This window comes from Mastigoproctus giganteus, chromosome 11 (genome assembly GCF_048544385.1).
Source record: "Mastigoproctus giganteus isolate SK-2022 chromosome 11, ASM4854438v1, whole genome shotgun sequence".
In the NCBI taxonomy this organism is placed as follows: Eukaryota; Metazoa; Arthropoda; class Arachnida; order Uropygi; family Thelyphonidae; genus Mastigoproctus; species Mastigoproctus giganteus.
In genome coordinates this window covers 99,284,405-99,572,762 of record NC_143585.1, presented here as the reverse complement: position 1 = coordinate 99,572,762, position 288,358 = coordinate 99,284,405, and the positions used below count along the sequence as shown (strand labels likewise).

At 37.9% G+C, this 288,358-nt stretch overlaps 1 protein-coding gene across 1 annotated transcript; it reads right to left on the bottom strand.

Moving 5' to 3' along the window:
* Positions 1-86,378: 86,378 nt before the first annotated feature.
* Positions 86,379-244,786, bottom strand: LOC150078289 (casein kinase I-like). The gene is made up of 8 exons (XM_090385224.1): positions 244,580-244,786; positions 216,916-217,022; positions 190,032-190,158; positions 173,523-173,621; positions 135,471-135,610; positions 124,444-124,597; positions 103,082-103,298; positions 86,379-86,763 (listed from the first exon to the last, which is right to left on the bottom strand). Exons 1-8 carry the CDS (start codon positions 244,703-244,705, stop codon positions 86,753-86,755), a joined length of 981 nt encoding a protein of 326 aa, XP_090241350.1. The 5' UTR covers positions 244,706-244,786; the 3' UTR covers positions 86,379-86,752.
* Between the last annotated feature and the right edge of the window lie 43,572 nt (positions 244,787-288,358).

Here is a 288,358-nt window from a genome sequence, read left to right as displayed (position 1 = left end):
TTACGGAAATATATCATCGACATTTCGGAGCGGAACAAACTCAAACGTCCAGACCGTCACAACTGACAGTGACACACTGCTACGGCTATGATTTATGCAAGTTGCTGGTAGAGACTGTTGTGAACATGGGTGTGATTTAGGAATCTCCAGCTCCAAAGGTCAACCCGGCAAGTCTTGTAGGGTGGGTAAGTGTTGGGCTACTGCAAAGAATTATAATCTAGCCAACAGAACAAACTCGCGCGATTGAGGCGGTGACACATGGCCATTCGTCATTTTGTCGCCTGCCGAGCCTATTGCCACCGTAATGAGGCGGGACAGCCCACCAATTTGTTTGATGTATGGAGGTTATCTGGGTGGCCACCACCACTTCACGCCAGCAAATGGTAAACAGGAGAAAATGTCCCATCTACCTACACGTACACTGCCCCCTAGTGGCTGTCATGGGCGGCCACCTACATTAAACACTTCCCGGTGGAGAGAAAATGAAAAGAATGGGGCTCGAAATAGTGGGGGTAACCATGTGTCTTAAGACCCTTCAGACTGCTACGGTGAAATACTGTGAACTGCCGACACAAGGCGTTCCATCATAACCTTAACGACGGAGTCATTTTCCGGCCTAACCCTTAACTGACGATGCTGGAGGACTGGCTACGTAATGTGACTGTAATTATAAGGCGATTTGTCTTCACCTGCCGATTGATCAGTGTCTTTTCGAGAAACGTGAGGTGAGTTTAGGACGTAAGTTAGTGGTGGTTAGTCTGGTGTTTGCCATCTTCCGGTCTTAATTACGGTATTCAACGTCCAGATTGCCCTGTACGACTCCGAGTGAAATGTTTTGCCTGTGAAAGGAACAGTTCTTCTAAGATTCTGGCAAACGAATTGTCATCCTTGTGAAGAAGCAAAGATTGTATATATTAAAGATTAAAATATAGGTGCTGTCTCAAAATTATCCCTTTGCTCATTTGATTTCGGGATTATTTTCCAAAATTCTGAACTTCTTTTTAAATATTCATCATTTCAATGTCTCTAAGCAAGGCCAATAGGAGAGGTAACCTTCATTTCGGTAAAGTTTTTGGCATTTATCCTCTCCCTCGCACTTTCTCCTGGGTGCAAAAATTTGTGATACAGTATTTTGAAATAATAATAATAATATAAAAGATATTATACTATTATTGCAATATATAATTAGATATACCTTTAATTGTCTATGGTGTTTTTACACCGATATTATATAGATAATTATAACGGTGCCGTCTGGGTGATGATGATGGTGCCCACTGAGAATAAGTAACAATAGTCTTCTCTATTAGTGAAGCGTTACTTATTCGAGGTAGTGCAACACATGGTAACTTGTGAAGGATGAACACAATATGAGATACAGTTGAAATGGTGCCCTTTACACTACTACTGTAGTTCTTCCTTTAAGAGTTGTCTATGGTGTTTTTACACCGATATTATATAGATAATTAGAATATAAACAAAACAAAAGAACGAGCATTACACGTACTTTGTTTTGTTTGTATTGTATACATATATGGGTATATATAAAATGTATTATTTTACTGAGTAGTCTTGCCACGCTACATCTATTTGTGATACCGAATTTTTATTTTAAGAAAAGTTTGTTTTTAAAATCAATTTAAGAATTTTTTTCCCAAAATTTTGCTTGTGTCTGCATGCTCAGACACAAGCAAAATTTTGCTGGTGTCTGTTAGAGCATGCTGGTGTCTGCATGCTCTAGGATCTGAGTCTCGTTCAAAAGATGGTTTCATGATTCGAAAATCCGAACTAGCCTTTGCATGATATTGAATCGAGGAGACATGATCTTTACTTCAAAGTAAGTTCGCTCTCTCTCAACCTCCTCCTATTTCTGAATGGTTACATGTGTTATGCATATGAATTTATGAATTGAGCAAGAAGAATCGAGGTGTTACTCACCATGCTCATGCCGCGTAAGGTCGATCTCGAAAAATCTTGTGTATACCTTTGAAGCGAATACTAAGATTCCGATAACTGCACTTGTAGAAGTACGTTGTAATCCTGTTACTTCGAACTGTTAAAACCAGATAACTTTAATCATTAAAGTGTGCATGCGATGCAACGTATCTGTTCATTTGAAGGCAACTGGATTGCGAGTTTTTCCGACTGTGACTGTCATCTTCCACTCTCCTACTTATTCGTCATTTCAGATCGTGAAGCAAATCCGAATACTGTACCTTGTGTATCCTGAACTGCCGTTCACTATACTATATCACAAAACTTTACAATCTTAGACTGAAATCTGATCAAAATGGAGCCAATTTTGGGTGGATTTCTTGGTGCATACGTAGAAGAGGAATTGAATATTATTCACCTAATTTTTCGGTTGCAGCGTGATGAAAATACATACCGGAAAAATGTGGGTTTAGACTTATTCCCTTTTAAAAATCATGGCAAAAATTGTTCTTTTTAATTCTGAAAACCGTTGTAAATTCCGAAATTTTTGTTACACGTATTAGCTACCAGAAAGCTAAGCTGCTTGGAATTAATCTGAAATTGGAATATCTGCTTAGAATTAATGTGATTTGTTGATTCTGTATTTCATCGAAATACAGAAGCAATAGGATTAGTTGTGAATAGCCACTTATAATTTTTGAAGATTCAGATTAAATAATCTAAAAGGTTAGATATGCGAATGAACTACGCAATTCGATGGACCCTTTTTGTTTCCATTTCTTTGAACTGTTCCATTTTACTTCAATAAAAATTTTCTATTCTTGAAGTAAAAGTCTGAGTCCTCTACATTTCTTATTATTTTCTTTTAACTGTAATATCTACAAATTTTAATGTCGGGTAATTTCAGATTCTAATATTATTACGATATCAGATTTATTTTGTCATCAGATTCACACATATTCTGTGAATCTGATGACAGATTAACGATATCACAAATTCTGCCATCGTATTAATATTTTCATGAGATCTCTGTCTTTTGCTATTAGAGTCAGCAAAATTTTCCTCTAACGTTTTGAACAAAATTTTCAGTGGAAAAATTACAATTAGGCATATTTTTAGATAAATTATTGCAACATGGAAAATGTGAAAAATTATTCCGAAGTAGTTTGACTTTTAAATAACTCCAGTTTTGTTTCAAATGCTTTGACATTATAATACAATTCATTGACACGTTTGTCTCGTCCTTGAAGTTTCATATTAAGAAAATTCAGCTGTTCACATATATCTCTGTTAAAAAGGCAAGGTTCCACAACCATTTGAGAAGCCGACCGGGCTAGCCGAGTGGGTAAAATACCTGCCCGGCAACCCAAAGGTCGCGGGTTCGATTCCCGCCTCGGGCTTGGATCAAAGTACTGCAAAAACCTTGGGAGGTGCAATATGGCCACAGAAGCCGATGCGCCAACAACTACCAAATCAAAAAAAAAAAAAAAAAAAAAACCATTTGAGATCTGACAGTTCCGGAACAGGTTTCAATTTTTCGATCATAAATAGATCTATTTCGATCCTAAGTTCAAAAAATTGCTTCAACACGTTTCCGCAATTCAACCATCGTACTTCAGTGTGGTACAACAAATCACCGTATTCAGCCTCAATAGTTTCAAGAAAATTTTTGAATTGCAAATGATTCAGACCCGTCTTGCGAATAAAATTTACTGTTGATATTACAGTTAACATGACTGAATCTACGCCCGAAAATTTTCCACACAAAGACTGTTGGTGAATTATACAATGAAATTGCATTGGTTTTTTTAATATTTTTACTCTCAAGATATTTATGAAGCTGACCCATGAACTCAATTTTAGTACTGACCATATTTTTTAGCGCCATCTGTCGTAAACGCTGATAGCAAATCCCAATTCAGTATGTGAGACCGTCAATTGCTTCTGACACACTCAAAAATATATTTTCTCTTGTTGTTGTATCTTTCAAGCTTTTTAATGCAACTAGTTCTTCAGTTACTGCAAAATTTTGATTTACACCTCGGATATAAATTAGTAATTGAACTTTATGACTTGTATCTTCACTCTCATCAATTGTTGTTGAAAAATGTGTGAATTCAGGAACTTTTTCTACGAGTTGACTGAACATCAGCTCCTAAATCTTCAATTCTTCTCGTTACAGTTGATGAAGATGAAGATAAACGTACAGACGCAAAAACTGCTTACTTTCTCAGGACATACTTCTTTTGCAATTGCCAAACAAATTCGTTTTACAAATTCTCCATCCGTAAAGGCCCTTCCTTCTTCGGCAATGATTTGGGAGTCTCGAAAACTAGCTCTAACTGCAGATAAATTTTGATGAATAAAAGTTCTAATCTTCTGTTGTTAACGTCGAAAAGTTTGGGTTAGTTCTTGGAGTTTTTGACGTGAATCCGTCTTTAAGTTCGGTCGCGTATAGGGAGGTCTCTACAAAAACTCTAGCGACCAAAAAAATGGCAAGATTTGTCGCGCTTATATCTCGTAAACTATAAATGATAATCTAATGATTTAAATTTTGTTGGATAGAGGGTTTATGTCGGTATCTAAAATGGTGGGTAGTGGGGTGTGCAGCGGTGAGGGGGGGAAGGATAGCGCTTGCGCGTGAACACTGAAAATGGCGACGCCGCGCGGCGTTTGGGCAGTGTAACTTTGGATTACGAAGAGATAGGACGTTCAAATTGGTGTCGATTTGTAGAGAATAACAGGATATACAATATTATTTAGCAATAATAACCGATAAAATAAAATTTGTAGTTATAAGCCGATAAGTGTGCTGAGTTGAAGAAAATTTTCATAATGTCGAAAAAAAATTGCAAAGGAAATATGAACAGAAATGTAAGAAACGTATATCATTGGAAAGAAAAATTCAAAAGTTCAACATGAATTCAACTTGAAGTACATTTCTACATCGCCCACTACTCTGGGCAACACTTGTATAGCTCTAACCTTTGTAAGAAACATCGATGTACCGGTAAATACAATGCCATATGTATCTTACTTATCCTATCATTGGCCTTCGATAAATAAAATTATACTTCACTTATAACCACCAAGACTTTATTCATTTACATCTAACTCTTCCTCTAATAACACAAAGACGGATTCACGCCTTAAACGATTGCGGTTGTGTCCCCGTACACAACCCATCCCTTTTTTTTTTTCTTTTTTTTTGCCGCAAAGCTCCTTGAAATTTATCGTAATTTGAGGCATGTTTTGTGGTGTAGTGACGTTTCACATTATATTCCTTGAACACCGACAACGCTTCATTGCAAATAAGACACATGCAAGTATCATTTAGCAGTGCAAAAAAGTAATTAATTGGCCACTCAGCATCAACTTTTCTTTTTTTCGACTTCAACTTCGACATGATTTTTATGGGGTCACTGGAATAAAAAAAATACTCGTGAATATTGAAGTAAGTAAGCACTGACGTGTTTTAAAATTTTATGAAATATTTTAACATATCATCGTCATCAGCCATTTTCAATCCACTGCAGGATGAAGGCCTCTCCAGCAACTTTCCAGTTCCTTCTGTTTTGTGCAATGGCCATCCATTTCCTTTCCACAAACTCATGAATTTCATCTGTCCATCTCCGTTGTTGTCTTCCAGGTTTTCTCTTAACTCCTCTTGGGTACCATTCTGTTATTTTCTTAGTCCATCTGTCATCATGTCTTCGAGCTATGTGTCCTTCCCAAGACATTTTAGTTCTTTAGTTTTCATAAGAATGTCCTTTACTTGAGTTTGCTGCCTAATCCAGGTGTTTCTCTTCTTATCTAACAGTCTGATTCCCAATATAATTCGTTCCATTCTTCGCTGTGTAGTTCTCGGCTTCTCTTCCATTCTTTTGGGGAGTGCCCAAGTTTCACTTCCATAAGTCATGGTGGGGAGTATACATTGGTTCATTATTTTACGTTTCAGACAAATTGGGATATTGCTCCTCAGTATGACTATATTTCCTGAATGCTATCCATCCAAAATTTATTCTTCTCTTGACTTCCAGCCATTTATCATTATTACAGCTGATGACTTATCCCGTCCCAGATAAGTATATGACTCCACCTTTTCAATTACTGCTCCTTCAATCATTATATCCCTTTCTGTGGCATACTTGTTCATCATTACTTTTGTTTTAGCCATATTTATATTTAGTCCAAAATCCTTACTAACTCTGCATAACTGATTAAGATTTTCCTCTAATTCTTTGGGATCGTGGCTTATGACCACAATGACATCTGCAAATCGTAAATGGTTTAGGTACTCTCCATTCACATTGACTTCTTTCTGCGACCGGTCTAATCTGAAAGCTCCCTCAAGGGCAGCAGTAAACAACTTATGCGATATTGTGTCTCCTTGTCGAACTTCTTTCTCAATTTTAAATTTACTACTGTCTTTGTCTAGTCTAATAAAGGAGGTAGCATTCTCATATATTTTCTTCAAAATCATAATATATGGGGTATCTGTGCCTTGTCCTTCCAGTGCCTGAAACATTGCTTTATGCTGTATAGAGTCAAATGCCTTTTCATAATCCACAAATGCCAGGCATAATGGTGTTTTATATTCATTTGCTTTCTCCATTAGCTGTGACATTAGGTGAAGGTGATCCATAGTTGAGAATCCTGTCCTAAAGCCAGCTTGCTCTTTCGGTTGATTCTCTATATATGACTGCACACCATCAGGCATATCTCATATTGTGAAGTTATACTTCATAACTGGGTTTTCACTATTCCAACACCAGGGTACCTGCCCACCAACCGAGGAGAAGCCAACAAGCTTTGAAACGGTCCGTCTGGGTGGTGGTATCCGCTGAGAATAAGTAATAGTAGTGTTCTCCACTGGTGAAGTGTTACTTATTAGGCTGTTTGCCTAATAAACTACATTATTATAATATAAAACTTATAGTTTTATATTATAATATAAAACTATATTATTAATTATAATAGTTTAATAAGGTGACGTTTCGGGTATCTTACCGATACCCATCATCAGACCATGTTGTGGGGAAGATGGAAAAGCTACAAATTTGAATATTTTTGGATATTACACTTACAATTACCAATATTAAAATTTGCAAATTACTCTTCTAAAGTATTAAGTTTTGAATTGCTGTTACAATAGAAAACAAAAAATCTAAGTTAATACTAAGAGATCAAATCCATGTATGCCGAGAGCCTCCTCTTGCCGACTATCAGAAACTTTATGTGCATACAGGCTGCCAGCAGTTAATTCATAGCAGAGGGATTAACTCCATTAACCAATAGGATAATGTCATGTTTTTATCCTGGATCCGAGGTCCTTGTATAGTAGAAGCCAAGGGTGACCTTTGTTCCCATACTCTGAACATCAAGGTTCATGTGCAGTCTGGTTCAGGATCTTACCGATACCAATCATCAGACCATGCTGCTGGTGTCAGATTTATGCTGGATCCGGGATTCTTGTATAGTCGAAGCCTAGAGTGACCTTTGCTCCCATACTCTGGACTGAGTTGGTGTGCAGGCTGGCAAGGGATTAAGATTACTAACTCTAACGCATATTGCTATTTAATGAGGGTCAAGATTAAGGATTATTTTAACGATGTTTCAAAGAATAGAAATAACAGAATTAATATCTAACAATACTAAGCTGACCACACAGAGGCAATCAACCGACAAATGTTAAAATAATCTGTGAAATGTGTTTTTCATAAATTTTATTGTGATCTTATATAAACATTAACCTTTACGATCTAATTGAAATATCAGCCCGCGAAAGAATTTCGCGGGCTGTAGTTTGGGAACCCCTGTTTTACACCATCGAAACGGAAAATGTCGGAAAAAACTTTCTATTTTTATTACATTTCCACAATCGCAAGCCCTCCACACATGTACAGCGCACGTTATGGGGGCTGGCTGCAACTTTTATGTTGGTCACCTAATTTAATCCCAAAGTATGCGGCATATGAAATTTTCACAAATGTTGTTATATCGAGCCTTTGTTTCTCCCCCACATAGGTAGCGTAAATGTAACAAAATATATGTAGATCGTTCATGCAAATGCGAGTTGCCATTGTCAAATACGCAAAATATAAAAATTACATTACTGTATAAGCAGATACTAATGATCACGACTGCACCAGAAAACAACTGAATGCGGAAGAAACAATTCGAAGTTTGTATAGCTATCTAACTTCCAGGTGGCGACGTGTGTAAACACATCTAGGCACGTGCACACCCACTTAAATTTCTCGGTTTACAGTATTTGCTCCTTTAATGGCTTAATAGAATAACTGGGGAACAGAACACCATTTCCATATCTGTGTTGTACTCGGATCTAGAAATTACGCCTTGGAAATAACAGATTGCAACACAAAATATCCAAACAGTAGCAAAACTAATGACTGTCGCATCGACGATCTTGCTAGTGTTTGGATCTCCCAGAATCGATGGTAATATCAGGATAGCAAGATGCAACCAGGCAGACCCGCTGCTACCACCTTAGGCGGGACTAGGTAATTTTTCTCGTCTAAGTAGCATATTTCTGGGGAACATAGTTGAGCTTGTCAACAGAATAGCGATCGACCTAGCGTTCTGCGAATCAAAATCATACAGATCGGAAAAACTACGGGAAACCTTCATGTTGATACAGCTGTGAGATCTGCTACCCGGTGGAAAGAGCATAAGAGAACGAACTACTGAAGAGTGTCAAAATTCCCTCTTCGCTCATACTGTTTGTGACTAGGCTTAAGCCACCCAAATTTGTAAACATTACCCATCAGTATATATATATATATATATATATATAAAATCAGGTCAGGGAATGACCACCGCATAACCCGGAGCAATATAGCCTTAGTTGCTAATACTCCTCAAAAAAAAAAAAAAAAAAAAAAAACCAAAACCCATCATTATATGACTTGAGCTTGTGTACCATATGTAAAAAATTACTTGTACGTTTAGGAGATTGTATATAATGTAAATAATTAATTGTAAGACGGATCGCCCTCCTGGCTAAATGGCCATGTAAGGAGTGCATACCATATTTACTGGTTCAATATGACTGATAAAGCTGGAATAGGTCATGGGGAACTCTACATCCTCTGTCTGAGATATTTACTGGTTCAATATGGTATGCATAATATGTATTATGATTTTAATAATAATAATAACAACACCACTGTGCATGGTTTTCGATGCTTGTAAAGTAATAGCTGCTTTTAACTCAGTTTTTTTACGCTGATTTCAGAAATGTTATTTGTTTTTTTCTATCACATACCGTTTTTTCACAAAGCACTTCAGTTCACGTCATGAGTTATATTATTGAATGTATTAAGTTAGGAGGCTGGGAATCGTCACATGTTGGCAATACTGCCTTCAATCATTTGTTTCTTGACCTTGAGAGCTCCATGCAGCAGTGTTTATCAGTGTGAGCTCAGTTTATTTTCGAGGTTATCGTGTCAAACATGTGCTGAAAAGTGAGTAAAAAGTCCTCATGCTAGTGTTTGAACAATCCGAATTTTTGTTATATTTGTGGAAGTTATGTAATCCTCAGGCAAAGACAAGTATTACAGAATTTGTAAAAAAAAAAAAAAAAATGTGTATTATGCTTATTTTGGAGTGAAACTCGGTGACCAAGATAAACAATGGGCTCCACATAAAGTTTGCCGAACCTGTATTGAAGCATTGAGATTGTGGAAAATTGGTAAAAAGAAGGCTATGCCATTTGCAGTTCCATCATATGGCAGGAGCCTACAAACCTGGAAAGGTTCGGTGAAACACAAGTAGTTTGCTACCGGGGAGTCTAAAACGCTGATGGAACTGATATTCGGATGACACTCAAGTCAAGTGGACCCAATTTCGGCGAAGTCCGGACGGTCTGTGACAGCCAAATCCTCTGCTTTCACCTTCACGATGGTGGGACTGTTAGTAATCCTGGGTATAACCTCCATGCACAAGTACATGGTGGGTGGTGTGAACCAACGTAAGCAGGGGTCGAGGTGTGGCGCCCACACCACATGGAGGAACGCCGCCCCTCTATGTTACCAGGCACTACTAGGTGGTAGATGACTCTCATCAACCGGTGAAATAACCACCACTTTGCTTATTGGAGGCTTGAAGTGGTGTAAGCCATGTTTAGTCTCTAGAGCTAAGTTCCGGTCACCCCTTCCCTATCTCTTCCATCATGCAGTATGATTGACGACTTTTGAGGTTATGATGAACGTCGTGGCGAGATCCAATATTCCTTACATTTCGAGGATACAGCTCTAAAACGGTGTTCGCAGGCCGGCCGCTAGTTAGTACACCGGACCGAACCTATTGGTAACTCTCTAGGAGGCTTCCGGATCAGCTGGTGTATAATCTTGCTACCTCTACTCTGCCAGATAGTGACTGGAGGGAGTCTGAGTAGTGTGTATGCGGGGAGCATTGTCGAGGCCACGTTATGTCAAGGATCTGGGTATATTCTTACCACATGTACGCCATATCCAAAAATTTCATTACTTCATACAGCATGTCCCACTCACTTTATCTCACTATTGAATACACCATGAATTGTCAAACTAATAGAGCAAGCTTATCTGCGAAAAGATCTAAACCTCCCAAGGACTTCCTAATTCATTTCACAAATATACGTGGTCTCAATTCTAATCTCAACGATGTCCATTTCCACTTGCAGTCTGCCAAACCCCATGTACTTTTTCTGACAGAATCTCAGTTATCGGTTGATTCAACTACTGCTCATCTCAGATGCCCAAATTATTCGCTGTATGATTCCTTGCGCCTCAAAGGTGGTACTTGTGCATATGTCCGTTCTGATATTCCCTGTCAGAGACTTGGCAATTTGGAATCTCCTCTCTTTGATCTTCTCTGGCTTAAAATCTCTCTACCTCATTGTGTCAAATTCATCTGTTGTCTCTACCGTTCTCCCAACTCCACTAATCACTTGGAGCTCTTTGACTTCCTCTCTTTGCAACTTGACTTTCTCCAGTCCAACTTTCCTAACAGTGAGGTAATTTTCCTTGGTGATTTTAATGTTCACAACTCCAGCTGGCTTCCATTCTCTAGACCAAGCTGGTCCAGATGCTGAGGCTTTTGCAATTACTAATGACCTAGCACAGATCGTTCATTTACCTACAAGAATACCGGACAATCCTAATCATACAGCCAATACGCTTGATCATTTTCTCACAAACAACCCTTGTAAGTACACGGTCGAAGTGAGAGGTCCTTTAGGCACTTCAGATCACAACTTGGTGATTGTCTCTTCTCCAATGGAACCTTTATCTCATGGCTATTCCCAACCTCGTGTTGTTTGGCATTACAAGAATGCAAAATGGGATTACTTGGTCGGATTACTGTTCCAAAACTTCTGATGTCAACGTTTGCTCAGATCGTGTCAGTGAAATTATTCTTGTAGGAATGGAATCCTTTATCCCACACTCTACTTTAAAATCTCGTCCTTTATCTAAACCTTGATTTTCCAATAAATGTGCTAAGGCTGTCAAAGAGAAGAATGTTGCATATCGTAATTGGCTTGTTTCTAATTCTTCAGTTTCATTTTCTGCCTACACCAAAGCTCGCAACAATTGTAAAGCAGTTATTAATCAGTCCAAACTAGAGTTTGAACAGGCTAAGAGTAGAAACCTTGCTTCTTGCATTAATGGTAGCCGAGCATTCTGGTCTCTTGCCAAAGCTATTGGCCGCAACTTTTGCCCATCTCTGCTCCCACCTCTGTCCAAACCACATGGTTCTGTTGTCACTTCAGCCAAGGATAAAGCTGACCTGCTAGCATCCCATTTTTCTTCCAGCTCATGTATTAATGATCTTGGTAAAACACCTCCCACCATTTCCAACACGCTTCATTCAATGCCTCCTGTGGTCTTCTGTCAAAAGGATATCAGAAGGATTTTGATGAATCTTGAAATTTGGAAATTTGCTCATATCCAGCCAGTTCCTAAAAAGGGTGACAAATCCCTCCCATCCAATTATCGTCCCATTGCAATTACTTCTACTCTTTCTAAAGTAATGGAGAAATCAATTAACCGCCAACTCTTAAACTACCTAGAAACCTTCCGTCTGATCAACGATCGCCAGTATGGAATCCGTCAGTGTCGATCCACTGGTGATATTCTGGCTTATGTTACACATTTATGGACTAATTCAATGGAAAGGTTCGGTGAAACAGAAGTAGTTGCTCTTGACATCTCAAAGGCTTTTGATCGTGTTTGGCATAAAGGTCTTCTAAACAAGCTTCCATCTTATGGTTTGCCAACTGTTTTTAGTAATTGGTTATCCAGTTTTCTCTCTGATCGCTCACTGAGGGTGATGGTAGATGGCTCTCTGTCTTCTAACTTCTCCACTAATGCTGGTGTCCCCCAAGGTTCAGTTCTTTCCCCCACTCTTTTCCTCTTGTATATCAATGACCTTCTTCCATTGACTGGAAATCCTATCCATAGTTTTGCCGATGATAGCACATTGCATTCAACTTTCCATTTTGAGAAACTTTTTCCTGCTCAATCAGCTTCAAGTTCTCGAAAATCTGCTACCAATTCCTTAAATGCCGATCTTCAGGTAATTCTCCAGTGGGGCAAAGACAACTTAGTTGATTTCAACCCTTCTAAAACTCAGTCTTGTCTTATATCTCGTAAATAGGATTCTTCTGCTCCTATGCTTACCTTTAGTGACATTCCGATTTCTAGGCAAAATGATATATCTCTTTTGGGGGTTACCCTGACTTCTAATCTCTCTTGGCACAAGCACATTACAAATATTGCTTCCTCTACATCTCTTTCGCTCTCGGCGTTACTTTTCTTCCAAACAGCTGCTCACTCTGTGTAAATCGCAAATCCGCCCTGCCATGGAATATTGTTCCCACATCTGGGGTGGTGCCCCCAAAACCTCTCTCAGGCTTCTTGATTCCATTCAGAAGAGGGCAGTTAGGTTAATTAATGATTCATCTCTAACAGAGTCTCTCCACTCGTTTCTCATAGACGCACTGTTTCTGCTGCATGCCTCTTCTACAGATACTTCCATGGGCACTGTTCTTCTGAATTGGCTTCTATAATTCCCGCTCTCTCTTTCAAAACAGTCCGAACACGTGCTGCCACCAGCCAACATCCATTTACTGTCCAACTTCAAACCCACAGAACCAACTTTTCATCTTCCTCATTTATTCATTCAACTGCCGTTTTCTGGAACAACCTTCCTTCATACATATTTCCTGAAAATTACAATCTACAGAAGTTCAAGTCCAATGTCAACAAATATCTTCTTTCGTCTTCTCAACCTCCAACCCAAGCACGGTACTAAGTACTATAGGTTCTAATACCTCTCGTGTTTGGGGTTCACATAAAAAAAAAAAAAAAAAAAACCACTGCGATGACTTTCTTTTGCTTAGTTAATGCAGAGGGATACAATGCAAAGAGTAAGAAGAGCATTGTGTATCCTTTATTACATCCGCTATTAGAGCAGTTCCGCATGGAAATAACCTGTCGTTTCCATACCTTCCACTTATAATGGAAAATGTAGCAGTAGAGAGTGCTGAAAGTGAAGCTTCTGAAGATGAAATTGAAGTATACACTCCTGGAGGCATTGAATCCAGCCTTCGACTGTTTTCACAGCATGAACTTAATGATCTGGTAAGAGATTAAAATTTACCAAAGGAATTTGCTAAACTCCTTGGTCAAAAGGAGTGGAACGTTTTTCTCATAGTACAGACACAGAGATTTTTCCCTCTTTTTCTGAGGACGATTCTATGTTTTTGCAGTAATATAAATGATTAATGAACTACAGTATTTAGGAATTAGTTAAAATCCTACACAGTGAAGATTTTTATTGACTCATCAAAGAGGAGTCTCAAAAGTGTGTTATTCCACAATGGAAATAAATGCTGACTTTAAAGTGATAGGTATGTTACTTGGACAGCAATCTGGTACACAAAAATGCCTTGATTTTTGTGTGAGCGAGACAGTGTGTTAAAGTGTGTTAGCAGTCTGATAGAACCAGTGGGTTTCCCCCATCTCCGCGTTGTATTCTTTGTATGTGTGACACAGAATTCTGTGGAGGCTAGAGATTTAAAAAGTGTGTGCGGAGTGTTTTGTTGTGGTGTTAATGAGTGTGTGAGTGAGACAGTTGGGCAAGGAGTAAGCACTGGGATGTTAAGGTCTGGCCAGAGAGGCGTAGTTTGTTGCCTGGATCAAAGAACATAGTTCATAAACCAAAAGTGTACTCCAAAACTGGCCTCCTTCCACCTTTACACATCAAAATGGGTTTGATGAAACAGTTTATGAAAACTTTACCTCAGGAAGATTCCCGCTTCAACTGCTTTTGTACTAAATTCCCATCGATCGCCCAAGAGAAGCTAAAACAATGTACCTCAAATTCTTAAACTTATGAGGGACCGAGATTATCTGTTGTCGAGACCTTCTTAGGGAATAAGAATATAGTTGAAAATATTTTGGCAAACTTCATGAAGCTGGGCTGCAACATGAGCGTCTACGTTCATTTGTACACTCCCACATCGACTTCTTTCCAGAAAATCTAGGAAGTTTTAGTGAATAATAAGGAGAGAGGTTTCACCACGACATTAAAGACATAGAGATGAGGTATCAGTTGAGGTGAAATGTCAAGATGTTGGCCGACCATTGCTGGATGCTGAAGAGGGAGAATGATCTGCAAAACAATCAAAGAAACGAAAATATGACCCATCGTAGAAAACCCACGAGGAAAAGATCAGGAAGTCCACAGACTTAAGACGAGAGAACAAAGAGATGAGGTACACAGACTTAAGACTGGAGAACAAAGAGATGTGGCATATGCAACAAGTAACGACCGATCATTGTGTAAACCACCGGTATGGTGCCAAAGAACCTACATAACAGCCTAGTAGCCATAGGTCTCCCAGAGAACACATAAAAGTAACTCCAGAAGTTGCAATCCTGACACCCGTAGGATAGTCAGAGAGTTCCTCGACCAACAGTAACACCAGACATGACAACCACCCTGTGCACTTGGTATCAGTACCCGTTGTATTATTTATTCCTGACGGTGTGGAACTCTCCATCAGGGAGAAATAATAATAATATACCTGTCATCACAAAGGTACTCATATCGCATATATATAGAATAAAAAACGGTTTGAATTTTTAGAATTAGCATTAAAAAGACACCCAGAAGCACCATGAATTTTGGAAAGATCAAATTTTATGCAGACCAGTGTAATCGACATGCAAAAAATAAACAGTTCTTAAATTTTAATTATACCAGCAAACACTAGTTCCGTTTCTCACCATTTTTTAACAATTTATTGTAATTGAGATTACTGATATACCTCTTTTGCCATCTTATATGCCTTCGTCATCGCTCAGATGAGAAAGTATTTTAAACTATACTTTCTTGATTCTTTTCTTGAATGAGCAAGAAGAAAGATCTTTCTTCTTGCTCATTCTCGCACTGAATTACAATTACTGTTGTACGCATACAGGATCCTACATTATCTGCCCACATGCTTTATATCGCATGGTAATAATGCTGTTACTGAAGGAGCACTTCTTCAGTAATAAATTTGCTACTCAGTATATGTTGCTGCCATGGCAACACATGGTTATGATCACTACTCTTCCACGCTGTGTTCAGAAATGCCTTGGTGAGTTTCTTGTTGCCTTGAGATGGAGAAATCCTTGTGGGTTTTTTGACGACTGTGATTGAATTCGTCGATTGCGGGCGAAAGTTGTACGGTTTCCGTTTTGCGAAACTGGACTTTTTTCAATCAGCAAATACGAAAATATAAGGACAGAGTATACATGTATGTATTTACAATTATGGCATTAGCTGTCTGGCTCTTAACACACACACACACACACACACACACACACACACACACACACACACACACACACACACACACACTGTTTACTGGAAATAAAACGACCAACGTAATCAGTGAAACTTCCCTTTAACGGACAGCCACGGGGAACGAAAATGTGTCCGTTAGAGAGAAGTGTCCGCTAACAAGAAGTCTGAGGGAGAAAAAAAAAAAAAAATCGTTAAACGTTTAATGTAAAATGAAATTAAAATATATACAGATTTTGAACAATATTTTTGTAAATAATATACATACAATTGTGCTATGCATATTATGACTTTATCTTAAGAAAAATACATACAGTAATTACTTATTTTCTTCTACACCTTCTTCCGGCTGATAATTTGGTTTTCAACATTTGTTTGGAGTGAAGAAACCATCGAAAGTCCTTCAGTATCTTCTTCAGCGGCGAAAAACACGATTGATTTGTACGAGCGCTTCTTCTATTTTCATCGGTGGTTCGTCGTTAATATGTTCTTCGACAGAATGACTTCCTTCCATTTCTTCATCCTCATGGGGAACTTCTTGAAAAATATCGATGATAATGTCGTTGATATCTAGAGCACCATCTTCTGTAGTGAGGTTCGAGTCTATATCTTTGTAGCCAGGGTCACTTGTAGCGAAAGTATCGTACATTATCAATAGATGTTGAAGTTCTTGTTCTTCTTGGTGCGCCACATTGCTGTTCACAACTTCAATTTTTGCGTTTGAGAAGTCAGACTTTACAAAACAGTTCACGACAGTTTGTTTTCTAATTGCGTTTAGAGGGGAACAGGTATCCTGTGTGTTATCAGACACTCAGCCTAAAACACTGATGGATCCAATATCTCTCTATTACAGAAGATTTAGGAGAAGTCCGGTTGGCCTGCCTCCCTAAAATCCACTCATGCACACCTTCTCGATGGTAAGCCCTGTTGCGTCACTTAGGTGGCAACGAACGTGTAGAGTGGTTCTCTTCAAGACGCCTGGTCAGCGTGAAGAGGAAAAGACCAAACCCTCCAGCAATGAGAGCACAACAATACAAATGGCCCTCAGTCCCCAACAGCTTTCACTCTCCCTCTTACGGCAGCGAGAGGATCAGAGTGGAAGCAGAGGGTGCTAAGAATCTCTGGGTACGACCAGGCTGCCATGCACGGAAATTGAACTTGGCCTGTTATAACGTACGATCACTCATCGGTGAAGACAGGATATTAGAGCTGGAAAAGGAATTAGAAAATGTGAATTGGAATATCATCGGTTTGGCTGAAACAAGAAGAAGAAATGAATCACTTATAAGTTTATCAAGTGGAAATCTGCTGTATGTACACCAATGGAAACAGTGAAAGGAGTGAAGGTGGAGTTGGGTTTCTGGTCCATAAAGATTTTAAAAACAACATTTTGGAATTCAAAAGTACATCACCAAGGGTGTCAAGACTAATATTCAAGATTTCTAAGAGGTACAAGCTAAAGATTATAATGATTTATGCACCAACATCGAGCCATAATGATGAAGAGGTTGAAGAAATGTACACTGAAATTGAGAGTCTTCTAGATGAGCAGAAAACCCACTACACTATTATAATGGGGGACTTCAATGCTAAGGTTGGAAAAAGGCAAAACAGTGCAGAAAGAGGAACTATAGGAAATTTTGGAATTGGTGAAAGAAATAAAAGAGGTGAAAGACTTGTGGAATTTGCAAAATCTCAAGGACTGTCAGTAATGAACACTTTTTTCAAGAAAAGGGTGAACAGAAAGTGGACATGGAAGAGTCCAAATGGATTAACAACTAATGAAATCGACTTCATCCTCACTAACAGAAGATATATTGTGAATGATGTTACCGTCCTGAATAAGGTAAATGTTGGAAGTGATCACAGAATGGTAAGATGTACACTTGATATAGATGTAGGAAAGGAAAGGAAAAAACTGACTCGAGTAAATAATACAAAGGTCTTTGAAATAACAGAGGAGGAGAAAAAGCAGTATGTACTGGAACTTAAGAACACGTTTGAGCTTCTGCAGACTGCTCAGGACCAAGATATCGACAAGGAATATTACAACTTTCTGAAAGTGATAAAGCCCAAGAAACCTATAGGGAAACAGAAATCCAAAGAAGAAAAAATTAGTCAAGAAACACTTGTCATGATGAACCAAAGACGACAAATGAAGAGCAAGAAAAACACTGACAGGGAGAAAATTGAGTATACTGAGTTATGCAAAGCCATTAGAAAGAGACTCAGAGAGGACATAAGAAGATTTAACACAAGAAAAGTAGAACAAGCATTAAGGGAAAACAAAGGATTTAAATCAGCAGCCATGAGCAGTAATACAGAAAGACAAATGATACTGAAACTGAAGAATAGCGATGGTGTACTTATAAACAGCAGAGAAGGCATAATTCAAATAGCAGAAGACTACTATAGAATATAGAGGGAATACAAGGATCGAGGGAATGATACCAGCAGTGGGAACATGGATTGCAAAGTAGCAACACATACGACATACCCGATATTCTTCCTGATGAGGTAGAACATGCATTGAAGAAAATGAAGAATCGGAAAGCCCCGGGGGAAGATGAAGTTACTGTAGAGTTGTTAAAATTGAGAGGAAGACACATAACACAAAAACTGGCAAGGCTCTTCACAAAATGCATTAGAAAAGGTTTGAGGCCTAAGTAGTGGAATAATGCAATCATAGTTTTGCTGCATAAGAAAGGAGATAAATCAGAAATTGGAAATTATAGACCAATTAGCTTGTTATCCCATATCTACAAGTTGTTCACAAGGGTCATTACTAACAGATTAGAAAGAATACTTGATGAGAATCAACCGAAAGAGCAAGCTGGCTTTAGGACAGGATTCTCAACTATGGACCACCTTCACGTAATATCACAGCTAATGGAGAAAGCAAATGAATATAAAACATCATTATGCCTGGCATTTGTGGATTATGAAAAGGCGTTTGACTCCATACAGCATAAGGCAATGTTTCGGGCACTGGAAAGACAAGGCATAGATACTCCATATATTATGATTTTGAAGAAAATATATGAGAGTGCTACATCCTTTATTAGACTAGACAAAGACAGTAGCAAATTTAAAATCGAGAAAGGAGTTCGACAAGGAGACACAATATCTCCGAAGCTGTTTACTGCTGCCCTTGAGTAAGCTTTTAGAAGATTAGACTGGTCGCAGAAAGGAGTCAATGTGAACGAAGAGTACCTAAACCATTTACGATTTGCAGATGACATTGTGGTCATAAGCCACGATCCCAAAGAATTAGAGGAAAATCTTAATCAGTTATGCACAGTTAGTAAGGATTTTGGACTAAAGATGAATATGGCTAAAACAAAAGTAATGATGAACAAGTATTCCACGGAAAGGGAAATAATGATTGAAGGAGCAGTAATTGAAAAGGTGGAGTCATATACTTATCTGGGACAAGTTATTAGCTGTAATAATGATAAATGGCTGGAAGTCAAGAGAAGAATAAATTTTGGATGGATAGCATTCAGGAAATATAGTCACATACTGAAGAGCAATATCCCAGTTTGTCTGAAACGTAAAATAATGAATCAATGTATACTCCCCACCATGACTTATGGAAGTGAAACTTGGGCACTCACCAAAAGAATGGAAGAGAAGCTAAGAACTACACAGCGAAGAATGGAACGAATTATGTTGGGAATCAGACTGTTAGATAAGAAGAGAAACACATGGATTAGGCAGCAAACTCAAGTAAAGGACATTCTTATCAAAACTAAAGAACTAAAATGGTCTTGGGCAGGACACATAGCTCGAAGACATGATGACAGATGGACTAAGAAAATAACAGAATGGTACCCAAGAGGAGCTAGAAGAAAACCTGGAAGACAAAGGCGGAGATGGATAGATGAAATTCATGAGTTTTTGAGTAGTAAATGGATGGCCAGTGCTCAAAACAGAAGGAACTGGAAAGTTGCTGGAGAGGCCTTCATCCTGCAGTGGATTGAAAATGGCTGATGATGATGAAGAGGAAATCCATTAAATCAGCATCTAGGATGCTGATTTTCTTTGCAAGGTAGTAGTAGTAGTGGCACTTGATGCAAGAAAGCAAGTGTAGGAGCTTATGCAGCATCAGCCAAAAAAAAAAAAAAAAAAAAAATCACACCATACCCTCCAAATGCCTGTCCAGTTCCTCCTTAAATTTATTTAACCTATCAACTTCCACAACGACAGATGGAAGTTTGTTCCAGCAATTAACCACCCGCTGGCTAAAGGCAAATTTCCGCACATCTATTCTACATCTATCCTTTCTTAATTTGAACTTATGTCCCCGTAGGTTCGTATTCTGAACAAGTGGGAGGATCCCATCAGAATTCAGCGTGCTCAACCCATTCAAGGCCTTATAGACCTCAATCAGATCACCGCGCAGGTGCCTAGTCTCCAGCCACTGCAATTTGCAGAACTTAAGCCTCTCTTGGTAAGAGGATCCCTTCATTCCCCTCACCAATCGTGTTGCTCTTCTCTGTACACGCTCAAGCAAATCTACATCCTTCCTAAAATGAGGCCTCCAGACCTGTACGCAGTACTCAAGGCGTGGCCTGACCATTGCCTTATACAGAGGGACAATCACCTCCTTTTCCCTGCTAGCAAAATTCCTATATATCATTGACAAAACCCCATGACCTGCCCTAGCAGCCTGTCTACATTGCTCAGAAAACTTCATATCTGACTGCACAATTACTCCCAGGTCTTTTTCATTTTCTACCACCTTAAGTGTAGTACCACACAGTTGGTACGTTTCTCTGGGGTTACTTCTACCCATATGCAGTACTTTGCATTTGTCAAGGTTAAACTTCAGTTGCCACTTCTTAGCCCATCTGCCCAAATTATCTAGATCCTGTTGCAGTAGCACACTGCCATTACTGTCATTAACAACCCTGCCAACCTTCGTGTCATCTGCAAATTTCGACATTAAGCCTGATATACCTTCATCAATATCATTGATAAATATACAAAACAACAGTGGACCCAACACCGAACCCTGTGGGACTCCACTAATAACATTAGTCCACGAAGAGCAGCACTCTTGATTACCACCCTCGGTCTTCTCCCACTTAACCATCCTTTTATCCATTGTAGCAACTTACCCTTAATACCATTCTGCTCCAATTTGTACAGTAGTCTTCCATGCGCAACAGTGTCAAAAGCTTTTGAAATCCAAGTATATGATATCAAAATTATTTTTTGCATCCAGTTCCTTTGTGACCACATCATAATAACCAATCAAATTTGTCAGACAAGACTTTCCCTTAACAAACCCATGCTGTGTCTGAATTATTGCTGCAGTCTTGTCTAGATGATCCTGCAATGCATCTTTAACCAGTGACTCCATTATTTTACCCGGAACAGAAGTTAAACTAACTGGTCTGTAATTACTCGTGTCACCCTTCGAACCTCCTTTGTGAATTGAGGATACATTTGCACATCTCCAGTCCGTGGGAACCTCCCCTGAATCCAAGGATGCTCTCATAATTATGGCTAAGGGTTTGCTTAGTTGCTTTGCCGCCTCCTTTAATATAACTGGATAGATCCCATCCACCCCAGGTGCCTTTCTTATGTTTAACTTCAACAATTTCTCCTCCACTTTGCTCTCAGTTATTACAAAATCATTAAGCACAATGCTACAATTTGATAACCTTCTTCCATTTTCAAACTGTAATAATTCCTCACGTGTGAATGTAGATGCAAAATACTCATTCAGTTTGTTTGCTATCTGAGCAGGATCATCAACAGTCGAACCATCGATGTCAAGTGGACCAATCATATTCATCCCCTTCCTTTTAGAGTTTATATAAGTAAAGAAATCCTTGCTGTTTTTCTTAGCATATTTTGCCAAAGATTTCTCGTAATCCGCCTTTGCATGCCGAACCTCCTTTGTGACCTGATTACAGACTAGCTTATATCTGCTACAGGCTTCTGCGTCGCCTGATAATTTATATGCATCCCATGCATTTTTCTTCTCTGTCACGAGTCTCATTAGTTCATTTGATAACCATTTAGGCCTAAACCTTGAACAATATTTCTTCATCGGTATGAAAAGTCTAGTAGCTTCCACGATTAATTCCTTGAATGCTTCCCACTTAGAATTTACTGTTTGTAACATCGTCAGTTGATCCAACTGTACAGAATTTAAAAACTGTCTGAGACCACTGTACTCCCCTTTACGGAAGCAAAAACCCTTTCCTTTACCCCTGACGGTAGTTACCTCTTTGAGTAAATCCCACTTCAGCACACTGTGATCACTGCCACCTAGTGGTTCCTTTATCTGCAGATTCTTAATACACGAATGATCACTGCTGATAACCAGATCAAGAGTATTACTTTCTCTGGTTGCCTCTCGAACATGCTGCTGCAGAAAACAATCATCCAATAAATCCACAAAAGTCTGACTAGTGTGTGAGTGACCAACCCACAAGTTCCAGTCAATATCTGGGAAGTTAAAATCCCCCATTATAAGACATTCTGATTTACTGGCCCACTCTATTTCTCTGTACAATTGTTCATTGTACTCATTCGAGTCATTAGGCCTATAACACACTCCTACTCTTATTTTTGCTTTCGCAGTGCTTAGGTCACTCGCACATGTTACATCGTTCATGTTTGCAATGAGATGTCTTAAAACACGTTTTCTGTAGTGAAGTTTAACCTTTTTTTATTGCATATTTTTTATGCAGATGTGTTTGGTGGCAGAAAAACGATTTGAATGTTGGACAATTCAATGTGCGGGTGAGATGCAGCATTATCCATGAAAAGAATAATTTTTCTGTTTTGACGAATCATGTTTTGGTTAAAGTGACTTATCCATTCGCTCATGATATCTCGTGTCATCCACGCTTTTTTATTAGACTTCCAGTCAACATTTAAAAGATTCAACTTTATTCCCTTGAAACGAGGATTTTGTTGTTTTCCTATAACAAGAGGTTGTTCAAAGTCTCCCAGCATATATGTACACAATAGTACAGTCAAGCGTTCCTTAGAAATTTTTCCGCCCTGGCACTTTTCGTTTTTTAGACTCATTGTTTTTTCAGGAAGAGCTTTAAAAAACAACCCTGTTTCGTCACAGTTGTAAATACCCTTAGCTTCAAAATCACGACATAAATCTTCCAATTTGACGGTCCACTCTGATACAACCCCAGTATCAACAGATCCACTTTCACCACTTACGGTTTACCAAGAAATTTTATGCCGAGTTTTGAACTTGTCTAGCCATCCCACAGAAGCTTTGAACTCATTTACTCCCATAGATTTCGCAACCTCCAAAGCCTTTTCCCTAATAATAGGCCCATTAATGGAATTTTTTTAGCACGTTCGCGACAAAACCACTCATACGTAACATTGTCAATTTGAAGTCCAACAGTTTACGGGAATGATTTTGAACCTGATCATTTCCGTGTTGCCAAAATTGTTTGAGCAGTTAATTTTTTTTCTTTATAATGTCGCTTACCTGCGTCTTCCCGATTTTGAATTTTGCAGCGAGATTGCGAACGCTATTTTTCTGCCGATCATACGCATTAACGAGTTCGACTTTATCTTTTAAAGTTAAATGTTTACGAGAAGACATTGTGCACTTCACACGACACTGAACAAAACTGAAAAACTGAAACTGAAAAGACGAAAGGCCGACCATATTCTCCCCCCTCCTGCACACACCGAATTCATCAGAAGTTTTACACGTGCCTTAAAATTCTTGAAAAAGGGTTTAGAACCGCGACGTAAACCTTGATAAAATTCAGAGAATCGGAAATAGAAAATAAACATACGACTGAGGCAATACGTGGAAGAAAAGTTCCTAGAAAAGGGGCCGTAAACTCGCCCGCTGTCCGTTATGGGGAGATCAAATTAAGTGTTAATCTAAACGAAACAGTGCATATTGCCTGTCCGCGTCCGTTACAGAGAATGTCCGCTAGACAGAAGCTGCAAACACGTTAAAACCAATAGAGGTGAGTTGGGGAATTTGAAAATATCCATTGTAGAGAGATGTCCGTTAACGAGAGGTGTCCGTTAGGAGAAGTTTCACTGTAATTGTGCCCCTTTGCAAAGCTTAAATGGAAAATGTCAGTTTTTATGGAGGTACAGTTCCTCCATAACCGCACGATGGGTGAGGTCCCGGGACAATGCAATTGTTCCTTTGCGACCTCATTTTCAGACCTCTATAAACATGTATGTCGCGAGGCCTCTCTTCCCAAATTATCGAACTCCGTCCGCGCGGATAGCACACCTGATGGAAAAGGCCTGGGTTTGAATCCTATCGATGGCGCGAGGAATTTTTATGGGCTTTTTCACTCTGTGGATGAATAAAATAGGTGCTGAACAAAAAACCCCAGGAAACTCGGGTTTTTTGTTCAGCAAAAAGGTATAGTGTATATATAGTGTATAGTGTGTTCGTGTCTAACGGCACCAGGGGTTTCCCCCATCTCCGCGTTGCTTTCATTGTGGGTGTAACAGTTCACTGTAAAGGCCAGAGATTTAAAAGTGTATGGATATTGTATGAGTCTAGTGTTGTGTATCGTTGTTCCTCTGGCCATTTAGCCGCTAGACCCCTGCTGGGGCCCAACGTTGTCCACACTATGCCTCGTGGAGGCAGACCAGGTACACTAGTATTGAAATATTTACTCTGGCAGGTCCTGCCACCTAATTTCCTGAGATTTCAGTGGCTAGGACCTAAGCAAAAAGGTAAATGGACCAGTGAACACACGCAATTTACGGACATATTACACATGGGCAGATGAATTGGTTTTCGAGTGGTCCTTTACTTAGATTCGCCGTTAGACCGCCGTTCATGAAAATCAAACCGAAACTTACAGACATAGGCGATCACTTTACACATCGCTCTTTACTACAAGCTTTCGTGTGAAGCTTTAATTGCATAGCCCAGGGGAGGTCCCAGTTAGAGGCTGAGGGACTATAGTCCCTACTCTTTATGATCAAAATAATGCGGATTTTTTACTGCTACATGACGATTAAAGCTTGATGATTCCTTGTGACACCACGTTAGCTTCCTTTAGAAAATCCTGGAACTGCCCCTCTGTGTGGCTGAGCCGTTTCTTGTTGCCTGGTTTGGAGTTGCGAATAGTGTCTTGGAATAGGCCCTGAGCGTGCAGCCAGAGGTTAACAATCAGTACCGAAAAATAAGTCAATTTTGATTAATATAAAAAAATAATAATAAATTTAAAAAAAACATAATAATATACATTCAATCTTCACATTTAGGAAACAGAATTTTTTTTTATTAAGATGAAATATACAATTAATATTTAGCATACAAATAATTTTTAATATGAACATTTTAAAAATTTAAAAAAAAAAAAAAAAAAAACCGGGTAAATTTTATTTTTGGCTCTACTTTAGGTGTAAAGTTCCTCCCCGGACATCCACGTTATATCGAGTATTTAAATATGTATTAATAAATATTTAAATACTTAATGTTCGTTGTAAAATATACCGATATTTGAGATAGCAAAATTTCGAACTCCTCAGTACATGTAGGTCTTGTAGGTTTTTTACGACTTTCGCTTTCTCCTCTCTGTTTTTTAACTATTAAAATGAGCCTTTTAGTTGTCTCTGAAAGATATTTTGATAGTTTGAGAATGGGTTCAATTTGTAGTTATCTGTAAGCATAAAAGGAAAATTAAGGAGAAGAGTACATTGTATGTCCGAATTTTAAGTTTGAATGTTACAAGGGTTTCGAGTTGTAATAGGAATATTAAAGTCGCTATTTATTACTTTATAAATAAATCTGAAACCTTGCATATATATTCGTCTTTTAAAAAGTTTTACCAGGGTAGCTGACCCTCCGTGCCAGTTACGTTGAATTGCATTATGAATTCAGAACATTGTTAGGGTTATAAAATTTCTCAGATCTTTCGAATCTTGATATTTAGAAATGTCACGATCGTGGTGTGGGCGTTTGTGACACTTTGTTTCAGATGAACGGTTTTTGAGAGTAATGTGGCGCAAGTCACTAACTATTAGTGCAATAAAATTTGTTGTGAGAGGTAACAGGACAAAATGAACAGTAAGATATGATGAATGGGGTAGGAGGAGTTGCGAAAAATAATCGAGACAAGTTTCAAGGCGTAGTCTAGAAAAAGTACAGGTGGGACTGACAAAGATGGGTGTAGAAGTTGTACTTCTGGACTGCTTAAAAAAAAAGACAGATAGTTTTTTCCTCGCTCTATCCTCCAAAAATATGAACAGATTATAACTTAAATAACCAGTGCTTTACCTCTATTCCTATGAGTGTGCCTATGAATTCGGCCTTCTTTTAAACCTGCTTAACATAATAATTAATAATGACATCTGGAATAAGATTCAGGTCTATTAGCATTTTATTTCCTTTCTATTCCTCGGAGCGATTACCGTAATTTTCAGATTTCCCATCTTGGTGCACGTTAGCATATTTTTAGCAGCATTATAATGGTTATGAGTTGGATCTACGATAGAGTAACCATTCGTACCGATTTTAAGTGTGGTGTCCCTTTAGCCCAATAGAGTGAAACGGGATGGTCAGATGAACCTGTATTTTTTTCTTCTTTCTTTCTTATTCTTCTTCCAACAGTGAGATTTTATTTAGAAATTACATGAAAATTTAATAGCGTAACATAAAAATTTTATGTTAGCTATTAAATACGATATAATACGCTATTCTCTGTTTTTATTTAAAGAAATTAATCGTAGTAAAATAATGTTTACTGATTCACCATCTGTTCGATTGCCACATTTAGGCATAAGCCAAATAAAGCATGGCTTGGGCCTCACTTTCTGACGGGGCCTCGTTTCCTTTTTGTGAGAATAAAAATCTATAATTAGGTATATTGCGGCCTCTCCACATGCTTTGGCTCAGGGTCTCACCATGTTGAAGGGGCTAGGAAGTACGATTGTCTTATGGATGACTTCAAACTGCTTCCTATAGACTGGTATACGTGGACCGCAAATGCATTATAATCGTATGGTAACAGTGTCTAAACAAACTGAATGGTTGCTGCTTATTCCAGCATGTCCAAAAGAGTACAAGGGACTCAAACATCCTAGATCTGGTTCTCACTAAGGAGCTTAACTGTATCAGTTGATACAGTAAACTGATACAATTAACTGTAAACTTGACAGTTGGAGAACCAATAGCGTACAGTGATCACAACAACCTCTACTTCACCCTACTGTATGCAGTCGAAGAGAGCAGACGTGTTTAAGTTTGCTCCGGAGACTTAATTGAAGGGTTGTAACTTCAAGTGTCTGGTAGAAAAATTTTTGTTTAAATTAAATTTCTGTAATTTTTAAATCTTATTTCAGCAATTTTGTAAATTTTATTTCAGTAATTTTGTGAAATTAATTTATAAAAAAAAGTGTTGGTGAGGTCATATTCTGTCAGGGGGGAACCAGACCAGTAAATCCAACCCCAAGGGTATGCGTTTTGTCTTCCCGTTCAACGAGATTTTACACTGGGGAATCCAGCGTCGTTATTTAATCCCGCCTGGCATGCCGGGATTAAATAGAGTAGATATCCTTCCCCAAATGGTGTTATCAGGGGTGGAAGTCGTCCACTTTTCAGGAGGCCCATCTAATTATCCCACTCAGGGGTTCAAGCATTTGCCATATTCCACAAGGTTCTCGGATGGGGGAGTCCAATCCCCAGGGCCATTGTCAGCAAAGTATTCGACCTGAAATGACCAGGCCAGCAAAAGTCGAGGTCCAGTTGAAGGATTGGTGATTTCAATCCATGGAATTGATTGTGAGATATATGGATGTTCTACTATGGTGGTTGTGGAAGAGCTGCCAAGAGGTTCCTTCACCGCTTGAACCTTGGTATCGAAATTAGAAAAGGCAAAGAAGGCTATCTTTGTTGCAGTTAGGGAGTGTAAAGGTTGTACGTTTTGTAGTTCACGCTCCAGAAGTTGTCTGAGGTCTAAGTAGGCAACACAGTTGAACATGATGTAACTTTAATCTTCCGCTTCACGACAGATGCAAAGGTTATCATTGAAGAGGCCCAGTTCCTGTAGTTGCCTTGATTGACCCCATGTCTGGATATGGTTACAACATTGGGGAGGATGCTCCTTTCTATTCCATGGTTAAGAAGTGGGAAGCAGAATTTTAGGAGGGACAGAGAGCCTGGAAGATGACCCACGCTGTAACTTATGGAGTGATGGACGTTGCAGGTCCATCACTCCATAAGTTGTTCACAGTATGCATGGTTTGGTGATGAGCGAGCGATGAGTGACAGTTTTCTGTACATAGCCAGTGACTTGGGCATCCTATCTGAACGTGTGTACCACATAATAACAGAGATTCTCACTATGAAAAAGGTACCAGCACGTTGGGTCCCAAAGTTGTTGACAGCAGAACAAAAACGCACAAGAGTTAATTCAAGTGAACATGTGCATCATTTTCAAGCAGATATGGCAAATTTACTTGCAAGATTTGTAACCATGGACAAGACGTGGGTCTATCACTGGGTCAGCTGTCCAAACAGTGGAAACAGCTCTTCTCTCCCTCCAAAAACACGAAGGCGATTCTTTCTGCCGACAAGGCGATGGCATCGGTTTTTTTAGATGCTGATGGAGTGTTGCTAGTCGATTAACTTCAGAAAGGCTAGACAGTCATTGGGACATATTACACAGACCTTGTGAGGTGTTTTTGTGGAAACACCAAAGGCAAACGCTGAGGAAAACTCAGCAAAGGAGTTTTGGTCCGCCAGCCATGGAAATCACAGACCTGTCATTTCCATGGCTGCACTGAGTGAGTGTAATTTTGAAATCTTAGATCATCCTTCATATTTACCAGATCTAGCACTATCGAACTTTCACTTATTTCCCTACTTGAAAAAATTCGTGGCTGGCATCCATTTTCCCACCGAAAATAACGTAATTTCTGCATTGGATGCATTCGTGGAGGCCCAAAAGAAAAACTTTCTTCGCAGCTGGAATCAACGGATTGAAGAATCTGTGTATTGACTCCAAAGGGGAATATGTTGAGAAGTAACTTGTTACCAGACTCTTCAAGCAAACCCTTCATACTCAAGCTAGGAACTTTTCAAACACCCATGGTACCAGGGGCAGTTCGTTGGTAGGCACTGCAGAACTGCAGCATTCCTAGCTTTTTAAATCTAAATATTCAGTCAACGGAGTTATATGAAATTTTTTGATGACCAATGCAACGCAATGAATATTTTTAATAACAGGTCCCGCATATAGTATACTCATCCTCTATCTCCAATAATAGAAAAAAATAATAATAATTGCTTTATTTAATACAAGTATTAAACATAGCTCGGGCCTAAGGCCTTTGGTTCATAGGAAAACAACTATTTCTAATAATCATTTCAATAATAAATGAATAAAAAACAAGAAATCGTGTTTAGCATAGCATATAATGCAAGAAAGCAATATAGCTTATATAGCATCAGCTAAAAAAAGAAAAAAATCCTTCCCATTTCACTCATCCGTTCACTCTAAAAGTCTGTCTAGTTCATCCTTGAATTTATTTAAGCTGTCAGCTTCCACGACGACAGATGGAAGTTTGTTCCAGCAATCAACCGCTCGCTGGCTAAATGCAAATTTCCGCACATCTATTCTGCAACTGTCTTTCTCAATTTGAATCTATGCCCCATCAGGTGTGGAATCTGAGTAAGAGGAAGATTCCCATCAGCGCTGAGCTTGCTCAAACCATTCAAGGTCTTAACACCTCAATCAGATCACTTCGCAGATGCCTCGTCTCTAGACTCTGCAATTTGCAGAACTTAAGCCTTTCTTGGTAACAGCAACCCTTTGTTCCACTCACTAATCTCGTTGCCCTTCTCTGTACTCGTTCCAGCAGCTCTACATCCTTCCTAAAATTAGGCCTCCAGACTTGTATGCAGTACTCAAGGTGTGGCCTGACCATTGCCTTATACAAGGGGATAACCACCTCTTGTATAAGGCAATGGTCAGGCCACACGTTGAGTACTGTTTTTAACTTAGAAGTTTAACCGTAGACAGAACTGTGTGGTAGACAGTTCCACATTTTGCTCCCAGTGTTGAGTCAATGCCTGGTCGGTGGGCATTAATGTAACTTTAAGAAGCAGCACCCCTATACATCAGAGTCACGAGCCGCCACTGCCTGGTACATAACTCAAGAGAGTAGTAGATGCTTTAGAAATTGTCTACACTCTGAGATGGAATAACCCTTTCTCTACTTCTTTGCAATAACTAGATCTTAAGGCAGCAGATAAATTTTTGGAAATCGAAAGGGTTGCCAGGCTTACAATTCCCTTCTTTCTGTTATCCATATGCTGAAGGACACGATCCATTTCTCTTGGCAAAATAAACTTGAGGAACGTTATTATTATTCCACGGAGATCACAACATGGAGAAATTCCCTATTCAGAACGGCTGGAGATCTTACAGAAGAGTAGTGGCCATTGGTAGTGCCAAAATAAAAATATATTATTTTCCTTAAAATATTGCTTTTCCACGATGCTTAAATCAGGGAGAGGTCCGCCTAATTGTTTAATATCACTTTTCACGTACAGTACTTGGTCTCTCATTCATCCGTTGACATAATTATAACTGTGATGATTTTTTTTTCCCTTTCATAAATGGCTTATTTTAATGCTTGCAAAAAACACTAACAAAGGCACACGAGATTAGAAACTGGAACTAATTTTGTTCTGTCACGTTCAGTCATCCGTCAGGCCGCTAGGAGAGTTCCAAATGTCTTTATGCGCATTTGTGTTTTTGTTTTGTTTTTTTTGCCATAGATAAACAAGGAGAGCCACAGTTTTAGATTGGCAGCTCACTTTGTTCTGTTGACTTACGGATACAACGACTAATTACATTTAATCATTTATAACATTGGTTATAAATATAAAATAAACACGAATCAGTAATAAACAAAATAAATCAGTATTCCAGTAAATGCAAACAATGCATTCGCTTTTATATTTTCGTGGTTACTGTGGCAGTGCCATGGCTCTATGGCGCCTTAATACTGCGTAGCTGCCATGCTACAAAGTATTAAGTCGTTGTTCCTAATATGTCCACAGGCAATATAAATATATCCAAATTGAGCAGTCATTTACATTTCCCTTCCGTACTCACAAAGTTTTGCAAATTACTGATTAGGTTAAACATTAGGTTTCGTGCAATGTGATGTAGAGTTTTCAGAATAAATATAGTCTCTTTTTACCATATAGGCATAGCGACTATAGCATACTTAACACCCTGTGCAGTGTAGCTAATCGCAGCAATCAACTGCACGCGTTCCTGACATGCGTTTTTGTAGTATGAGCCGAACTAAGCAGGTTGCGCGTGACCGGCATATTTTAGTGGCATGAGGGAGATATATAAATAATAAAAAAAAAAAAGGGCGAAATCACTTTTTTTTTCTGATTACACCTAGTCGGCTGTCACCCGAAACTGGCAATAAGATTGAAAAATTAGAGTTCTCGTCATTGGTCGTTTTAATGAGTACCTGCTGAGTGCTAGCCCTCCCTTAGAGACTCATATGCCCACCTACTTTCAAATTTGTGAGGAATGAAAGGGCTGAGAAAGAGGAGGAGTGAGAACCACATGGAGAGGCTAATATATCAGTGACATAACACCAACGCACAAACACAACTGCCGAAAGAAAAGACAACATGGGTCCTCCGTTTAGTGAAACTCTGTCCTCGGAAAGTCACATTTCTTACTGCGAGTTCACCGTGCGATGAATAGACCGAATTCACACACACGGAATTTTTTCCGTCCTTGGGAAAGAGGCACTGCGTATAAGACGCAAGAGCTCAGTAACCGTCCCAGCGAAAGCTGTGACGCGTTTTCGGGCGTAACGCAGTCTACAAAAGAAACAAAATCTCGTCCGAAAGAAACTCGAATTGCTATAGAAGCACAGGTGACTGCTGATCAACCCTATTGTCCTCTCGGTTTTCGAAGCGGTGAGAGTGTATGGTATTCATCGTCTCCTTTTATTTCAGCGGAGTCGATGACATTCGCATCGAGCTGCGTGCCTGATCATTATACTTATAGCATCGCATTGCCTCTCGTACAATCACTTCCTGCCGTATACGACCCCCTTTTGGAGCCCTGCCAAAGATCTCTCAAACATGCTATGGAGCGAGACTCTTCAGCAACCTTCAGCCATTTGAGTCCGCTAGCTCGATGGAAGACAACAAAATCTCAACGTCCGAGAAGGTTCGTGTGCCCTCACTGTCAGTCATCGTTCAGCAACAATGGCCAGCTGCAAGGCCATCTTCGGATACATACTGGTAAGTGCCGACTGTGGTAAGTGAATTTTAATGTAAAAACAAGGGCAGTAGGCCTAAATATCCGGTAATTAAAAAATAGAAACACAAAATTCTCAACGCTTAAATTACTAATTGATATGAAAATAGGTAGATGTTATTAGTTATACAAGTACTGTATGTTATCACCATACTTCCACATCTCAGTATTAGAGTATACGCTGATTGAGAAATCTCTTTTAGTAAATAAGTAAATAAATAAATACATCAGCCAGCAAGTTTGCTAATAATGTATTTATTTATTTATCAATTCACGCATTTGAAGTTGTGTGGTATGAATTTATTTATCATATGAGTTGATGGAGGGAGGCGAAGTTATTCTGTTCAGTTTCCCCTTTTCTAACCACAGTAAACCCTCAAAATTTGCGGATTTAATGTTCTCGATTTTTATTTTTTTTGAGGATTATTGCTTTATATACAGTATACTTATTTAACATTTGCGAGTTCGATTATTGGCGGATAGTTTTATGGCAAGCATATATTATTCCAGCCGCAGAGGTGCAGACGAGACCATAATCTGTCGGTTGGATTAAGATCGAATTTCAGTATTTAATTCATATTACACCGCCATACATTTGCTAGAATTCTCTACCAGAGAGACAGGATTCCTCTGTCAATCAGCGAATGCTGAAAAAAAGTACACCGCTGACTGTATAATAAATATAAAGGAATATCTTGATGAAATGAAATAAACCGCCACATGGAATGCTTGCTGGAGGAATCTGTTGCCTGATACGGCAAAAAGATCTGAAAGGTTTCTCATCGATAGAAAAGCTGCGGAGAAAATTGCGAGTTTCGCTCGTGGTGTGGAAGGGACGATTTCGATAATCTCAGAGAAAGCGGCAAGGAAGAAAAGAGCGATGTGATTCTACAAATAAAGCCTCAGCTGTCGCTTAAGCACTGGCGGAGATTTTAGACATGTCTGAGGCTCTGGCTGTCAATGTGCTTAAAGTGGCCTTTTTCTGGAACGTTGTCTAATATTCTAATAGGGTTTTTTTAGGAGTATGAGCAACTAAGGCCATATAGCTCCATCTCTATTGTCTGTAGATTACATGTGGTCGATTTTCTGTTTTGTTTAACCAAAAACCCGAGTTTCCGGGGGGGATAAAAATCATGCTACCCTCGCCTGAGACCGACTAACCCAGCGACTTTGTGAAAAAGCCCCATAAAAATTCCTCACTTCATCGATGAGATTCGAACTCGGGTATTTTCCAGCCGGTGTGGAGAAGACGGCGATTCTACCACCTGTGCTACCGTGACCACGAGGTCACGTTGTCTAAAAATTTAAAGTAGAAATGGAAGGTCTTACGATCCTGTAAAGAGAGATTCTGGGGACTTACAGAGATCTACAAAGAAAGACGAAGCAAACGTCCATAAACAAGTTTTTTAAGAACACGACGCTTGAGTTATCTTCCTGTTAAAGAAATTCAGAACCCACCTCTCTAATCCATTCTTCATGACCCTTATTATGTTTTCATTATCGTCGTCGTCTGTGAGTTAGACGCCTTTTTTTTTTTTTTACATAATATTTTTTTTATTTACTCTCTATATAAAACGTATTCATAATGTTTATATTTAATGTTGTTATAATAAGCATGATTTTACTTGTGTTATATGTTAATACTTAGTCTCTAAGTCTTTTTTTTTTTTTTTTTTTCGTCTTGATGCGGGAACGCATTTCCTCACGAATGTCGTAGGTTTACAGTATTATAAAACTGTTTCATCTTTTTTGTATGTGCGAAGTCGTTTTGATATGTCTGTAGCCAAAAACAATTTGTTATGTTTGTTAATACGATGTCATCATCACATATTTGTTTTGTTTTCTACGCTTGTGTAAAGATTTTTCAACACTCCAGGCAAAGCAACTGATAATTGAAATGAATGGAAAGGAATAAAATAAGTAAAATGGTTAAAAAAAAAAAAAAAAAAAAAACTGTCATATTAGAACCACCCGAGAATTACCTTTTCTACACATGTGTATTATGTTTGTAAATCGCGTATGTTCTCTGGTCATTTTTTATGTTTTGCTGGACGAAATACCCGAGTTTCGGTGGGGGGAAAACCTTGCTGTCCTTGCCTGAGACCGACTAACTCAGCCACTGAGTGAGAAAAAAAATAAATACTCGTACCTATTTAACTCACCGCCTGAGACAACCAGTGGGCTACCCGCGTAGACAATGCAAAAGGATATAAAGTTGGATTGGGTTGTTTCAAATAAGAACTCAGGAGGGTGAGGCATCAGTATACCTTCCTGGCAGAATCAAACAATAGTCGGCCTTCCTTTCATTCAGACGTGAATGACAACTTGACAAGATTATAGTTATACACGGAATTTTAAAACGATAACAAATCTGTTAAGTGGGTTTTTGTTTTGAAATAGGGTATAGATGAATGTGTATATTGCGATTTTTGTAAGTTTACGTCGTTTATTACTATTTCTTCTTTTTAGCAATATTTCTTTTAAAAAAATGTAATGGAACTTTTAATAATCTTTTAATTTTTAATAAGATTCTGGAACCTTTAAATAATAAAAACAGAAAGCAGTAGTAACGTAAACCGTTACTACTGCTTTAAACACGTATAAAAATATTGCAAGGGTTTACTTACCATTAATCCAAAACATGTCAGGTCCATTTAAAATTTGCCATGTTATCCCAGGAGTATTTAATAAACGAATAGTTGAATTCAGGTGGCACTATTTCTATTTAATTCAAGTAATATATTGATCTTCTCCTCTTTTGCCATAACTTTATAACTTAGCAGAAGAACCAATATTACTAATGATAAACAACAGACCATTATTGATATTAATGTACTGTGTGATAAATAATATTTCAGGATGAAAATGAAGGCTGAGCTCGCAAATGGCTCAGCGTTACTGTCGGCTTTGTGACCAGTCGCATGTTTGTGCAACCGCTGTTTTTTTTTTTTAATTATTTAATCAAATGATTAAATAATAAATAAAAAGGTTTTGATACAGTTAGTCATTATTTTAATTTCTTTTCACTATTCACTTTATTCACTATCTAATAGGGCCACCTTTCGCACGAATTACAGCCCATACACGTCGTGGCATGGATTTCACTGTGCCTCAGGGAATCTAGCTCTAGATTTCATCATTTTCCTATCAGGATATTTGTCAGCGGCTGTATTATGGTCGGTAGGGAACTGCGAAGCAGAACTGTCCTTTCCAACATATTAGATTAGCATTAGTAGAGGCATTTGATGCAAGAAAGAAAGCTTATGCAGCATCAGCCAAAAAAAAAATAAATAAAATAAATAAATGAAAAATAATCACTTCCACTTCACCCCTCTGTTCGTTCGAAACTGTCCAGCTGAGCCTTAAACTTATTTAGGCTATCAACTTCCACGACAAGGGATGGAAGTCTATTCCAGCAACCAACCACCCGCTGGCTAAAGGCAAAATCCTCACAGATGATTTATGCCCTCTCAGATGATTATTCTGAGCAAGAGGAAGAATCCCATCAGCATTGAGCATGCTCAAACCATTCAAGGCTTTATACAGCTCTATCAGATCACCTCGCTGGTGCCTAGTCCCCAGACACTGTAATTTGCAAAACTTTAGCCTTTCTTCTTAAGAGAACCCCTTTGTTCCATTCACTAATCTTGTTGCCATTCTCTGTACTCGTTCCAGCATCTCTACATCCTTCTTGAAATGAGGCCTACAGACCCGTATACAGTACTCTAAGTATGGCCTGACCATTGACTTATTCAAGGGAATAATCACCTCCTTATCCCTGCTAGAAAAATTCTTGTATATCACTGACAAGACACCATGAGCTACTCTTGCAGCCCATCTGCACTGCTCAGAAAACTTCATATCTGCCTGCACAATTACCCCCCCCCCGTCCTTTTCATTCTCTACCACTGTCAGTGTAGTACCACAGAGTTGATACGTTGCTCTGGGGTTGCTGTTTCCCATGTGTAGTACTTTACATTTGTCAATGTTAAACTTCATTTGCCACCTGTCAACCCATCTGCTCAACCTTTCCAGATCCTATTGCAGCAGCATAGTGTCAGTAGTGTCCTTGACAACCCTGCCAACCTTTGTGTCGTCTGCAAACTTGGACATTAAGCTTGATATACCATCATCAATATCATTTATAAATACAGAAAACAATAATGGACCCAACACTGAACCCTGAGGAACTCCACTAATAACAACAGTCCACGATGAGCAATGTCCATTGATTACCACTCTCTGTCTTCTCCCCCTCAGCCACCCCTTTATCCATAGCAGCAATTTGCCCCCAATGCCACACTGCTCTAATTTGTGCAGCAGTCTTCCATGTGCAACAGTATCAAAAGCCTTTCTAAGATGCAAGTATATAATATCAAAGTTATTCCCTGCATCCAGTTCTTTTGTGACTGCATCATAGTATCCAATCAAATTGGTCAGGCAAGGCTTCCCCTTAACAAAACCATGCTGTGTCTGAGCTATAACTGAAGTCTTGTCTACATGATCCTGCAGTGCTTCTTTAACCAGTGCCTCCATTAATTTTCCAGGAACAGAAGTTAAACTCACAGTTCTATAATTACTTGTGTCGCCCTTTGATCCTCCTTTGTCAATTGGGGTCACATTTGCACATCTCCAGTCCATGGGTACTTCCCCTGAGTCCAAGGAAGCTCTCATAATTATGGCTAAGGGTCTGCTTACTTCCTTTGCTGCCTCCTTTATTTTTATGACTGGATAGATCCCATCCACCCCAGGTGCCTTTCTTCTATTTATCTTCAACAATTTCTCCTCCACTTTACTCTCAGTTATTACAAGATTCTCTAGCTTACTGCCAGAGTTGAATACACCTCTGGCATTCCCCTCGCTGAATAACTCCTCATGTGTGAATTTCGATGCAAAATATTCATTCAGTTTGTTAGCTACCTGAGCAGGATCATTAACAGTTGACCCATCGATATCAAGTGGACCAATCTGATTCATCCCCTTCCTTCTAGAGTTTACATAAGTAAAGAACTCTTTGCTGTTCTTCTTTGCATCCCTTGCCAAAGATTTCTCGTAATCTGCCTTCGCCTGCCTAACCTCCTTTGTAACTTGATTACAGATCAACTTGTATCTATCATAGGTTTCTGTGTCACGTGCTAATTTGTATGTATCCCATGCATTTTTCTTCTCTGCCATATGTCTCATTAGTTCATCTGACATCCACTTAGGCCTAAACCTTGAACAATATTTCTTAGTTGGTATGTAAAGCCTAGTAGCTTCCAAGATAATTTCTTGGAATGTTTCCCATTTTGAATTTGCTGTTGGTAACATCATCAGTTGGTCCCACTGTATGGAATTTAAATACTGTTTCAGTCCATCGTAGTCGCCTTTACGAAAGCAATAATCCTTCCCTTTACCCCTAATGGTAGTTACCTCTTTGAGTAAATCCCACTTCAGCACACTGTGATCACTGCCACCTAGTGATTCATTTACCTGCAGATTCTTAATGCATGAAGAATCACTACTGATAATCAAATCAAGAGTATTACTCCCTCTAGTTGCCTCCAATAAATCCACAAAAGCCTTGCTAGTGTGTGAGTGACCAGCCCCCAAATTCCAGTCAATATCTGGGAAATTAAAATCCCCCATTATAAGACTCTGATTTACTGGCCCACTTTATTTCCCTATACAATTTCTTATTATACTCATCAGAGTCATTAAGCCTATAGCACACTCCTACTCTCAATTTTGATCTCCCAATGCATATCTCACACCAAACTGACTCGACACTGCACTGTCCAGCAATGTCGACTGGCTTCACTTCCTTGGATTTTATGTATTTCTTAACTAATAGCATAACCCCTCCTCCCTTCCTACCCTAGCTTACAGCAATCCAAATTCCAGTTCTGCATTCTTTATATCGGTGTGACACCACGTCTCTGAAATCCCCACAATATCTGCCTTTGATGTTTTGAGCAATACCTCAAATTCATCAAATTTGTTTACTAAACTCCTCGCATTGGTGTACACGCAAGTATACATGCACCTATTCTTTTTCTTAGCTACCATAACACAACCTATGTGTTTATTTGTACCCCAATGATTCCCAGCAGTCTCTGAAATATCCTGCATCTTATTTTCCAGGCTGCGGCTCATTCCAATAGAAGCAGTGCAAGAATCACTTTCACCTCTGCCAGTGGCTACTGTTAATCTATTAGTCCTTGTATCCCCCCAATCTAGCAGTTTTCCGACCCACCTAACACTGCCTCGATAGCATCAGAAACATTCTTGCACCCTTTCTATTTAAGTGTATCCCATCCCTGTAGAAGCAGTCTGTCCTGTTAACAAGTACAGACCAGGCTGAAAAAAATTCTATCCCTTGAGCCTTGCACAACTTTCCAGGGCCGAATTGATCGACAGGGCTCTCATCATATACTCCCTCCTATCGTGTAAGTGTAAAGTGTAAAGTGTATTGATGTCTAATGGCACCAGGGGTTTCCCCCATCTCCGCGTTGCTTTCCTTGTGGGTGTACCAGTTCACTGGGAAGGCCAGAGATTTAAAAGTGTATGGATTTTGTATAAGTGTAATGTTATGTATCGTTGTTCATCTGACCATTTAGCCGCTGGACCCCTACTGAGGCCCAACGTTGCCCACACTTGGCCTCGTGGAGGCAGACCAGGTACACAGTAGTATGGAGCTCTACTCTGGCAGGCCCTGCCACCTAGTTTCCTGAGATTTCAGTAGCTAGGGCCTATGTAAAAAAAAAAAAAAAAAAAAAAAAAAAAAAAATTGTAATGCAACACGCGGCGATTTTCAGGGTAAGACGCTAAGAGATTATTAGAGGCCAAAAGGGCATGCGTGACTTGATTTGAACAATTAAAATTTTGGTAGTGTGGAGCATACGCTATGATATTTAGTCAGAGTGGGGAGGAGACTGAAGGCTGGGGGGAAAAGTCAGAAATATGGGGTCAATAGGGAAGACGGCCCCAGAGAAGGTCAGTGGGGCATGCCCATGCTCCACCAGGAGGAAAAGAGGGGTGGGCGAGGGGGAGAGAAAAACAGCAGAGCCGTCCCCTTTCTTCCCCGTCCAGGAATTGAAGTAAAAGCCCTATGCAAGTGAGCACAGGTGTAGGATCGCCTTGTGGCGTCGGCAGCAAAGCTACTTGTAGTCCCAGTAGTTGAAGTGTCCAAGCCGTGAAAGTTCGTCATTAATGGGACAGTCCCGACCTGTCTAGATGTAGTACTGTATATCCATTTTTGTGCAGGCGATGCATGAGCGGGTATCCTCACACTCGTCATTCATATTTCGGCGTCTCTATCAGATAGGTTGTTGTGCTAAGAGTCCGCGAGGTCCCTCCTTATTGAAGTTTCTTATATTCAGAAGTTGTGTTTTGCGCTGGAAGGGTAAGCAGCTCTTGCACAAGTTTCTCCTTATTATTGTGGTTCCCTGTGAACAGCAATTCATGTTTTTCGCCAGGTGAACAACTCCTGCGCGAATTTGGCTAGTGCCTTGTACTCTTCGCATGAATCTAGTAGGTGCGACTCGAGATGTCTTGGGAAGTATGTGGTTGCTGTCATAAGTCTGCAGCGTATGTCTTCATAGTTGGTACATTCATATATTATGTGTGTCCAGGTTTCTGGCTCTCCACAAGAGCAACGTGGGTCCTCTAGGATTCTGAAAGATGCTAATTTCGCGTTGAACGCTCCGTGGCCTGTCAGCAAATAGTTTGTGAAAAGACCGGGTTGAAACCAGGGTGGGGGCTTGGGGTACACCCTGTCTATGGTGGGCAGAAATTTCTTTGTAATTTCGCCTTTGGTTGTGGCAGTCCATCGATCCTGCCATACCTGCTGTAAGTGCCTTTGTAGTCTGATTTTTCTTCTTTCTGATTCGCAGCTGTGTTTACTGTAAAGCCAAGGAAGGTGCAGGGTTTTGTCCTTTTGCAATGCTGTGAGTGATGCCGCAGCGAATAGCCTCTAAGTCCAGAGGAAGGGCCCCCGTTAATACCTGTAAGGCGGGAGTGCTGGTGGTACAACAGGCACGGGTGATTGTTAGCAGTACTGTCCGTCGATTTACGGCGGTTACGGCTTTTTGAAACAGGCTGGAGAGGCGTAAGTTATTGCTGGTAGGAAGGTTGTCTTATAATACAGTGACAGGGTGCGTTTGTTGAGCCCTCAATTTCGTCTTGTGATTCTGGCCACAAGTGCAGAGTATTTCTTAATCTTTGCTCTGATGTATGTCAGATGGTGCTGGAATGACAGTTTAGAGTAAGTATAAGGCCGAGGTGTTTTAGTTGGTCCACTAATTTGATAGTCTTATTTTCCACTTTAATTTGCTGTGGCCTGCGTAGGTCTAATGTTCCTTTGAGCAAAATCGAGGAAGTTTTGGTCGGTGATATCTTCAGTAGATGAGTCTGTGTCCACTCCTCAAGTATTCTCAGGGCCTGGTTCGCCTTGTATTCCAGTTGGGCCCTGCTGTCTGCAGCGACCGTCAAGATTAAGTCATCCGCGAAGGCCTGGGAGTGGACTTCGCCCAGGTCCATGGCCAGGAACTCATCAAGAATCATGTTCCATAGGAGCGGGCCAAGAACAGAGCCCTGGGGCAGCCCATGTGAACAGGTCGATCTAGTTTTCCATAAGGTGCGATGACGCTTATTATCCTCTGTGAAAGATATGATTTGATAGTCTTGTAGAGGTTTTCTGGCACGTGGGCCCGCCGTAGTCTCGCCAGGACGCTCGGCCACCAAATGGTGTCGAATGCCCCAGCAAAATCGATTGATATGACAAGAAAGTATTTGCTGCTGCATGAGGTTGCGGAGCTTAGTAGATTTCTTAGGGCTTTCACAGTAGATGATTGTGGTTTAAAGCCAAATTGGGTTGCCATGTCAAGTCCAGCTGTTTGATAGTGTTGGCTAATTCTTGTATATAGTAGTCTCTCAAATAGTTTACTTATAACTGGTAGCAGTGCGATCGGTCGATACGATTTCTCCGAGTCAGGTGACTTCGCCGGATTTTTCAAGACTAGTTTTACATTCGCTTGCTTCCATTGTGTTGGGAAGGTGGCAGATTCAAGGCAGCGGTTATACATATTGAGTAGTAGTTCCGGTGCAATTTCCGTTACCTTTTTGATAATTTCCGGCTCCAGTAAGTCTGGGCCAGGACATTTATTGTTTCGTATGAGGGTTGAAGCCTGTCGGAGTTCCTCCAGGGTAAATGGTGGTTCACATCGGTTTGTAGTATATTCATTGTTCTCAGCACAGATTTGCAGTTGTTCTGGTAAGGTCAGGATGGCTGGTTCTGCGAAGATAGTGTCCAGTATATTGTTTATTGATTGGTGCCATGTGGTAGTCGGGGTGCCCTGCTGTGTCCTTGTTGTCATGATGACTTCCCCTCTGGGGAGCTTGTTTGTCGCTATCTTGTACACCACTCCCCAGGGTTGAGTGTTTCCGGTTGTGCCTACAAACATCTCCCAGGCCTTACGCTTGCTTTTGGTTATTAGGTTTGTGTACCTGTTTCTTGCGTCTTTATAGCTTTCCCTCAAAACTGCAATTTCTGCGGCCGGCCATGAGCTCCTCGCTCTCTGAAACTGTTTTCATTTTTTAATCACCTCGCGCCTTAGGTTTTGGATATCTGCAGTCCACCAAGGAACCGCACCCGGTGTTGGATTTTTCGTTTCATTGCAGCTTCGCTAATGCTGGTTAAGATCTTGGTGACTCTCACCTGGGTGTCATTCGGGTCAGATTGCGGGTTCATATTGGCGAGGTGCTCGGCCACAGCAGGTGCAAGCAGCTCCCAAAAGAGATCCCAGTTGGCTTTTCGAACTGCGAAGCGGTTTAGCATCTGCTTGGGTACTGATGTCCTGTCTGTCCTGTACTGATGTGGTTGCCGCTAGAGGGCCAGTCTAGTTAGCTGAGTGATTTTTGTCCTCTGTCATTTTGTCTCTAAAACAGTGATTTATCGGAATCTACCCAACTGTCAATGTTCTTCAGCAGTAGTCCAGAGTCCTGAGAAGCTAATAAGATGTTCTTGGATACAAGACTCCAGAGATAAGTATTTTAATTTAAATTTTTTTTTCTAACTCTCGCATGCATAATATATACTTACTGTGTCGCTTCGACTACTATCTGCCGTCGCAACAAGGTGATCGCTGACCGCTGGTCTCTTTGACTGCCTAAGGGCTTTCAAGTATCCTACAGTCTAGAGTATTGTTCTCCTCCTGCTATAAAGTGATTTCCTCCCTGTTACCCCTAGCCTTTTGTCTCCAATCCCCGGGAGACACAGAGAAAGCAAAAGCTGACGTTCTTCGCCCAGGAGAAAACAATAAAACAGTATTTCTTAACCTGAATTTTAAATCTCACAAAAAATGCACTGCCTAAATAAGAACGACAAGTGTGCACGTCATTTTGTTTCTTGCAGTTGGTAAAAATAAAAACTGAAATCTGCCCGCTTATCCGAAGTGTCTGTAAATCCGTACTTGTTCATTTATCAAAACTGACAATCTCCACCATGTCAAACAGCGAACCGGATAATGAGGAAAGAACATTAACTGTCCCCCTAACAAGAACCCGGGGCATCTCTGCACTAAATGAATCTGTGGATGATCAAGAAGAAAATAGGCCTGACCTTGCCTGCAAGAAACGCAACAGGGAAACTGCAGCCAAAGCGGATGGCGTTCCCACGATGCCATTAGAGCATAGCGTTTCCACAGATATGATAGCCATATCAAATACAGATCAAAATTACCAAGACAATCGTGAATCTGAACATTTGTATGCAGAAACTGTAACTGACGAAGTCTTTTCCCTTAGATCCGGCTTGGAAGCTCTCATGGCCAAGCCAACAAATCGGATTACGTCTGCGACTCGCGGAGATATAATAAAGATATGGAGCCAGATGGAACGCATCCTTTTTGACCTTCACGTCAACAACGAGCGGCTCAAAGCCAAAGTAGAAACCTATCACGAAGAGCGTGGAAATGAAATGCTACAGCGCACCCGCTCTTTTGCAGATGCGCTGAGGAATCCTTCAAAAAAGATTACTGAAGCACACAAGCCAACCCAGATAAAGAAAACGATTCTAAAGGAGCAACATCTGGTTGTATTAAAACCAACAGAAGACAGCCCCATGGAATCGAGCGAAGCCGTCAAGACGGCCGTTGTACAAAAATTAGCAAGCGACTTAAAGAACACCCGTATCAAATCAATAAGAAAAACCAGGAACATCGGAGTAATAATTGAGACTGCAACGCGACACGAAGCCCAGACAATACTGGACAACCCAAAAATTTCCACCATGGGACTCACAGCTGAGACACCCAAAAAGAAAGGCCCAGCAATTATTGTTTTCGGCATCAATAAAAACCTCAAACCGGAACAAGTGGCTGAAGAAATCTATTGTAGAAACCTTCAAGGTGAAAGCGAATTTACCAGCATAGAAGATGCAATACAACCAAAGTATCAGATCAAAGGAAAATCCTCCCAAAATGTAAACTGGGTCATTTACCTCTCGGCACAAGCTTGGCAAGTAATTAAACAGCAGGACAGGGTGTACCTCGAGTGGACCTGCCATAGGTTCAAAGAACACATAGTCGTCCCCAAGTGCTTTCGCTGTTGCAGGTTCGGCCATACTACACACACATGTACACAGGTCGATTCCACGTGTGGGCACTGTGCCCAGAAAGGGCATAACTTTAACACCTGCCCTAACAAAACTGAAGAACCGGTTTGCGCCAACTGTAAACTAGCAAAAATGGATTACAAGCATTCGATAAGGGATAACAAGTGCCCGGTTTATCTGAAAGCAAGAAGCACACAACAACAAAGAATCAACTATGGCCCCATATAAGACATATAACTGTAACATCATGAAATTTATGCAGCTAAATGCCCAGCGAGCGCGTGCAGTCGTGGACCAAATAAGAATAAAGGCTGACGAAGACAATACAGACGTCCTGTTCATCCAAGAGCCTTACACAAATGCAAGAAAAGTCAGGGGATATCCGCTTACGTACAAAATTATACAATCAGAAGAAGACACTCCGTGGGCGGTTATCCTTGTTCGGAACCCGCACATAACTGCCACCAAAATCCACACCCTCTGTACCCCATGGGCGGTGTGCGCCCAGCTTATAGGACCTATGGGATCGTTCCACGTCATCTCATTGTATTGTCGTCCAGGCGAAGATATAGCCCCTGCTATCAGGTATCTGCAAGCAGTCCAAGCCCTCCTCCCAACTGGGAAGATTATTCTCTGTGCCGACGTTAATTGCCGTTCTGCAATGTGGCACAGCAACTCGGAAGATCGCCCGGGCAATCACAACGGCCGGCAACTCGAGAACTTTCTCGCTACTTCCTCTCTTGTAATCCTTAACAAGCCTAACAACATGCCTACCTTCAGTAATACCCTATGGGAGTCCACAATAGACATCTCAGCAGCCACGAGATCTATTGCCACTAAGATCACTGACTGGAAAGTCCGCGAGGCTTGGACAACTTCCGACCATAGGGCGATTACTTTTACCCTTCAACGCTCAATAGAATCAGCACCTCCGCCTAGAAACAATATCATCCGTTATGCAATTAACAAAGCAGACTGGAACCTCTTTAATTTAACGGTCCAAGCTTCCCTTCAAATTCCTGGAAACACCAATCTCACCGACCTCAACCACAACCAGCATCAGAGGAAAATAACATCAATCATAACCAATGTCTGTGACAAAACAATCAAGAAGAAACACCCTTTCCCGAGTGCTGTCCCATGGTGGTGCAACCAACTGGATCATCTCCGCCATCAGGTTCATACAGCACGGAAATCATTTCAACGTGCTCGCCGTACCTGGCCCCCTCATGAAGTTGATGCCCTACGCAATAACTATCGTCGGCTAAGAAATGATTACACTAGTTTAATTAGAGCCAAGAAGAAACAGTCTTGGGAGCACCTGGTCTCCACGACTGGAAACAGCACCCCCTGGGGAGTTGTGTATCGCATTGTTACGAACAAGCTCCCCAGGGGTGAGGTCATCTCCTCTACAGTCACCCCGCAGGGCACCACAACCCTCACATGGGAAGAGTCAGTAAACAACATCTTGGACACCCTGTTCCCGCTAAACACAGATCCTCAATCCAGCCAGCAACAAGAAATCTGTACTGAAAACGCATCCTACAGCACCACTTCTATAGAACCGCCTTTCAACTTAGATGAATTGAAACTTTCCATTGGCAAAACAAAAAACAAAAAAAGCCCAGGGTTAGACTTCATTGAAGCAGAAGTAATTAAGAAGCTTGCAGAGACGCAATCAAATCTCCTTCTCAGCCTGTACAACCATTGTCTGGAAGTTGGACTCTTCCCAGATGACTGGAAAGAAGCCAATCTACGCCTCATTTTGAAGAACCCAAGTAAACCACCAGAGCAGCCAAGGTCATACAGACCCATAGCACTCCTTCCCATTTTAAGCAAAATATTTGAACGTCTTCTCTTATCCAGATTGGAAAAACACTATAAAAATGCAAATCTCCAGTCTCCAAACCAGTTTGGCTTTCGGGCAGGCCGTTCAGCAGAAGATGCTCTTCGGCAGCTCACGGATTCCGTCAAAAATTCAGCCACCAAATACTTCTTAGTAATATCAGTGGATTTCGCTGGGGCCTTTGACTTGCTCTGGTGGCCAAGTATACTACGAAGACTCAGAGAAGCTAGCGTTCCAGCAAATCTCTACAGCTGCATACAGGACTATCTTCACAACAGAAGTGTTACAGTCAGAAATGCCTATCGACAAGTCTCCAGAAATGTCTACAGAGGATGCCCCCAGGGCTCTGTCCTTGGTCCTTTCCTATGGAATGTGGTCATGGACGAGTTCCTGAACCTAGACCTGGGAGATGTTTCCACCCAAGCCTTCGCAGACGACTTGATACTGACAGTCACTGGAAACTCCAGAGCTTCCCTGGAAACAACAGCCAACGGAGTCCTTACAAAGCTAGAAAAATGGGCCAGCCTCCATAAACTCCATATATCCACTGAGAAAACTACTTCAATTCTACTCAGAGGAACCCTTCAAATAAGCAGGCCGCCGCAGATTAAAATTGCTGGTAGAACTATCAAACTGACAACTGAGATGAAGTACCTTGGGGTAATTCTCGACCCCAAGCTCACGTTTTACCCGCATATAGACTACCTTCATCGCAAAGTCAGGAACTACACGGCAATGGTAGTGAGGATCAGCAGGTCTGACTGGGGCCTGAATCGCCGCTCGCTGCACATGCTATACAAAGCTGTATTCATTCCCACTATAACCTACTGTGCAGGTGTCTGGTTTCATCGTGCACTCATTGTTCGTAACCAAAGGAAGCTCACCTCCATCCAGCGTAATATCCTTCTCACTATCACTCGTGCCTGCTGCACAGTAAGCAACCCAGCGCTCCAAGTCTTGGCAGGAGTTCTCCCTCTGGACCTGCAGATAATTCGCAAAGGTGTGCACTACCGGCTCGCAAAGGGACTCCCTACCACCGTCCTGGATTTCACTACAAACCCAGCAAACACCATCAAAGAAGAAAAAAAACGCCTTGCAGTCTACCTTCTTAACGCCTGGCAAAACAGATGGAATACCACCCCCAAAGGTTCCATTACTAAAAAATTCTTACCTGAAATAGCCCAGATCTACCCTAAAGCTCCATCATGGTACAGTCCAGGGTTATATACCACTTTCCTGATTACAGGCCATGGATCTATAAATTACAAACTTGCCTCTATGAACATCGTGGATGATCCTCGCTGTCTTTGTGGTGAAAACGAAGACTGGGATCACCTATTCTATGTTTGCCCGCTCTACGAGGACCTGCGAACGTTGCTCATATCAAAAATACATGCCCTGCCTCGAGGAAATGAACATTTTCTGATCAATGAGGAAGACCAGTACCACGCTTTTTCTGCCTTCGCCCATGATCTCTTCACTAGAAGAAGATCACTGGTACAACGTCCTGGAACTGATGCACATTGATGAACACTCTTTCTCATATACTGAGCATCTTCACCTAGATTGTGACCACTTCTAGCTACTGGACGTGACACTCAGGTCGCTTGAATTGTTTCATCCGTGTCTCTCTTGATACGTGATTGCCTTCCCACCCTCTCTAGGGGCCTCTTCTTCCACTTCCGCTTAGGTGAGAGAATTCCCACCCAACCTGTGGAGGATGCCTTCCCTTACATCCTCCGTCGCTCTGTCTATACCTCCTTTCCTTTACCCTCTCCAGTACATCCTGTACTCCCTGTACCCTATTACTTTATTTTATATATATATGTATATATATATATATATATATTTTTTTTTTTTTTTTTTTTTTATTTTACTTGGTCTCTTTCCAGGAAGCTCAGGTGACCTGGAGGAGACTAGCCAGAGAATTATGGGCAGCCTGGCTACCTCCTAGTGGTGTGTGCGGGCAACGTGGGGTCCCATCAGGGGCCCTGCGGCCAAAAGCCAGGACACCCAACAGAACCCAGCACAATACTTCATTTACAACACAAAAAATTTTTTTCTGGCTTTCACAGTGATACTGTTTGTCTCCACAGAGTATATATGGCGCAGATGTGGGAAACCACCGGAGGCGCCTTTCCCCCAAAACTATGCACACTATGCACACTATGTCCTGTCTAGTGATCGTCGTATTTCATAGGTTATCACTCTGTGGTCGGACGTTGTCCAAGAGTCTTGGACCTTCCAGTCTGTGACGTATCTGGCAATGTTTCCAGTGGCCACAGTGACATCAATTGTGGCCTCCCACAGAGTGTTACAAAATGTAGGAAGGTGGTGGGGTTGGTTTAGAACCACAAACGGTGAATTTGTCAGGTAGTCTTCCAGGAGCTGCCCATTTCCAGCTCCTCGTCTGTTTGGGGTCAGACTATGCCAGGCCGGAGAACGGCAGTTTATATCCGCTCCAACAATAATCCTCTGGTTCGGAAGTATGTCTAGTAGCGTCTGCAGGTACCTGGTGGCAAAGGAAATGTCTTCCCCTGGTCTGCAGTAGAGCGCCACCACGTAGAGGGGGTCCAATGGAGTTAGAATGTGGGCACATGCAGCCCAAGTCGTGCACAGTAGGCTGATCTTGGTGACGGTGTAATTGGGATTGCGCACTGCAACTGCAGCCCACGGTGTGTCTTCCTCAGTCTGGACTATTTTAAAGGTCATTGGGTAGCCGCGCACCCGTTTTGTATGGGTATACGGCTCCTGTAGTATTAAGATATCTGCACCAATCTCGTCTGCTTTAATTCGAAGTTGTTCTGGCACTGCCCTGGCCCTTTGCGCGTTTTGCTGTAGGATAGTAATCTTGGAGGTGTTATATCTTTTATTGTGCCTCTCCATAGTCGATTCTGTTTTGGCATGAACTCTTGGCTTTTAAGTATGTCGGGCACTTGGGGTCCCTGATGGAGTGGGAATGTTCCAGTTTTAAGGACTTGCAGTTTGCGCATGTTGGGTCCTGATCTTTGTTGGGGCAATTTTTGAATTCGTGGCCTTTTCCAGAGCAGTGGCCACAGGTGGGTGCCGTCTGGTTGCACGTATGTGTGGTGTGTGTCCAAATTTGCAACACCTGAAACATTTTGGAACGGCTATGTGTTCCCTGAACCGGTGGGAACTCCATTCAATATATAACCTTGTGTGGTTTTTCAACACCTGCCATGTTGCTGGGGCCAACTCAACGACCCAGTTCTTTTTCGTCCCTGTTCTTGAGTTTGTCGAATACCTGGGTTGCACTAGGTTTTGGTTCTGCAGTTCTGGAGGAATATCTCTGAGGTTTCTAGTGATTATTTCCGTGGTCAGTTGGCTGGGTGATATTTCTTTGTCCACATCGTATATTGTGATGGAAGGTCCCTTCCTCCTTGGCGGTTCAGCTGAGAGTCCAAGGGTGGCTATTTTTGGATTTGTGATTATTGCTTGAACATCTTCCATTGAGTCGGTCTCTATTATGAGCCCGACATTGCGGGTCTTTCTTATCAACTTGATTTTGGCGGTTTTGAGGTCCTCCTTTAGTTCCCTCATCACCGTGCTCTTGAGCTCTTTGCTTGTTTGGGTGGTGTCCATTTCGGTCGGTCGAAGGACCATCAAGTTCGGCGTCTTGAGTAAAGGCTTCCTCCTTGCCTGGGGCCCTTTTGTTGGTAGTTGCACTGGTGGTTGTGCCAGGTTGTTCCTCAGCGTTTGGGCGTAGGTGGGTGCACTCTGTGGCATTTGGTTTGCCCCACAGTCAAAGTATGCCTGGAGTCTTGCGTTTACTCTCTCGCTCTCGAGGTATGTTTCACTATTTGTGCTCTAACCCCAGTGGTTACCCTGTTGGTTTGTTCCTTGAACAGGGTTTCCAGGGCAGCTTTAAGGAACAGTGATTTTTCGTATACTGTGCCCTCTAGCAAGGTGGGATCCAGGGGTGGCTCTTGTTGCTTATCTTCGCTGGCCTCCTTTTGACTTGTAGGGTTTTCTTGTGTTTCCTTTGGTTCGGTCTGGGAGCGCATCCCCCTCTCAAACTTAGGCATTGTCTTCCTATTTTTCCTTTTCCCTGTCTGGGGGGCCCCAGAACGGGGATCATCCACTTCTTCTTGCTATTCAGTGATGATGGGATCGTCGTTTTGACTCTGCTGCATGATTTCTTTAGTTTTGTCAGCTTTTCCTTCCACGTCTAGTGAGTTCCGAATTAGCGGGCCGATTCGGATTATCCAGAGTTTTGTTGTTTCACGTGAAGAGGTTCGTGAACGGCAGTTGAATGTCGCTTACTACAAGTCCGTAGCTAGATTAGACGGCTCTCAGTGGACCAGCAAAATTTGGGGGATTCCCTCCTGTCACGTGTGTGTGTGGGGGAGAACAAAAGTTAAAAAAAAACAAAAAAAAAACAGGTACAGAGACGGGACTACTTTCTTTGGGGGTTTGCAGAGGTGCCAATCACGATTCCGAAGTCTGTTTTGGCACAGATCACACTGGTCGAGAGTTTACACTTATCCATGGTCAGTTTGTGAAAGAAGGTGGGGGGGAATCAGATGCATACGTTAATATACATTTTTGAGCATAATTTTCTCGTAAATCGTTCGCAATTGTTGTTGCAGGCAATATATTGTCACACAAGGGGAAGGTTTCCAACCCAGTCAGGGGCCAGATATCAGCGTGCCAGCCACGTTATATTGGCTAGCTCTCTATTTCCCTTCTGTCAGCCACATGGTGACCAGTGCGGTCTGGCAACAAAGGAAACAGATAAATAACGCTGAGATCTAACTAAATACCCAGTAGAATGCTAAACGTTTCTCACCAATTGTATCCACTGTTGTTTATCTTCACGGGAGAACTCAATTTGGACACTAATCTAAACTTAAGACACATATTTAATCCAAAATGTACGAGCGATGATACGAGCGTCCTCACTGTACGGTGGCCATACTGTCTTCCCTCCTATCGTGTCTGGGCAGAATTGCAGACACTTTCAAATTGAACCCTAATTCACGGCTTTTTTTCAACAGTGACCTGTACTTGTTAAGTAATTCCGCCGGTCTCCTACTCTTAATATCATTAGTGCCAACGTGTACAACTATATCACCTTTTGTGCCCTTAAAAGATGATATCCGCTCTACAACGTCATCAACCTTTGCCCCCGGTCCTGTTCCACCTATCATTCCTGGTCCTGTTCCACCTATCATATATCCCAGGCATTCTCAACTGGAATCAGATCTGCAGAATTAAGTGGCCAGAGTAGATACTAGAAATTTTGGAAATGGTTCTGCTCGAACTATTCGGATACAAATTTCACGGTGGATGGTTACGTTGCCGTCCTGAATCAATCACAATTCGAGTAAAAATGAAGCACTGCAGGGTGAAGTTGATCCGATACGACCGAAATATATTCTTTGCAGGTAACAGAACTTTTTAATGGATAAGCAGCCCCAGTCCGTAACAACAGAACATACTATGATAACCTGTAGTGGTGGTGGAGGACACGAGAAAGCCCAGATGCATAGCTTCATGAGGTTCAAATCCCATTTTCCCTCTGCCATTAGTGCAAAGAAAAAAGTGTAAATCGATACCAGTAAGATCACATGATCTTCTTTCAACAGTCCATAGTTGGTGGCTTTACTACAGTCGAATATTTTGATTTTTTTTTTTTAAAGAAAGAAGTGGCTTTAGTATAGACACGACTACCAGATCCCAGATTCTTCAACTCCTGCGGCATAATTCGGTGGGAAATGGTCTCTCTCTCTCTCTCTCTCTTTGCCTAAATTGAATTCTTCACTCATTTTCTGTAAACTGGATTTCCTATCCTGAAGTACAAATAGTTTTAAATTCTTGTAGCCTGGTTCTTGGAGTATCCAATTTCTGTCGCATTTCTTTCTTTTAGAGCTGCATTCTCTTTTCGTCTTCCACTCATCGCATGCGTTTGAGATAATTGCTTTTGACATACCAGTGATTTCCTTTGTTTTCTCAGTCGTAGCTCCTCCTAACCGTGCCTCCACAATAATAACTTTCTGAAAATTGAAAATATCACGTCTTTCCCATTACCGGATCGACTAAGAAGCCGCAGGAACGTGTACTATTTTTGTCTGATACTAAGAAACTTGTGATCATATCATGATATGATTACAACTTACATTTATCAGCCGCACGTTTAGTTATCTGTTGTCGCTAAATTGAAACAGGTTTCTAATTTTTTGGCCAGTGAGTATAGATGCTTTGTACAATATGCTATAAACCAATATTGTTTACTCTTAGATATAAGTAAAGAAGCCTACATTCAACGAAACGTTGGCTTTTCCCCCCCTGAATTTACAGTATAAAAAGAATAAAAAATATATAATTTCAAGACATTGATGGATTAAGCGTAATTTTTTTGCACATCTGTGGTGTGGGAGAGGGTGATTATAATTATAACCACTGTTTGTACTACACGCGAGCTTAGTCAACTTGCAACGGAGCATAGAGATCTATGTCTATGCTCTGTCGTCTATCTACACACTCAAAGAGTCCAGGTATGTTCTCAGAGCCATACAGTTCTTTTTGGTTACAAGAGAGTTTGTAACTCAGTAGTTCGAACGCTTTGTTACGTGTGTCTCCTTTTGCTGCGCCTTCGCATGGCAAGTGCAGAACTGTGCGATTAAACACCTCTCTAAATGAACTTTAGCTTTAAATTTAAAATATTTCCAATAATAACTACGATACGGATAATGATCTCTGAAACTAGAAAATCTGAAAAATCAAAACGCAAATTGAGGTAGTATCTTAAGCGCAAAGCATCTAAAGCTATGAGGCGTCAGTATAATTGTATCTGTAATTGCTTATGTTCTCGGTCGTTTTGATGGGCGAAGAATCCATCAGAACGACCCGAGTTTCTGAAGAAAAACCCATTCAACCCTCAGTAATTATAAATAATTTTAATTACTCGGCACCCTACTATAATCTGCTATGAAGTAATACACACAGGTAAAGAAGCCAACGTACATTGAGCAATCAGTTCGTTTTTTTTCTCCGAGTTTCCGGGAGACTAAACCTTTATACCGTCGTCCGATACAAGCTAACTCAGCCACATTGTGAAAATAGCCACATGAAAACTCCTCACGTCATTGACGGGATTCAACCTCAGGCCTTTAATTATAACCACTGTATTACGAGAGCACGCAAATTGCAACTACCACTAACGTCAATGTCAATGCTATACCAACTAAAATATTTCTTTTAAAGAGGTATGTCACAATAAAGTGAATTTATACTGGGATAGATCTTCATTACGAACACCTGTTTCGTAACTGGTTGTGTTCCCTTTAACTCGCAGCATGACCTGGATAATTAGCGGCCTAGGCTACATGAGCTGCTGGAGTCTGCCCACAAACATGGCAACCCGACCACGCCACATCCCATAGTTGCCATTCGATACTGGATCAAGGTGCCGAACGGCTCATTCCACGAGGCCCACGCATGTTCAATTGGGCTCAAATCAGCGAGTTTTATGGCTATTGGAGGATGGAAAAGAGCCCTCAGGAATACTCGTCGAATCGACATCATTGCAACCCTGTGATGTGGAACATTGTTTTGTTAAAAGATACTTTTATGATCCGAGAAGACGGCCACCAAAATCGGGTGCATTTAGTATTAGTATTAGAATGGCTACATGATGCAAGGAAGCGATTTTTTCTGAATCTACTGCCTGCAAAAAAAAAAAAAAAAAAAAAAAAAAATTTCCCCAGTCCATACTTCTCCATGGCGAAAAAGAAACTATCCAGTTCTGCGTTGAATTTTACCAAACTCTCTATCTGGACCATAGTGACAGAAAATTTAATGCGAAGATCTGCACCACCCTGCTGGAAGGTAAACTTCCTAATATTCAGGCTTCTGTTATTCTCTGAAATTGTATATACACTGTATGTGACTCTTAGTTCTTTCTCTTACTGAGTTTTGAAGTCCGCATCTTCTAAGCGTTCTTCGTATGGACATCAATTGACAGCCATTATCAATCTGGTTGCCCTTATTTGAAGAAGCTCTCTCCAGGAGCTTCACCTTCAAGTGTGGCTTCCAGACCTGAACGCAATATTCTAAGTGCTGTTTCACCATTATCTTATATAAAGGTTCAATGACATCATTTTCCTATTTGTAAAGGGTTTGTAAATCATAGACAGAACATTTAGAATGTAATATAAAACCTTCCTATCACCTGTTTATATTGCATTCTAAATTTTACATCTGATTGTAGCATAACCCAGTGCCATTTTCGTCCTCAGCCACTTTTATCTCCTCTCTCCCGAGCTTATTAAGTAACTCCTCGATTTCTGTTCCTCAAGTGCAAAATCTTGCATTCAAAGCGATTAAACTTCAGTTGCCATTTTCCAGACCATATCTGCAATCGATCTGTAATTTTGTAGTAAAATGGATTGGTTGTGGTCGCTAATCATCTTTCGTGTCTTTAAATCACCAACAGATTTTGGCAACTCGCCAGCAGCCTTGTACTCTCTCGTCGTTGGCATTAAGGAAGATTGGAAACAGAAGTGTCCCAATATTGATTCCTGTGGGACTCCACTTGCTCCACCCTGAAAAATTCTCATTTATGACTACTTGCTGTCTTCTATCTTTTAATCAGCCTGATCCAACGGAGAATTATATAAACTGGAGTATTACCTGTTTATGCAATAGCCTTTCACGGAGAAACGTGTCTAGAACTTTACTGAAGTCAATGTAAATAATGTCACAGTTGTACATCGCATCCAACTGCTTTATGATTTTGTTATAATAAATAATTAGCTTGGTCAGGCAACTCTTCCCCTTCACGAATTCATACTGTGAACTATTAAGGATGCCATTCCTATTGAGATGGTCCTGTATTGTATTCTTAACTGCGGACTCCATGATCTTTTCCACTACTGAAGTCAAACTCACTGATCTACTGTAGTTGCTGATTACATCACCTTTGCCATCTCTTTTGTGGATTGGATAGACAGCGCTTCTCCTGTCACCCAGGAACCTAATGATGATCTTACTAACATCCCAAATGGGCTGTTCGCTCACATTTTTAGTATAAGAGATGTAAACCGTCCAGATCTGGAGTGTCTTACCTTCCCTAAGCCTCGACTCTTTACCGATATCGCTAGATCACTTAATTTTCAGCAGTCTAACTGCTTTTCACTCATGGTTCAAATGGTCTTTCAACTGTAAGGATCATTGCAAAGTACCTATTCAACTAATCTGCGACTCCATGTTAGTATGTACGCACGGTAATAATAAACGCTGTCTTCTTCTTAGCCATTACTGTCCCACTGCTGGGCAAAGGCCTCTCCCAAAATCTACCATCTTTTTCTATCCCGTGTCGTTGTTGGCCAGTTTCCTCCTGCAAATTCCTTCAACTCGTCGCACCATCTCCTTTTTTTCGAAACGGAAGTCGACATAAAATGAGATGGTAACGTTTCTATGTCCTTACAGTGGTATCCATTCAGTTGCAGCTTACAGTTGCAGTTGCAGGACCCGGTTTATGCTCCTTAGGTAAATATAGGATTTATACATGTATTTTAGAGCTTTCTTTTTAGACAAACCGGCAATTCCCCTTTCATATAGTCCCCAAGCATCCAGTATTTTTTCCACCCGCTTTTCAGCCTCATATTGGTCTCATGTGTCTGGCGATCGTAAAAAGATTGAATTTGCCAGAGATACGTGAACTGATTAACAAATTCGAGAGATATGTCGTCGAGATTAATAATGGGATATTGTTGGTAATTTGTCATGATTTTTGTCTTTTCAAGATTGATGTCTAAGCTAGCAGTTGCGCTTTCCTTCCTTAATTCATCTAGCATTTCTTGCAGTTCCTGTGCATCTTCGGAGAACAAAATTATATCGTAGACGAATCTTAGATGGCTGTTTTCTTTCCCAAGATTAATTCCTCTATTTTCCCAGTTTAGGTTTCTGAAAATATTCTCTAGTGTAGCTGTAAATAGTTTCGGTGAGATTGGATCGCCTTGTTTAACTCCTCTTTTGAACTGGAATTTCTCTCCCACTCTGTCCAATTTTATTTGAGCTGAACTGTCCTTATAGATTTGCTGTAGTAGGGTGATGTATTCTGTTGGGATACCCTGTTGCTGTAGGGCCTCCAAGAATACTCTGTGGTTCACGGAGTCAAAAGCTTTGGTGTAATCAATTAAGGCCAGGTAAAGTATCTTGTTGTATTCCTGGTACTTCTCTATTATTTGATTTTAAGTGTTTAGGTGGTCAGTCACTGAAAAGCCTTTTCTGAATCGCTTGTTCCACAGGTTGATTCTCATCCAGCAAGCACGAAATACTTTCTTGAATTATTTTGATAAATACTTTATAATTTTGCGACATCAGGCTGATAGGGCGGTAATTGGCGATATCTGATTTACTGCCTTTCTTGTGGAGAAGTATTATGTGAGACATTAGCCACTGTGCTGGTAAGATGTTTGCAGTATTTTATTGTAAAAGAGTTTTAAATATGGAAGTATTTCTTTTTATCCAAATTTTATCATTTCGACTGTAATGCCATCTGGACCCGACTTTTGTTTTTTTTTTTAATTCTTTAGTGAATGCTGTATTTCCGTCTCTGTTATTGGTAGAACTTCAATATCTTTTGCTTCTTTTGTCTGATAGTTTTTGTGAGTATCAGCCCCAACACTGGCGGTCTGTCAGTGTTGGGGCTGAAAAATTTCGTAGTTATTTCAATAACTGCCTTTCTTCCTGTTTGAGCAATGCCATTTTCGTTTTGTAGGCATTGAATCCATTTTCGGCCTGGTGTAGCACCTTTTATTGCCCATTTTGTAGATGTATTATTTTCAAGTGCCTCGTATCTTTTCAGCATTTCTTCTGCGTATGAATTTTCTTATAGTTCTTTTGGTTAATTTGTCCATTTCAATGTATTCTATTTTCTGTCTCGCACTCGCAAATCTGTTTGTCTTGAGGATTTCTCATTTCTTGATCATATCCCTAATATCGTGTGATAGTTTGGTGGAAGATGACTACTAGGTGGAAGATGACACTCATCAACCGGTGAAATACCACCACTTTGCTTATTGGAGGCTTGAAGTGGTGGAACCCATGAGCTCTAGAGCTAAGTTCCGGTCAACCCTTCCCTGTCTCTTCCATCATGCAGTATGATTGATGATTTTTGAGGTTATGATGAACGTCGTGGCGAGATCCAATATTCCTTACATTTCGAGGGTACAGACCTAAAACGGTTTTCACAGGCCGGCCGCTAGTTAATACACCGGACCGGACCTATTGGTAACTCTCTAGGAGGCTTCCGGATCAGCTAGTGTATAATCTTGCTACCTCTACTCTGCCAGATAGTGACTGGAGCGAGTCCGAGTAGTGTGTATGCGGGGAGCATTGTCGAGGCCACGTTAAGTCTTACCACTGGGTATATTCTTACCACATGTACGCCATGTCCAAAAATTTCATTACTTCGTACAGCATGTCCCACCCACTTTTTCTTACTATTGAATACACCATGAATTGTCAAACTAATAGAGCAAGCTTATCTGCGAAAAGATCTAAACCTCCCAAGGACTTCCTAATTCATTTCACAAATATACGTGGTCTCAATTCTAATCTCAACGATGTCCATTTCCACTTGCAGTCTGCCAAACCTCATGTACTTTTTCTGACAGAAACTCAGTTATCGGTTGATTCAACTACTGCTCATCTCAGATGCCCAAATTATTTGCTGTTTGCTGTATGATTCCTTTCGCCTCAAAGGTGGTACTTGTGCATATGTCCGTTCTGATATTCCCTGTCAGAGACTTGGCAATTTGGAATCTCCTCTCTTTGATCTTCTCTGGCTTAAAATCTCTCTACCTCATTGTGTCAAATTCATCTGTTGTCTCTACCGTTCTCCCAACTCGACTAATCAATTGGAGCTCTTTGACTTCCTCTCTTTGCAACTTGACTTTCTCCAGTCCAACTCTCCTAACAGTGAGGTAATTTTCCTTGGTGATTTTAATGTTCACAACCCCAGCTGGCTTCCGTTTTCTAGTCACACCGACCCAGCAGGTCGAGATGCTGAGGCTTTTGCAATTACTAATGACCTAGCACAGATTGTTCATTTACCTACAAGAATACCGGACAATCCTAATCATACAGCCAATACGCTTGATCATTTTCTCACAAACAGCCCTTCTAAGTACACGGTCGAAGTGAGAGCTCCTTTAGGCACTTCAGATCACAACTTGATGATTGTCTCTTCTCCAATGGAACCTTTATCTCATGGCTATTCCCAACCTCGCGTTGTTTGGCATTACAAGAATGCAAAATGGGATGACCTGCGAGACTTCTTTTCTTCTTTTCCTTGGTCGGATTACTGTTTCAAAAGTTCTGATGTCAACGTTTGCTCAGATCGTGTCAGTGAAATTATTCTTGCAGGAATGGAATCCTTTATCCCACACTCCACTTTAAAATCTCGTCCTTTATCTAAACCTTGGTTTTCCAATAAATGTGCTAAGGCTGTCCAAGAGAAGAATGTTGCATATCGTAATTGGCTAGTTTCTAATTCTTCAGTTTCATTTTCTGCCTACACCAAAGCTCGCAACAATTGTAAAGCAGTTATTAATCAGTCCAAACTAGTTTGAACAGGCTAAGAGTAGAAAACTTGCTTCTTGCCCTAATGGTAGCCGAGCATTCTGGTCTCTTGCCAAAGCTATTGCCGCAACGTTTGCCCATCTCTGCTCACACCTCTGTCCAAACCAGATGGTTCTGTTGTCACTTCAGCCAAGGATAAAGCTGACCTGCTAGCATCCCATTTTTCTTCCAGCTCATGTATTAATGATCTTGGTAAAACACCTCCCGCCATTTCCAACACACTCCATTCAATGCCTCCTGTGGTCTTCCGTCAAAAGGATATCAGAAGGATTTTGATGAATCTCGATGCTAAGAAAGCTCCAGGTCCTGATGGTATTTCTCCGCTTGTTCTCAAAACCTGTGCTCCTGAACTTACTCCTATTCTTTGCCGCCTTTTTTGACTTTCTTATTCTAAAGGTGTTTTTCCTTCTGCTTGGAAATTTGCTCATATCCAGCCAGTTCCTAAAAAGAGTGACAAATCCCTCCCATCCAATTATCGTCCCATTGCAATTACTTCTACTCTTTCTAAAGTAATGGAGAAATCAATTAACCGCCAACTCTTAAACTACCTTGAAACCTTCCGTCTGATCAACGATCACCAGTATGGATTCCGTCAGTGTCGATCCACTGGTGAAATTCTGACTTATGTTACCCATTTATGGACTAATTCAATGGAAAGGTTCGGTAAAACACAAGTAGTTGCTCTTGAGATCTCAAAGGCTTTTGATCGTGTTTGGCATAAAGGTCTTCTAAACAAGCTTCCATCTTATGGTTTGCCAACTGCTTTTAGTAATTGGTTATCCAGTTTTCTCTCTGATCGCTCACTGAGGGTGATGGTTGATGGCTCTCTGTCTTCTAACTTCTCCACTAATGCCGGTGTCCCCCAGGGTTCAGTTCTTTTCCCCACTCTTTTCCTCTTGTATATCAATGACCTTCTTCCATTGACTGGAAATCCTATCCATAGTTTGGCCGATGATAGCACATTCCATTGAACTTTCCATTTTGAGAAACCTTGTCCTGCTCAATCAGCTTCAACTTCTCGAAAATCTGCTACCAATTCCTTAAATGCCGATCTTCAGGTAATTCTCCAGTGGGGCAAAGACAACTTACTTGATTTCAACCATTCTAAAACTCAGTCTTGTCTTATATCTCGCAAAAAGGGTTCTTCTGCTCCTATACTTATCTTTAGTGACACTCCAATTTCTAGGCAAAAGGATATATCTCTTTTGGGGATTACCCTGACTTCTAATCTCTCTTGGCACAAGCACATTACAAATATTGCTTCCTCTGCATCTAAAAAACTTGGTTTTCTCTTTCGCTCTCGGCGTTACTTTTCTTCCAAACAGCTGCTCACTCTGTATAAATCGCAAATCCGCCCTGCCATGGAATATTGTTCCCACATCTGGGGTGGTGCCCCCAAAACCTCTCTCAGGCTTCTTGATTCCATTCAGAAGAAGGCAGTTAGGTTAATTAATGATTCATCTCTAACAGAGTCTCTCCACTCGCTGTCTCATAGACGCACTGTTTCTGCTGCATGCCTCTTCTACAGATACTTCCATGGGCACTGTTCTTCTGAATTAGCTTCTATAGTTCCCGCTCTCTTTTTCAAAACAGTCCGAACACGTGCCGCCACGAGCCAAAATCCATTTACTGTCCAACTTCAAACCCACAGAACCAACTTTTCATCTTACTCATTTATTCATTCAACTGCCGTTTTCTGGAACAACCTTCCTTCATACGTATTTCCTGAAAATTACAATCTACAGAAGTTCAAGTCCAATGTCAACAAATATCTTCTTTCGTCTTCTCAATCTCCAACCCAAGCACGGTACTAAGTATTATAGATTCTAATACCTCTCGTGTTTGGGGTTCACATAAAAAAAAAAAAAAAAAAAAAAAGTATAATTTGACTTTTTAAGTTTCCTGAAGCTTACACTACTGTTTCATCTATCTTGTCACACAGCTCTTGGACTCCAAGGTTACCCAGAGAGGAAAGTGGAGTGAATCTATTATTCAGCTCAAGAAGATAATCTTCTTGGTTATCACTGAGATAGATGGTACTTGATTTTCTGTTTGTAAACCTTTAGTTTCTTAGAAGCTTTGCGTTCAGTCGTAATGTAACTCGGATTAAGCGATGATCGGTGCTAAACTGGAATCCTCATTTTCGAATATGCTCTTGTCTGTAACTAATACATAATCGATTTGGTTTTTTGCTTTTCCATCAGGTGATAGCTATGTCCAACGTCTATTTATTCTCTTCTTGTAGTAAGTATTCATCACCGAGAGATTCTGTCTTAATGCAAATTGTACCATTCTCTCTCTCCACTAGCATTTCTTGTTCCATAGCCATATGGTCCTAAAATATCTTCTTCCCCTGCTGATCTCTGGTTCAATTTTGCATCAAAGTCTTCCATGACAACAGTCCAGGTTGTTCCAAAGTTGCTTACAGCTGAATTTAGTTGGCGTAGAACTCCTCTATTTCATCTTCGTGGCTGCATTGTTGGTGCGTAAATCTGAATCAATGTTAGTATGGCGTTTTTGTTAAAACGGAGCATTAAAAGAGATGTAGTAAGAGACATCACTAAATTCTTAGATGTAGTTCTTCCATCTCCTATGAAATTCTAGGGGTAGAATTTTTTTCAGCCTGGTCTGTACTTGTTAACAGGAGAGACTGCTTCTACAGGGATGGGATACACTTAAATAGAAAGGGTGCAAGAATGTTTGCTGATGCTATCGAGGCAGTGTTAGGTGGGTCGGAAAACTGCTAGATTGGGGGGGATACAAGGACTAATAAATTAACAGTAGCCACTGGCAGTGGTGAAAGAGATTCTTGCACTGCTTCTATTGGAATGAGCCGCAGCCTGGAAAATAAGATGCAGGATATTTCAGAGACGTGGTGTCACACAGATATAAGGAATGCAGAACTGGAATTTGGGGAGTACAATGTCTACAGAAAGGATAGGAAGGGAAGAGGGGTTATGCTATTAGTTAAGAAATACATAAAATACAAGGAAGTGAGGCCAGTTGACATTGCTGGGCAGTGCAGTGTCAAGTCAGTTTGGTGTGAGATAAGCATTGGGAGATCAAAATTGAGAGTCGGAGTGTGCTATAGGCCTAATGAGTCTGATGAGTATAATAAGAAATTGTATAGGGAAATAAAGTGGGCCAGTAAATCAGAGAGTCTTATAATGGGGGATTTTAATTTCCCAGATATTGACTGGAATTTGAGGGATGGTCACTCACACACTAGCAAGGCTTTTGTGGATTTATTGGATGATTGTTTTCTACCTCAGCATGTTCGGGAGGCAATTAGAGGGAGTAATACTCTTGATTTGATTATCAGTAGTGATTCTTCATGCATTAAGAATCTGCAGGTAAATGAACCACTAGGTGGCAGTGATCACAGTGTGCTGAAGTGGTATGTACTCAAAGAGTAACTACCATTAGGGGTAAAGGGAAGGGTTATTGCTTTCGTAAAGGCGACTACGATGGACTGAGACAGTATTTAAATTCTATACAGTGGGACCAACTGATGATGTTACCAACAGCAAATTCAAAATGGGAAGCATTCAAAGAACTTATCTTGGAAGCTACTAGGCTTTACATAATAAAACACGCCTGCGTGCTCTGGATTCATAATTTATTTTATTTTGTTACACAGAGCATTAAAACTATGATAAATGAATTAGCTTTCGGCTGGGTGGCAGCCTTCATCAGATTAAAATACTTTGAATGGCAGTTGGAATAGAGATGCACTGCCAGGATGGTGCGTGAGGCACGTGGTTAATTGATTGTTGATGTTTGTGGCTGTGACGTATGGTGGTGACGTGGCCAGCGTTTGTCTATGGACAGAATTACTGCTTCTGTGATGGGGTTAAGTTGACAACCACTGTTCCTGTTCAACGAGGTATCCGAGCATTTTATACTTAACGATTCCAACCAGGTGCGCCTTAGGTAATGGTGGGACTTGTCTACAACCACGACATCGCGGTGTGGGTCGATGTTGTGGTGGGTTGTCCAGACATGCTCGGCAATAGCTGAGTGTTCTACATCCGCCAAACGGATCGCCCTTTTATGTTCTGAGAGGCGTTTCTCGAGTCGACGTCCAGTCTCTCCAAAGTAGCAGCTCGTGCAGTCACGGCAAGAGATGCGATAGACCAAACCACTCTGTAGAAGGGTGGGGACAGGTGTTTTTATGTTGGAAAGGAGAGAACGCAGTTTCTTGCCTGGGAGTTGGATGCACTTTATCCCATGCGATCTTAGGATTCTACCGATCTGCTGTGACAGGTTGGGGTAGTATGGGATGAATGCCCTCGTGGAAGACTCGTCACTGTTGGCGTTGCTGTTGGTCGTCAGGTTGTCGCGTGCTTGTAGATCACATCTGTTAAGGACATCGATGGGGTAGCCACACCTCGTAAGGTCTACTTTGACTCTGGTGATCTCTTTGCGCCTTTCATCTGCAGAGCTGGAGTGTGTCCAGGCGCGAGTTAGCAAGGTTCGGGCGGTTGAGAGGAGGTGGCCCCGTGCGTGTGCTGACTGGAAGTTGGTAAATTGGCCAGCACACATAGGCTTACGATAAACTGTCGTCTTCAAGCATGTGTCTTCGCGCCGGACAAGTGTATCTAGGTATGGTATAGAGTTGTTCAACTCCAGCTCAATCGTGAATTTTATGAAGGGCGACAGTGAGTTGAGGTGGGTTAGGAGTCGCTGACCTGAGTCTCTAGGGATCACTACGAACACATCGTCTACATAGCGACACCAAAAGGCGATGTGATCCGGTGCGTGTAAACGCACGTCCCTCTAACTCCTCCATCACGATGTTTGCTGTGACCGAGCTGACAGGGGAACCCATGGCTGTGCCATGTATCTGCTGGTAGATTGAACCATTAAACATGATCGATGTCGTATCACTCTTTACCTCCATCCCAGTGGAGCTTGCCATCTCTTGCGCAAAACAACTCTTGGATAATGATGGAACCCTTAGCGACAGAACTAAGCTGACGCCTGATGACAATTCCGCCGCCCTCAGACTGTGCTTAACAGGGGGTGCAATCATGTTTAATGGTTCAATCTACCAGCAGATACATGGCACAGCCATGGGTTCCCCTGTCAGCTCGGTCACAGCAAACATCGTGATGGAGGAGTTAGAGGGACGTGCGTTTACACACGCACCGGATCACATCGCCTTTTGGTGTCGCTATGTAGACGATGTGTTCGTAGTGATCCCTAGAGACTCAGGTCAGCGACTCCTAACCCACCTCAACTCACTGTCGCCCTTCATAAAATTCACGATTGAGCTGGAGTTGAACAACTCTATACCATACCTAGATACACTTGTCCGGCGCGAAGACACATGCTTGAAGACGACAGTTTATCGTAAGCCTATGTGTGCTGGCCAATTTACCAACTTCCAGTCAGCACACGCACGGGGCCACCTCCTCTCAACCGCCCGAACCTTGCTAACTCGCGCCTGGACACACTCCAGCTCTGCAGATGAAAGGCGCAAAGAGATCACCAGAGTCAAAGTAGACCTTACGAGGTGTGGCTACCCCATCGATGTCCTTAACAGATGTGATCTACAAGCACGCGACAACCTGACGACCAACAGCAACGCCAACAGTGACGAGTCTTCCACGAGGGCATTCATCCCATACTACCCCAACCTGTCACAGCAGATCGGTAGAATCCTAAGATCGCATGGGATAAAGTGCATCCAACTCCCAGGCAAGAAACTGCGTTCTCTCCTTCCCAACATAAAAACACCTGTCCCCACCCTTCTACAGAGTGGTTTGGTCTATCGCATCTCTTGCCGTGACTGCACGAGCTGCTACTTTGGAGAGACTGGACGTCGACTCGAGAAACGCCTCTCAGAACATAAAAGGGCGATCCGTTTGGCGGATGTAGAACACTCAGCTATTGCCGAGCATGTCTGGACAACCCACCACGACATCGACCCACACCGCGATGTCGTGGTTGTAGACAGGTCCCACCATTACCTAAGGCGCAACTGGTTGGAATCGTTAAGTAAAAAATGCTCGGATACCTCGTTGAACAGGAACAGTGGTTGTCAACTTAACCCCATCACAGAAGCAGTAATTCTGTCCATAGACAAACGCTGGCCACGTCACCACCATACGTCACAGCCACAAACATCAACAAACAATTAACCACGTGCCTCACGCACCATCCTGGCAGTGCATCTCTATTCCAACTGCCATTCAAAGTATTTTAATCTAATAAAGGCTGCCACCCAGCCGAAAGCTAATTCATTTATCATAGTTTTAATGCTCTGTGTAACAAAATAAAATAAATTACTAGGCTTTACATACCAAGAAATATTGTTCAAGGTTTAGGCCTAAGTGGATGTCAGATGAACTAATGAGACATATGGCAGAGAAGAAAAATGTACGGGATTCATACAAATTAACACGTGACACAGAAACCTATGATAGATACATGTTGATCTGTAACCAAGTTACAAAGGAGGTTAGGCAGGCTAAGGCAGATTACGAGAAATCTTTGGCAAGGGATGCAAAGAAAAACAGCAAAGAGTTCTTTACTTATGTAAACTCTAGAAGGAAGGGGATGAATCAGATTGGTCCTCTTGATATCGATGGGTCAACTGTTGATGATCCTGCTCAGGTAGCTAACAAACTGAATGAATATTTTGCATCGAAATTCACACATGAGGAGTTATTCAGCGAGGGGAATGCCAGAGGTGTATTCAACTCTGGCAGTAAGCTAGAGAATCTTGTAATAACTGAGAGTAAAGTGGAGGAGAAATTGTTGAAGATAAATACAAGAAAGGCACCTGGGGTGGATAGGATCTATCCAGTCATATTAAAGGAGGCAGCAAAAGAAGTACCCATGGACTGGAGATGTGCAAATATGACCCCAATTCACAAAGGAGGATCAAAGGGCGACACAAGTAATTATAGACCTGTTAGTTTAACTTCTGTTCCTGGAAAATTAATGGAGGCACTGGTTAAAGAAGCACTGCATGATCATCTAGACAAGACTTCAGTTATAGCTCAGACACAGCATGGTTTTGTTAAGGGGAAGCCTTGCCTGACCAATTTGATTGGATACTATGATGCAGTCACAAAAGAACTGGATGCAGGGAATAACTTTGATATTATATACTTGCATCTTAGAAAGGCTTTTGATACTGTTGCACATGGAAGACTGCTGCACAAATTAGAGCAGTGTGGCATTGGAGGCAAATTGCTGCTATGGATAAAGGGGTGGTTGAGGGGGAGAAGACAGAGAGTGGTAATCAATGGACAATGCTCATCGTGGACTAATGTTATTAGTGGAGTCCCTCAGGGTTCAGTATTGGGTCCATTATTGTTTTCTGTATTTATAAATGGTATTGATGATGGTATATCAAGCTTAATGTCCAAGTTTGCAGACAATACGAAGGTTGGCAGGGTTGTCAAGGACACTACTGACACTATGCTACTGCAACAGGATCTGAAAAGGTTGAGCAGATGGGCTGAGAGGTGGCAAATGAAATTTAACATTGACAAATGTTAAGTACTACATATGGGAAACAGCAACCCCAGAGCAACGTATCAACTCTGTGGTACTACACTGACAGTGGTAGAGAATGAAAGAGACCTGGGGGTAGTTGTGCAGGCAGATATGAAGTTTACTGAGCAGTGCAGATGGGCTGCAAGAGTAGCTCATGGTGTATTGTCGATGATATATAGGAATTTTTCTAGCAGGGATGAGAGGTGATTATTCCCTTGTATAAGGCAATGGTCAGACCACACCTAGAGTACTGTATACAGGTCTGGAGGCCTCATTTCAAGAAGGATGTAGAGATGCTGGAACGAGTACAGAGTAGGGCAACAAGATTAGTGAATGGAACAAAGGGGTGCTCTTACGAAGAAAGGCTTAAGTTTTGCAAATTACAGTGTCTGGAGACTAGGCACTGGCGAGGTGATCTGATAGAGCTGTATAAAGCCTTGAATGGTTTGAGCATGCTCAATGCTGATGGGATTCTTCCTCTTGCTCAGAATAATCACCTGAGAGGGCATAAATTCAAATTGAGAAAAGACAGATGTAGGATAGACGTGAGGAAATTTGCCTTTAGCCAGCGGGTGGTTGGTTGGTGGAATAGACTTCCATCCCTTGTCGTGGAAGTTGATAGCCTAAATAAGTTTAAGGCTCAGCTGGACAGGTATTTCAAACGAACAGAGGGGTGAAGTAGAAATGGTTATTTTTTATTTATTTTTTTGGCTGATGCTGCATAAGCTTGCTTTCTTGCATCAAATGCCTATGCTAATGCTAAACGAGGTAAACTATGTTTACCTCATTTCCCACAATGAACACTTTTTTCAGTATTGCTGACCTCCTAGCAGATACAGCGTGTGACCAAAATTTTTATTTTCCTCAAATGGATAGAACTGTACAATGCAGTGTAAACTTGAACAACAGTTATACAGATAAAACTATGTATTTAACATTACCATAGTTAGGTGCATTATGGCCTTGTTGCCCTTGTACCATAAAACCTATAAACAAACAACTTCAAAGACCACAAATGCACCTAGTGAGACTAGCTAAAGGATTTTTTTGCACGAGGAGAGACTTCCAATGCTTGACAACTTGATAACTAGGTATCTTAGATGGGATGTGATTGAGATTCATAAGACTTGGTGGGGGGGGATTGAGAGTAAAATGAACTAAGGTGAAATTTTCATGGTATTAAATAATGCTAGAATTTGAAGGGGTTGGGGTAAAATATAAATTAAACAAAGCAGGAAGTTGGAGGTGGAATTGTGATTTTTCTTTAGCCAGAGAGTTGACCATCAGGAGAAGTTGCCTTCATGGGTAATTGTGGGCTGACAGCGAAAGTTCAAAGACCTTGTACCTACCAAAGGGGGTGGGGGGAAGAAAGGAGCAATTTTTTTTTTTTTTTTTTGTTGGCTAGTGCAGGAAAAGCTTGGCCTTCTTGCACCATTTGGCCAATATTAATTATAAATTAGGTAATACATTTGTTTTAAAGCTAATATAAATCATATCAGAACCCTGCCATCAGCTGTACATACTGGATTGTTAGGGTTCATCTATTATCCAGATTTTTTTTTAATATAATCAAATATAAGCCTTTAATATATTTTACTCCATTGTTCAGGAGAAAGACCGTTTACATGTCCCTATCCTACCTGTGGTAAGACATTCACCAGAAATGAAGAGCTGACTCGACATAAGAGAATTCACTCAGGCTTAAGACCATTTGCATGCTCACTTTGTGGAAAAACGTTTGGACGTAAAGATCACCTAAAGAAGCATAGCAGAACACATCAGAGAACATCATTAACAACTTACTCGGTCACTTGTCATGAAGCTCTCTTCCGGCTTCCCATTTCTTTCAGGCCAACTGTGTAATAGTGCAGAACAATAAAATTAATTAGAAAAGTTTGAAATACTTTATTTATTAATGTACACTTTCCTTTTCTTTTCTTGGGTTAAAAATAATAATTACCAAACATCATATACAAACAGACTACTACTCACAAAAACTGTAGCCATTCTGAATATTTAGTATTCAGCTTTAGGTGAACATCTAATTTAAGAGTTAATTTATGCGCAATCCATTTTTTTTTTGGTTCTGAAATCAACATTTTCTTTAATAGTTTATTAAAATAAAAATATCATCTATATTTTGTTAAATTCATTATTTATAGACAGTACAGGGCACCTCTGGTTAATTTTGATGATAGACATGCAGTTCATTACATAACCCTAATATGTGTCAGATATACCATATTGCAGGCAATGTATAATTGTCCAAAACATCCAAGAAAGTTGTGCACTTTATGATTTCAGGCGCTACTTGCAATGGACAAAAGCCAAAGCAGCTTCATATCATAGGACCATGACTACCAAACTTAATGCTCAAGAAAAACTATGACAGTGTAGTGTATAGGGTATTAATAAAATCAAAATATGTAAAGAAACTAAGATTTTGCTGCAACAACAAAAACAGAGTGGGCAATTGCCACACCCAAACATGTCCATCAAAATGAAACATTGTGTAGCAATATTTGTCATTTCATAGCACCTCGCCACTGTTCTACAGTCCAGTTAAGTATACCACTCCAGATGCCATTTTCACATTGGTGACTGTTAATAGTTGACATATGCATAACTGCCCTACTAGTGAGCCCAAGGCTATACCACTAGCCTCTTTAGGCAGTCTGTGCCTTGTGCATGTCATCTGCAGAAAACATCACATAGCAGGTCCAACATCCATCAGTATATCTACTTGGACCTACTCCATGATGTTTTCCACATGATACGCATGAGGCACAAATTGTCCACTTTATGGTTCGTCAAATATATCTAGTAAATTTGTGAAGCCATACAGACCTTTTTTTTTTTTGTTGATTTGTTGAGCCATTATCTACAGTGTTCCATCTTTGAATTGCATCTACCACTGTGGATTTTTAGAGATTCAGACAAGTCACAGTTATATGCACAGAAAGGTTACTAATCGGACATCCACCACCCCACAGTGAATGTCTAATTTCTAGTCTATGCCCTATACCAGGGGTGGTGAACCTTTTTAAGGGTGCGTGCCAAAACTGGCTAAATCTTTTAAAAAACTACCCTCATGTGCAGCTCGGAATTTTGAAAAGTACTGTATTGTTATTTTTCTCATACACGTTTTATCTTGACAGGAGCCTCCGTAGCCAGGTGGGAAGGAGCAGCAGTGCGTAGCACACGCTTCTTGATTAGACCGGGGTTCGAGCCCGTCACCACCAAATACGGAGGATGTGGAAAGGTCAGGGAATGACCACCACATATCCCAGAGCAATATGGCCTTAGTTGCTAATGCTCCTAAAAACCAAATAACTAACTAACTTTATCTTGACAAAAGCATAACTAAAAAAAGAATGAAATAAAAGACATTATTTCAAAGATGCTTTAATAAAGGTATTAAAATAAAATCCTTCATAACAAAAATGTAACTTTTAGCCGACAGAATAAATAATTTAATATAAAATAATAAACCTCTTATAACTATAAAACATCTGTGAGACTTCTGTTGCTGCACCATTGATGACAGATACTTTACATCAGGCTTATACTTTGTAACTTTTAGAGCTATGCATGCAGCACTAGTTTCACCTGTTGTTGATATGGGGGTTTGATGGCGCATAAGCTGCTTTGGCTATAATGCGCCTAGTTTCACCTGTGTGACTACTCCTATGACTAGACAAAGTTCATCACTGAGAACGACTCACAAGAATATGTTGTGAGAAAATTGTTAGTAATGCTGTTGCCAGATTTTTTAAACAGACAAAAGTTTCGGGAACGGAATTCCAAACTTTTAATACCTCATTTTCTGCAGCTTTCTTTGCTAATCCCATCACTAATTGTTCCCTTTCATTATTTTATAAATCAGCTCTGAGATCGATAAATTTTTGCCTCCTAATTGAACTGCTCTGAAAATCAATCAATGAATTGCATATCTCAATCATCCAGGTCGATCCACTGAAACATTTTCAGGTTCAGTTCGGCTAGTTTTACACTGTCTGCAAACTTAATGAATTTTGCAGTTCCTTCCAATTCTCTGAACTTGACAAATCGTGAAGAAAAGTGTTCAATAGTTGACTCAATGACGTTCATTTGGATGCTCTGTTTTCTCATCAGTTTCAAGATCAGTGATGTATCTTTTTAGGTTTGGGAAATATTTAAAATTGCCAATATACTTTGCATTTAAAAACTCACAGCTTAATTTCAAATGTCTTTGTGTCATCAAACATAACACCAAGGGTCTTACCCGAGCCCTGTAATCTGTAATTTGGCATTCAAGTAATTTAAATGCAAGCCAAAGAACATCAGAGTGCAAACTGATTCAGAAACAAATCACTGCGTGAATACAGCTATTTACTAAATGGTGTAACATCATTACATGCCTGGAAGAGAGAAGGAATGTGCACAGGTCACGACTCAAGGTTTCTGGAGTGATGTTGAGGTTTGAAAATTTTTTGGGACGCTTTGAATTCCGCATGCTCCTTCGGGAACACATGCCATGGGTTCACCACCCCTGCCCTTACTGATTCCTAGTGTACTGCTATGGCACAGGCAGACCCACAAGACTTATACTAGTTATCTAGTACACAAATGCAGGTGGCTTCTGATACAACACAATATTCTTGGTGAAGTGTCTGAATAACAGTATATGTTGTATAGCAGAAAATGCTACCAAGAGGATAATTAAAGTGGGAAGCCACATAACAGTGTAGTTTAGAGGGTATTAGTAAAATCAAAAGATGCAGCAAAACTAAGATTTCGCTGCAACAACAAAAAATCATCTATGATAGTGTTTCTCAATTTATTTTATAATTATATCAGCCCACCACAAAAAATATTCTGCAATCTGTTCTTTTAGAAGCTGTACTGTTGTAATTATAAACATACAGTTCATTGTTTTGGCTTCCTAATTGTCCATATTCAAAGAATTAATATAATTTAAAAAAAAAAAACTATTACATATATTTTTATTTTCAATGAACATCTATGTGCTTTATCAAAGATTTCATGACTCGCCATGATTTTTTCTACAAACCACAGAATGGGTGGCAATTCACAGGTTGAGAAATGCTGGTCTATATAACATAACCTAACCTAACTTGTATTCCTCTTGTCACACACTTCCCACAACCTGAAAGCTGATCCAATTGCCCTTTAGACTTCATTAGAATGTTAGCTTCAACTACCTACGGTAGTTTATTTCAGTCGTTGACAGCATGCTGAATGAAAACTTCCCAAGTTCCAGCCTATTAGTTTTGCTCAATAATTTGTAGTTTATGCTCCCTGTTCCTGGTATCCCATTTCAATGTACATTCCACTGTAATCAATTTAATTTGCCCCCTTAGCACCTACTACACCTGAATGAGATCTCCCCCCCCCACAAGATGTCTTGTTTTTTAAATTCCATAACTCACTGTTGTAATCTCTTCTCATATGGATACAAGTCACTGTCGTTGGACCCTTACAAGATTGTCTTTTCTTAAATATAGCCTCCAAACTCGAATACAATATTACAAGTGCAGTATAACTATTAACCATATCTTTTTCCCTAGATGGAAAGGTATGGTAAATCAATAAGACCCTGTGCACCTTTCAGGACACCCACTTATCCTGATACTAGTCTGCATACAAGTCTCATTGTATCAAAACACCCAAGTCCCTTTCCTTATTTACATCTTCCATACAAGTTATTTGCTGGTTAATATTTCTGAAATGTTGGACTTATCTAGAGAAATTAAAGCATAACCATCATTTCTCCGACCATCCACAAAGCCTGTCTAAATAATTCCAAAGAATATCAGCTACCCTGCTGCCCTTAATATTAAAAATTTTTATATTATTGAAATATATTGAAAATTTCAACACTGTACCCTTTATTCCCTTGTCTATATTATTCAAGATCGGAAATAGTTGGCATAGTACTGAACCTTGAAAGACCACTTATAATCTTGTCCCACTCTGAAGAAGAAGACCATTTAAAACAGCCATTTGTCAGGCAGCAATCAGTCCACCTCAAGATCTTGTCTGTGATCCTAATAGACTCCATCCTGTAAAATTTCCCATGTGGAACTATAAAATGCTTTGCTGAAGTCTAGTTATATAATTGTAAAAATTGTTTCTTGCACCCAACTCCAGCGTAATCATATTATTGTAGCTTACCAGGTTGGTGAAACAAGATTTTCCCTTTACAGAAGCAATCATTTAGTATATTATACTTTAAGATGATTTTGTAATGCATCTTAGACTTCATGACTTTCTCTGCCACTGCAATTTGACCAGTCTATAGATATTCATCTGATACTTAAGTTCCCCACCTCTGTGTACTGGCAACATTGGCATTTCAATCTAAGGATGATCTCTGCCCTTGAAAATTGGTAAGACACCAGGTATGCGATCGGTACCTGGCATCTTACTAACTTTCAGGCTCAGTTGTTTATTAAACTTTTGTGTAATATCAATATCCTACAGTGCTCGGGTACAGGATTTTCCACCCCAATAAGGACTTTCTACTATGAAGAGCAATTCAAAATAAATAGCTCACCTTGACAACTGCTGGATTACCTATGATTCTGTTGTTTCTATTGGTCAAACATCCTATCTAGTTTGCTAACTTTTCCTCTTCGTATTTGCATACAAAAACACTCCTTGTTCGCATTAAACACTTTTTAATATGAACTCTTCCACCCCTCCAAGTGGCTGCACACCTCAAATCAGATCAAATCCTGATATCTACACTTGTGATACACACCTTTGGAGTCTCCTTATATGGATGTCTCTTAACCACAGCTGCCAACTTTTGACTTTCAAAAAGCTGAAATGGCTGGTCTGCTAGTGTTCATAGGTGTGTTACTTACATGGTCCAGGAAAAGATACAAATTGAGCATACTGAAGTAAAGGATAGATCTGCTCTCAAAACTATGAACTGGCAGTACTTTGCAGAGAAAGTAAACTTTTTAAGTGAATTTAAGACAAAAATGGGACAGCAGCCTGGCAGGTGAAAAATCCATTGTTAGTGATATTTTTAGAAGCACTTACTGTGTTTCTATGAGGAGGAGGTGCTGAGACTTTGATCATGTACTGACTTGATGGAGTCCTGGTCTCATGGAGATACCAGGGCTCTACCTAAGAGGAGACGAGGAGGAGGATTATGGGTGCTAGATGTTCATTCCAGAAGACCAAAAGATATAAACTGTTAAACAAAATTACTGCTTTAAAAGAAAATTATAAAGAGCAAAAGAAGTACGTGTCAATCCAATACAAAAGTAAAAGGATGTAATGGCGAAAATTTGTGGAAGATGAGATGGTCTGAGATCCTTGGAGTTTACCCTACAAAATGCTCTTTGACAAACTGAAAATTTGTTTCATACCATGAAAAAAAGAAGGCCCATCTGGGACAAATGGATGGACTGATCCTATGCAATAGGTCTTCCTTGTTTCCAGAGGCCCATATAGCTATGACTAGTCAAAAGCAAACTGTGATAAGGCAAGGAAGAAAATGGTGGAAATGGTATTGAGGATTTGTTTATCCTGGAGGAGCTAAGGCATGCCTTGAAGACTAAAAATGGGAAGGCATCTAGTAATGATGGCATTTTGCCAGAAGTTGTGAAAACATTTGGTGAAACACAACACCTTCTTCTACAGGAAGGTGTCTTCCCAATCCCAGATATTTGGAAGTAAGCCAGAATTAAAATACTGATAAAAGTGTGGTGGACCCTGGCTCTTACAGAGTAGTGGCACTGCTGCCAATTTCGAGCAAAGTATTCGAAAGAATGCCTATGAAAAGAATTGAGGCTCAATTAAGTATGAGAAAAAAAGTACGAGTCGTCCTAGGAGTATGGCTTTACAAGAGGCAAGTTCTCTTTTGGAAGTAATCTTTCATCATCGCTGACATTTGCTCAGTACACCCAGTTTTCCTCAGTCAAAAGAGAAAACTATCCCACTAGAGTCTATCAAATGCCTCCCTAAAGTCAATGAAAATACTAGGGTAGTTTTTTTGAGACTTTTGTGCACTTTTAACTATGTGGTAAATTGCACCCACAGAGAGTGCAATTTACCACATGATTAAAATGGTTAATTAATTAATATGTAAATGTGGTTTTAATTTATTTTGAATTTATATTTTATCTTCGAGGTTTTTTATTTTATATTGGGGTTTTATATTTAGTTTTTGTCTTAATATTTCATGAATTTTATTTTTATTAGCCAATATGTATACTGTAGCACAGTGGTCAGGCGCACGGGTGCATAAGTACACGCCTTGAGTGACTGGGGTTCAAGCCCGTGACTGCTGAATAACGGTGCTGTTTCTTGTATTCTGTCTATCTTGTGAACTCCTCTGACCGTTTGGTCGTCCCGGAGTATAAACAGAAAATTTTTTTTTTTTTATTTATATTTATTTGGAGTCTTAATTACACATTGGGTTTTATTTTTATTTAATTATATATATTTTAGTTTTTTATTTTAAGAAGTTGTATGTTGATTTTAAGTATTTTTAAATTTTGTTAAGTTCAGAATTTTGCACAATATTATTTTTAAAATTGTTGATGACGGAACTCTATAGTGGTGATTCCCCAGGGACAGGGTGGTAACACATCCATCAAGGTCTGGCTTGTCAGAGAGGCACAGCCAGGTGATCAATTCTTATAGCTCCAAACTAAGAATGTTCAGTTAAGTGCAGGTGAGCTTTTAGCTCAGGGAGCACTGTGTCCTAGCATGTTAATAATTATTTCTTGAAAAAGGAAAGTAAAGAGGTTTGTTTCTTTGCATCACTGACCTTCTTATGAATGGCAGAATGTAAATTATGCAACTTAATCTTGTTGGAAAGGTAAACATCTTGCTCTGCATAGTCAAGAAGAGCCTCTGCATGAGACAAAGCAGTACTATGCAAGATTTTTATTTGTTGGCAATAGATTTTATTCTGCATCATCCTAGCCTTTGTCTTTGGTTCTTTTTCATCCATAATCCTACATCCTATTTCATTATCAAATAATATAGGTGGAAAAGGACCAGGGTATGTCTGCCAGGGACAAAAGTTGATGACGTAGAGCAGATATCATCTTTTAAGGACACAAAAGGTGATATCATACACGTTGGCACTAATGACAGCAAGTGTAGGAGATCTACGGATTTACTAAGCAAGTACAGGTCAATGCTGAAAAAAGTCATAAGTTAGAGTTAAATTTGAAAGTGTCTGTAATCCTGCCCAGACACGATAGGAGGGAGTATATGATGAAAGCCTTGTCAATCAATTCGGCCCTGGAGAGATTGTGCAGGACTCATGGGATAGAATTTTTCTCAGTGAGGTCTGTGCTTGTTTCATGACCCCCAGGAACTGCTGGGGGTCATGAAACAAGTAAATACATGGGCTGTGTAAGAGTAACTAAGAGTAAGAACAGGTGCATATATACTTGCATGTACACCAATGCTAGGAGAATAGTAAACAAATTTGATGAATTTGAAATGTTGGTTAAGACATCCTAGGCGGATATTGTTGGAATATCAGAGATTTGGTGCCACTCAGATATAAGGGATGCAGAATTTTAATTTAGGGAGTACAATGTGTCCAGAAAGGATAGGAAGAAAGGGGGATATGCTGTTAGTCAAGAAACACAAAATCTAACCAAGTGCATCCAGTTGACATAGATGGACAATGAAATGTTGAGTCAGTTTGGTGTGGCATTAGCACTGGGAAAGCAAAAACGAGGGTAGGAGTTTGTTACAGGCCTAATGACTCTGATGAGTACAATGAACAATTATACAGAGAAATAGAGTGGGCCAGTAAATCAGAGTGCTTATAATGGGAGATTTTAACTTCCCAGATATAGACTGGAACTTGGGGGTTGGTCACCCGCACACTAGCAAGGCTTTTGTGGATTTATTGGACGATTGTTTCTAAAGCAGCATGTTAGAGAGGCAACAAGAGGGAGTAACACTCTTGATCTGATTATCAGCAGAGATTATTCATGCATTAAGAATTTACAGATAAAGCAACCACTAGGTAGCAGTGATCACAGTGTACTGATGTGGGATTTACTTAAAGATGTAACTATGAACAAGGGTAAAGGGAAGGATTTTTGTTTTCATAAAGGCAACTATGCGGTGGTCTCAGAGATTTTTTTAGGTTCTGTACAGTGGGACCAAGTGATGATGCTACCAACAGAAAATTCTGAATAAGAAGCATTCAAGGAAGTAACCTTGGAAACTACTAGTAGGCTTTTGTTACAACTAAGAAGTACTGCTTCTCATCTGAACTAATGAGACTTGTGGCAGAGAAGAAAAATGCATGAGATGCACATAAATTGTCAGGCGACACAGAAGCCTATGGTAGATACAAGCTAGTATGTAATCAAGTCACAAAGGAGATTAGACAAGCGAAGGCAGATTGGGAAAAATGTCTTTGCATCCTTGATTTTTTTGATTGATTTGGTAGTTGTTGGCGCATCGGCTTCTGTGGCCATATTGCACCTCCCAAGGTTTTTGCAGTACTTTGATCCAAGCCCGAGGCGGGAATCGAACCCGCGACCTTTGGGTTGCCGGGCAGGTACTTTACCCACTCGGCTAGCCTGGTCGGCTTGCATCCTTTGGCAAAGGATGCAAAGACTACTTATATAAACTCTAAAAGAAAGGGGATAAATCAGATTGGTCCACTTGATATCAAGCCAATCAGGCTAGCCAGGTGAGTAAAGTGCTTGCCTGGCAACGCAAAGGTTGCGGGTACGAATCCCGCCTCGGGCTTGGATCAGAGTAAAATGCAAAAACTTTGGGAGGTGCATTATGGCCACAGAAGCCGATGTGCCAACAACTAACAAAAAAAAAAAAAAACCCCCTTGATATCGATGATTTGACTGTAGATGATCATTCTCAGATAGCTGCCAAACTAAATGAGTATTTTGCATCTACATTTACACGAGGAGTTATTCAAGGAGGAGAGGGCCAGATGTTTATCAAACTCTAACAGGGAGTTCAATGATTTTGTAATAACTGAGAGCAAAGTGGAGGAGAAATTGTTGAAGTTAAACATAAGAAAGGCACCTGGTGTGGATGGGATCTATCCAGTTATATTAAAGGAGGCAGCAAAGAAAGTAAGCAAACTCTTAGCCATAATTATGAGAGCATCCTTGGACTTGGGGGAAGTCCCAACAGACCAGAGATGTGCAAATGTATCTCCAATTCACAAAAGGAGATCAAAGGGTGACACAAGTAATTACAGACCTGTTAGTTTGACATCTGTTCCAGAGAAAATAATGGAGTCACTGGTTAAAGCAGCATTGCAGGATCATTTAGACAAGACTGCAGCATTACTTCAAACACAGCATGGGTTTGTCAAGGGAAAGTCTTGTCTGACAAATTTGATTGGATACTATGATATGGTCAAAAAGGGATCAGATGCAAAAAATAATTTTGATATCATATACTTTAGGAAAGCTTTTGATACTGTTGCACATGGAAGACTACTATACAAATTGGAGCAGTATGGCATTAAGAGCAAGTTGCTACAATGGATAAAAGGATGGTTGAGTAGGAGAAAACAGAGAGTGGTGGTCAATGGGTACTGCTGTATGTGGACTAATGTTATTAGTGGAGTCCCTCAGGGCTCAGTGTTGGGTCTATTGTTATTTTCTGTATTTATAAATGATATATTGCTGGTATATCGAGCTTAATGTCCAAGTTTGCAGACGATACGAAGGTTGGCAGGGTCGTTAAGGACACTAATGACAGTACACTGCTGTGACAGGATCTAGAAAAGTTGAGCAGATGGGTTGAGAGTGGCAACTGAAATTTAACATTGACAAATGCAAAGTACTCCATATGGGTAGCAGTAACCCTAGAGAAATGTACACTATGTGGTGTTGCTGTTAGTCAAGAAACACAAAATCTAACCAAGTGCATCCAGTTGACATAGATGGACAATGCAACGTTGAGTCAGTTTGGGTAGTGCACTCAGGGTAGTGAAGAATGAAAGAGACCTTGGGGTAATTGTGCAGCTAGATATATGAATTTTTCTGATCAGTGCAGACAGGCTGCCAGAGTAGGTCATGGGGTCTTGTCAATGATATACAGAAATTTTGTGAGCAGGGATAAGGAGGTGATTATGCCCTTGTATAAGGCAATGGTTAGGCCACACCTTGAGTACTGTGTACAGGTCTGGAAGCCGCATTTTAGGAAGGATGTAGAGTTGCTAGAACGAGTACAGAGAAGGGGAAACAACACTGGTTCTGGAGACACCTGCACCTGCAAGGTAATCCGATTGAAGTGAATAAGGCCTTGAATGGATTGAGCAGGCTGAATGCTGATGGGATTCTTCCTCTTGCTCAGATTACAAACCTGAGGGGGCATAGATTCAAACTGAGGAAAGACAGTTGTTGAATAGATGTGCAGAAGTTTGCCTTTAGCCATCGTGTAGTTGATTGCTGGAACAAACTTCTATCTGTTGTTGTGGAAGTTGGTAGCTTAAATAAATTCAAGGCAGAACTAGACAAACAATTGAAATGAATGAATCAGTGAAATGGGAAGGGTTTTTTTTTCTTTTTGGCTGATGCTGTATAACATGGGTCGGTAATCTACGGCTCTTCAAGCATGTAACTGCAGCTCTAACTTTTAGCCCACATGAAGTAAAGTTTGAAATGGTGTTTGAGTACTTAAAAATTAAGGACATGTAGAGTGCAAGACTAAAATGCCTTAAAACTGAAATTGAGGATTTGGAGAAGCAAAAGGCTGCCCTTGCAATTCTACATAAATGGATGCCGATGGATGAGTTGAAAAAGCAAGACCAAATTGTGTTCGCTGTGTGGTGTAGCAGAGAAGTATATAAATTTGAAAATATTTGTGTTTGGACTTCTCTCAATTTTTGGTTCAATGAATTTCTGCAGGCAAATATTTTCGAACATTAACTATGGTAAAAATAAATTAAGCAACTGTCTGAACAATGCAAGTCTTTCAGCATGCTTAAAGATGAAAATTACGGCATACTTCCTTGATGTTGAGAGACTCGCTCAAGAAGTTCAGCAGCAAAAGCCACATTAATTAGAAATATTATTAATAAATAATATTTCAGAACATATTTTTAATAAAACACCTTCACATTCTATTCTATTTCTTAAAAAAACTACCCCCTCCCTCCAGCTTGAGTGAAGTGCGGCTCTTCAGACTCTTTTTTTATTAATTAGATCAAAAATGGCTCTTCACTCAAAAAGGTTGCCGACCCCTGCTGTATAAGTTTGCTTTCTTGCATCATGTGCCTCTACTAATACTAATGCTAAAATTTCATGGCAGATTAAAAATTAAACCACTCAGCAACTTCATATAAAATTACAAAACCTTCAGTCTGTCTTAAATAATAATGCATTATTATTAGTCTCGTCACTAAGAACTTCTCATCTTTTGCAAGTATACATGTAATATTTTCCGAAAAGATTTTTGTAATGTGCTTTTAACTGATGTCCAAGATATTGAAATTTCATAAATTGCATCCAATATTATCACATTTTTCCAAAACGACAACAAATTACCTTCTTTGATTAGTTTATGTAACAGTTTTTTTGTTTTTTTTTTTTAATTTCTTTAAAATTTTGAATTACCCATTGGTCCATCAGTTGTATTAATGTTGTCACATTTGGTGGATGATATTTTAAAAAAACATTCCCACATCTAACTTAAAAATTTCCTCACCTGGGTGACAAAGGAACATTTTCCAAAAATAGAACTTTTTTCTGGTAGGTTAAGCAATTTCAAATACTGATGCACTGTTGGAATGAATTCCTTTGCAAATTAGACAGAAAAAAATTCACAGTCCATCCAAGCTGATTTATTGTTGTAGTAATGAATGGGTAAATTAGAAACATCAATTCTGGTAAAAGTATGACTTTTTTGGCAATCCCAATTACACAGTTTCAAAAATAGTTCCAGCAGCATTTCCACAACATAAAATGGTCAACCTTGTTTAGGAACTTCATAATCAGAAGTGCTCCATTCAATTTCACAGACTAACATTTTGTTTAGTAAACACTGCCAAAACAAATTAGTTTTGTCAGTGTTGAAAATTTGTTCTATACAAGACCTTCCTCTTTAATGAATTGCTAAAATTGGTGTTTAAATTTGTCTTCTGCAGGTTCGTCAGAACTTGGTTTCTCACTTTCGATAGTAATCTGTCTAATCCTGTGTCACTGTTTAAGTCTCGTCAAACAACCAGAGATGCATTAAATTTCACCAGTAATTTTTAACTCTTTGAAAAAATGCTTAGCTTGAGAGGTGCAAATTATACCAGAAACCAGATTCCATTGTGCCTTTTGTTGATTAAACCATACAGCCACTGCTTTGTCCAGTACACTGTATGTAGTAGTTTTTCATCGATTTTTGTTTTGACATACTGTCAGCACTACCTGAAACTCCAGCAAATCCGATTAATTTAACTTTATTATTTATTAAATCTGATACAGTTCATTCATCAATATTGTACTCTTTCATTAAAGCTGACACTCCATCACCTTTTACATGTTTATTGATAAGTTTTTGTTATATTGCAAGAACAATTCTTTTTCTTTTTAATATAACGGGTAACTTTAAAACATTTGAAATAAACAAACAAAATATGTATGTATTTACTAAACAACTGTAACCCAAAGTATATCCACCCACTTAACATGGGCTAATCGATGGACGAGGAATATGTATTTGTTTGTATGCACATAAGGATTGAAGGAATCCCTAAGGAACATGACTGTGCAGTACATTCCCAGTGGCAGATTAAGGGTTTGTGGGGCCCTAAGTGGTATTTTTAAAAAAAAAAAAAATTTATAAATCAAATTTTAATTTTCATCTCTGGTTAATCCGCAACCCGGTTAAACAGTCCCTGAATAATCGGGAATCTACCGTACTCAGTTGCTTGATGGACAACCCTGATTTGAAAGTGGTATAACAACCATTCCTCAAGTATAAAAATATTTAAAACTGTTGGAATGGAAGCAGCTCTTAAAGAAGATATGTGATTCTTTCGTTACTAATTTATAGACTATTCTTCTGGTAAAATGAAGTTACTGCTTTACAGAGTCTAAAATAAAGCAAGCTTAGAAAATAAATAAAAGATATTGAAAGAAAAAAATCATTTTATTGTATTATATAATGAGAACACAACTTGGGAATAGCCAAAAAAATGTAACACAATTTTTATCAGTACTATTCTCACTTGAATAATATTTTCCACAGATGGCAGGATGCTCTGTTTGGGTTAATAGATTTTCACTTGGCACTGGTGTTTTTTTTTCTTTTTTTTTTTTCAAGATACAAGTTAAAAATCTTTTGTCAATGAAGCAGAATCAGAAGCAAATTTTTTTCTGAGTATTTTGGAAGTTAGTTGTCTTAGATGCCTTGGGTTTTTTTTGACTGCATACAGACAAATTGACTTACAAACTCAACATTATATAAAATGTAATTATAGTACACAAAGATAATGTCTAGCTACTGTAAACTCCTGCCCTGGAAGACTGTTTCAAAGTATAAAATTAAATTAAAAAAAAAATTCTTTCTACATATAACAAACTGAAAACCACTTCATTTCTTCAGATCACTTTCAAGGCATATGTTTGTTGTTTTTTAATTCAGTTTTCAAATTAATTGCATATAGTTTGATAAACCATTTAGAGTAACTAGTTATTGTCTGTGTATTTTATTTGCAATTAGAAATAATTTAGAATTCTCTAAAGATCTTTATACAATTTAATATTACCACCATACATACAAAAGATCACATTTTATCTAGTATGACTGTAGGAAACCACAAACTTCTGCTCTTCCAAGGATGGAAAAAATGTGTACTTACAATAGCTCTCCAATAAAACATATCAATGGACAATCTGTACAAGAACTACACGAAAAATGTTCCACAGAGTGGCAGTTTTGTTAACAGAGCAGGTAACATTTAACAGTCACTGTTTTAAAAGCTTTGGCAGGATAGAATCTCATGACTATTGTAGGACACTTACAACTGAAAAAGAAACTACAGCCTTGAAAATCATGTGCATTCAGAAATAAAATTGATACCAACAAAAAATTAGACCCAATGGTACTTACTACTTTAGGGTAGGAAAGAAAAAATATAAGAGTACACAGAGATTACAATAAATTTGAAGAGTATTGTGTAAGTAATAAGTTAATATTAACGTCACAAATCTGAACTACTCAGAAGAGACACTTTATAATACAAATTAATAATGTAAGAAGTTCAGTTCTAAAATACAAATTTTTAAATATAATAGTAAGTGCAACTCCCTCATCATTGACAACCAAACCCTAAAAATATTATAAAATAAACATCAAACTTAGTACAGCTCAATTTTTATTTGGTCCATTATGATGTCTAAATTATAATAAGAAATAGTAATAAACCAATCTAATTTGATGTCTGCATTTTGACAGAATAAAGATTTATTTCTAAAAAAAAAAAAAAAAAGATTTAGAAGAAAGTGAACAGCTATATACATAAATCTTTAATAAATGTTATTTACTTAATAAATAAATTTAATAAAGTAACAAACTTTCAATAATACTTTTTACCATAAAGTAGACTTTGTGATTGCACATAAGTTCTGAAAAAATGTATATAAATAATGCCGTATTATGACAGAGTACTTAGTGCTGAAATGATGTGGCATTTTCAATTTGGTTGAGAATGACAGAACTCAGTTTTACCATTCTCAACCAAATTCCTCTGTCAAATTAGCATTGTTTTCTTTTTTGATATGTGTATTGTTGTGTAGGCCATAACGTGCCAGTATACTGTATTATGTCGCTGTACAAGTGTGTTCACTGGATGATTTGCATGTTGTGCAGAATGAAAAAAAAACAAAAACAAAAAAGAATAACATGCTAGAGGAAACTGTACTCTCTCCACCGGAGATTAGCTAACTGCAGCCCCAGATACATGTATGTATGGTTGTGTTTAAGTGGGACATCTTTCATTGAACAGTCAAGGTACGCTGAGAAGCAAAATATATTCATATATTTATCAAAAATTATTGTTACGTAGCTAAACTTAGTGAAATTTTTAGGTAACAGTTTTATAGAGGTGCAAGACTTAAAAACCAAGCAATTTACACAAAATATATGCAAGCCATATGATAAAATCCTAAGACCAATAATGAATCACAGTTCTAATGCTAATTTAAAAAGATCACTATGAAATAATTTGGTAATAAAAGTCATATTTTTCAAGTATTTCTTCAGGTTCTTCTTTCTCCATAGAATAAAAGCTATTTTCTTAATTCACACACTTCCTTTCAACTACATCAGAGAAAGACCAAATTAGTTTAATACCGTTGTAAGCTGCAACTGCCAATCCTAAAGGTCCTACTTTAGATAACATTCTGAGGAATCTCATCAATCTAGGATAAAATATCCTGGTCAACTAGCCTACTATAATTGTTCATGACTATACACATTATACACAGCTGCAAACAAAAGCAACCAAGTAATCCTGCCAAAGGTATGCAAAGCCATGTAATATAAATCTGAGTACAATAATGGAAAGCTTATAGAGGAAAGCTTATAGAGGCTAATTACTTTTACAGAGTTGTAGAATGAAACTTTTGACTCAAGGATTTAACTTTAATGTTACAAAGAATTACCAAAAAAGCTGACATATTATCCTACTGCTTTGCTTTTTAGTGTGTGTGTGTGTGTGTGTGTGTGTATACACTATCATCTCAGTTTAGCCCGCCTTTATCCATCTCATTACAACTGTTATATGTAGAGTGATCTGAAGCAGATAGATACCTTACTGATCAAAACATTATATCACTGTATAACAAAATTATCATTACAATGCTAGCCAAGTCACCAGCTGCTAGTGTTTTAGTTGATCAGATTGGTGTAACAATCTGAACTCAGATTTCAAAATTACACGTGCCCTACAGATTTAGCTATTTTTCAAGGTAAGATGTTGTAGTGCTGTAACTCTGAGAGACAATGCAACATTTATGGAATGGGATAACAGCCAGTTTGCTTATTAGCATAAAAATTTCTTTATATATGTGTTCTTTTTCAGTGGTTTTTAAAATCCAGGAGTAAATAAGTATTATAAAATGTTGAGTGAATATTTTGTTGAGAGATATATACAATGATGTGAAAACAATTACATTTATATAATAGTTATTTAGCAATTAGTTATTTAATTTCACTTCTCAATTACAGAAAAATAAAAAATGCAGTATGAAATGTGTAATGCATTACATCTATTATCTGTTGTTGGATTTTAAGAGCATCGGCGACTAAGGCCACGTTTCTCCATATATATTGTCTGTAAATTGCATGTGTTCTGAGGTCGATTTTTGAGGTCGAAAAAACCATGCTACCCTCGCCTGAGACCGACTAACTCAGCCACGTTGTGAAAAAGACCCATAAAAATTCCTCCTGTTGTCGACAGGATTCAAACTCAGGTTTTTTCCACCCAGTGTGGGGAGGATGGCACTCCTACCAACTGTGCTACCCATGAGGGAATATATATATATATATATATATATATATATATATATATATATATTATCTAACTTGTTTGATATTTGTATTGGCTAATTGAGAAATATTTCAATCAACTTCTGCCATCTACTTATAATCACAATATGCATACAGACACATACACTTCCTTATTTTAATTAAATCTATCAGATAACTGTTGGCTAACTTGTTCCTATTATTTCTGTCTGTGTATTATGTGGCTGTGCTTGTGTGTCAACTCCATTTTGTTTATGGAATCTCAAGTAGCATGAGGCACCTACATATGTACATAAAGGATTTCTTTCTTTTTATTTTGGTGTTTGTGTAGAGGATATGTTAATGAAATGGAATAAACCTCATAATAAATATTTTACTACTCATAATCTAAAAAGTGTCTGCTCTATGAATAGCTAAATGGGGACTTAAAACATGGCATATGCAGTTTCAAAATATAGATTTAGTTACTTTTTTGGAAAGGTATCAATTTTTAAAGTTATATACATATATATAAATAATACTAAAAAAAAACCCAACTTTCTGAGTGTCTCTTCTTACAATCAGCTTTCTTACAGAATATGTAGAAATATTTGTAAATTGAATTAAGATTATGCTTAATGATTAATTACTAATCTAATCACACACATGCTTTACATAAATTTCTATATATTTTAATGAAATATTTAACTAAAGGAAGACACCAAAATGAGGTTATAGTCCAAATAGAATGCATAATGAAATAAAAAAATTGTATATACAAGTTAAACATTGAGTCTGGTTTATTTTGCTACTAGATGTGCTTCATATTTTCTTACTCAGGTTCTCACAAGGGTTAGAATATATACAATGACCAAATTACTAATCTATTTTCACATATTTTTAAACAAATTTCTACACATTTCTTGCATATCTTAACACAAAAAAAAAAAAAAAAAAAAAAGGGAGTGAAAAATGAAAACAGGGAGAGAACACATTACATGGGATGCATACAAAAACTATATACAAATTAAGTGTTTCTTTTATGTATATATGTCTATAATTTTGCGTGACACAACGGTATCAACTTCATGTAAACATGAAAGCCTAAGGAAGCAACTACTTTAATAAGTACCCACCAAAATAATAAATTAGAACAATTAATCAGTTTAAAACTTTGTTTCAATACACTTCTGCACAATGCATTCAGCTTAAAATGAAGTTATCTAACAGAGCTAAACTATAATATAAATGTATACATATATAGCTGTGTGCACATATGCATACATTCCTTGAGAAGCATGAACCAATTCTGAAGTCCACAACCGTTCATACAAACAGTATTTAATCCTAACTATTACAACCATATAACAATTAATTTAAATATACCAAATTAACAGTTTTCCCCTCAAATTACCATGCTTCCAACAAAACGTCTTTAAACATCTCTAGAGAATCCAGTCCTTGTAATACAGTCACATATTTATCCATTTCAAACCGAGAGTAACATCTGAATGCAACCTTCATAATAAACAGTCCATACAATGTATGCACACTTTCACAGTCAAGGCAAGGAATAAAAGACAACATCAGACACAAGCGCTATAAAAACACAATGTGGAATGCTGTTTATAATCCCCTTCCTTAATGCTAAGTATGCTAAAACCATTTTTCAAAAAGTTAGTCAAAAATGTTTCCCACCCCATATACTGGTCACTCACACTATTTTTTTTTTCTTTCAAAGTTAAATCTGTACACCATTTTATACATAATATGCTAAACATAGTATTACAGGATAAGAAATGAAACATATTATTTTTAAAATGTGTCCATAAATGCTCATTAGAAGAACAAAATTTCTATGCTATTTCACAGAAAAGAATGGTATAAAAATATGAAGTTATTTAAGGGAGAACAGCAAAGATGCATAAGTATAGTGGAAAGATTTTTTTTTTTTTTACATGATTTTAAAAAAAATAAAAATAAATTTAATAAACTAAAGTGTTAAAATGCACTTTGGGGAATTAAAATAACTTAAAATAAATGAAAGACAAAACCAATGTTAAAAAGATATTCATAATACTGAATATAAAGACTCTTCATAATACCAATAATGTATTAAGTCTTTATAAAGCATTGCCAACTGTTCACAGCTTGCTTCAAAAAAACAACAATATCCAGAGTTAACAAGATTCACAACTAACTGCAGAGGAATATATATAGGACAGCTTGAGCAACATTGATAGTAAACTCTCAAGCCACTTACAGTGTATAAATAATGGTTTGCACCATGTACAGAACAGCAAACAGCATTACCAGAAAGCACTGACTATTTCCTGATTGCTTTCTTCATTACAACCAGAAGCAGGAATATTGCTCTTCTCACAGCTGCTAGTTTAGCAGCAGATGCATATAAAGCATTTCATTTATTGACTGTGACTTACATGTTGTATCTTCACATATTTAGGATGCAACTGCATGGCTGACCCACTCAAATCATTTTGCCCCTTGTTTTATAATCCTTGTTTCCATATAAAATTTCCATTACCATACCAGTAATAGCTGGATATCTGGATATCCTTTTCAGTTTGTAGAATATTCAAGCACTGCCCAATCATACTTTGAAGATATTTAACGGCCACCTATTTAAATATAATGAATGAAAAAAATTAACAGCAGTGATATTATATATATACTAATGAATACTAATCTTATATATGTATAATAATAAGCAAATTACAAAGGGTACTAGGAAAGTTTTGCAATATGACGCAACAATGAATCACAGGAAGCTGCTTGTTGCTGCATGTTGAGACATGTTCATACGTGCATAGTAGCTAGTAGCCGCTGCGCCAAGTCGATGGGCTCAGTTATTCATTAGTAGTGAGAGTGTAAAGTGCTTGCGATGGCATCGTGGTCACGAAATGAGATAAGGACAGTTTTGCGGGATAATTTCGTGCGTGGTTTAACCATAGACCAGTGCTTAGAAGAAACGACTCTTGCACTAGATGATGATTGTCCACATCGTACAACGATATTCAGGTGGTATAGAGAATCCCAAAGGGGAAATTTCACTCTGGAGGATTCTGAGAGGCCGGGAAGGCCACGAACGTCAGTTACGGAGGAAAACGTTACTGCTGTGAGGAAAATGCTTGACGAAAACAGGCGAGTGACCTACCAACAGATAGAGGATACTTTGGGCCTAAATGCACCAGCAATTCGTTCGATTCTGCAAGATCATTTGCACGTGAAGAAACTTTGTTCTCTCTGGGTGCCGCATCAACTGACTGAAGAGCAGATGACACGACGTGTGACTTGGTGCCGGGAGATGTTAAAAAAGTTTGATAAGGGACAATCTCGGTATGTGAACAACATCGTGACAGGTGACGAGACTTGGCTGTACTATTACGATCTGCCGACCAAGGTTCAAAACAAAGTTTGGGTCTTTGATGATGACGACACACCCGTAATTGTCAGAAAATCCCGATCTGTAAAGAAGAAAATGATAGCTGTATTTTTCAAATCGAGTGGAATTGTGGAACGTGTCGTTTTGGACACGCAGAAGACAGTCACAGCTAAGTGGTATACTGAACAATGCCTGCCTAAAATCATTGGATCTATGAAGAACCTGCTGCCAAAGTCAAGAATGGACACTTGGTACCTCCATCACGATAATGCTGCAGCTCACCGCGCCAAAGCCTGCACCAAATATTTGACCACGACAGGACTGAAACTTCTCGAGCACTCTCCCTACAGTCCAAACCTTGCTCCCTGCAACTTTGCACTGTTCCCGCATGTGAAAATGAAGCTAAAAGGGAGGCGGTTTTCCAGTGATGAGGACCTTCTACGGGCTTGGGACAACGAGTGTGCTTTACTCCCTAGTGAAACTTGGCAGAACTGGTTTAAAGATTGGTTTCGGAGGATGGAGAGGTGTATTGAATGGAGAGGAAATTACTTTGAAAAAATTAAATAAACAAAGCTGTATTGCAAAACTTTCCTAGTACCCTTTGTACTTAATAATTTTTATATGAAATAAATTTTTAAATATAATCTGAAATACAGGGGTTTTGTATCGGGTGAGCCATACTTTCAGGATCAATTCAGGACCTTAAAACAATGCAAAAAGTTCACGAGAACATGTCTAATTATGAACAATTAGAGCTATGTCTGTTTGAATTTTAAAAGATAGCTATGGTATTTTCAGTGGTAAAAAAAAATAAAAATATTTTACTTGGTAAGTATCTGCTTATTTAGTTTATGTTATTTTTTACCACTGAAAACTCAAGGGCAATTTTTTAAAATTCAAACAACCACAGCTTTGTAACTTTTCAGAATCAGACAAATTATTTTCATGTAATGAACTGATCCTGAAAACAATATACCCTGTATATTTGGAATAGCTGATTGTAATTGCAGTGACTGACTTTATGGAAGAACAGCAAAGAGGCAAAAGTATTGTGTAATATTGTTTTTACATAATTTAAAAAAATAATAATAAAAATTAAACTTAATAAACTAAGTACAGCAGACTCTCAATTTAAGGGGATCAGATTAACTGGGACACTTCAAGACTCCAAATAAAAAAATAAAAAAAACCAACCAAAAATCATAAAATTCAAGTAATAACTAAAGGTATAAACAGATGTTTTGCAAGTCATAAATAAGCGACATGTAGCGCCATTATAAGTCATCATTGGGAGATTAATGTACCTATTATCTTGCAACCCCCACTGACACCCCTGCTATAAAAAAAAAGACAAAAAAAAAACCAAATGTTTAGTTTGTTTTAGTGCGTCATGTCGATTGTTGTGATCCATTGCACTGCAAAAATACAAATATTTTGTTTCGTTATTTATGTCAGGGATGTTGAAATTTTTTTTATAGTAAATTTTTTTTTTTTTTTTTTTTTTTTGTTTAGAAATCGCAATAATGATGGATAAATGCAAAGGAGTTGCACTTTCAGTTAAACAAAAATTTGAAATTATTCAAAAGTTTGAAAATGGTGCATCCATTAAATCTTTAATGATGAACCATTATAATGTTGGTGACCAAACCATATGCAACATCGTAAAAAATAAAGGGATGCCATTAGATTTAATATTGACATCGCAAAAAATAAAGGGAAGCATCGTATTGAACACGCGAGTAGTACATGGTAAGTTTTTTGTTTTTTTATCTATCACCATATTTTTTACGTAGGTTGCTGAATCCAATACAGTTAGTCCCTGACTTACGCAATTTCGGACTTACGTAAATTTTTTTTCACTCAATTTTTTTTTTAGGATTGTAAAATTTAAAACAACAAAAAAAAAAACACCCATAAAATAAGCAATCAATAACGACAATCATGGCATGCGCAAATTGCACAAGTGAGATACAGAGTAACAAGCAAAAAAATAGGAAAGAACAGAAGATTCTTACAATTTATTTATAGTTTTTTTTATATGACTAAAGATTTCAGTGAAGAGGACATATTTCACCATAATAACATAAAAATCCACAGAATTTCAGTTATTGGTATTTTCGCAAATGCAATAAGATGAGTTTACTACTGTTTATAATTAGATGCACGAACAGAAAAGCCCAATAACAAGGAAAATGCAAATTGATTTTATTGTTTTTTGGTAGTGACCTCCAGAAATGTGCTTTAGTAAAATGTAAGCTCGTGCGGGGTGATAATAGTGAGTTTTCACCTTAACCCTGTGAAGTTCTTTACAGAAAATTCATTTTAACCGTTATCATGGTGCTGGCGACAAGTGACAGCGGCACTAGTAAATCTACCCAGAAAGGAAAGCAATTGATTTGGATCAGAAAATTAAACTAATAATCAAGTATCACGCTGAACTCAGATTTGTCAATAATAATATAGTAGCAATATGTTATTAGTCATTCCCGAGTTATGTAAAACTTGACGAAGTAAGAAGTCCTGGAACGTATCTCTTACGTATGTCAGGGACTTCTGTATTTTTGGATTAACCAGGAAATCGATTATCCAGGATTTGTTTCTTACCATCTATCCCGGAAAATCAAGAGTCTACTGCATTAAAATGCACTCTAAGGGATAAAGTAGCTTAAAATAAATAAAAGACAAGGCCAATGTTAAAAAGATATTCATAATACTGAATATAAAGTGTGTGTGTGTGTGTGTGTGTGTGTGTGTGTGTGGAGGGGGTAGGGAGAGAGATTAATTTCAAACACTTCAAGTTGTTGGTAGTATAATGAATAATATGGTCCAAGTGCAAAATTTTTGTAGTAATCAGCTAATTCTTTAAAACCAAATCAAATGTTTCAATTCTTCCTTAATCCTGAAACCATATGGTGGGATTAGAATACATCCTGCTATGATAAGCTAATGTATGTACCTACTGTTTAGAAGCTAGAATCTTATTCCTACTATTACAACATTATTATAATGTGTCTTTTGTGACAGTATTTTGCAACTAGTCTGCTTATATGAGTGTCTTTTATAATAATTTATGTTATGTATTCTGGTTAAATTATTTCAAATGTCTAATCAGACCAAGTGAAAGATTTCATTCTCCGATTCCAGAACAGTTCATTATTGGTAAACCATTAATCTGAAGGAACAAAACAGACTGGAAACTAATATCAAATCCCCCAACTTTCAGAAATGGAACCCAAAAAATTTTAATACAAACTAGTCTTTCGACTAGAACAGCATTTTGGAACATTTCTTACAAATTAATACTAAATAATCAATATGTATCATATATGATATTTATTTCACATATGATATTATATATGTGAAATTATATATTTATATGATATTAAATAAATATCATAAATATATGATATTTATCTTTACATTGCCATGTTTCATCAGAAATGTCTTCCAACAAATGTAGAATGGGTGGGGCATTGCCATGCAACAAGAACCAGCTGCCTTTCTCTCAAACTTGTGGCCTCACCTTGGAAATATGCCTCAATAGTCTTTGAAGCACCTGTATGTAGAAAACAGCAGACTCTCTGCCCTTCAGGTAGTATTCCTTATGAATCACATCCTATTTGTTGAAAACATGATCAGCATTATTATGATCCTGAACTTCTGTAAATGGAACCCTTTAGACCTTAGTGATGGGTGCCTCCGTAGCCAGGTGGGCAGGAGCAGCAGTGCGTAGCACACGCTTCTTGATTAGACCGGGGTTAGAGCCCGTCACCACCAAATACGGAGGATGTGGAAAGGTCAGGGAATGACCACTGCATATCCCGAAGCAATATGGCCTTAGTTGCTAATGCTCCTAAAAAACAAATAACATAACCTTAGTGATGATTTTAAAGTCCACTGCATGCTCTGATGATTCGTCTCTGGGTTGTACCGAAATGCTCAACACTCATCTCCAGTAATAATACACCCAAGGAAATTAGAATGTCTTGACAAGTCTTCGTATGATGACACTCTTCATTGCTTCTGCTCATCTGTGAGGCTGTGTGCACAAAATTTGTACAGACCTTTCTTTCTCCTAAATTTTTGTGCAGAATTTGATGAATTGTCTCCTTATTCATATCCAACTTATCAGCCATCATTCTAAGGATCAAATAATGATTTCTTGCCACAATTTCCTAAACTTTTGCAACTCTGTCCTCACTGAGAGGCTCACTTCTTGGGTCATCAAAAACATCCTCACATCTATCTTTGAACCACTTATGCCATTCAAACACATTTAGCTGTATTACACTTGTTGACACATGGTGTACACCCAAAAGTGACTCAGGCGCTCTTGCTGCCAATTAACTTTCATTTTCATGCTTCACCTCATGAAAATCAGCAGGGTGGTGGCATATATCTGTTCACTTCCATGGCTTACCCTACCATCTCCCACCATCAGAACCAGACTTCTCAAATTGAAGATGCAGCAGACTGTATCCATATTTAAGGCACCTTGTTCTTGTGGCATATTGTGCCTCTCCTGGGTCACATCAGTCAGTTTTACAATCTCAATTTCTGGTTAATCTCCACCACTAAACCATCTGATATTGTAATTTGTGCTGGTGACTTTAACCTTTGTGGTTCACTTCCCACCAATGCTACTACCCATTTTGCCTAGCTAGCTTCTAATTCTCAACTATGTGGAAGCCACTTCACCTATTAGGAGTGCTGTCAGGTGAGACAGAATCTCTTCTAATACCCAAGTTGCTGCTTTCGCCACAAAATCTACCAGTTTGATTTGAATCAGACCACCACCTCCTACAAGCCATATTCGCAATATATTATCATCTGACAACCCACGACCTTCTACTTAGTATCTAGGTAAGACAGTTTTATTACTACTTTTCCTAAACCAAGATCTTGCCAAGTTCCTATTCACCTTTTTATCTATCCCTGGTTGGTCTTCCTTCACATTCCTCTCCTTGATGCCAAGTTTTGGTTGGTTTACTTTTATTTCATGTGTGACAATGTCTAGGTGGTGCTGGTTCTGGATCAATAAATTGGATGTCCAAAATAAACATCCAACTTATCGATCCTTTTTCAGAACAACCAGCAGAAAGCATTTTGAAAGTTTCAATCACAGGCTATATGCTGATATTTCAGCTCACCGTTCCCTGTTTAATACTGATAAGAAAGCAGTCCTAACGGAATGTATCAATGGTTAATCTCAGAAAGGAAAGAGGATCTTTTCATAAAATTCACATCCATCCCTCAAGGCTTCCAGGTAAATGCCTGGGCAGATTACATTACCACATTTGGTCTTATATCATCCACTGATGCAATGCCTATGCTCAAGGATTCTTCATGCTGTGATATACTGTCTGAAATCTGTTTCATCTTCCGACTTAAAGGTTGCTATTCAACTCCATTCCAAACTTCTCTACAACACGACTGGATGGTATCCCTCAAAGATAAAATGCAATGCCTCATATTACACAGTCTGTACAGCTTGTTTTCACCAATTACAATTGGGAAGCACTACCTCACCCATCCCCTTGCAGTCCTGTTATGAGTCCTTGCAATTGCAATCTGTTCCCCAAGCTCAAGGACTGTTACATGGATAAAGATTTCTGTCTTTAGAAGCAGTGAGTGCAGCAGTGACTCAATACAGACAACTTAACATCAGCAGACAGTTAAGCGGTATTCAAAAATTACCAAAATATTGGGAAGCAGTCATGAGGCATGAAGGAGACTACACCGAAGGTTTTTATAATAAATTATGTTAAAAAATAAATTCATTTTAAATTAACTGCTTTTGTGCAAATTTTGGGATTTCTACATAACAGATGCTAAAAGGAATTTTTCAACTCATAATCAAAAATTGCATTTTCTTTTTCTCTAAGAGAGTAATGGAAATTTGAAAGTAAAAGTTTAGATTTGTCATCAAATTGTAGTGTCTGGAAGAAAACAATCCAAAGCAAATTCAAGAACAAATAATGAATGTTTATAAAGAATGGACTGTTTGCAACATAATAACAAGGAATCCACATTTCTGGTCATATTCAACTTCTACAATAAACTTAAATATGACCAGAAATGTGGAAGACTATCAGATGTTGTTAATAAAACAATTGTTGCTGTGAAAGAGTTAATCCCGAGATTGGCTGGTTAGGTTGGTTATTTGGTTTTTAGGAGCATTAGCAACTAAGGCCATATTGCTCCGGGATATGCGGTGGTCATTCCCTGATCTTTCCGCACCCTCCATATTTGGTGGTGACGGGCTCGAACCCCGGTCTAATCAAGAAGCGTGTGCTACGCACTGCTGCTCCTTCCCACCTGGCTACGGAGGCGCCCCCCGAGATTGGCAGAGAGATACATATATCCCCTGGTAGCACTGAAAAGATCATTCATGAGCATGTAATATTCATGGGCACATTGTAAAATTCCACAAAATTTTACAACGGGCCCATTCACAACTGTAGTTATTCAGCACGTGATTAAAGAATTTTCAATATGTCCAGTTAAATCACACACCCTATAACCAAAATTAAGCTCCTAATGACTGATTTGTTCAGAAATCTTAAAATCAGAAACTATTATTATTATTAGTATTATATATATATATTTTTTTTAAAGGATGCATTCAAGTTGTTCTTCAACATGCCATCAAAATTGAGACCATGGCAGTCTCATTTTGTTATATACTACATGACCAGATACAGCTCAACAAACTATGGCAACAATCCAGAAACTGCTCTGGGAAGTGTTTGATCATTCAGGGTAGCAGAAAATGAAAAAGACCTGAGGTAATTGTGTAGTCAGATATGAAGTTTTCTGAGCAGTGCAGACAGGCTGCCAGAGCAGGTTACGGGATGTTGTTAATGCTATACAGGAATTTTACTAGTAGGGATAAGGAGGTGATTATCCTTTGGTATAAGGCAATGGTCAGTCCATGGCCCAAGTAGTGTATGGGTCTGGAAGCCTCATTTTAGGAAGGATGTAGAGTTGCTAGAACGAGTACAGAAAAGGACAACAAGACTGGCGTAAAGGGAATGAAGGAATTCTCTCACCAAGAAAGGCTTAAGTTCTGCAAATTGCAGCATCTGGAGACTAGGTACCTACGATGTGATCAGATTGAGATGTATTAGTATTAGTAACGGCCGCATGGTGCAAGAAAGCCTATGGCTTATGCTGCACCAGCCAAAAAAAAAAAAAATAAAATAAAATAAATAACTAAATAATAATAATTAATAAAAAAAAAAAAAAAAAAGGAAATTAAACCTATCATCCTATGCGCTTCTCTTACCCGAAAGTACTATCCAGGTGACCTTTGAATTTCCCCAAACTGTCGGCCTCTACCACCCATGAAGGCAACTTATTCCAGTAATTTATAACTCGCTGGCTAAAATAAAACTTCCTGCAGTCCAATCTAAACATTTCCCCCCGTAACTTGAATTTATGTCCCCTAGTTCTAGCATCATTTATAATCTTGAAAATTTTGTCCTCATTCATTTTACTGATGCCTCTCAGAGCCTTAAACACCTCAATCAAAACTCCTCTAAGGTGTCTGCCTCTCAGAGCCTTAAACACCTCAATCAAAACTCCTCTAAGGTGTCTAGTTTCCAAACTCTGCAACCCACACATATTCGAAGTCTTTCTTCATAAGGACGCCCTTTTGCCGATCTCACCAGGCGAGTTACCCTTCTTTGCACCCTTTCAAGAAGCTCGATGTCTTTCTTTAGGTGTGGTCTCCATACTTGAACACAGTATTCCAAGTGTGGTCTAACATAAGCCTTATATAATGGGATTATCACGTCCCTATCTCTACTTGCAAAAGTTCGATATACCATCGATAGGACACCATGGGCCTTCCTTGCAACCTGTTTACAATGCTCAGAGAATTTCATGTCGGACAGTATCGTAACACTCAAGTCCCTTTCCTCCAGTACTGGGTTTAGTTGAACTCCACCAAGTGAATAAGTTTTTTTGGTATTACCGTTTCCCAGGTGTAATACCTTACACTTTGTTGGATTAAAGCACAGCTGCCATTTTTCTGACCATTCCTGAAGTCTATCTAGGTCTCTCTGAAGAAGCTCAGCTTGACAGTGATCATTAACTACTCTACCAATTTTAACATCATCTGCAAATTTAGACATCACGCCCTCTATCCCTTCATCAATGTCGTTTATGAAAATTAAAAACAACAGTGGTCCTAATACTGATCCTTGGGGAACCCCACTTCTTACATCAACCCAATCTGAGGAATAGCCATTTATCACAACCCTCTGCCTCCTGCCCTGAAGCCATCCTTCTATCCATTTAAGGATATTCCCAGTGATTCCAACCTGTTCCAGCTTATAAAGCAACCGCTCATGTGGGACTGAGTCAAAAGCTTTGCTGAAATCTAAATAAACAATGTTGAAATTATTCCCTAAATCCAGCTCGTGAGTGACCCTTTCGAAATAGCGAACCAGATTTGTTAAACATGATTTTCCCTTTACAAAACCATGCTGGGTATCCTTAAGAATTTCAATTCGATCCAAATGATCCTGAATTCCACCCTTAATCATTGCCTCTATGATTTTCCCTACTACTGAAGTCAGACTGACAGGTCGATAATTTCCAACTTCACTTTTAGAGCCACCCTTATGTATGGGAGATACATTTGCACTTTTCCAATCCAAGGGAATCTCCCCAGAGTCTAGTGATGCTCGCATAATTAGCCTCAATGGTTCAATGCACTCGATTGCCGCCTCTCTTAAGATTATAGGGTATATTCCATCAACTCCAGGAGCCTTACTGGTCTGTAGGCTCGAAAGTTTTTTCATTAAATAATCTTGCGAAATTTCAATATCATTAATTACATATTTTTTAACTTCGCTCTCACAATTTCCCATTGCCACAAAAGGCTTTTCATTTGTAAATATCGATGCAAAATAACTGTTGAGTTCATCTGCAACGGCAGCTGGTGTATTTATTATCATCCCCTTTCCCTTACGTAAAGGTCCGATCTGGTTTGTCCTGCTCTTCTTGGCATCTATATATGTGAAGAATTCTTTATCCCCCCCTCTTTGCTCTGTTTACTAGTGATTTCTCATAAACTGCCTTTGCCTGTCGAACCTTTTCTGTGGCTCTATTACACATCACCTTGTAGCTGTTATAGCAGGGGTGGGCAACTTTTTTCGTCAGCAGGCCGAATGAAATTTTCGCATCATGATGCGGGCCGGAATAGATTGAACGATTTAATAAAAAAAATCAGAACCTAAAAAATGTTATGTTACTTGAATTACCAAATTATTAATGTATTTTTAAAAAAAATATCTGAATGTCCAATTATCATTGAAAATGCGGCATTCGGCATCAATTTTTCTTTTTTTTTAATTGGCTCATTTTATGGGCTATAAATTATATTAAATTAAAAATTGTAATAATTAGAAAAGGCATAAAACATAAAATATCTCGCACCAATATTATTTTTTTCAATAATAAGTCAAACCCAAAGGAACTTCGTTCGATCGATGCTACAATAATAATTAGGAAATAACTCTTTGACGTTGCGTAGAATCACTTGGTTACTGTTGTACTGGCCGCGATTCCCGATTGAACCGAATTAAGCCGAACGTTTACGGCGAGTGTAGTCAGGTATGGATTTTCTATATTTATGTATTTACCGAGGGGGCCGGATTCAACATCGTCGCGGGCCGGCTATTGCCCACTCCTGTGTTATAGGCTTCAGTACTTTTTATTGCTCTGTAACCTTTCCATGCCACCTTTTTCTGCTCAAGTAATGTGGCAACTTCACTATTCATCCAACTTGAAACCCTATTCGTGGAGTATTTTTTTTAATGGTATATACGTATTCAAGGCATCTGTGATTAATGTTTTAAAAGCGTACCACATTTCAATTGTATTCATTCTCTGCGCGATATCTACCCAGTTAATAGAGGCCATGTAGTACCTTAAGGCATTGTAATTTCCTTTTCTGAAATTAAAACCCATTCCTTTGCCTTTTACTTCAGCTACCTCTCTCGTCATCATCCACCGTAGAACTCTGTGATCACTTCCTGCTACTGGTTCCTCTACTGTCAGCCCTGTTATGTCATCTGATTCATGTGTGATGATGAGGTCCAGGATATTCTTTTCTCTAGTACTTTCCCTGACATGTTGATACAAATAACAGTCATCTAGTTGATTTAAAAATTTTGTTCCCCATGTCGAGTTTCCTTCCCATTTACTCCAATCAATTAGAGGCAAATTGAAATCACCCATAATAAGACATTGATGCTTACTTGCCCATTCCATTTGCATGTAGAGGCTTTTGTCATAATCTTCACAATCACCTGGTCTGTAGATTACTCCTACTCGCATTATACCTTTTCCAACTATCTCTATGTATAAGGCCTTGAATACTTTGAGCAACTCAATGCCGATGGGATTCTTCCTCTTGCTCAGATTACAAACCTGAGGGGGACATTAATTCAAATTAAGGAAAGACAGCTGCAGAATAGATGTATGGAAATTTTTCTTTAGCCAGTGGGTAGTTGATTGGTGGGACAAATTTCCAACTGCCATTGTGAAAGTTGATAGCTTAAATAAATTCAAGGTAGATCTGGACAAACTTTTAGAGAAATGGATGTGTGAAATAGGATGGATTTTTTTTTTTTTTTTTTTGGTTGATGCTGTATAAGCTTGCTTTCTTGCATCATATGCATTTTCTAATATCTGTACAGCCGAGATGCGTCACATTGCTATTTTCATGTTTTTGGAAGACTGAATAATGATCTGGCAGGATGTTAATTTAAAATATAAATTACTCACCCTTATACACCGATGAGCCAAACCAGCTTGTACCCAGTGAGGCCTGGATGCTACAAGATTTCTAAATGTGTCTTATGGTATCTGGTACCAGCATGTAACCAGCAGATCTTTAACTCCTGTAAGGTCCGTGGTTGAGTTGCCACAGATCGGAGTTGCTGTTCTAACACAAACCACAGATGCTCGATGGGATCGATGTCTGGGTTATTTGGAGACCAGGGCAATACTTGGAATTCTTCCTCACGTTCCGCAAACCAATCTAGAACAATCCAGGCAGTGTGGCATGGTGCATTATCCTGCTGACAGACGGCACTGCCAGAGGGGAAGACCATTTCCACGAAAGGGTGTACCTGGTCAGCAATGATGTTTCGGTAGGTGATAGATGTCAGAGTGCCCAGCACAAAGATGATTAGACCCAGGGTATCGCAGCTGAACATCGCCCAAAGCATGACATCACTGCCACCGGCTTATTTTCGTCCCACAATGCAACAGGAAGCATAATTCATCGGACCAGACAACCTTATTCCAACCACTCAAGGTCCAGTTTTGATGCTTGCGTGCCCATTGTAGGCGCTGTCGCTGGTGAATCGTGGTTAGCATGGGCACCTGGAGCGGACTGCAACTATGCAGCCTCATTTCCAGCAGGGTTTGGTTTACTGTGTGTTGTGACACATTATTCCAGTTACCAGTGAGTTACGCCATAGTCGCCCTTCCATTGCCACATACCATCCGGGAGAACCTTCGATCACCGATGAGCCACGGTTATCCAACACCTCACTGGTGGTTCGTGGGGTTGCCCTCCTTGGACCACTTTCTGTAGGTACTAACCACGGCTGACCATGAGCATCCCACCAGCTGTGCCGTTTCGGATATGGTTTTTTTTTTTTTTAAATGAAAACCCCAAACATGAGAGGTATTAGAACCTATAGTACTTAGTACCATGCTTGGGTTGGAGGTTGAGAAGACGGAAGAAGATATTTGTTGACATTAGACTTGAACTTCTGTAGACTGTAATTTTCAAGAAATACATATGAAGGAAGGTTGTTCCACAAAACGGCAGTTGAATGAATAAATGAGGAAGATGAAAATTTGGTTCTGTGAGTTTGCAGTTGGACAGTAAATGGATGTTGGCTGGTGGCAGCACGTCTTTGGACTGTTTTGAAAGAGAGAGCGGGAATTATAGAAGCCAATTCAGAAGAACAGTGCCCATGGAAGTATCCGTAGAAAAGGCATGCAGCAGAAACAGTACATCTATGAGACAGAGAGTGGACAAACTCTGTTAGAGAGTAGTCATTAATTAACCTAATTGCCCTCTTCTGAATGTAATCTAGAAGCCTGAGAGAGGTTTTGGGGGCACCACCCCAGATGTGGGAATAATATTCCATGGTAGGGCAGATTTGTGATTTGTACAGAGTGAACAGCTGTTTGGAAGAAAAGTAACGCTGAGAGCGAAAGAGAAAACCAAGTTTTTTAGATGCAGAAGAATCAATATTTGTTATGTGCTTGTGCCAAGAGAGATTAGAAGTCAGGGTAATACCCAAAAGAGATATATCATTTTGCCTAGAAATTGGAGTGTCACCAAAGATAAGCACAGGAGCAGAAGAATCCTTTTGGCAATATATAAGACAAGACTGAGTTTTAGAAGGATTGAAATCAACTAAGTTGTCTTTCCCCCACTGGAGAATTACCCAGAGATCAGCATTCAAGGAATTGGTAGCGGATATTTGAGAAGTTGAAGCTGATTGAGTGGGGCAAGGTTTTTCAAAATGGAAAGTAGAATGCAATGTGCTATCATCGGCAAAACTATGGATAGGATTTCCAATCAATGGAAGAAGGTCATTAATATACAAGAGGAAAAGTGTGGGGGAAAGAACTGAAACCTGAGGGAGACCAGCTTTAGTGGAGAAGTTAGAAGACAGAGAGCCATCTACCATCACCCTCAGTGAGTGATCAGATAGCAAATTGGATAACCAATTGCAAAAAACAGATCTCAAAGGCTTTTGATCATGTTTTCCAAACATGATCAAAAGCCTTTGAGATGTCAAGAGCAACTTCTTGTGTTTCACCGAATGTTTCCATTGAATTTGTCCATAAATGGGTAACATAAGCCAGAATTTCACCAGTGGATCGACACTGATGTTTTAGAGCTGTACCCTCGAAATGTAAGGAAGATTGGATCTCGCCATGATGTTCATCATAACCTCAAAAGTCATCAGTCATACTGCATGATGAAAGAGATGGGGAAGAGTCGACAGTAACTTAGCTCTGGAGACTAAACATGAGTTCCACCACTTCAGGCCTCCAATAAGCAAAGTGGTGGAATTTCACCAGTTGATGAGTCATCTACCACCTAGTATTGCCTGGTAACACAGAGGGGCGGCATTCCTCCATGTAGTGTGGGTGCCACACCATGACCCCCACTTACGTTGGTTCATACCTGGGTGGTCACCCACAGTGTGCTTGTGCATGGAGGTTATACCCATGCTAACTAACAGTCCCACCATCGTGAAGGTGCAAGCAGAGGGACTGGCTGTCACAGACCGTCCGGACTTCACCGAAATTGGGTCTACTTGACTTGAGTATCACCCAAATATCAATTCCATCAGTGTTTTATACTCCCAGGTAGTCAGTACAGCTTTTCTGGCATATCTGAGAGGATGTCTGGCTCTGTTGTTGTTGTTGTTGTTTGGTTTTTAGGAGCATTAGCAACTAAGGTCATATTGATCCGGGATATGCGGTGGTCATTCCCTGACCTTTCCGCATTCTCCGTATTTGGTGGTGATGGGCTTGATTGAACCCCGGTCTAATCAAGAAGCGTGTGCTATGCACTGCTGCTCCTGCCCACCTGGCTACGGAGGCGCCATCTGGCTCTGACCCAGTCTTCTGGCCATTACAATTTGGCCTTTGTCAAACTTTCCAATCTGAAGTACACAAGCAACACTGATTAATGGAGCTCAGTATCAGGTGTTTTTTTTTATACTGTGTCCCGACCCGTACATGCGCCATAGCTCACCTGCAGTTGCTTCTATTTGCATAATGATTTACTGGTCATAATGTTTTGGCTTATCAGTGTGTGTACACACACACACACACACACACACACACACACACACACACACACACACACACACACACACCGATGAGCCAAATATATATATGTTTGTGTATATATTTGGCATACATACATATCTATATATATATATATATATATATATATATATATATTTATAATTATTGATAAAAAAAAATAAAATAAAGAAAGAAAGTTAAAACGACAATAACTAACTAATATGTAAATAATATTTATGAGTCAATGCAGTTGCAAGCAATCATGCAATACACCCATAATGTTTATAATATTAAGGATAATATAAAGAACCATTAGAATAAGCAGATCAATCCAATAATAATACCACCAGGGACCTAAGAAAACGTAAAAAAAATATATATATATTATCGCCTTTTACCGACAATCTAGATGACTTCAACTGGGGCCAACCACCCAGAATGAAGGCAAAAAATGACAAGAGGTTCTCTGTTTCTGTGATGATCAATATATGCTAAGTAATTTAAATCTAAACCAAATATAAACCAGTAAAGGCCAAATGTAAATCGAATGATGATAATAAAAGTTTAGAAATATTAGAATCAAAGGTAAGAAATATAAGTAAAATATAAATGTAAGCATATATTAATCATCGTTGACCCGACAGAGAACGTAATTTAATGATTAAAATAAGATTAAATATATAATACATACTACATATTGACCGTATCTAGGACATAATGTAATAGTCGTCAAAATAATATGTGGTGCCCCCTATGTGATGGATACGGTAAAAATAAATAATTAAATTAACGCATAGAGAAACATGCAGATAGTAAGAAGAAAAACTAAAGGAGTAGGAATAATAGAACCTGAACTCCACAAAGGCGAAAAATAGTGGTATAGATAAGAAAGAGTTTCTCCTACGTCCTCGGATTGCCCAAATAATTTCGGAGAAATAAAAATAAAGAGTGTAGGGCAGTTTAAAGACATTACAAGATATAAGTTGTGGCTCTGTTGGGTCAACGATGATTAATATATGCTTACATTTATATTTTACTTATATTTCTTACCTTTGATTCTAATATTTCTAAACTTTTATTATCATCATTCGATTTATTTATATTCGATTTACATTTGGCCTATACTGGTTTATATTTGGTTTAGATTTAAATTACTTAGCATATATTGATCATCACAGAAACAGAGAACCTCTTGTTGTTTTTTGCCTTCATTCTGGGTGGTTGGCCCCAGTTGAAGTCATCTAGATTGTCGGTAAAACGCGATAATATATATATATTTTTTGCGTTTTCTTAGGTCCCTGATGGTATTATTATTGGATTGATCTGCTTATTCTAATGGTTCTTTATATTATCCTTAATATTATATATATATATATATATATATATATATATATATATATGCAAAAAACTGATGTTAAGAAATATCTGTGTACGAAGTATTTTATAAGCTAAACATATGGAATATCATACAAAAATGTTCAAACTTTTAATATTTGTAAATACAGTATTTAAAATATAATAACTAAATTATAAATTCAGTACTGTATGCATCTTATAAAAATCATAAAAGTGTAATAACACAAGTTAGAGTTCTAGGTTTCTTTGAAAATATACAATTTACAGGAAGTCAAAATTTTTGCCTTAGTTTTTAAAAAGTTAAAATACTTAAATTTTAAATTAGTGCTTACCTGAAGTTGCAACAGCTTGAGAAGTTCCACTACCTGCAGCAGCTGAAGCTGCAGCTTTCTGCTTTAACATGGTCCAGTCAAATGTATAATCATATTGGAAGCTTAATGTGCGAAACAGAATACGAAATAACTGACGTAAATACATATAATCAGGAGCTTCCTCAAACCGCAAACCACGGCAATAATTTAAATACATAGAAAACTCAGCTGGGAAACCCTAAATAAAGAATAATATATTATAGACTAAAAACAATATTAAGAGATAATAATGAAATAGAAACTGCTTCCACCTGTTCCCAAATAATAGCAAATAACACCAATAATTATTTCTTATATACACAGGTTGAATGGAACAAGAACAAATGTTTGAAAATAAACAAAAATAAATAAAAATCCTATGAAACAATGTTAATTTCAGTAAACATTAAAAGACAAATAATTCTATCATAACAGCATAATTTATGACAAAAAAATCTAAGACTAGTGTGTAGTTGTTTACATTTGATAACTGGTTGGGAGTAAAAAAAAAAAAGCAACCAACTACACTCCTCCAAATGCAAGCTAATCCATATATGCTACCCTCCAAAAAGTATTTGGACATCCCTATTTTTAAGTCCATTGGACCTTTCTGGATAAACAAGTGATTTAGACTGGCATATAAGCCACACGTTACTTGATCTCATGGAATATAGATTTGAGCTGACTGATTTTGAGAGGTTTATCATTGGATGTCACATTGCTTACAGTATACACCATCCAAAGTCAACTGTCAGTAAAACTGTCACGAAGTAGAAGAACTGTGGTGCCACAGAAGCTCACTCCAGCTGACCAGAGGGGTCTTAATAGAATATTACAACAATCTTATCAGACATCCCTGAAAAACGTCAACCAAGTTTAAGGACAATAGGGACTGAAGTCTATATAAACACACCGATCTTTGGCTTAACTGCACCACTCTCCTTCACGGAAGAGTGGTGCAATTAAGCAGTTTCACCTTGCATAGTGCAATGAATGCTAATTAGTCCATAGAGCAGTGAAAATCACTTCTGTGGAGTAGCAAATCTTGCCACACCCTATTCTCCATTCAGAATAGCCGGGTGTAGAGCAGGCCTGGATAATGTCTACTGCCAGAGTGCAACGAGCCAACAATGAAGTATGGAGGAGGTGGAGTTATGGTGTTGTACTGTTTCTCACAGTCTAGTCCAAGACTTTTGGTGGTTGTGTTGGGAACCATGAATGCTGACACCTACCTTAATATTTTGGACAATTCCACAGTTCCTATAATGCGGCAGGTCTTTGGTCCAGACCAGTGTTTGTTTCAACAGGATAATGCCCCCACATGCTGTACTGCCAGTGCTGTTTGAAAATGGTTCTTAGACAAAAATGCACAAAGGCTAAAATGGCCCATGCAGATTCTCAATTTGAATTCTATGGATCCTGTGTGATGAACTGGAACATCAAGTGAGGACAAGACCAACACATACTACACTAGTAGCTAAATTGGTCACTGTTATGCAACAGTGATGGAGGACTATACCTTTTACAGGCTATCATTCATTTGTGGAAGGAAAAGCCTGCCTACCAAGGAGGATGGAGCATGTCACACAGCCAAAGAGGTTATTTGTTATTTGGTTTTTTAGGAGCATTAGCAACTAAGGCCATATTGCTCCGGGGGATATGCGGTGGTCATTCCCTGTCCTTTCCACATCCTCCATATTTGGTGGTCACAGGCTCGAACCCCGGTCTAATCAAGAAGCGTGTGCTACGCACTACTGCTCCTGCCCACCTGGCTACGGAGGAGCCTACAGCCAAAGAGGAATCAGCAGACTATTCAAGTGAGTGGCAATGATATAAATTTGAAATGGAAATGTGTACGGATACTTTTTTGGAGGGTAATGTACATGGTAGCTACTGGATTCCAGAAATCTATAAAGTTTTGCTACATAGTTTTTTTTGTTTCCTCAACGTAAACTGATTTACAATAGTTTTCTAACTTTCCCCTCTGCCCCACTACAAAATTTCAAAAGTGATAGAACAGTTCATTCAAAATGGAGTCAGATATTGGGGTTTGTTGTAAACAAACAGCTGTGATGAGTTAATACCAGATAAGGGAATAGTTAAACATCTGAAAAACATTATATTGATGACCCTGTTGGACAGAAGCACAGCTCATGCTAGGTCAAACATGTAAGTGCATAAAAACAAGGAAAAGTTGGGCTCCATGTTCAATAATGCAGTGGTTGCCCAGCCTTGGCAGGAGCACTAAACAATGAAATATTGAGTTTTTCGAATAGGCCTCAGGGATTGGGAAAGTTAAGACTCATACTAACTGAAATTGAATACACCAACCATATGTGATCAAAACTTTATTAAAATAAAATAAAAAAGGATAAAATTTGATGCAAAAATCAAACACACTGAAACTGTAGAGTTAAAAGAAATAAAAAATATAGATAAAATTAAAATATATACAAAATATTAAAAATTAAAAGCGATAAAACAACACCATAGCTTTCAAAGGCAGCTGCCTCCTTTGAAAGCTGCGCCGTTGTTTTATCACTTTTAATTTGTAACATTTCGTGCATATTTCAATTTTATTGCTTTTAACTCTACTACAGTTGTCAGTGTATTTTATTTTTACATCAAATTATATCCTGTTTTATTTTTATTGTTTTAATTTATTTTAATAAAATTTTAGTCATATATGTTGGTGTATTCAATTGCAGTTAGTATGAGAAATAAATACTGATTTGACAACACTCAGAATTAGTAAAGAAGGGAAGAAGTGGAATGCAATAATTAATCACCTGGGTTATCGTACGTACAGGGTTTTGTTTCATGACAACTGGCACTAGACAAAGTTTGGAAGGAGTAATTTGTACTGGGATACCAGCACAATATAAGTCAAATGGGGAAGCCCCCCCCCCAAGTGATGAAATGTGGATACACCATCTTGAGCTGCACACCAAATGACAATCTGTGGATTGGCAGCACACCCAAACTTCCAATGCACAAAGTTAAATAGAGCATGCTTTGCAGGAAAAGTAACAGCCACCACTGTCTTTGGGACACAAAAGATATTTTGATGGGCATTATGAAGGGACAAACTATAAATACTGAGGCATATAATAACAACTTTTAACAAACTCAAGATCTGTTTTCAGAAAAATCCCCCCCAAAAAAAAAAAAAAAAAAACTAGAATCAAAATGTAGTAAAATACAAGGATGCACAGATTATGTAACATATCAAAAAAAAAAAAAAAAAAAACATCACTCCAGTTTTACAAATGATTCATTTTTTCTGAATATTTATTCAATCCTTTAAATCTACATAATTTCTATTTTTACTCCAATAGCTTTCTGATTGCTCTAATTAATGCTCTGATTGCTCTAATTGCTCTAATAAATTTTCTTGCATTCAAATCTACATTATTTGAAACTATATAATTTTGATCATCTATGAAATTATCTACATAATTTCCTTAATTTGAATCTGTGTTCCCATTGTCTGCATCATCTTTGAAAGAAAAAAAAATCAGATATCTATGCAATGAAGAGATCCTAGATATCCTTTAAGGGCATCTAAGATCTCTTACTACATGACAGTACAAGACCATATGAACTAGTTTAAAAACACAGGGAACAATCACAAAACTGCACCACACACACACACACACACACACACACACACACACACACACACACACACACACACACACACACACACACACAGCCCATCCAGGACTGCATAGTTCCCACTCTGATATTACTCCTTTCATCTTTTTCTTTTTTTCTAATGAAGAGTCATCCATGAGCAAAGGCGCTGACCGGGCTAGCCAGGTGGGTAAAGTGCCTGCCTGGCAACCCAAAAGTTGCGGGTTCGAATCCTGCCTAGGGCTTGGATCAGAAAAAACTTTGGGAGGTGCATTATGGCCACAGAAGCCGATGCGCCAACAACTAACAAAAAAAAAAAGGGGAGTGGGGGCAAGGCTTAGAGATGGTGAAACATTGAAGTTAAAAGCATCTTATGAGAGACACGATTGAAGAGAACTTCTACGAACAAGGAATACTAGCAGATGGCACAAAGCATATCTTAGTTGCTTCAATCCTTTTAAAACACAATCCTGTCTTATATAGCTCGCAAAAGGTTCTTCTGCTCCTATGCTTATCTTCGATGACACTCTGATTTCTATGCAAGATCATATATCTCTGTTGGGGATTATCTTAATTTCTAATCTCTCTTGGCATAAGCACATTACAAACATTGCTTCCTCTGCATCTAAAAAACTGGGTTTTTTTTCTTTTGCTCTCGTCTTTACTTTTCTCCCAAGCAGCTGTTTGCTCTGTACGAATCGCAAATCTGCCCTACCATGGAATATTGTTCCCACATCTGTGGCGGTGTCCCCAAAACACATCTGAGGCTCTAAATTCCATTGAAAAGCGGGCAGTTAGGTTAATTAATCACTCATCTCTAACAAAGTCTCTCCACTCTCTGTCTCATAGACATTCTGTTTCTGCTGCATGCTCTTTCTATAGATACTTCTATGGGCACTGTTCTTCTGTACTGGCTTCTATAATTTCTTCTCTCTCTCTCTCTCTCTCTCTCTCTCTCTCTCTCTTTCAAACCAGTGTGAACATGTGCCACAACCAGTCAACATCTTTTTACTGTCCAAGTTCAAACTCACAGAACCAACTTTTCTTCTTCCTCGTTCATTCAACTTCCATTTTTTGGAACAATCTATAATTTGAATTTCTCTACAGAAATTCAAGTCTAATGTCAACAAGTATCTTCTTTCATCTTCTCAACCTTCAAGCCATGTGGAGTATTAAGTACTATGTATTCTAATAACGCTTGTGCTTGGGATTCTCATTTAAAAAAAACAAAAGAAGAGTTAATGTGCTCTTGTTATTAGTAATGTGACTTGAAATGGAGTGTAATGAAATGTAAACAGTAGTGTCATTTCAGATCCAAGCAGAAATTGCAAGTCATCCCACCCACAGGAAAATTATGCTAATTATATTTTTTTTGGGGGGGGGAAATAAATTTTTTGAAATGGTACACTTAATTATTTTCCTTATCCTGACACTATATGTTGTTGTTATTTGGTTTTTAGGAGCATTAGCAACTAAGGCCATATTGCTCCGGGGATATGCAGTGGTCATTCCCTGACCTTTCTCCATCCTCTGTATTTGGTGGTCATGGGCTCGAACCCCAGTTTAATCAAGAAGCATGTGCTATGCACTGCTGTTGCTGCCCACCTGGCTACGGAGGCACCTCTGACACTATATATTGGATAATAAGGACTAATATCTTCAATAATAGCAGTCTTATCTGAAACCTTCACTCTAGAGGAAACTGACTTTTCTACACTACTATAGATTTTTAATAGTTATTCTCCTCCACAGAGGCCAATCTTTGATTTTTGAAAGCAGGAGAAAGCTAATTTTTTAAATCCAATTTTCAGCACTGAAATTAAATTCACTGAAAATATAAAATAAAATAATGTTGACTGATACTGAGAGAAAACTACTTCAGATTTAATATTTTCTGATAGAAAAGGTCAGTACGATGGAATATACAAAGATGCCAACTTCTGGCTTTTGAAAAGCTGGATATCAGGTAACTAAGCAATAGGAAAATGCGAATTTTTTTGGAAAAAAAAAAAAAAGATTTTTTTTTTGCAAAATGCAGGAGTTCTTCCCTAAAAAACAGGAGGCAAATAGATTTTTTTTTTTAAAGTCTACATTGCACTACAAATTAAACTTAACTGACAACATACACATTTTATATTAAAATAAAGACAAAACTTTACTAGTATAGTATGCTTTCAAACATTAGCTTAATTTTAGAATTTTTTTCCTTATGGATTTCTGTTGGATTGTTGTTTACATATAAACTGATTATGATTGTTTCAAGATACTACTGCAGACTTTGCAGCAATTCAAAAATGGTGAATCAAAGTTTTGATTTATAACAATGGCACTGCTCTGGCATGGTGAGAGCTTCTAAATGCAGATGGAATGGGCAAGCAAGGATTAATGTCTTATTAGGGGAGATTTCAATTTGCCCCTTATGGACTGGAAGGAAAATTTCGTGCTGATAAATTCCCTTATGGAAGAAAATTTATCAGCACGTAATGCTTAATACTAGGATTTAAGAACATTCTAGGCTCAATCATTGCCCATGAACCATAGGGCATCACTGGGCTCACTGTACAGAAATTATCAGCATTAGAGATGAAGAGCAATGAAGCCTACATCAGTAAATAACTTTAAAGTATATCCTTTTAGGTTGACTAAGGACAGTATATTAAAAAAAAATCGTCTAAGAGGGCAAAGAATGGAGCAAGTTTTTAATGTAGGTGAATACAAAGAAGAAAATGAATCAGATCAGACCCTTGCATAATGTTTGACAAAAAATATCCTAGATAACCCAACTGACAGGGCTGATGAACTGAACTGGTACTCTGTATCAATGTTTACAGAAGAAAAACCTTCATAATGCAGAGAGAGAGAGAGAGAGAGAGAGAGAGAGAGATTGTGTGCATAAGCCTGATCAGTACGAAATTTTAAGTATTAAAATTACAGACAGATGACTGTTTATTTTAAAAAAACTTTCAGCCTAAAGGCAAGTAAGACTCCTGGAATTGATGGCATTTACCCAATAATCTTGGAGATGGCAGTGAGAGAGTTTTTTGAACCATTAAAGTTAATTTTCAAGGCATCTGGACTTGGGAGAGATTGTAGAAGTGCCAAGTAACACCAATACATAAAGGCAGTTCTAAGGGTGAATTTGGTAACTACAGACCAGTCAGTCTGACTTCAGTAGTAGGGAAAATCACAGAGGCAGTGATCAGTAATTGCAATTGTACAGAAACATTTAGAGAGAAAGGAAATTGGGTGATTCCATGTCAAGTGGCCTAATTTTGAAAATGGTCCCTGCTCGACCATCTTCAATTTTGTTGAAACTTGGTGTTGATGTTTAAACAGATTTCCAAAGAAGCTGTGCAAAAATTCAGTTCAAAATATAGTATGCTTGAGGCACCAGCACCTTTTTTGTGGAGGTCACTTGTGTTACGTGCAGCAAAAAATTTTCAAAGTTTTAAGTGTTACTGTTGCACAACATTGAGAGGTAGTGCTCTGAAACTTGGTATACCCAGTTAATGTTTGGCAGAGAATGCAAAACCTTTGGTATCCAGGCTCAAAAACCTTCACATTTTTTACAATGCAGTCTAAAACTGCACCAAAAATTTGTCACAACAAATTTAAACAAGAATTTTGAAAGTCATAACTTTGAAATAAAAACCTTTGGTACCTTCTTCTTTGGGCATTCCATTTAACATCTGCATGAATTCAGCCTAACTAAATATGAGCTCTTATACTTGTTTGCTGGCTGAGATATTTTCCTTCAAAGATCTTTAGGAGCAAATATTTTAATGTGGGACACCTTCAATTCTCTCAATTTTGCCACCATTGGAAAGAGTAGGTTTTAAGCAACAAGAATCATGGTTTTTCAGTTTTGTGTCTTGCTACTTAAGGCCTAAAAAATGGCCTTAAACATTTTATATTTTCCACATAATATTTGCATTCTTATTTGATGGTGAAGTTTCCCATCTCAATAAGGACAGAACTATTGCATTTACAAAAGTGAAATTTTCTGCAATTACTCTGCCCTTTGGTTTAAGGAGAAAGGATATATTGCCGATGCACAAAAAGATCTGTATTTTTTACAATTGGGGGTGCAAATGACAAGAAAAGAAATTGCATGGGTTTCTTTAGTGCAAGTTCCCAAGCTTGAAAAGTGGTCTTTATTCAGGATTCCAAGCATAAAGATTATGTTCTATTGGTTTCTAAGCTTGAAAGAAGTTATAACTGAAACAAAATTTATTTAAAACACATTACAATTTTAAATAAGCAAGTGAGTGTAAAGATATTGAATCACTGCTTTGTAGTGGACTGGAATTTTTCACTGATGGTTGATATTACTACTTCAGGCAAGCTATATTGTTGTCCCTTTGTTGTTGTTTTTGGAGCTGGAAGATTGGCAATAATTTGTTGTTCAGGAATCCAGCAGACATCTTGTCTAGCAGACCAGTGAAGCCGACCGGGCTAGCCGAGTGGGTAAAGTACCTGCCCGGCAACCCAAAGGTCGCGGGTTCGATTCCCGCCTTGGGCTTGGATCAAAGTACTGCAAAAACCTTGGGAGGTGCAATATGGCCACAGAAGCCGATGCGCCAACAACTACCAAAAAAAAAAAAAAAAGACCAGTGAAATGAGCGAGCTGCTCCATGAGGATGCATGAAATTTACCAATACATCATGTTCTTCAAATGAAATTTCACAAATATTTCCAATCCACCAATTATTGTCATAAATACAGGCAATGTATTGGCCAGGTTGTAAATTAACAATTGGCACATATTGAATATTGGTTTCACTAGTCTGATCTACATGAGCTACAAACGATGATGGTGTGTCATTTGATACTATGCAAACATGAATCTGTCTTGCATCAATAGGAATGAAATGACAATTTTCTCTTGTTCCAGCAATAGTTTGACCGTCTATGAATCTTTTCTCTTGAAATGGCCTTACTTGTTCAATTTCCTCTTTAGAAACAAAACAGAATTTTATTTCAGTCACATGCTTGTCACAAAATTCAAACATGTTTCTTGGTGTCAGGATTTGGTTTTCAATTGGGCATTGGAGACTTGCACGTGCTGCCAATCATTTTATTGTTCCACCAGTTCCATGACATAGTGACTTGCCATGGCTAGTGCCAAAGAAATTCCATTCAGCACTGATATCAAAATCCTTCTGCAGATGACACAAGCTAATAAAATTCTTGTACTGAGCTGCAGAACCATCACTGAAGTAGTAAATGTGCCTGATTTCTGCAAAGAAACTCTTCAATTATTCAATTAAGTTGGTTAGAAAAACATGCACTGCAATTATGTCATGTTGAAGGCAGTCACTGATTATGCAGAAACTTATATTCTGAAGTTCAACACCCTTGAACAGCATCTTGCACAACAAATGAATAATTTTCTGCAAAATCCATCAAGATGACAATTCTCCTGTCATTAGGCTTTCCTCTGTTGACTTCAAATGGTAGCTTTGATGTTTAGCAATGTAGTGATGACAGGAAAGGTTAAATATCTTTGTACCCAACTCTTCAATAAAATGTTCAGTTGTTAATTGCTTTGTGTCCAGTGTATTTCTGTCAGTGTATATCCATTGCTTGAATTCAATAATATCTTATGGTTCATTGTTTTCAAAAATATTCTGAACATTTTTCACACCGATGAAGCATACAATCTTTTGGCTCCAAATCACAGACTGTTTTAGCAATGAGAACCTTGTAATCATATTCAACAGGACTTGCTGTTAACATTAACTTGACATTTTTTTGTATTGTGCATACACATACAGAATATGTTCCTGGTGCACCAACTGTGACACACCACTTGGGTCGAAGTTCACAAAATTTAGAAAATCCAATGTCAGATCCATTCATCATCTATCTCGATAAGTTATAAACATTTCCTTCAAATTGCTGAGTAGTAGTCACTTTTGCATTTTCATTTTTATTCCATCAGCATTTCTAATGGAAATGTAATCTTTCTTTCCAGGGCATATCCGACAAAATTCATCATCTTCAAAAAATTCCATCACCTTTTGCTTTACTTCTCAGAAAGCTTCTTTTTTCCTTGCTTTTTTTCCAGGTATGACCATGATTCCTTCTACTGCTTTAAGTTTTCTAGCTTCCTTGACCATTCTTTCTGAGACACTAAACCCTTCCATTGTTTTCTTTATGGACCAACTAACTGGAGCTAGTGTTAATATTTGAAGTTTTTCTGAATTACTTGATACCACAACTTTTCTTTCAATTCTTTTAGCAGCTAATTGTAATTTAAGCAATTTTCACACTGATGATTTGCACTTGGCTCCATGATATCATTTGGATCGAAGCCACCAATAGATGCAATTTTACTGGCAAGTACATCTTGTACTTGACTTGCCTTCCTTTTGGCAGTGAGTCTTGTGAGTCTCTCTTAGCCATTATCTGAAATTTCAGAGGAGAAATACCAACAGCCATCAAACTTGCATTCAAGCTTTCAGTCACATGCATTTTGTCATCAGTCATCATGGTCTATTTCAGATGAACTTGATGTTCCTGTTGTTGCTTTTCGGCCGTTACTCTTTTTGGCATGATGGGCACAGCTTCTGGCCTGATTTAGCACATTAGCATTAGTAAAGGCATATGATGCGAGAAAGCAAGCTTATGCAGCATCAGCCAAAAAAAAAAAAAAACTTTTTTTTGGTGTATTTATACACAAAAAAAAAAACAAAAAACCCTTCCACTTCACCCCTCCATTCTTTGAAATACCTGTCCAGCTGAGCCTTAAATTTATTTAGGCTATCAACTTCCATAACAAGGGATGGAAGTCTGTTCCACCAACCAACTACCTGCTGGCTAAAGGCAAATTTCCACACATCTATCCTACATCTGTCTTTCCTCAATTTGAATTTATGCCCTCTCAGGTGATTATTCTGAGCAAGAGGAAGAATCCCATCAGCATTGAACATACTCAAACCATTCAAGGCTTTATACACCTCTATCAGATCACCTCACCGGTGCCTAGTCTCCAGACACTGTAATTTGCAAAACTTAAGTCTTTCTTCGTAAGAGCAACCATTTGTTCTATTCACTAATCTTGTTGCCCTTCTCTGTACTCGTTCCAGCAGCTCTACATCCTTCTTGAAATGAGGCCTCCAGACCTGTATACAGTACTCAAAGTGTGGCCTGACCATTGCCTTATACAAGGGAATAATCACCTCCTTATCCCTGCTAGAAAAATTCCTGTATATCACTGACAAGACACCATGAGCTACTCTTGCAGCCCATCTGCACTGCTCAGAAAACTTCATATCTGCCTGCACAATTACCCCCGGTCCTTTTCATTCTCTACCACTGTCAGTGTAGTACCACAAAGTTGATACGTTACTCTGGGGTTACTATTTCCCATATGTAGTACTTTACATTTGTCAATGTAATCTCTCAGCCCATCTGCTCAACCTTTTCAGATCTTGCTGCAGCAGCATACTGTCAGTAGTGTCCTTAACAACTCTGCCAACCTTTGTATCATCTGTAAACTTGGACATTAAGCTTGATATACCATCATCAATATCATTTATAAATACAGAAAACAACAATGGACCCAACACTGAACGCTTTTATGTCTACCTTTGTTAGACATAAAAGGTAGTCTGTCATTGACAAATCAATTGGTTGTAAACTTTTTCACCATATGATTTTTCTTCTGGAAAGGATTGCAACATGATGTAGACAAATTGTGTCTTCTTCACAGAGTTTTAATCCACAACGTCGCCCTATCAGCTGTTCTTCAAATTCTTTAAATAATTTTAACCCAGTTTTGTGTGTATAGGATAGCACATGACATTTAGAATTATCCATATGACTGATGGTGCACGAGTCCAGCTTATCTCTAGCAAAATCTTCTGATTCCATGGCTTTCATGCTGACTAACAAGTAGACGTTTCTGCAAGCAATGAAAATTTAATTAACTTTATTACAGTCAAACAATAAAAAATAGAGGACAAAATAAATGAACTGTTCATCATGAAGATAAAACACATTAATAACAGTATGGTTCAAATATCAGCTATTTATACTTTTTTTTTGTACGATTCTAGAAAATTCTATAATTCTTGGGTATTCTAGAATATTTCAGAATTATACAATATACTCTATTTCTAGATTATTCTAAACATTAGGCAGGATTAAGGAAGTGCTCTGCAACAAAAAAAAAAAGATCTCACAAAATAACAACACGGCACATAAAACTACTTGATGTTTAGGGCTTAATTTTAAGGCCTTAAGTGAAACACAAAACAGATAAACCATGATCCTTGTAGCTGAAACTCTGCTCTTTCCAGTGGTGGCAAAAACAAGAGAATTAAAAGAGTCCCACATAAAGATATTTGCCGCTTAAAATAAGTCAAATTTGACTTTCAGATTTTGAGTCAATCGTTGAAGGAAAATATCTCAGCCAGAAAACGAGTATAAGAGCTGATATTTAGTTAGGCTGAATTTATGCAGTTCATAAGTGGAATATCCAAAGAAGGAGGTATCAAAGGTTTTTATTTCAAAGTTATGACTTTCAAAAGTCTTGCTTCAATTTGTTGCAACAAATTTTTGGTGACAGTTTTAGAGCCTGGACACCAAAAGTTAACTAGGTATACCAAGTTTCAGAGCACTTCCTCTCACCATTGTGCAACAGTAACACTTAAAACTTTGAAAATTTTTTGTGATTTATTCCACATAACACAAGTGACCACAAAAAGGTGCTGGTGCCTCAAGTATACTATATTTTGAACTGAAATTTTGCACAGCTTCATTTGAAACCTGTTTAAACATCCATACCAAGTTTCAACAAAATTGAAGATGGTCGAGCAAGGACCCCTAGGCCACTTAACATGGAATGACCCAATTTTAAAGGATACAAAATGTGGTTTTGTTAAGGGGCAAAATTATGTTTAAGTATTCTGTTAGCTATTTTGAAACAGTCAATCAAGAGTTTGATGCAGGAAATAATTTAATACTGTTTATTTGGATTCTAGTAAAGCATTTGACTCTGTCCCCCATGAGAGTTGCTGCGGAACATGTTGCGATCATGGACAAAATCCTGAAATGGATTACAGGGTGGCTGCAGGGCACTTGGCAGAAGGTTGTAATTATTCAACCTCAGATTGGTCCAATATGGGATCTCCCAATGTTTGTTTTGGGACCAATGTTGTTTCTGATTTTCATAAATGACACCAACAAAGGGAAGGGGGGGAAGTAGTAGTAGTAGTAGTAGTAGTAGTGGCACATGATGCAAGAAAGCAAGTGTAGGAGCTTATGCAGCATCAGCCAAAAAAAAAAAAAAAAAAAAAATCACACCATTCCCTCCAAATGCCTGTCCAGTTCCTCCTTAAATTTATTTAACCTATCAACTTCTACAACGACAGATGGAAGTTTGTTCCAGCAATTAACCACCCGCTGGCTAAAGGCAAATTTCCGCACATCTATTCTACATCTGTCCTTTCTTAATTTGAACTTATGTCCCCGTAGGTTGGTAATCTGAACAAGTGGAAGGATCCCATCAGAATTCAGCGTGCTCAACCCATTCAAGGCCTTATAGACCTCAATCAGATCACCGCGCAGGTGCCTAGTCTCCAGCCACTGCAATTTGCAGAACTTAAGCCTCTCTTGGTAAGAGAATCCCTTCATTCCCCTCACCAATCGTGTTGCTCTTCTCTGTACACGCTCAAGCAAATCTACATCCTTCCTAAAATGAGGCCTCCAGACCTGTACGCAGTACTCAAGGCGTGGCCTGACCATTGCCTTATACAGAGGGACAATCACCTCCTTTTCCCTGCTAGCAAAATTCCTATATATCATTGACAAAACCCCATGACCCACCCTAGCAGCCTGTCTGCACTGCTCAGAAAACTTCATATCTGACTGCACAATTACTCCCAGGTCTTTTTCATTTTCTACCACCTTAAGTGTAGTACCACACAGTTGGTACGTTTCTCTGGGGTTACTTCTACCCATATGCAGTACTTTGCATTTGTCAAGGTTGAACTTCAGTTGCCACTTCTTAGCCCATCTGCCCAAATTATCTAGATCCTGTTGCAGTAGCACACTGCCATTACTGTCATTAACAACCCTGCCAACCTTTGTGTCATCTGCAAACTTCGACATTAAGCCTGATATACCTTCATCAATATCATTGATAAATACACAAAACAACAGTGGACCCAACACCGAACCCTGTGGGACTCCACTAATAACATTAGTCCATGAAGAGCAGCACCCATTGATTACCACCCTCTGTCTTCTCCCACTTAACCATCCTTTTATCCATTGTAGCAACTTACCCTTAATACCATTCTGCTCCAATTTGTACAGTAGTCTTCCATGCGCAACAGTGTCAAAAGCTTTCCTGAAATCCAAGTATATGATATCAAAATTATTTTTTGCATCCAGTTCCTTTGTGACCACATCATAATAACCAATCAAATTTGTCAGACAAGACTTTCCCTTAACAAACCCATGCTGTGTTTGAATTATTGCTGCAGTCTTGTCTAGATGATCCTGCAATGCATCTTTAACCAGCGACTCCATTATTTTACCCGGAACAGAAGTTAAACTAACTGGTCTGTAATTACTCGTGTCACCCTTCGATCCACCTTTGTGAATTGGGGACACATTTGCACATCTCCAGTCCGTGGGAACCTCTCCTGAGTCCAAGGATGCTCTCATAATTATGGCTAAGGGTTTGCTTAGTTGCTTTGCCGCCTCCTTTAAAATAACTGGATAGATCCCATCCACCCCAGGTGCCTTTCTTATGTTTAACTTCAACAATTTCTCCTCCACTTTGCTCCCAGTTATTACAAAATCATTAAGCACACTGCTACAATTTGATAACCTTCTTCCATTTTCAAATTGTAATAATTCCTCACGTGTGAATGTAGATGCAAAATACTCATTCAGTTTGTTTGCTATCTGAGCAGGATCATCAACAGTCGAACCATCGATGTCAAGTGGACCAATCATATTCACCCCTTCCTTTTAGAGTTTATATAAGTAAAGAAATCCTTGCTGTTTTTCTTATCATCTTTTGCCAAAGATTTCTCGTAATCCGCCTTCGCCTGCCGAACCTCCTTTGTGACCTGATTACAGACTAGCTTATATCTGCCACAGGCTTCTGCGTCACCTGATAATTTATATGCATCCCATGCATTTTTCTTCTCTGTCACGAGTCTCATTAGTTCATTTGATAACCATTTAGGCCTAAACCTTGAACGATATTTCTTAATCGGTATATAAAGTCTAGTTGCTTCCACGATTAATTCTTTGAATGCTTCCCACTTAGAATTTACTGTTTGTAACATCGTCAGTTGATCCCACTGTACAGAATTTAAAAACAATCTGAGACCACTGTACTCCCCTTTACGGAAGCAAAATCCCTTTCCTTTACCCCTGACGGTAGTTACCTCTTTGAATAAATCCCACTTCAGCACACTGTGATCACTGCCACCTAGTGGTTCCTTTATGTGCAAATTCTTAATACACGAATGATCACTGCTGATAACCAGATCAAGAGTGTTACTTTCTCTGGTTGCCTCTCGAACATGCTGCTGCAGAAAACAATCATCCAATAAATCCACAAAAGTCTGACTAGTGTGTGAGTGACCAACCCACAAGTTCCAGTCAATATCTGGGAAGTTAAAATCCCCCATTATAAGACATTCTGATTTACTGGCCCACTCTATTTCTCTGTACAATTGTTCATTGTACTCATTCAAGTCATTAGGCCTATAACACACTCCTACTCTTATTTTTCCTTTCGCAGTGCTTATCTCACACCAAACCGACTCAACAGAGCACTGTTCATCTATATTAACTGGGTGCACTTCCTTTGATTTTATGTTTTTCTTAATTAACAGCATAACACCCCCTCCCTTTCTGTCCTGTCTATCCTTTCTGTACACATTGTACTCTCCAAATTCCAGTTCAGCATTCCTTATATCTGTGTGACACCACATCTCTGCTATCCCAACAATATCCGCCTTTGATGTCTTGACCAACACTTCAAATTCATCAAGTTTATTTACTATACTTCTAGCATTGGTATACATGCAAGCATACATGCTCCTATGCCTATTCCGTGTTACCCTAACACATCCCATATACCCAACTATTCCATGATGACTGCCATCCGTCCCTGAAACCCCCAACACCCCTCGCTCCAGGTCGCTTCTTATTCTAATAGAAGTTGTGCAAGAATCACCTTCACCTCTGCCTGCGGTTACTGTTAAACTATTAGTCTTTGTATCCCCCCAAACTAGCAGTTTTCCGACCCACCTAACACTGCCTCGATAGCATCAGCAAATATTCTTGCACCCTTTCTATTTAAGTGTATCCCATCCCTGTAGAAGCAATCTCTCCTGTTAACAAGTACAGTCCAGGCTGAAAAAAATTCTACCCCTTGAGCCTTGCACAATCTTTCCAGGGCCGAATTGATCGACAAGGCTCTCATCATATACTCCCTCCTATCATGTCTGGGCAGAATTGCAGACACTTTCAAGTTCAACCCTAATTCACGGCTTTTTTTCAACAGTGACCTGTACTTGTTGAGTAATTCCGCCGGTCTCCTACTCTTAATATCATTAGTGCCAACGTGTACAACTATATCACCTTTTGTGCCCTTGAAAGATGATATCCGCTCTACAACGTCATCAACCTTTGCCCCTGGCAGACATACCCTGGTCCTGTTCCACCTATCCTTTTTACAAAATATATTCCCCGTCTCCCTGACAATAGAGTCACCAACAATAACTAGTTCCTTTGGGACCAGCGCATTCTGCTTTGGAGATTGCCGCTGTGTTGCCTGATGCCCAGGAGTGAGCTCTGGCGTTGAGTTGGGCAGCTGAGAGCCTGATGGGCCCCTCAATTTAGATCTTTCGAGGGCATCCACCCTGTCCTTCAAACTCTCATATAGGCCCATAACAACGCTGAGTTGTCGCCTGATTTCCTTACACTCCTTACATCGCGCACACACAAAGACATCCCCCATGGCAATATCATGTTCCGTTCCAGAGAGTTCGGCAAACATTTCACAAGTTGCACATTTTTTTAGGCTGTGATGCGTTGGAGAATTGCCCCCCTCAGTTCTCCCCCGATTCACAGCACTCCTGCCACTTTGTGCCCGTTGCTTTGCTGCTCTAGTCTGGGGCATGGTAGTTTAAATTAATAAAATCAATAAATTAAATATCAATAGTATTTGAATAGAAACTATTAAATACTAATATTAATTAATTAATTAATTAGTACTTAATTAATTAAATATTAATTAAGTACTAATAGTTGGAGATGAAGTGAAGAGTGGGACAGTGATTACTGATCAGCGACAAGCAATGCTCCTTCAGGATGACTCAGATATCATTCAAGGATAACCAGAAAAGGTAGCTATGCTTTAATGTAGCAAAATGAGGTCTGACACTTGGGAATAGTAACCCAAAAACCACTTATATACTTTGTAGTGTTCAAGAATCAGAGGAAGAAAGATTTGTTGGGAATTACAATATGGGTGGATATGAAGCTTTCTGAGCAGTGTAGACAAGTAGCAAGGAAGGCCCATGGTGTCCTGTAGATGATTTAACAAACATTTTCTTATAGAGATAGGGTTATATATAGTTGCCGTTACAGTTATAGGGAGGACACAATGGGATTGTGTCTTCCCTATAACTGTAATGGCAACTATAACGGCAACTGTAAGACAACACCTAAAAATATACATCGTGCTTCTTGAAAGAGTTCAACAACAGGAAACTTGTTTGCTGAGATCTGCAAAAGGATCTCCTCTTTTTGCAGATCTCGCCTTCTTATTTCATCTGAAAATAAATCTCTAATGGTATTAGTTTTTAATGAACTTATGACACAATGCACATAACAGTATTGTATGCATTTTTTGAAATGAAAAACCTGAAGAATAAAATTTTTTTTTTTTTTTTTTATAATTAACTGAACAATTACCAAAAACTATTTTGAGGTGTTTATTGTGGCCACATTTATTAATAAAAATAACAAAGCACAGAATTTATTTTTAAAAATTTCCAATTTTAATATTATTATTATTGAAAAACTATGTTTTCGCAAAAAGAGAAGAAACTCTTTGGTACCAATTATATTATAATGATGAGATCAAGAAGGGGTAAAATCAAGTAAAAAAAAAAAGATTCTCCAATGCAAATCCAGAGAGAGTTGACAGCTAAATATATAGCTTGGAGTCACTTTAATTATTGCTACCTACACAAAAAACAGAAATGGTACATTTTACAAAGCCACCACTGACTCTTCTTTCCTCTCTATCCAATTTCACTAACAATGCCTTGTTCTTCCATATTCATATTTGTTTGCTATTTCACCTATGGAAACATATTTCTGAAGAATGCACTTGCATGATCATCACAGCTAGAGGAAGGTTATGTTCAATGATGAACAGTGCAAATAAGCATTCAGCATGTATGCCACTATCATCTTTACTCTGAAATTCTACATCTATTTTTACATTTATTTCAAATGCACTGCATATTGTTCTTGCAATTATTTTAAAATAGCTGATTACGTATTTCCTGTTACCTGAACTTGAAAAAATCACACATACATATGGTGTATAAAGAAAATGTACAGTAGAGTCCTGATTAACCAAGGTTCCACATTATCTGAGGTGAATTGTCAAAAAGTTGTATATACTTTGTCATCAAAGACAAGAGTATGTAGTTTAGTACAGAGCGAGAACTCACACCAGTTGACTGTTGAGCTGTGCTGATCTTTTATGTTTGTTGATTTTGTGAATTTTTACTCTCTAATTTTAAAGATTTAATAAAAAAGATTTAAAATTTTTACTCTTTACTTTTCTAATTCTTTATTTGTCATGTTTCATCTATGTTATTAGTGTTAGTGTAAGCACTATGAGTGGAAAACAGAAGTGTGTTGTTGTGTCTTTAGATATGAAGTTGAATGCAATCAAATGCTTGGATCAAGGAGAAACAATAAAAAAACGTGGCTAGTGACTTAGGTGTTGGTGAAGTGACTGTAGGGGACTGGAGGAGAAAAAGTGGAAATTGAAAAATGGTGCTCACTGTATGTGATAGTGAAAATTTAAATAGAAGAACAATAAAGAAAGGAGAATTTGAACAAACTTCTGAAACTCTTTTTTTTTTTCTTTTCTTTTTTTGTGGTTCACACAGATGAGAGACAAAGGAAACCCGATTTCTGGACCAATTTTGCAGGCTAAGGCCTTCGAATTTCATAAGCATTTTAATGAAGGGGAAGAACAATTTACAGCAAGTATCAGTTGGTTGGATTGTTGGAAAAAAGGTTTGGAGTTAGAAATCTGAACATCACTGGAGAAAAACTGTCAGCTAGTATGAAAGACATAGCAACATTACTGCAAAATTAGAAAAAATTATTCAAGAAAATTTGAATATGGATCAAATTTACAATAAATTGTGACGAAACAGACCTGAATTATAAAATGATCTCATCCAAAACACTTGCAGCTGGAAAAGAAAAATTAGCTCCTGGTTATAAATGAAGCAAGAAGAGAATGACAGTACTGGCATGTTCAAATTCATCAGGGATGGGGGGCATAAGCTTAAACTAACTTGCACTGGAAAGTCAAAGAACCCTGAGCTTTAAAAAAATGTAAAATATTTGCCTGTTAAATACGCAAATCAAAAAAATGCATGGATGGATTCGAGTTTGTTTAAAACATGGTTTCATGAAGAATTTGTCCCTAGCACAAAAGAAATTTGAAAGAAAAGAATTTCCTCATAATGCACTTTTAATTTTAGTCAATGCACCATCCCATCCAGATGAAAGTGAACTAGTTTTTGGTGATATCCGAGCTCTGTTTTTGCCACCTAATGCAACATCCCTTCTTCAACCTAAAGGTGTTTTGGAAACTTTGCAATGCAACTATAGGCGATGTCTCTTAAAACACCTGCTTCAAAATCTTGAAACAGGGACCAGTGTTGTTCAGAATCTTAAAAAAAATAAACATCAAGGATATTATTTACTGGCTGGCAGAAGCATGGAACAATTTTAAAACATTCACTCTTATTAAATTATGGAAAAATATTTTATGCTCCCAAAATGAAACCAATGAGAATGAGATGGCAAATGAAGATGAAAGAGGTGAGGAAACCCTTTTAGAACTAGCCAATAACCTTCTTGTTTTTGAACACTCTTACTACAGAGGATATTAAAGAGTGGATGAATTCTGATGAACAGCTTGGAAACAACTGATAACATGGTTCTAAAATTGTAAAGCTTGTTGACGAACAAGAAAATGAAAGTGAAGACGACGATGAAGAGTGCACAGAAACTACAAAAACAATTACACACACGGAAACTATTGAGTCAGCTTTAGGTTATATTGTACAGCAGGAGGATACCACGCCCACTGATGTTTTGTTACTTATGCTCCTAAAAAACATAGCAGCATAAAAGTGAGGAACCCATGAGGAATTTTTTATATGATATTAATGTGTAGTGCTAATTACTGTAAGTGTACATTTTTCTAGTCTATGATTCATAATTTTTATACATGTACTATTTTTTTTTAAATTTTTGTTATTTTTTTTTATAAAACAGTTGTAAATAAAATGAAGTGTTTTATTATATAATTTAAAAGTCATTATGTTCAATAAATAAGTCTAGCCTGAAAATAGAGTGTACATCGTCACATTAATGTATTCAAATCCAGTTTATTTAATAATAATTTACCAAACCTTCCAGTGTCAGAGATTTTGATCATCCGAGGTTCCCTCGGTCCAAATTATCTCGGATAATCAGAACTTTACTGTATTACTTTTCTAGATTTTACAATAAACAGAAAATATTGAGTATATCTCTTCTTAAATGTTACATTGTAGTTCTTTGGTACCTTAGTGAAGGACACTGTTAAATAAAATTTATATTTGCACCACCTACAAAGAAAATGCAGTCTAACATTACAGTGTATCTAACATTCCATTTTGTGTGTTGCACATACATACTTGGTGCAACATCAGCTGGCATACTTTGACAGTCAATTCTTTAACTACAGACATTCAATATTATACGAACTCACAGAATATTTTTAAAAATTTTAGCTGAATTGATGTTCAAATTTACTATTTGTTTACTTTTGTTAAGTTAACCTACAGAGAACAGTGGCCATGGCCACTGTTCTCTGTAGTTTACTTGTTATGTTCAGCTTATACAAGGACATCCATTGACATTTGGCCTAGATAGCAATCAAGTGAAATATAATCCTTTTTGGAGTTCATAAGTGCAGTTCATAAGTACAGTCTCCTTTTTGTTTCTTAGTACAGTTTCTTAGGAGTATTTCTGTTTCTTGGTACCAGCTTTTAATCCTTGCCAAGGAAGACTTCCTCAATTAAAATACATCAGAACATAACCTAATGACTCTATAATGTCATCTCACTGACTAAGCAAATTAAAGTTAAGGGTTTACATAAGTAATACTTTGTTTGATTTTATTTTGAGGTAGCAAAATCACAACTTACTAAGAATAACCTTAATCACAGTATTTATTTGTTGAATTTGCTTCATAGTATAAAGTTGTGTATTAATATACAATAAATTAAATCAATATATTTATATATAATAAATAAAACTTTGGGTTTCTTAACTTTTGGATTATCCTTTCAATAAGGTTAAATTTCACTTGCCTACTGAAAAAAATAAATAAAATGTGTATGCCAAGAGGAACTTACCTTACAAAGCACATCAACAGGAGTAGACATCTTTTTCTCACTTATTTTTTCATATTTTTGTTTCTTAGTACCAGCTTTTAATCCTTGCCAAGGAAGACTTCCTCGATTAAAATACATTAGAACATAACCTAATGACTCCATGTCATCTCGCCGACTAAGCAAATAAAAATTAAGGGCTTATATAAGTAATACTTTTCAAAAAGCTCATCATTATATATACCAACCCAAAGTTTATACAAGGATAGGAACAAATCATAGGTACTTATCAAAAGCAGCACAAAGATGATTTAGTGATGCCCATAACATGACACAATGAAGTTCATATTTTTTAAATAAAATATGCACTTGGTACAAAAAAAACCCCCGATATTCAAGTGTACCTTATTATTTGTAAATTTAGGAAAATTGAAGGAAGAACCTCTTCCTCATGGTTAAATTTACAATGCAGAGATTACTGTGAAACTTAAAGTAGTGGGTTTTCAAAAGTGAAAAGATAGTATATTTTTTGTTTGATTGGTGACTGGGTTATGATTTCTGATAAAGGCAAGAAGTGACACCACATTATGAATCCCAGTTATCAAGGACAGTGGAGGGAAGAACGGTTAACTAAGTATACAGATTTTTGCTGCTCTCATTATGGAAAAGATGTTTATTAAACTTTATGGGGAAAGCACTGCTGATCAATTCCAGTCATATGTTTGAAGAGGACATCATAAAAATGTTGAAATTCATTGCCAGCATATACACACTATATGACCAAAAGCATTGGGACACAATATAGTTAGGGAAGGACATTACGTGGTAGTTTTCCATTAAGATTATTACTATATTTAATATCACTCATACCATGTGAAATTAATAATATAGTTTATTAAGCTAATTGCCTAAACCACTATAAATTAAGGTGACATTTACACACACGTTTTAATTCAAAAACCTAATGCACAGTAGAGCTTTTAATCTGTGCCGGTTCCAACCCTCCTAAGCATATTTTCTGCTAACTTCTAGTAGGTGTCAACAAGAATTCCCCTCTATTCTGAGCTAATCCACCACCACTGTCCAGAAACCAGTCCTGTAATAATGACAGAGCCTATTTCCATAGCAATCCTACAGTGTAGGTCAGTGTTAGCCGATTAGTGACTGATGAGCATGATATGGTCTGCAATGCTTTCCAATGGTTGTAGCAGGTATGGGGGGGGGAAATTATTTAAGTTCTATAACAATAAATTAAAAATTTCTTGTTGAGTTTCTTTTTCCAAACCCAAAATATGAAACTTGTCTATCAGAAAATAAATACTTTTTAATATCTGAATTAAAAATATATAATAGTGTTCAACCAGATCTTTGGACCTTCCCTGAATGACCATTCAACACATTAACCGAATAGCCAAAATATCCTAGTAGGTCACAAACTTTGTAGTTTCAGGCACTGCCACCATGTCTTCGAAACAGCCCCAATACCATCAGAACAAGGAGGAAAATTCCAGTTTATCAAACTGTAACAGGGTGCTTAATGATTTTGTAATAACTGAAAGCAAAGTGGAGAAGAAATTGTTGAAGTTAAACGTAAGGAAGGCACCTGGGGTGGATGGGATCAATCCAGTTATATTAAAGGAGGCAGCAAAGGAAGTAAGCAAACCATTAGCCATAATTATGAGAGCATCCTTGGACTAGAGGAAATCCCCACAGGCTGCAGATGTGCAAATGTATCCCCAATTCACAGAGGGGGGGGAACTAAGGGTGACACGAGTAATTACAGTTTAACTTCTGTTCCGGGGAAAATAATGGAGTCACTTGTTATTAAAGATGCAATACAGGATCATTTAGACAAAGACTGCAGTAATAATTCAGAACAGCATGGGTTTGTTCAGGGAAAGTCTTGTCTGACAAATATGATTAGATACTATGATTTGGTTACAAAGGAACTGAATGCAAAAAATAATTATGATATCATATACTTGCATTTAAGGAAATGCTTTTGACACTGTTGCACATGGAAGACTACTGTACAAATTGGAGCAGTGTGGTATTAAGGGTTTTATTTATTTATTTTGAATGTATTGGGTACAAAGATGTGTGCTCAAAGTTCACAAAAATGAAATAACATTTATAGGTTGTAATTAATCAAGGTCAGTAACTGCAATAATTAATAATATCCAAGATAAATAGTAAATACAACTAAATAATAAGAATTAACAGATACTAATACAAAAAATAAAAATTGAACTAGTCCAAAAATTTCAAATGAATCAAGCCATTCTAATGCCTCATTGGTACAATTATGCACAGCAGTGATTCCTCCAGGGAGGCTAGGCTGTCAGGTGCATAGCAGCTACGTTCTCACCCTGCATCCTGTGAGTAACCTCTTTCTTGAAACTAAAGCTGCTATTAGCAAGTCAAATTCAAGTGATTATGACCAGAACATAGATGTGTGCTTTACAATATTAAGGGTAAGTTGCTACAATGGATAAAAGGGTGGTTGAGTGTGAGAAGACAGAGTGGTAATCAATGGACGACACTGCTCTTTGTGGACTACTGTTATTAGTGGAGTCCCCCAGGGTTCGGTGTTGGGCCCACTGTTGTTTTGTATACAAGTAATTCTTGACTTTACAAGTTAATTCGTTCCTAGCACACGCTCATAAAGCGGGAATTTATTTCCCATAGACAATGTTAAAAATAGGGGTTACGTTATCAACAGTGAAATTAGTTAGCTAATTAGTTTATGTTTAAACAATTATCGATTTATCCAAAGAAATGAAAATGTTGCCTGTAAAATCAAGCAAATTATAATAATAGAGAAATTATTTATGACTTACAAATGTTAAAGAATGTTTATTCTTAATCAACATCATCTACTAAATGCACACTTATTTGTTCACTCATTATTGGCTTGGCACTCAGTGGTTTGTTGCACAAGGAGTCGTCGTCTTCAGATATGCTTCAAGAGGCATTTATTTCCAAGATAATATTCTCTTTTCTTTATAAATTTCAATAGCACGCATAAGCATTTCTTAATGGAACGCACAAATTGCAACTAACATGATTTGCACGGAGTAACAACTTTACGAAGCTTAAAAAAAAAAAGGAATGAAGAGTTCGGTACAGGGCAAACATTTCACCATAATAACATAAAAACCCACACAATTTCAGCTAACGTATTTTCACAAATGCAATAATATCGAGTTTACTACCTGTTTATAATTGCTTGCAGTGACAGAAAAGCCCAATAAACCAAAAAATGCAAATTGTTTTTATTGTTTTATGATAGTAACCTCAAGAAACGTGCTTTAGAAAAATATCACAAAAATTTGAACTTCAGAGGTTGTGGAATGAATTACCAAAAAACAATGTGTTATTGGGTTCACAATACAATTGTACTTTCGCAATATCGGATTAATATCGTAAAGTGGGGTACATCACTGTATTGGATAGCTATGCGCGTGGTTTGAAATGCGGAACTTACGAATGTTTAACATTCATTTTTTGCAATTAACGTTCTTTTTTTTCCATTTTGTTGACACTTGGGAAAAAAAACAAAAAAAACTTGTAAATCCGGGAACTCGTAAAGCAAGAACTGCCTGTATTTATGAATGATATTGATGAAAGTATATCAGGCTTAATGTCGAAGTTTGCAGATAATACAAAGGTTGGCAGGGTTGTTAATGACAGTAATGGCAGTGTGCTACTGCAACAGGATCTAGAAAATTTAGGCAGATGGGCTGAGACATGGCAAACAAAGTTTAACATTGACAAATGCAAAGTACTGCATATAGGTAGAAGTAACCCCAGAGAAACATACCAACTGTGTGGTACTACACTTAGGGTGGTAGAAAATGAAAAAGATCTGGGAGTAATTGTGCAGTCAGATATGACATTTTCTGAGCAATGCAGACAGGCTGCCACAGCAGGTCATGGGGTATTGTCAATGAGATACAGGAATTTTGCTAGTAGGGAAAAGGAAGTGATTATCACTTTGTATAAGGCATTGGTCAGGCCAAGTCTTGAGTACTGCATACAGGTCTGGAGGCCTCATTTAGGGAGGATGTAGAGTTGCTTCAGCATGTACAGAGAAGGGCAACAAGATTGGTGAGAGGAACGAAGGGATCCTCTTACCAAGAAAGGCTTAAGTTCTGCAAATTGCAGCAGCTGGAGATTGGGCACCTGCAAGGTGATCTGATTGAGGTGTATAAGGCCTTGAATGGGTTGAGCACGCTGAATTCTCATGGGATTCTTCCACTTGCTGAGATTATGAACCTGAGGGGGGCATAAATTCAAACCGAAGAAAGACAGTTGTAGAATAGATGTGCCTTTCGCCAGCAAGTGGTTAATTGCTGGAACAAACTTCCATCTGTCATTGTGGACTTCCACGACAGATGGAAGCTATCAACAACAGAAGTTGATTGCTTAAATAAATTCAAGGAGGAACTTGACAAACTTTTAGAGGGAATGGATGTGTGAAATTGGTTTTTTTTTTTTTTTTTTGGCTGTTGCTACATAAGCTCATAGCTCTTGCATCACATGCCTCTCTTACTACTACCACTACTATTCCTGACAATTTATTCAAGTTTTAGCTTTTGTATATCCAACTAAGACAAATGGCTGTTATTTGGAATTTCAAGGATATTTTCTTACCTCCATCTATTATAAATTAAAGATTTCTAGATAATTTGTGAGTAATGGCCACATTATCTAAAAACGACCTTGCAACATACATACATATATATATATATATATATATATATATATATATATATATATATATATATATATATATATATAATTATTCTTTTGTATTATGATGGTTCAGTTCGCATTTTATTTTTAATATTCTATTATAGTAGTTTTATTTAATTTCTTTTTAGCTTTTTCTGTTGTCCCAGTAGCTGTTTTAGCAATGCATGGGTACAAACAGAGTACCTATTATTATTCTTTTGTATTATCATTCTATTGTGGTTTAATTCGTCTTTGTTCATCATTAATGTCATTATTTTTCGCCATGATGAATCCATCATGGTGAAAAATAATGACATTAATGATGAACAAAGACGAATTAAACACCGGCGCGGACAATGTTTAATTAGCCATCATGGCGAAAAATAATGACATTAATGATGAACAAAGACGAATTAAACCACAATAGAATGATAATACAAAAGAATAATATATATATATATACACACACACACATACAGTATATGTGAAGTCCATACATATACAGTACTTAAAATATACTCCATACGGTCACAAATTAAAAATTAATATACATGCATACATTTACATACATACACATACTCAAGAAAGGTTAATTATTAACCCTGCTTGCTATTACTAGCTGTGCTGCAGAATTTAAGACAAACCATCTCTGACTGCTCACTGGGGGTGAAGGTAGATGGCTCTCTGTCTTCTAACTTCTCCACTAATGCTGCTGTTCCCCAAGGTTCAGTTCTTTCCCACATTCCTTTCCTCTTATACAGTAAACCTTCATCCATTACTGGAAACCCTATCTATAGTTTTGCTGATGACAACAGACTGCATTCCACCTTCCAGTGTGCACCTTGCGCTGCACAAGTAACTTCAACTTCTCACATATTCACTACCAATTCCTTAAATGCTGATTGAGATAATTCTCCAGTTTGGGGAAAGATAACTAAATTAATTTCAATATTTCTAAAATGCAGTCCTGTCTTGTAACTCGCAAAATGGATTCTTCTGTTTCTATACTTATCTTCGACGACACTCAGATTTCTAGATGAGAAATCTCTATTAAGGATTACTCTGGCTTCTAACTTCTCTTGGCATAAACATATCACCAACTGCTGAGAGTGAAAGAAAAAACTGGGTTTCTCTTTCACTCTCAGCATTACTTTTTTGTAAACAGCTACTCAACCCTGAACAAATATCAAATCTACCCTACCATTGAATACTGTTCCCACATCTGGGGGTGACCTTCCCATAACCTCTCTCAGGCTTCTAGATCTCTATTCAAAAGATGGCAGCTAAGTTTATTAATGAACCATCTCTTACCGTCTTTCCACTCTTTGTCTCATAGATGTTCTATTTTTGTAGCATTCCTTTTCTGTAGATACTTCGATGGACACTGTCCTTTCCCCCATAATCTTTCTCTCAAACAGGTCCAGATATGAGGTGCAACCAGTAAATATCAAATTAACATCCAACCTCAAACTCACAGAAACAATTTTTCTTTTATTCCTTAAACTTCCATTTTCTGGAACAACCTCCTTTCACACACATTTCTTGAAAATCACAATCTACAGAAATTGAAGTCTAAGGTCAAACGAGTACCTTCTTTCATCTTCTTAACCTTCAATCCAGGTATGGTACTAAGTACTATAGGTTCTAATACCTTTTGCATTTGGGGCTTTCATAAAAAAAATAACTAAAAAACATGTTTCCTATATATTGATTTCTTTAATACAGTAAAATCTCCTTAATACAAACTTGGTTTATACAAAGTACACGTTTATATGAAGTACATACCATTCCCCTGTGGAAGGATAGGCTTTTCTATGTAAATATATTCATTTATTACAAAATTTGGTTAATATGTATTACAAAGTTCGTTTTCACCCCGTGAGAAATAAATATTGTTATTTTGTTATTTTGTACATTTAATCTTAGCACAGCTGTCCGATTATTACCCCTGGCCACCCGGTTCTCTGTTTCCCGAAGGATGGCACTGACTTGTTAGAAATTATTTTTGTGTAAACAAAACCAATTTATAGTAGTTACAACATAAGTGCATTCTGAAAAACATCATGTTAAATTAACAAAAGAATAAAAACAGTTTTTCTAAGTTGTTTACATACACTCCCTCGTTCTCCACGGGATTAAGGTCAATCACAATTGGTATGCCAGTACAAAGAATCTTTTGCTACAATATACAGTAATCTATATTTTGTGCCATTTTATCTGAGCTGATGTCTTTTGGAACTTGTCTTTAAATTAATTTAAAGTATGTTTATATTATATCTCATCTAGTAGTGTTATGGTTACAAAACAAACTGACGGAATTGAGCCTTGAAATTAAACTGAAAATTATACAAGAGGCTGATAGGATTGAACTTAGCAAAATGGACATTACAAAGGAATACATCCTTTACCTACTTCATCTACAATACTGAAAACCTGAACTATGTGACACTGGAGCAGCGATAAAAAAACAGGAAACGAATTCCTGGTTCAAAACACGAGGAGCTTGAAACAAAATGTTTTGAGTGGTACCAACAAATGTGTGCATCTAATTTGCCAATATCGGGTCTGATTTTGCAAGAAAAGGGAAATTATCTGGCTCAGAAACATGGAATTAGCAACTTCAAATGCAGCAGTGGCTGGCTCCAAAGATTTAAAGACAGGAATAACTTGGTTTCGCAAAAATTTTTGTGGCGAGTCTGGATTAGTCGACAAGGTAAAGGCTACAGACTAGTTGTGTTCTGTACGGGTCCATTCTTGAAAAATATGAGGCAAAGGATATTTTTAATCTTAACGAGACAGATTTATTTTATAATTTGCTGCCAAACAAAACATTTGTTATTCGAGGAGAGTCTTGTCATGGTGGAAAATTAAGTAAACAAAGACTCATTATTCTGTTATACTGCAATTCAAATGGCAGTACAAAAATATGCCCACTGGGAATTGGTAAGTTTTCCAAGCCAAGATGTTTTTTCAGCCTTGGTTATCAAAAGTGGACAGAAGAATAGCTTCAGAAAAAAGGAATATTTTGATGATTGTAGATTGTTGTATAGCACATTCTGCCGAGACACTTCAGTTGACAAATATATGGCTGTTGTTTTTAACCTCCCATTACTATCCATAGCCAAGTGATAAGGAGCAAGGAGTGCAGTAGCACACGCTCTTTGAGGAGACCGGGGATCAAGCCCGACTGCTAAATACAAATACAATCGATCTGCCAACCCACACTGGACCGGCGTGACAGATTATCATCCATTTCCCTCAACATGAATTGTTGAGAAGGGTCCATCCTGCAGTTGACCTTTTTTTTTTGCCACCACAAGGAAGCATACAGAGCCTGCTTAATAAGGTACTTGATCTTCAGCATAGGAGGGAGGGAACAATTTGCAGCTAAACTGGAATGTTCTGGATCCTATCCATAATCTTGTTATTGATTGGGACAGTATTGCATCAAGTGTAATAATCAACTGCTTCAGAAAGAGTGGCTTTGGAGAGAATATCATCGAAAAACATGGTCAGTGACATCAAAAAACAGCAAGTGAAGAAGCACACACTATCATCTAAAAAAGATGCCCAAAATGCAGTGAGCATAACAGAGAATGTGTTGGCCTGCAGTAATGTTCATAAAGAAACAACCATTGCATTTTATAATGTCTGTGCTGTAGTTAAAAATGCACATAGGACAAAAACTTTGCAAACATTGGATTCTTTTCTTAAATTAGATTAATTTATCAAAAAGTTAATGGATTGTATGTCTCCTTTTATATTAAGATTAATTCTTTTACTGTGACACTAAAATATCATATATATATCAAAATATATACTGTACAATATTTTCATTTCTGTTAATTGCTTATCGCTTAGTTTATCTTATAAATAAAATAAAATATTTAAAAAGTGTGTTAATCCTACTGTATTGTTAGACAAGGCTTTTGTTTTTATTATTTTATTTTATTAATTTAAATTAATTTATTTTTGATATTATTATTATTCTTATATATAGTATGTGACAAAAAAAAAAATAAATAAATAATAAAGATTAAAATTTTGACACTTTTGGGGGACCTCGTTACTACAAACCTCATTATTACAAAACGTGAAAATTTAGGTCCCTTGAACTTTAATTATAATTCTTAAGACTATAATTCTTCTTTTACTACTTTGTGATAGTAATTACATATGTACTTTATTTTTATTTAAATTATATTGTTTCTTTTCTCTTAATTTATCTTAAAAATAAAAGAAAATCTTAACAAAATATGTACTATTCTTATTATCATTAAACAAAGCTTTGTTATTTTTTAGTTTTAGTATTTTATTTTATTACTTTATTTTATTATTTATTTTTATTATTATTATTTCTTATTGTTAGATATATGCAGAAAAAAATGCTACAGTTCTGACACTTTGACCTCATTACTGCAATCATTATTACAAAATTTTGAAAATTTAGGTCCCTTGAGTTTTGTGTTAATGAGATTCTGTGTGTGTGTGTGTGTGTGTGTGTGTGTGTGTGCGCGTGCACGCACGCACGCACACACACACACACTGGGTAGTTATAAAATAAGTTTCCCTATTCAGGAGGCCCTAGTGTCAAAACGGTTAGAGTTAGCACTGGGAAAATCGGTGGGTATGTCATTTAGGGAATGGAGAAGCGATTTGTAGAAGAAAAAAAAGTAGTACAAATTTTTGCCACCAGGGAAATGGTGCTGCACATATGTAAAAGTTATCATTTACTTCAAGACATGCTGCTTACGCAAATGACATCCTGTTAGATAAAAGCAGAAAGACCAAGGCCACTGTCAATAACCATTATGGCACTTACAAAAAAGGAACGTGCTCTTTTAGTAAAACTGTTCTACCAGAATAATAGTAATGCAGCATTACGTGAATATCACAAACTTAAAGGCTCGTGTAAAGGACCTTTGACGTCAGTGGACTTCGAAAACTAATAAAGAAATTTGAAGCGACCGGGGAGTCAGGTGCAATACCAGGCAGAGGACGGCCACATATCGGAACGGAGGTAGTGGATGAAGTGGCGGTTGCAAGGGCCTCCAGGTCAGAATGCAAAACACTACCAGTCAGTAGTGCCAGAGGTGTGTCAAGAGACTTGAACCTTCCTTGGTCTACTGTACATAAAGTTCTTCGAATAATTTTACGCTGGTTCTCGTACAAGATTCACGTAGTGCAAGAACTAAAATCCTGTGATCAGCAACAACAAATAGACTTTTGCTCTATGATTTCTGGCTCATATGGCAAGCGATACATGGGCTCGAATGATCTTGTGGTCCGATTAGAAACGTTACACTCTTCATGGGGCTGTAAATGCACAAAACTGCAGAATATTCTCATCCATCGTCGTGCAAGAAAGAAAGCCCACTACAAAGTCCATAGGTTACAGTACTGCAGATTCACAGCAGAGTTTATCTTTGGACCATTTTTCTTTGAAGGGTCTACACCTCAAGCACCCCACCCCCGTAAGGTGTACGGTAACCACCCGGTATATACATGTAGTGATGTTGTTATTTGGTTTTTAGGAGCATTAGCAACTAAGGCCATATTGCTCCGGGGATATGCGGTGGTCATTCCCTGACCTTTCCGCATCCTCTGTATTTGGTGGATCACGGGCTCGAATTGTGGTCTAATCGTGTGCGTGAAAGAAGCGTGTGCTACGCACTGCCGCTCCTGCCCACCTGGCTACGGAGGCACCTACATGTAAAAGCAGATTGTTAACACGTAGTTACTAGTTGTACATCCCACCGCCAAATTAAGCAGTGGTTACCTGTATTTTAAATGGATAATCCTTATAAATAATTATATTCACTGGGCAGTGCTGGAAACTGCTGAAAATAGTTATTTAAATTTGTAATTGACAAGTGTAATTATTAAATACATTAAAAATATATTAACCTTTCCTAGTATGAACCAGAGCTATAATGCTCAATACATTCTACGTTGATATCAATATTTGTAAAAGAATAAGAGAAGTTTACCTCAATATGATAAGTAGAACACTTCCATATGATACTCTCCAGAAATTAAAACGAAAACAATTAAAAAAATCAAAAATAATAATTAAAAACCAAATGAGTTCATTTGATTTTTAATTATTGTTAATTATTTCTTACTGTAATGTAAGATTTTTTATTTTTTAAAATTGTTTTCGTTTTAATTTCTGGAGAGTGTCATATGGAAGTGTTCTACATATCATACTGAGGTAAACTTCTCTTATTCTTTTACAAATATTAACTTTTCCTTTATTGCATTGGATTCTTTTACATAAATTCGTTACATTCCTTAAATTTATATGGTCTTACCTCTGTTCTATTCCTAAATGAGCGTTGATACTGGCATAGCGGGCTGTACCTGTAAGATTTTTGTCTTCCCGATAAGGAATATGTTGCCGAGTACGGCTTTCTCTGTACTTTTTTGCCAAACCAAAGTCAATAAGAAAGAGCTAAAAAAATAAAAATAAAAAGTGAGAGGGAGATAGCAATTATAGAAATGAGCTAATAAACTCACACACGTTTTTAATTGATACTTGGATATTACAAAAAAAGTGTAATTACTGAATATTTTATGTACTTCTCAGCAGTTATTGTATAAAGATAGCAGAAGTTTGATTACTGATATAGAGAAATAAGTTGTTTTTTTTAATTTCTCTCTAAATATTTATAATAAATATTTCTAAAATCGAAAATTTATAGTATAAAAAGTTTCCATTAAATTAAATTTATATGAAATAAATTAAGTTTTATTTTCAGAGCAAAGTTCAATAAATAAGTATAAAAGCATTTGCAGATACAATTACACTTTTCTCTATCAATCACCCAATAACAACCAAATAATGTAAATTATTAAAAAAGAGCTTGTCATGTATATTTCTTAATAATTCTACACCCCCCCCCAACAAGTATAAAAGCAACAGGCTTTATGGGAAGAGAAGAAAGATCAAAATATTTTAAAATGAAAAGGAGGTTCCTGAATCACTTAAAACTTGTGTACTCCAATGGCTGAGTCACCAGAGTACACATATGCTGTACATACACATACCCAAGCACTGTGGATGAGTTGCAAAGGTGAAACTCAGTTGTTAACAGTGGACTTGACCTATCAAAGAAAGAAAGAAAAAAAAGTAACAAAAGAAGAAAAGTTTTTAGTTCAGTCAATGGAGAGATAAATACGAATGTATGCTGGCTGTTTAACATGTGTTATTATAATTTGGAATGGAAGACAACAGAATTACAGCTGCTAAACTGCACCAACAGTGTCCACAGAAAAGGAATGCAGCAGAAGTTAAATACGTAACTAAAAGCAGAATGACTTTGTGTGAGAGGAGTCATTAATTAATCTAAAGTATATGTAAAACAGTACAGTGCAAGTGAGTACACCAATCTTATCACAGATTCTTTTCTTTTCCAACAGCTCACTTTAAAACTTATCAAGCCATGCTAATGGCAAGTATTTCCACATAAGTATCTTTCCCTTCCAAAATTTAAAACAGTATATTATGTAATAAATGTAATTAAATTCTGTATTCATTTTTAATTTGTATAACTTGTATACGCTCATATCACTATATCACTACCACAAAAGAATAAGCTTTCTTAAATAAAAGCGGTGCCTCAATAAACTAAGGTTATTTCAGTTTTTGTTGTCATGCTAAAATAACCAACATACTGAAGTTTAAAGATTTTATTTAACACAGTTGTGCCTGTTTAAAACAAAGTTATTTATAGCAAATTTACGAGTATAATGAATGTTTCAGTTCCTCTTCTTTTAGAGCAGTGCTTCTCAAACTTTTTTGGATCACCCCCCCCCCTTAAAAAAAGCCTTTGCCAGGGCTTTTTTTTAGCCCACCAATATAAAGTGAAGCTAAATAACTGAAATGAATATTTGTCTGTTTGCCTCCAAAAATGTAAATGCAGCCCTACATGTATGTGTTTGAATTATAAAGAAAACTATTTACTGCACTTTATTCCTTCTTCGTAAAAAATTACAACTACATAAATAAAGTCAGTTATAGTCACTTAAATTAAGTCATAAAAATTAAAATTAATTACATAAATGTCATGATATTAAGGAAATAGTTAATTATATTTTAATATTTAATGCGATGGATGAGCTTGGTAGAGATTTATTAGCTTATCAATATTAGGTTTAATATCTGTAAGTAGAAGTTGTAAATCACCACATTTAACAATATCCAGACAATTTCTTTGTTTTGTCAGCAACTGAGATACAGCACTGAAACCAATTTCGACTAGATATGATGTTGGAAAAGAAATAAGTAATTTTTTTACAATTCCCCACAATGCAGGATAATGGTCAGGGATTTTCTTTTGTAACCAAAATTCCTGATATGAATTTTGCAATTTTGGCTTCAGTTCAACTTCATTTTGTAACTCAATAAATTCTTCTACAAAACGTTCACCATCATCATTATTTAAAAAAGGATTTATAACCCAATCTAGAATTTTCAAATTAAGGAGATCTTTGAACCTTTCCTGCATATCTCTGTGCAACATTTCTAGATTATTACAAAAAGTTAGTACAGTTTCATCAGCTATTTTTTTCTTTTTTCTCTATTTCCAACAGATTTGGAAATTGATACAATCCACTTCGTCCTACGTTGCACATAGAAAGCTTTAATTTTGAAGTAAATGCTGAAATTTGAGTTTTTGCCTTAATAAGAGTTACATCTTGTCCTTGTAAATGTAAGTTCATTGAGTTGAATCTAGTAAACAAATCTGCAAGATAAGCAATATCAGTTTTCATTTTCTTGAGGTCATTACTAAGGTCATTGTTCCTATCTTCAAAAAACTCGACAACAGTATCAAAGAGTTCATAAAATCTGTTGAGACAGTTGCCTTTTGACAGCCACCGAACCTCAGAGTGAAGTAGCAATCGTTCAAAATCTTCACTGTTTTGATCACAAAGCTTTCGAAATATACGATCATTCAAAGAATGTGCTTTAATTTTGTTTATAGCAGTAATAACAGTTTGTAGAGAATTGTGCAGTTGATCACCAAGTTTTTTCGCAACTAAATGCTGACGGTGAATGACACAATTAGCAGTAATAATATTTGGCACAGAATTTTTTAAATAAGCCATAAAACCCTTGTAACGGCCAATCACTGATGGTGCTCCACCCACCCCCTGTCGCCCCCTTTCATTCCTAATGCCCCCCCAGAGGGTGATATTGCCCACTTTGAGAAGCACTGTTTTAGAGACTCAAATGTTTGTTAGAGGTATCTTTATTAAACTGCTGGAAAAGAGCTGTTGCAAAGGAGGTAATTTGTATATTATCCCCTCCCAAAACAAAACAAAAATAAATAAATAAAACCCATCAGCATGGGAGACTGATGCACTTTTCACAAGAAAGCATAATTGCTTTCCACAAAGAAATGTATATGGCCAGTCCATAAGTGCAACATTTTGATTTTTTTCACCAATTGTGTGACACAATTTTTCTTAATTGAGTTAGCAGCATGAAGTTTTATTAATTGCTAATATAATATATTAAGATATAAATATGTCTAAAATAAAAGTTTCTGTCTATCTGAAGTTATGAATAATGAAACTAATTTTCATTATTCAATGAACAACTGAACAATGAAAAGTTACAAAAATAAGTGTTTTAAAAAGTGAGCAGAATAAGAGAGGAAAAACCAAAAAGAGAAAGAAAACAAATAATTGTATTAAAGATAGATGTGAAAACATTTTATGGAGAAAAGAAGATATCTCCAATAAGACAGGGGTGAATCTACATAGGAATGTAGATTCACCCCTGAAATTTATACTATATATATAAAATATATAATGATGATGAAAGAGGAAATTACCAAGTGAAAATAAATGATGGTCCAGAAATCCTAAAGAGGTCCTTGGAATTTGAGGGAGTACAATGTGTACAGGAAGGATAGACAGGATAGAAGGGGAGGAGGGGTGATGCTGCTAGTTAAGAAACAAAATCTCAGGAGGCGCATCCAGCTGACACGGGTGGACAGTGCAGTGCAGTGCAGTGTTGAGTCAGTTTGGTGCGACATAAGCACTAGGAAAACCAAGTTGAGAGTAGGAGTGTGTTATAGGCCTAATGACTCTGATGAGTACAATGAACAACTGTACATTGGAGTCGCTGGTTAAAGATGCATTGCAGGATCATCTAGACAAGACTGCAGCAATAATTCAGACACAGCATGGGTTTGTTAAGGGAAAGTCTTGTCTGACAAATTTGATAGGATATTATGATGTGGTTACAAAGGAACTGGATGCAAAAAATAATTTTGATATCATATATTTGGATTTCAGGAAAGCTTTTGACACTGTTGCGCATGGAAGACTATTGTACAAATTGGAGCAGAATGGTATTAAGGGTAAGTTGCTACAATGGATAAAAGGATGGTTAAGTGGGAGAAGACAGAGGGTAGTATTCAATGGGTGCTGCTCTTCTTGGGCTAATGTTATTAGTGGAGTCCCACAGGGTTTGGAGTTGGGTCCACTGTTGTTTTGTATATTTATCAATGATATTGATGAAGGTATATCAGGCTTAGTGTCGAAGTTTGCAGATGATACAAAGGTTGGCAGGGTTGTTAATGACAGTAATGGTAGTGTGCTACTGCAACAGGATCTAGATAATTTGGGCAGATGGGCTAAGAAGTGGCAACTGAAGTTTAACCTTGACAAATGCAAAGTACTGCATATGGGTAGAAGTAACCCCAGAGAAACGTACCAACTGTGTGGTACTACACTTAAGGTGGTAGAAAATGAAAAAGACCTGGGAGTAATTGTGCAGTCAGATATGAAGTTTTCTGAGCAATGCAGACAGGCTGCCAGGGCAGGTCATGGGGTTTTGTCAAAGATATATAGGAATTTTGCTAGCAGGGAAAAGGAGGTGATTATCCCTCTGTATAAAGCAATGGTCAGGCCACGCCTTGAGTACTGCATACAGGTCTGGAGGCCTCATTTTAGGAAGGATGTAGATTTACTTGAGCGTGTACAGAGAAGGGCAACAAGATTGGTGAGGGGAATGAAGGGATCCTCTTACCAAGAGAGGCTTAAGTTCTGCAAATTGCAGTGGCTGGAGACTAGGCACCTGCGTGGTGATCTGATTGAGGTGTATAAGGCCTTGAATGGGATCAGCACGCTGAATTCTGATGGGATCCTTCCACTTGTTCAGATTACGAAACTAAGGGGGCATAAATTCAAATTAAGAAAACACAGATGTAGATTGGATGTGCGGAAATTTGCCTTTAGCCAGCGGGTGGTTAATTGCTGGAACAAACTTCCATCTGTCGTTGTGGAAGTTGATAGGTTGAATAAATTTAAGGAGGAACTGGACAGGCATTTGGAGGGAATGGTGTGATTTTTTTTTTTTTTTTTTTTGGCTGATGCTGCATAAGCTCATACATTTGCTTTCTTGCATCACATGCTACTACTACTACTACTACAGAGAAATAGAGTGGGCTAATAAATCAGATGGTCTTATAATGGGGGATTTTAACTTCCCAGATATAGAGTGGAACTTGTGGGTTGGTCACTCACACACTAGCAAGACTTTTATGGATTCATTGGATGATTGTTTTCTACCGCAGCATGTTCGAGAGGCAAACAGAAAGAGTAATATTGTGGATCTGATTAACAGTAGTGATTCTTCATGCATATAGAATATGCAGATAAAAGAACCACTACTTGGCAATGATCACAGTGTGCTGATGTGGGATTTACTCAAAGATGCCACTACCGTCAGGGGTAAAAGGAAGGGTTTTGCTTTCGTAAAGGTAACTAACAGTGGTCTCAGAGATTTTTTAAAATCTATACAGTGGGACCAACTGCTGTTATTACCAACAGCAAATTCTAAATGGGAAGCATTGAAGGAATTAATCTTGTTACTACGCTTTTCATACCAACTAAGAAATACTGTCCAAGGTTTAGGCCTAAATGGATGTCAGATGAACTAATGAGACCCGTGGCAGAGAAGAAATTGCATGGGATGCATAAATTATCGGGAGACACAGATGCCTACGGTAGATATAAGATAGTCTCTAATCAAGTCACAAAGGACACTACGTATATTATGAGAAATCTTTGGCAAAAGATACAAAGCAAAACAGTAAAGGCTTCCTTACTTATGTAAACTCAAGAGGGAGATGAATCAGATTGGTCCACTTGACATCAACGGTTCCATTGTTGATGAACTTGATGAGGTAGATGACAAACTGAATGAGTATTTTGCATCTACATTCACACATGAGGAAGTCTGTAGAGAAGTGGAAGCCAGAAGCTTATCAATCTCTGACAGGGAGCTAATGATTTTCTAATAACTGAGAGCAAAGTGGAGGAGAAATTGTTGAAATTGAACATAAGAAAGGCACCTAGGGGGGATGGGATCTATTCAGTTATATTAAAGGAAGCAGCAAAGGAAGTAAGCAAACCCATAGCCATAATTATGAAAGCTTCCTTGGATTAAGAGAAGATCCCCATGGACTGGAGGAGTGAATATAATACTCTAAATACTGCATATAAAATATATAATACTCTAAATACTGCATATAAAATATATAATACTCTAAATACTGCATATAAAATATATAATACTCTAAAAATTGCATTCATCATCATCATCAGCCATTTTCAATCCACTGCAGGATGAAGGCCTCTTCAGTAACTTTCCAGTTTCTTCTGTTTTGTGCAATGGCCATTCATTTACAACCCGTGAACTTGTGAATTTCATCTGTCCATTCCCAATGTTGTCTTCCGGGTTTTCTTTAACTCCTCTTGGGTTCCATTCTGTTGTTTTCTTAGTCCATCTGCCATCATGTTTTCGAGCTATGTGTCCTGCCCAAGTCCATTTCAGTTCTTTAGTTTTGATTAGAATGTCCTTTATTTGTGTTTGCTGCCTAATTCATGTGTTTCTCTTCTTTTCTAACAGTCTGATTCCTAATATAATTCATTCCATTCTTTGCTGTGTAGTTTTCAGCTTCTCTTCCATTCTTTTGGTGAGTGCCCAAGTTTCACTTCCATAAGTCATGGTGGGGAGTGTATACAGCAAAGCCTCAATTAGTATGAATAATGAATCCTGTGAAGCCATCGAATTCATACTATTCAAAGCTATTATAACACAAAGTATGATAATTGGTCCCATCCCAATGAAAATATGCAATTAAAATTTTTAAGCACAATTTTTTTATCTGTTTATTAACGTATATATTACAAAAATATAATAAAAATGAATTTCTCATTCAAGTTTATTAAAAACTAAGCAAAGATTGAAAACTTTATCCATATCTTGTTGGACATGCATGCTTCAGTCAACGTTGGGGTCAGCATCCATAACTTGTTGTTTTAAAGCTTCCAGAGTTTGAAATACTTTTTGTATTCTTTGATGGTGAACTCCTTCATCTGCACATTGTCTACTTCTTCATCAGTATTGTTGGCTTCTTCAAATGCATGCTGTTGATCTAAATTAAGAATTCCACTTCATTTGCCACCTCAAATTAAAATTTGAGGTGGCAAATGAAGTTTAACATTGACAAATGTAAAGTACTGCATATGGGAAACAGTAACTCCAGAGCAACGTATCAACTCTGCGGTACCACACTGACAGTGGTGGAGAATGAAAAGGACCTGGGGGTAATTGTGCAGGGAGATATGAAGTTCTCTGAGCAGTGCAGACGAGCTGCAAGAGTAGCTCATGGTGTCTTGTCAATGATATACAGGAATTTTTCTAGCAGGGATAAGGAGGTGATTATTCCCTTGTATAAGGCAATGGTTAGGCCACATCTTGAGTACTGTATACAGGTCTGGAGGCCTCATTTCAAGAAGGATGTAGAGCTGCTGGAACGGGTACAGAGAAGGGCAACAAGATTAGTAAATGGAACAAAGGGTTGCTCTTACGAAGAAAGGCTTAAGTTTTGCAAATTACAGAGTCTGGAGACTAGGCACCGGCGAGGTGATCTGATAGAGGTGTATAAGGCCTTGAATGGTTTGAGCATGCTCAATGCCAATGGGATTCTTCATCTTTCTCAGAATAATCACCTCAGAGGGCATAAATTCAAATTGAGGAAGGACAGATGTCGGATAGATGTGCGGAAATTTGCCTTTGGCCAGCGGGTGGTTGGTTGGTGGAACCGACTTCCATCACTTGTTGTTGAAGTTGATAGCCTAAACAAATTTAAAGCTCAACTGGACAGGTATTTCGAACGAACGGAGGGGTGAAATGGAAGAGGGTTTTTTTTTTTTTTTTTTTTGGGCTGATGCTGAATAAGCTTGCTTTCTTGCATCGTATGCCTCTACTAATGCTAATACTAATGCTAATGCTAAAGAAGGTCTCCATCATCATTTTTTCCAAGTGTGATTCAAGCAAGTCATGGACATTTCTAGCATTCAGTTCATCTAAACCAAGCCATCTTCCAATGTCTGTTATTTCTTCAACAGCCTGCACTTGAGAAGGAAAGCCATCAAAATTATTTGTGTAATGAGACAAAATGTGTTTCCAGACTGCTTGCAGTTAATTCTTACCAAGCATGGGAAATATTTTCAATTGCATCTTTGATGCTATATTTTTTCCAGAAATCAATTAAAGAAATTGCATTGTCATTTGTTGTTAGAGCAATTCCCTGTGCAAAAACTCTTCTTAAGTAGCAGGCTTTAAATGTTGGATTATTCCTTGGTCCTTGGACTGCAATAAAGATGTTGTGTTTGCCGGTAAAAAAAACGACTTTTATATTCTCACACAACATAATATCAGTGTAAATACACCATAGTTTACCCATAAGTTTAACTACATACGTAGTGTAGCGGCATCATTTAGATTTTATCTCATATTGTGGCTACCTTCACAACGAGATACCAGGTATTGCACTACATCAAATAAATAATGCTTCTCTGGTAAAGGAGACTACTGTTATTTATTCTCAGTGGGCACCACCACCACCCAGATGCATATTGGACCTTGTTGGCTCACTCATCAGTGGGCGGGCAGGCACCCTGATAATGCAGCCATGCCATCACGGTTGTAAAGTTAATTCCACAACATGAGAGATTTTTTTTTTTTTTTTTTTTTTTTTTTGGTAGTTGTTGGCGCATAGACTTCTGTGGCCATAATGCACCTCCCAAGGTTTTTGCAGTACTTTGATCCAAGCCTGAGGCGGGAATCGAACCCACAACCTTTGGGTTGCCAGGCAGGCACTTTACCCACCCAGCTAGCCCAGCCAAATGGTGAAGATAATGATAATATGTTGCACAAGGCATAATATGTTATTGGTAGAAATTAACTATATAATATCGGTTTAAAAACACCATATAAAAAGGGGCTTAGAGGGGAACAGGCATTCTGTGTGTTATCAGACACTCAGTCTAAAACACTGATGGATCCAATATTTTTCTATTTCAGAAGATTTAGGAGAAGTCCGGTTGGCCTGCCTCCCTAAAATCCACTCATGCACACCTCAATGGTAAGCCCTGTTACGCCACTCAGGTGGCAACGAACGTGTAGAGTGGTTCTCTTCAAGATGCCTGGTCAGCGTGAAGAGGAAAAGACCAAACCCTCCAGCACAACGAAACAAATGGCCCTCAGTCCCCAGCGGCTTTCACTCCCCCTCTTATGGCAGCGAGAGGATCAGAGTGGAAGCAGAGGGTGCTAAGAATCTCTGGGTACGATCAGGCTGCCATGCACAGAAACTGAACTTGGCCTCTTACAACGTAAGATCGCTCATCGGTGAAGCCAGGATACTAGAGCTGGAAAAGGAATTAGAAAATGTGAATTGGAATCTCATTGGTTTGGCTGAAACATGAAGAAGAAATGAATCACTTATAATTTATCAAGTGGAAATCTGCTGTACACCAATGGAAACATTGAAAGGAGTGAAGGTGGAGTTGGCTTTCTGGTCCATAAAGATATAAAAAACAACAATTTGGAATTCAAAAGTACATCACCAAGAGTGTCAAGACTACTATTCAGGATTTCTAAGAGGTATAAGCTAAAAGTTATAATGATTTATGCACCAACATCGAGCCATGATGATGAAGAGGTTGAAGAAATGTACACCGAAATTGAGAGTCTTCTAGATAAACAGAAAACTCACTACACTATCATTATGGGGGACTTCAATGCTAAGGTTGGAAAGAGACAAAACAGCGCAGAAAGGGCAACTATAGGAAATTTTGGAATTGGTGAAAGAAATGAAAGAGGTGAAAGACTTGTGGAATTTGCAGAATCTAGAGGAATGTCAGTAATGAACACTTTTTTCAAGAAAAGGGTGAACAGAAAGTGGACATGGAAGAGCCCAAATGGATTAACAACTAATGAAATTGACTTCATCCTCACTAACAGAAGATATATCGTGAATGATGTTACTGTCCCGAACAAGGTAAATGTTGGAAGTGATCACAGAATGGTAACATGCACACTTGATATAAATGTAAGAAAAGAAAATAAAAAATTGACTCAAGTAAATAATACAAAGGTCTTTGAGATATCAGAAGAGGAGAAAAAGCAGTATGTACTAGAACTTAAGAACAAGTTTGAACTTCTGCAGACTGTTCGAGACCAGTCGACAAGGAATATTACAACTTTTTCAAAGTGATAAAACCCAAGAAACGTATAGGTAAAAAGAAATCCAAAGAAAAAATCAGTCAAGAAACACTTGTCATGATGAACCGAAGACGACAAATGAAGAGAAAGAAAAAAACTTGCAGGGAGAAAATTTGAGTATACTGAGTTATGCAAAGCCATTAGAAAGAGACTCAGAGAGGACATAAGAAAATTTAACAAAAGAAAAGTAGAAAAAGCATTAAGGGAAAACAAAGGATTTAAATCAGCAGTCATGAGCAGTATTACAGAAAGACAAATGATAATGAAACTGAAGAATAGCAATGGTGTACTTATGAATAGCAGAGAAGGCAATTGAAATAGCAGAAGACTACTATAAAGAGTTATAAAAGGAGTGAGGGAATGATGCCAGCAGTAGGGAAGATGGATCGCAAATTAGTAACACACACAACAAAACTGATATCCTTCCTGATGAGGTAGAACATCCGTTGAAGAAAATGAAGAATTAGAACGCCCCAGGTGAAGACAAAGTTACTATAGAGTTATTAAAATTGGAAGAAAGAGACATGACACAAAAACTGGCAAGACTCTTCACAAAATGCATTAGAAAAGGTGTGATGCCTAAGTGGAATAATGCAATCATAGTTTTGCTGCATAAGAAAGGAGATAAATCAGAAATTGGAAATTATAGACCAATTAGCTTGTTATCCCACATCTACAAGTTGTTCACAAGGGTCATTACTAACAGATTAGAAAGAATACTTGATGAAAATCAACCGAAAGAGCAAGCTGGCTTTAGGACAGGATTTTCAACCATGGATCGCCTTCACGTAATGTCACAGCTAATGGAGAACGCAAATGAATATAAAACACCATTATGCCTGGCATTTGTGCATTATGAAAAGGCATTTGACTCCATACAGCATAAGGCAATGTTTCGGGCACTGGAAAGACAAGGCACAGATATCCAATATATTATGATTTTGAAGAAAATATATGAGAATGCTACCTCCTTTATTAGACTAGACAAAGACAGTAATAAATTTAAAATTGAGAAAGGAGTTCGATAATATCTCCGAAATTGTTTACTGCTGCCCTTGAGGAAGCTTTCAGAAGATTTGACTGGTGGCAGAAAGGAGTCAATGTGAACGAAGAGTACCTAAACCATTTACGATTTGCAGATGACATTGTGGTCATAAGCCACGATCCCAAAGAATTAGAGGATAATCTTAACCAGTCATGCAGAGTTAGTAAGGATTTTGGACTAAATATAGCTAAAACAAAAGTAATGATGAACAAGTATGCCACAGAAAGGGATATAATGATTGAAGGAGCAGTAATTGAAAAGGTGGAGTCATATACTTATCTGGGACAAGTCATTAGCTGTAATAATGATAAATGGATGGAAGTCAAGAGAAGAATAAATTTTGGATGGATAGCATCAAGGAAATATAGTTACATACTGAGGATCAATATCCCAATTTGTCTGAAACGTAAAATAATGAACCAATGCATACTCCCCCCATGACTTATGGAAGTGAAACGTGGGTACTCACCAAAAGAATGGAAGAGAAGCTGAAAATTACACAGCGAAGAATGGAACGAATTATATTGGGAATCAGACTGTTAGATAAGATGAGAAACACATGGATTAGGCAGCAAACTCAAGTAAAGGACATTCTTGTCAAAACTAAAGAACCAAAATGGCTGTGCGCAGGACACACAGCTCGAAGACATGATGACAGATGAACTAAGAAAATAACAGAATGGTACCCAAGAGGAGCTAAGAGAAAATCTGGAAGACAACAACGGAGATGGACAGATGAAATTCATGAGTTAGTGGGTAGTAAAATGGATGGCCATTGCACAAAACAGAAGGAACTGGAAAGTTTCTGGAGAGGCCTTCATCCCGCAGTGGATTGAAAATGGCTGATGATGATGAAAACCAAATAGCCATATAATAACCATAAATAACGTATACCAATGCTAGAAGTATATAGTGCTGACCTGGCTAGCAGTGTGGGTAAAGTGCCTGCCTGGCAACCCAAAGGTCATGGGTTCGAATCCCACCTTGGGCTTGGATCCAAGTACTGCAAAACCTTGGGAGGTGCATTATGGCCACAGAAGCCAATGTGCCAAAAACACCAAAAAAAAAAAAAAACAGTATATAGTAGATGAATTTGAAGTGTTGGTCAAGACATCAAAGGCGGATATTGTTGGGATATCAGAGATGTGGTGTCACACAGATATTAGAAATGCAGAATTGGAATTTGGGGAGTATAATGTGTACAGAAAGGATAAACAGGATAGGAAGGGAGTAGGGGTTATACTGTTAATTAGGAAAATCAAAATCAAAGGAAGCGCATCTAGTTGACATAGATGGACAGTGCAATGTTTAGTCAGTTTGGTGTGACATAAGCACTGGAAAAGCAAAAATAACAGTAACAGTGTGTTATAGGCCTAATGACTCAAATAAGTATAATGAACAATTGTACAGAGAAACAGAGTGGGCTAGTAAATCAGAGTGTCTTATAATGGGGGAATTTAACTTGACAGATATTGACTGGACCTTGTGAGTTGGTCACCCGCACACTAGTAAGACTTTTGTGGATTTATTGGATGATTGTTTTCTGCAGCAGCATGTTCGACAGGCAGTGATCATTTATCAGCAGTGATCATTCGTGTATTAAGAATTTTGCAGATAAAGGAAACACTAAGTGGCAGTGATCACAGTGTACTGGTGTGGGATTTACTTAAAGATATAATTACCATCAGGGGTAAAGGAAAGGGTTTTTGCTTCCGTAAAGGTGACTACAGTGGTCTCAGACAGATTTTAAATTCTGAAGAGTGACCAACTGATGATGTTACCAACAGCAAATTCTAAGTGGGAAGCATTCATGTAATTAATCGAGGAAGCTACTAGACGTTTCATACCTATTAAGAAATACTGTTCAAGGTTTAGGCCTAAATGGTTGTCAAATGAACTAATGAGACTCGTGGCAGAGAAGAAAAGTGCATTGGATGCACATAAATTATTAGGCGACACAGAAGCTTATGGCAGATATAAGATAGTTTGTAATCAAGTCACAAAGCAGATTAGGCAAGCGAAGGCAGATTACGAGAAATGTTTGGCAAAGGATGCTAAGAAAAACAGCAAGGATTTCTTTAGTTATATAAACTCTAAAAGGAAGGGGATGAATAAGATTGGTCCACTTGATATCAATGGTACAACTGTTGATGATCCTGCTCCCTAAGGGGAAGCTAAACGAAAGTAATTACAGACTAATGTTATTAGTGGAGCCCCTCAGGGTTCAGCGTTGGGTCCATTGTTGTTTTCTGTATTTATAAATGATATTGATGATGGTATATCAGGCTTAATGTCCAAGTTTGCAGACGATACGAAGGTTGGCAAGGTTGTTAAATGACACTAATGACAGTACACTGCTGCAACAGAATCTAGAAAAGTTGAGCAGATGGGCTGAGATTGATTGTTTGTTATTTGGTTTTTAGGAGCATTAGCAACTAAGGCCATATTGCTCCGGGATATGCGGTGGTCATTTCTTGACCTTTCCGCATCCTCCGTATTTGGTGGTGACAGGCCGGAACCCCGGTCTAATCAAGAAGCATGTGCAATGCACTGCTGCTCCTTCCCACCTGGCTACGGAGGCGCCAATGGGCTGAGAGGTGGCAAATGAAGTTTAACATTGACAAATGTAAAGTACTACATATGGGAAGCAGTAATCCCAGAGTAAGGTATCAACTCTGTGGTATCACACTAACAGTAGTAGAGAATGAAAAGGACCTCAGGGTAAATGTGCAAGCAGATATGAAGTTTTCTGAGAAGTGAAGATGGCCTGCAAGAGTAGCTCATGATTTCTTGTCAATGATATACAGTAATTTTTTTGGCAAGGATAAGGAGGTGATTATCCTCTTGTATAAAGCAATGGTCAGGCCACACCTTGGGTACTGTATGCAGGTCTGGAGGCCTCATTTTAAGGATGTAGAGCTGTTGGAACAAGTACAGAGAAGGGCAATAAGATTAGTGAATGGAACAAAGGGTTGCTCTTACGAAGAAAGGCTTAAGTTTTGCAAATTAGTGTTATACACCTCAATCAGATCACCTTGCAGGTGATCTGATTGAGGTGTATAAAGCCTTCAATGGTTTGAGCATGCTCAATGCGGATGGGATTCTTCCTCTTGCTCAGAATAATCACCTGAGAGGGAATAAATTTAAATTGAGGAAAGACAGTTGTAGGATAGATGTGCGGAAGTTCGCCTTCAGCCGGCAGGTGGCTGATTGGTAGAACAAACTTCCATCTGTCGTAAAAGTTGATAGCTTAAATAGATTCAAGGCAGAACTTGACAAACATTTGGAGTGAGTGGATGGGTGATATAAGGGTTTTTTTTTTTTTTTTTTTTTTTTTTTGGCTGATGCTATATAAGCTTGCTTTCTTGCATTATGTGCCTTTGCTAATGCTCAGATAGCAAACAAACTGAGTATTTTGCATCTACATTCACACATGAGGAGTTATTAAGGAAAAAAAATGCCAGTAGGTTATCAAACTGTAGCAGGGTGCTTCATGATTTTGTAATAACCATCCACTGGCTAAAGGCGAACTTCCGCAAAGTGGAGGGAAATTCTTGAAGTTAAACATAAGAAAAGCAACCGGGGTGGATGGGATCTATCCAGTTATATTAGAGGTGGCAAAGGAACTATGCAAATCCTAAGCCATAATTATGAGAACATCCTTGGACTCAGGGGAAGTCCCCACGGATTGGAGATGTGCAAATGTATCCCCAATTCATAAAGGGGGATCCGAAGGGTGACACAAGTAATTACAGGTCAGTTAGTTTAACTTCTGTTCCAGGTAAAATAATGGAGTCACTGGTTAAAGATGCATTTAGACAAGACTGCAGCAATAATTCAGACACAGCATATGTTTGTTAAGAGAGTCTTGTCTGACAAATCTGATTGGATAATATGATTTGGTTACAAAGGAACTGGATGCAAAAAATAATTTTGATATCATATACTTGGATTTCAGGAAAGCTTTAGACACTGTTGCACATGGAAGGCTACTGTACAAATTGGAGCAGAATGGTACTAAGGGTAAGTTGCTACAATGGATAAAAGGATGGTTGAGTGGGAGAAGACAGAGGATGGTAATCAATGGATGCTGCTCTTCGTGGACTAATGTTATTAGTGGAGTTCCACAGGGTATTGTGTTGGGCCCACTGTTGTTTTGTATATTTATCAATATATTGTTGAATGTATATCAGGCTTAGTGTCGAAGTTTGCAGATGATACAAAGGTTGACAGGGTTGTTAATGACAGTAATGGCAGTGTGCTAATGCAACAGGATCTAGAAAATTTGGGCATATGGGCTGAAATGTGGCAACTGAAGTTTAATATTGACAAATGCAAAGAACAGCACATGGGTAGAAGTAACCTCAGAGAAACGTACAAACTGTGTAGTACTACACTTAGGGTTGTAGAAAATGAAAAAGACCTGAGGGTAATTGTGAAGTCAAATATGAAGTTTTCTGGGCAATGCAGACAGGCTGCAAGAGCAGGTCATGGTGTTTTGTCAATGATATACAGGAATTTTGCTACCAGGGAAAAGAAGGTGATTATCCCTTTGTATATACAGGCAATGGTTAGGCCACGCCTTGAGTACTGTGTACAGGTCTGGAGGCCTCATTTTAGGAAGGATGTAGATTTGCTTGAGCGTGTACAGAGAAGGGCAACAAGATTGGTGAGGAGAATGAAGAGATCCTCTTACCAAGAGAGGCTTAAGTTCTGAAAATTGCAGCAGCTGGAGACTAGGCACCTGCAAGGTGATCTGATTGAGGTGTATAAGGCCTTGAATGGGTTGAGCATGCTGAATTCTGATGGGATTCTTCCACTTTCTCAGATTACGAACCTATGGGGGCATAAATCCAAATTGAGGAAAGACAGTTGTAAAATAGATGTGGGGAAATTTGCCTTTAGCCAGTGTGTGGTTAGTTGCTGGAACAAACTTCCATCTGTCATTGTGGAAGTTGATAGCTTAAATAAATTCAATGAGGAAATGGACAAACATTAAGAGGGAACGGTTGTGTGAATTTTTTTTTTTTTTTTTTTGGCTGATGCTGCATAAGCTTATACGCTTGCTTTCTTCCATCACATGCCACTATTACTATAACCATATAATTACATACATAGTGTAACAGCAACAGCATCGTTTAGATTTTATCCCATATTGTGTCTACCTTCACAATATTATACAGTTAATTTCTATCCATAACATATTATGCCTTGTGCATTTAGTCTTCAACATGTTATTATCTTCACCATTTGGCATCTCTCATATTGTGGAAATAACTTCGCGACCGTGATGGCATTTCTGCCTTATCAGGGTAGCTGCCCGCTCACTGATGAGTGAGCCAACAAGCTCCGAAATGCGTATGGGTGGTGGTGCCCACTGAGAATAAATAATAGTAGTCTCCTCTACCAGAGAAGCATTATTTATTTGAAATAGTGCAATACCTGGCATCTCATTGTGAAGGTAGCCACAACATAAGATAAAATGTAAATGATGCCATTATACTACATATGTAGTTAAATATGTGGGTAAACTATGGTGTATTTACACCGATATTATATAGTTAATTTCTATCCAAAAAATATTATGCCTTGTGTATTTAGTCTTCAACATATTCTCACACAATGTTCCAACTGTAGTGGGATGACCAGGGACATTATCTAAAATCAATAATGCTTTAAAAGCAATATTGTTATCCTTGCAATAATTTTCAACAGCTGGGCAAAAATATGTTGAAAACCAGTCTTCAAAAAGAGTTTTGGTCACCCATGCTTTCTTATTTGAGTGCCAAAAAACTGGACGCGATTGCTAATTGTAGCATCTAAGAGCACAAGGATTCGATGAACGATGAACAAGCATTGGTTTCAATTTAGAATCTCCTTCTGCATTGCCTCCCAATAAAAGTGTTAAATGATCCTTAGCCACTTGATATCCAGGTTGACTTTTTCCCTTTTTGGAAATTCTGGAAAGCATTCTTTTCCAAAATAATACAGTTTCACATCTAGATTAAAAATTTGTTGGTCTGTGTATCCACCTTCCTCCACTATTATCTTCCAAATATCAGGATATTTAGCTGCAGCTTCTTTATCTGCATTGGCAGAAGACTCACCAGTACTTTTAACATTATGCAATTGAATTCAATTTCTAAAACGGTCAAACCAACCATTGCTTGAAATAAAAGTTTCTTCAATTTCCACATAAACCCAGTTTTTTTTTTTTTTTTTTTTTTTCACTGCCATAAAGAGACTCAAAGCTTTTGTTTGAATTACTGCTTTGTTAAGAAGAATACGTTTTTGGTAGCATTCTTCCACCCATACAGATAAGAGATGCTCCATTTATATCATTGTAAATCTTCTATTCATAGTACTAGTTGTTTGCAAGCCACAAAAAGCTGCTGCAATTTTACCTTTTTCTTTTATTTCATCTGTGTGTTTTATAATATCACGTACCACAGATTCATGCATTTCGACATCTTGGCCTATTTTAGAATTGCTATCGCCATGTGCATGTCATTTTATTACATAAAATTTTTGTTCTTATGTAATAGCAAGCCTCCTCTTTTTTTGCACCACAAGTATTCTTCCTTTTGTCCATATTTGCTAGGGGCAGTTTATCAAAATTTAAAATATAACATAATACTATACACATATATAGGATAACAAGCTACACCACGTCTTTACATAACAATATCCATGTGTGGACCGGCTGGTGAGTGCTTGGTTGGTGCAACGCGGTGTAAGTCATCAAAAACTCACAGCAATTGTTGGCGCAGTTTGGAATAAAAACTCGTACTAACTGAATTTTGAATAGTATTAAATAAGCCCTGAAGCCAGATGGGCAGGATCAGAAGTGTGTAGCACACGCTTCTTTATTAGACCGGAGTTCGAGCCCGTGATCACCAAATATGGAGGATGTGGAAGGTCAGGGAATGACCACTGCATATCCTCAGCCCAGATAAAGGGTGAGGGTTGGCAATGGGAAGGGCATCCGGCCGTAAAAATTGCATGTCAAAACAATAAAAATGCTGACCCCATATATAATTGGAAAAGGCGAGGAAAAAAAAAAAAGGTCTGGTATCATTTTATAATTTGTACTAAATCGAATTTCGTGCTATTCAAATTCGTACTAATCGAGGCTTTGCTGTATACTGGTTCGTTATTTTAGGTTTCGCACAAATTGGGATATTGCTCCTCAGTATGTGACTATATTTCCTGAATGCTATCCATCCAAAATTGATCCTTCTCTTGACTTCCAGTCTTTTATCATTATTACAGCTAATGTCTCAGATAAGTATATGAATCCACCTTTTCAATTAGTGCTCCTTCAATCATTATATCCCTTTCAATGGCATACTTGTTTATCATTACTTTTGTTTTAGCTGACGCACAAGTTAGTGCAATTGAATCATTTCTGTACGTAGCCAACTACTTACGTAGTTATAAATTGGATATTAAGTAAATTAGTAAACCTTCACGAGTTGCCATGATACCGCACTACTTTGAATAAGTAACATTTCACCATAGAAGAAGACTATTGTTACTTATTCTCAGCGGATACCATCACCCATATGGCACTGTTTCGGAGCTTATTGGCTCCTCACCAGTGGATGGGCAGGTACCCTGGTGTTGCAATGATGACAACCCAGTTGCAAAGTATAACTCCACAATATGAGAGATGCCTGATGGTGTGGAGTAATTTAGACTGCTAATAATGCCAATTTATAACTACTTAAGTAGTTGGCTACATACAGAAATGATGCAATTGCACTAACTTGTTTGTCAGTTAATTCCCTTCATAACCCGAGGCTTTATTCCTAAACTATTCTGCAGAGTTTTACATAATTCGGGAATGACTAGTAACATATTGCCACTATTATTATTATTGACAAATCTGAATTCCGCGCGATACTTGTTAATGTTTGACCATTTTCATACCTTCTTATTAGTTTAATTTTCTGATCCAAATAGATCGCTTTACTTTTGTTGGTAGATGTACTAGTAGCACTGTCACTTATTCTCTTAGTCGGCACCATGATAACGGTCAAAATGAAATTTTCTGTAAACAACTTCACAAGGTTAAGGCAAAAACTCACTATTATCATCCCACAGGAGCCCACATTTTACTAAAGCACATTTCGGAGGTCAACAAAAAACAATTTGCACTTTCCGTTTTATTAGGCATTTCTGTTAGTGCAATCTATTATAAATGGGTAGTAAACTCGATCTTATTGCATTTGCGATAATACCAATAGCTAGAATTCTGTGGGTTTTTACGTTATTATGGAGAAGTGTGTGTCCCTTTCACTGAAATCTTCAGTCATATATAACAAAAAAAACAAATAATTGTAAGAATCTTCTCTTTTTTCCCTCTATTTTTGCTTGTTACTCCAATCTCACTTGTGCAATTTATGCATGCTGTGATTGTCGTAATTGATTACTTATTTTTTGTTTGTTGATTTAAATTTTACAATCCTAAAAATAAAAAATATAAAAAAATTGAGTCAAAACAAATCTATGTAAATCCATAGTTGCATAAGTCAGGGACTTACTGTACCGAAAAATGTTCAGCAACCTACGTAAAAAATATGGTGATAGATAAACAACTTACTAAGTACTACTCGTGCATCCAATACGATGCTTCCATTTATTTTTTGTGATGTCGATTTTAAATCGAATAGCTTCCCCTTATTTTTTACAATGTCGAATCTAAATCGAATGGCTTCCCTTTATTTTTTCCGATGTCGATTTTAATTTGAATAGCTTCCCTTTATATTTTACAATGTAACATATGGTTTAGTCACCAACATTATAATGATTCATTAGAGATTTAATGGATGCACCGTTTTCAAACTTTTGAATAAGTCCAAGTCTTTGTTTAACTGAAAGCGCAACACTTTGGCGTTTCCCCATCATTTTCGCGATTTCTAAACAAAAAAAAAAATTTCTTCCGACATCCCTGACATAAATAATGAAACAAAATGTGTCCTTTTGCAGTGCAACGGAACAGAACAATCGACACAACACACTAAAACAAACTAAACGTTTGGTCTTCTTTTTTTTTTTTTTTCTTTTGAGCAGCGGGTGCGAAGACAGTGGGGGTTGCAAGATAACAGGCACATTAATCTCCCAATGATGACTTATAATGCCACTTCTTGTCGCTTATTTACGACTTGCAAAAACATCTGTTTATACCTATTCTAGTTATTACTTGCATTTTATGATTTCTGGTTGATTTTTTTTTTTTTTTTTTTTTTTTTTTTTTAAGAGTCTTGAAGTGTCCCGGTTAATCCACTTCCTGGTTAATCAGATCCCAGTAAATCGAGAGTCTGCTGTACTTTTCTGGGACATTAGCTGTAATAATGATAAATGGCTGGAAGTCAAGAGAAGGATCAAATTCGGATGGATAGCATTCAGGAAATATAGTCACATACTGAGGAGCAATATTCCAATTTGTCTGAAACTGATTAAGATTTTCCTCTAATTCTTTGGAATGGTGGCTTATTGTCACAATGTCATCTGCAAATCGTAAATGGTTTGGATACTCTCCATTCACATTGACTCCTTATATTTTCTTCAATATCATAATGAATAGGGTATTTATGCCTTTTCATAATCCACAAATACCAGGCATAATGGTGTTTTATATTCATTTGCTTTCTCCAATAGCTGCGATATTATGTGAAGGTGATCCGTAATTGAGAATCCTGTCCGAAAGCCAGCTTGCTCTCTTGGTTGATTGTCATCAAGTATTCTTTCTAATCCGTTAGTAATGACCCTTGTGAACAACTTGTAGATGTGGGACAACAAGCTAATCAGTCTATAATTTACAATTTCTGATTTATCTCCTTTCTTGTGCAGCAAAATTATGATTGCATTATTCCACTCATTAGGTGTCACGCCTTTCCTAATGTATTTTGTGAAGAGTCTTGCCAGTTTCTGTGTCATGTCTCTTCATCCCAATTTTAACAACTGTACAGTAACTTCATCTTCACCTGGGGCTTTCTGATTCTTCATTTTCTTCGATGCATGTTCTACCTCATCAACAAGGGTATTGGGTATTTCATATGCGTTGTTAATTTGTGATCCATTTTTCCCGCTGCTGGCATTATTTCCTCGCTCCTTATATAATTCTTTATAGTAGTCTTCTGCTATTTGAATTATGCTTTCTCTACTATTTATAAATACACCATCACTATTCTTCAGTTTCAGTATCATTTGTCTTTCTATATTACTGATCATGGCAGCTGATTTAAGTCCTTTGTTTTCCCTTAATGCTTGTTCTAAATTTCTTGTGTTAAATCTTCTTATGTCCTCTCTCAGTCTCTTTCTAATGGCTTTGCATAACTCTGTATACTCAATTTTGTCCTTCTCCGTATTTATCTTGCTCTTCATTTGTTCTCTTCGATTCATCATGACAAGTGTTTCTTGTCTAATTTTTTCTTCTTTGGATATCTTTTTACATATAGGTTTCTCAGGCTTTATCACTTTAAGAAAGTTGTTGTATTCCTCGTTGATATCTTAGTCCTGAAAGGTCTGTAGAAGTTCAAACTTGTTCTTAAGTTCCAGAACATACTGCTTTTTTCTCCTCTTCTGTTATCTCAAAGACCTTCATATTATTTACTTGAGCCAGTTTTTTCCTTTCTTTTTTTATGTAAACCCCAAACACAAGAGGTATCAGAACCTATAGTACTTAGTACCGTGCTTGGGTTGGAGGATGAGAAGAAGAAAGAAGATATTTGTTGACATTGGACTTGAACTTCTGTAGACTAATTTTTAGGAAATACGTAAGAAAGAAGGTTGTTCCAGAAAATGGCAGTTCAATGAATAAATGAGGAAAATGAAAAGTTGGTTCAGTGAGTTTGAAGTTGAACAGTAAATGGATGTTGGCTGGTGGCGGCACGTGTTCGGACTGTTTTGAAAGAGAGAGAGAGCGGGAATTATAGAAGCCAATTCAGAAGAACAGTGTCCATGAAAGTATCTGTAGAAGAGGCATGTAGCAGAAACAGTACGTCTATGAGACAGCAAGTGGAGAGACTCTTTTAGAGACGAATCATTAATTAATCTAACTGCCCTCTTCTGAATAGAATCAAGAAGCCTGAGAGAGGTTTTGGGGACATCACACCAGATGTGGGAACAATATTCCATGGCAGGGCGGATTTGCAATTTATACAGAGTGAGTAGCTGTTTGGAGGAAAAGTAACGCCGAGAGCGAAAGAGAAAACCAAGTTTTTTAGATGCAGAGGAAACAATATTTGTAATGTGCTTGTGCCAAGAGAGATTAGAAGTCAGGGTAATCCCTGACTTCTAATCACTATAACACTGCTATGGATGTGTTTAAGCTGCTGTCAGTAGTCACAAAGTGGGAAAAAAATACATGGCAATTATCACTACCATGTTCTGTAGGTGGGCTGAAGCCTTCTCATTGTTAGATCAAAAGGCAGAAACCATAGCTCAAAAGTACTGGTTGGCATAATGTTACAATAGGACTCCTCAAATCATCTTGACTGACTGAGGTAGCAATTTTACATCAGATTGTTGAATGGGATTGTGAATACCTTCACAACTCAGTTAAACTATTTACACCAATACACTGCTTTTGAGGGTGGAACACACTTGTGAAGGTATTCACCCCTAAAGCAAAAGAATGGTGGAAAGAGTCAACAAAAAACCCTAAAAGAAATTCTCACTAAAATATCTAAAATCAACACAAATGTGATACACCATGCAGAACCAGATCTCTGCAAACAACTCTGTTTGTCTTACAAGTGTCAAAGAAAAACCTTTCTATATTTTATTTTGTCACATCCAGTTTTACCAACAGATATTCTATTAATCACTTATGATTGTGAATACAAGCGCATTGACAAGCTAGGGGAGCTGACAAGTAATTTTTTCAAAATCAATAGGGTAATAAAAAAAGTATAGCAATGCCGCAGGTGATAAGAAATAAAAGTGTCAAGGTATGTTTGATTAATTGCAGTCTCCAAGGTTCCCTCTATATGCCATTGTACCATCTGAAAAGGCAAAGGCCAAGGCCGGCAAGTGTATGTATTTAGGTGTGTGAGTATGTGTTTTGTTATGTTGAGTGCTGGCACCTGGCGACTTCACAGTCAGGGTCCACATTCTACCTGAGAAACTTACTGGGGCTATCGGTCAAGCCTGGGAGGCCCGAATTTTCAAGGAAAGGAAAATAGAAGGAATAATATGGGAAATGGTAAGGTAGGAAAGCGGATAGAAAGCAAGGGGATGAAAGGAAAAGGCATTGCCAAAAAGAGAAAAATAGAAGTAGAGAGATAAAGAATTTAAAGGAAAGGAGAAGAAAGATAGCAGGAGAAGTAGGGGAGTTGGTTAGGGAGGAGAGAAATAGAAGTAGGGGAAGAAGAGGGAGACATCCACTAAAAAATTAACGGTAGCCGCAGGCAGAAGCGAAAGTGATTCTTGCACTGCTTCTATTGTAATGAGCAGCAGCCTAGAGAGCAAGTTGCTGGGGTTTTCAAGAGCTGCTGGGAGTCATCACGGAACAAGTAAATACATGGGCTGTGTCAGGGTAACTAAGAGTAAGAACATGTGCATGTATACTTGCATGTACACTAATGCTAGAAGTATAGTAAATAAAATTGATGAATTTGAAGTGCTGATCAAGACATCAAAGGCAGATATTGTTGGGATATTAGAGGCATGGTGTCACACAGATATAAGCAGTGCAGAATTGGAATTTGGAGAGTACAATGTGTACAGAAAGGACAGACAGGGTAGGAAGGGAGGAGGGGTTATGCTGTTAGTTAAGAAACACACAAAATCTAAGGAAGTGCATCCAGTTGACACGGGTGGACAGTGCAATGTCGAGTCTGTTTGGTGTGACTAGGGCTTACAATACCGGGATCCCGGTCATTTTTTTCCCGGTACTGATATAAAAAATACTGGTTTTTCGGTACTAATTTAAAAAAAATAATTGTTTATAATTTAATCACATAAAGGTTATAAAATCACCTTTATGTGATTACGAAGTCGTTATCTCTACTAGCAAATGTTCGATAAATCATCGATAGGACACCATGCAACATTGCAACCTGTCCACAATTCTCAGACAACTACAGGTCTGACCATATCATAACTCCCATTTCTACACTACTGACTTTATTTCAACTCCACCACGTGTGTACAGCTTCCGTAGCCAAGTGGTCAGGGGCGGAAGTGCAGTAGCACACACTCTTTGAGTAGACAGGGTTCAAGCCAGATTGCTGAATACGGTCGATCTGCCAACCCGCACTGGACCAGCATGGCAGATTATGATCCATTTCCCTCAGCATGAATTGTTGAGGCTTCCATCTTACAGTGAGTTGATAATGGCTGCAGTTTACCCTTTCCCACCAAGTGTACAAGTTATTTTGGGTTGCTGTTCCCTAAGTGTAAGACCTTGCATTTTGCTGAATTAAAGCATAGCTGCCACTTTTCTGACCATCCCGGAAGTCTATCCAGGTCACTCTCAAGAAGCTCTACTTGGCTCTGCTAGTAATCTTTACATCATCTGCAAGTTTAGATCTCACATCCTCCATCCCTTCATAGATGTCATTTAAGATAATCAAAAACAACAGTGGTCCCAATACTGATCCTTGGGAACCCCACTTCTTACATTAACCCAATCTGAGGAATAACCATTTATCACAACCCGCTGCCTGGAGGTTGTAATAAATGGTGCCCTCAAGCCATCGTGCTATCCATCTAAGGATTTTCCCTATAATTCCAGCCTGCTCCAACTTATGTGGGACTGAGTCAAATGCTTTGCTGAAATCCAAATAAACAATGTCGAAATTATTCCTTAAATCCAGTTCACGAGTGACCTGTCAAAATGGCTAACCAGATTTGTTAAACACGATTTTCCCTTTATAAAACCATGCTGTGTATCCTACAGAATTCCATTTCTATCTAAATGATCCTGAATTCCAACCTTGATCACTGCCTCCATGATTTTCCCTACTACTGAAGTTAGACTGGTCGGTCGGTAATTTTCTGTTACACTCCTAGAACCGCCTTTATGTTCCAATTTACACCAATCCAACAGAATCTCTCGAGTCCAGTGATGCTCACATAACCAGCCTTAATGGTTCAATGCACTCACTTGCCGCCTCTAAGATTATAGAGTATATGCCATCAACCACAGGAGCCTTACTCGCCTGTAGGCACGAAAGTTCTCATTAAATAATCATTTGAAATTTCAACAACATTAATTATATTTTGACATGTAAACATTGATGGAAAGTAACTGTTGAGCTCATCTGCAACTTCAGCTATGTTATCTAATACTATCCCACGTCCATTACATAAGGGTCCAATCTCATTTGTCCTTCTGTTCTTTGCATATTTATATATGTGAAAAATTGCTTAACTGCACTCTTTGCTCTCTTCTTTATTCCTTATCCTGACTCTTTGCTCTCTTCTTTATTCCTTATACCAACTCTTTGCTCTCTCCCAGACTCCGTAAAGATATTAATAGTGAAAATTATACTTCGCTGAATAACGAAGTATAATTTTCGAGAAACGTCTTTCTCCTTCAGAAAATGATGAACATAATTCAACCAGGGAAAACCAACATGGAACAGAACATCAGTGTTTCAAAAATTCTTTCCAAAATAAGAAATTGCCTGACTCCAATGAGATTTTAAAAGATGAACTTGAGTCGGAAATTAATGAAATACTTTTAACTATTTTTGCTAAAAAAGTTCAAAGCCTAGAAAATATGGACTGAAATCATCTATGATTATCTCAGTACAATAGTACCAGAATAGAATCCGAAAAAGGGCATTTTCTGCCTCTAATCAAATACTGTATGTACCAAAATTAGATCCATTTTAAACGATTATACTACTGATTGCTTATGTCTCTTAAGAGCTCACTTTATTCGGATAGGTAGTGTGGATGCTTAAACAGAACTAAACTTTGCAGTAACAATATCTATTTTTTTGTTTTTAATATAACTATATTTTAATGATTTTTTCAGAATATTTATTATTGCAATAAAAGTTTATTTAAAACATAAATTCAAGTAATTACAGTACTTGTTTTTTTCCTTACTTTATTGCACCTAATTGTCATCAAAATTTATTGAGAAAAATGTGTTTTTGGAATACCAGTATCCCGGTTTCAAAAATTAAAAATACCGAAATACCGGTATTGTAAAACCCCAGGTGTGACCTAAACACTGGGAAAGGGAAAATGAGAGTAAGAGTATGTTACAGGCCTAATGACGCTGATGAGTACAACAAGAACAGTTGTGCAGAGAAATAGAATAGGCCAGTAAATCAGAATGTCTTGTAATGGGGGATTTTAACTTTCCAGATACTGACTGGAACTTGTGGATTGGTTACTCGCATACTATTAGCTTTTGTGGATTTACTGGAGGACTGTTTTCTACAGCAACATGTTCGAGGGATAACCAGAAGGAGTAATACCCTTGATCTGATTATCAGCAGTGATGACGCATGCATTAGGAATTTGCAGATAAAGGAACCACTAGGTGATGGTGATCACAGTGTACTGATGTGAGATTTACTTATAACTACAATCAAGGGTAAAGGGAAGGGTTTTTGTTTTCATAAAGGTGACTACAGAGGTCTCAGACAGTTTTTAAATTCAATAGAGCGGGATCAACTGATAATGTTACCAATGGTGAATTCTAAATGGGAAGCCTTCAGGGATGACTTATCTGGAGGCTACTAGGCTTTTCATACCAACTAAGAAATACTGTTCGAGGTTCAGGCCTAAATAGATGTTGGATGAATTAATGAGGCTCATGGCAGAGAAGACAAATGCATGGGATGCATATAAATTATCAGGCGACACAGAAGCCTACAAACAGATATAAGTTAGTCTGAATCAAGCCACAAAGGAGGTTAGGCAGGCGAAGGCAGATTACGAGAAATCTTTCGCAAAGGATGCAAAGAAAAACAGCAAAGAGTTCTTTACTTATGTAAACTCTAGAAGGAAGGGGATGAATCAGATTGGTCCACTTAACATAAATGGTTCGACTACTGATGATTTAATGATCCTGCTCAAGTAGCTGACAAAATGAATGAGTATTTTGCATCTACATTCACACATGAATTATTCAAGGAGGGGAATGCCAGAAGTTTATCAAACTCTAACAGGCAGCTAAGTGATTTTGTGATAACTGAGAACAAAGTGGAGGAGAAATTGTTGAAGTTAAACATAAAAAAGGCACCCAGGGCAGCTGGAATCCATCCAATTATAATGAACGAGGCAGCAAGAGAAGTAAGCAAACCCTTAGCCATAATTATGACAGCATCCTTAGAGTAAGGGACGGTCTCCATGGACTGGAGCTATGCAAAGGTATTCCCAATTCACAAAGGGGGTTCAAAGGGTGACACAAATAATTATAGACCTGTTAGTTTAAATTCTGTTCTGGGGAAAATAATGGAGTCACTAGTTAAAGAGGTGATACAGGATCACCTAGACAAGACAGTAGCAATAGTTCAGACAAAGCACAGGTTTGTTAAGGGGAAGTCTTGTCCGACCAATTTGATTGGATACTACAATGTGGTTACAAAGGAACTGGATGCTAAAAATAATTTTGATATCATATACTTGTATTTCAGGAAAGCTTTTGATACTGCTGCACATGGAAGGCTGCTGTACAAATTGGAGTGGTATGGCATTAAGGGAAAGTTACTGCAATGGATAAAGGGACGGTTGAGTGAGAGACGGTAATAAATGAACACTGCTCTATGTGGACTAATGTTATTAGTGGTGTCCCTCAGAGTTCGGTGCTGGGCCCATTGTTATTTTGTGTATTTATCAATGATACTGATGAAGGTATATCAGGCTTAATGTCCAAATTTGCAGATGATACAATGGTTGGCAGGGTTGTTAATGACACTAAAGACAGTATGCTACTGCAACAGGATCTAGAAAAGTTAGGCAGATGGGCTGAGAATTGGCAACTGAAGTTTAAAATTGACAAATGCAAAGTACTGCATAACCAAGTGAAACGTAACCCAAGAGAAACATACCAACTCTGTGGTACTACACTCAGGATGGTGGAGAATGAAAAAGACCTGAGGGTAATTGTGCAGTCAGATTTGAAGTTCTCTGAGCAGGTCATAGAGTTTTGTCAATGATATATAGGAATTTTGCTAGCAGAGACAAGGAGGTAATTATCCCTTTGTATAAGGCAATGGTCAGGCCACACCTTGAGCACTGTATACAGGTTTGGAGGCCTCATTTGAGGAAGGATGTAGAGTTGCTAGAATGAGTACAGAGAAGGGCAACAAGATTGGTGAGAGGAACAAAGAGGTGTGCTTATGAAGAAAGGCTTAAGTTCTGCAAGTTGCAGCATCTGGAAACTAGGCACCTGCGAGGTGATCTGATTTGAGGTGTATAAGGCCTTGAATGGTTTGAGCAGGCTCAATGCTGACAGGATACTTCCGCTTACTCAGACTAAGAACCTGAGGGAGCATAGATTCAAACTGAGGAAAGACAGTTGTAGAATTGATGTGCGGAAGTTTGCCTTTAGGCAAAGTGTAGTTGATTGCTGGAACAGACTTCGATCTAATGTTGTGGGAGTTGATAGCTTAAATAAATTTAAGGCTGAACAAGACAAACATTTGGAGTGACCAGATGGGTGAAATGGGAAGGGTTTTTTTTTTTTTTTTTGGCTGATGCTGTATAAGCTTGCTTTCTTGCATTATAGGCCTCAACTAATGCTAATGCTAAAGTGACTTTCTAACCAAACAATTGCAATGTATCATACTGAAAGTATGAGGCATTCAATGAATATGAAACTCGTGGTTAGTGTCAACATGTGATAGAGGAAGAGTGCAAAGGCAAACATAAAAATTTACATAAAGTGATTATTAAATGGATTAATAAAGAGTTCAAAGTAACTTAATGTTAATTTGAAAGTTTGACCGAAAATTTAATTTGATTTGTATGCATTATATATTTAATGTGAGCAGAAAAATAAACCTTTTTAAATAATACAAATGATAATTCATTTGAAGTTGAATTTGGAGAGGAAGGAAAAAAATTAAATAAAATATCTGAATGCCACTTCAAATAAATTTAGAAGAACATTAAAAGTTAATAAAGTTTTTCTTTTCTTTTTTTTTTGTATTATGAATTTTAAAGTAAAGGTTATTGCTTATTCCAAAGCATGTTTGGGAGCAATGTGTTTAGAATAATTAGTATGTGCATACAGACAAGAAAAACAATATTTGTGAAATATTGTTTCTTGGCCGTTCTTGGACTCAGTATAGAGATTTCATTTGAGGAGAGGAGACTGGTAACATGTTACTTTTCAACATAGTCCCCTTTGAAGCCAATACACTTTGCCCCTAATTCTGCAATACAATGATTCCAGCTGCAAAGAAATTTGTCTTTTATGACTCCTTACATCACTGTTGATGGGAATAAGAGACGGTAATAAATGAACACTGCTCTATGTGGACTAATGTTATTAGTGGTGTCCCTCAGAGTTCGGTGCTGGACCCATTGTTATTTTGTGTATTTATCAATGATACTGATGAAGGTATATCAGGCTTAATGGATGCTAGCCAAGTATTTTTTTAAATTAGGAAATAGGTGAAAGTCCAATGGTGCTAGATCTGGTGATTATGTGGGATGATCTAGGGTTTCAAAGCCACACTCATGCAGTGCAGCCATGGTGATGACAGAATTGTCAGCAAGCACCTGTTTTGGTAGAACAAGATTCCGTAGCTGATATTTTCATGCAAATGCTTCACAAGGTCTGCATAATATGCCCCCGTGACTGTTTGGCTTTTCTGAACATAATCCATAAACAATACTCCATCAGCATCCCAAAAAACCAATGCCATCAACCTTGCAGGCAGAAGAAATTGACTTAGCTTTCTTTGGAGTGGGAGGAGATGTATTTCCACTGTTTAGACTTCTCCTTTGTGGCTGAATGTGATGGACTCATCCATGGTCACAAACCTTTCATGGAAATTTGCTGGATCTGCTTGAAAATGATACAAGTGTTCACTTAACTTGACAACTCTTGTGCATTTTTTATCTGCTGTCAAAAACTTTGGGACCTACCATGCTGAAACCTTTTTCTCAGTGAGAATCTCTGTTAGTAAGTGGTATGCATATTCAGATGATATGAAGAAGAAGATGCTAGCAATGTACCAAACTGTCACTTTTTAATCACTTATCATTGGATCGTGCACATCAACAACTTCTAGAGTGATGGGCATTGCAGATTTTCCACAGCGTGGGTCTTCTTCCAGGCTCTTCCTCCCTCATTTAAATTCTGCTGCCCACTTCTTAACAATGGAAAAGGAAGGGGCATCCTCCCATAATATTTTAACTGAATCCTCATGAACTGCTTTTGGCATTAGTCTTTTTCGCCCCCCCAAATATTGGATGACCGCAGAGTGACTGATTTTGACCATTTTTCTTCATTCGTACAACTTTTTTGACTTCTAGACCTGTAATTAAAAAAAAGATATTAAAACTGCGTGAAACTTGGTGGGTTACTATTTGAAATGTTATACATTAAGTGCAGAAATTTTTGACACCGTATCACTACCCTTTCATACTCAGGCCATGAAATTTTCAAACATACTTTGTATATACAGATTACTTTTGGTGAGGAGGGAAAACCACAATGATTAAAACTTTCTGAGGAAGAGAATTTTTTTTTTTTTTTTTTATGCTAGGTTAAAAAAGATAACAAGGTTCATGAAAGTTCAAGTTGTTTGAACTGTCACACAAACCTGCATTAATCTGGGAAAACATAGAGGCTTTGCACAAAACTTTGTGGATGAACAAGCTAGAACATATGATGAAAATGAGAATTCCATTAGAGTAGATCTGTTTATGCTGGAAGTTTCTTACTTTAACACGACACCATTCTTTATGGTTCTTATGCCCTAAAATGAAGGTCTGCCAAATGCCTATCTGCCCTCCAGAGAAGAGTCTCCAGAACTGGATAATGAATCTGATGAATTGGATAATTGGCATCACACCACAGAAACCTGTCCAGGTAAAATGTCTTATATTTCTAATCAGCAGGATTTGGATGACTTAATGAGGCACTTAAGTCTAACTGCAGCCAATGCAGAGTTCCTGGAATATCATTTAAAAGAGAAAATTACAGGAGCCCAGCTGTAAGACACTTCCACATACAGAAAAAAACATGTTACTTATGCACATTTTGATACTGTTGCAGAATTCCTGTGCTACTGTTTTGATTGATCTTTATGAATTTGGTATTAGTCACAATAGAGATGAGTGGCATCTTTTCAACATGTTACATAGTGAGATTAATAACATTAATATTGCTTAGGCATCATCTTTGACAGCTTTTAGAAAAGCTGGAAAAGGGTGGAATTTATGTAGGCTGCTACAACAGATAAAGGGGAAGTAAACTAGAAGACAGAGTGGTTATACAGAAAGAGAGGGCGCTGACTCTTTAAAAATTACAGCTGTGAATTACAGGCTCCAAAAAAGTGATAAGTGTTTGCCTTTTTATTTACCTAATTGTTATTTTATATTGTACTTTATACATAGTCTTATAGTTATAGTTACACTGATTATTTTTATTTTTAATTTAGATAAAGAGTTTTTGTAGATTACTACTTAATATACGTAAAACCAATATTTCATTCAAATCTTGCAGCCATTGTTTTTGTATAGAGTGGTAGGGAATTCAAATTTTTAATTGTGTTAACTAAGTAACTCTAACGTATAATTATATAGCGTAATACGCATCACTGTTTCTATTAGATAGCATAGTATTGACATTTAATTAATTAAATTTATTGATCTTATTAATTTAAAATATCATGCCCCAGACTAGAGCAGCAAAGCAACAGGCACAAAGTGGTAGGAGTGCTGTGACTCGGGGGAGAACTGAGGGGGGCGATTCTCCAACGAATCACAGCCTAAAAAAATGTGCAACTTGTGAAATGTTTGCCAAACTCTCTGGAACAGAACATGATATTGCCATGGGGGATGTCTTTGTGTGTGCGCAATGTAAGGAGTGTAAGGAAATCAGACAACAACTCAGCTTTGTTATGGGCCTATATGAGAGCTTGAAGGACAGGGTGGATGCCCTCGAAGGATCTAAATTGTAGGGCCCATCAAGCTCTCAGCTGCCCACATCAACACCAGAGCTTGCACTTGGTCATCGCGTGACACAGTGTAACCCCCCCCCAAGGCAGAATGCGCTAGTCCCACAGGAACTAGTAGTTGTTGGTGACTCTATTGTCAGGGAAACGGAGAACATGCTTTGTAAAAAGGATAGGTGGAACAGGACCAGGGTATGCCTCCCAGGGGCAATGGTTGATGACGTTGTAGAGTGGATATCATCTTTTAAGGGCACAAAAGGTGATATAGTTGTACACGTTGGCACTAATGATATTAAGAGTAGGAGACCGGCAGAATTACTTAACAAGTACAGGTCACTGTTGAACAAAAGCCGTGAATTAGGGTTCAATTTGAAAGTGTCTGTAATTCTGCCCGGACACGATAGGAGGGAGTATATGATGAGAGCCTTGTTGATCAATTCAGCCCTGGAAAGATTGTGCAAGGCTCAAGGGGCAGAATTTTTTTCAGCCTGGTGTGTACTTGTTAACAGGAGAGACTGCTTCTACAGGGATGGGATACACTTAAATAGAAAGCGTGCAAGAATATTTGCTGATGCTATCGGGGCAGTGTTAGGTGGGTTGGAAAACTGCTAGCTTGGGGGGGGGGGATACAAGGACTAATAGTTTAACAGTAGCTGCAGGCAGAGGTGAAGGTCATTCTTGCACTACTTCTATTAGAATAAGCAGAAGCCTGGAGCAAGGGGTATTGGGGATTTCAGGGACTAATGGAGTCATTGTGAAACAGGTGGGTATATGGGATGTGTTAGGGGGAATAGGAATAGGTGCATGTATGCTTGCATGTATACCAATGCTAGAAGTATAGTAAATAAATTTGATGAATTTTAAGTGTTGGTCAAGACATCAAAGGCGGATATTGTTGGGATAGCAGAGATGTGGTGTCACTCAGATATAAGGAATGCAGAACTGGAATTTGGGGAGTACAATGTGTACAGAAAGGCTAGACAGGATAGGAAGGGAGGAGGTGTTATGCTGTTAATTAAGAAAAACAAAATCAAAAGTGCACCCAGTTGATATAGATGAACATTGCACTGTTCAGTCAGTTTGGTGTGACATACGCACTGCAAAAGCAAAAATAAGAGTAGGAGTGTGTTATAGGCCTAATGACTCGAATGAGTACAATGAACAATTGTACAGAGAAATAGAGTGGGCTAGTAAATCAGAATGTCTTATAATGGGGGATTTTAACTTCCCAGATATTGACTGGAACTTGTGGGTTGGTCACACACACACACACACTAGTCAGAGTTTTGTGGATTTATTGGATGACTGTTTTCTGCAGCAGCATGTTCGAGAGGCAACCAGAGAGAGTAATACTCCTGATCTGGTTATCAGCAGTGATCATTCGTGTATTAAGAATTTGCAGATAAAGGAACCACTAGGTGGCAGTGATCACAGTGTACTGATGTGGGATTTACTTAAAGATTTAATTACCATCAGGGGTAAAGGAAAGGGTTTTTGCTTCCGTAAAGGTGAGTACAGAGGTCTCAGACAGTTTTTAAATTCTGTAGAGTGGGATCAACTGACGATGTTACCAACACTAAATTCTAAGTGAGAAGCATTCGAGGAATTAATCGTGGATGCTACTAAAAGTTTCATACCAATTAAGAAATATTGTTCAAGGTTTAGGCCTAAATGGTTATCAAATGAACTAATGAGACTCATAACAGAGAAGAAAAATGCATGGGATGCATATAAATTATCAAGCGACTCAGAAGCCTATGGCAGATATAAGCTAGTCTGTAATCAGGTCACAAAGGAGGTTAGGCAGGCGAAGGCAGATTACGATAAATTCTTGGCAAAAGATGCTAAGAAAAACAGCAAGGATTTCTTTACTTATATAAACTCTAAAAGGAAGGGGATGAATCTGATTGGTCCACTTGACATCGATGGTTCGACTGTTGATGGTCCTGCTCAGATAGCAAACAAACTGAATGAGTATTTTGCATCTACATTCACACATGAGGAATTATTAAGGTTTGAAAATGGCAGAAGGTTATCAAATTGTAGCAGGGCACCTAATGATTTTATAATAACTGAGAGCAAAGTGGAGGACAAATTGTTGAAGTTAAACATAAGAAAAGCACCTGGGGTGGATGGGATCTATCCAGTTATATTAAAGGAGGTGGCAAACCAACTAAGCAAACCCTTAGCCATAATTATGAGAGCATCCTTTGACTCAGGGGAGGTTCCCACGGACTGGAGATGTGCAAATTGAAGGTTGGCACGAGTAATTACAGACCAGTTCGTTTAACTTCTGTTCCGGGTAAAATAATGGAGTCACTGGTTAAAGATGCATTGCAGGATCATCTAGACAAGACTGAAGCAATAATTCAGACACAGCATGGGTATGTTAAGGGAAAGTCTTGTCTGACAAATTTGATAGGATATTATGATGTGGTTACAAAGGAACTGGATGCAAAAAATAATTTTGATATCATATACTTGGATTTCAGGAAAGCTTTTGACACTGTTGCACATGGAAGACTATTGTACAAATTGAAGCGGAATGGTATTAAGGATAAGTTGCTACAATGGATAAAAGGATGGTTGAGTGGGAGAAGACAGAGGGTGGTAATCAATGGGTGCTGCTCTTTGTGGACTAATGTTATTAGTGGAGTTCCACAGGGCTCTGTGTTGGATCCACTGTTGTTTTGTATATTTATCAATGATATTGATGAAGGTATATTAGGCTTAGTGTCGAAGATTGCTGATGATACAAAGGTTGGCAGGGTTGTTAATGACAGTAATGGCAGTGTGCTACTGCAACAGGATCCAGATAATTTGGGCAGATGGGCTAAGAAGTGGCAACTGAAGTTTAACCTTGACAAATGCAAAGTACTGCATATGGGTAGTACTTCATTTTCTACCACCTTAAGAGTAGTACCACACTGCAAACTGTGTGGTACTACACTTAAGGTGGTAGAAAATGAAAAAGACCTGGGAGTAATTGTGCAGTCAGATATGAAGTTTTCTGAGCAATGCAGACAGGCTGCCAGGGCAGGTCATGGGGTTTTGTCAATGATATATAGGAATTTTGCTAGCAGGGAAAAGGAGGCGATTGTTCCTCTGTATAAGGCAATGGTCAGGCCACGCCTTGAGTACTGCATACAGGTCTGGAGGCCTCATTTTAGGAAGGATGTCGATTTGCTTGAGCATGTACAGAGAAGGGTAACAAGATTAGTGAGAGGAATGAAGGGATCCTCTTACCAAGAGAGGCTTAAGTTCTGCAAATTGCAGTGGCTGGAGACTAGGCACCTGCGTGGTGATCTGATTGAGGCATATAAGGCCTTGAATGGGTTGAGCACGCTGAATTCTGATGGGATCCTTCCTCTTGTTCAGATTACGAACCTAAGGGGGAGTAAATTCAAATTAAGAAAAGACAGAGGTAGAATAGATTTGCGGAAATTTGCCTTTAGCCAGTGGGTGGTTAATTGCTGGAACAAACTTCCATCTGTCGTTGTGGAAGTTGAGAGGTTGAATAAATTTAAGGAGGAACGGGAGGGAATGGTGTGGTTTTTTTTTTTTTTTTTTGGCTTATGCTGCATAAGCTCATACACTTGCTTTCTTGCATCACATGCCACTACTACTACTACTACTACTACTTGTAAATGTGCAAACTTCCAATTAAACCAGTGCCTTGAATGGGTCTGTCAGGATTTGTGTCAGGGCCAACGTTGTATTACATTGTTGTAGGAAATGAAAAACAACTCTTATTTTGCTAAAACTAAGAGATTTTAATCGAAAATCTCAATTTTAAAACTGATAAAGCATATTTCCAGCAGGTCCAATGACTCATTCACTTTAACCCCTGAAATAAGGGAGCCTTAACCTAGAACTAAGAGACAAATTCTGTTATCCAAAGATATCATGTTTCTGATGTACCAGTGGGATCTGGTTCTTGTAACCTAATCTGAACCCAGTGTTGTTATTTTCTAGAAGTCAAGCTAAAATTGCATTATAAGTACCTATAATGCCTCTCTTTCATGGTGTTACCTAACATGTATTCTTCACAAAATATTATTAGTTTATTAGCAGTAACTTATTAAATTTTTTATTATTAAGTCTTCAGTTACATTAACTTTCCACAATGTACACTAACCTTTTATAACAGTACGTAAAGCACATTTCAAGGAAGCAGTTTAGAATTATACCCACAAAATCAATGTAGATTATTGGTTTCTTCTTTCTTTCTACATTCAGAAGAGAACAGATAGTGATTTTCATAACCCACAGGTTAGAGTGCTCACTTAATTAAACGTGAGTATCGCACAAGTTCATAATTTGCTGATAATATTAAGATGAACAATGGCTGTAAATAACAAAAATTGGAATATGGTATTACAATAAGACTAGTTGTGAACACAAAGGGTTATTCTTACAGAAGGAGAATCCAGTTCCAAGAACTATTAAGTCAAGAAAATCCAAAACCTACATAAGTATCTAAGAGTTTAAGGCTTTAAAAGGGTCGGGAAACATAATCTCAGAATATATTTCTACCTTCTAATATAATGCAAATGAGGAGGAGGACAGAGACTGAAATTAAATAAAGATAAATACAAAGTTGTTAGCTTTGGGTTCAAGTTACTACCTAGCCTTGTAGAATCAGAAAGCATATTTAATGAATGGCTAATGAAAGACATACCTAGAAGAAAAAGATAAAATATGAGGCCAGGAAGAGTTCCTCAACTGGTTACTACATTAGCTTTGCTTCCTTGTATCATTCTGCTATTTAATACTAACCTGTGACTTCAATCAAGAGTGTAGAGAAAAACTTGCAAAAATTTTTGCATATGATGAAAAAATCATTGCCAGTGTTTTTGTGCAGATGCTAGAACTGGATTAAAGTTTATGATGACGTTTCCTTGTCCTCATGTTAGGCACCACTGAAATTAAACAATTACTCTTAACATTCTTTTTTCCAGCAAGACCAAACTCCACAGTACTGGAAAAGTTATGAAACAGCTTCTGAATATGTTCGTCTGAGAACTAACATACTGTTTGGGAATAAAGAAATATTGATCCTAAATTCAACGTGTAGTTTGTTGTAGTGCAAACATAATCAATGCCATATATCCAATATATTGCAATTGTATTCATTCCAAAAAAAGGAATGAATCCACAACTGCACTAGGGTTTAATTGACTGGCAATTTTTGGATGAGTGTTTTCTAGTCTGTAAACTAAGAAAAATGGACCCATTTTGTGACCAACTGTGCTCACTAAACGTAATACTTATGAGGACCTCTAGTCCACAAGTGTCACACAGTGGGAAAGCATATTGGTACACAACATACATGGTGTAATATTCATTGGTTCAATCACTGAATGAGATTGAAAAAATCTCACCAGGGATTGGCTAAGCTTAAATTTGTTCACATTATAGAAATTATCACCAAAAATATATAGCAACTCCTTCCACAACTTCAAATATTATTTCAACATTCCATTCGCAACAAAACAATGTGTCTGGAGATCCAATAAAATGAAAAAAAGCTTCAAAATCCTGTTAAAAATAACTTGATAACATTTATAACATTATTTAAAGAAAATTTCACAGATATGAATATGAAATTTCTCTCACTTACTTTATTACAGTGTCTACCAATACCCATCAGAAAATTATCTGGTTTAATATCTCTGTGGATGAAATTTTTGTTGTGGACAAATTCAATGCGACCAATCATCTAGAAAATTAAGAAAATATTTATAAAAAAAATCCCCAGGAGTGGTGTAATAATTAGACAAAGGCAAGATAAAATAAAATTGCACTATGCATGACTTTGACCTTTTGCAACTTATTCTTCATTTTATCTCTCTCTCTCTCTCTCTCTCTCTCTCTCTCTCATACACACATGCATCTTTTTCTCCCATATTTCTATTTTCCTTCTTTCTGTATATACAGTGTCTACCAATAGGAAGCAGAGAAAACAATTTGCAATAGTTACATATTCATTGTGTTTCACTTTGTCAAGATAGAAGGGAAACTAACACCAGAAGAGAAAGTTGCTATCATATTTATGTTCAGAGAGATTCAGGTGTCTCAGATCTTGCAGAGAGAAATTTAAATGGTTACAGAAATGTACACCAGTCACGCAACCATGAGATTCGATGACCATTTCAGGAGAAGTGGAAGTATCCCTAGTTCACCTAGTGCAAAAACTTCATAGTAACAACACAGATTGTAGGACAAAATTTTGTGAATGGTTTCTGCAAGATATCTATATTACACGAATTTCTTGTTCCTTTCCTTGACAATGTTGCATTACTGAAACCGATGGCTGTGTTCTCCCAGTAGAATGGTGCACTACCAGTTTTTACTTAGCATCCCACAGTTCCTTGACCAAAGGTTTTCTGATAAACTGAGTAGAAGCAGGATGATTTAATGATTACTAATATTGATGGATCTGATGAGGCTGGATTTCTCCTGTTGAGAACACTTGAAATCTGTTGTATAATCAAGGTCATCCAAGAACAATTGCAAAACAGCATAAAATAATATATGAATGTGAAAGTTCAGTAAAGACATTCCACATAGGGTTCAAACATTATCTCTCCTTAGAATCAGGAAGTATCAAGTAAATGAGGGAATATTTGAAAATCAGCTGTAATTTAGTTCATTAAAATTTCGCTCATGTTCATAATTTATGAATATGAACCAAACCAAAACACAGGCATCATTCATCAAATTATTACATTTCACCAATGGTGCATAAATTTTGTGACATCCTATATATACAGTTAGAGCCTTGTTAATACAAACTTGTTTATACAACGTTCTCGTTTATATAAAGCACATCGTTCCCCTGCTGAAGGATATCCTTTTCTACATAACATATTCATTTATGACAAATGAATTTTGGTTAATATATATTAACAAAGTCCATTTTTGTCCATTGAGAAGTAAATAGTATGAATCAGAGCTGAAATACTCAATATGTTCTACGTTGATAATAATATTAGTAAATTAATAAGAGGAGTTTACCTCAATATAGTACGTGGAACACTTCCGTATGATACCCTCCAGAAATTAAAACGGAAAAAACGAAAAAATCGACAACTTACCGGTACATTAAAGTAAAATATAAATAATTAAAGTAAAATATAAATAATTAAAGTAAAATATAAATAATTAAATAATCAATTTAACACAATTCAAAATCAATTCAAAACAATTAAAATTCAAATTAACGCAATTAAAAGAATCTAACGAAAATATTCAAAACGATTTTCGTTCCTGAAGCTGACAATGCTTTTCGACCGACTGTCGTGATCACAGGAATGAAAATTACCGAATCCGGCTAAACCTGCAACTTAAATAGTGATTATGTGTCTTCGCGCATGCGCGTAAAGGTCCACGCATCGGAGATCAAATATGGCCGCCGAACATTAACAGAATTCTCGTGTAATTTAATTTCAACGGTTTCTGCAATTAATAGTCGCGTATAATTACGTTGAACGTTAAGTATTTTGGCCTCGTTAAATAAAAAAGTATGTTTTTCGTTAATGGCATGAAAGGCTAATTCTGACGCTGCTGAACGAGAAGCACGAACTGAGGCTTCGTGTTGATTTACACGGATATTAAGAGAAAACCGCGTCGAACCCTGATAAGACGAGTTGCAATCACCGCAAGAAATGTTGTATACTAGATCATTAATTTGTGTTGCGAACGCCGCGTAATTATACGCGACTATTAATTGCAGAAACCGTTGAAATTAAATTACACGAGAATTCTGTTAATGTTCGGCGGCCATATTTGATCTCCGATGCGTGGACCTTTACGCGCATGCGCGAAGACACATAATCACTATTTAAGTTGCAGGTTTAGCCGGATTCGGTAATTTTCATTCCTGTGATCACGACAGTCGGTCGAAAAGCATTGTCAGCTTCAGGAACGAAAATCGTTTTGAATATTTTCGTTAGATTCTTTTAATTGCGTTAATTTGAATTTTAATTGTTTTGAATTGATTTTGAATTGTGTTAAATTGATTATTTAATTATTTATATTTTACTTTAATTATTTATATTTTACTTTAATGTACCGGTAAGTTGTCGATTTTTTCGTTTTTTCCGTTTTAATTTCTGGAGGGTATCATACGGAAGTGTTCCACGTACTATATTGAGGTAAACTCCTCTTATTAATTTACTAATTGAGAAGTAAAGTATGTTACTTTGTATAGTTAATACAAAGCTTGGTCCAATCCTAATTAAAGTTTAATTTATTTCCAAAAAAAAAAAAAAAATTATTACTGTTCAAAGAGTCTTGCAATGAAGAGAATGAAGTGAAGAAAACATTATATATACTTTGTTCACTACATGCTGCAGAGCAGATGGCAGTACAAAACGAACCTGGTTGTGATTGAAAAGTTTTCCAAGCCAAGATTTTTTAAAAGTGGTTAACTAACTTGATTACTGAAAGTAGATAGAAGATGGCTTCAGAAAAAAAAGGAACATTTTGACAACTGCAGATCATTGGATAGTGCTGAGACACTAAAGCTAAAGGTATTCTTCAGCTTTAGTGTCTCAGTGACTTACTTTTCGATACCACTAGTTTTATGCAGCAACTGGATCAGGCCATTATTTATAACCTCAAAAGCATATAAAGCCTGCCTACTTGATTCTCAACATAAAGGAACAATTTGCAACTAGAGTTGAATGTCTTATATGCTATCTGTGATGTTATTTCTTGGAACTATTACATCAAATCAGCTTTGACAAGGATATGATTAAAAAACATAATCCAGCAAATGAATGATGGGATGGGATATTTTACAGGATGGAACAATGAAGGAACATGTAGATTTTGTTGGAGAATTTAAAGTTTGTCAGAGCAGATAATGATGATAATCTTGCTACTACAGCAACTCTAACACCAGAGGAGCTGTTGACCACAAAAAAAAAAAAAAAAAAAAACCCCAAAGTTTTTGATACCACTCCTATAATATTCTTAATTACAGCACTCTTGTGCTGTAATTAAGAATATATGTAAAACATATGACAAGCTGTGCGAATGAAATTGGATTCTTAATGTTTGTATTACGTGTCCGAATTGTCGGGGGTGTTATGTAGGTGAATCTGGTAGAAGATTGAAACATCGGGTTTCTGAGCATGAGGTGGCTCTGCAAATCACTAATTTTGAATGCTCTACAGTCGCCGACCATTATTGGGTTGACCAGCACAATCTTGATCCCCGACGGGATATTGAAATTGTCGACTATTCACGTGATTACCGCCAGCGCTCATGGTTTGATGCACTACACATAGCCACCAATAATAGTACTATGAATTGGACGAGGGGAGTACACTTACACCCTATCAGAGAATGTACTGTATTGCAGTGCGATGCTGATCATCACGTGTAAGTAATTCTGTTTTACCGACACTGACTCGTGATACACGATCATGCCCAGCTGACTTGTGCTATTGTAACTATCAATATATACTGAAGTACGCCATTCACAGACTAGCTGATGAAGAGGCACTTCGCTTCGAAAGCTACTATGTATTTTAATGCTTTTACTATATATATTAAAATTTAACTATTTTATCTTATTGTATTCTAATACTTTTATCTTATACTTTTACTTTTGTATTTTAATACTTTTATCTTATTGTATTTTAATGCTTTTATCTTATTGTATTTTAATGCTTTTATCTTATTTTATTTCTGTTTTATCTTATGTATATATCATTTTTATTTTAATAAATTTATTTTAACCAGTTAGTCGGTTGTCGCAAGAAACTTTGATGATATAATGCAACCCAACGAACAAGGCCTATTTTCTAACAAAAAAGATTATATAAAGAAAACAGTTGAATGAAAAGCAACTAATTAAATGGTAAGTGTAATTGTTTTACTCTTATTGCAAGCACGAGGAAAGTATTTTATGGCCAAAGCAAGTAAAAAACAGGAAGAAACCAGATTTTTTGGAAAAAGCAGGAGACACTGCACCAGAAATTTAACTTTTATATTAAAATAGAATCATAGGACTGTTTACCAATATAATATGCTTTAAAACATTAGCTTACTCAAGATTTTCCTGTCCAAACCACAGATTGTATTGTTTGGCATCAAATGAGTAAGACTGCTTCAAGAATGATACCGTGGGAGATTTTGCCCTCTTCAGAAATGTTGTAAAAGTTTCATTTATAACAATGGTACTGTTGTTCCGATTTGGCTGTGAAGAACATAGAGCATTTTCAAAGCTTCTCCAGAAAGAAAGAAAGAAAGATCTGAACCCAGTTTTCCTTTTCCCCTGGCTTAATATTATCTCTCACACTCAGCACTGTTATGAGAAATTGTTAAAATGATTCAGAATAATTTGTTATATTTCATGCTTCTTTATGCATTTGTCACTTCTGCAACCAAGGACCACTTTATATCAACTCTTCTTTCATAATGGCATCTAGTAAGTTCTCATATTGACATTGATATAATTGATACTGCAAAATATCTATTTCTCTACTTCAATGGTACTGAGAAGTACTGAAACTTTTTTTTTTTTTTTTTTTTTTTTTGCTGCAAAATTGATTAATTTCATTTGGTTCAAAAAAATTGCTCTCTGATTAGCACTACTGGACAATTGGTTCTCAAAAATGTGTTAAATAATATTTAACTTAATGCTTCCAAAAACTCAACTGGGCAACTTACAATCTATGAATATGAATTCTGTTTGGATTCAGCATACTTTTCAACTTCTGTAAGGAAGTATGCTTTGGTTATAATTCATGATAGTTTGGTGGCAAGCTGATTTTCTAAGTCCACAATTTTCCAAATTTATTCATAAAGTCATAAAGCTGTTGCTATGAATGTATTAAATATCTAAAGTTGCAACACTTTATTGAATCATATCGTCAACCAAATCAATTCGATAGCACAATGCTGTTAGAACTATACTAATGTTTTTCTTTTTCACTGTATGCAACAGCTTAGTATGGTAAAGTTTCCTCTGTTACACTGTTCTGACATTCATTACACTGTCTCTGCATAAGTCTCTCATTAGTTTTTTTGGAATTGTGATTGACAAGGAAGGTGACCTTTACTAATTTACTAATGGTAGATGTTCGGTTCATATTTCCAGGCTCTATTAGCAACGAGAGTTAGAGGAATTGAAATCTGTAATTTATTTCTTTAAAAATAAATGTTTAATAATATTAGTTTTTAATAAACTAAGTTTTTCTGTTAATCTCTGTTTTCTAAATTGAGAGAGGATATCATCCTTGGGCTGTAACATATGCATGCATAGTTTTCTGTACTTTTTCAGTTAGCCATACAAAAAAAAAAGCAAACTTTATTCTGTAGAAAACTATTCTATAGTATTGCATATTTTTTGAAAAAAAAAAAGACAGAGGAAAAAGTGTTTTTGCAAAAAAAAAAAAAAAAAAAAAAAAAAAATGGAGAAACTCAATGGTATCAATTATATTATGTCAGGGAGACAAAGAAGGGGTCAAATGAAGTAAGAAAGAAAGATTCTCTACCAGAAATCTGGAGAGTTGACAGCCAACTAACATTTGTACCCTATAGTTTATATTAACTACTGCACTATAACTGATATTTCTTTCAGGTATTCTATCCCAATCTACATAAATAATACTACATATATTTCTAGTTATTTCAATATAATTACACTAGCCAACAAAATAAAATTTTTGTCATACCTCCGCAATGAAAATAGGCAATTCTGGATGAAATTAATGTGCTGATTCCGAAAATCACCATAAAAGTCTACATCAAAAGATGTACCAACATTTAATGTTAAAATAAAGGAATATATACATATAATTCAAATTTGTAATAAAAGTGTAAAAAAAATATATGTTCTCTATAACTTATTTAACTTCGGAAAAATTATCATAAATCATAGCGAAATAGTTATATTTCAATAATATATAATCAGCATACCTATAATTGTCTTTAAAAATATTTGCTACCAAGGGATTTTCCCTTGTATTCCTGCTTACTCTCCCTCACAAGGAATCAGCAGTAATCCCCCATCATTACAAGTTCCCAGCGACCTTGGTACCACTTTTCCATCGTGGAAATATCTTTATGAAACAGCTTCCCTTGTTCATCACTTACATCTCCCAGATTTTTGGGTAAAAATTCAAGATGGGTATGAAGAAAATGAATTTCAACAACATTCGATAGCCCATGTTTTTGAGCACTTGAGTAAATTAGACACCAACATTTCATAGTTTTCTTCTTTCCTATTACCCAAAAAACCATTTACTTAAATGATCACCAAGCTGTCAATTCAACCTCCTTTAACTGGTTTCAAACACAGTCTTTCGGGAGTATCCTAATTTGGGGTCCTACAAAAATTCCTTCCTTAAGTTTGGCATATGTTAAATTAGGAAGCACACTTCTCAAGTATGCAAATCTGTTACCTTCTTAATCTAGTCCCTTCATGAAATTTTTCATCAATCCAAGTTTGATGTGTAGGGGTGGAAGAAGATTGTTAGTTTGTTAGTTATTTGGTTTTTTAGGAGCATTAGCAACTAAGGACATATTGCTCCGGGGATGCGGTGGTCATTCCCTGACCTTTCCACATCCTCTGTATTTGGTGGAAGAAGAACCTTATTTGATTGCACTAAGGGGGCATATTTTACATTACATTGTCTTGGTATGAACTCACCCCGCTTGTCCCAATGTTGCACAACATAATGTTCTTCTGTTGCACGGCTGCCCCACAAAAAAAAACAATATTATGTTAAACCTCCTGCAAACCAATAACCTTAAGATCACCACATATGTTCCAACCATAATCCTGTTATTTTATAGTATGTAGAACCTTACAGACATGCTTTCATGACTTTCTTTAAGTCCAACTGAATGAAACACAGGAACTGATGGAAATTTGTTGCCATTATGAAGCAAAACTACTTTTAAACTTAATTTTGCGGCATCAACGAATCAATTCCTTTCATCTGACTTATGCATGACACCTAGTTCTTTCAGAAGTAGTCCAATAAATCTTTGCAAAAACACATACTGCCCCCCATAGCAAAATATTTCAAAAACATTTCATATATTTTTCAAAACACTGAAATCTTTGTTCCTGATGCAAGTATATTCCACTGCTGTAACCTAGAACCTAACAGTTCAGCTTATTCTTTCGACAAATGTAAGTCGCGAACCAAATCATTCAACTCATCTTGTTTGATTAAATGTACCTCACTACCTGAACTTACTGGCAGATAGTCGACGTCTTGTGAAGTGGAGGCTTCCAGGAAATCCTCAACTTGAAGTAGATCACTATTATCTTCCCCACTACTGTTATCTCAAGTTTTGGTGGGCACTGGTACAGGCAAATCATCATAGTGTGGAATGGGCCAAATTGCAGAAGGTATATTTGGATATATTATAGCGTGTTTACTTTTTTTTTAGACATACCAGATATTGTCATACAGAAGTTGCAATCATTAATGTTATTAGGTGGTTCTCGCCAAACCACAGGGACTGCAAAAGGTAATGCTTTGAATCTCCCATATAACCACTTCCTAAGGTTTGTCTTGATCACCAATTTTACATCAAAAAAAAAAAAAAAAAAAAGAAAAGAATACAATAGTTTTGTAATGTCATAGATATTTTTCCTTTGAGTCTTTGGGGTAAACTGTCCACAAACATTGTAGCACTAAATAAATTTCTGAAAATGTAAATTCAGTTTTGGGCACTACAATATAAAAACAATAAAAATTCAATTTTTATCACTGCACAGTACACAGACATGGCAACTTACTACTCGTGTGAAAACACTGAAAGGAAAAATATTTGTAATTCGCAAATAGAGCTGGAAATTATTTTACTGCTACCACAAGGGTTGTGGGGCACACCCTCCTACTTTTGAAAGGCTGTTTCAACAGCAAACTCAAGATGGGAAGCATTCAAAGAACTTATCTTGGAAGCTACTAGCTTTACATACCAACTAAGAAATATTGTTCAAAGTTCAGGCCTAAATGGATGTCAGATGAACTAATGAGACATATGGCAGAGAAGAAAAATGCATGGGATACATATAAATTAACACGTGACACAGAAGCCTATGACAGATATAAGCTGATCTGTAACCAAGTTACAAAGGAGGTTAGGCAGGCGAAGGCAGATTACGAGAAATCTTTGGCAAGGGATGCAAAGAAAAACAGCAAGGAGTTCTTTACTTATGTAAACTCTAGAAGGAAGGGGATGAATCAGATTGGTCCACTTGATATCGATGGTTCAACTGTTCATGATCCTGCTCAGGTAGCTAACAAACAAAATCAATATTTTGCATCTACATTCGCACATGAGGAGTTATTCAGGAAGGGGAGTGCCATAGATGAAGTAAACACTGGCAGTGAGCTAGATGATCTTGTAATAATTGAGAGTAAAGTGGAGGAGAAATTGTTGAAGATAAATACAAGAAAGGCTTGATTGATTGATTGATTGATTGAGTTTTATTGGCGCATCAGCAACTTGGGCTATAATATGTCAAAAAAAAAATTGTAAAACATTCAGTGACCTAATGAATTAGGTCACTAAGTCAGGGTATAAAAATAAGTATAAACTATAGAAGACAAAGATCAGTAAACGAGTAACAATAGTAAATGTTAAAATAATAAGATTTTTTTTTTTTTTTTAAATATGAGTAAAAAGGTTTACTGATTTTAGGAAACTAAAAATAGCAGACACATGGTCATTGTCGGATAAAATCTGACTGAGTGTATACAGCTCAGTCAGATGGTTAAAAGCGGTAAAACGAGCATTTCTAAAACTGGTACAGTCACATAAAATATGTTCAACGGATAAAATGGTGTCGCACTGCTCGCACATAGGAGGGTCATCAGCCCTCAGCAAAAAGGAGTGTGTAATATGACAGTGTCCTATGCGGAGCCGAGCAAGAACAACTTCCTCTTTGCGATCCCTGCGGAAGCTGGACTGCCAAGGATGGATCACAGGCTTAATTCGACAGAGTTTGTTTGTAGTAATCAGTCGATGCCACGAATATTGCCACTGAGATTGTAAATTATTACGGATCACTTGCCTGTAGTCTGTATAGGGGACTAACAGGTCAAGATTATCCGTCAGGACTGCTGATTTGGCTTCAGTGTCAGCCAAATCATTTCCTCTAATCCCGATGTGACTGGGGATCCAGCAGAAGTGGATATCGAATCCACTTACATAGAGGCTGTATATTATCTGCTGAATTTGGGACAGGGTTGGATGATTGGTGTGTGACATCGCTGATAAAGCCTGCAGTGCACTCATTGAATCGGCATATATAATACACCGTTGGTAACGGTGTTTTCTTATGTGATCTAGAGCTAACTCTATGACATGCAGCTCTGCAGTATAAATGCTGCAGTCAAGAGGTATCTGCTCTGATATGGTATTATTTGGAAAGACAGCAGCAGATCCCACATACGATTCTGACTTCGAGCCGTCTGTGTAAACTGGCAAGAAGTCAGAATGTTCTGCACGGTGTTGTGAATAGAGCTGAAGGTAGACAGAAGACGGAGTATTAGACTTCGTCGCAATCTTGAGCGAGAAGTCACATGCTGGTGTTTGTGCATGCCAGGGTGGAATGGGCTCCTTTGGTGATCGAGCAACCTTGTCTACCGAGATGTTAAGCTCATTGAGTAGCTCTTGAACACGAATGCCGAATGGGCGATTGGCGGTCCATCGTGTGTTATAAAGATTTTCCCATCGTGGCTTGAAAACGGATGTCCACATGGGATGGTCCGGCAGGGACTTCAGCTTGAAGGCATATTGTAGAGACAACTGCATTCGTCGAAGCGACAAGGATGGTTCATTTGCTTCGACATACAAACTTTGGACAAGTGATGTTCTGAATGCACCAGTTGCGATACGAATGGCTTGGTGATGGATGGGGTCAAGCCAACGAACAGCGCTATTTCTGGCAGATGTATACACCTGAGACCCATAATCTAATTTTGAGCGTACAAGTGCACGGTACAGACGTAGTAGAGTGCATAGGTCTGCACCCCAAGAGGTAGAAGAGAGAGAGCGAAGGATGTTAAGCCCTCTCGTACACTTTGTACGAAGCTGACGAATGTGTTGAACAAATGTCAACTTTTTGTCAAAAAAGAGTCCCAGGAATTTCGCCCCTGATACAACTGGAATGGTGTTTTGTCCAAGTCGTAATTCAGGTTCGGGGTGGAGGTTACGTTTGCGACAAAAATGGATGCAAACGGTTTTCTCCGGTGAGAACCTGAAACCATTGGCCGTGGCCCAGGTGTTAACACGGTCAATAGCTTGTTGCAGTTGTCTCTCAATAACTCTCATATTGCATGTTTGAGAGAATATGCTGAAGTCATCGACATAGAGTGCACTGTTTATAGTTGGAGGAAGTTGTTCAGAAATAGAATTTATTTTAATGGCAAAAAGCGTAACACTTAAGACAGATCCTTGTGGTACCCCCTCCTCTTGGCAAAAAGGCCGCGAAAGGGAGGATCCTACACGAACTTGGAAATAACGGCAGGATAAAAAATTTTTAATAAAAATGGGAAGGTGGCCTCTCAGACCATGGTTGTAAAGGTCTTTTAAAATACCAAATCTCCAAGTTGTGTCGTACGCTTTTTCCATGTCAAAGAAGATGGACACCAAGTGTTCTCTTTTTAGGAAAGCATCTCGGATTGATGTTTCCAGTCTAATTAAGTGGTCCAGTGTGGACCTGTTTCTTCAGAAGCCGCACTGAAAGTGGGAGAGAAGGTCGTTCGATTCTAAATACCATAAGAGACGAGCACTGACCATTCTCTCCAATATTTTGCACAGACAGCTGGTCAGAGCAATAGGATGATAGTTTTTTGGACATTTAGGATCCTTTCCCAGCTTAGCAAAAGCAAGAATAGTTGCCTTGCGCCAGGTATCCGGAAAGTGCTCTTCAAGGAAGATTCTGTTATACAGGAAAAGCAAACGGTCCATGGATTCTGTTGAAAGATGTTTGATCATTTCATAATGGATGTTGTCTGGTCCAACGGTGGTAGCCTTTGTACGAGCAAGTGCTGTTTTCAGCTCGTGGATAGTAAATGGCCCATTATACGGGTGGGAACCCTTCAATGTGAACTTAAGGGCCTGATTTTCAGTGTTGCCCTTTAAGACCAGAAACTCTGGGGAGTAAGATGATGTTGCAGAGATGTTAGAAAAAGTTTCCCCAAGAGCATTGGCTATTGCAGTAGAGTCTGCAATAGTACATCCATTATATTCAAGGACCAATGAGGGGTGTGCTGTGTATTTTCCCTTCATTTTCCGGATTTTTTCCCAGACCACCTTAGTACTAGTGGACTGAGTAATTGATGAAGTAAAACGGATCCACGATTCCTTTTGACTCTGATGACGGATGTAGCGTGCTTTGGCTCGTGTGCGTTTAAAGGCTATAAGGTTGTTCGTGGTAGGATATCGGCGAAATATCCCCCATGCTTTGTTTTGAGCCTTTTTTACTGTTGTGCATTGTGAATTCCACCAAGGTTTGGGAAATGGTGGAAACCGGGCAGATGTTTTTGGGACAGCATTCGCAGCTGCTTGGATGATGATTTCTGTGACGTACTTTACTGTGTCCTTGATAGGCTCCCGACTGACTGTACTGAGGTCAAAATTTGCCTGATGTTGGAAGGCATTCCAGTCACCCTGATCAAACTTCCACCGTGGTAACCTAAAAGGAATACATGGTCTCCCACTGTGTAACGAGGTTATCACAGGGAAGTGATCATTTCCGTATGGATTCTCCTCCACTTCCCAAGTGAGTGAAGGGAGTAGAGAAGGGGAGCAGATAGATAGATCAATGGCAGAAAAAGTACGGGTAGGCATGTGGAAGAAGGTGTTTGTTCCAGTATTTAGAAGGGAAAGGTCATTGTCATTGAGCATACGCTCTATGACTCGTCCCCTTCCGTTGATGTTAGCACTACCCCAAGTGTTATGTCCGTTAAAATCCCCGAGAAGTAAGAAAGGGAGAGGCAACTGCATTAGAAGATCATCAAGGTCTTCCTGGTAGATGTCAGTCCCAGGTGGCAAATAGATAGAGCAGACTGTTAATAAAAATCCCACCGTAAGGCGAATTGCAACAGCTTCTATGCTAGTTGTAATTAGCAAGGGCTGCACTGGGGTCTGGTTACCCACAAGGATAGCCACTCCCCCATGAGCAGAGCCATCATGTTGTGCATGGTGGGATCGTCATTTGCCTTTAGATATGTCTCCTGCAAGCAAAAGCAAAACTGGCTCGTGCTTTTGCAGGAGAGCCTTGATGTCATCAATATTTCGCCGGAATCCACGACAATTCCATTGTAGGAATTTAGACATTATTTTGGCTTGGTGGGTCCATCAGGCGGCTTCCGAGGTGCTGAGGGCTTACTTTTATCAGTCTTGGGTTTATCTTTTTTGGGGAAGAATGGATGCTGTCCCGTGTCCATTTCTTCCTCCGCAAAGAGTTCCAAGACTGAATCTTCGGGTACCTCCTTCTGCTCGACATCCATGTTTTCTTGGGTACTAGGGGGGACTTCCCCTTTCTTATTCTTTTCTTTCGTAATTACCTTGGTTACTTGTGGAGCATTAGGAGGTACTGATATAGCAGTGGCAGCTGATTGATTTCTCTGTGCAGGTTTTTGAGAACTTAAGAGATAACGCGCGATGGGAGTGAAAGACTCCTTTGGTGGAATGGTCATGTCCGTCTGAGTTCCGACGGAACATCTCCCTGCTACCTTCTGGGCGTAGGTAGGTTTGTTGGTATTCAGGAGTTTCACCGATTTCCTTGCCTCCTGGTATGATATATTTAGCTCTGCCTTCAGCCGTTGAATTTCTTTTTCTTCTTTCCACCTCTGGCATGCTCGTGAGTAGGCCGGGTGTTCGCCTTCACGGTTAATACAGGTGGGTTTTGCGGCTGAACATGCTGTTGTTTCGTGGTCATTTGCACCGCATCGAGCACATGCAAGGACTCCACGGCAGGCCATTTGAGAATGTCCATACTTCTGGCATTTAAAACACCGTAAAGGGTTCGGAACATATGGACACACTGAACAATTTATGTATCCAGCTTTAATCTTGTCAGGAGGTTTAGGAGAGTTAAAAATCAGGATAATGCTCCTGGTTTTAACAGTTTTTCCATCCCTTCGAGCAGTGATTCTCTTGACGGCAATAACTCCCTGTGGTTTTAATTCGGAGCAGATTTCCTCCTCGGTTACGTCGAGAAGGTCCCACTCGTGTTTGTCCCAGAAGGTCCCAGACGGTCCCAATCGGTGTTTCATTGGTAGAATGCATGATTAAGAACCTTGGGACTGGCCCTGATGGTAATTCGGTTCGCTGCCTCTTTTTAGCAATAATGCTATCTGCATCTTTGTCAATGGTTTCAGATAGGGACCGGGTTGGGGCCCCTGAAGAAGTTAGTTTATCAGGATTCATGTAAATTTTAAGTTGTTCAGTGTCCGGGCTCCCCACCCACCACGGAGCCCAAAGGGACGCCCACTACCCGGCATGCAGTAAATGCGCTCGGGAGTGGAACGCCAGGGCTACCCAGACACCATACCCGCACCACCGCCAGCCTGAATCCTGTCCCTCAGACCATGAGGGTAGGGGCGTGGCACTGACACGGTTGACCCTCGCAGGCGAGCCTACTAGCCGATTGATCCTAGCCGGGCCTTCCAGGACCTTCCATCTTGTCGAAGCAGGGGCCAAACTGGTGTATTGAAGCTGGGCCCCTCAACCACCAGGATCCCCCTTTCCGAATTTACACGGGTCGCAGCGCACGGCAAACACACCGGATTCCATTGTGGTAAGCCTGGAACCTGGGCTGTGGGCGTTGGATCCCAGAGATGCTAGTCTGGAAGTCCAGCAGCGTCACTGGGAGGTCCCCTCACCACGTACAGGTGCCCACGTCGAGGAGTACAAGAAAGGCACCTGGGGTGGATGGGATCTATCCAGTTATATTAAAGGAGGCAGCAAAGGAAGTAAGCAATCCGGTAGCCATAATTATGAGAGCGTCCTTGGACTCAGGGGAGGTACCCACAGACTGGAGATGTGCAAATGTAACCCCAATTCACAAAGGAGGATCAAAGGCTGACACAAGTAATTATAGACCTGTGAGTTTAACTTCTGTTCCAGGAAAATTAATGGAAGCACTGGTTTTGTTAAGGGAAGGTCTTGCCTGACCAATTTGATTGGATACTATGATGTAGTCACAAAAGAATTGGATGCAGCGAATAACTTTGATATTATATATTTGGATCTTAGAAAGGCCTTTGATACTGTTGCACATGGAAGACTGCTGCACAAATTGGAGCATGTGGCATTGGTGGCAAATTGTTGCTATGGATAAAGGGATGGTTGAGTGGCAGAAGACAGAGAGTGGTAATTAATGGACACTGCTCATCGTGGACTAATAATGTTAGTAGTGGAGTCCCTCAGGGTTCAGTGTTGGTGCATTGTTGTTTTCTGTATTTATAAATAATATTGATGATGGTATATCAAGCTTAATGTCCAAGTTTGCAGACAATACAAAGGTTGGCAGGGTTGTTAAGGACACTACTGATGCTATGCTGCTGCAACAGGATCTGGAAAGGTTGAGCAGATGGGCTGAGAGGTGGCAAATGAAGTTTAACATTGACAAATGTAAAGTACTACATATGGGAAACAGCAACCCCAGAGCAACATATCAACTCTGTGGTACTACACTGACAGTGGTAGAGAATGAGAAGGACCTGGGAGTAATTGTGCAGGCAGATATGAAGTTCTCTGAGCAGTGCAGACAGGCTGCAAGAGTAGCTCATGGTGTCTTATCAATAATATGCAGGAATTTTTCTAGCAGGGATAGGGAGGTGATTATTCCCTTGTATAAGGCAATGGTCAGGCTGCACCTTGAGTACTGTATACAGGTCTGGAGGCCTCATTTCAAGAAGGATGTAGAGCTGCTGGAACGAGTACAGAGAAGGGCAACAAGGTTAGTGAATGGAAAGAAGGGTGCTCTTAGGAAGAAAGGCTTAAGTTTTGCAAATTACAGTGTCTGGAGACTAGGCACCGGCGAGGTGATCTGATAGAGGTGTACAAAGCCTTGAATGGTTTCAGCATGCTCAAAAAAAAATTGCTCTCTTGCTGCCTCTTGCTCAGAATAATCACTTGAGAAGGCATAAATTCAAATTGAGGAAAGACAGATGTGCGGAAATTTGCCTTTAGCCAGTGGGTAGTTGGTTGGTGGAACAGACTTCCATCCCTTGTTGTGGAAGTTGATAGCCTAAATAAATTTAAGGCTCAGCTGGACAGGTATTTCGAACGAACGGAGGGGCGAAGTGGAAGGTTTTTTTTTTTTTTTTTTTTTGCTGATGCTGCATAAGCTTGCTTTCTTGCATCATATGCCTCTACTAATGCTAATGCTAATTATTGGCTAGATTACGCGAAATTTGCATATTTGGTAAAACGGAACTCCCTCTATATTTAGTAACTGTGACGTGATGTGAAAATATCATGGTGATTTTCAAAATCTATGCATAAAAATTGGTTAAAAACAGCATTTAAGTTCTTGGAGGCAAAAACTGTGTTGGCTGGTGTTATTATTCCCATCTATCATATATCCCATATCTATACTTAATAATGATATTAACTTTACAATCATAGAGCTCAGATGCCTTAGCAGAGCTAGTCCATAAGATATATCCACATATCTGCATTATCTTTATTATACTATCCATTTACATGTAATTTGAATACTTTAAACAAAATCCCAGGGGCTCACATCTGGTGAGTATGAGCTTGGCACACCCAGGGTCCTGAACTGGATATAATCATTCTTCTCTTTATTGGTGATTCCCTTCTATTTCTGACCCTTGTTCTTTCTCTCTCTCTCTCTCACAGGGGTAACTCAGAATTTTTAAATTTATTTTCTCCTTTTATACTTTCATGTTGTTCTAACACACAATTCTTACCGAGATCAATTTCTGAATGCAAACTTCTGCCATGTTATTTATCTTTTATGATCAAAGAGTCTTGTACTAAAATAAAATTCCTGAATAAGAAACTGAACTAACTTTCACTTTTAGCAAATACTTTAATAAGTGATGCCATGAAAATAAATAAAAAAAAACATAACTTGAAGGAAATTCTTGCTAAGTAACTATGTTACCTGATCGGCTAGCATAAGAACTGTCTTCATGGTAAAACGACGTGAGCAAAAGTTGAAAAGATCTTCTAAACTAGGTCCTAATAAGTCCATCACTAAAACATTATATTCTCTTTCTTGCCCATACCATCTGAAATATAACACAAAGAAAATAAGATTTACAACATAATGAACTGGAATATTCTATCAACTAAAGCTACCTAACACACAAATTACTATTTATTCATCATTACATAAACAATGAATTAATTTTATGAAGATATCGTCCAATTTTTTTTTACTATGAGGGGCTGGTTGATAAGTTCAATGGCAAAGTGTGAGATAATGATCGATCCTCTATATATTATAGTAGTTAAATGTCATGTTTTATAAATGGGTAGGTAAATTTTCAATAGAATATAATTCTGGTTTCAAAAAAGTGAAATCAAAGCACTTTGGAAAAGATGAATAAAACTAAGTCCCATCTCAAAACTCACATACTACAATCACTCTAATCACTTTGGATTGTCACCCAATCTCCCTTTTTTCCAGATTAGTATTCTCAGACTTTCATTTGTTCAGATGAACAAAAATTTACCTGAAAGAAATGTAATTTGATGGCAGTAATGATGTCATTAATGCTGTTGTACTATGGCTGGAGATGAAAATGAGAAGGCAGCATCATAAAAAAAGATGACAATACTGAAAGACTGGTATAAAAAGTTTGCTTAGAAAGTGGTATTAAAGGAGATTGTGGAATTTTGTTATTGCTAATTTCTTTCATAGAGCCACAAACTTATCAATCACTCATCATATATATCATGAAATGGTTAAAACAGGCTTTGTTTACTTTGAGCAACCTCATAATTTAGTGACTATAATAACAAATGCACCAATTTAAGACTTCATGAGATTTGTAATTAAAATAATTTAATTAAAGACTGCAATCGTAATTTTAAAATGAAAGTAACTGATGCAAATATGGTTACAAAATGCATTTTATAAAAAGAACAACCCGTGCCTTTCCATATAACTTAAGATGATATTCTGGTTTTTGTCTAGAATGAAAGAAATACAGAAGTGACAAAATAATTAGTAAAATGTCAACTGACTTATGCATAATGATTACAATCAAAACACACATACATGTATATAGAATGTCCTGAATGTGAGAAGACCAATAGGAGTAATAGCAAATGATGGAAGGAAACAAGCTTAAGCACACATCAGCCAAAACAAACCATATCTACCTCATCTGTCCATCCTCTCTAACAATTTGTCTAATTCTTCTTTAAATACATTCAAACTACCCACCTTCACACAGATGGTAATTTGTTCCAATAATCATATTGGAACAAATCACTTTCTGGCTGAAAGCAAATTTTTGCACATCTCTCCTGCAGCCATTTTTTTTTTTCAATTTATGTCTACTTATGTGTGTTGTATGAAAAAGGGTAAGGAATACAGCAACATTTAGTTTACTCAATCCACTTAAAGCCTTTAACATTACAATGAAGTCTCCTTGCAGATACCCAGTTTCCAGACACTGCAATTTGCAAAACTGAAGTCTTTTGTGGTAAGAGTACACTTTTTGCATGACTTGTTGCTCTTCTCTTCACCACCTATTACAATATATCTACATTCTTCCTAAAACGAGACTTATAAACCTGCAAGTAGTACTCCAGATAATACAGCCAAACCACTGCCTTATACCACTGGATAATCACCTTATTGTCTTTGCTGGCAAAATTGCTGTGCGTCAACGACAGAACTTTTCTACATATTTTCTACAACTTTTCTACATATTTTAAAGTACTGCAAATATTTTTATTATGCATCAATTTTAACAGATTCACACATTTTACAATATTTATGAAATTTGAAGTAAATTTACTCCTTATCGTATCTATTTTACATGTCCCGCAATTTAATATCACTTCACAATCATTGTCAGCATAAAAGTAGATTCATTTTATAATTGTCATGAAAATTTGAAATAAGACTTATTTCCCAGCGTATTTACGTGTTATGTTGTTATTATTATTTGATGTGCTCTGCTGTAATTTACATAGCCTGCTTATTTACTAAGTATTGTGAATAGGCCAATACTGTATTTGTTTTATTATGCTGTACATGTGGTTAGGATTTGACTTGGTTGTTCTTTACTAATATTTGATGGTCCTGAAAAGAGCCTTTTATATTTGATAATGTCAATCTGACAGTGGAAGGGAATCTTCATGTTTGCTTTCTGAAGACTTGCTTGGTGACATTAATTACAAGTCACTCCACAGAATCGTCCAATGGGCCAGCAAATTCCTTATAATCTTTTTCTATATGATGAATTGCTGAAATCTAATTTTCTTTGGTAATTGATGCAAAGCATCTTCTACTAAGTTTTTCACAGCCAACTTGAACATTGTGTTCTTTTGAGCAACATAGCCCTTTACCTGAGCCCATACCAATTCACTGGGATTGAATTCACGATGACAGGCAATTGAATAATGGTGTGACCTCTGAATGCAGCCTCTTCATCAATCTTGTGGCATATCCTGGAACCCTGATGCATCTTAATTATTTCATAAAACTCTGGTCTGTATGCTTGATCTGGAAATAAAATAACGTCGAATTTGCTAGTCTATCATTTCCTGTTTCTGACTAATGCTAGAAAGATGCCCAAGTTGACGCCTGTGACGTGCATCATTCTCCATCATAATATACAAATTTTCTGGAATGTTTGGCATAAGTTGATTCTTAAACCATTTCAGAAAAACATCTGCATCCATTTCCTTGTGGTAGTCTGGATCACTACCTTTGTAAATAAAAACAAGCTCAGCATTTAGGAATGAAACCAATTTTGTTTCCTGCATTAATTTCCTGCATTCTCCGATAGGAACTTTTAAGCTTGTTTCATTGTCTTTCCAGCATTTTAAAACAGTATGGTATTCGTTCACCCACATCTCATCTAAATATATACAGGATTGGCTTTTGTCTATTCCTTTAATGGTACACAAAAACTTAATCCTGGAAATGACAATGTCATTTTTTTACAAAAGAGCTTTACATCAGTTAACTTTAAAACAGCAAAATCCAACCTTCCTTACTATCATTCATCCTTAATGAATCAACACATCCTGTAAAATCTATCTTTTCTATTAAATGAGAACATAGGTGGAAAAGGGTTCGAATTTTACCTGCACAGTACAAACTATAGATGTCACCGAATTACTGACAAATCAAAATCATCTCAGGTATTGTTGTAATTTGCCCTCTTTTATCCAGATGTACAGAAAGACTTTCCTTCTTTAACCCTTTGCCTGTCCACATATATTTCGTATGTACTAAGCCATATGTTCGTTTGAAATAGTTACTTTTATCATGTTGCGTGGCTCTCTAGAGTAATTTTTTATGTATCTTAAGTTCTTTAAATAAACCAATTAAAAAGGCCCACACATCATAAAATGTACCAAGAAGAGAAGACGGAAAATTCGTTCGGAGAAGGTGTCATTGTTGTTACACAAAAATCATATCGAAGGAAAATCACAAAGCATCAATGAAAAAATCTAAACAAGTCTCAACAGAATGTGTCGAATGTGACAAACCATTTTGCCTACCTTGTTTCAATGAATAGCATAAATAATATTATGTAGTGTATTGAATGAGAAATAAAACTCCACCATATTATTTCAGATAATTCACATTCTTGCACTTTGTGAATCAGATGTGATGCACACTGAGTTGGAAGACAAACTATAACATGTTTAGATTGAAAAATTGAATAAGTTTCAGACGTTTATTGAAAATTTATCATATTTAAAACTCCAGTAAGTGTGTATCACATGTGATGCACAAGCATATAGAAAATACATCGTGTGTATCACATGTGATGCACAGGACAGGCAAAGGGTTAACAATAGCCATGGAACTTCTTTAACAATGGTCAGTTACCATGGAACAATTGACATTGGTACTCATGGCTCTTCTTTCCCTTACCTGATTTACCAGTAGTAATGGCTCCCTTTTCTCTTTTTCTTTAGAAAAATATTGCTGAAATATTAAAAAATTTATAAATCACTTCCCACGATTGACTTCCAAGAAAACTACCACATTTCCGAACACCAGAATGTCAAGCTTCCATAACAACCTTTAAAGCAGCTTACAACTGTTAATGGCAACAATAGAATGACAAACAAGGAAGACGCCAGAAATAACTTGCCACAACTAAGTGATAAATGCACGATGCCCACTGGCTAATATCCAAGTTGTTTCTTTCAGTAGACAGAGCATAGTGGTTCTTTATCTAGAGATTTTTAAGGCACGAGGAGCCACCACTGATAATCAGATCAAACATTTTCTTCCTCTTGTTGCCTTTCACATGCTGCTATTGAAAGCGGTCATCCAATAAATGCGGAAAATTTCTGCTACTGTGTGAGTGACCGAAGGGCAATATCCAGTCTATATCTGGAAATTTAAATTTCCCTCGTTATAAGATTTTATGATTTACTGGCTTGTTCTATTTGTCTGTATAGTTGCTAATTATACTCTCTAGAAAAGTTGAGCAGATGGGCTGAGAGGCAGAAAACTGAAGTTTAACATTGACAAGTATTGTATATGGGTAGCAGTAACCCTAGAGTAATGTACCAACTGTGTGGTACTAAACTTAGGGTAGCAGATAATGAGAAAGACTTGGGGGTAACTGTGCAGTGAGATATGAAGTTTTCTGAGTAGTGCAGTCAGGCTGCAAGAGTAGCTCATGGGGTCTTGTCACTGATATACAGGAATTTTGTTAGCAGGTATAAGGAGGTGATTATCCCCTTGTATAAGGCAATGGTCAGGACACACCTTGAGTATTTAGGGGCATACAGGTCTGGAGGCCTCATTTTGGGAAAGATGTAGAGCTGCTGGAATGAGTTCAGAGAAGGGCAATGAGATTAGTGAGTGGAACAATGGGTTGCTCTTACCAAGAAATGTTTAAGTTCTGCAAATTACAGCATCTGGAGACTAGGCACCTGCGAGGTGATCTGACTGAGGTGTATAAGGCCTTGAATGGTTTGAGCAAGCTCAATGCTGACGGGATTCGTCCTCTTGCTCAGATTATGTATCTGAGGGGCATAAATTCAAATTAAGAAAAGGCAGTTGTAGAATAGAAGTGTGGAAGTTTGTCTTTAGCCAGCGGGTGGTTCGTTGCTGGAACAAACTTTCACCTATCGTTGTGGTAGTTGATAGCTTGAATAAATTCAAGGCACAACTAGACAAACTTTTGGAGTGAATGGATGTGTGAAATGGGGATTTTTTTTTTTTTTCTTTTTTGGCTGATGCTGTATAAGCTTACTTTCTTGCATCATATGCCTCTACTAATGCTAATGCTCACTACAATTACTATAGCTATAAGAGACTCAGCCTCTCATTTCAGTTTTCCCAGTGCTAGCATCATACCAAGCCAAACAGCATTGCACTGGCCACCTACATCAACTGGTTGAACCGTCTTTGCTGTTATGTGCCTCTTAACCAAGAACCGATAACCAACCCTTCCCCCTTGTTGTCTTTGTCCTTCCTGTAAATATCATACCACATTCAAATTTTGTATCGCTTATATCTGAGTGGCATCATGTTTCCAATATTCCTACAATGGACACATTTAATGACTGGTTTAACCAGTGCTCACATGAATTGTTGAGGAGGCTTCCATCCTGCAGTGGGTTGATAATGGCTACAGTTTTTTTTTTTTTTTTAACCAGTGCTTCAAATTCATCAAATTTGTTAATTACACTCCTAGCATTATTATATAATGTTAGTGTACATGCATCTTTGCTCTTAGTAACCCACGCTTCTTGATTAGACCGTGGTTCGAGCCCGTGACCACCAAATACGGAGGATGCAGAAAGGTCAGAGAATGACCACTGCATATCCCCGGAGCAATATGGCCTTAGTTGCTAATTCTCCTAAAAACCAAATAAAAACAACAACAACAACAACCTAACACTGCTCATGTTTGATTATCCAATGAAGACCCCCAACAGTTCTTGTAATCTTAGACACCTTGTTTTCCAGGCTGCTAATGTCCCAATAGAAGCAGCACAGGATCATTTCCACATCAGCTTGCAGCTGCTGTTAATCTATTAGTCTGTGTATAACCCCCTACCACCAAGATAGCAGTTTTTTTGATTAACCTAACACTGCCTCGATGGCATAAGAAAATATTCTTGCAACTCTTCTATTTAAGTGTATCCCACCCCTATAAAAACAGTCTTTTCTGTTGACAAGCACAGATTATGCTGTGAAAAATTCTACCCCATGAGCTTTGTATTCTCCAATGCCAATATGATTGACAAAGCTCTCATCATGTACACCCTCATGTCATGGCTGAGCAGAACTGCACACACTTTTTTCAACGTTGCTCTGTACTACTTGGTATCTCTAACGTTAGCAAACAAAAAAATAAAACTACACTAGAATTAAGTCTAGAAGCTTACAGAGAGCAGTCTATGCATTTAATTATATTTGTCTTACTGAGTCACATACTTTGAGACTGGTTTATAAACTTTTTTTTTTTTTTTTTTTTAGGTATTTTTTCATTTTGATATTCATATGATTCTAAACTTAAAACAAAAAGATTGTCTCAAGATCTATCTTCTTATAAACAATACAGTAAACAGCCAATTATAGTGATCACTGGTTCTTAGAATCAGCCACTTCATAGAATCAAATTTCCAAGAACCAATTCAAATCAATAAAATGCACTACACTTTCATCATTTATTAGAATCACATCTTCGGTTATAAGAATTTGAATGCCTCTGTGATATTTTTCTAAAGCACATTTCTGGAGGTCACAACCATAAAATAATAAAAACAATTTACAGTTTCTGATTTATTGGGCTTTTCCGTTAGTGCAATCTATTATAAATGGATAGTAAACTCGATCTTGTTGTATTTGAGATATTCCGATTGCTGGAATTCTGTGTTTTTACATTATAATGGTGAAATATGTTTCCCCTTCACCGAAATCTTCAATCATATAAAAACCATAAATAAAATTTCAGAATCAGAATCTGCTCTTCATTCCCATATGTAAACTTCGTAAACTTTTTACCCCATAAAAAGTTGCATATGTCATGTTAGTTCCAATTTGTGCATGCCATGTGCTTTGTTATTGATTGATGCTTATCTTTTTTTTTACTGCGTTTTAAATGTTGCTACCAAAAAAAAAAAAAAAATGTCAGTGAATAGAAAGAGATTGAATCTCCCGAGTGTTTGGAATGAAGTTTCCGAAACCTGCATTAGCAACTGTTTCAGAAAATGTGGATTAATTATTCGTAACAGTCAACTAAGTCACAATACTGATCACGTTGAAAAGCCTGAAGACATTGGCAAACAGGAGTTTAATGATTGGGTAGACACAGATGGTGATCTACACCATCTATGTCCACCCAATATATTTTGTTTTACTGATAATTTTCCAAGGAGGAGAAACACGAGGATGAACCCGAAAGAATTACAGTTACAAAACGGCAAAATCGTGATGCTATAGCCATCCTGAGGAGAGCATTGGAAGAAACTGGTGCAAGTGATTGTGAATATAGACTGTTATACAATATTTAAAAATTTATAAATAAGACTTTGTAGTGATAATTAAAAGCAATCTAAAATAAGTTACTACTGTATTTTAAATTATAATCATATTGCAAAGTGCTATTTTTAATTAATATGTACATTAATTAAACTATGTATGTAAGTATAAATTTATTTTTATTCTGGTAACCTGTAGATAATATTCTTCCAATTTTCACATATCATTTAACTGGTAATTAACTTTTGGTAATAAAGTGTAATTTCGTGCTTTATATCTTTATTTTTATAGCCTGTGGATAATATTTGTCAATTTTTGCTTATTAGAACACCATTTATTAGAATCAAAATTCAATTTTCAAACGTGATCACTATAACCGGCACTTACTGTATTTTGTAATCACAAAATATTGTTTATAAAACTTCAATTTAATTTTAAACTTCATTAATTCAATTTTTTAAAGTATATCTTGTAAATCTATTTAATACCTATGATGTTCCTGTTTGTTGACAATCAAACCTCCCAAATCTGGCAAACCACCTGATAATTGAAAAATTAATTTCTCACACTGAGCATTCACTACAGTAATGTATTAGAGCTGACTGCTGGAGGATATTTCATCTCAAAGCCACAATTTTTACTCCAAAATGTTGGTCAAATTATAAAATTGCTTTTCGTGAACAAGATTAGCAACTCACTGATAAGCAATGAATTGCTCAATTTCTGAGTTTCACAGTCTAGAGGATGTGGCCTTTCAGAATACATACAGATCATTATCTATTGTGGCAAAGGTTGTGTTATCCAAGATGTTCCATACTGGGCCTTCAGTAAAGTGAATGTGTGAAACTTTCCCCTTTTCCCATTCCAAAATATTCTGTCCAGCATATTTTGGAACAGGAAATACAGTGCAACCTCGATATTGCATGTCTCTTCATACCATAGTTTTGGATATCCTACAGGGATGTGTATGTCCCTCAAAACAAATTATGTAAAAAAAGTAGTGTATTCAAAGAACTAGCAATTTCATATTGAAAATTAGAAAAGGTGAATACTGTATATACTCTATCTACTGTACATCCTACTACCATATTTCCAAGAGAGACAATTAGCTAAAAATTGGCTGTATATTCGCTTTGATATATTCAGTATTCAGTTGCAGAGTAATTTTTGTAAACAACAGGACTCATCAGGGACAGACTAATTACTGAGACACCCAGTTTCTTCCCTTAGCTAGAGATGCAATAAAAAATCTGAGGGGAATACAGCTACTGTTCATTAAGTGCATGGACAGTTTAGTTTTGATTTAGTTTTCTCAAAACATGGTAAATCCTAGGGTATCAGAAAAAAATAAAGGCAATATTAGTAAATCAGTAGGACTGAAGTAATGGTCACCAAAATAAAAAATTATACAGTTGAAGAAAAATTTAAAAAAAGATTATTGAAATAGTTACGAGTGGTGAAACAAAATGCAGTATATTTCGCAAGTGTGCAACTCCAGAAGGAGCAATCTGCCCTTGGAGGAAAGAGGAAGAAAAATGGAATTTATTCATAGACTCTACACAAGATGAAGTAGGCCCACAAAGAAATAAAACTAGACTTTGTGAAAACAGTAATGTAGGCCAATGCTTATACAAGTGGTTTCTACAGAAGCAGAGCAAAGGAGTGCTGATAAATGGGGTAATTTTGAAAGCACAGGCACTTAAATTTTATAAACTATTTGATGCAGATGATGACACATTTAAAGCTTCTGAAGATGGAAGGCTCAATATGGGATATCTCAGGTTAGTCTTGTGGACAAATCTGCATTTAGTGACTTTGCAGAAGCATTTCCTCAATTTTTGCATAATGTGATTCAAGAAGGTGAATTCACAAATGAAAAGTTGTACAACTGTGATGAAACAGCACTGTACTCTAAACTTCTCCTTGACAAGTCACTGTATATTAAAAAGGTACCCAACAAAGCAGGCATGAAAAACAACAAAGAGAGAATTATTGTGTTAATATGTACAAACAAGGCTGGAAATCACAAGCAAAAGACATGCATCAATAAAAGTTGAAGTCCCCGGTGTTTTAAGCATGTCAACATGAAATCTCTACTGGTGATTTATAAAAATAGCTCCAATGCTTGGATGACAAGTGATATTTGTGCTTCGTGGTTTGAAAGCGAGTTCGTACCTTTGGTGAGACACCACTTGCTTTCTAAAAAAACTGGAAGAAAAGGCTTTGTTACCACTGGATCACTACTCACCTCATCCTACATCTGATGTCCTAAAATCAAAAGATAGCAAGATCAGAGTTGCATTTCTGTCAACACTAATTCTGCACACTGATAAGGGCATTATTCCAGCCTTCAAAGCCAACTATTGTGGTGAGATACTTGCTAGTGTTACAAACTCAGAAATTCAAGTTATAGAATTTCTGAACACACAACATAATTTTGTTAATGGAAAATCATGTTTAACTAACTTAGTGCGCTATTTTGACGCAGTTATTCGTGAGCTGGATGTAGGGAACAATTTCAATGTAGTTTATTTGGATTGTAAAAAGGCATTTCACTCAGTCTCTCACAAGAGGTTACTGTGAATCCCAACATGTTCAAGCTTACTGTGTAAGCTGGGACATGTTGGGGTTACTGGAAAAATTCTAAGATGGACTGCTGGGTGGCTGCAGAGCAGAAGGCAGAGGGTTGTGATTAATGGATATTCTTCAGATTGGTGTAAAGTCAGAATTACCCATGGATTGGCTCTTGGACCATCATTGATTCTAATTTTCACAAACAACATCGTCAACAGGATAGAAAGCTTGATGTCAAAATTTGAAGATGACACATAGATTGGTAGAGAAGTTAATGATCAGTACCAAGCAGCACTCCTTCGCGATGACTCGAACAGGCTGCAAGAATGATCTGAAAAAGTGGCAGTTATGTTTTAATGCAGCAAAATGCAAGGTCTTGCACTTGGGGAATGGTAACCCCAAAATAAATTATATGTTTGGTGGAGTTGAATTAAGAGCAATAGAAGAAGAAAAGGATCTGGGAATTAAATATGGGCAGATATGACATTTTCTGAGCAGTGAAAAACGGGCAGCCAGGAAAGCCCATGGTGTTCTATCAATGATGTATAGAACATTATCCTGTAGAGACATGGAGGTCATAGTCCTACTGCATAAAGCAATTGTAAGACCACATTTGGAACACTGTGTTCAAGTATTGAGAATTCATTTGAAAACAGACATTCGGTTTCTTGGAATGGTCCAAAGATGGGCAACACACATGGTGAGATCAGCAAAAGGGTGACCATACAAAGAAAGACTCCGATTGTATGGACTACAGAACTTAGCAGCTAGGCACCACAGAGGTGACCCGATTGAGGTTTATAAGACTCTGAGAGGGGCTAGTAAAATGATGAAGGTGGAATTTCACTGTTTTATAGAGAATTCCAAAACTCGGGAGGCATAAATTCAAATTACAGGGGAAGAGGTTTATACTAGATTGTAGGAAGTTTTATTTTAGCCAGCGAGTTGTTAATTGTTGGAACAGGTTGTTTTGCAGGTAGTTGGGGCTGACAGTTTGAATAAATTCAAAGGTCATAGTGTATAGTTTTTAGTGTTAATTGTAAAGCAGCTGTGGGGGTTTCCCCCAACTCTGTGTCAGGCAATCTGTTGAATACAAAACTCTGTAAAAGCCAGTTTATGAAGATTAGTGAGCGAGTGTTCGTATAGTATTAGTGTGGGGCGCTAAGGTAAAGAAAGCCAACATGAGAACGACAAGAAACATCGGATAACTTATGCAGAAAATTAGTTTCCCAACACCGGACTCTAGCGCTGCTCGCTTGGTAAACAGACGTTAGGTGTTATCGGTCTGGAGCCAAAATTGAGAAGGATATATTGACTGACAGGTAGGCGTGGCAAAACAATGAAATGATTGGTGGTGGGCGTGAAAGATGACAAGCTACTGTGCAGTCATTGGTTGACATTATAATGTATATTTATGAGTAAAGAACGGTGCATAATAGTTTTGTGATGAACAGTAAACAGGTAACAGCAACGATGAATCTTTTAAAGATGGAAGAAATCTGTAAGGAAAATAAAACGTTAGTTGATTTTTTGATGAAAACTAAATTAATAAAAGTTTCGTTCCATTCATTTTTATGTTCTTCATGAGTGTTTTTACTATATTGTTGATTTAGGTTTGGTTACAAAAAAAGGAAAAGGTTTCTTTATTTTTCGTTATATTTCATAACCTGACCTTAAATGGTAGGTTAGAAATAATAGGATAAAAATTCATATATATATATATATATATATATATATATATATATATATATATATATATATATATATATATATATATATATATATATATATACAGGGTGTCTCAAAAATATTGGTACAAACGTTTAGGGGAGGTAGGTAACATCTAAAGGAATGTGAATCATATAGGAACCCATAACCGGAAACGTCACCGTAAGTCGGTAGATGGCGCTGTAGTGGCCACACAAACAGCATGCATTGATATACGAACTGTGAGCTGGCAGACATGCACCTAGTGTATGGATTAGCAGAGGGAAATGGACGAGCCGCTCAATGAATTTATGGAGAATGCTTTCCAGACAGACACGTACCGGACCACCGTTTGTTTGCACATGTGCATCAAAATTTGTGCAATTATGCGTCATTTAGAGGTAACAGGAGTAGTGCTGGCAGACCATGTTCGACACAAACTCCCACCATGGAAGAAAGTGTGTTGAATGCCGTCCAGAATAAACCTACTACCAGCACACGTGGCATTGCCTCTGCCTTAGGAGTGTCTCGTTGCAGTGTACAGCATATCTGGCACGACGATTCCTTACACCCCTTTCATCTCCAAAGGGTTCAGTTACTGCTCCCCCAAGATCATCCTGCAAGTGTGGCTTTTGCGCAGTGGTTTCTCCAAGAAAGTGTTCAAGACTTAAATTTCCAGCCCAGGTTTTGTTCACGGATGAGGCTTATTTCACTCGGGAAGACTTATTCAATCAGCACAATGCTCATGTGTGGGCTCACGACAACCACACGGTGAGCGCCCCCCATGCAGCACAACATCGCTTCGCAATAAATGTGGGGGCAGGTATGGTCGGCAACTGCTTAGTCGGCCCATACCTGTTACCATCCCACATGAACTCCGCTAAATATTGGATCTTTCTTGAACAAGTTCTACCAGGGTTACTTGAGGATGTTCCAGCAAATGTGAGATGCAATTCATAAGAAATACATTTATAAAAAATAAAAATATTTATTTTTTATGAATGTATTTCTAAATATGACTGTGATTCTAAAGAAAAAATGTTAGGTTACCCCCTCCACTTCGGGAGGGGTTCAAGCTTCCATGGGATTCAAGTCGAGGTAACCTGACCTTTTTTCGCCATTATGGAAAGCATTCATCACGGCATGTGCGATTAGGGCAAGTTACCATTAGTGCTTCTGAGATTAGGGCAAGTGATACTAAACCGATGGCTGACTGGGCTGGCAGGTGGGTAAAGTGCCTACCTGGCAACCCAAAGGTTGCGGGTTTGAATCACACCTAGAGCTTGGATCAGAGTAAAATGCAAAAACTTTGGGAGCTGCATTATGGCCACAGAAGCCGATGCTCCAACAACTAACAAAAAAAAAAAAAAAAAACTAAACCAATGTTATTGTGTGTTGTGTTCGCTCACCAATCAGCACATCGTTTGCCATACCTACCTGTCAATCAGTATATCGCTCTTGACTTTGCTCCAGACCGATAACATCTACCATCTGTTTACTGAGCGAGCAGCGCTAGAGTGCCGTATCCGGAAACTAATTTTCCACATAAGTTATCCGATGTTTCTCGTCGTTCTCGTGTTGGCTTTCTTTACTTTGCCGTGTGGGGTTGTGTTGTTCATTCAGGCTCTTAGCCTAGGGGCCTGTGTTTTCACACAAAAACCTCTAGTTTACCATCCAGCACCACTTGGAGGCAAGATGGGCTGTAGGGAGTATGAAAGCACTGGCGGGACGAACCCAGTGGTAGCCAAAACTACAGACAGGAAGAGCCCAATAAAAAAAAAAGTTGAAGGTAATAGGATAGCGGGAAGACAGTAAGTGGGAGGGGGTTAAAGTGGTAGACAGAAAGACCTCATTGAAAGGGGAAAAGAAGAGGGTCCCCCTGGGTTAGAATGCCTATCCTGCCCCAGGGTGGGAGCTGACAGGTGGCAGTGAGGTTACCCACCAAGTGAAGGGGGGCACCTAGGTTGGGGGCATGAGAGACCAACCAACCCAGGTGGTAGGAATGAAGAATCATAAGGAAAGAGTCCCTATGTCAGAGCATCTGCGTTCGTGCTCTATCCCACACTGGCCAAGGGGGCAAGCCCTGTTAGCCAGTGTCAGCATCCTACACCAATGGCAGCTAACTAGCAACAGCATGGTGTCTGCTTGGATGGGCAGGGGGCCACTATGGCCTTCTGCTCGTCATCCATCCACAAAAGAGAAATTTAAAGGTCAGCTAGATGTGAGGAGGGAAGCAAATAATTTGTATTTTCTTTTTATTTATTTTTTTTCTGGCCAGTGTAGCAAAAGTCCACGGCTTCCTTGCTATTACTATTAACACTGAAAGACACTACATGCAATATTGAATTAGGACAGGAGAAAATAAGCTCAACAGCAATTGAAAAACTACAGGAAAAAACGTAATGGAAAAGACAAGACCACTGATAATAACCTTGAATCAGTATTTTCAGAACAAGAAGCAAAGGCTGCTTGTAATGTACTTGGAGGCAGCTGTTGTTGTTGTTATTTGGGTTTTAGGAGCATTAGCAACTAAGGCCATGTTGCTCGGGATATGCAGTGGTCATTCCCTGACCTTTCCGCATTCTCCGTATTTGGTGGTCACGGGCTTGAACCCCGGTCTAATCAAGAAGCGTGTGCTACGCACTGCTGCTCCTGCCCACCTGGCTATGGAGGCACCCTTGGAGGCAGACTTGGAGCAAATGACCTGAGCGAGGAACAAATCACAGCCTCTGTTAGCAGTGGGAAGACAACCAACAAACAGGTCAGTGACATAGGGAGTGACTCAGAAGATAATGAGAATAACTTGTCAGGAAAAAGTACAAGTATAACGTGCATTATACTGGTCATTATACTGAATGTATCAGTATACATTCAGTATAACGACCTTGAAAATAAAAGGATTTCTATATAACAAAGTGCACGAAAACATTGAGATTTGATTTCTCTATTAACAAAGTGCTTGAAAACATTGAGGTGATGATGTGGGTAGAACATCAGAGTGATAGTAAACATCTTCATTTATTGAATCTGACCGCTATTAAGAATTATGTACTGAAAATACACCATCATCAGTTCCGACAAACTAAATTACATGACTATTTCAGTGCTCCTTCAGGATGACTGGAACAGACTGCAAGAATGATCAAAAAAGTGGCAGCTATGTTTTAATGCAGCAAAATGCAAGGTCTTACACTTGCATTTTGGCTACCACAGGCAAACCTGGTGGAAGCCAAACTTACAGACAGGAAGAGCCTAATAAAAAAATAAATAAATAAAATAAAAGGTTGAAGGTTATAGTTGGAAGACAGGAAGTTGGAGGGGGATGTTAAAGTGGTAGACAGAAAGAGGGGGCAGTAGTAAAGGCAGAAGATAATGTGAATGACTTGTGTCAGGAAAAAGCACCAGAAATTAATGAGGTGATGACGTGGTTAGAACATTAAAGTGATAGTGATGTTCTAACCACGTCATAGTGAACATCTTCATTTATTGAATCTGACCACTATTAAGAATTATGTACTGAAAAAAAATGCCGTAATCATTTCCGACAAACTAAATTATATGACTATTTCGGAATGGATGCATAAAATGTAAGTCCATAACAGCATTGTGTATTAGTAGAATGTAAAGGGAATGACATAACCTTTAATACTTTATGTATTTTAGTCTGTTACTCATAAATACTATATACAAGCTACAGTAAAGAATTCTAATTTTTTGTAGCTTTGCAATTTTTTCTTATGAAAGTAAAATGACCACTCAGAATTAAGAAAACTTCAGTATCTAGTAGCATGTGTCATGTCCCAGGACTATGGGATTTGGGAGGTTCAACCACATAATTATTTAAAATCATCATCACGGATATAAGAAAATTTTTAATAATATTATATATACTGCATGTAATTTATGAATACAATGGTGAAGATGACCCCCCCTTTATGGAAATCTGCACAACAAAAGGTATTAGTCGAAGCTCTTTACAGCGACCCTCTGACCCTCTTTTTAATGCCCCCAACACATTATAATGTCCTATGTGGTTGGTCCCGGCCAGTTTCTCATTAACCTAATGCTATTTTACATTCAGTATAACGACCTTGAAAATAAAAGGATTTATCTATAACGACCATAAATTTCTACCACTTAATCTGAATTTTTACTTTCTAATTACAATATTTGTGTTTAAAATGATAACACTTCAAATCTATTGAGTAATTGCAGCCTGACTGTGAGAAATCATTTTTTAAGATTTCCCACACTCTTTTCTTGCAGTGTGATAATCAAATGAATATCGGCTAGAAGTCAGTTACAGCATATGTTTATTGGTGTGGCTCCAAGAAAGTGGATAGCTTTGCCAATCACAGAAAATTAGGATTTTGCAAGCTGTAGATAATGTTATGCATTCTAAGACTTACATCGCCAAACAGTTTTACATTCCTAAGAGTATTCTGTTCACTATTCTGAAAGATTGAAAACAGATTGAAAGTTTAGAGCAGCAGTTCTCAAACCTTTTGGTCTCAGGACCCCTTTACACTCAAAAATTATTGAGAACACTAAAGTCTTAGTATAACGCCTTAGTATTATTATGAAAATAGTTTTGACCTCATGGACCCCCTGAAAGGGCCTTGGGGACTCCAAGGGGTCCACGGACCACACTTTGGGAACCACTGGTTTAGAAAATATGCTGCTGCACTGGGTAGAATTCGCCCATGAAAGGCAAAGTATCCAGATCTTGAAAAGGTAATTTTGGAATGGCTAATGATGATGTGTGCAAAAAAAAAAAAAAAAAAAAGAGTTCCCAAAGATGGTAACCTTTTAAAAGCTAAGGCTGAATCGTTTGCACGTCGAATGGATATTTAAGAATTTAAAAGTTCGGATGGATGGTTCCAGAAATGTAAGATTTGTCATGGCCTGTCTTTCAAAAAAGTGTGTGGTGAAAGTGACAGTGACACTTTCACACTTTTACAGAGGAATAAATTACTGGAATAAGTTGCCTTCATGGGTGGTAGAGGCTGACAGTTTGGGGAAATTCAAGGGTCATCTGGATGGTGCCTTCGGGTAGGGGAGGCGCGTGGGATGATAGGTTTAATTTCCTTTTTTTTATTAATTATTATTATTATTTTTTTTTTTTTTTTGTTTTTATCATTGTTTTGTTCGGATATTTTATTTTATTTTATTTATTTTTTTTTTTGGCTGGTGCAGCATAAGCCATAGGCTTTCTTGCACCATGCGGCCATTACTAATACTAATAGAAGGAAAACTGTTTAAAAAATGCTTTGCTGACATGCGACCACAATGACGTCTTCAATGCTGATGAAACTGGACTCTTTTTTTAAATTGCTACTGGATAAAACATTTACATTTAAAGGCAAAAAAATGTAGCGGCATAAAAAAAGGACAAAGAATGGATTACCGTTCTCCTAGCAGCAAACATGACTGGCACAAACAAGCTTTTTCCTTTAAATATTGGGAAAGCCCAGAAGCCTTGATGCTTCTGGGCTTTCCCAATAACTGCACTCCTCACTGTTAAGTAAACGACCTACGTGCATTCACTGTCGAGCACCTACCACCAAATGTGATGTCAGTTCTTCAGCCATCAAGGTGTAATCCAGTTTTTTAAGAAAAAATACCAAAGAATGCTATTAAATAAAATTGTGATACATCTTGAAAGTGAAATTCAATGGGAAATCGACATCCTCCAGGCAATGTATTTATGTGTTTAAGCATGGAATGAAGCTGATGAAAAATTGATCAACAACTGCTTCAAAAAAGTGTGCAAAGATGCAGGATTTATCACCCTGAATGATGCAATGTGTGAAGTTTCGCATGCTTCTTCCTCTATTAATTTAATACTGTAGTACATATTGTAAATAAGATTATGCTACACTGTATTAGTAGAATTACATTAAATATTCAAGCTTTTACTTGTTTTGTTGGGGATTTTATGTACAATCGATATAACGTCCTTCCGATATAACGACTGATTTTCTCATTCCCCTGGAGGGTCTTTATATACAGCTTCGACTGTAGAACCAACAGTACTTAATGAGTGCACAAGTTGAAAGCTGAGAAGAATGAAAAAGTACTTTGACATTAGACTTGAATTTCAGCAGATTATAATTTTTGGAAAATACATATGAAGGAAAACTGTTCCAGATAACAGAAGTAGAAAGGATAAAAGATGATGACAAATTGGTTCTGTGAGTTTGAAGTTGGACAATGAATGGCAGCTGATTGCTTGTGACGCTGGTTCAAACTGGTTTGGAAGAGAGCAAGGGAATTACAGATGGCAATTCAGAGGAACAGTGCCCATGGAAGTATCTACAGAAAAGACAAGCAGCAGAAACTAAACATCTGTGAGATGAAGGGTGGAGAGACTTTCTAAGAGATAGGTAATTAACTTGACTATCCTCTTTTCAGCAGGGTCTCGACGACGGAGAGATTTTATGGGGACACTATTCCAGATGTGGGAACAATGTTCCACAGTACGATAATTTGAAATTTGTGCAGCATAGTCTATGTGAGGAGGGAAGCATTACTTTTCTTCATTTAGAAGAAAAGCAATGCCAAAAGCAAAAAGAAAGCCCAATTTTCTTTATGCAAAAGAAACAATTTGTGATGTGTTTAGGGTGATTAGAAGTCAGGATAATCCCTAAAAAAGATATACGATCTTGTCTAGAACTCTTGATTATGTCACTGAAGATGAGCATTGGACCAGTAGACTCCTAATGGAATGTAGTGTGCGCTATCATCAGCAAAACTGTATATAAGATTTTCAGTCAGTGGAAAGTCATTAATATACAAGATAAAAAGAGTTAAGAGAAAGAATTGAACCTTGGGTAACATCAGTATTAGTGAAGTTAAAAAACAAGTTACCAACATCCACAGTGAGCAGTTTGATAGAAATCTGCATATCCAATTGTAAAAAACAATTGGCAATCTATAAGATAGTTGAAAGTCATTAATCATATAGAAGGTTGAGATAGTTTAAGATTTGGTAGCTGATGGATTTTTCCATTGCTTTGTAGAAGTAAGTGCAATGGAGAAATACCTGGCTAGGAGGGGTTTGTCATCCTTTTTTTGGAACTGGTTGGATATGAGCAAATTTCCAAGCAGAAGGAAAAATTCCTATTGAATAAGAAAGTGTAAAAATGTGACATAGATCAGGGGCAAGCTCAAGAGCACAGGTTTGGAGAATGAGGAGAAATGCCATCAGAACCCGGAGCATCTTGGCATCAAAAGTGTTCTGAATTTTTCTAGCATCCTTCTGTCAAAAGACAAGAGGTACAGAATGGAGAATTTTTCTAATATCCTTCTATCAGAAGACAACAAGCAGTACAGATGGAGTACAAAGGTTGTGGTAGGTGGTGATTTATCAAGATCATTTATACAAGAGTTAAGAGGAAAAGGAGTTTGCTCGTAAGTCATCTTTATCTTTAGCTGAGGATGTAAAGAAAACCATCAGGTTGTAACAGAGGTCAGAGCACAGATGGATGGAAGCTGCAGCCAATAGGTCTGCCAAGGGACCACAATGCTTGACTACCATTTGGGCAAAAAAGTAAGTTTCCTTCTCTTAGCCTGTTCAAAATCATTTGGATTAATTAATAATTGTTTTATAATTGTTGAGAACTTTAGTGTAAGCAGAAAATGAAGTTGGAGACTTGAATACAAGCCAATTGTGATGTGCTACATTCTTATCCTGAACAGTATTAACACATTTATTAATTTTACAAGGTTTAAATAAAGGATGAGATTTTAGGATCTGAAGAAACATTGGGATCAAAAGATTTAAAAGTGATTCAACTAAGGAAAAGAAGAATCATGCAGTTCATCCCATTTTGCATTTCTATAAAGCCCAACAATAATGAGATTAAGAGGCTTCATTGGAGAAGAAACCATCATCAAGTTATGCTCCTAAACTCCCACTCATAATTAATACAAAGCCACTTTTGATAATAAATAATCTTAGTATATGAATCCTACATAAATAAATATAACAAATCAGTAGTAAGATAAGAAACAAACAAAAAAAAACATCCTTTTTCCATGACAAACAGGTTTATATAAATATTTTATCTTAAATTGATAAAAAAAATATGTATAAACAAAGAACACACACACACAAAGTAAAATGTGCTAAAATAAAAAGCATTCAACAATGGAAAAAAAAAAAAAGATTAATTCTAGACTGAATCACATATACTACATGAGCCAGCTGGAACTGCCTCAAGCATCTTGAAATTACACTTCATACGGGTTCCACACCTTATCCACAAAATGCTGTGACCTCTCCTTGCAGCTTGATCCTGATGTCTAGACACACTTTAGTGATGATTTTGAAAAAAATGAATAGGATCTTTGGTATGAATCTGTCAGATGATGATGTCCCCCAGAAATGCACCTGCAACCATTCAAATCTTGTATCTGGTAACTGTGATGTTAGACAAAATTTCCCAGTTTATCGGGTTAAAAGGGTCTTTTTACTTGGCTTCTGAAGGGTGCAGAGTATTTTCCTGAACTCTTCAACAATATTTTAAATACACTTATACTTAACTGGGAGAAATTTTTTTGGTAAATTTTAATAGTATGAAATTTTATATTATCAACTACAACACAAGTATTTTTATAAATATATCACTGTATTCTAATCAGTAATGGGAATATCATGTTGTACTTACCATAACAGAACTAGTTTGATGGAACTTAATAATACTAAATTTTAGCTTTGTTCAGTACAAGTGTTAGTTGGCTGGTGGCACCAGGGGTTTCCCCCATCTTTACTACACTGGGGCAGTTCTGCAAAGGTTAGGCTACTTGGCTTTGCCAGATGTTAAAGCAGTCTCAAATTGTCCATGTGAATTGGAGATAAGCCAAACACATTTTGCTTGAATGTGAACTATACAATGATTTTAGAACAAATTTGGAATTCAAATATGGGTGTTTAAAAGGAAATTAAATTATCTCAAATGTTTTCTAATGTCACTTGTAGAAAATTTACATAATTCATTATACTGTAGCAAAAACAATAGAAGTTTACTTTGAGTTTACTTTCATTTCCTCCATTCAGTTTACTTTGGAGGCAGAGGGTACCACCGTCCCTTTAGTTGATGTGCTGGTTTGTAGAGATGGCATTCAAGTGAGGATAAAAGTTTAAAGATCATATGTCAGGAACAATACATACACTCCAGGAGAGTGGAATACTCATAAAAATAGCAAAATTAGGACTTTAGTTAAGACTTTCTTCCACTGCAGTACCTCTGATGACAGGGTGCCTCCGTAGCCAGGTGGGCAGGAGCAGCAGTGCGTAGCACATGCTTCTTGATTAGACCGGGGTTCGAAACCATGACCACCAAATACGGAGGATGTGGAAAGATCAGGGAATGACCACCGCATATCCCCGGAGCAATATGACCTTAGTTGCTAATGCTCCTAAAAACCAAATAACAACAACAACTGATGACAGACTTGGGGGGGGGGGTACCACAGTAGATCTTCTAAAGCAAAGTATGCTGGAGCTCCCCAGGGGGTACACAAGAGATTAACAAGAAACAAAAATATTTTGGAACAATTGAAACGCATTTTTTACTTAACCATATTCTGTAGTAATTACACTATTGCCGTTATTAAGCTAAGTGATGATTCATCAGATTTTTTACTTAAGCGTGTTTTGTATTGTAGTAAAATATAGTAGACATACATATATGGGAGTACAAAAATAAGAACGTGGTTCTTTGGGAGTACGCAAACAAAAAAGGTTGAGAAACACTGTTCTAAAGTATGCCTACTCTAGAGGGTTTTAGTCAAGTGTCTCTCAGAGGAAATTGAGAGAAATATTTACACCTATTATGACCGCATATGAGGAGGTGCAACAGTAAATCTTCTAAAGTATGCCTACCCCCAGAGGGTTTTAGTCAGGTATCTCTGGGAAAAAATTGAGAGAGACAGAGAAACATTTGCACCTATTACCACTGCATATATTCCTAACTATATGAACTTAACAGAATACATCTCAAGAATATTACAGACCTATCAGACACATCATGTGTAGCTGTCATGTTGGGACAGCAGTTGCACGTAATTGTGTTGAGGGTAAAGGATCCTATACCTACTAAACATACAAACTGAACAATAGATGAGGTCAGATGTCTGGATCGTGGGAAGTGTTAAGTAGGAAAAGCAATACCCAGAAGTAACAATTGCATAAGGAGCATGTTATAGTACTGAGAGACAGATGATTATGAGAAATACACTACAGCCAGCACTTTTGGGAGGAAAATCACCAACTTTCTCGATGATATTCAATTATCATTTATCATTTGCAGAGGTACTGGCACTAGAAGTAGCTTTAGAGCTTATGAACTTGTTTGGAACACTACTATTAACAAAAGGGGGAGGGGTTGTATTTGTCCTCATGTTTGAGCCATTGTGATCCTTGAACAGGTTGAGCAGTTTCACCAAACATGCTCCTCAGTTGTCTCTGTGCACATGCAAAGGCAACTTCTATAATCCTTCAGTAATATATACCATGCCGTGATCCTACTGTTTATTTAAGGATATACAAGGAGTTTCTGAAAAGTAAGGTAACAAATTTTTTATCTCAATGATGTTTAATAATACTACAGCCGCCGTAGCCAAGTGGTTAAGTGCACGGGTACATAAATGCACATGCCTTGAGTGACCGGGGTTCAAGCCCATGACTGCTAAATACGGTGCTGTTTCTTGTATTCTGTCTATCTTGTGAACTCCTCTGACAGTTTGATCGTTCCGGAGTAGAAACAGAAATTTTATTTATTTTATTTAATATGAAGTTAAAATTACACACCAAGAAATAAGTGAACATGCACTAATTCTCCACAGTCTCCAGTTTTATTGATGCACTTGTCCCAAAGATGGGCGAGTTTATCAATACCAGTACTGAAGAAGTTCGTGCCCACATGCAGTAACCAACATCACACCGCCTGATGAACTTCCTCATTCGTGGTGAAATGCTTTCCTGAAAGGTGTTTTTTCAGAGGGTCAAACAAATGGAAATCTGAAGGCGTTAAGTCTAGGCTGTAGGGGATGTGTGACAGTTCCCAATGATTACAGCGCAACCACTCACGAGTGGTGTGGGCAATGTGTAGAGCTACACTGTTGAGAAACAAAATCACGCCGCTTGTTAGGAGTCCTGGTCATTTGCGTTGAATGTTGGCTCTCAGTTTTTTCAATGTTGCACAGTAAAGCCGTGCATTGATTGTTCCTCCCTTCAGCGGCGCCTCCGTAGCCAGATGGGCAGGAGCAGCAGTGCGTAGCACACGCTTCTTGATTAGACTGGGGTTCGATTCCATGCCCACCAAATACGGAGGATGCGGAAAGGTCAGGGAATGACCACCACATATCCCAGGAGCAATATGGCCTTAGTTGCTAATGCTCCTAAAAAAAAAACCAAACCTCCCTTCAGCAAGAAATCCACCAACAGAATGCCTTGGCAATCCCAGAACACTGTGGCCATGACTTTTCGGACACTGGGAACATTTTGAATTTTTTGAGCACAGGAGATTGTGGATGTTTCCAGGTTGTGGAGTCTTGTTTGCTCTCTGGGGTAAAATGATGAACCCATGTTTCATCTGCTGTGACTATGCAAGTGAGAAAATCCTCTCCGTCACTGTATCGCAACTGGTTCTCCAGACACATCCCCATGCGTTTTGCTTTTTCCTCCTCTGACAATTGTCAGGGCACCCAGCAGCAGCACACTTTTCAAAAGCCAAGTACATCGTGAACAATTTCATGAACAGTCGACTTACTCGTGTTCACTATTGGTGCAATTTCACTCACCTGTTTTTGAGAACAATGCCCTTAATAAGTGAAATGTGTCTTCTGTCTTGCTCGATAAAGGCCTGCCTGCCTGATGTCAATCTTCAATGTCAACACAGCCCGGTTTAAATTGATTGCACCAAAAACAACACACCTGCTTCTTTGTCATCACCTTTCGCCATACACAGCAACCAGTTCATGGCAAATGCCACTTGGTGAAGACCCTTTTGCTTGCAAAAAAGCGAATAATTTACAAACACCTGTTTTGGACCACACTCGCATGGCAGCAGCCATTTTGCAACTGGAATCTGCTGTGAGGTGGCAGTATCGCAACACTGCACTGGGGGTCTTTTTGAACGTCATTAACGGGTCTATCTGTCCACCACGTTTCATCTCATTCCCTTTCACCATTATTAAGAAGAAAAAAAATGTGTTACCTTACTTTTCAGAAACCCCTCGTATTATCACTGTAAATTTCACTGTTAACAGAGGATGCTGTCATCTTTGAAAAATTCAGGATTTTTACATGCTTATTTTATGGCTTTTAACTCCATAATTTTACCACATTTAACTTTATCATTGTATCAGTGCACTGCATTTCACTTTAGATTATTTAAATATACAGCTTTATTACATATTTAGTAATTTATATTTCATTAAGTATTCTGCCTTTCATTTGGTTGGTGTATTTTATTAATGTTATTATGAGTGTGTCTCTTAAGTTTTAAATAAATAGCAGATTCACCTTCTTTTTTTTTTGGTGATGCTATTTATATTAAAATAATATTAGCAATTTAGGTCAACTCATACATAACTCTGTTATCTCTAATGTGAGCATAAGCTCAAGCCTTGAAGATCAAAAAATAATCTCTATTACAGGAAAGGAAAAAATATCCAAATACACGAATTTAATATACAGAAATACAATTTTCAACTTATATACAAATTCTAGAAATTTACATCATGATAAATACAGTGAGATGATTTTTCTGACACCTTACATGTGTAAACTAAACGGATAACCAGTTACAAACCCTATGCTTCATCTGCTATAATGATAATGTAATTTGAGAGTGATCTTCAACTCACACCTTAATACATCCATTGCACAATTTGGATAATACCTTTATTTCCCTCGGGGTTCGGTGATGGGCCCATTGTTGTTTTATATATTTATCAATGATACTGATGAAGGTATATCAAGCTTAATGTCGAAGTTTGCAATTGATACAAAGGTTGGAAGGTTTGTTAATAACAGTATGCTGCTGCAACAGGATCTGGAAAAGTTGGGAAGATGGGCTGAGACGCGACAATTGAAGTTTAACATTGGCAAATGCAAAGTACTGCACATGGGTAGCAGTAACCCCAGAGAAATGTACCAACTATGTGGTGTTACGCTCAGGGTAGTGGAGAATGAAAGAGACTGGGGGGTAATTGTACAGTCAGATAAGGAGGTGATTCAGAGAAACCACAAAATGCATATCCACCATTAATAAAATGTATGTCTTAAAGGTTAAGCTGGCAAAGGGTGGGTATGTTGTTGTTGTTATTTGGTTTTTAGGAGCATTAGCAACTAAGGCCATATACATTGCTCCGGGGACATGCGGTGGTCATTCCCTGACCTTTCTGCATCCTCCGTATTTGGTGGTCACGGGCTCGAACCCCAGTGTAATCAACAATCATGTGCTACGCACTGCTGCTCCTGCCCACGGAGGCGCCCAAAAGGGTGGGTATCAGTTAAGAGAACGATGAATGGGAACAAAAAAAAAAAAAAAAAAAAAATCAGATTTGACCCTTGTAATGGGTCCAATCTGATTTGATTTCCCTTGATGTAATGAGTATCTAAAAGACTAAGATAATCCAGCCGTCAATGCTGATGAATTAAATTGATACTTTGCATCAGTCTTTACCAATGAAAACCTCTTCGGATTAAAGAAAGGCTTGTGAGTGAGCCTAAGTAATATGAAATCATTAATACTGAAATCAGTGAAGATTGTTTGCTAGATAAACTTTCATGCCTTAAGGCAAATAAGGCTCCTAGAGTTCACGGCATATACCCAGTAATTTTGAGGGAGGTGGTGAGAGAGTGCACTGAATCCTTATGAGGGCTCAGTGTATTGTCAATGATATATAGGAATTTTTCTAGCAGGGATAAGGAGGTGATTATTCCCTTGTATAAGGCAATGGTCAGGCCGCACCTTGAGTACTGCATATAGGTCTGGAGGCCTCATTTCAAGAAGGATGTAGAGCTGCTGGAACGAGTACAGAGAAAGGCAACAAGATTAGTGAATGGAACAAAGGGGTGCTCTTATGAAGAAAGGCTTAAGTTTTGCAAATTACAGTGTCTGGAGACTAGGCACCGGCGAGGTGATCTGATAGAGCTGTATAAAGCTTTTTTTGAATGGTTTGAGCATGCTCAATGCTGATGGGATTCTGCCTCTCGCTCAGAATAATCACCTGAGAGGGCATAAATTCAAATTGAGGAAAGACAGATGTAGGATAGATGTGCGGAAATTTGCCTTTAGCCAGCGGGTGGTTGGTTGGTGGAATAGACTTCCATCCCTTGTCGTGGAAGTTGATAGCCTAAATAAGTTTAAGGCTCAGCTGGACAGGTATTTCAAACGAACAGAGGAAGTGAAGGTGGAAGTGTTTTTTTTGTTTTTTTTTTGGCTGATGCTGCATAAGCTTGCTTTCTTGCATCAAATGCCTCTACTAATGCTAATGCTATTCCTTCGGATTGGAGAAGTGCCGATGTATTGCCAGTACATAAAGTCACTTCTAGAAGTGAAGTGAATAACTATAGACTGGTCAATCTGACTCTGGTGTTAAGGGAGTGATGATAAAGAATTGATGGAGTGATGGAGGCAATGATAAAGAATTTAATACAAGGAAATTTAGATAGAAGTGGTACTCTGAAGGATAAACATGGTTTTGTTAAAGGAAAATAATGTTTAACTAAATCAGTTGGATATTTTGACGGAATCACTCATGAGCAGGAATGTAGGAAATAAATTTTGGCAATGTATTTGGATTTTAGCAAACATTTGACTCAGTCCATCACAAGATGTTACTATATAAATTGGAATATGAATTGGATAGGGATCTCACCCATAATGAGATCATGGGTGAGATCTCTACCATTCTTTGTGTTTGGAATTTTCATTGTCTTTTCTAATATAAAATTCTTCTTTGATTTTTCTTTTTGCATAATGTTTCCTCTCAGTGCACTGTATATAGTAAGTTTATTATAAACATATTAAGCAAATTAACTTACCTGATATGTGGAATACCAACTCCTCCCTGCAGAAATTTATAAACTTTACTCTCATACAGTAACTGCGGATGCCTTGCTCTTGTCGATTCCAATTTAACTGCAACTTCCTAAAATAAAGCAAAAATTACAACTAATGTCCTGAATAATTGAAAGAGATAATAATAACCCAATTTCCATTCCATTCCAGAAATTCAATGATGATTAATATAAAAGGAGCAAATAATAAAATAATAATAAATACAGCATAAAATAATAAATACAGCATGAGGCTATCTGACATGCTTGAGATATGAGCGTTGCCAGATACTAAGTTTTTTTTTTTTTTTTTTTCAGAATTGAAGAATCAGGCAAAATATGTACAATAAACAAGAAAAAATTTTAAAAATAAAGAATAACATTATGTTCTCACCTGTTCCTTTTCTGTTGTTCTGCTTTCAAATGAAGGAATGATGAACTGGTACATGTCAATTACATAGCACCACCTGAGGAAAAATCATTAGCACTATTGGTGAAACTGGATATCCATAGACAGAAAGGCTGTGGAAGTTGAGACTGAATCATAGATCTTGCAGAAGCTGTTTTCAATATTTTACTATTTCTTTTAGCAAAGTTATTGAATTTTATACAGGTATTATTGAGCATTTTCATTTTAGAGCATTTTATGATGCTCTGAAATGAAACTCCTCTGTTCCACTGCATGAATTAATTCTTCTGTAATGAATATCAATCCTGTCAATGGAATTTTTTTTTCCCCTTTTACAGGTACACTCGTGTTCACATCACCATCATTATCCTGATTTTCACTCATTATCAAATCACATATTTCACCATTTTTCAAGCAGAAGGTAAGTGGATCATCAGAGCAACAGCAAGTCATTTCTACTGCTTTCTCATCCAACAGCTGCACTCCTTGACATATTAAACCTTAAACATAGTTCACTGACAATTTGTTCCCAACATCCAGATCAATCAGAATTCTTGTTCCTCATTTCCATCAAAAAATAATGTACATATGTACTGGTAGATGGCCGCAAGTTATGTGATCCACAAATTACTTTTGTCCTAGGCCTTTTACAGCACTCTGGCTAGTTATGAAATGCCTTTATTCATAAATATTTACTGTTCTGCCAGCAGATTTTTCAAAACTTCTTATATGACTTGAATGACCATACAATTCCTTGATCAAGAGGTTGGATGGATACAATTAGATGGCAATTACACAGCAAACACGTTATATTTGAATACAAAGAAAATACATGGTCAGTCATATGCTAACCAGAACAGAGGAGATTGCTAGAGCATTTTGGACAGAGGTTCACTGTTTAAAGCTCCCATGCTATACAATTATATCTAAAGGTAAGTTATAAATGTTAATATTAACTTAATAAATAGACAATTGAAAATTATAGACATAAGCATTTTAAACAAAGAATCACTTAAACAATGGAAGTAAGATTTTATGGGAAGCAAGCTCAAATCTTAGTCAGGGCAAATATGCAATCTTTAAAGAACAAAACCTGTATCATCAGTTCAAGTTTCAAACTGGATTATTCTGAAGGTCATATTGTTGTATGCCCAAGGGCAAGCCTTAACTGGTGTTTGGGCATACCAGTAAATTTACAGGACCTTGTATTCATCATGTTGTGGTGAAGGACAGCATTAGTGGTTACTGGAGAAGGTTCAATGAGTCAACCTGATGGGTGGTTTGTAGTTCTCAATCATTTCTGTTATTGAGAATATACACTGCTCTACCATTAATATCCCGACACCCTTCTATTGAGAGTTGATCATATCTTACCCAAGCATTACATATTAGATAAAACTAAAAATATACTCACAGGACTTCAAGGAAACAAAGTAGTTTGACTGTAAATGCAAAATGCCACAATTAACAGAATTAACCGATTTCCAGTGTGGAATGATAATGGGGTGTCACGTAAGCAACTGGTCTGGAAAATTCAGCACTGAAGATTCTTAGGTCAGCAACTGATGATGTGATGTACAAATGGAAGCAGACTGGTGCTGAAATCATCACAAAATGACTCAGAAAACTTCCCAAACTAATTGAATATGACAGGAGAGCCCTGCAAAGAATCATCCACTTGGAACACAGGTTGATATTCACACACACACACACAGGCTCTCAGTAAGACAACTGGGACAGATGTCAGCACCAGTGATGAGCCTGCAAATGAGATGAGATGCAGCCTACTGCACAGTGTGGGTTACTGCAGTCATCCACAGGCCACTAATCACTCCCCTCAACCAATGGCAGATGCTGTCTAGCCTGGTGTAAGGCTTACAATTCTTGAACTGTAGACCAATGAAAAGCTGCACTTTGGTGTGATGAGTCACGATACATGGTCTACCAGTCTGATGGTCGGGGTGTGGCAGATGCCTGAAGAAAGTTAAATGTTGGACGGCATCATCCCAACAATGAAGTTTGGCAGAGAGGCAGCATGCACAGTCTGGGGCTGTTTTTCATGGTATGGCCTGAGACTATTGGGTGTTTAAAACAAAACCATGAATACTGAGGTCTATCTGGACGTCCTGGATATTAATGCATTACCTATATTGAGGCAGCATGTTAGAGAAGGCTCATACCTATATCAACAGGACAATGCTTCATGTGTTGTGATGGACTGGGTGGAGAACATAAGAGCCAAAATGTTGGACGGGGCAGTCTAGAGTAAAGAATCTCTGGGATGAATTTGATTGTTGGGTGTGTGAGGAGAAACTGCCGAATAAAGTGAGTTGAAGTGGTTGCTGTTTTACAGGCTGGATGGCAGAAAATATTAGAGGACCTTTACAAAAATATTGACAGAGTGATCAATGGAAACCAGGGGCTGTCATATTTCACATTATTATATTTCATTGTTTCAGGGAGGTACCCATGGACTGGAGATGTGCAAATATGACCCAAATCCACAAAGGAAGATCAAAGGGTGACAAGTAATTACAGACCTGTTAGTTTAACTTCTGCTCCAGGGAAATTAATGGAGGCACTGATTGAAGAAGCACTGTAGGATCATCTAGACAAGACTTCAGTTATAGCTTGGACACAGCATGGATTTGTTAAGGGGAAGTCTTGTCTGACCAATTTGATTGGATACTATGATGTGGTCACAAAGGAACTGGATGAAAAGAATAGTTTTGATATCATATATTTGGATCTTAGAAAGGCTTTTGATACTGTTATACATGGAAGACTACTGCACAAATTGTAGCAGTGTGGCATTGGAGGCAAACTGTTGCTATGGATAAAGGGATGGTTGAGTGGGAGAAGACAGAGAGTGATAATCAATGGACACTGCTCTTTGTGAACTGATGTTATTAGTGGAGTTCCCTAGGGTTCAGTGTTGGGTCCATTGTTGTTTTCTGTATTTATTAATGATACTGATGATGGTATATCAGGCTTAATGTCCAAGTTTGCAGACAATACGAAGGTCGGCAGGATCTAGAAAAGTTGAGCAGGTGAGCTGAGAGGTTGCAAATGAAATTTAATATTGACAAATGTAAAGTACTGCATACGGGAAGCAGTAACCCCAGAGTAGCGTATCAAATGTGTGGTACTACACCGACAGTGGTAGAGAATGAAAAGGACCTGAGGGTAATTGTGCAGGCAGATATGAAGTTTTCTGAGCAGTGTAGACAATCTGCAGAGTTGCTCATGGTGTATTGTCAATGATATACAGGAATTTTTCTAGCAGGGATAAGGAGGTGATTATCCCCTTGTATAAGGCAATGGTCAGGAGGCCTCATTTTAAGAAGGATGTAGAGCTGTTGGAATGAGTATAGGGAAGCACAACAAGATTAGTGAATGGAACAAAGGGTTGCTCTTATGAAGAAAGCCTTAAGTTTTACAAATTACAGTGCCTGGAGACTAGGCACCTGTGAGGTGACCTGATTGAGGTGTATAAAGCCTTGAATGGTTTGAGCATGCTCAGTGCTGATGGGATTCTTCCTCTTGCTCAGAATAATCACCTGAGAGGGCATAAATTCAAATTGAGGAAAGACAGTAGTAGGATAGATTGTGGAAGTTTGCCTTTAGCCAGCGGGTGGTTGATTGCTGGAACAAACTTCCATCTGTCGTAGAAGTTGAGAGCTTAAATAGATTCAAGGCAGAACTAGACAGACATTTGGAGGGAGTGGATGGGTAAAATGAGAAGGGTGCTTTTCTTTTCTTTTTTTTTTTTTTGGCTGATGCTATATAAGCTTGCTTTCTTGCATCATGTGCCTTTACTAATGCTAATGTAAATAAGGATTATCTGTAGATATGTAGGCATGTGTGTGTGTGTGCACACACAAGATCAGACAAAAACAATTGTCTATTTTAAAAGTGACATCATTTCACAGCAGTTACAATGAGGATGCTGCAGTTTCTGTCCTGGAGCAGAGTACACTAGAAAACATTCAGTAAAAATGGAATGGTTGTCAAAAAAACATCATGCATTTGCTGTCAAAGCATTTTTTAAACGAGGCAACTCTGTTGTGAATACTCAATATGAATTTAGATGCCACTTCAACGTCAGAAGAAATGTGTTCTGATGTTGAAGTGTGTTCCAAGTCAAAAGACCACAACACAAAAAATTTACAAATTTATAACAAAGCATCTGTAACAGATTTGAAACCTCCAATTCGAATGCATACTCCAGAAAATATTAAAAGAATCGGAGCAATGTTACAAACAGTCCTTGAATGTCTGTTAGACATCATTCAAGACAAATGAACATATAAGAATGGACTGCATGTCACATACTGCATATTGATTTAAAGTTCCATTTGTATAAAGTGCAACTGGTTCAACAATTACTTGTTCACGATATGTATACACATTTGAATTTCTGCAATCCCTTCATACAGAATGGTGAATCATGATTCCGACTTACCGTATTTCCCCATGTATAAGGCGCACCTTAATTTTGGGGCCCGAAATTTGAAAAAAAATGTATTACATAAAGTTCTTGAACTCAAGTTTTATTCATCATAAAATTCATACAACTCATCACTGTCAAAACTCCCATCCATTAGCTTATTCTCATCTGTGTCTGATGACGAATCACTGTCTTCATACATTGCCTCGTCCTCAGCTCCATCTATGGCATTTGAAATGCCACACTTCTTAAATGACTTGACAACGATCTCAATCTTGATATTATCCCAGGATCTTTTCACCCAGGTACAAACTTCTCCTATAGTTGGTTTCTTCACTCTTCCTGCTGGTGTCAAATTGTCCCTAGAAGACTTCATCCATTGATCTCTCATGTCAGCTGTTGTTGTTGTTGTTGTTGTTGTTTGGTTTTTAGGCGCATTAGCAACTAAGGCCATATTTCTCCAGGAATATGCAGTGGTCATTCCCTGACCTTTCCGCATCCTCCGTATTGGGTGGCGACGGGTTCAAATCCCGGTCTAATCAAGAAGCGTGCTATGCACTGCTGCTTCTTCCCACCTGGCTACGGAGGCGCCCTCTCATGTCAGCTTTGAAGGGTTTGTTAATGCTGACATCAAGTGGTTGGAGCTGGGATGTCAAGGTATGACGGCAAGTTTTGTTTTTTTCTCTGCAGCAATCTTCTTTGTATTTTTTGTTAACTAATCTAATTTGTTAACCCTGAACTAATCAAGCACCAACAAATGGGGCAGGTTTGCATAAGAGCCCACCTAATCTCCTGCTCCAAACTCTCTCAAACCAGATCTTCATCCCATCCTGATCCATCCAACCCTTGTCATGAATGTGGACAATCACTCCTCGAGGAATGTCTTCTTTTGGCATTGTTTTGCGTTTGAAAATCAGCACAAGAGGCAGCTTGGTTCCGTTGGCACAACAAGCTAGAACAACTAGCTTTTCATGTCCACTTGTCTTCACAGTTACAGTTTTCACCCCCTTCTTATCAACAGTTCTGTTACTTGGGACATCAAACTGGACACCATATTTGCAAACTGTCCCCACCAAATACGGAGGATGCGGAAAGGTCAGGGAATGACCACCACATATCCTGGAGCAATATGGCCATAGTTGCTAATGCTCCTAAAAACCAAATAACAAACAACAACAACAACAACAACAAGCAATCTGTCCCAACTCAAACTGATGTGTCTTCCGATATTGAATGACAAAACGATGAAATTCAAGGACCTTCTGCTCATAGCTTTCAGGCATCTTTTGGGCAAGTCTGGTGCATGTACACATGCTTAGTCCATTCCGTTTCATGAACCTGAAGCACCGATTGTGTCCTCCTTTGAAATCAGTAACTGCTTTTTCATCAGCAATTCTTCTCTTCTTGCCTCATGCTGAACCATCTTTGTGGACACAGGAATTCCAATTGCCCTTTGCTCCTCAATCCATATCTTCAATTCCCTCTCTAAATCAGGCCATTTTGCTGACTTGCCTCTAATGGCCTTCTTCTGCTGTGGCGTTTTCAGAAGGGTTTCTTCTTCCTGTAGCCAGTCTCGGATTGTTTTCTCAGTTGGAGGAGGACCAAACTTACGTTCAGCAGCACGATTTCCATTCACTTTTGCAAACTGGATCACTTTTAACTTGAATTCAGCACTGTACGAAAATCTTTTCTGAGCCATTTCTGGGCAGAACGTGGCAAAACGTAACCTAATATACCGGTAACAAGTGCGAAACAATGAGCGCAAAGACAACAAGCGCGAAAAAGCAGGAAATGCAAGTAAAAAAATCTACAACCACTGTATAACACGCACCCAGTTTTTAAACCCCAAATTTTTCGAAAAATGGTGCGTCTTATACAGAGGGAAATACGGTAATTATTTAATCATAGGTGATGAAGCCAACTTTCATTTGAATGTGTATGAAAATAAACAAATTTTAGATAGTGCGCTGCCGAAAATCCATGTCACCTTCATGAACAACCACTTCATAGCCAAATAATTACCATTTGATGTGGATTGTCTGTTTTCAGCTCATCGGCCCATACTTTTAATTAAATGCTGATGATTCAGCTGTCACAGTAACTTCAGCCCTATATGACATTCTGCAAAAATTTATAAGAGAAGATCTTCACCAAAAAAGGAATCAAAATGTCTGATTTGGACAGGACAATGGTATGGCACATACTGCAAGACTTTAGAAACTTTAAAAGAAATGTTTCCAAATCACATTATGCCTCCTTTTGGCAGAATAAACTGGCCACTGCAATCACAACACCTCCTTCTGGTAGTATAAACTGTCCACCACGATAAAACCCATAAAATGAGATTGCAAGAAAAGTTATCTGCTTTCAATTCCATTTTATGAGGTATCTTAAAATCTATATAAACCATTCGGGGCCATATTATTATTATTAGTAGTAGTAGAGGCATATGATGCAAGAAGCAAACTTATAAAGCATAAGCAAAAAACACTCCCACATCACCTGTCCATCCCCTCCAATAATCTGTCTAATGCTTAGTTGAACTTGTAGCACTGAGCTTGCTCAATCCATTTAAAGCCTTAATCACCTCAAACAGATTACCTTGCAGTGCCTTGTTTTCAGATGCTGTAATTTGCAGAGCTAAAGCCTGTCTAGGTAAGACCATCCTTTTGTGCACCAATCTCATTGCCAATTCTTTGCACACATTCCAGCAGATCTGCATCCTTCCTAAAATGCCCTAGACCATACAGGCCTAGAGACCTGTATGCAGTACTCAAAATGCGGCTTAACCATTGCCTTATATGAGATAATCACTTCTTTACCCCTGCTAGCAAAGTTCCTATATATCATAGATAAACCCCATGAACTCTCCTAGCAGCCAGTCTGCATTGCTCAGAGAACTTCATATCTGACTACACAATTATCCCCAAGTCTTTTTTATTTTTCACTATCCTGAGTGTATTACTGCATAGTTGGTACAGTAATCTGGGATTGGTGCTACCCACATGCAGTACCTTGAATTTGTCATTGTTAAACTTCAATTTCCATTTTCAACCCATCTGGCTAATTTTTTTTTTTAGATCTTGTTGCAGCAGCTTACTGTGATTACAGTCATTAATCACCCTGCCAACCTTTGTATCATTTGAAAACTTAGACATTAAGCCTTCATCAATATCATTAATAAATATAGAAAATAACAATGGGTCCAGCACTGAATTCTGGGGGTCTTGACTAATAACATTACTCCATGAAGAGCAGTGTCCATTAATAATTACTCTGTCTTTGTCCACTTCAATCCTTTATCCACAGCAATAACTTGCCACTAATGCCACACTGCTCCAATTTGTACAGAAGTCTTTTATGTGTAATATCAAAAGCTTTCTTGAAATCCAAGTATGTGATATCAAAATTATATTTTGCATCCAGTTCTTTTGTTACTACATCATAATATCCAATCAGATTGGTAAGACAAGGTTGCCCATTAACAAATCCATGCTGTAACTAAGTGCATTCATTTTGGATGAGCCTGCATTTTAACCAGGGCAGATATTAAGCTAACAGGTTTATAATTACTCGTGTCACCCTTTGATCCCTCTTTATGAATTGGGGATAAATTTTCACATCTCCAAGCCATAGAGACCTCCCCTGAATCCAAAGTTCTTCTCGTAATTATGGCTAAGGGTTTGCTTATCTCCTTTGCTGCCTCCATCTCATCTCATCCACCCCAGGCAACATTTTTATGTTAACTTAAACAATTTCTCTTCCACTTTCTTCTCAGTTTCACAAAATCATTTAGCTCCCTGTTAGATTTTGAACTTCGGGCATTCCCCTCCCTAAAGAACTACTCGTGCATGAATGCAGAAGCAAAATACCTATCCAGTTTGTCAGCAACATGTGTAGGATCATCAACATCAAATGGACTTATGTGATTCAACCCTTTCCTTCTACTGTTAATATAAGTAATTAAGTCTTGCTGCTTTTCTTGGCATTCTTTGCCAGAGACTTCTAGTAATCTGCCTTAGCTTGCCTAACCTTCTTTGTGACTTGATTACAGACTAGTTTATATCTACCCGAGGCTTCTGTATCACCTGATAATTTATATGCATCCCATGCATTTTTCTTCCCTACCACAAGTCTCATCAGTTCACCTGACATACATCTAGGTCCGGAAAGATATTTCTTAGTTGGTATGAAAATCTAAGTAGCTTCTACGATTACTTCCCTGAATGGTTCCCATTTAGAATTTGCAGCTGATAACACCATCAGATGGTCCCACTGTATAGAATTTAAGAACTGTCTGAGCCCATTACAGTCACCCTTAAGATTGCAAAAGCCCTTCCCTTTACTCTTGATAGTAATTTTCTTTAAGTAAATACCACATCAGCACACTGTAATGGCTACTGCCTAGAGGGATCTTTTACCTGCAAGTTTTTAATGCATGAAGAATCGGTCATGATAATTAGATCAAAATATTTCTTCCTCTTGTTGCTTCTGCTGTAGAAAACAGTCATCCAATAAATCCACAAAATTCTTTCTAGCATGTGAATAACCAATCCATAAGTTCCAGTCAATAAGTGAAAAGTTAAATTCCTCTATTATAAAGACATTCTGATTTAATGACCCAATATTTCTGTATAGTTGTTTGTTACAATCATCAGGCCTATAACACAGTCCTACTCTCATTTTTGCTTTCCCAATTCTTATGTCACACCAAACTGTCTCTTAACTAAGAAGCAACTGAAACAAAACAGTGATGAAAATTGAAAACATATCACCAGAAACATTAATGTGAGAATACAAGTGGAAGACTGTTAATATTGGTTGTGGCCATTTAGGCGAGATCATTTTCAAACACTGAGTGTAACATTAAATGCCTTTTTTCAATTTGCACATTAGTCATTTCATTTTTAAAATGGGTAGTTATTTTTTCCCAACAGTATAATTGGAACTTTTAGGAATTTTAACAAGTCCACCTTCAATGACTTTATCATTCACTGTCATACCTCCCCATCTTTCCCCTTTCAAACAAAGAGTGTTCTGCAATAGCTGCACATATTCAACCAAAGGTTTACCAGTTTATTAATTTAATCACAAATCTTTCAATTTTTCCAACTGACAGCCGATGATGCTTCCATATCTGTGTTTAATGTTAAAAGGTGGTCCACGATTCATTTACTTTCCAATCCTCAATAAACTCTACTAATGATATATACAAAGTTATAGCAATGTATGACTGGCCATGCAGAACTATAAGTTGATAACTGTCCAAACCACTCCAAGTATATTGATTAATTTTTCTAATTGCTCTTCCTTGTCATACATAAACTCACCACTGCAAAAAAGGCTTAGTTTGCATTAGCAATCCTACTTAAAGAATCCAGCGGGTGAATACTTTCTCTATATATTCTAAATAACTTGTAATATCCTTTTGAAAATGGCAATATAAACTTACCAAATAAATAACACTAGATTTCAAAGTTATTTTGACACACATATACCACATATCTGTATTTTTTTATTATTACAGCATCATGAACATTTTCAATATCTTATATAATTTGAAAATTTAAGAGAAATTGCTTAACCTGCCCATCATAGGTATATGGTTCCTGCAATAGTAATATATTAATATTTTTCATACACATTAGTAGTAGTACTAGTGGCATGTGATACAAGAAAGCAAGTGTATCAGCTTATGCAGCATCAGCCAAAAAAAAAAAAAAATTCGCACAACCATTCCCTCTAAATGTTTGTTCAGTTCATCCTTAAATTTATTTAACCTATCAATTTCCACAATGACAGATGGAAGTTTGTTCCAGCAATTAACCACCCGCTGGCTAAATGCAAATTTCTGCACATCTATTCTACATCTGTTTTTTCCTTAATTTAAATTTAGGCCCCTTAGCTTCATAATCTGAACAAGTGGAAGAATCCCATTAGAATTCAGCATGCTCAATCCATTCAAGGCCTTATACACCTCAAACTATTTCACCGCACAGGTGCCTAGTCTCCAGCCACTGCAATTTGCAGAACTTAACCCTCTCTTGGTAAGAGGATCCCTTCATTCCCCTCACCAATCTTGTTGCCCTTCTCTATACACGCTCAAGCAAATCCACATCCTTCCTAAAATGAGGCCTCCAGACCTGTATGCAGTACTCAAGGCGTGGCCTGACCACTGCCTTATACAGAGGGACAATCACCTCCTTTTCCCTGCTAGCAAAATTCCTATTTTTCATTAACAAAACCCCATGACCTGCCCTGGCAGCCTGTCTGCATTGCTCAGAAAACTTCATATCTGACTGCACAATTACTCCCAGGTCTTTTTCATTTTCTACCACCTTAAGTGTAGTACCACACAGTTGGTAAGTTTCTCTAGCGTTACTTCTACCCATATGCAGTACTTTGCATTTGTCAAGGTTAAACTTAGGTTGCCACTTCTCAGCACATCTGCCCAAATTTTCTAGATCCTGTTGCAGTAGCACACTACCATTACTGTCATTACCAACCCTGCCAACCTTTGTATCATCTGCAAACTTTGACACTAAACCTGATATACCTTCATCAATATCATTGATAAATATACAAAACAACAGTGGATCCAACACAGAGCCCTGTGGAACTCCACTAATAACATTAGTTCACGAAGAGCAACACCCATTGATTACCACCCTCTGTCTTCTCCCACTCAACCATCCTTTTATCCATTGTAGCAATTTACCCTTAATACCATTATGCTCCAATTTGTACAGTAGTCTTCCATGTGCAACAGTGTCAAAGGCTTTCCTGAAATCCAAGTATATGATATCAAAATTATTTTTTGCATCCAGTTCCTTTGTAACCACATCATAATAACCAATCAAATTTGCCAGACAATATTTTCCCTTAATAAACCCATTCTGTGTCTGAATTATTGCTGCAGTCTTGTCTAGATGATCCTGAAGTGCATCTTTGTCTAGATGATCCTGAAGTGCAAGTTTATGCCTTCTTGTAAGGTTTTTAGTGTAAAATTTGAACTTCAGAATTTTTATCTGTGCTATAATCCTCTGAATTGATTTGGTTTACCTCCGGTACCATTTCCACTTAATCTGCTTCGCTAGCCTCTTTTTCTACCAGTAATTCTTGAACGTCTTCAGTAGTCACATCATAAAAACATTCCTCTCCTACCAACTTAGCAAGTTCTACTATTGCACCAATTCTGTTTTCTGCCGGTTCGACCATATTTCCTGAATGAACTGACTCTGGCCATACATTTTTCCAACATGAATTTAATGTTGACAATTTTACTTCTGTGAGCGATAAAGCTATGATTCCAATACAGTCTACAATTGAGAAATGTTTCCATGCCTCCATCACTTCAATAGATTCGGAATCAATTTTTTCCAAAATCCATTGCAATGATTTTCTGATGTAATGAGTTTTAAAGGTAGATATAATGCCTTGATCTGATGGCTAACTTAAAGAAGTTGTATTAGGTGGTAGGAACATTACTTCAACATTTAGATGACTTAAACCTTTTGGATGGCCTGGCACATTATCCAATAATAATAAAACCTTGAAATATAGATATTTCCACTTTAATAAATAACAAAGAACACAAAGAACAAGTAGCAACATACACGATATGTGAAAGTGAGATATGGAGTAATGAGTTTCTGAAAATGTATTTATGTTTTTTATATGATTGAATATTTCATGGAAGGGGAAACACATTTCACCATAATAAAATGAAAACCCACAGAATTCCATAGAATATAGCAAAATGCAAGAAGATCAAGTTTACTACCTGTTTATCACATGCTTATATTACTACTACTACAACATCGATGAAAGACTTTTTTTTATAATTTGACACTTGATAATACATTTAAATTCAAAGGGGAAAAATGTGTTGTTGGAAAAAAAAAATCAAAGGCTCGCTTGACGGTGCTCGTATGCATAAATATGACAGGAACTGATAAAACAAAACTATTTGTTATTGGAAAATCGTTAAATCCTCGGTGTTTCAAAAACGTAAGGAACTTCCTGTGGATTACACTGCAAACAAGAAAGCTTGGATGACTTCGGATACTTTTCGGGAATACATAAATGATTGGAATAAGGAGCTATTCAAAAAGAAGAAAAATATTTATTTTTAGTTGATAACTGTGTGCCGAACATCGCCAGAATCAAAATTTGTCCAACATTAAGCTACTGTTTCTGCCTCCCAATGCGACATCAATTTTACAACCAATGTACACAGGTGTAATCAAGAGTTTGAAAGGATTTTTACAAAAGGTTTCTAGTTCTACATCTGATCAGTCAAAGAGAACAGAAATTTACCGAGTCTATATCGATATCGGATGCTATAAATTTATTGAATGATCTGTGGAACGTTACATTGACAACCATATCGAATTGCTTCAAGAAATCTAAATTAAATTCAAATTAAATTTAAATTAAATTTAAAAAGAAGAGGGAAACAAAGAAAACTTACCATTACCCGAATGGTTTCTATGTAACATTGTTGTAGGTTTGAATACAGATAACGTCGATGAATTTGTATGAGTCAATGACAACTTATTAACTACTGGTCTTCCTACAGAGAGTGACATTGTAAATGCTGTGCTCAACAAAGATAACGACGATGGTAAAGACGATGATTGTGATGATAATTCAAAGTGAATCAAAATTAGTGCCAACAAACTCACAAGCTCAAGGTGCAATAAACACATTAGTCAATTTTTTTGAAGCAACTCATTACTTGCCTCAGTTGCTGAGGCAAGTAATGAGACTTTTAAAGTGTTGACTGTTTTAAGGAGAAACTTAAGAAATATCAAAGTGAAATCTTTAAAAGAAACATCAATTTTAAGATTCAAAAATAGACTAATTGAAATAGTGTTTATTATTAAATAGTATTGTTTTTAATTACAATTTGTAAAATAATAAGAGGGGTTTACCTCAATATAGTATGTAGAACACTTCCATATGATAACTCTCCAGAAATTAAAACGAAAAAATCAAAAATTACATTAGAGAAAAAAAAAATAATTAAAAACCAATTTAACACAATTCAAATAGTAACGAGTTGAAAAAGAGATTCGTTAGTCTTGAAAGCTACTGCCTGTTACTTATTAGTATATTTTTATTATTACATTAAACTGGGTTATAATTATACGTATCTATATTTTTTCTCTCAACAATTCAAATAAATTTAACACAATTAAAAATTAAAAAGAATCTAATGAAAATATTCAAAATGATCCTGAAGCTGACAATGCTTTCCGCCCATATGTCGTGATCACAGGAATGAAAATTACCGAATAGGGTTGAACCCGAAACTTAAATAGTGATTATTTGTCTTCGCACATGCGCGTAAAGGTCCACGCATCAGAGATCAAATATGGCCACCGAACATTAACAGAATTCTCTTGTAATTTAATTTCTATGGTTTCTGCAATTAATAGTTATGTATAATTAAGTTGAACATTAAGTATTTTGGCCTCGTTAAATAAAAAAGTATGTTTTTCGTTAATGGCATGAAAGGCTAATTCTGATGCTGCTGAATGAGAGGCTTCATGTTGATTTACGCAAATATTCAGAGAAAATCACGTCGAACCTTGGCAAGACAAGTCGCAATCACTGCAAGAAATGTTGTATACCAGATCATTAATTTGTGTTGTGAACGCCGAAAGAACCAAGTGATTGTTCAGTATAGTGTGTAATTTTCGTATTGGCCTGGCCACAATTTTAAATTCAGTATCTTTAAAGAATCTATTAAGCTGTTTGTGCCACTGTTCAACATATGGGACAGAAATAAAGTATTTTTTGATATTACTATTGTTGGTTGGTGTAGTATTTTGTATCCTATCCTTATCCTGTACCCTAATTTGGTTTATTGTGGCAAGGGGATAACCCCTGTTTAAGAACTTGCTAGTTAATATTTGTATTTCTGAGTCCAAAGCAAATTCTGTCGTTGAATATTTATAGGCATTTAGAAATTGATTAAAGATAATTGATCTTTTGTAGGTGAATGAGTGATAGCTATTATAATGTAGAAGCATACTGGTATTTGTAGGTTTTCGATAGATGCTAAAATGGATTTTATTCGAGTCCCGAGTAAGCATGAAATTTAGAAAGTTTAATGACTTTGTATCCGTATTCTCCCTTTCCAATGTAAATTTGAGTCTAAAATGAATATTATAATGAAAGGTGAATGAAAGATGATATAGTTTTCACTAGAATGAAAGGTGATATAGTTGGCCTCAACTAACAGTTTAATTAAGGAAATTTTTCACTTAATTAAACTGTTAGTTGAGGCCAACTACATCAACTTTTGAGACAAGGTGTACAAACAAATTTTTGGATTGCCAATGGTTTTGAGCCTGAGCGGCTTAATGTCAGAGATCTCTCAATGATTGAGCATATACATTTGACACCTTTTCGACCCCGTATCACATACTATGGGAGGTATTTAGATGATGTTCTAGTTATTACTGATAGTAGTACTATCCAAGACATTTTACATTCGATTAATAATATTCATTCTAGACTTGAATTTACATTGGAAAGGGAGGATACAGATACAAAGTCATTAAACTTTCTAAATTTCATGCTTACTCGGGACTCGAATAAAATCCAATTTAGCATCTATCGAAAACCTACAAACACCGGTATGCTTCTACATTATAATAGCTATCACCCGTTCACCTACAAAAGATCAATTATCTTTAATCAATTTCTAAATGCCTATAAATATTCAATGACAGAATCTGCTTTGGGCTCAGAAATACAAATATTAACTAGCAAGTTCTTAAACAGGGGTTATCCCCTTGCCACAATAAACCGAATTAGGGTACAGGCTAAGGATAGGATACAAAATACCACACCAACCAACAATAGTAATATTATAAAATACTTTATTTCTGTCTCATATGTTGAACAGTGGCACAAACAGCTTAATAGATTCTTTAAAGATACCGAATTTAAAATTGTGGCCAGGCCAATACGGAAATTACAAACTATATTGAACAATTGATCGGTTCTTTCTGCATTCGCAACACAAATTAATGATCTGGTATACAATGTTCCTTGCGGTGATTGCGACGTGTCTTACCAAGGTTCGACGCGATTTTCTCTGAATATTCGTGTAAATCAACATGAAGCCTCAGTTCGTGCTTCTCGTTCAGCAGCATCAGAATTAGCCTTTCATGCCATTAACGAAAAACATACTTTTTTATTTAACAAGGCCAAAATACTTAATGTTCAACATAATTATACGCAACTATTAATTGCAGAAACTGTAGAAATTAAATTACACAAGAATTCTGTTAATGTTCGGCCATATTTGATCTCCAATGCATGGACCTTTACGTGCATGCGCGAAGACAAATTGTTATTGTTATTTTGGTTTTTAGGAGCATTAGCAACTAAGGCCATATTGCTCCGGGATATGCGGTGGTCATCCTCTAACCTTTCCGCATCCTCCATATTTGGTGGTGACTGGCTCGAACCCAGGTCTAATCAAGAAGCGTGTGCTACACACTGCTGCTCCTTCCCACCTGGCTACGGAGGTGCCGTGAAGACAAATAATCACTATTTAAGTTTCAGGTTCAACCCTATTCGGTAATTTTCATTCCTGTGATCACGACATACGGTCGAAAAGCGTTGTCAGCTTCAGGAAAGAAAATTGTTTTGAATATTTTCGTTAGATTATTTTTAATTTTTAATTGATTTGAATTGTGTTAAATTAGTTTTTAATTATTTATTTTTTACTCTAATGTAAGTTTTCGATTTTTTCGTTTTAATTTCTGGAGAGTATCATACAGAAGTGTTCTACATACTATATTGAGGTAAACTCCTCTTATTATTTTACAAATATTAATATCAACATAGAACATATTGAGTATTTCAGCTCTGATTCATACTATCTGTTTTTAATTACAGAGAAATAAATCGTGTTTAATATTAAGTGTATTGTAAAATTTGCTAAACAATTTGGACACAACGATTTTGTATGTAACAATGGTTGGCTGGATCGATTTAAAAACCGAATACAAGCATATTAATACAAATAATATAAAAAATAAAGAACTGCAAAATTAAGGTGCTTAGAACTATTCCTTTATCAAATTATAGTGTCTGTTTAACAAGGAATATCAATATTATCACAAACAAATGTCCTAAATCTGAACTGGCAAACTAACAGCTGCCACGAATAGCCTCATTCTTCAAATACAAGCCCCAGATTATCTGGGGCATAAGCATTTGGTATATCTTCTAACTGCCACTCAGTATATAAAATCATTTAACTCCTATTTAGAATTAAGTTTACATCTAATATCCCCAAAAAACCCTAAAGACTTCTGAATGCACAAATGCATATGAAAAATATTTATTAGTTTGTCAGCAACCTGAAAAAGGTAATAAATAGTTATGCCATTCATATCCATTTGACCAATGCAGGTTTATCACTTTCCTTCTAGTGCTAACAAAGCAAAAGCTGCTTTACTACTTTCCTTTGTATTCTTAGCCAAAGACTTCTCATAATCTGCCTTAGGATGTATAAGCCTATTAGTAACTTGGCTGCCACTCATTTATACTTGCTGTAGGTTTCTGTGGGCCTGGCAATTTATAAACATTCTATATACTATATAAGTTGAGCAGATGGGCTGAGAGGTGGCAATTGAAGTTTAACATTGACAAATGTAAAGTACTACATATAGGAAGCAGTAACCCCAGAGTAACGTATCAACCATGTGGTACCACACTGACAGTTTAGAGAGTGAAAAGGACCTGGGGGTAATTGTGCAGGCAGATATGAAGTTTTCTGAGCAGTGCAGATGGTCTGCAATAGTAGCTCATGGTGTCTTGTCAATGATATACAGGAATTTTTCTAGCAGGGATAAGGAGGTGATTATCCCCTTGTATAAGGCAATGGTCAGGCCACACCTTGAGTACTGTATACAGGTCTGGAGGCCTCATTTTAAGAAGGATGTAGAGCTGTTGGAACGAGTACAGAGAAGGGCAACAAGATTACTGAATGGAACAAAGGGTTGCTTTTACGAAGAAATGCTTCAGTTTTGCAAATTACAGTGTCTGGAGACTAGGCACCTGCTGGTGATCTGATTGAGATGTATAAAGCTTTGAATGGTTTGAGCATGCTCAATGCTGCTGGGATTTTTCCTCTTGCTCAGAATAATCACCTGAGAGGGCATAAATTCAAATTGAGGAAAGACTGTTGTAGAATAGATGAGCAGAAGTTTGTCTTTAGCCAGTGGGTGGTTGATTGCTTGAACAAACTTCCATCTGTTGTTGTAGAAGTTGATAGCTTAAACAGATTCAAGGCAGAACTAGACAAACATTTGGAGCGAGCGGATGGGTGAAATGAGAAGAGTGTGTTTGTTTTTTTTGGCTGATGCTATTTAAGCTTGCTTTCTTGCATCATGTGCCCTTGCTAATGCTAATGCTAGTTGAAACATCTTCCCTGTGATCCCAACATGGTTCAGCTTACTGTATAAGATGAAACATGTTGGGATTACCAGGAGGATCCTTATATGGATTGCAGGGCAGAAGGAATTATGATTAATGGTTACCCTTCAGATTGAAAAGGATCATGAATGGGACCACTATTGTTTCTGATTTTCTTAAATGACGCTGAAGGGATAGAGGATGTGATGTCAAGCCAGAGACAATTTTCAAATTATGTCAAGATTGTAATAGTAGTTAATGATCTGTGCCATTTCAGAATGACTTAGATAGGCTTTGGGATGGTCAGAGAAGTAGCAGAATGTTTTAATGGAGCAAAATGCAAGGTCTTATGCTTTGGAAACAGCAACCCCAAAATAACTTAACTTATGAATTAAAAAAAGTAGATGAAGAAAGAGATTTGTCACTGCTGTGGGATTACAATACAGGTGGATATGAATTTCTCTGTGCAGTGTAGAGAGGTGGCAAGTAGTGACATGGCACCCAATCAATGATTTTTGGAACATTTGCTTATAGAGATAGGGAGGTCATACTCGCAACTGTAAAAGCAATTGTAAGATTGCATTTGGAATACTGCATCCAAATATGGAGAAGACTGTATCTAAGAAATACATGTGGCTTCATTAAAAGAGCCAAAAACAAGAAACATACTTGGTGAGAACAGTGAAAGGCCTATATGAGGAATGACTTTGAATATGAGGGCTACAGAGATTTCTAACTAGGCATCTTATAGGGGAATTGATAGAGGTATATAAGCTCTAAGGGAAAAATAAAAAGGAATGAATACAAAATTTTCAGTTATGATTCCAGAACTTGAAATCATTAATTCAAATTAGGGGAAAAGTTGTTTAACCATTTCTCAGTTATCATAAAGTCTAACTCACTATCGGAATTAGGTAAACATCTGGTATCCCTACCCCTAAAGACGTCTTTGGTATGAACATAGATGCAAAATATTTATTCCTTTTGTCAGCAACCTGAATAGGATCTGCAATAGTTATGCCATGTATATCCAGTGGACCAATACAATTCATCATTTTCCTTCTGGCATTAACATAAGCAAAGACTTCTTCGATACTTTTCTTTGCACTTGTAGCTAAAGACGCCTCTTTTAATCTGCCTCAGCATGTCTAACCCGCTTATTAACTTGATGAAAACACCATTTTATACTTACTGTAGGCTTCTGTGTGCCCTGAACTCATAACCATTTTTGATTATAAAGAACACTTAATACCTTCTCTACGACTTCAGCAAAAGCCCTTACACCTCTGTTCAAATGATTGCTATCTTTATTAAATAATTCTTTTTACCAATTAGGGTAAGCCAAGCTGAGAAATATTGTCCACATAAACCTTGCAGAGGCCATAAAGTCTGGAGTTAACTAACAAAGCACTCAATCATAAGTCCCCTCTTGTAATATCTGGAAATAACAGTAGAAACAAGAACACTTTGACCTCGCTTGTGGCATAGCCTTATACTTCTGCATCAAATCCACAGTTTGTGTATACTTGAAATCATTAGTACCCACATGTATAGTTAAACTCACTGTAGTCCCCTTATCCTGAGCTGAGTGCACAGGGTCTCAAAGATCCTGCACAACCTTCAGCAATGTCGTGCTATTCATTTACATGGTCCACACAGCTGAAACTCAATTACCTTTAATGAAAGTACTTCGATATTTCAATTGAAAATTCCAGAAATATTGGTAGTTATTGTGCAAAAAGCAAAAATGCAGGGCCAAGTTAAGCCTTGATAAATACATGCATATGCTGACGAACATTAACTTAAAATTAGCAATCATGCAATCTTGCTTCATGTCAGAGAACAGTCTGGATAATGTACAATTGTTGAAGCATATGGGGTTTCCAAATGAATTTTCATATGACATATTCAAATAAGACAGGGCAAAAACATGTCCAGAGCACTGCAGAGGTATTTTAATTAAAAAAATAATAATAAATATTTGTTTTTTTATATAAAAAAATGGATTTTTCACAGTTGTATTCACAAAAGATTGAAAATAAAGGTAGCACCAGAGAATGAACAACAAGTTTGAATTTATTTATTTCCAACTTTTAACAATATAAATGGGAAAACTTTTTATCTCATTAAACAAGTGTACATGCAAAGAACAGGCTATCACTGGTACAACTAAAGCTGGTTTAAAAACCAACCAGTTTAACACCCTCAATCTTTGTTCAAAGCAAACAGTTTGTTTCTATACTATCTCTTTTTTTCAGAAAACATACCATGTTTCCCTTACACTTAAGTCCCTTAATAAAGTTATCTCATTTTGAACCAGAGCATTCAGTGCAATCCACTTAGTGGACCAGATCAGTCAGATGTGTTCAAATTGGCCAACAGACCACAGTCATGAGAAACCACCAGGCAGTCACTCACTGTCCTGTTTTCCACCCATTTCCTCCTTAGCAATCTTATATGATTTATCTAATACTTTTGGGCTCAAGACAAGTAATCACTGAAAATTAGTATTAAATAATTATATTAAATAATATTACTACATGTGGAACAACTCATTCAATTGCGTGATTTAGCCAAACCAAAGTACTACTAAATTTTGTAACTTTTTATGTCATCTTTTTTTTTTTTTTTTTTTTTTTTTTTTTGGCTGATGCTGCATAAGCTCCTACACTTGCTTTCTTGCATCATGTGCCACTACTACTACTACTACTATCTCCCAATTTTGTAAAATACAGGGGATACTATTAAAATAAAATATAAGAACCTGTAAAGTATAATCAACATACTCAAAAAGTCCTAATTCAAAATAATTTTTGTTTACATCTTAAAAAGTTCCAAAATTACTGGTAGCAAACTAGCAAAAGCAGCAAGTATATAAAACTATATATATCTTTATTATGAATAATTCAAAATTGGAATACAGTAATAGTTTAACCTCTTGTAGCTAAGACTAATTTTTGCAACATTAGGACCCTCACTTATGAGGGCTGTTATATCCTCAGCAAGGAGAGGGAACTAAAGTAACTTTCCTCTGCCTCCCTTACTTAACTAGGATAAATTCAGATTATTATTTTAATGTCACTAAAGCTTGTTGCTCATATCTATGTAATGTATGTCTGCAGAAGAATGTTGTTCACAAGCCAAACTGCATATTTGAGGGCTAGAAAACCTGGAACAACTCACAGAGAGAATCCCTACAGTGAAGGGTGTAGTTGCTAACCCCGATTGGGGAAACCTGGGTTAGCTAACTACAGCTTTGACTGAAGAAAACTTCAGAAATTCCTCCAGTTATTAAAAGGAACTGAATCAAAACCTCTTCAAACAAGTGGCAGGTAACAATATGTTGCGTCATAGGACTACGCTGATATGGAGAACAAACGTAAACAAACCAACATGGGATAGGTGAAAACATGATTAATACAATTAATACTGCTAAATCTATTAACATTTGTACTGACTGATTTATCGTAAACTCCACTCCTTATGGGAAACAAATTAAATTGGTTCTCAGGAGCCACCTTAATGCTTCCTGCCTCCAAGAAATTCAGAACATACCAGCAACTAATGGTAAGTTGTCCTTTGCATTAACTGACGTGTGATATTATGTTCTCTAACAGTTTGGCAAATTTAATATGAAATTCTGGAGTGTTAGTAGGATCTGACAGGCATGGCAATGAGGAAGTTCTTCACCCATGATTAGACAAAGAAGTGATGTCAGTGCACCTAATCTGTAATAGTATTCCATAGTATTCTAATAGTATTCCATAATTGGGACATGAGTTTAATAAGCAGAAGTTATTAATGATCTCATCTTGCTAATGTCATTACATTTTCATATACTGTTTTGACGAGTAAAGGATTTATGGGCTGCATATATTAAATGAATGGCACGGATAGAAGAAGAGGTTGGCATGGGCCAAAATTTTTTAATTTACCAATCTGGTTTAACTGTTCTAACCAACCTGGTCCAAGTCTGAGGGTGAATCCAAACGTGTTATCCTTACCCAACTAAAATTCAAATTTTTATCGTACTAACCCTATTCTACTATATAACTACTAATCATAATAACTGCTACTACTATCAATAATAATAATAATTTCTTTTTATTCTCATTAACTTCAGAAATATTAAAAAACCTAAAGTCATAATCTCGTTGTCTATCGAACTTATGGTTTTGGTACTGGGAAATACAAGATTGTCATTATTACTTTTCGTATAGTCCCAGTACTGGGCTAGGAGTTCTATACTGAAACTACAAAAAAACAGCTATTTATTTATGCAGCGACACTAACGTGAGCTAAACCACTTGGAAATAACTAACCACCAAAACTGGTATGAGAGTACTCAAATACATAAATTAATAATGTAAATGTATGCCGCATGCTGCAGCATAAGCCATAGGTTTTCTTGCACCATGCGGCCATTACTAATACTAATACTTAAAACAATATAGTAATAGTAATAGTGGCATGTAATGCAAGAAAGCAAGTGTATGAACTTATGCAGCATCAGGCCAAAAAAAAAAAAAAAAAAATATCACACCATTCCCTCCAAATGCCTGTCCAGTTCCTCCTTAAATTTATTTAACCTGTCAACTTCCACAACGACAGATGGAAGTTTGTTCTAGCAATTAACCACCCGCTGGCTAAAGGCAAATTTCTGCACATCTATTCTACATCTGTCTTTTCTTAATTTGAATTTATGCCCCCTTAGGTTCGTAATCTGAACAAATGGAAGGATCCCATCAGAATTCAGTGAGCTCAACCCATTCAAGGCCTTATATACCTCAATCAGATCACTGCTCAGGTGCCTAGTCTCCAGCCACTGCAATTTGTAGAACTTAAGCCTCTCTTGGTAAGAGGATCCCTTCATTCGCCTCACCAATCTTGTTGCCCTTCTCTGTACACGCTCAAGTAAATCTACATCCTTCCTAAAATGAGGCCTCCAGACCTGTATGCAGTACTCAAGGTGTGGCCTGGAAGCCTGTATGCATTGCTCAGAAAACTTCATATCTGACTGCCCAATTACTCCCAGGTCTTTTTCATTTTCTACCACCTTAAGTGTAGTACCACAGTTAGTACGTTTCTCTGGGGTTACTTTTACCCATATGCAGTACTTTGCATTTGTCAAGGTTAAACTTCAGTTGCCACTTCTTAGCCCATCTGGCCAAATTTTCTATATCCTGTTGCAGTAGCATACTACCATTACTGTCATTAACAAGCCTGCCAACCTTTGTATCATCTGCAAACTTCGACACTAAACCTGATATACCTTCATCAATATCATTGATAAATATACAAAACAACAGTGGCTCCAACACAGAGCCCTGTGGAACTCCACTAATAACATTAGTCCACAAAGAGCAGCACCCATTGATTACCACCCTCTGTCTTCTCCCACTCAACCATCCTTTTATCCATTGTAGCAACTTATCCTTAATACCATTCTGCTCCAATTTGTACAATAGTCTTCCATGCGCAACAGTGTCAAAAGCTTTCCTGAAATCCAAATATATGATATCAAAATTATTTTTTGCATCCAGTTCCTTTGTAACCACATCATAATATCCTATCAAATTTGTCAGACAAGACTTTCCCTTAACAAACCCATGCTGTGTCTGAATTATTGCTGCAGTCTTGTCTAGATGATCCTGCAATGCATCTTTAACCAGTGACTCCATTATTTTACCCGGAACAGAAGTTAAACTAACTGGTCTGTAATTACTCGTGTCACCCTTCGATCCCCCTTTGTGAATTGGGGATACATTTGCACATCTCCAGTCCGTGGGGACCTCCCCTGAGTTCAAGTATGCTCTCATAATTATGGCCAAGGGTTTGCTTAGTTGCTTTGCCACCTCCTTTAATATAACTGGATAGATCCCATCCACCCCCAGGTGCTTTTCTTATGTTTAACTTCAACAATTTCTCCTCCATTTTGCTTTCAGTTATTACAAAATCATTAAGTATCCTGCTACAATTTGATAACCTTCTGCCATTTTCAAACCTTAATAATTCCTCATGTGTGAATGTAGATGCAAAATACTCATTCAGTTTGTTTGCTATCTGAGCAGGATCATCAACAATCGAACCATCGATGTCAAGTGGACCAATCAGATTCATCCTCTTCCTTTTAGAGTTTATATAAGTAAAGAAATCCTTGCTGTTTTTCTTATCATCTTCTGCCAAGGATTTCTCGTAATCTGCCTTCGCCTGCCTAACCTCCTTTGTGACCTGATTACGGACTAGCTTATATCTGCCATACGCTTCTGAGTCGCTTGATAATTTATATGCATCCCATGCATTTTTCTTCTCTGTTACGAGTCTCATTAGATAACCATTTAGGCCTAAACCTTGAACAATATTTCTTAATAGGTATGAAACTTTTAGTAGCATCCACGATTAATTCCTTGAATGCTTCCCACTTAGAATTTACTTTTTTAATATTTGCCTGAAATTGTTAAACTAGTAAATCTTTGATAAAAAATAAATTCATTTTAATATATTTTCATTGTAATATTATTACAAAAATATTTTTAATAATTTTGTTATAATATATGATTATTAAAATCTCGACCAAGCCTGAAACCAGCCCAAGCAGACCTCTAGTTGGAAAGATGCAGGAGTCTTCTGCACTCTGTCTGCTAATTAAAATCCAATTATTCCTGTGTGTCCTGGAACTCCACCAGAATTTGAATACTGCGCCTGTTGTATAACTAGATGGGCAGCTGTCACAGACTATAATTAAAATAACAATGCCAGTAAACAAGGTTATCATATGGACAGAATTTTCCTATTCCTGACAGCTACAAGATAACTTGGCTCAGAATTTCTTTTACCATTATATACATTCAAGCTGAGGCCCTCTGTGTCGGTATTCATATATTATATGATAACAAGCTGCATTTTCAGTTACTCTAAACTATTCATCTACAATTTGAATCCTAGGCTACTTTAGTGTGACATTCAATGACACATTTAATGTAATTTTCATTTAAAACACTAGGAGACAAATATATGATAATTTATTTTTCTTTATCTTTTAAGTTTGTTATAGTGGATTGTGTGGTTGTGAGAAGCCATTTCTTGCCCTGTTATTATTTTAATGTACTGTATTTATTTTTAATGGCTCCTACTGCAATCTTAGCATTTCACAAAAACCCAGCAAAATGTTTTGCAAAATGTTCTTCTGTATATAGATACATTCACTTCATGCTATACATGGATAATTATTTAAATACAGTAATAGTACTGAACATACAGGGTGATTCACTAACAGTGCGACAAACTTGCAGGAGGTGTAGGGGGCACGGCACAAAGACGAATCGGAATCACATAGCATTGCAGGGTCCTAAATGCCTTCGTCATGAGGTAGAGGACATTGAACGGGAGGTCATGTGAACAGCGATCCCACTGGAAGTCAGCATTCGCGAACCGTTTCTGTTCAAGAAACCAAGTAGCAAAAGTCCTCCGGAGTGGATAATCCGCAGGTTCCAATGATTGGACGCGTTGCAGATGGTATGAACTCATTTGGTTTGTTGACAGTATCCTCCATACAGTGGATTGGGAAATACCCAATCGTTGGCCTATCGCTCGAGTACTCGTACTCGGATTGCCTTCTGCAAGACGTAGGACATTCTCCTCATTGTCTGGTGTCCTCGTCATTCGCTCTCGATTCATGGTACCTCTTGTGAAACACCAGTCTCACGTAACCTTCTCATCATACAATTAAAATCATATGATGAGGAGCACACCTGTGTGGGAAACGTTACTGGTACAAGTGCAGAGCAGCGCGCCCGTTACAGTCCGCAGCTCCATACGCAAGGTGCATGTTGGCCAGTTCAACGTTTGAATACTCATCCATCCTACTGCCTCGGGAACCTGTTCGCAAATGCTGACTTCCAGCGTGATCGCTGTTCACGCGCCCTCCAGTTCAACGTCCTCTACCACATGACGAAGGCATTTCGGACCCTGCAATGCTATGTGATTCCAATTCGTCTTTGTGCCCTCTACACCTCGTGCAAGTTTGTCGCACTGATAGTGAATCACCCTGTATAAAGTGTGCTGCTGCTGTAGTCAAAGTTCAGCCCATCAGCAAAACAGGTCATCTGAAAATGCATTCTGTAAAAAAAAGTTTGAAATTAAAAACGAAATAAATTTTAACCCTACTGCTGATCTTTAAACTGAAATATTTACTTTTACTTTTTTGTGTGTGTGTGCATGTCTATGAGAGAAGATTTACCAAGTTCATCAATAAACAGATGAGTATTCATCATATATATGCCTAATTGAATGGGTTGAGCACGCTGAATTCTGATGGGATCCTTCCACTTGTTCAGATTAAGAATCTAAGGGGGCATAAATTCAAATTAAGAAAGGACAGATGTAGAATAGATGTGCGGAAATTTGCCTTTAGCCAGCGGGTGGTTAATTGCTGGAACAAACTTCCATCTGTCATGGAAGTTGATAAGTGAAATAAATTTAAAGAGGAACTGGACAGGCATTTGGAGGGAATGGTGTGATTTTTTTTTTGGCTGATGCTGCATAAGCTCATACACTTGCTTTCTTGCATCACATGCCACTACTACTACTACTAATGATTGGAAAAAAAGTAAAATATATGCACAGATGGTTTTATGCTACAAAGAATATAACGTTGGAAATTATGCATTTATTCCAGTTCTGTGGAAAATGCTGAAAGAGTGGGCAATATTAACGATGGAGAGGTGCCTAACACACAAAACATCTATTAGAGTTTAAGACTATATAGTACTATATATGTACTAATTCATATATGTATAGATTCATATCTATACATATTCTAAAAGATATAGTGTTAGTATTTCTACCTGGCAAAAATGAGTTTACTGCAACTGTAAATGTCACATGAAAAAATCGTTTTTACTATATTTAAAACATTATCTGATTGTGGAAGATTTCTCACAGTGAGAAAAATATACTGTTTTAATTATTATTTTCCATAAACCTCAATAAGCAGTTTGTCATTTATACCTTGATATTTATGTGCCCATTTAATTAGCCTCCTCATACTGTTAACACAGTTTTATTATTTTTTCAAGCTAAAAAGCAATATGGTGTTGGACTGAGATACAAATAGTAGTTTTAATCAGTTTAAATTCATTTTTTAAGAGACGCTATAGAAAGAAGATAATACACCTCACAACCGAACTAGTCAAACATACATATTATGTAAACACAATGAATGGTAAGTATATTAATACTTATCGCACCGAACATATTCGGTAACTGCGAACAGAAGAGGCATAGCTATCATATGATATGGAAACAGCTATATCGCCTCCTGGTGATTCGGAAAGGGCACCTACCTCTCCATTCGTGATGTTTATTCCAAGGTAGATATCGCCAAAAGAACCACTTCCAATTTTTCGAACAAGTCTATACTTAACTCCAACAATGAACTCAGTCCTAGAAGAACTTCCTGCTGTAGCCATTTTTCACAATCAAATCAGCAATGTTATTTTGCAATTTCTACTGATGATTACTGTGACAGCTACCAAGAGGTTAGTAACTCGACGTTAGCGACCTACACATAGATCGCCATGATGGTAAATAATGACGTCAGAACAAAGCGAGATTTCCAAAAGGGTAAGTACATCACAGAGAACACCAGAGAGCACTATACAGAACACTGTTCAGGCGTTGATCAATTTTTGACAGACAAAAAAATTGGGACTGAGGGGTGAGCAAAAAATATTTCAGTATTGTACTGTTCAAAATTTCACTACATGTGTGTAAAAGAATACTATTATTTAAATTTTTTATTAAAATATTCAGAATTATTCTTAACCAATAAAAGGTTAATTTTATTATTTTTTTTAGAGTGAAAATGATAATAGCAAAAAAAGTTTGATATTTACGATGAGTGGAAATGTTAAACAAACGCAATACAAATGCATGTCCCAAAACCTTCACAAAGGTCGCAGGAGGACTATATAATATAATGGTACAGTTACAGAGCGATGAATAGTATTGAAGCCTACAACAGCTACAAGTTGACTTGCAATAGTATATCACAGATAAAGTTAGAGAGGCCAAGGATGAATATGAGAAAGCACTGGCCAGAGAGCAAAGAATAGGGACAAGGAATTTTTCATGCATGAGAATACAAAGAAGAAAAAGGCGAATCAAATTAGATCTTTGCACAGTGGATGTGGAAAAGTCTTAGACAACCTAGCTGACGTTACGTACGAATTGAACAGGTACCTTTCATCTGTATTTACTGAAAAAAGACCCTTCCTGCTGAGAAGAGGCTATGCAAGTGAAGCTGAGTCATATGAAATTAGTGATTTCGAAAGTACAGATGACTGTTTATTAGAAAAACTTTCGAGCATAAAGGCAAGTAGGGCTCCTAGAGTTGATGGCATATACCCAGTAATTTTGAGAGGCCCAGGGAGTGTATTGAACCACTGAAGTTAATTATAAGAACATCTTTGGACTCGGGAGAGATTCCTTTGGACTGAAGAAGTGCCAGTATATCACTAACACATAAAGGCAGTTCTAACAGATTTGGATCTTAGAAAGGCTTTTGATACTGTTGCACATGGAAGACTGCTACACAAATTGGAGCAGTGTGAGAATTGGAGAAGACAGAGAGTGGTAATCAATGGACACTGCTCATCGTGGACTGATGTTATTAGTGGAGTCCCTCAGGGCTCAGTGTTGGGTCCATTGTTGTTTTCTGTATTTATAAATGATATTGATGATGGTATATCAAGCTTAATGTCCAAGTTTGCAGATGATACAAAGGTTGGCAGGGTTGTCATGGACACTACTGACACTATGCTGCTGCAACAGGATCTGGAAAGGTTGAGCAGATAGGCTGAGAGGTGGCAAATGAAGTTTAACATTGACAAATGTAAAGTACTACACATGGGAAACAGCAACCCCAGAGCAACGTATCAACTCTGTGGTACTACACTGAAAGTGGTAGAGAATGAAAGGGACTTGGGGGTGGTTGTGCAGGCAGATATGAAGTTCTCTGAGCAGTGCAGACGGGCTGCAAGAGTAGCTCATGGAGTATTGTCAATGATATACAGGAATTTTTCCAGCAGGGATAAGGAGGTGATTATTCCATTGTATAAGGCAATGGTCAGGCCACACCTAGAGTACTGTATACAGGTCTGGAGGCCTCATTTCAAGAAGGATGTAGAGCTGCTGGAACGAGTACAGAGAAGGGCAACAAGATTAGTGAATGGAACAAAGGGGTGCTCTTACGAAGAAAGGCTTAAGTTTTGCAAATTACAGTGTCTGGAGACTAGGCACCAGCGAGGTGATCTGATAGAGGTGTATAAAGCCTTGAATGGTTTAAGCATGCTCAATGCTGATGGGATTCTTCCTCTAGCTCAGAAAAATCACCTGAGAGGGCATAAATTCAAATTGAGGAAAGACAGATGTAGGATAGACGTGCGGAAATTTGCCTTTAGCCAGCGGGTGGTTGGTTGGTGGAACAGACTGCCATCCCTTGTGGTGGAGGTTGATAGCCTAAATAAGTTTAAGGCTCAGCTGGACAGGTATTTTGAACGAATAGAGGGGTGAAGTGGAAGTGGGTTTTTTTTTTTTTTTTTTTTTGGCTGATGCTGTATAAGCTTGCTTTCTTGCATCAAATGCCTCTACTAATGCTAATGCTAAAGAGTGAAAGGGATAACTGCAGCCTGGCTATTCTGACTTCAGTGAAAATCCTAGAAACAATGAGTAAGAGTGCAATCCAAGGACATTTAAAATAAATTGTCTGTTTATACTCCGGCACGATAACCAAGTCAGTAGAGTTTACAATAAATCGTCTATACAAATATGTATTGTATTTAGTAGTCACGGGCTTGAACCCCGGTCCACTGAAGGAACGCGTGCTATGCACTCTCGCTCCTGACTACTCGGCTAGGTCAGGCCTAAATATAGATAGATACGGCATTCTCAATGATACGCAATATAGTTTTGTTAAGGGAAAACTATGTCAAACTAACTTAGTAAGATAGAGTGGTGGACAAAAAACTGCATCACTTGTGCATTTTGCAAATACAAATATGTTTTGAGCTGCATTCCGGGTTTCAGAAATTTTTGAAATGCATTCGTTGGTTGATGAAATATACAGGGTGTTTCAAAAATGATGGTCAATAATTTAAAGGTGAAAAGTACAAACTAAAGTAAGCAAAAACGTCCCATTGAATGCAGTATCGGGCTGCAAATGAACCGTTTCGAGATAATGCACATTTTCTGTTAAAACCCGCCACTGACTATGGGAGTACTAGTACAGCAAAAAACTGTGAATCCTTAGCTAAGGGTGTTTTCATTAAACATAAGATGATGCATTTTTAATTTTTGGTTTCAACACCATAGGATTTTACAAATATTACATATTACAGGATGTTACAAAAAAGTGTTCAAAATGCTGTCCTTGCATCCGCATGCAGCTTAGTAGTCTTTTTTACTCAGGCATTCATTTCTGATTTTCGAAAGGCTCCTTCAACCCGATATAATTCCTCAACTGTGTTAATGTCAGAAGTGTACACCATGCTTTTTACATTAGGCCAGATATAAAAATCCATAGGATTTAAGTCTGGTGATCTGTGACGCCACATTACAGGCCCACCTCTACCTATCCACCGTTCACCCTACCTTCTAGTTAGATACCGAGTGACAATTCGAGCAAAATGTGCCGGTGCACCATCATGCATAAACCACATGTTCTGGCGTTCCTGAAATGGAACATTATCATCATCGGGGAGGTCTGGAACAACATTCTGCAGGAACAGAAGTTACAGCTCTCCTGTTAGCCTATTTGGAAGAAAGTGTGGTCTAATTAGATGGTCTCCTAGTAGTCCTACCCAGACATTCAACGAGAAACGTTGCTGATGTCGTGACTCATGAATTGCATTAGGATTTTCATCGGACCAAACGTAACAGTTATGAAAATTAAAAATACCATCACGAGTAAACCCAGCTTCGTCAGTGAACAAAATGTTGTTAAAAAATTTGGGATTCAGGGCACACTGTTATTGCATCCACTGGCAGAAGTTCACTCTGGGAGGGTAGTCTGTATTGCAGAGACCATGTATTCACTCTGGTTATGGTAGGGGTACAGTAATTGGCGATGTAAAACTCGCCACACACTGCTTTGACTCAGTACACACTGTTGCAGAGCAACCCTCCTTGTTGAAATACCTGGATTTTCTACTTTTCTTTCTAACAGTCTGCGCGGGTAGCACAGTGATATCGTCACCGTCCTCCCCACACCGGGTGGAAAAGGCCTGGGTTCGAATCCCGTCGATGATGCGAGGAACTTTAATGGGCTTTTTTCACTCCGTGGCTGAGTTAGTTGGTCTCAGGCGTAGATAGCAAGGTTTTTCTCCCCAGTTACTGGGTTTTTTTCGTCCAGCAAAACAGGCAAATCAACCATAGAACATACGCAATTTACAGACACAAATGCGGGTTAATGTATTTAATTACGGGTAACCCTAAAATAATAATTTGATTTTTTTTTTTTTCTTTCTAACATCCTTTCCTCAACATCAGTTGTTATGCTTCTGGGCCTACCTGCTCGTACTCCACATGTGAAGCACCAATGTTCTCTAAGGCGTTGATGTACCCTGATGACTCTGCACCTGTTGGGCTGCCTTCGGTGGGGAAATGCTTCTTGGTACAAACGTGCAGCCACGAGTGCACTGCCGTTGGCTTTACCATACATGAAATGCATGTCCGCATACTCTTCGTTTCTGTAGCCCGGGTTCGAATCCTGTCGATGACGCGAGGATCTTTAGTGGGCTTTTTTCACTCCGTGGCTGAGTTAGTCGGTCTCAGGCGTAGATAGCAAGGTTTTCTTCCCAGAAACTGGGGTTTTTTTCGTCCAGCAAAACAGGCAAATCGACCATAGAACACACGCAATTTACAGACACAAATACGGGTTAATGTATGCAATTACGGGCAACCCTAAAATAATAGAGTAATTTGAATTTTTTTTTCTCCTTCGTTGCTGTAACCTCTTTCCATGTTGACTATCCTTTGACAAGTATTAGTATACTTTGTACTTGCTACGTCTCAGAGCATTGAGAGAGGGGAAAGGGAGACAATGAGCATAATCTAACCTAAACAACAAGTCAGTGGTGGATCCCAACTAGAATTGTCCAAAGGATCCATGTTTACTCGGCTTTTTTTGCATATTGTAGACTGTACAGTTCACCTTTAAATTATTGACCATCACTTTTGAAAAAACTTGTATACAGTGGTGGACAAAAAAACTGCATCACTTGTGAATTTTGCAAATAATGTGTTTTGCACTGCATTGTGGGTTGCAGAAATGTTCGAAATGCATTTGTTAGATGGGATATATATCTCTGTGAATGAAATCCAACACTCCACCTGATATACCTAATTGATATACGTAATTAATGGAAATATGAGAAATAATGCAAATGGCAATCATAACCAAATATATATTTTATTGCATTTATGTGTACAAACTGAAATGACAAGTTAACGTAGTAGTATTATGCACTGTATATCAGCAAAATAAGCCCTCAATATTTTGTTGTTCCTCCTCGAGCTGCAATAATGCCAGATCGAACCTTGCAACGATCTGGCATAGAGTTAATCAACGTCTGAATATACGGTCGCCCAATTTCGTGGTACAACACCCTTACAATGCTCTCCTGCAGCTGAATCTTACTCGTTGGCTTCTTCTCAGCAATTTTAGATGACATTATGTATCAGCAATTTTCAATAGGGTTCAAATCTCGACTGTTGCCGGGCCGATCCAACACTGTAATGCCAGTATTTCTGAGGTGTGACTGCACCTTAAGGGAGAAAAACGTGGGAAAACATTGGTGTAAGTAGGTTTTAAGCCTTGCGAGACAAGAAGACAAACTCATCATTAAAACTAAATAGCATAAAACTTACCAATTTTGATGTGCGACAAGGTGCAGAGTTCTGTTGAAAAATGCAGTTTTGGACGTCTGGGTGGTGATCCCTAATAACGGGTTTCAGGCGCTCCTCCAAGATAGCAGTGTAGGTTTCTGCATTCACCCTTTCGTTAAGAAACTTCATTCGCCCCACCCCTTTGCTTGATATGCATCCTCAGATCATTCGACCGACCCGCGGGGAACTGTACAGTCAGTGTTATGCAGTCAGGATGGTTTGCCTCCGATTTTCATCTTCTGGTATGTATCGCTTCCCATCCGAGCCATACAAGTTGAATTTCGATTCATCAGTAAAGCGACGGTGTTCCATTGCTCCTTTGTCCACGAAACATGCGTTTTAGCCCAAGCAAGTCGCTTCTTCCTCATTTGTTGGGTCAACAAAGCCTTCTTTTTGGTCCGATAGGCGTGCAGAGCACATTCCGAAAGCCGTCTTTGGATAATTCGTGCACTCGTTTCAACACCAGAGGTCATTTCAAAGTCCAATTTTAGATCAGGAGCACTATCATGGCGATTACGAAGGCATAGCCGTTTCAAATATCGACTTGAGAAGGCGTATTCACTTTCTTACGATCTGATGATCCAGGTCTTCTCTTCACATCACGCGTTAATTTCAGCACCCGGATACTGTTAACTGGTGGAAGCCTATCTTATCAGCGATAGCACGCGTAGAAAGCCCTACCTGGGACAGAGCAACAGCTACACTTTTTTCTTGGTGTCAACTGAACATATGAAGCCATTCTTACACCTCCGCAAATCAGGATACTAATGATAGTATATACCCTTGCAATGCCTTATTTATAAAAAAGGCTGATGCAATAACTTGCAATTACTGTCTGATGCAATAGAAGCGTTATCTGATACAATACCTTTGCTTTACGACAAAAAATGACTGTAATCGAACAATATCTTATACGTGTCACTACAATTGTTACTTTTTTAAGGTGGTGCATTTTTTTGTCTGCACTGTATTTTGACACAGTTACTCATGAGCTCGATGTAGAGAACGATTTCGATACCGTTTATTTGGATTTTAGCAAGGAATTTAACTCAGTTCCTCATGAGAGGTTATTCTATAAGCAGGAACATGTTGATATTACTGGAAATGTTCTAAGATGGATTGCTGGGTAACTGCAGGGCAGAAGGCAGAGGGTTGTGATTAATGTATATTCTTCAGACTGCTTTAAAGTCAGAAGTGGGGTCCCCCCAGGGATTGATTCTGTTGTTTCTCATTTACATAAACGACGTTGAATGGGATAGAAGGCTTGATGTCAAAATTTGCAGAAGACATAAAGATTGGTAGAGTAATGATCAGTACTAAACAGCGCTTCTTCAGAATGACTTGAACAGACTACAAGAATGATCAGAAAAGTGTTATGTTTTAATATAGCAAACGGCAAGACTTACACTTGGGGAACAATATCCTCAAAATAAATTATATACTTGGTGGGATTGAATTAAAAACAGTAGAAGAAGAAGAAGAAAAGCATCTGGAACTTATAATAAGGGTTATGACGTTTTCTGAGCAGTGCAGCCAGGAAAGCCCATGGTGTTCTACATTTGGAACACTGTTTTCAGATATGGTGACCTCATCTGAAAAAAGACATTGAGGTTCTTGAAAGGGTCCAAAGACGGGCAACTCACATGGTGAGATCTGAAAATTGGCGACAATATGAGGCAAGACTCCGAATGTGTGGGCTGTATGGCTTGGCAAAACGAGACACCAGAGAGGTGACCATATTGAGGCTTATAAGGTTCAGAGAGTTATTAGTAAAATGAACAAGGTGGAATTTTCACGGTTATAAAGTATTCCAGAATTTGTGCACATACATTCAAATTACATTTGAAGAGGTTTAAACTATATTGTAGGAAGTTTTTTTTAACCAGCACAGGTTGCCCTCAAGGGTAGTCGAGGCTGATATTTTAAATAAATCATAGGTCAACTGGATAGTTACCTACGTGAGGAGGAAAACAAATAATTTGTATTTTCTTATCTGCCCGGTTTTTTTTTTTTTTTTTTTTTTTTCGGCCAGTGCAGCAAAAGCCTCTGGCGTCCTGGCACTGTATGGCTGTTACTGTTCCTATTACTGTAATGTAACATTACATTAGGGCAACCAAGAATATGCATTCATCTCACTAAGTGTATTATGAACTTGAATTGCGTGTGTTCTATAGTCGATTTGCCAATTTGCTGGACGAAAAACCCGAGTTTCGGGTGGTGAGGAACCAGGTACTACTAGCGCAGACAGGTGGCAGGAAGACTCAAGTATTATAAATACACTGAGTGAACAGAAATCTTGGATACCTAGGTAGTAGTGAGTAAGTCCACCTTTTCCCGGATAAGGGCAGTAACACGGCGAGACATTGAGTCCACTAGTTCACAAAAGCGTACCACAGGTATTTCCATCCATGCTTGCTGCACCACTGTCCATAATTCCATCGCAATCCTGGGTGGAGGATCCAAAACTCAAACGGGCTTTTGCACAGCATTCCAAAGATGCTCCACTGGGTTCATGTCCGGTGAACAAGGAGGCCATTCTATAGTGGCAAAATCTGTGGAATGCTCTTCGAACCATGTTATAGTCACCACGACTCTGTGGAGAGGCGCATTGTCCTGCTGGAAAAGTCCATTGCCCTGTGGGTGTACAATGGCGATGAAGGGATGCAGATAGTTTGCAAGGATGGACATGTGACCTGAACCGTTCAGAGATGCATCTAGACGTACCAGAGGTCCCAACGTGTGCCAGGTGAACATACCCCAGACTATTACCGCCCGTCCAACTGCCTGAACTTTTCCTTGTTGACATGACGGGTGCATAGCTTCATGTGGTTTGTGCCAGATACGCACCCGCCCGTCTGCTCCAAATAACTGGAAAAACGGGACTCATCGAAACAGGAGTCGCCTAATGGTCTTGGTGGACATGTTTCTATCACTTCGCTCATGGAAGTTAGGGGTAATTTGTGCCATTGCCGCTCTCAGGTTGGTTGAAACAATGCGAGGCAGACGGTGACGGCCACGTTCATTCACGATCTTTCTCCGCCCACAGCGCTATCCACGATGAGATATTACTCCGGAAATGCCGTATTCCCGATACACTCTTCATACTGTCGAACGAGGAGAGTGCAGTTATCGTACCAAATGCGCAATAGACTATTGCGTCGGGCACCCACTATCATCCCTCTTTCAAAGTCGATTAACTCACGATGGTTATCCATACTGACATCGAATTACCGTCTATGTGAATCCAGTGATGCAGTGTACCTATATACCTTGCAAGCGATGGGTTCGTCACTAGCGAGACGGGTGACACTTTGCCCAGGAACCAGGTATCCCATAAATTCTGTCCTTTCAATGTATTGTGAAACTAATTATGTAGTGTTACTGGTTGTTGATATTGTTGTAAGCTTTTATGGAACATCAGTGTCTTAGACCATATTGCGCCGTATATTATCTATATATTTAATACGGAAGGCGTTTCTTTCGACAGTCAGTGTGAACGATAGGCTGAACAGATCGGGCTGTAAGTGGTCTCAAATTGAAGTTATTTCTTCCTAGATGTGCACAAACTTGTTAAAATATTAAAAATTCCGAATAGTTTTATTTTACGGAACGGACCAGTTCTGTACTACAAACGAGAGTAGTTCAACATTCACTTCATAGATGGAGCCACAGGAAGATGTTAACTGTTGTTAAACAAACAGTTGTCTAAGTTGATAAGGCATTTTTTTCTGATTAACAATTTGAAGTTTAACTATTTAACTGATTAACAATTTGCACGTTCGCGCAATCATGTACTTTGTTCCCGAAAAAAAAAAATAAATAAAATAATAATACTTCTCTATTAGCACAGCCTACCTTAAAAGACCACTGGCCTCTGTAGCCGAGTGGGCAGGAGTGCTACTGCATTCCCGCTCTACTTTGCGTAGACCGGGGTTCACGCCCCTGATTGCTGAATACGATCAATCTGCCAGCCCGCACTGAACCAGCGGTAGATTATGGTCCATTTCCTTCAGCATGAATTGTTGAGGAGGTTTCCATCCTGCAGTGGGTTGATGATGGCTATGCTTTACTGTTTTTTTTTTTTTTTTTTTTTTTACCTTAAAAGAAAGAACTAATCGTTAGGATTCCGTGCATTGCTCGCTTACTATATGTCCCATCGTTGCGCACGCAAGCTCACCCACTCATTGCTATACGTTACATTCAATATGTTTAAAATGTTCAGAACTCATTATCGTTATCAACTTCGAATTTATTTGTTATTTGTTTTTTTAATGATTTACAATTATGTCACAGACAGCAGTACAATGCAATGATACATCAGTTAATTATGCTTTTGTATAGACGGTTCAGGTGGCACAGGCAAGACCTATGTTTATCATTGTATAATAAACTTTTGCCTTGGAAATAACATTCCTGTTGTTCCAGTTGCTTAGACTGGCATAGCTACACTGTTGCTCCCTGGGGGACGTACAGTTCACAGCAAATTCAAATTACCTATTAAATTATACGAATCGTCTGTTTCCTGTCTCAAAATAGATAGACTATGGGATGAGGCGCCAATAGCTTCCTGTGATGTTCTCATGGTTGTTACCGCTTATTACAAGATATGAATAACAACTATGCGCTTTTCGATGGCAAAGTTGTTGTTTTGGGAGGAGATTTCTGTCAAGTACTTCCAGTTTTTCCTCATGGATCAAGACACTCAACAGTCATAAATTTTTTAAAAATATTCTCATTTGTGGAATCCTTACAAAATTCACCATTTTACAGCAAAACATGAGGGCTAATCAAGATGAAATAGAATTCGCTACTTTCTCCTTGCAATCGGATATGGAACATATCCCACAGTGTCTGGAACTTTGCATGAAATTGAATTAGACCGTAATCTAATAGTTCATGACAGTTTGATTCCTTTTGTTTTTGGCCACAACCTTATGTTAATGTCGTTTCGTCGCGGGCTATTCTTACCACAAAAAATGATCAGTGTGAAAGAATAATTTAGAAATTTTAGAAGGTAGGAGCAGTTGTTATTTTACTGCGGAATATTGCAATATCAGAAGGATTGATCAATGGTACGAGACTTATATTCAAAATTATGCATCAGAATCTCTTGGATCTAGAAATAATAACAGGAGAAGCTAAAGGAAAACGGGTACTTTAACCGCGTGTAGATTTGATTCCATCCGATTCGACTTTGCCATTCTCATTTAAGAGACGGCAGTTTCCTATTCGGCTGGCTTTTGCGATGACTATAAATAAAAGTCAAGGGCAAAGGTTTGATAGAGTCGGAATTTCGTTTCGTAACCCTGTATTTAGTCACGGCCAGTTGTATGTAGCATTGTCTATGGTCAGATCATTCCAACATATTAAGATAAGGTTACCAGAAGGGCACAAGAATACAAAAAATGTTGTTTTCAAAGAAGTATTATAGAAACCGTACTACATTTTAAGAAGTTAGGCCGCAACATGAGTGTCACGGTACATTTTTACACTTCCACATTGAATTTTCCCAGAAAATTGGGGAAGTATAAGTGATGAGCAGAGTGCGTGGTTTCACCAGGACGTTAAAGAGATTGATATGAGGTACCAGGGGAGGTGATCGGTTTTTAAAATGAAAGGTAAATTTTTAGTGGACTTTTTACTATTCCGCCCTTTTTAGTCGTATTTTTAAGATGTATTTGAAAATTGCGAAATTTTCGCAATGGGTACTGCTAGTGTCTGTAAAATTTCGAGTGTTCTATGGTCGATTTATCTGTTCTGCTGGACGAAACACTCGAGTTTCCAGGAGAAAAAAACTGTGCTGCCCTTTCTGAAACCTACTAATTCAGACACCGAGTTAATAAAAATAAAAAATACCTGTATTATTAACAGAATTCGAACCCCGGCCTTTTCCATCCGGTGTGTGTGGAAATACTTCTTATATGCACTCTGCTCACAGAATGATTCATTTTACTTCTTTTAGTTTTACTTTAAGTCCAGGAAAGAATTTCAGTGAGGATCCCATTAGTATCTAACTCAAGCTGTGATGTGGAATTGCCACTATCCATGATTGAAAGGTCATTGGGGACATTCATAAATTACATGATGGAATTTTTTTTAACGCCTCTTCTTCTGCCATAATATTTTGTAACAACATTTACTCTCCTCTCTCCATTATTACTTAACAAAATAGTTCAGTATATATTGCCTGTTTATTTTTTTTTTATGAAAAAAATTGTTACATAAATTAGTGTGACTTTACCCAACCTACGCATAACTCATCATAGCATTTCTATCCTCATTCCCCTCTCAGCTAGTATAGTGGACAGCATTGGTGCTCTTATATATTACACGACCAGCGACAAAGAGGCCTTCCTCAATAATATAATCTTTTGCTAGGACAGACAAGGGATTGAGGAAGCAGTAGCAGTAGAAATCCAGGGTATTCAGTCCCACTCTTGAAAAATACTTCATTATCAATTTATAGAGAAATACTTATAGAACGAGAGGAAATTTGACAGTCGTTTTCACACGTTAATTTTTTTTTAACTCAGTAACACAGATTTTTTATCCATCACAACAGTCAGAGCGACAACAGAATGCTCGTAATATACAGACACGATATATACTCTTACTTCATGGCTTTATTTACCTTGTGGAAAATTATAAACAACAAATTCTTGCATTACCTAATTTATGAATTGTACCTTATTACATAATCCTAATAATTTATTACTTTTATCATCGGTTGTGCATTGTAATCTTAAGTAAATATAATTTTTGTTTTGTACTCACTAGGCATTTTACAGAAACAGCTACTGAAACTTGCAGACAAAGGGATATTAACGAGATTTCTACCCAGAGCCCTTCCACGCAGAAAAGTATTTCTGTTCCGCAAGTAATCATACTCAGGAAACTCATCGGAATGTAGATATTCTCGGTTTTGACATATAGCTTTGCATTACTTCATTCATTAGTTAAATTATTGCATAATTTAAGTAATATTAATTTCTTGTTTCATTCAGCAAATTCTTTGCAATATGATTTTCAGCCAAAACATTTGAGAAACATATACATTGAGCATCTGTCACAGAATTTCTTCGCTAAGGTTACGTAGGTTTGTCAACTCAGGAAGTGATATATAAGTCCAAAACGCTGCTTCCGCTATGTTTGTGACCACTGCGCCACAAGAGGATGCACATAATCAGTATATTTGACAGCAAGTCATTATAATGCCATCTTTCCGCTGTGCCCCATTTCAGAGTGCAATTGCTTACGAATATCATTGCAGAATGCAACTAAATAAAAAAAAAAAAAAATGCAGCATTATTATTTGATTATCGATTATTATTTTAATTAGGACTGGCTTGTAAAACTGTGGTATCCTGATAATATTTTGTAAACATAAAAAAGAAGACCAATTTACAGCCTAATGCTAAATCCAGATATACCAGAGAAAAATATTCTTATCTTGACAACCAATATTTTCTTTCAATGTCACACTTAACGTAATGATAACCCACAAAGATCCACGTAATACCGAAGCAGAGGCCCAATAGAACCTTGTGGTGGAGAGTCACTAAAAAATTATAATAGTAATAAAATAAGAAAAAATAAATAAATAATGAGAATATAAAATTAAATAAAATGTTCTTGTTTATATTCTGGCACGACCACTAGGTCAGAGGAGTTACAAAAAAATCATAATGCCATCGTTAATCGTATTTAGCAGTTCGCGAGCAAGAACAATGGTTAACTCAAAAAGCGGGTGCTCTATAGCCCATTATGCTGAAAGAAGGTTATAGAAAAGTATTTGTACCTTTTATAGTTTTTGACAATGAGAAATACAAAAAACTTTGGAGGGATGAACTGTTTCTTTTTTTTTTTTTTTTTTTTTTTGGCTGATGCTACGCTACATAAGCTAGATTTCTTTCATCATTTGCCCTTACTACTACTACTAACTTAAAGAAATGCCTCTGTATTTTTTCATTCCGTGACTGAGTTAGTCGGTCTCAGGCGTAGATAGCAAGGTTCCCACTCCCCCAGAAACTAGGTTTTTTCGTTCAGCAAAACAGGCAAATCGACCAGAGAACACACGCAATTTACAGACACAATACATATGGGTATATGTAATAGCTTCCCGGGTGACCCTAATATAATAGTTAGTTTTTTGTGCAAATCTTACAACCCACACTATATAGCAAAAAAAGCAACTGGGAATTTGCATATTTCGAAGAAACTTTAATTTATATAACGTTTAACAACACGCTGGACTATCCTTCGTCTTAATTGCATGGTGTATCAATAAACTGCGAGCCAATTTTTGAAGAAGAAAATAGCATTTTCGTGTATTCCTCTTGAATACACCAGCCTCCTTGAATGCAGCAGTCAGTTCCTTTACCGATAGTGGACATGTTGGTCTGGTCGAAAGCGTACGTTCCAGTTCATCTCAAAAGTGTTCAATGGGGTTAAGGGCTGAACTCTGAACAAGTCAATGTAGTTTTGCTTGCTCATATTCAAATCAAATCAGTTATTACAGACTGTACAGTATTATATGGTGCCTTGCCACACTGACACAGAAAAGAGCTCTCCCATACTGAAAATGGAGAAGGGCACTATTCGCCATATAGCGAAAAACCTTTTCTTCAAGTATACAGTTGATGAGTACATACACTAGAATTTCATGTCATTTGGTTCCGTTTCATTTATTAATTTCGTTAATGGTTGTATACCTGGAAGTAGATGAATACTTGGTTCTAGCAGGATTCGGCTAAATGTCACTTCTACTTCTTCCAGTGACAGCTCCCTGAGGAGCTGTTGTAGCCAACAACAAATTCCTCCAACGGCATCGATCGTGTGCTTTACGAGCAGCATCGCAAAGTATCATGCCCAGAAGTTCACTGATTTCATCCTTCCACCTAGTTGCAGGACTTCCTCTGCACCTCTTCCCCTCGGTTTTTCCTTCCATTATATTCTTCAACAGAAAGTTTTCCCTTCTTACTATATGACAAAAAAACTTGAGTTTTCTTTTGTTTATGCTATTGAAGAAGAATTTTAGGCCTGCCAATTTTATTCAATACCCACTCATTTGTATTTCGATCCAAGCAAGTTATACGCGGTATTCTCCTGTAACATCACATTTCAAATGCCTCCATTTTCTTCCTGTTAACTCTTTTCAGATTCTATCCTTCACATCCATAAGTGATGGTTGAGCCAAGGATAAAGCTGACCTGCTAGCATCCCATTTTTCTTCCAACTCATGTATTAATGATCTTTGTAAAACACTACCAGCCATTCCCAACACGCTTCCATTCAATGCCTCCTGTGGTCTTCCGTCAAAAGGACGTCAGAAGGTTTTTGACGCATCTTGATGCTAAGAAAGCTCCAGATCCTGATGGCATTTCTCCATTTGATCTCAAAACCTACGCTCCTGAACTTAGTCCTGTTCTTTGCCGCCCTTTTTCACTTTCTTATTCCAAAGGTGTTTTTCATTCTGCTTGGAAATTTGCTCATATCCAGCCAGTTCCTAAAAAGGGTGAGAAGTCCTTTCCATCCAATTATCGTCCCATTGCAATTGCTTCTACTCTTTCTAAAGTAATGGAGAAATCAATTAACCGCCAATTCTTAAACTACCTAGAAACCTTCAGTCTGATCAACGGTCGCCAGTATGGATTCGGTCAGTGTCGATCCACTGATATTCTGGCTTATGTTACTCATTTATGGACAAATTAAATGGAAAATTTCGGTGAAACACAAGCAGTTGCTCTTGACGTCTTAAAGGCTTACGATCGTCTTTGGCATAAATATCTTCTAAACAAGCTTCCATCTTATGGTTTGCCAACCGTTTTTTGTAATTGGTTATCCAGTTTTCTTTCTAATCGCTCACTGAGGGTGATGGTCTCTGTCTTCTAACTTCTCCACTAATGCTGGTGTCCTTCAAGGTTCAGTTCTTTCCTCCCCCACTCTTTTCCTCTTGTATATTAGTGCCTTCTTCCATTTACCGGAAATCCTATCCATAGTTTTGCTTATGCTAGCACGTTGCATTCCACTTTCCATTTTGAGAAAACTTGCCCTGCTCAATCAGCTTCAACTTCTCGAATATCCGCTACCAATTCCTTAAATGCCGATCTCCAAGTAATTCTCCAGTGCGGCAAAGACAACTTAGTTGATTTCAATTCTTCTAAAAACTCAGTCCTGTCTTATATCATGAAAAAGGTTTCTTCTGCTCCTATGCTTATCTTTGGTGACACTCCGGTTTCTAGGCAAAATGATATTATCTCTTTTGGGGATTACCCTAACTTCTAATCCTCTTGGCACAAGCACATTACAAATATCGCTTCCTCTGCATCTAAAAAACTTCGTTTTCTCTTTCGCTCTCGGCAATACTTTTCTTCCAAACAGCTGTTCACTTTGTACAAATCGCAAATCTGCCCTACCATGGAATATTGTTCCCGCTTCTGAGGCGGTGTCCCCAAAACCACTCTCATGCTTCTAGATTCCATTCAGAAGAGGGCAATTAGGTTAATTAATGACTGCTCTCTAACAGAGTCTCTCCACTCGCTGTCTCATAGACGCACTGTTTCTGCTGGATGCCTCTTCTACAGATACTTCCATGGGCACTGCTCTTCTGAATTGGCTTCTATAATTCCCTCTATCTCTTTCAAAACAGTTCGAACACGTGCCACCACCAGCCAAAATCCATGTACTGTCCAGCTTCAAACTCAAAGAACCAACTTTTCATCTTTCTCGTCTATTCATTCAACTGCCGTTTGCTGGAACAACTTTTCTTTATGCGTATTTCCTGAAAATTGCAGTCTACAAAAGTTGAAGTCTAATGTCTACAAGTATCTTCTTTTGTCTTCTCAACCTCCAACCCAAGCACGGTGCTAAGTACTATAGGTTCTAATACCTCTCGTGTTTGGGGTTCACATAAAAAAAAAAAAAAAAAAAAAATTAAGGACACATATTCAAAAAAAAAAAAAAAACGCCCTCCAGATTTTTATCTTTAGGAATATTTAAAAGGAGGTATATACACTAAAAAGCCTCACAGGAAGGGTTAAAAGCCAATATCGATTTAGAAATTTCAAAGATAACTAGGGGTATGTAGTTAATTAATTAACAAGGGACTCGTTCGAGGGAATTTCAGCTAAAGGCTATTAAATTTTGTGAAACAATTTTTTTTTTTTTTTTTTAACAAGATGCTTGGATAATCTCGCTTGAATCCTCTTCTCCTCCTGGCCCTTTTCCAGCAAACCTCTGAAGATAACTATGAAGCCTGATCAAAAGTAAAATAGTTAGCGTTTACAGTCGGGAAGAATGACATTTTCAAGGTTTATTGTGAACTGTATTATAATTATGTTTATAATTCAAATGAAACTTTAAAAAAAACAAGCATAACATTAACAAAATTATAACAGAAGTTATTCTGTTATAATTTTGTTTATAATAATAACAGTAATTTTTGCTGTTGTTAATAGAGTACAATTAATTATCTCAATATTAGAAATTACAGTATTAATATGAATATTATTAATAAAAATGTGTTCAGTTTAGGATGCACGGCTTTGGACTTGGCCTGTTTAGTAAGATAATTCGATCATACTGAAATTAATATTTATCATTAGATAATTTAAGAGGGCGCAATGAGCAAATGAGAAATTCTATTTGGTGTGCAGTTATGTCGTTTATAATCGGGCGCAATTTTGTGTTATCATCAAAATATAAAGGAAAATAATCTTAAAAAATTCGTTTCTTAATTTCGTTGTTTTATGCTATTTTAACCGCATGAAATTACAGGTAAGTGCAATGCATTATTATTTTTTAAAATTTGTTTCATAAAATTTTGAAATATTACTTAGGCCTAATGATGTCGAATGCATTTTTACATTAATTTATAGAGAATTAACATTACTAACATTACATAACTAACATTAGAAATGAAGTTTCAGTTGTTTAATTCTCAGAATAGGAAGTTGGGTTGGATTGGCTACATCTTTTTTTCCTTTCAGGCTATAAAGTATATAACTTGAAAGAAGGTTTTGAAATTTTTATAAATAAAGAATATAATGTAAAATTAAATTTGCTAGTTTAATTAATGGAATTCATTCCAAACCACTCTTAACAGTTTCTTCTTTATGGAAATTAGATAACTTAGTGGCCTATAACGGATCTGATAAATGCAAACTGCGTTTTACGGTTTGGAGCAGGTGGTGGTGGTGGTTGTAACTATTGTCATGAAGTGTTACGAACCGGGGGGGGGGATTAAACTGGTGTTAGGATGACTCTAAATTCAGTAAAGCATGTTTTACCGAATTTAGAAGTCAAGTTTTACCGAAAATTAATGTTGTGCATCAAAAAGTATTCCGATAAAATGCGAGATGCAATAAATTTTCAGCTACGTTTATTATTATTTTTTATATGCTAGTATAATAATATTATTTTGATTAAGAAAAAGTAGTATTAGTAATTGGTGTAGACATATTTTTCCCCTCTTGCTGCTGCATGTCTTATTTATCATCTCATATTTTATTTAACTTTTTTCTGTGCATGAGGGTCTATTAATATTTTACTTGCTATTTTATTTAATTTCAGATATTTTTAATGTTTTAATTTTAAAATATAATTCATTGCTAACTTCTTTTTTTTTTTTTTTTTTTTAGAATATAGTGGTATTGAACTAAGTATATTTGTTAAATCAGATTAAAAAGGAAAATAATCTTAAAACATTCGTTTCTTAATTTGGTTGTTTTATGCTGTTTTAATCGGGTTATGGGTCGCCATAGCCGAGTGGGCAGGAGCCTTTGTGCATAAGTACACGTGTCTTGAGTGACCAGGGTTTGAGCCCTTGATTGCTAATTACGGTGCTGTTTCCTGCATTCTCTCTATCTTGTGAACTGCTCTGACCGTGTGGTTGTCCCGGAGTATAAACAGAAAATTTATATATTTATAAATACGAAATAAACTTTAAATATGATCTATCTTCACTGATAGAATAGAGAAAACCCCGGGAGAGGCACACATACAAGATTTTGGGAGTAACAGAAGGCTGGATCTCATGAAGTTTACTTTCGAGTAGTGTGTTGTAGATCATGGAATGAATTGCAGTAGTCGAGAAAAATTCAAAGCTGAATTCGATAGCCTTTTTTGGCAAATTCCTACTCAAATTGTTTTCGAACTTAGTACTCTAAAAACTTATACAAGCAAAGTACCACATCCTCAGAAAAACTGAATGCCTTTGGAAAGTTCTACAAAAAAAATTAATGCGGTTCGTCATGGCGGTTGAGATAATTGGATAGGAAAAATATTATTACTCACAGTTCCCTTCAGTAACGGGCTCTATAATCATCTCAGGATTGCTTCACATTCCTAGTGTTCCTGGAGACCTTTCTGCCTTTTTATTACTCTGATGATATTTTCTTTCTCTTCTTCTTCTTTCCCCCGTGGTGCCTCTCCTAAACCTTCTACATTTTCTTGACCCTAGCACGACTCAGACACTTCAGAATTCTAATTCTTCGCCATAACTCTTCCTACACGTTAGAGCCGCAACCATTAGACCTCACTTCCAATTTTTTTTTTCCTTCTTCCAACACACAACGCCACTACACACGACACGTACACCGATTCGGGCACCTCGTTATATATGTGGGAATCGCGTTCCTTATTTCCCCCCTCAGTTAATCTCTGATTTCCGGATTACCTTTGTCCTTCCCAGGGCTTTGCCATTCTTGGTCTTTACAAAGACACACGCATGTAACCATTCCTTGCCTTTATTCTGCTAAGTTGCTCTATTTGGCCTTTTCCTCCCAGTGCAGGAGAACAGTGATTATAACAGCTGTGTCCCACTCGAGGACCCATATTGACATATACTGAGCAATCACTAAATTATGACCACCCCTATGAAATTCGGACTTTGATAAAGGACAGATTGTGGGAGCTCAACGAGCTGGTGCCTCGATTTCGCAAACGGCTGAACTGGTGGGGTGTTCGAGAGCCGCGTTGTTAAAGTGTACCAGGACTCGAGTCAAAAATGTAAAAAAACCACCCGACGACAAAATTGCATAGGTCAGAGAAAGGTTGATGTTAGAGCTGAGTGCCGGGTCCGACGATTCGTACAGGTGAACAGGCTAAGCACTGCTCAAGAGTTGACTACCCAATACAACATGGGGCAATCCGAAACAATATCTGGCATGACCATGCGTCGCACGTATGGGCTATACCAGCAGACGACCCCTACGGTATCCTCTTCTAACCAAGGTTCATCGGCGTAAAAGACTCGCCTGGTGCAAAGAGCATGCAAGCTGGACGTTAAAAGGCTGGAAGAAGGTCTGCTGGTCGGATGAATCACGTTATTTACTCCCCACCGTGAATGGTCGTGTACGGATTTGGCTTCAACAGCATGAGGCTCTTCATCCATCATGCATGGTATCAAAAGTGGAGGCGGTTGTATGGTGTGGGGCATATTTCACTGGCAAGAACTTTGACGGACCCCTGGTGCATGTGGAACAACGTATCACTGGTCTCCGCTATCGTCAACTGCTTGTTGATTGTGTACACAAGTGAAACACAAGTAGTTGCTCTTGACATCTCAAAGGCTTTTGATCGTGTTTGGCATAAAGGTCTACTAAACAAGCTTCCATCTTATGGTTTGCCAACTGTTTTTAGTAATTGGTTATCCAGTTTTCTCTCTGATCGCGCACTGAGGGTGATGGTAGATGGCTCTCTGTCTTCTAACTTCTCCACTAATGCCGGTGTCCCCCCAAGGTTCAGTTCTTTCCCCCACTCTTTTCCTCTTGTATATCAATGACCTTCTTCCATTGACTGGAAATCCTACCCATAGTTTTGCCGATGATAGCACATTGCATTCCACTTTCCATTTTGAGAAACCTTGCTCTGCTCAATCAGCTTCAACTTCTCGAAAATCTGCTATCGATTCCTTAAATGCCGATCTTCAGGTAATTCTCCAGTGGGGCAAAGACAACTTAGTTGATTTCAACCCTTCTAAAACTCAGTCTTGTCTTATATCTAGCAAAAAAGGATTCTTCTGTTCCTATGCTTATCTTTAGTGACACTCCGATTTCTAGGCAAAATGATATATCTCTTTTGGGGGTTACCCTGACTTCTAATCTCTCTTGGCACAAGCACATTACAAATATTGCTTCCTCTGCATCTAAAAAACTTGGTTTTCTCTTTCGCTCTCGGCGTTACTTTTCTTCCAAACAGCTGCTCACTGTGTATAAATCACAAATCCGCCCTGCCATGGAATATTGTTCCCACATCTGGGGTGGTGCCCCCAAAACCCCTCTCAGGCTTCTTGATTCCATTCAGAAGAGGGCATTTAGGTTAATTAATGATTCATCTCTAAGAGAGTCTCTCCACTCGCTTTCTCATAAACGCACTGTTTCTGCTGCATGCCTCTTCTACAGATACTTCCACGGGCACTGTTCTTCTGAATTGGCTTCTATAATTCCCGCTCTCTCTTTCAAAACAGTCCGAACACGTGCCGCCACCAGCCAACATCCATTTACTGTCCAACTTCAAACCCACAGAATCAACTTTTCATCTTCCTCACATATTCATTCATCTGCCGTTTTCTGGAACAACCTTCCTTCATACGTGTTTCCTGAAAATTACAATCTACAGAAGTTCAAGTCCAATGTCAACAAATATCTTCTTTCGTCTTCTCAACCTCCAACCCAAGCACGGTACTAAGTACTATAGGTTCTAATACCTCTCGTGTTTGGAGTTCACATAAAAAAAAAAAAAAACACCCCGCTATGTTACACTTTTTCCCGAATGGCGATGATGTCTTCGAAGATGACAATGCGCCGAGCCATCGAGCACTGATGCGCAAGAATGGTTTGAGGAACACAGTTCTGACTTCCAGCATATCTGATAGAGGTGTATAAAGCCGTGAATGGTTTAAGCATGCTCAATGCTGATGGGATTCTTCCTCTAGCTCAGGAAAATCACCTGAGAGGACATAAATTCAAATTGAGGAAAGACAGATGTAGGATAGACGTGCGGAAATTTGCCTTTAGCCAGCGGGTGGTTGGTTGGTGGAACAGACTTCCATCCCTTGTGGTGGAGGTTGATAGCCTAAATAAGTTTAAGGCTCAGCTGGACAGGTATTTTGAACGAATAGAGGGGTGAAGTGGAAGTGGTTTTTTTTTTTTTTTTTGGGCTGATGCTGCATAAGCTTGCTTTCTTGCATCAAATGCCTCTACTAATGCTAATGCTAATATCGATTGGTCTTCGAACTACCCACCCTCCATATCAATCCCATAGGACACTTGTGGGACACTATGGAAAGGCATATCAGGCGTCTGGATACACCAATCACCCCCATAACTGCAATGCTAGCCGTATTACACACAGTTTGGTTGGCTATACCTCCCGAACGCTTCCGACATCTTGTTGAATCAATGCCACGTACAGCAGTACAGTAGCTATCCGACATAGACGTCGGATAGCTGCTGTACTGAAGGAAAAAGGTGGACCTACGAAGTATTAGGTAGGTGGTAATAATTCAGTGATCACTCAGTGTAGATATCAATTGAAGAATGTAAGTGAGAAATGCGGAGAATTTTTCAAAGGCTTGCAATATGTGTTTAAGCACAGCCACGAGACGTCAGTATATTGTGTGTTCTATTGCATGTATTCAGTTGGTTTTCTGTTTGCTGAGCGAAAACCCTAGATTCTTAAAGAAAAACCACAACCCTCGCCTGAGACCGATTAAACCAGCCACTTTATGAAAAAAGGCCCATACAAATTCCTTGCGTCGTTGTTCTGCCAAACACAAACGCCCTTACGAATTCCTTGCGTCGTTCTTCTAACTCGGGTTTTTCATCCCATTGCAGGAGGTCAGTGATTATAACAGCTGTGCTCCACTCGAGGAACTCATACTGACATAGATATCAGTTGAAGAATGTAAATGGGAAAAATGTATGTGGATGTTATTACCCAGATTGCGTCGTTGCTCTAACTCAGGCCTTTTCCTCCCAGTGCAGGAGGACAGTGATTATAACTGTCCTCATACCGAGGACTCATACGGACAACTGATATCAGTTGAAGAATGTAAGTGAGAAAAATGTATGTGGTGTTATTACCCAGGAATTCAACATTCACAGATCTCAGATGAGGTAACCAGCAATGAGATGGCTGGTTACCTCATCTCTCAAACCCTAGAAAATCTGCGTTTGCAGTTAGTAGTGGCCCAGGCAAACTTGATCTTTATGGTGATTATATTATTATTAGCCATATGGTGTAAGGAAGCCTGACGCTTATGCTGCACCAGCCAAAAAAAATTGGTGTGTGTGTGTGAGAGAGAGAGAGAGAGAGAGAGAGAGAGAGAGAGAGAGAGAGAGAGAGAGAGAGAGAGAAGGAAATCACCAAGAAAGAGAAGAATGATGATATCCAGCTGAAGACCCTGGGTGTGCCAAGCCAATACTCACCAGATGTGAGCCCCTGGGGTTATCCACGGTGCTCCTCTCTCGGGAGTACCCTGGATATAATCGCCATCTGTTACACGGGTGGGCGTCATGGCCTTAGTCGCCTTTCCGCCATAAAAATCAAATTACATGGGTGGAACAAGGTTTGACTTCGCATCCCGTCAATGACACCAGGAATTTTTATGGACTTTTTTCACAAAGTGGCCGAGTTAGTCGGTGTCATGCAAGAGTTGCATGTTTTTTCTCAGGAAACTCTGAATTTTCGCTCAGAAAATAAGAAATTTACAGTTACTCGTCCCTCAGCCTTAGTTGTTTTGGAGCTTAACGCACGCACACGCGTTGATAGAGTGCACTGCATGCTATGAATTTTTTATGGTAAAGAGCTGCATATATAAGCCTTTGATAACAAATTGGCATAGTGCAAGGCACACCGAAACTGGCCTGTGAAAAGCTCTTCTAGCCTGAATGAATGGAGGGAGGAGCAGATGTTTAAGTCTAAGAGTGTTTCTCGTAGTATTGGCCAGGTCCATAAGAAAACAGAACAGGTATCTTCTGTTTTTTTAGCCCTCAACTCATGCGCACATCATCCAACTATAGATTTTTACATCTTTCGTATTTGGGTGTTACCATTTAAAGAAAAAAAAAAAAGTGGAGGCATTTGCATTTCTGTAATGTGTTTTTTTTTTTTTTTTAAATAAAAAATAATGTTTTCATCGAAATATTAACGCACCTACTTTCAGAAATATTTTCTTTCATTTCTTGCATAATAGATGTACAGTTGATTAATTGAACTTTATCCAAAACTTATCATAGATACAAAAGTTTGCGGAAAGACTTGAGCTCTCAACTATATAATGAAGTAAGATCAAATTTTCATGATTTTTGACTAAGCTCTGTATTTATTTAATTATATATTTTTTTAATCACAGAATTGATAAAAATAATTAAATAAATACAGGGCTTAGTCAAAAATTTGTTTATTATTTTATGCTTTCTGACATGGTATTTATTTTTAGAATCTTTGTAGTACCTTTTGCTAAAAGGAAATTTGTAAATCGTTGTTTCAAACTATTGTAACGCAAACCCAATAGATGGAGCCACATTATATTGCATACTGTATGTTGTGTTTGACAAATTGATCCTTACAGATGAACTATAATTTCTGGTTTTAGCAAAAAAAAAAAAAAAAAAAAAAACACTATTATTAATTAAATTCATTTGTCGTGCTGTGTCTTATGTCTGTTAATTGCGTGTGTTCTATGGTCGATTTGTCTGTTTTGCTGGACGAAAAACCTCGTTTCTGGGGGGGGGGGGACCTTGCTATCTATGCCTGAGACCGACTAACTCAGCCACGGAGTGAAAAAAGCCCATTGAACTCATCGACGGGATTCGAACCATGGGCCTTTTCCCACCAGGTGTGGGGAGGACGGTGACGATACCACTGTGTTACCGCGGAGACTGGTTTTAGCAGAATGTTCTTGCTTTGTGAATTGCATTCTGCTTCTTTTTTTTTTCTTTTCTTTTCTTTTTTTTTTTTTTCCATTGAACAGTTTTGTTTCGATTATCCTTTCACCGTTGGTCGTTTTGCTGTGGTCCTGGTGGTATGCTGATGTAAATTATTATTACTATGCTGTAGTATCTTCCCGGTTATCTGGGATTGATGGAAAATAAATTTGTTCGCATAATCGAAACCCCACTGGTAAATGCGACAGAAACATAAATTTATTTACATTTTATTTTTATTTAAACGTACAATTTATTTACTTATATAAATTGCAGTACAATTTATATAAGTATAAATTGTTCCTTAAAGATAATAAAATAAGTATATTATAATAAAATAAGTATGTAAGTTTAAAATAAGTATATAAGGTCCTTGAGGCTGGGAGTCTAAAATGCTTGATTCAAGTGTCATCTGGTTATTATCAGGCGAAGTTGAATGAAGCGAACCGAATTTCAGCGAAATCCGATCGTTCTAAGACAAATCCTCTGCTTGCACTTTCACGATAGTGAGACTGTTAGTAACCCTGGATATAACCCCTGTGTGCAAGTCCTGAAATACTGTACCTTGAATACTAGAGGTGACCACCCATGTGTGAAACAACAGGGGTCGGTTCGAGGTGTGGCGCCACACCCTCTCAGGGTAATGCTGCCCCTGTGTTTTATCAGGCAATAATAAGTGGTAGATGACTCATAAACCGTTGCAGTACCAACATTTTGCTTATTGAAGGCTTGAAGTGGTGAAACTCGCATTTATTCCCCTCATCTCTTTCATTATGCAGTATGATTGATGTCTTTGAGGTTGCGATGGGCATCATGGCGAGATCAAATTTTCTTTACACTTCGATGGTACTGCTCTAAAGCGGTGTTCGCAGATCGACCAGTAGATTAGCCCACCGAACTGAACTTATTGATAACTGTCTTGGGGTCATCGAGGCCATGTTATTCGATATTATGAGTTGTGGCATATGGTGCAAGCAAACAAGCTTATAAAGCCTTAAAAAAAAAAAAAATCCAAATCACCTATCTATCCCCTATAATAAATGTTCTAGTTTGAATTTATTCAAACTACTCACTTCCAGAAGAACAGATAGAAGTGTGTTCCAACGATCAACCACCCGCTGGCTGAAGGCAAACCTCCACACATCTGTCCTTCAAACATCCTTCCCAAATTTTAATTTATGTCCCCTCATTTGTAGAGCTTTCTCAATCCATTCAAAGAATTAAACACTTAAATCATATCACGTCGCAGCTGCCTAGTCTCCATACGCTACAATCTGCAGAAATAAAGCCTTTCTCGGTAAGACTGTCCTTTCGTCCACTTCATCAGTCTCTTTCACCAATCAGGTATTGTTCATTTTCTACTAATCTGAGTGTAGCACTACACAGTTAGTGGATTAATCTGGGATTACTGCAACCCCTATGCAGTACTTTGCGTTTGCCAGTATTAAACTTCAACTACCATTTCTTAGCCCATCTGCCTAATTTTTTTTAGACTTTGTTGCAGTAGTTTATTCTGATTACTGCCATTAACCACCCTGCCAGCCTTTTTATTATCTGAAAACTTAGACGTTAAGCCTGATATACCTTCATCAATATCATTAATAAATATAGAAAACAATAATGGGCCTAGCATCGAACCATGGGGGACTCTACTAATAACATTAGTCCAGGAAGAGTAGTGTAAAATTAATTTGTACGGTAGTCTTTTATGTGCAACAGTATTAAAAGCTTTCCCAAAATCCAATTATATGATATCAAAATAAATTTTTTTTGCATTCAGTTCCGTTGTTACTACAACAGAATATCTAATCAGATTGGTCAGTCAATAATCAGATTGGTCAGTCAAGATCGCCTCTTAATGAATCCACACTTTGACTGCAGTATAATTGAATATCTGTCTAGATGGTCGTGCATTACTTCTTTAACCAGAGACTTCATTATGTTCCCCTGAATAGAAGATAAGCTAACGGCTCTGTAATTACTCATGTTACCTTTTGATCCCCCATTATGAATTGGGGATACATTTGCTCACTTCCAGTCCACAGTGACGTCTTCTGAATCCAAAGATACCCCCATAATTATGGCTAAAGGTTTGCTTATCTCCTCTGTTCCTCCTTTTATATAATTGGATAGATCTCATCCACCCCACACGACTTTTTTTATGTTAAGCTTCGACAATTTCTCTTCTACTTTTCTCTCAGTTATCATAAAATTATTTAACTCCCTGTTCGATTTTGAAATTTGGCATTCCTCTGTGGGGGACGATCCTTGTAATCAATTTTTTTAAAACTCTTTATATTCAAAGATTGGATCGTTCCACAAGCAATCTAAGTATTTAAATCAGAAGTTCCAGTTTCTGAGTTTTCCTTTTCTGTCTCCCCAGCCAAGGTGGTATCAGCTTAGTGTTTAGGGCAGTGCATTGTTCTCCTTGAGAAAAACTCCATGGACATGGTAATCAAAATAAACATAATTTAATTCTTCAAAAAAGCTTTTAACATATTACAATATCGTACAGACATATATACAATTCACTTATATATACTATTCTTATTACAGTTTCCCTACACTAGTTATTCTGATTTGGCAATTAGCTAAACACACCTGACATAAACTACTTCTTCTTGTCTCATCCCCTAATTAACTCCTAACACTTGTACATTCACTATACCTATTTCCTTTACTCCGGGGTACAATACTATTTCATACAGAAATAATCAAAATGCTACATTCATCCTTCAACTCCTTGGTCTCACTACACTGTTACAATACCAATCTTCAGTCTCCTAATTTCTCTCTCTCTTTGTTTCTGATCATTCAGATAAACCAATTGTACACACATCTTCATCAATTAAACACTATATTCAGAGTTGCTCATATAACTTTAATTATCTATATTTTTAAAACATATTCTTCTTTATATACCTTACTACCCTTCTAACACATTATTTGTATTTGTTATTTGTATCAATTTCATCTATTACTCGTTCCTTCGCTTCCCTAGCATTATCACTAACCCTTTTTTTTAACATTATATACTGTTAGTATATCTACCTCAGCGATAATTTATCTTTCATCTTACTTTCTAGGGCTACCCCCTTTTCTTTAATTACCCCACTAATTCTGCAAATAGGCCTCTGGGGTTGGGTATACTCATACTATGATTTTTAGTGTTTCTCACCAACCATGGAATAAAACGAAAGACGAAAAACCCAAATTTTAAAATATTTAATATTTACAATAAATTATTTACAAACAAAATACCATATTACTGATAGTAATTTTAAAATAAGACAACTGTGATATACAGGATAATAATAAAATACCGAATTTAAAATGCAATAAAATATACTAGGTTAAAAGCGCTAAAATACTAACTGAAGCTTTCAAAGGCTTCTGCCTTCTTTCTCAACAGTGTACTTCTATTCTGCGGTGCATCATTAAATACCAGCAGGTTCACGGTGCGTCTCACGTGAACGTGTACTGTTCCCCGTCAGAACCGGAAGTGGCTCGGGAGCGTTTCAGGCAAAAACGTTCGTCCCCTCCAAGGATTACCGCCTCAAAGAGGGGATGAATGCGTGTGCCCCTATCTCTATCTATATTTTTCTCAGTAGAACTAATTCGCAAGCTCTCGAGCCACTTGCGGTCCCAAAATCTATGCGCCCGATCAGTGATGACCGCTTCATCTGGGGAGATTTGATGTTGCTTCTCCCAGAAATGTTCAGCTACGGCGGATTTACCATAGTCTGCATTTCTTATCGCATTTGTGTGCTCCCCCAGACGATCTTTGAGACGCCGTTTTGTTTCTCCCACATAACACTCCCCACATTCCGGGCATTTAATACTGTATACGACCCCACTTATATTTTCATTTAAGACTGCACACAATCGTGTCACCTGTGACACGATTGTGTGCAGCTTCCTGCCTGGGAGCTGCACACAACGTGTCTGGTAATTCCTTAATACGCGAGCTAAACGCTCGGATAAACCCGGATGGTAGGGAATGTATGCGGTGGCTATTGGCGTGAAGGACTCACTTCTACTCTGCCCTCCACTAATGTATTTCTCTATGATCCTCCGGGGGGTAGCCACACTTCAAAAGATCCGCCGTAACACGTTCATACTCCAAGTTTCTATCCTCTGAGGTACTGCAATGGGATTTTGCCCTATCCACTAATGCTCTTACTACACCGTTCCTGTGATAATTAGTCTGCGCTGAGTTGTAGTGTAAATATTGGCCCCTGCACATAGATTTTCTAAATACTTTTGTTTTCAAATGCCGGCCTTCTCTACAAATCAGCACATCCAGGAACGGCAAAACCCCTCCTTCCTCTACCTCAGAGGTGAATTGTATGAACGGGGAGAAGCTGTTAAGAAAATTCAACGTATCATCCTCACTCCCTTCCCGAATAACTGAAAACGTATCATCAACATACCTTTTCCACGGACGCATAGGGATTACTGTAGTGTTAAATAGTCTGGACTCGAGCTCCTCCATCGCTAAATTAGCTATGATGGCACTGATGGGGGAGCCCATAGCTGCACCGTTAACCTGCTTGTACATGGTGTTATTAAACACCATGGTAGTACTCGAAAGACATAACTCTATTCCTTTACATACGTCCTCTAAGTTTAGTTGCGTCCTATTGTTCAAGGTGGTGTCTCTTTCTAAAGTCATGTACGCACAATGTATCCCATGGTCAATTGGGATGCAGGTAAACAACGATGTTACATCAAAGGATATAATAACCTCGTTTTCTTCTATACGTTGTCCTCTTATGAATTGTACAAATTCTTTACTGTCTCTGATACTATGTTCGGAGAGTCCAACTAATGGTGACAGTAGTTTGGCTAGGAAACCACGGGCTGCCAATAAACGAGACTATCGGTCTGAGTGGCACACCCACTTTATGTATTTTTGGCAAACCGTAAAATCTCGGTATCTGGCTTCCTGTGGCATGTAATGCCCAATACTGCTCCTTTGAAATCTTATTGGATTTCATCCAACATTGCACCATCTTATTAACTTGTCGTTCCAGATTCGACAGGGGATTCTTATGAAACCCCTGTCGAATCTGGAACGACAAGTTAATAAGATGGGATTGATAAGAATCACCCTCGAGGGGGATTCATAAGAATCACCCTCGCTCCCTTCCCGAATAACTGTTTTCAGTTATTCGGGAAGCCGTTGAATTTTCTTAACAGCTTCTTCCCGCTCATACAATTCACCTCTGAGGTAGAGGAAGGAGGGGTTTTGCCGTTCCTGGATGTGCTGATTTGTAGAGAAGGCCGGCATTTGAAAACAAAAGTATTTAGAAAATCTATGTGCAGGGGCCAATATTTACACTACAACTCAGCGCAGACTAATTATCACAGGAACAGTGTAGTAAGAGCATTAGTGGATAGGGCAAAATCCCATTGCAGTACCTCAGAGGATAGAAACTTGGAGTATGAACGTGTTACGGCGGATCTTTTGAAGTGTGGCTACCCCCGGAGGATCATAGAGAAATACATTAGTGGAGGGCAGAGTAGAAGTGAGTCCTTCACGCCAATAGCCACCGCATACATTCCCTACTATCCGGGTTTATCCGAGCGTTTAGCTCGCGTATTAAGGAATTACCAGACACGTTGTGTGCAGCTCCCAGGCAGGAAGCTGCACATAATCGTGTCACAGGTGACACGATTGTGTGCAGTCTTAAATGAAAATATAAGTGGGGTCGTATACAGTATTAAATGCCCGGAATGTGGGGAGTGTTATGTGGGAGAAACAAAACGGCGTCTCAAAGATCGTCTGGGGGAGCACACAAATGCGATAAGAAATGCAGACTATGGTAAATCCGCCGTAGCAACATCAAATCTCCCCAGATGAAGCGGTCATCACTGATCGGGCGCATAGAATTTGGGACCGCAAGTGGCTCGAGAGCTTGCGAATTAGTTCTACTGAGAAAAATATAAATAGAGATAGGGGCACACGCATTCATCCCCTCTTTGAGGCGGTAATCCTTGGAGGGGATGAACGTTTTTGCCTGAAACGCTCCCGAGCCACTTCCGGTTCTGACGGGAACAGTACACGTTCACGTGAGACGCACCGTGAACCTGCTGGTATTTAATGATGCACCGCAGAATAGAAGTACACTGTTGAGAAAGAAGGCAGAAGCCTTTGAAAGCTTCAGTTAGTATTTTAGCGCTTTTAACCTAGTATATTTTATTGCATTTTAAATTCGGTATTTTATTATTATCCTGTATATCACAGTTGTCTTATTTTAAAATTACTATCAGTAATATGGTATTTTGTTTGTAAATAATTTATTGTAAATATTAAATATTTTAAAATTTGGGTTTTTCGTCTTTCGTTTTATTCCATGGTTGGTGAGAAACACTAAAAATCATAGTACCCCACTAATTCACTAACAGTCCTTCTTATTAACTTAGTGTACTTAATATATGGCTCACCTACTTCTGTCCTTTTCTCTTCTCCAGGGAGGTTTCAAGCTTCCATTTTATTTTTTTTAGGCTCTCCAGGCTATCTTCTAAGGCTTTCCTTCATCTGCTTTCTCCTGAATCTGCTTCAGATAATTTTCCGGAACTCTTGGCTGCTTAGGTCTGGCATTCTCTCTCCTGCTTTGAATATACAACTCCTCCTTTACTCTGGATTACTCAGATGTATCTTTCTTCAAGGGGTCGTTACCTGTACTGGTTCACTTAACCGTCTTTCATAACCTTTTGCTTATCATACTTAGCCTTGCAGTTACTTTTCTACTCCCCCTATATCCCCCTTCATGTCTAGGGCCCTTTTTTTTTTTTTTTTTTTTTTTTTGCACTCCCTACATTTCTGCACTGCCCGACTTACTTTTTCTTCACCCCGTCTCCACGATCACTGGTTTTTTTGCCACACTCCCACTTACTCTGACCACTTCTCCCTTCTTTTTTTCACACTCATCCCCCACTTTTTCTCCCTCGTTTTGCACCTCCCCTCATAGGACTCCCCACCAATCCCAAGAATTCTCCTAACTTTCCACCTTTGTTAAATTATGGGAACAAGCCTTGGTTTGCCCCGTGTGCAAACCAAGGCTTGTTCCCATAATTTTCTCGTCTAGTTCTTAGGGTAACACAATCCTTCCATGTCTGCTGTCGTCTCCCAGGACAGCCATTTTCGTCCTTTCACATTTGCGAAAACGTTGACAACTTACCAAACAAATCGCCACAGTGACCTGGTCTTTTTCGACCCAACGCTAGCCCATCGGGACTTATGTCAGATGCCGCATAGATCAAATGTTTCTTAATCACCGGCATTTCGTTGACCCATTGTTCTGTTTCCAGTAACCCTTTTCCGCTCGTTCACAAATGACCACCCCTTCTCTAGTATGGGCAACTGCCTTTGTTTACTATCATTTCACCCCTTTTTCTCTCATGCTATGTTACTTTCTTTTAACATATTGTTACTAACATATGTTACATTTATGTAACATATGTTAGTAACATATCGTTACTAACATATGTTACATTTATGTTACTTTCTCTTCCATTTCAGTGCTATTCCATTTACACACCTATAATCGCTAATCTCTAAATCTGGTATTCATCCCATATAAGCTTCTCTTAAATGTCAAAATTCCTTTCCATATCAAAGATTAAATTATTTCCAAATTACAAATTTTCCCATAACCTCTAATCTCCATATTTGTAAACAGACTCGTACACCTCTTCCCAAAGAACTACTCATACGAGAATCGTTAAAACCTGAACAGTTAAATCATCGACATCAAATGGATGAATGTGATTCAATCCTTCATTCTACTGTTAATATAAGTAAAGAAGTCTTTGCTGCATTTCTTGGCAAAAACGTCTCGTAATCTGTAGAATCCAGGCATTGTATCACCAGATAATTTATATGCATCCCATGCATTTTTTCTTCTCAGCCACACTTTTCATCAGTTCATCTGGCATCCATTCAGGCCTAAGCCCTGAACGGTATTTCTCAGTTGACAGGAAAAGCGTAGTACGATTACTTTTCTGAATGCTTCTCATTTAAAATTTGCTGTTGGTAACCTCATGAGATGGTCCCACTGTTTAGAATTTAAAAATCTTCTTAGAACCCTTATGACTGCAAAAGCTTTTCACTTTCCCCTTGTCAGTAGTTGTAAATCCCACATCAGACACTGGGATCACAGCCACCCAGAGGGTCCTTTACCTTCAGATTTTTTTGCATGAAGAACTGCTGTTGATAATCAGATCAAGCTTATTGCTTCCTCTTGTTTCCTCTCTAACTTGCTGCTGTAGAAAATATCCAGTAAATCCACAAAAGTCTTGCTAGTGTCTCTGAGAGACTAACCCCACAAATTGTAGTCAGTATCTGAAAAGTTAAAATTCCCCATTATAAGACACACTGATTTACTGGCCCGCTCTATTTTTCAGTATAGTTGTTTGTTATTCTACACACACACACACATATATATTATTATGTTGTGATACCATTATTAAGTGAATCACTTCCGACTTTTATACAAAGGCATACTGGGGGGAAATACTGCTCACATCTTGCTGTTAAAATGAATATATACCTGTCATAAGTACTAAATATAATATAGAAAAAGTTTATAGCATGAAAACTTTGGGGACTTTTCATCTGCTTTAAGTTTAAATGTATTTCCCACTGCTAACATAACATATAGAATTTTTTGGAACTTTTTCTTTTTATCTATTTGCATATTTATACTGTATATTAATTTTGTGCTTTATTGTATTTTGTATAAAAATATTACAATAAATACTGTATATGTAATAAAGAAAAGTTTATTTCATACGTTGCCTAGACATTCTATACAATGCCTGGATTCTACACTTTGCCGGTAACATATATATATATATATATATAATGTAAGTAGATAATGATTGTAATAAACAGAGAGTAGGTAGTCGAACGAAACCAGAAGTCGAAACTATGGAATAATACAAATAAAATAAAAATAATGTATTAAAGGTACATACTTAATGCTGCAAATTCAATGATTTTAACGTTTTCTTCAAGGGTCAGCCGTCAAAGCCAAGGGAAATGCAGCAAGAAGTAAGACACAATATATAAGCATGTTCTGTGGTCGATTTGCTGTTTGCTGGAAGAAAAATCTGAGTGTTACCCTCACCTGAGACCGCTAAACTCAGCCCCGTTGTGAAAAAGACCCACAAATTTCTCGCCTCATTGACGGGATTCGAATTCAGTTCTTTCCCATCCGGTGTTAGGCGGATGGTAATTATACCAACTGTGCTATTCACGAGGGCAGTCATTAGACCTATAACGCTCTCACACATTTTCATTTTACCAGTGCTTATTTTATACCAAACTGACTCAAGGTTGCACTGGCCACCCATGTCATCCGGATGCACCGCCTTAGATTTAATGTGCTTCTTAAGTAACAGCATAATCGCACCCCCTTCCTGTCCTTTCTGTATGCAGAGTTGATGGGGCGGTGCCGCTTGACAGTCAACACTATGTTCTTTCTGTACACATTGTACTCCCCAAGTTAACATTCGACAACTGTTATGTCTGAGTGACACTGTCTCTGATATCTCCACAGTGTCTGCATTTGATGATGATAATCAGTACTACAAATTTATCAAATCTATTTTACTGTGTTCTGCATTACTGTGTACATGCAGCTCTTTTACTCTTAGTTATTCTAACACGGCGAATGTATTTACTTGTTGCATGATGATCCACATCGGGGGTTGAAATCCCCGAATCCTTGCTTTCCAGGCTACTTCATTGCTAATAGAGCAGTGCTTCTTGATTTTCTCTCGCTTAAAATCTCTCTACTCCACTGTGTCAAATTCATCCGTTGCCTCTATCAATCTCTCAGTCCTTCTAATCGCTTGGAACTCTTTGATTTCTTTTCTTTGAAGCTTGACCTTCCTTGTCAAACTTTCCTAACAGTGAGATAATTTTTCTTGGCGATTTTCATGCTCACAGCTCTAATTAGTTTCAATGTTTTGGTCACTCATGCTTAGCTGGTCGAAATGCTAAGGCTTTTGCAATTGCTAATGACTTTGCATAGGTGATTCACTCACCTACCATAATACCAGACAATCCTAATCACTTGATCTGTTTCGCATGAACAACCGCTCTCGGTAGCATAGTTGGTAGGATCGTCGTCCTACACACACCGGTTGGAAAAGACGAGTTCGAGTCCCGTCGATGTGAGGCAATTTTATGGGTCTTTTTCATAACGTGGCTGAGTTGGTCGGTCTCAGGTGAGGGTAGCATGGTTTTCCTCCCGGAAACTCTGGTGTTTCGTCCAGCAAACAGAAAATCGACCGCAGAACACACGCAATTTACAGACAATATACACGTATCAATATGGTCTTAGTCGCTGATGCTCCTAAAACCCAACTACAACAGCAAGATCAACCCTCCCAAGTATACGGTCAAGCTCTAGGAACCACAAATCACGACTTGGTTAAGGTACTGTTCTCCAATGGCACCTTTTTTTCACGACCATTCGCAGCCTCGTGTCGTTTGGAATTACAAGAATGCAAGACAGGAAGATCTGCGAGGTTTCTGTTCTTTTATGTGGTTGGATTACTATATCAAATCTTATGTCAATGATTGTTCAGATTGTGTCAGTGAAATTATTCTTACAGGGATGAAATGCTTTATTCCGTACTCCACCTTAGCATCTCTTCCTTTATCTAAACTTCGGTTTTTCAATTAATGTACTAAGGCTATTTAAGTGAAGAATTTTCATATCTCAGTTCGCTTGCATCCAAATCTCCACGTTCATTTTCTGCCTACACCAAAGTTCGCAACAATTGTAAAGCAGTTGTTAATTAGTCCAAATTGGATTTTGAATAGGCTAACAGTAGAAATCTTGCTTCTTTTCTTTTTTGTTTTTTTAGTCTCTTGTCCTAGCTATTGACTGCAACTTTTGCCCACCTGTACTCCCTCTTCTGTTAAAACTTGATGTTTCTGTTGTCACCTCAGCTAAAGATAAAGCCGATTTACTAGCATACTATTTTCATTCTAACTCTTGTATTGACAATCTAGGTAGGCCACCCTCTACCCTTTCCATTACACTCTACTTGGTGTCCTCTGTGATCGTCTGTCAAAAGGATGTTAGAAGAAATTTTAACAGTTTTGATGCCAAGGAAGCACCAGGTTCTGATGGTATTTCTCCACTTGTTCTCAAAATCTGTGCCTCTGAACTTACTCCTGTTCTCTGTCGCCTTTTTACATTTTCTTATGCTACTGGTGTTTTGCCTTCTGCTTAGAAATTTGCTGATATCTCGCCAGTTCCTAAAAGTGTGACCATCCCACCCATCCAATTATTATTTTCCATTGTACTTGTTTCTAGTTTTTCTAAGGTAATGGAGAAATCGATTAATCGCCGTCCTCTGAACTACCTTAATCTTCCAACTGGGTAATGATCGCAATTTTTCCTATATACTAGGAAATATGCAATATTTCCTAGTACACCTGATTCGCAGCGACTTTCGGATCTACTTTGGTCTTCACTGTGACCTCAAGTAGGATTAGGACACCAAGAGCATGCCACGAAAATATACCCCACGCCATTACATCTCCTTAACAGCCTGTACTGTACTGTCATCGTAGGATAGCTTCAGTGCCAACTGTAATTTCCTCCATATGAGCACTATTCTATCGGTACTGAAAAGCTTTAATAGTGTCTTATCGGATCACACAATGCCTCGTGTGATTCGCTAAGTTTATAGCCTTTTGTGCTATCCCACACACCATGTAACTTCTTCGAATTCAATTTTTTTATTATAGATTGTTTATGTATAATCTAATAAACCTCATGCAAGAAATTTTGTGGACTTATAATTAAAGAGTGGAGAAAGGAATAACAGACTCTTTGTTAACTAATGAAGCGTTGTTTTTAATACTGTAAGATCATGATGACTTTTGCAAGACGTGATGCATATATACTGTATATTGTTAAGTACATTTACTGATTTAGTTTTCTACAAGTCCAGTTAACTTAAAAATGTTAATTAAAAGCATTCTTATTCGCGGAACAAGTGTGATCGTAATTTATTCCACTGCCTTTTACTGAACATCTGCCGTCAAGAGATCTATTAAGATTCCGTTTATGCTTGCATAGTGCTGCCATCTAGTGCCGTTAATTGGCATGATTTATGTAAAAATATATACAGTATACAAAATGAATATAATATTATCTCTCAGTGTTACTATTCTGGACCCACAACTGATACCAGCTCATTCCGAGTGTAATGGTAATACTATCGCAGATATTCTCAACGGCAAACTGAGTTGGAGGAGATGGGTCGGGGGCGGGAGGTATGCCAGAAACTTTACTCTGGAGACTAAACGTTGTTTTCACCACTTCAAGTCTCCGATAGGGGAAGTGGTGGTGTTGCACCGGTTGATGAGAGTCATTTACCACCTAGTATTAGTACTAGTAAGTATTAGTATTATATTATATTAGTGGTGGTACTAGTCAGTATTAATAATAGTAACTGTAGTGTTATTCTCGAAACAAAGGCCTTAATAACATTCTTCACATCTTGCCCAAAGCTTTAAACTTCACATATGTAACGTTATAAAGTGAGAATAACTATGTGTAATTGGAAGTGATTAAACTTTGAAAAAAAAATGCCCATTTATTTACAGTTTTAATATGTATGGTACCTACTTTGATGATTGTCTCAGTTGCATATTTAGCTCTATGTGCACTGGTATCTGATGAATAATGATGAATAAGCATGTATCTGATTTCCAAGACTGTTCTAATAGTTCATCCCCTTCATCGACCACTGATTTTATGCTGATTTCAGTAATTTTGGTCTGAAACTAAAATTACATTTAAAGCATAATGTACGATTTGAGAGAAAGTTAATGGAAAATTTAACTGTTTACTGCAAGGCAGTACAAAACAAAGCACAAATCAACGTACGTAATTGCAAATATTACAGTACGAAAATACAGCAAATATTGCAATACAGAAATACTAAAATCAGTGTAGTACAAACTCCCTTATAAAATTTTTAAATCATAATTTTTCTCCTTCTTATTATTTGTAGTTTATGAACTCTGACGTAAAATATTACATTCATTATATCATAAGCTTCCAATAAGGAAGGCATTATAAGTATTGTACCGTAGCATACATTAACACTTGCATTATAAATTTATTGCTCACTGTTTTACAGAAGAACAAAATTATTTACACTTTCATAAAAATGAACATAATAAAAGGAATATCATAGCGTATCTATGAAAAACCAAACAAATAAATCACAATATTGAAAATTTCATTAAGCGTTAAGGTTCATTTAAAGTTCATTTTACTTCCATCTGATGCTTCGAATTCAGAAATTCCTTCTAGTTCTTCCTCTCCTTCACATAGTCCAGACATAAGTTCTTCAAACGCTGTTGATACTCATTTGTGGCACGTTTGTTCCCTTTTCTTGGAGGCTCACCACGAGAATCCTTAATCAGGCCTGCTGATACAAGAGCCTGATCATTAATAATACTTTCAATGGCCTTCCAGATGGTTGGGTGGTCATGCCCCACAAGCCCATGGAAAGCAAAATTCCAACTCTCGCATAGATTGTTGATGCTATCCTCCTCATCAATAGTTGCCTGATGGACATTCCATAACTGTGGTGGAAAGAGAGGAGGAATCGTTCTCATGCATACTGGAGGAAGTATTCTATCAGGAAGAGCCGCTGGCTGAATGCGACGACAGGTGCCGAACACATAGGTGCTACTAAAATAGTCCACTAGGCCTTCAAGTCCTTCAACATCAGGTATTTTCTTCAGATAAATCCCATTGGCCACTTCGTCTATAGGTAGAAAAGCCAGTCCATTCAACATTCCACAAAAATGTTTCAATCGATCATCACTCCTGTATGCAGCAATCGGTCTTAAACTTTTCACCTTTCTCCATGTACTTTGGGTCAGATGGTAGAAACAGCCACGAGGTAACACGAGTGGTCCCAGGACTGTAGAAATAGTATTGATCATTGCATGTTCAAAATCGGTCATCACAGTGGTAGGATCTGGATCGAATCCCAGATTTCCCTGAGGAGTCCTTCATAGGTTGATTGAGACAGAAAGGCGTGTTACACACATGTTACTGCAGATAGCCGAAGAGGAGCTTGGATGATGTAGTAGTAGTGGCATGTGATGCAAGAAAGCAAGTGTATGAGCTTATGCAGCATCAGCCAAGCTCCATCACCATGTATAATTGCTGGAACAGCCTTGGAGCTGTTCCAAAAGTCACATCCATAAACTATGTGGTACTGCGGGCTAAATGTTCAAATGCCTGGTTGGTTGCAAACACCATAATTCTCATTATAATTCAATACCCTCTGGGACAAAAGTGGTTAAACTCAGAGAGTATAACCAATTTTTAAAAACACTGCAAAGCTCACAACAACAGTATATTCCCAAAGACGTTAACACCATGGTGGCTGAAGTGGAACTGATGCCTTATATATACACCTGACTTTCCCTCCCCAGGAATGACCTGAGGTTAATTCTGATTAACCTCACATGTCCCTGACAGCTGCTAAGATACATGGTTAGGTCACTTGATCACTAAATGGTAACCTGAGTGCGTCATGTCTCTTTTGGAGGAATAAATAAATTTTTCTGTTTATACTCCGGCACGACAACCAAGTCAGTAGAGTTTACAATAAATCGTCAATACAAATATTTATCGTATTTAGTAGTCACGGGCTTGAACCCCGGTCCACTCAAGGAACACGTGCTATGTACTCTCGCTCCTGACCACTGGGTTACGTTGGCGCCTCCGTAGCCAGTTGGGAAGGAGCAGCAGTGCGTAACACACGCTTCTTGATTAGACCGGGGTTCGAGCCCGTCACCACCAAATACGGAGGATGCGGAAAGGTCAGGGAATGACCACCGCATATTCCCGGAGCAATATGGCCTTAGTTGCTAACGCTCCTAAAAACCAAATAAGAAACAAACTGGGCTTCGTCAGGCCTACTCAGGTAGACAAAACAATGATCAAGTAGAGTGAACCAACACAGACACAAAGATTATACTATTTTTCAGTACTTCATTATTAAAATTACTTAAAATTTAGTTTATTTTTTCTTCTATTATTTCTAAAGACCCCCGATTTAAAATTTTTATAATGGTAGGTCTGAACAGAAAAAATGGCGACTTTTGTCTTGTTTTACTTTAACTAAGGGGGTTTCGTCCTACTTTGCATTTTAATTGAGGGGGTTTTTTGTCCGGACCCAGACAATAATATGACCACATTATGAGGAAAGACTTGAACATGTGGGCCTGCAGATCCCAGAAATCAGAAACCCCCAGAGGAGACACGACTGTGGTGCATGTCTCCGAGAGGTGACAGCAAAACGAATAAGGGCGTATCTATAGATGATAAATATAAGTTAAATTAAATTAATTTTTAAATTATTAAAATTTTTATTTTTATTGTTTTTTTTATTATTTATTGTTTTATCATTATTTTTTATTATTATTTAAAATTTTATTATTTATTTCTTAAGTAAAATCAATAACTAAAAATGATCATTCTAAGTCACATTATTAACATGCATATTTAATTAATACTTTTCTTAAAAGGAATTGAATTAAAATAGTTTCCATCTCGTAAAAATGTGCAGTTTTTGAGGCTGAGCTTAGTTTATAATTTTCCTCCCTTTTCTCCCCAGAGCAGCATATGCCGCAGATTGAGAAAACCATGATTATAAATCTTCATCACATTTTAATCCGTATGCTTTGTGATTGACCTAACCTCCACAAGTGGGATGATTAGGGCGCCAGTTGAGTTGTTAGTACAATTTAAAATAATTCAAATGACAAACTTAATTAAAAAAAAAAAATGCCATATTGTTTTTCAGTTTAACATATGATATATACAGGATGTTTTGGGGTTTAACTTGTTTATTTTTTGGTTTAAGATATTCCGTGACTGGACCTTTTTTTATATGATATTTGGACTGATTTTACGATTTCTAAATGTAAATTGTGCCTACATCAACTTTTTTTAATTAATGGGAAATTTGTTTCCAGGTTAGCCGTCGTTACCATAAAATTTCTGAAACGAAAGTAAACAAAATTTATTTGAAAAAAAAAAAAAAATCTGTACGATGGTCGCTTTTCAGTACACGCGCATTTGGTAGTTTCTGTTTGGCCTCCACATGCTACGACCGTTGTATAATTGTCATTCTTTTTTCATTCTTTAATTGCATTATCATTCCTTCAAATAAAATGCATACTGGAGGAAGTATGCATTTTACCTTCGTTTTAGAAGTACACCGATAATGTCTTTAGACGGAGAACATTGTATTGAATATATGCAACTTTTTCATTGAGAAAAAAAAAGCAATCGATTAGGCTGAAATTTTAAGTTAGAAATCGTAACATCAAAACGGTAGTACTTATTCCAATTTTAACATCAAATTTTAAAATTTCAAATCAAAAAAGGTCCAGATGGAAAATAACCTAACCTTAAAAGTAAGCAAGATAAATCCGATGCCTTTCAACTGAAACACCCCGTATAAATTTCTGTTTATATACAGGAAACGACATATACAGTAAGAAGGAGTTTACGAAATAGCAATTACAGAATTAAGAATATTACGTATCAAATACTGTAGATATGAACACCCAGCATATGTATGCTAGCAGCACTAGGCTAGTATGTAAACATCCATAAGAACACTTAAAAACTCGAGGAGTATTATTTTTACCGGGTTTTTAGCTGTTTTTAACTGAATATTACAGCGTTTCTCTTATACCCTATTCTTACCCTGTGAGGGCATACCTTTAACCTCCTAGGAGGCGTATGAGGATCCGGAAGACGCGAAGTATTTTGGACTAATCAGTAAAAAAAACTGGAATTTCATTAAGCACTAGCAACTTTTTAATATAATTTTTTTTTGCTTGCTCTTTGTATTTTGTGTACAGAATGTACTTTGTTTGCATATTTTATATTTGTATTATTCACCATAAAATTAGGCATTCAGCTCTTTAAATAAATTAACATATTATTAATAGTTATTAATAGACCTTTACACATAAAACAGAAATTTACGGAGGAAGGCATAGAGACTTCAAAAGACATGATTTGCCACAGGGGCGTGATGAAGGGGGGGCTTGGGGGAGCCTCATTCGAGCCCCTTGTTAAAAAAATTGTTTGATAAAACTTAACAGATTTTTATTTTAATCCAGGATGGCCTTTGGCTAAAATTCTTCACGAGCGAATGAATCATTTGTTAACAAATTGCCAGAATACCAATGTCATGAAGATTAAAAAAAGCTTCACATTTTGGCAAAAACCTCACAAATTGTTAATCATGAAACAAAAAAAAACAAAACTAGATTTCAACTTGACATGATCACGAGACAGCCGTAGCTGTAGGCAAACAATTCCGCATTACTTTCGATTCCATCACCTCTGTTTCATAGTGGGGTAACTAATCCTATTACGGGGCGCATATCTTTTGTCCGCAGAAGTCTGTTTAGATGGCCACGGACCGATTTGCATGTTCACGAGCAGAAGAAAACCCCGAATAACTCAAGAGGAAAACCAAACCGCTATTCCCTCCTCCTGAAATCGGCTAACTGTTGCCTCGAATGAAGACGCCTAAAAAATTCCTGCAGTCTCAGACGTGAATCGAGCCCGGACCTCTTCAAGCGAGTAGAAAGCGACCATGTGTCGTGCCAACTAAGCTGCTGTGGAGGACCGATTTCCAATTATCAGCTTGAAATAATTATGATAATGGATAAGATGCTCCTACATATGTATTACCTTTTTGTCTGAGTGTCTTGAAATGCTTGGTGGAATAATTGTTTTAGTTGCTTTCAATACATCTTAAATTGGTGGGCCATTTTATTTTTCAGAGTTCTCACGAATGGGAAGCAAGATCGTATAAGATTGCTTTTCATTCATAATTATAAATGAATTAGTTTCTCGTTTTCCAGCCATAACGTCTTAGCTGTCTAAAAAAGAAAACTTAGTTTACAGCCTAGAAATAGATTGAACATGTTATGAAAAAAGAAAAAAAAAAAATTAGAATTAGCAAATATGTGCGTATGCGCATGCGAGAGAGAGAGAGCGAGCGAGCGAGCGAGCGTGTATACATACGTAGTGCGTAGTATAGTGCAGTATAATTTCCCTTTGTGCTGCATCAGTGCACATTTGTATTTGTATTATTTAATGCGGCTTCACCAGAGATTTTTCCATCGATTTTTTTTTTTTTTTGTGATTTTTTTTAAATTTTTTTTATTTGAAGAAACATGCATAAATGACCTCGAAACAGTTACCAAGCAGCATTAACAAAATCGCCCGTGCAGCCCATTTATTACAAAATTCAGGTTGGCATGCTAAACACCATTATTTTCTTTCAACAGTAAACTTTTCTTTGCACATAGATAGTGAAATTCATGAAGCTTTAAAGACTCCATACTGAATCGTGTTTTTACTGTTTATTTGCACATATTCTGGTAACCGTCGTTCGCCAGCCCACTGGGGCTATTTCAGGAGTGAAGTTTATTGTGCGCTTCCTTTCCGATGAACACAAGTAACGTTCGAAAGGAAATTCTGTTTTATTTTCACATTACGAAAAGATCTGAACTGTTGAAGAGGACCATGGGGCAACTTCGAACGTTACTTAACCCTGTCTTGAATTAAGTAAGTAAGAATAAAGTTATGAATTAAGTAACGTTCAAAGTAACGTTAATTAATATGAATACGCAAATCTGTGTTTGTCATAGCACCTTACAGAAACATAATATTAGTATTAGAAATTTAGTGAACTAAAGGATATTGATGCGGCAAAAAAAAAAAAATAATAAATAATTAAAAAAAATATATATATAAAATGTATATAAAATAAAATAAACAATAAAAAATTAATAAAACAAAAAATAAAAATTAAAAAAAAAAACAAACCAAACTGTGTTTCCTTCCCCACATAGGTAACTATCTAGCTGACCTTTGAATTTATTATTATTATTATTATTATTAATTATTATTAAAGTCAGTTTATTTCCCAAAAACCTTGGGTCACCCCTGACTGCTCTGTGCTAGAAGAGTGTGAATACAGACTAAGGTGCGAGGAACACAATGTACAATAAACAAGGGTACATTCGTGCTCGACCCGAGACTTTTACAGGATTAAATAAACAATAATGTACAAAATATACAGTAATATACATGATTACATGAAGACAGAAAGTCTTTGTCATATACAAATAGGCAAGTTAAAAAA

Excerpts from the sequence above, each read along its gene's own strand:
- LOC150078289 (XM_090385224.1), bottom strand. The coding sequence starts at position 244,705 with ATGGCTACAGCAGGAAGTTCTTCTAGGACTGAGTTCATTGTTGGAGTT. Across the intron at positions 217,023-244,579 it reads TAAACATCACGAATGGAGAG|GAAGTTGCAGTTAAATTGGA; the intron begins GTAGGTGCCCTT and ends GCTTTATTTTAG. Across the intron at positions 190,159-216,915 it reads GTTGGTATTCCACATATCAG|ATGGTATGGGCAAGAAAGAG; the intron begins GTAAGTTAATTT and ends GTTATATTTCAG.